The sequence below is a fragment of the Perissodus microlepis genome, chromosome 12, assembly GCF_051167445.1.
Source record: "Perissodus microlepis isolate ML-2025 ecotype Zambia chromosome 12, ASM5116744v1, whole genome shotgun sequence".
In the NCBI taxonomy this organism is placed as follows: Eukaryota; Metazoa; Chordata; class Actinopteri; order Cichliformes; family Cichlidae; genus Perissodus; species Perissodus microlepis.
The window spans coordinates 31,749,395-32,036,243 of NC_140472.1; the positions used below are offsets into that span (position 1 = coordinate 31,749,395).

Below are 286,849 nucleotides of genomic sequence, written 5' to 3' on the forward strand. Positions count from 1 at the left end.
AGGTTTGTGCTGTTGATTCATTTTGGAGTATTTTTAATGCAATCAAATGAGAATCTGGTTTGCTTTGTGACTCATTTTACTACTAGCCCATTCTCTTGAGGTCCCATCACAGCATTTTGATCGGGTTGAGGTCTGGCCCACTGAACAACTTGATTCTTTTTATTTTCAGTCATTTTGTAGATTTCTGTGCTTAACTGTAACGGGTAATGTCCTGTTGCTTGACCCATTGTCAGCCAAGCTTCATTTGTTAGAAATGGCATTCTCTAAAACACTTACAGAGAAGTTCATGGTCAACTCAATGGCTGCAAGGTGCAAAGGTCATGTGGCTGCAGATCAAGCCCGCATCATCACCCGTCCCCCACAGTGATTCAGCGATGATGACGATGGTTTGCGCTGATATGCTGTGTTTTGTTTTTTCCAAATGCGGCGCTGGGCATTATAGCCAAAGATCTCCACTTTGGTCTCATCAGTCCAAAGGACTGTTGCAGACGTTTGGTGGTTTCTGCAGATGAGACTTTGCAAACCGAAGCTATACTGCCGTGTTCTTTATAAAGGAAAGCAGCTTTCTTCTTACTGGCAACCTCTCCAGACAAACTGTACTTGTTCAGCGTTTTTCTTAATGTTATTTTAAGAAATTTTTTTTTATTTAAAACTAAAAATTACATTCACTGAACTAAATGTCCAAATTTGAGCTGACACCCTGGACACCGAGAAGTCAAACATTAATCAATCGTCAATCAGGTCAAACACTAAAAGTAACTGTTCGTTCATGAATAAGTAAAGTTGCAAATTCAGTTTCAGAGCTTGCACATACTGGTGGATTAACAGAAACATAATAATAACGACAGTATGGTTAATGGGAACTAAAACACACACTTTAGAACAAACACTGTGGGTCAGCTCGGTTGTACTCCACAGTGGCAGATACAAGAGAAGAAGACTTCAGAGAATGGGGTTTCCCCCACCGTGTGTGTGTGTGTAATGGGTGTAACGGTTATAATGCTTTGCTTTGAGTGGAATTTCCTGTTCGGAAGACTGGGAGCATATTAAGCAGAGTAGAGGTTGCACTTTCAAAACCAATTAGACATCAAGCTTTGGAGGGTTTTTTTTCTTAAGTTTTAATTGGAAACATGTTGGAGGAGGAAAGTTTCACTGTGAGAAAATCTGTCTGCTGGTAACCCGACCACAGCTTCAGATATATCACATGAAAGAGTCCGTTTGTGCACGGCAGCCACAACATTAAACCCACTGTCAGGTGAAGCTGATGAGATTTATCTCAGCACAGAGCAATGTTCTGCTCAAAAGACGATCAGCAACCTTCAAGGCTGGGAATGTCCCCCAAAACTGCAGTTCCTCTAATGGCCACGAGAGGCTGACTGCAAAAGTGAGACGATCCCCTTAGACTATAATGTTAAAATGCTAAAATGCACAGCATGAATAAACTTGTGTGCAAGACAGATTTGACTCTTGCTGAAGAAATTTGAGATGTTGACAGATAATCAGCAAGAATCAAGGCTCTACTCTGGGCCTCCTCCTGATGGGACATGTCCCGAACACCTCATCCAGGAGGGATCCTAGTCAGGTGACCAAAGCATCTCGACTAGCTCCTTTCAGTGTGGTGGAGAGGTGGTTATATGCCTCCTGAATGATCCTTCTCCATCTGACAGGATGGAGAAGGATCATTCAGGAGGATCTTTGGATGAAGATCATTTCCCTACTGGTCGTTTGTATCTACAATCTCCATCATTCTTTTGGTCACTACCCAGAGCGCACGACGATAGGTGAGGGTAGGGATATATATTGACTATTGACTTTTCCCAGAACAAAATAAATTTGAATCGTCTGTACGAAAGAAATAAGAGAGTAAATTACTGTTACTAATTATTACATATTAAATGTTATTTGATAGAGACAATGCAATGCAGTGCAATAAAAGTGGTATGTTGCACAGATTGTATAGCTATTCGTAATTTCCAACCCTTGTGACTAGTTGGGCTTTTATATCCACAATATACAAGAATAAGAAATTACAATAAATATATTTAGTTGGAAAGAAAATATACACGATAACAGAAAATATATAAAAGAAGATACAATAATTAAAACCATTCCTAAGAATATTAAATGATAAAATTATAGTATCATTACTTTAAATGGCCTTTGACTATTAACTATTGACTGTATCATTAATTCTCTGGTGTCTGTTTCATGTTACGTTTCATCCACATGCGAGCTATAGCTCCAATCCTGTACTTCACAAGTTTCTTGAATACTCTAAAATCTGTTGTGTCAAAGACTTTCTGTAAGTCACTACAAAGTAGCAGCAGAACATTTTAAAAATGACCCGCTGACATCAGTGAATGGCTTTTGAGACTTTCCAATATCCAACATCTGGCAAAAATGGAATCACAATATTTGAAGGTTGACCATTCAACTAGCAGCAGCTATAACACAGTCCTGCTTTTGTTATACCCCCTAACCCTATATTTTGAAGGAAGACTAAATGGACTTTTAGGAGCAAAAGTGTAAGGTGCATTTGTTGTGCTGCATTTCGACTGACACTTTTCTTTGTTGGCTGATTGCAAAGGCAGGACAATTTAGTAAAACCAAAAATGACAGGTTCTGATTGCCTAGATTTTAGAGTTCAGGTTATTGATTGGATTCAGGTTGTCACTGATGACGACTTCAGAGGGTTAATAAGTGAACATTCTGGCTTAAAAAAGGAAGAAAATAATTAAAGGCTGTACGTGAATCTCATTTCATCTGTCCCACTCTTGCAAACACTGACTGCTTTTCATTTATTTTGTTGCATTTTCTGTTTTCAAAAGCATTTTTCTTTGAGTCTTCTGTCCGTATGTTTTGATTTTAAAACCCAATTTTTTTTTTTCATTTTGGTTGTACTTGCTCCAAAATTTTAGACACAAAAAGACAACTGGAAACAACCGCCATCCTTTGAAAGAGACTTGAAGGAGTTGGATCATCCTTTCCATTGTTTCAGTTCAAAGACCTCTTGTTTCAATTGTCTCATTGGGTGTAATTATGACATAATGATGTCTGATATGAAAAGAATCAAAAAGAGGAGAGATACAACTAGAGGTGCCAACTCAGTTTGTAAATAACATCACTTTTGCATCACAGCTGCTCCTGGCTTTCTTTGGAAACTTATCAAGTAAAAACATTTTTAGAATAAAAACAGTGAGAGGGTCACTAACATCTGAGCATCATTTTACATCCTTGTTATGCAGCAAATTGAACTGAAGTTTTAAAAGCTGGAGGTAAAAACGCAGAAAGCCGGATTTCGCTTTAAACATCAACATTTTTTCACTTGACTTTTTCTTTACGTCTTCCTCTCGTCCTCGTCTGCATGGATGAGCTGGAACATCTGCTCACCGTCAGCACACACTAATGCATCTGCGTGTGTGAGAGAACATGTTCTACATGTTATAACACATGTCGTCTGTCTGCTCAGCGCAGTCCATCTTCAGCTCTGTTTCATTTCACTTTGGACCTAAAAGTGTTTTGCATTTTTTGATTTTACTCTTCTATATTTACTGCTTTAAAAAAAAGAATTCTAACAGCTGTAATTAACAGAAACTGCAGAACTTACAGTTTAATAATCAATTGGATGGATTGTAGGAAATATTTTGAGAATTTAAAATATCCCGATGGCACATGGAAGTGTGCAGCTAGGATCATAAATGACCTCACTCAGTTACTTGCGTCCTGTATTACTCGAGTACTTAAGCTCCAAACAGTCCAATGAGCAACAGCAGTTATAGATTCATTTTTAAATCATCTTCCTCCTCATTTGGTTTAGAATAAAATCACATTCAGGACTCCAATGAAATATTCTCATATTTACATTTACTGGCGAACAGAGAAATGAATTTATTTAAACAGAAACGGTTTCATGAGAATTTAACACGATGAGTAATGAGTGATGAGTTTTTAATGATGAGTAAACATACTGATCTGCTCTAAAAAACACTAATGAAAGACACACAGCAGCTTTTCTCTCAAAATAATTTATTCCAGACGTGCACACAGATCAGTCATCTCTGATCATTAAAAAATAAATTAGGTCTCAGTGTTTGCAGGAGAGTTTCTGAGGCTACAGCGCCACCTGCTGTCAGACAGAAAAACTCCTCAACACTGCACACAGGCTCATCAGAGTCTCTAATAACTTAAAAAGAACATTTACTCAGTAGTGCTTCAGGCTCTAAAAGATCACTCTGCTGGTTTCCTGTTTTTAGTAAAGAAACGTCCGATCTTGTTGATTTTAACAAGTTAGTTTTTATTATATTATAATTTATTCTCTGCTTCCTAAGCAGCCATTATGTAAAAATGAGCATAATAACTTCAACAAAATAAATGTATCTGCATGGAGTGAAAAAAAAAAAAAGGAAGTTTTCCTGATCCTCTGTTAAACTAAACCGAATATCTTTTTCAGATATTCACAAAACATGAAATAAAGGAAGAAATCGAACAATTAACTATCATTGTTTGAGTCTGTGGTGCGTTCACTGACACAACAAATGAAGGACGAGTCTATTTACACAGTTAATACACTAACAGACACTCAGTGAATGTTGCAGTGTCCTTGAACGTTATGCATTTGTCATTTTAAAGGTAAAACACTGAAAATCAGCAGGATGATGCTTTAAAAGCAAAACTCTGAGTTTTTATACAACACTCACTCGTTCACAGATAAACACAGATTTTAAATAGAGGTTGATTTATGTAACAGACGCTGTCGAAGCTTCAGGACTCCGGGAGAGTTCATCCACCATCATGCGCTTGAGTTCTGTTTGGAGACAGATTGTGGCGCACATGAGAAAAAGATCTCATTCAGGTTCTATGTAACTATATTTTCTATCATATCTATTCTATTGGTGCATGTTCATAATGAGGTTGGTAAAATTTTTAAATAACGAGGTCAGTGCATGTACAAGTACTCTCTGTGGGCTAAAACCTCTGACTTCAGACTGCTCTGAATACTTAATATCACAGTTTTTTTTTTTTACTGCTTGCTCTGTATGATGTCACAGAGAGGGGGTATCCCTAATACAGTTATCTCAGACACAGAAGCCATAGAAGCTACATGCTGTTGATCTTTCCGTTAAAGTGAAAGCCAATCGTAGGAAAGCTGCCTTTTTCCATATAGACACTGCTGATATCGAACTTTACACACTGTACTACATTAAACTCCATGATTAAGGTACATGTGACATATCACTGCCAGCACAGGAGGCTCAAGGCCTTGTTTAAAAAATAAAAATACTTACAGAGAGCGCAATAATTCAATAATATGCTGCATTTACTTTAAAAATGTCCCCGCTGCTCGGTAATTGTCTTATAAGGACCATTGTGCACGTCTCATTGCTTTATGTGATAAATAGAGAGGCAAACTGTTTTACATTTAATCAAAATGTAACACAGCACAGATCTGCACGAATGCACAAAGGTCTAGGTTAACATTAATTATTTATGTTATACACAAATACCATAATAATGAAAAATTTAATGCCTGATTGTGCAGCACAGAGGAAAGATGTTTATTCAGCAGTCGGGATCTGCTGAATAAACATCTTTCAGACTGACGTGGTCTGTGGTCGGTTGGAGCCCTCAGGCTCTGCTTCGCCCGTGTGTCTGAAAGTGAGGGTGGTCCTGAAAGGGGAGGAGCTAAAACAGCGCGTTTCAGATGAGCTGAGGGGATGCAGGTTACAGGGATTACTTTGAACTATAAATCATGAAAAGCTGTTGTAGTATTTTCCAAAAATAAAAATATATGCTGGATATTATCAGAAAGGGTCCATTTAAATTTTACCCAATTACAACAAACGTGTCGCCTGTTTGTTTTCTTTCTGAAGAATTACAAAGATGTGATCAAATCGGACTCAGGTTTCGAACTGAATTCAAACAGGTAGCCGATTTACCTGCAGCCTCAGGTGCGACTCAGACTCTGATTGGACGGCTGCAGCAGCGGTCAGAGCTTCCCTCTGTCCGTCATGGCTTCCTGTATCTGCCTGTTGAGCTCGGCGATGATTCGGTCTTCGTGGGTATAAACTCCAGTCCTTAGCAACGCGTCTCTCTCTTCCAACAGGCGGCTCAGGTGCTCTTCGGCACTCTCGCTCAGAGCCAGACCGGGGGCGGGGTCAAGCACAGAGGGGGTGGGGCCTAATCTGTCATCTTGCTGTTTTAACCTGTTGAAGAAAACAAAATGCCTTACAGGAGTCTGTACTGTGAAGCAGGGTTTGGGGCAATATACTTTCAGGTTCAACGCTCAGATTTTATTATTACAAATGAGGCATGTTGCCATGGTAACTTATGCTGCAGATTTGCAGAACTTTTATGTTCAAGAAGAGAAAAAGCTACTGCCAAAGGATGCATCAGTCCTCTGGAAAGTAGTGTAAATAAGAAACTGAATTTTATTCATTCATGTTTTAGGTGCAACTTTATTTTTTTTTTTCCTGTTGGCTGTAATTAAAAAAAAAAGTAATTGCTCACAGCTGTTTGCTGGCTTATAGTGAATTTTGTCTACAGAGGCATTTCCAGTCTTAAGCGTGCAGACAGCTTTACTCCTGTCATTCTCTATGATGTTTCAACTGTTTCGTGTGAGCGTGCTCACAGCTGGGTTGGCCAAGCTGATTTTTGCGACCACTTTGCGGTTGCTGATGTTGGGATAAGTGCAGCCACGTAACAGAAAGACACCCCAAGTCTGTTGAACTTGATCATCACCATCACCTGTTGAGCTCGTTCCTGATGCTGTCCAGCTCCTGTCGGTCCTGTCGGACCGCCTCCTTCTCCTCTGTTGCTAGGTAACGCAGCCTCATGGCTTCGAGCTCAGCCTGTTGTTTCTTCAGACGCGTCATGGCGTTTTCCTGCTCCCGCTGCAAAAAACAAAACAAGAGAAACTATGAAGCTGTTAATGTTTGTTAAATGTGAGCAGAATCAGGTTCTCTTTCACCTCACGTAACCTCAAGAACTTCACTGTGACTTCCAACACGTTTGACTTGAACCTTGGCATTCAAGCACCGGTCAACTGATCAGATCTGAACTGAGAATATTTGAAAATAAACCTCTGACCCGTGCGCTGAAATGTGTGAGTTCAGATGCCAAGAAAGTGTTTTTCCAAATTGCACACAGAGCACTGTGGTGATAAATTTGTCTGGTTTCACATTTTCATAAAGCTGGCCTGAGAAAAATGCCGCAGGGCTTCGAGAGAATTCACACGGAGACCAACAGCAACGCGGTGAGAACTCAAAGGAAACTTAATAAAAAATGTCCAAAAGCCGTATTTCTCTCAGCTGCTCGGGCCTCCAGCTCAGAGTTCCCAAAACCGTCCCGAACAGCAATCTGAGCCGAGTCAGCTGGACGCTCATAAATCAACAAAACCGTCTGAAGGGAGAAAACAAATGTGGCGTTCCTTCAGACCTTTAATTATAAATGTAAAGAGTTATTATTTAAAGGCTGCAGGTTATACATCCAACAACCTGCAGAAAAAAAAATCTGATATAAGAACATAAAAGATTGAAGGTGATGACATGACTCCAACATATGAACCTACTGTCTACGAGAAGGGATAAAAAGAGCATGTGCTGTGAAAACCTCGCGCTTTCAAACCGTATTTAAGACATAATTAAATGTAAAAAAAAATGATCAAATAATCTAGATTAAAAAAGTACAAAGTCTTTTTTGGTCAAAATAATAAAATGGGAGAAAAATAATGCAAAATCTCAACATACAAAAGCATAAAGTGATGTTACCAAATATCTTTTTACTTTTAAATTAGAAAAATATTACATATTCAACACGAGAAGAGAAGCAGAAAAGCACACTGGGAGAATTTTCTACTTTCAGTTTATTAAAAATGACCGAAAACGTTGAATAAATATGAAAACAGCTGCCGATGAATCATCTATTGGCTAATCATTGCAGCTCACGTTTTATGTAGTGATTGGAGTGCATGTTTGGTGAAAACAGTTACTGGGGTATTTCTTATTATTCTGACTGTCACCATTAAAAGTGACAAATATCTGGCTACACGTGAACCCTGGAAGGATGTGTGAATGTTTCCAGCACTAGCAGAGGGTCAGCAAGTCATCAAAATCATTCATAACCCCAGTCGAGGGCTGCCGCTAACACTTATTTTTGTTATTAAGCAAATTTGAGAACGAATTATGTGGTTAGAAATGATGATCCAGAAAAGTGGTTAAAGAAAATTCTCATGTTTGGTAATTAGTTACCGCTGAAGGTTATAGTTAATTAATCAGTTAAACCACTTCTTAAATGTATTAATTAATCTGATGACTAATGTCATGATCATGTGATTGTTGTTTGGTCTGTAAAACATCCAGCAGTGAAGTCTGATCTGTGTAACAGTCCAAAAACAAATTTAAAGATTTAAATTAAACTGAATGAACTAAAGAGTAATGAGTCATTTAGAAACATCTAATATTTGCCCTTTTAGCAGCTACTCAGCTGTGACGTTCTTCTCATGTCTAATGTTTTGCTTGCAAAGTTGCATTTGCAAAATCTAAACAAATAATTTATTTCATTATAAAAGACAGAAAAAAGCTGAATATTCAGCACATTGGTTTTTAAAATTATTTAAAGAATTGAAATATTGAAGTGATTGCATAAAACACAGAGGCAAGCTGACCAGCAGCTTCATTAACATTAACAGAATGTGAGACCAAAAAATGCAGGAAAGTAGTTGTCTGAAAAACAGTCCAAAATATTTAATCTGTCATATGTCAGGATCAAGATTGGCAGCACTTAATATCAAACTATTACATGTTTTACTAACAGGTAAACAATTAATCAAATCAACCAATTGGGTTTTAGGTTTTTAGGGTTACTTGCAGGATGAAGTTTGTCTGAGCTTTAGCACAAAGGTTTTAAGTCACTTGGCCACTGGTTTTGGTTTATGGCAGCTTTATGTGCTTTTTAGCTTTATGTGGTAACTTGTTTCTTATCTTCATGCTGTGCTGAAGATCTGGAGGTTGTCCACTGTTCTATCTGACAAACAGACCAAAATATTTAATATCTGATGGCTGAACAGCAAACAAACAGTAGGAAGTTATGACAATCAATACTTTGGGGATTTTAGGGGGTGGGGGGTGGGGGTGGGAGCCTTCTTTTTTCTTATCATGAAAAAACTGAGATGCTCTCTTTAATAGCTAAAACTAAAAATTATGTTGATTTATTAGGTAACTGATTTTTAAAAAATATTTTTAAATAAATGATTTTCACAGGGGAGTTTAATGTTCTTGCTGCACCTCCCTGTTGTCTCTGGGTATGACAGCTGCCTCCCACTATCCACAGATCAGCTCATTTGATTAATCGCTGATTTAAAATTGACTGTAGGCATGATTGTGAATCAGAATGTTTCTCTGTGTTCGGCCTACGAAGGGCCGGCAATCTGTCCAGGGTTTACCCTGCATCTCTGACCAAGCTTGCCAAAATGAGCTGGGACAGGCTCCAGCTCACTGCAGCCCTGAATCAGATCAGCTGTTCAGACAACAGATGGATCAAAGGTCTATGAAAACAGTGAAAGCTGTTTTGTCTAACTTCCAAAATATTAAATTTATCATAATTGAAAGGCAAATAAAAGCAGCAAATGTTGACAATTGTTAATTCTCCCTAAAGCGAATGGCAGTGTGTGGTTACGCGATGGTTAAGCACTCAACTCTTTTGTTTTTCCCCAGCAGAAAGAGTTTCACTGGAGTCTGGTGTGAGGTTTTGGTTTTTCCGTTTTGAAATCGGACGACAGTTTACATTTTTAGAGAACAAAATCCAAAAGTCTTTAAATTTACAGAAATGAGGCCCATAAAGTAGAAAGTTCAGAGGAATTGTGAAATGGGAACAAAAGCTTGATGGTTAATATGTAATCATGTATCAAAATAATGGACAATAACTTTCCATTGATGAGCTAATGGATTTACTGACTAACTGCGGCTTTATTTTCTTAGTATCCATTAGTTACAGTGCTGGTTGACCATGATCTCATGGGGAAGGCGCACCAAAGGTCGAAGGCGATCCTCTAAATTTAACCACTAAAAGCAGTGGTTAAAATATCTTTAATAGGCTGAGCAACATTACCATCCCATACTCAGCTGACGGCGCAATAATGAGGAAGAGTGCGAGCAGCAGAGCGCAGGCAGTGGGGAGGTGATCGGAGAGGCTGGAATCTGTCTGTGCGCTCGGCTGATAGAGAGCAGATCGAGCAGCCGGCTCATTCTGGATGGGAAAACCAACATTTTCACATTACACACACACAGAAAGCTTCCACTTTCACACGGCTGATCGCCTCCTCACAGAAAAAACACACCATCTCTCTCTCACACACACACTCACACACACGTGTGTTGACATAGGCTCAGCTCTCTGTGGACCATTAACAGTCTGTATTACAGGCCGTTTTAGGGCTAATTACTAGAAAAACAAACAGGCTAAACATTTTCTCTAGTGCCCGCTGCCAAGGACAACCTGAGGCCGAGTCCTGAAACAATCAGAGGACGAGGTGATACCGAGGCCTCAACAGGGGGGGTAGGAGGAACGGGGGGCACAGAGAAAAGTAGCTAAAAGTCAGGACTCTGAAGCAGATATTACACAGTTAGGCTCTGAATCACAACTGACAGCATCAAAATAACCACATGGACAGTTCTAACAAAATGTGGTCACCTACCTGAGAAGTGTATTTGACAGGACAGACATAGTTCTGGATGAAGGGGGACCAGTGGCCACGGATTGTAAACTAAATATAAGGCAACACAATTAATCTGATTTTGGCTTCCACCAATTATGAAAACAAAATAATCTGTATAAAATTATTCCGTTGGTTCCTTTTTCTGTTCAGCTCCCTTTAGAGGTTGCCACAGCAGATCATCTCCCTTCATCTCGCCCTATCCTCAGCACCCAACCCGATCACAACAACTATCATGTCCTCCTTCACGACATCCATGAACTTCTCTGTGGTCTTCCTTTTTTCCTCCAACCTGGCAGAGCAATCTTCAACACTCTTTCCCCAATATAGCCACCATCCCTCCTCTGCACATGTCCAAACCATCTCAAACATGCCCCTCAAACCTCAACCTGAGCTGTCCCTCTGATATTCTAATCTTGTCCCTTCGGGTCACTCCCAGTGAAAATCTAAGCATCTTCAACTTCTCCCACCTCCAGCTCGACTTCCTGTCGTTCATGCATCTTAGCAGGTCTCGCTACCATCTTGTAAACCTTCCCGTTCACTCTGCTGTCCTGATGTCTTATTGATTCGATCTGTCCATCTATCTTTCTGTTATACTCATTTCTAATCCTGTTCATCCTGCTCACTCCCAATGAAAATCTTAGCATCAGCTGAGGTAACCAAAGGAGAAACTTCACTTAACAAAACCCATGTAGAAGAAAGCTCAAGGTATGCTTTGACTCTAGGGGCAAATGCCAATTTTTGGAAGTTTTTGGTATTGTTCATTAAATAAAAAAAAGAAATAAAAAAGCTTCGGTCACGAAAAGCGATTAAATTAACGAAATTAATCTCAGCCTCTACTCAGAAGTGTCATCTCTTTGCAGATAAGATAAAATCCACAATCATGCAGCGATAATATTTATATTTCTCCATGAATATGCAAGCGTCCAAGTGGACTTCACCCTGCTCTTCAAGTTTTTTTTGTGACTGGTCATTTATCTATGATGCATCAACTACGACCTTCAGGTGCATTTAATAGAATATAATAGGCACAACTGCTTGTCCGTGGTGCATAAACACAACCTTACTGCTCAAGCACAGACCTCCCTCTCCCCGGCCACCTCCTGCAGCTTGTCCGGGGGAACACCAAGGCGTTCCCAGGCCAGCCGAGAGTTGTAATCTCTGCAGCGTGTCCCGAGTCTGCCCTGAGGCCTCCTCCTGGGGCCTTTTTACATCCTTTGATGTAATCGAGAGACTACGAGCATCTTGTGTAGAGCATGTGAAGCCCACTGCTGTGGTTCAAATCACAAAAAGTCAAACAATCAAAAATCACGACAGAAAGAAAGTTGGACTTGGAATTTCCAGTTTCACAGACGTTGTATTGGCCTATTTTTCATTTTTCAACATTAGTGGTACCGCTGTATCGAAATCTCTGAATATATAGCTGTGTCTATTATATCAGACTGTTTGAATAAAAGAGCATCCATCTTAAGTTCCCGATTCCTGAAACACATTCAAATGAAATGTTTAAACAGACCGAAAATATAAACTGAGATAAAATGATATCCACGACCACTGTGAACCACAACACAACATCCAGCCTTCACTGCTCCTTTATCAACGGCTAAAAAAACTGCTGTGAGCCTGGAGATGAAGACCAGGCTGGATGCTGGTTTCTGGGATGGATGCTCCGAGAATGACTTCTCCTCCCCCGCTGTCTGACCCTCCATTACTCGCCTGTACTGTCAGAAGTCTTGAGCAGCTGGGTGGGGGATGCCTCGTACAAACACTTTCATCCCATCGCTTACATGTGGACACACTTTTCTATAATCACATGAAGTTTTCTGAGCAGCTCGCCACCTGTGGGAGTTCAGGGGGAGTTTTTCACCAGTGCTCTGTGAGCTTGTTTAGAGACATGACGGATAAAACACGAAGGAAATGAGGATGATTAGAGATAAACGAGGGTTCATAGCTTCATATACAAAATCTCTGGTTTCCATAAGAAGCTGGGTGAGCTTCACACACAAGAGCAGTTTTGTAAATCACTTAACCCATATTTTGGCCGTCTGGAGAAAAACAAAGTGGAGTTTAAGTAATAAGGACTCACAGATGTTTTTAGAAAATGTGCAACTTAAATTGTTTGAGTAAATCGCTATACAAATACAGGCAATTTACCATTTCCTCACATGAAAAAAAAATATCAGCAAGTTTTATTTATTCAAGAAGTGGACTGATGAGAAATTTGCCAATTTTAGGAAATAAAACTGGAATAAAATGTTTTTGAATATAGAGACGGATCAACAAGTTTTCAGAATTGAAGTCATCAATTTCATCTTGAGAACTCTTACCATCATACTGATATAATTATTAAGTCAATATCACAACCAGCAGCCTAAATAGTGTAATGTTTGCAGGCTTTTCAACCTCACTAATTAAATGTAGCACTGAGCAGATGAGATCTTTGCAACAGAGGGTTAAACATCCCTGCAGCTCTGTTATATCTGCTATGTTTGAAGGGTTAAGGTCCGTATGTTCAGGCTGCAGGGACATGCAGAGTGGAGGTTTAAGACCAATAAGCAGGAGATAAAAGCTGCAGGAGCAGAGTTGAAGAATGTCGTCCGTCTATAATGGAGACCGAAACATTTAACATTAAGCACTGGGTTTGTATTCACTCTTTGAAGTGAAGTTTCAATGTATTAGTAGCACTGAAATATCGAAGTTGCGATACCTAGTTAAAGCTGAAGTTCTTATTTGTTCAATCTTTACCACAAGCAGCGACACACAAAATAAATGGTTTAAAAATAAATTATGGGACTAAAAGCTCAATAATCTGACCAAAATCAGCTTTCAAATTTACAATGTTTCACGTTGGTTGTTTGCATATTATAACTTCAGTCACCACAGTGAGCTGAAGAAAGAACGGCACAAACAGTGACAACATGCAGACGAGTGTGTAAAGCTGTGATCGGGCTTTTTGTAAGACCAACTCTGAACCATGTCAATCACTAAAAACTGCAGTTCTGCCCGACATATTAGTCGTTCACCTAAACTGTGATGTCAACACAGGCCTAAGCTTAAAACTCACTGCAGTAAAGACCAGAAATAAAAATCAAGCCCATCAGTGTTGTTGTAGAGCAAGAAGTCAAAGCGGCAAACAAAGTGATCGTGAAGGGTTTTCAAATGATCTGAGAAAGTCATCTTTTCCAACTGTCACAAAATCTTCCTCTGTCATCTGGGAAACTCTGTACTACTGCATGGAAATAAAAGTGAAAAGCAGTTAGAGACTAAACTGCTTGTGCACCCATGTCTTCTCAACCCCGCCTCAAGCATGCCTGGTGCCAGAAGGCAAATACAGAGCGCTAGTCTATTCCTGGGGCAAAACCAGGCTCACTTAACTTTAAACAGCAATGTTTTCCTGGACTTAACCAAACTAAACCTATCTGCGTGGAAATGCAAGAAAACGACAAGAGAAAAAACAAAAACGATAAAAATCAGCCTCAGCTTTATAATAACCAGAAAATGCTCTACAAACCAATTTTCACTATTAATATCCAACCAGCTTCCTAACAGCTTACTCCATTTCAGAGTTGTGATGGGGGGCTGGACCGAAGCCTAGCTCAGCTGTCGCGGGGCGAGAGGCAACTGAAGTTTAATTAACGGTCAATTTTCCATTTATTAACAATGGTTATAGTAGAGTCTTTCCCATTTTTCATTGTTTGACACATTCTTTTGGCTCCATTTGAGGTTTCTGTTCCTGAGAAATAACTGATGTTCATTACCAGCTCTCTGACCGACAAGTGGTCAAAAACGTCATTTCTATTCCAACTGTTTGCAATTTGTGTTAAATTCAGGTTCCCAGTGGAGCTGCTTGGCTCTTTATATTAAACTTCTATGAACTACCACTGTTTGTCTTTCCTGCTTTGTTTATGTGTTTTCAGCCGCGTGTTTACTTCCAGATGGACTGAAAACCATCCAGCAAAGCAACTGTGTGGAAAAAATTGGAAAATTCATCATGTGTAGAGTAATATTCCTTAAAATCTCTCAGTACCGATCAAACCCTTTGACCCTCGCTGTCTGGGACAGCACCCCTCACACTGGGACTCCATAATATTTCAGGAATGACCAGTGGGAACCATCAGAGTGTCCACTGAGACCAGTAACACTGAAATACCCTCAGACAACATGTTACATCTGCTGTTTGACAGACAGTTTTATACAAACACACTCACGGCGTCATGAGAGAGGACACTTTTAGTCTGGATAGCCCCGAGGGGAGCTGAACTCAGCAGCAAGATCACATGACCAATGAAACCAAGACATGATGGAGGTTAACTGGTCCAAGCAGAGAATGATCAGTATGGACCTTCAACAACCTGTTATAAAACTTTAACCCCCGGCAGACTCTTTGCCACAGAAGTCTTTGGTTTCCCATGGAAAAGGATTGCATTTTTCTACGTGGTAAGATAAAAAGCATTTGCAGGTATGTGGGCACATGGAAGATGCTGCACTTAAAATCAATAAAATAATAAATACTCTGTGGCAATCAGTGGAGTATTGAGCTCCTAATCGTGATGACCAACTCCAACTCTACTGCTACATCTTCAAAAGGTCCAGAAGAGTGAAGAATGTTATCTTGTGTGACAGAAGTTTGTGCATCGCCACATTGTAATCTAAGTAATTCTACCCTGTATATGTATACCCTATAATGCTACCCTGTGTTCTTCTAGTGGTCCACAATATTTTGAATGAAACACTAATCCATCAAGTTTTTTTTCCACTTATCTAACTCAGGGTGGTTGGGGGTCAGAACGTGTCTCTGGTATCATAGGGCGAAGGATTGAGTACACCCTGGAAAGGTCAGCAGGCTAACACAGTGAGACAGACAACCATTCACGCTTACAGCCAATTTAGAATCACCTAGCCCACATCTTTTTGGATTGTAGGAGTATCTGGAGAGAACCTCCACATGTAATGTACTAAAAACTGCACTACTGAGTACATTATGTGCACTTTTATATAAGTAGATTTACATTATTGCAAAACTGATACACAACAGACTGTATGATTATAGATAAAACTGCTGAAATATTTCCGAACGTAAGCTTCCGGTTAACCTTTAATTTTTCTTTTTACCTGGATCTTTCTCAACTTCAATTGATGTCTCTTCGTCACAATACACTGATGTTTTGACATAAAGTCATAGTGGGCATTTCTTTATATTCTGTTTATAGTTTCAATTAATTTTCCAAGGTTTTACATCATTTTAAGCTCACAAAAGTACAAAAAGTACCTTATTATTATTATTATTATTATTATTATTATTATTGTTAATAAATAATTGTATATATTCAATTATTTACTTGAATTCTAAAAATATAAGATTCATGGTTTTTAAAATGGCCATCTGCAAATTCCAGCAACGGCCTCAGTAGCAGTTCAAATGTGAGCGGTACCCAAAGCTAGAAACAATAGATTCTTCAGGAAAAAAAAAAAACAACTGCTAAAATGTGAAGCAAAATGTACTTGAGTGGCCTAGAAATGCTGAAAAAAAGGCATTAAAAATAACCCACTTTTGCATAATTTGTCCATCAGACGCAGGCAGGTGGTTTTAATGTTGTGGCTTATGATTTGACTTCTATGGTGGACTTCAGTTCACATCAGAACAGCAACAGCCCCTTTTCTTTCCTCCATAAACTTGGATTTTGTATCAAAGCCTTTGTTACTGCTGGATCTGCTGAAATAAACTGGCCAAGAAGTCTTTGCTTCTTTCTTTTCAAGAAAATGACCAAGTGTAATTCTCTGTCCCACAACACCTAGCTTCTAAAAATACCACATTTAGCTTCTCGTCCCAAAACTTTAATCTCTTTGTGCCCTAGTATTTTTTCTTTGAAAAGACCAACTTAAGCTCCTTGTCCCAATATTTTGAATTCAAAAAGGCAGGGGCCGACCCTCTGATCTAAAACCACAGTCCTGTGTGGGTATTAATTCTCCAGCCGCTTGCACCTCCTGGGTAGAAAAGCACATTATTCCTTGGACAAGAATTTTTATGATCTGACTTGAGCTAAACAGCACGCCATGCGAGGCGCTGAGAGGAGAGAATAAATAGGCGAGGAGAGGCCGAGAAAAACCAAACAAGCGGCGGCTTTAAAAACCGCGGCGCACCAAGACAGATGGTCGTGTAAACACAGGCCTGATATTTTATAAAAAGCGAGAGTGTGACATCTGAATAGTTAGCGCCTGACTAGCTTATTGCTCAACGCAAACCCAGGGAATGATTAATAGGTGGGGGGTGACACTCAGAGCTGAACCCCCTTAGAGGTGCATAAATCACTCTGTGTTTTCTTTACAATGATGTGGCACTTAAGAGAGGGGAGGAAGGAGGGATGGGGAGGAAAAACCAAAAGAAAAAAAAAGTGAGAACAAAGATGGGAAACGAAAAGGAAGGCGATCCAAAAGGAGGCAGACAGGAGGTACAAGGAAGGATACGTGAGGCAGACGAAGAAACTAAAAGAGAAAGAAGGCAAAATAAGCAAGAGTGAAGGTTACAAAGAAAGTCAAATGCCAAAATTAAGAAAAGAAAGGAGAACTAAAATGAGGAAGAAGTTTGAACGTGATAAATAGTGAAGGCACGAGAGAAGGAGAAACTGTCAAACAAGAAGAAAAAAGGAGACAGGAGGAAACAAAAGAGGCGAGGCTGCTGTAAAAAGGAAAAATGAAAGAGAGACGGAGAGCGAGGGGGAGGAAAAATGTCCGTCCAGTTTTCCAGCTGGTTAATGTCGGTAACAGTTATTAGTTTGTCAGATAAGGTCTGTGCGTCTGCGTGTGTTTACATTAGGCTTAGTCTGACTAAAGCCCCACTTAGTGCTGTGTGTGTGCACTTAAACGTCTACCCCTGTGAGGACAAGTTTCAGTTGTAGGCCTGTGGAGTGATGACGTGCTCACTCACTTTGTGACAGACCTTCAAAGGGTTTGGTTTCAGGGTTTGGGTTGGTATTAGGTTTAGGCATTTAGTAGTTATATGTGAATCAGAGTCCTCACAAAGATAGGTGGATGAGTGTGTATGGGCTGTTAAGAACTGATGGCTGTCTACTTCAACTCTGCTAAATATTTGACTCCAATGTAAAAACACACTTCGTTCTCCTCCCGTTTTCTTTCTCCTTCAGACATACAAACACACACGTGTGTCTTTCCAAACTTGTGAGGACACAAAACCAATACAAATCCACTCTTAATCCTCAAACAGCATAGATATATACACTTTGATGCTTTTTGGGCCTCTGACCACAGAGTGTATACTGTAAAAGATGCATGTAGCAACGTGAAAGTGCCTTAAATCTTTTTAATGACCAGCAGAGAGCAACTCCTCTGTTTTCAAAAAGACTGCTTTCATGCCTTATTAAATACAACGTCATGGTCATTTTTTAAGTTATGGTCCCTATTAGAATAGAGCGGCAGCAGACGTCACTAACCAAAAGCTGAATTCCGGTTTTCTATTTCCATCTTTTGCTGTTGATGCTTTCACGTAACTTCCCACGATGCACCAAACATTACTTCTCCACTCTTTGCACACCTTCAGCTTTTGTCCAGTTTCTCTTGTAGTTTAAGTTCTGGCCTTTTTGTTTGTCATCTCTCTACGCTCCTTTATCCTCTCTTTTTACCCCCTAGCTGGTCATCGATGGTCACTCCCGCTCAATGAGACTGTTTCTAATGGAAATTTCTTTTTGGGGTTCTCCGTCTAATATCTGGGGCTTTATTTAGGGTCCTAATGTTACAATATAAAGTGCTTTGAGATTATGTTTAAGCTATAAACTTTCGTTTAAAGTGAATTACTCAACTTGGCGACCAACTGCAGGGTGATGAAATGTGTCGCAGCATTTGGACCAACACACTGAATGGCAACCAAACATTCACTCTCACATTCACACCTACAGCCAATTTAAAATCACCAGTTAGTCTATAAAGAACATGTTTAGATTGAGGAAATAAAAAGACAACACCAAAAAAGGTGACAGCAATATAAAGTCTACAGTAAGTTTTAAATTGCCTTAAAACTCAATCACACATCTACATGCTGCTGCATCCTCAGTATGATGTGACGTGTGTGGAGCTATGGTTGGTTTCCTCTGCTCACTCTATGTCTTTAAACAGAGCACTTACATGTCCTAACACTGTCGGCTCATCTCTAGCAGCAGATTTAAAAACCTGCAGCATCCCCTCACTGAAAAACTACAATTATCTGCTGTGAAATATGACCGCTGTCAAGACGGTCCGAGGTCAGCTCCTCTCACTCGCTTTGTTTTAATGGTAAAGTTTGGGTTTTGTTTTTGTCAGTTTCAGGTAGTGCTGTCATCATTCTGTCCTGTTCTGTTGTGATTCTGGACTACTAGTCTTGTTTTCATCCATCTGGTTACTGATGTCATTACAACCTGGAATAGTCTATGAATATCAACTTGGAATGTAATTAACATTTAGCTTCAGATGTTATTGCGCTTTTCTAAAAACAAAAATAAGTAACTGTAATTTGCTGAAAAATCCTTTTTATGTTTGGTTTGTTATGAGTTTTTAAACACATTTACATACTTAACAGGGATAACCACTGGCCCATATTTTTATACTTAGACAACTAGTATGTACATACATTTACAGCCCATATTAACATGCAAACATGCATTGTTAAGACTACCCGTCCTTTAAATCTGTAACCCCAGTATAAAGGTTTAGCACTCTGCAGTAAACACCTCCTATAAGAATCACATCCTTCTCTGGGTGAACCATACCTGTTTGAATCGAGCAAGCTCCTTTAAGGCACGCCCCCACTGCTGCTTGTAGTGTAGCTTGGATTTAGTGGCGGACTCCAGCTTCCTCTCCAGCTCCACCTGACAACGAAAAACACCTTTTGTGCTTTTTTCAATAGCATATTTATTGTGTTGCATTTTTTTTGTTTTCGTTTTTAGTTTATTTCTTTCAGTATTGCTTTATTTTTTACTTATTTTAGAGTTATTATTGCAAAAATGTATTAATGTTATTTAATCCTTTTAGCTTAAAAAAGGTTATAGAGCACTGTTTTATGTAATATTGTAGTATTACATGTTGTATAATAATTTTTATTATTTTAGACTTTTAGCAGCTTTTTTAGCATTTTCTCTAATATTGCTTTATTTCACTAACTAACCTGTAGAGTGCAAATTGTGTAATTTTCTTTGAGTTTCATTAAATTTCATCTTGTAATATTTTTATATATTTCATTTGCTCTGTCCCATCAGCTTATCATATATCTGTGAAGAAAATCTGGAAACCTGCACAGAAAGGTGATGTACAAATAAGGTCTGTCAGTTTTTTATTTCTTTACTCTTTTGCTGTAACTTTGACTTTAATTTCATTATAATGAGTACCGTCTTTCCAGATAGTACTATTCCTAAAGCAGATGCTTTACCTTCTCTAGGGTGAGCAGGTTGATCTCTGACTGCAGTCTGAACTCGGGTCTGATGTTCTGTTGTTCTCTGAACAGCTGGAACTCTTTCTCCAGCTGTTTGTACCGAGACTCACCATCTGCAATCTGCACAACAGGAGCACAAAGAAAAGAATAGAAGAAGTCACTTTACTTTACAATCAGAATCAGTCAAACAGATTAATCCTCAATCTCTACCTGCTGCAGTAAACGGGCTCGTTCCTCCTCCATCAGTCGGACTTTTTCTCTCTCTAGCGCCACCCGGTGGTCGCACTCCTGTCGCAGTCGTCTGCTGCTCTCCTGCAGTTCCCTCTGGGTCAGCTCATGCTCGGCCCGCAGCTCCCTCTGCAGCCTCTGAGTCTGAAAACAGAGATGCACTCACTTTACTGTAGAGAAACGGTTTGGTCAGTTATAATCTTGAGTAGAGTGAATGTCACTGCCTGGTCACTTCCCTCTACCTTTGTATGTGTGAAATATACGTAGACTGCATGCATTTCACATTCTCAATAATCAATACATTTTTAGATATTACATTTTGCAGAGAGCTAAAATCTACAATCTACCAATGAACACTTTGACTGCAAGAGTCAAATGGTCTGCTTAAATGGGGTCTTTAAGAGATCTCAGAAAAAAAATATTATTATGATAATAATACTAAAAATGTTAAGAAAAAGGCTTTTACATACATTCTATGGTCAAAATAGCCCTGGAGAAGCTTTAATGAAGACTTCTGTGCAGCATTTCACCTTTAATCTACATTTTAAACATAAGCACAGCCGATGTTCTGACTAAAAGTGTTTTAAAAGAGCCAAAAATATAAAACACACACTTGTATCTTTAGATTTATTGAAGTGTCTTTGTTATGCTTACATTTTCTATAATAACAAACCCTGCTATAAAGGGGCAAGATTAAACTTTGGAAATGGCCACATAATTTCTAGTCTATGTTAAACAAGAACTACAAAAAGTACAGTTTTACTGATAGCTGCTTTTGAAGTGTGAGCTATTAGCATTTGGAATGAATGAAGAATTGGTTTTATATATAACGTTGTACACAAGATGGTGCTACAATGTGTGGCATAAAAGTCATAAAGCGGTTGAGGTGATGGATGATGACAGATGCTGATAAATTACTGAATGATGCAATGATCCAAACACTTCATGTGATGTCTGATGATCAATTTTCTGTCTACAGTCCTCCTTCTATCAAGCAAGTGTTGACAACACACTAAAACACACATTTACAGAATTACCATTACAATAATTTGTATGAATATTATGAGCCTTTGATACTGTATGTTGTGTCATCAGCTAGAATCAGACCTCCAGCTCAGCCTCAGCCAACTGTTTCTCTCTCCTCTCCAGATCAGACAAAGTCTTCTGAAGTTGCTCCTCCAGCAGGTTATACTCCACCTCCTGCAAACACACACAGATGTGGAGAAGTGAGCAGGAGGGACCTTTCAGTAAAACGTAAGCATATATTGATATGTGAATTTGTGTAGGCGGGTGTAGACTCTCCACCTTCTTCTTGACCAGAGCTTCTCTCTCTCGGTCTCTCCTCCTCCACTCTTCTGCTAACGCCTGCATGTGGCTCAGCTCCTTCTTCCTCAGCTAAAACAAGCATATTTTATAAACGTTATATAATAGTCGACTCCTACAGGGAAAAAAATTGTTCAATTTTTGGCAAAAGTAAGAAAATATCTGAGCGCTGTAAGAATCCAATAAGCTGCATGGAGCTAGTGGTTACCTGATCATCAAACAGATCCTCCTGCTCCTCCTTCCACATCTCCAGCTCCAGGGCTGTGCGGTACTCTAGAGTCTCTCTGGGGACTGTAGGACCCAGTGGCGCTGTGTGGAGGCTGGAAGCTGCAGGTCTGGGCACTGCAGGGTGGAAGGATGGCTGCGAGCGAGGTGCAACTTCATTCTGTAGATATGTAGGAAAATAAACATGTCAAAAGTGATCTAGTTGAGCTAGAAACAAACAACAACATTTTACTCCAAGTAATCTGTGGTGATAGAAGACTAGAAAGAACAGGCGATATTTTTTTTTATCTCTAAAAGAAAACTAGCATGGACAGAAAAAGCCTGTTTTTAGAGCAGAACACATTCCCAGCTCAACAGTGTTTATATAGTTTTATTTTTGGAACATGACTCAGTTAAAAACATATTTTTCAAACCCTGGCACTCAGTTTATCCTTTGAAACAAAGGTTTACATCCTGTTTCTTTAAAAGGCACTTATTGTAGATGACGTGCTTAAAAATCCTTTAAACCTTATAAAATCAACTAAAGCTGTGACTCCACATCCAATACTTTGTGTATCATGTTGGAGAGTTATGAACTGAAAGAAGCTTTTATAGAATAGCACTCTGTACCACAGATGGTGCAGCAAGTAAAAGATGGTGATGGTGAAAAATATTGCATGGAGGGATCGACTAAAACACACCTAGGTCATCTAAATCCAGAATATTTTTGTTCTTTATCTTGTTGAAAGGAAGATGCACCATACTGGCTGTTATTTGCGCTGCTCTCTCACCTGTGATGAGTCAGACACTATGACCTCTGTGGCTTTAACCAATCCCAGGTCCTCTAGCGTTGCCATGTAGCCCAACTCTGCCACCTTCTCACCAGGCCTGAAAGACAGATAGAAATGCAGCTGTTAAACAGAGGTTAATCATCATTACGTGATCCATCAGTCAGTCTGGTTTCTACCGGTGTTTTTGGACCACAGGGATCCTGTCCAGGTGAGTCTGTCTCCAGCACTGCTCTCCAGTTGATCCCAGGAATCTGCTCTTCTCAGTGCTCAACAGCTGAGACAGTTGGATGGAGGCTCGTCCAATCAGCTGGTCACGGCTGGTTGTATCTCTGTGCCAAACCTCCACCACCAGAGGAACTCTACAACACACAGTTAAAACACATGAAATCCCCCTGCTGCTTTTTTAACACTTCTTCTGAACTAACACCAAACTAATGAACATTCCTGCATTTTTTTCTTTCTTAATTTCTGCTGTGAGATTTTTTTTATTTTTTTAAAAAAAGCTGTTTTATCAAACCACTTTTAGGACATTTGTTACCAACCGGTTCACTTTAAAAAGTGGAGCTCATCTCATCAAGCATAGCTGGCATTCATGTACAAAGCTGCAGGAGTATGAGCTGTAGCAGGACAGCTCGTGCTGCTACACTGAGATCAATGAGGCGTCATAAGAGAACAAGGACAACTATCGCCAGCTGCAATTCAAAACTGTGGAGCTGAAGTCTGTTCACAACATTATTTATGAATCCAGTTTAAGTACGAGTGAGCCATCTTTCTCACAAAAACACATCCGTATACATGTTCCCCAGCCTCACTACTGCCACAAATACAATCGGATTCTATGGAAACACTGTATCAGGTTAAAAATGTTTCCTCAAAGAATAACAAAGAAAGAAAAACCAGGTGACTACCAGGGGACTGCATGGTGTTTCTGTTTGCTGCTGGTGTGGGGCGATGTCATCGGTGACATCTCGAAGGTGGGATGTCAACGTGTGTGCATGTGACAGTGAGTGGTCTATGAGTGTGTGTGCATGGCTGAGCCCCGGACCCTGTGGGACATGGTCACCGCTCCCTGCTGGACGCTTATGCCTCTCCCTGGGATGTGGGTGCTTGTTGGTTCCAGGTTGCGTGACTGGATGCTCTGGTGTGGCCGTTGGCCCGCTCCCTTCGTGAGTCAGGGTAGCTTGGTCGTTCTCGTTGGTGGTGGTGGTGGTGGGGGGGGATTGCTGCGTGCTGGGTGGCTGTGTTCTCAACTTGTAACAGGGTGGCCGGCCTCTAGCAGGTCCACTGCCTATTGCCTCTGGGAGTCTCACCCTTTGGCCCTGGGCACCCCATCTGGGGCCTCCATCCTTCTCCTCCTTGGATGGATGCGCGGATGTCGCAGTGATGTGTGGCCTTGGGTCCTCAGTACTCTTCGGGGTCTTGGATGGGAGAGTTGCCCTGGTCCCATCTCCATCTGTTGCTCTTGTGGGGTTGTTACTGCAGCTTCCCACCCTCATTATCAAGTCAATTCGTGACAAATACACATAAACATCTCTCTTTCTTTCTTTCTTTCTTTCACACTCACACTACAAGAAGACAGGTGATTAGTGTATTTTCTCATTTTTGTGTTCCAGGTGCTGTATGTTTGTTTTTCTTACAGGTGCAGCAGGTGTCGATACATTGTTCATTTCTATTTGTGCTCCAACCTATTATTATACCCCCCACACACACTTTTTCCCCTGCCTGTCCTACCTTACACATTGTCATAATTACACATTGTCATACTTTATTACATATAATGTAATAACTGAAATAACACAAAAGGAAATGAATAAATAATCAGATAAAAGATTCACATGAACACAAGGAGGCTATAAAGATTTTATATAGCTGTTTTTGGAAAAGCAAAATGTGTTTGGCACCACAGTGCACTCAGATCACAACTCTGATTGCAAGGACAGGATTTAAAAATACAAAAAGGGCATCATGTTCATTTGCAGTGACCATTCCCTCAAAGGTGTCACAAAACATAACAGCAAAATGTTCTCTACAGCAGAACTAAGAAAAAGTAAATCACTGAAGGGTTCAATCGTTCAGGTTTTTCCTTTAATTTTTCACCCATTTATGTCATTTATACTGTCATAAAAAACAAACTTTGAAGTAAAAGGAAAAGATAATTATAGATGATAACTTAAAAGGAAACACTATTCGAGCTGCCATTATAATAGGTCTGGAGTTATTTTTCCATCAGAAGAGTTTTGTGCCTGTTGGCTGACACAGAGTCAGAGAGCTGATCCCTCAAGCAGGAGGACAAAGAGCAAACCAACGATAAACCCGACAGCTCAGCTTTGTTTAAATAATGTATGAAGGTGAGATGGTTTCTTTGCACTTATTTATGTTTTACTGTGTTATCGTTAAAAATATCACCACTGGACCTTTATAAATATACAAGGTAAGTTACACTGAATATTTTTTCCTGATAATATTTACTGATACTGAATGAAAGTGAATTATTTAACTGCGATCAACATTTGATCTCCTTCCATATGTTTAAAGCATGATATTAAAAACAGGGTCCATCAGTTGCTATAATAGCTGCACTTCTTTAAATTTTGATGGAAGAATGAAGTTTTTTTCCCTACCTGCTGAAGGTTTCCTGTAGCTGCTGTGGCAGGGCAGCAAAGTCGAAGGCGCAGTAGGACTGAGGCAGAGACACCTCCATGTTCCTCTGCAGCTCCACAGGAGGGTTAGTCATGATCGGAGCAGCACTGCCGAAGAACTGGTATGAGTACCTGAAGTGTGACAAATATACAACCATCAATGAACAGATAAAATTAAAACCACTGCACTAAATATTTGGATGGATTCCTTAATAGAAAATTATCTCAATCAAACACCAGACAGAAGTCCATGAAATCTTAGGATAATAATTTTTTTTAAAGGCATGTTTGTTATAACCGATTTTTTAAAATAAACTGTTAGAAGTGATGATTGTGAGTAAAATGCAGGAAAACTACTTCCTCTATGTTGAACAGTAGATACATTAACCATCCACACTTATACAGACCTTTAAAGCACTAAAAGTAAAATCAGTACATTTATTTGTACATGTTAACAATTAAAAATCGTTACTGGACCCATTAACCCAGTTTTCAAGATACTTAGCAGGTAGTTTACAGCTTATGGTTTTGAGAACATTTAAACAGGTTTAATGGCACTGATAGCATTGCATGATTGCAAGTCGCAACTGGGCTTGTTTTTTATATGGGACCGAAATCATGGCAGACAGGATTTGTAGGTTCTTAATGCAAATAATTTGTGTATTTCATTAATAACAACTTTAGGCCCAGAAATTTTAGTTATGCTGGATGGGAATAGTTCAATTCCTTGTAATTGTTAGTCTGCTTGCTTATCAATTCCACTTATCGGTTCCACTTGCACTTGCACTACAATCAGCTGATTTCAGTTCGTGTGCCAGATAAGAGAAATAGTGGTATAGTCTATAACGTGGATATGGCCGTTTCATTTTTTTTTAAAAATTGGTCTAAAAGACTAGAGCGAGATGGTAAAGTGCAAACTGCATCCAGGACAGAAACAACTGCATTATGATGCTAACACGAATCTGGCTGTTTACAAACACCTGCACAGACAGAATGCTAACACTAAGCTAGCCAAGACCCCACAGCTGAGTGAATGCAGACCCCAGTCAAGCAGCCAGACCCTGAACCTCAACAGCTAACAAATAGATGACCACTCAGGCTATAGCCTCAGTTTCTACCTGTTAATGTTTCTAAAGTAGAATCACTGTGGCGATCGCTTTGTGCTGGTTTTCATGTTTGTTTTGTGTTGCCGGTGTTGTGCTTACATACTAAGAGAAAGATCATGTGTGTGCTCATTAGGTGCCGGTATGTTGGGGTGTGGCCTATTGCCTTATATTGTAAAATGTAACTATGAGAAAATCCATTTCAGGTCACTTTACAGAGAAACAAAAAACTAATGCATCACATTGTGTAATTAATTAATTTATCCAGTAAATACTTAAGTAAAACCAGTAATGACTCAGAAAAAAGAGGAAAAATACCTCCAACAAGTACAAACCTTCGACCCACAGCATGCAATTAATTTGCAAGAATCGAATGTCTTCGATATCTTGCTTAGTGATGGTGGTGACTCTCAAAGCGGAGTCAATGAGAACCCCGTGAGAATCGATAAGGATATGAATTATCAAGTAATATCAATAATGGCATCAGAATCACTAAATTCTTATCAATTCAATTGACATAATTTTTTTAAATTGTTTTTGTAAACAAGCTGCAATTTCTAATGCTTGGCACCATGTAAATAAAACTGAATGGAAATTAAAATGCTTCCTCCTGACTCAGGCTCAATGCTGCCGAGTGTTTGACAGATATTAATGTGGACATCTAAAGTTCCCTAAAATCTCTGCACAGCACCGTATGTGGAAAAACTCATTCTGACAGCTGAGAGCAGATAAAGTGCTTCACCTGAGCATAGCAGCAATGGAGTGGGGTAAGCTGAGGTTTCCCAGGCTGCGAAGGTCCAGAGAGAAGCAGTAGTGATGAGCGGAGGGGGGGATGGAGACTTTGGGAGCAGAAACACTGACGGATGACATTCCACCATCCGCTGCAGCCTCAGGCTGTCTGGGCAGCGATGCTGGAGCCTCCAAATCTGTAGCTGGACACCAGTGAACAAACTTCAGCTCTAAACCTTTCAAACTTCTCGTGTGAAAATGACAGCTGCTTATTTTAAGTCCTACCTGCCAATCCTGTCGGCTCTCTGCCGTGCCGGAGCTCATCCAGCAGACTCTCTGCTTCGCTCTCTGTATGAGATGAAGGAGGAGGGAGAGGAGGACCGCGAGGACCAGGATGTGGAGGAGACCCTGCAGGCTTATGGACTGGAGAAGAGCTTCGAGGTCTCTGTTCAGCAGGAGGAACAGCAGGAGACAGCGCTCCACTAGCCTCTTTATTCCCCACAGACTGCTGAAAGGACACAAGACCATGCAGCATGACATGTAGTGTGATAATCAGACAACAACTCAGGTCCATCATAAAGCATAACAAAAACAACCAATGCATCAGGAAGTTATAAAATCACAGTGGTAAAGAAACACATGAAATCTAGTCTGAGGCTCTATGCAGAGTTCTGCTCTCCCTCCAAATTGCTGTGAGTGCAAAGATTCATCCTTCATTCATCTCATGTAATTTAGAGCTGACAACATCACAATCATAAATGTTTTAGAAATTAAACTCTGAGTACTTGTTTTCATTTACCTGCAGTGTGACCTCCTCCCTCCTCAGGGTTACAGCCACTCCCAGAGTCGGCTGCAGGTCGGTGGGCAGAGCAGGCAGCGTCTGCTTGACTCGCTTCGGAGGCTGCAGGAGAAAGGCTCCCTCTAGTGTCGCTGCTTTGTTATCCAGATCCGTGGAAATACCAGCCAGAGCTGAGAGAGAAATGTCAGTGCTGCCCAAAGAGTGATTCCCACAGCACAGGTGGATCTGAGGAAGAGAAAGGACTAAGACATACAGGTACACAGCAGGTAACTGGGAGGAAGGAGCTCCCAGTCAGGCACTCACCTGTAAACTGGGCTGCTGAGACAGGAAGGCTTTGAGGATCTGTTTGCTACTGCGGATGCGCACAGACGCACGCTCTGGCTCAAAGTCAGGACTCAGGAGGTTGTGGAAAGGCTCGCTGGTTATGTCATTCCCCAGTAAAGAATAGTAGAAGAAGAACTCTGAGCCCTCCGCTGACAGTTTCATGGTGCTGGGGACCAACTACAGCGAAACAAAAACATTTCTGGTTTTAAAGGATTCTCTTTTAAAGTCTACATGTACATGTGAAGATGATTTTTCAGTTTCAGTCAGCATGATGGTAAAATACGAGTGTGTGCATGTGTGTGATAACATTATAGAGTTATATATATTTTACTATTTTATTGAAGAACTGTTTTTTATAACAATTTTAACTCCCACAGAAGCTGCAGATTTTCATAAAAAGCATTCATTTAAAGTTAAATATGAATAAATACTTGAAGTGTACTGTTAATTAATCGATAGTTAACTCAAACATACAGTTTTTAAGAAAATGTTAGCAAAAGTCAAACGACTTTACTCGGTTGCGTGACCCTGAAGTACACTGACAGAGAAAACGGGCAGCTGCAAGTGTTAATGGTCCTTCCACATGTTCCCCTACAGAACATTTCTCAAGATTTACTTCTCTAGATATATTTCAATGACCAGAGGCTTTCTTTCACTCATGGTAGTTCTTGCTGAACAAGTCAAGGTTGCGGAGGGCTGAAGCCTAAATTAGCTGTCATCCAGCAAGAGGCAGAATTCACCCTGGACAGTTTCAGGCTCAAAGACACACCTATGACCAATGTGGGATCACATCGTGTTTTGACTGGGAGGAAGCCTGAGAAGCCAGAGAGCACCCACAGAGGTACAAAGAGAACATGCAAACTGTACACAGAAAGACAGCTGCTGGATTCGACAGCTGCTGTGATGTAGCAGTGCAAACCACTGCAACACAGTCGTCAACTTAAATTAAAAATCTGATTACATTCAGGCTATTCAACAGTGAGTTATTGTCAATATGACATTCATTTATTTGTTTATAGAGAATCCCTGCTAGTACTTCTTGAATTCTGTTTTTATATCTGTTTCACTGAAGAGCACATCAGCCATCAGAGCCATGCAGCGCTTCCTTTCTTCTTTGCAGGGCTGGTCGACTAATTGGATTTCCATTTAATTACATTTTTGGCTTCTGGGGATAAAACGATTACTTTTCTGCCTTTATTTTTGCTATAAAAACCAGAGCTTTTGGTCAAAAAATCTACAGCGCATGAAATAATTGAAAATGGCTCCCATTGGTGAACCAGTAGAAGGATAATTAATGGGTGCCTGCAGGTTCCTTTGTTTTCTCTCACCCGCTCTGCTTTCGGGTTTCTGGGACGTCATTTGGTTATCAGCTTCAGCTCTCCCTCGTTTCTTTGCAGGGCTCTTATTGCCACCTGCAGACATCTTGTGGGAGAGGCTGTAGGCCAGCAGGGATTGGCTTTACATTTAAAAGCAACTGCTAATCTGGGCGCCTGACACCACAGCCATTTTTTTTTCCTATTTATTTATTAGTTTTAGTATGTTTAATATATGCATGACATTAATTAATAGTTATACTAAACATTCAAGATTAGAATTACTGCCAAATTGCTATTACATTAAGCTATAAAATAAAAACACCCCAACTACACATTAATTAAGATTTATAACTAATGCTGCGCAGCGTGTAATGTGAAAACAATTCTAATTGCAATGGTTGGAGAAGAGATTGGTTTAATTTGGCAGTGAGATACTCAGTGTCTTTGCTCTCTTATTATGACACTCCAAAGGAGGCAGTCCCTGTAGGAGCAGTTAAGAGATGAAGCAATAATCTTTCAACAACAATAACCACCTGTGATGTTCTTCATGCATATTTTAGAAGTCATTCTGAGAAAACTGCTGTGCTTTTATTTCTTTAATACTTTTCTCAGCTTCTCCCAGAGTGCCTTTAGATGACCCCAAATAGCAGGCCTGGGGATGCTGTCAGCTGGGTTTATCATCATTATTTGACACGTGGAAACAGAAACAACCCATGCAGCAGTGACAACATACGAGCGAGCCAAGAAAAAGAGTGTTTCTCCATTTTCTGTTATCAAACTTTAGTCCAGATACTGGAAATTTGTGGGTGTGACATCACTTTGGCTACATTATCTTAAGCAATAACAATTCAACATTTAGGTCTGACGTGATCAGACAGGCATCAGGGTCAGAGTTCGGTCTTTACCTGCTCTAGTTTGGTTGCGAAGGCCACGGTGACAGAAAGGACAAACATGTCGGTGCAAAGATCTGCCGGCCCTACTTGATGGTATCCCTGGTCTGGGATCAGTATGGCCTCCAGCTTCTCTGGGAGTAGATCGGTCACCGAGGAGGAACCTACACCAGCATAGCAAGGAGATCAAAACAAGCAGTAAATAAAAGAGCAAAAACAAAAATTTTACAGGTTGCAGATGTGAAGAAACCACAAGTTTTATTTTTATTCACTGAAACCACCAATTATTCCTCTCTGATGTTTGCTGGTAGCAGAGCAACGCTTACACAAGAACCGGAGCTGAGCCTGAAGTGAGACTGTACAAAACCACAAGCAAGACATCATGGCTGCAAACCAGGAACTGTGTGAACAGAAGTTTAACTCTAAATCGAGCAATGTTCACCTCAGACACATTTTCAGATGTGAAGTGTACAAACTGAGATGTCAGAACAGGTTGTTACAGTAGCTTGGCAGCAAAAAGGACTCAGAGTTAGGGCTGCAACAATAAACTAAATGCTTAGGTAAAAACACGGCTCTTTAGCACGCCGTTGTGTTAAACGATGAGCAGGCGAGCATTTCATTCGCATTTGTTACTAAAAACAGACCTGCAACTGAACCTTATTTAGGAGCAACGCATGAATAAAACATCTGACAACATTAAGACTGAGAAAGTGAGCTCAGATTGAGTGAAAGAAAACGTGTTTCTAGCATCCAAAATATCCTGGAATTATCATTAAAACCTTCTCTGGGAAAAAGCTAACGTCCTTCATCAAACCACCTGGTCAGCAAACTCTGACATGAGGAACTTTGTAGCTGCTCCATCCACTGTCGTTTGGTTTACACAGCAAATAAATTTGCAGTAAGTCTCCAGAGGTTGTATTAAAATATGCAGATGAATGTTAACTTGGTCTGAAAGGATGTTTAAATTACACAGCTTCCTGAAGACTGACGACAGACGTCTTATTTTACGTGGCGCGATGCCTGCAGCATACAGGGGTGAGGCTACAGGGGGGCATTTTCAATTCCTTGGATTGAAAATGAAATACTGTGTTAATTAAACTGCATTCATATTTTTAAAAACTGAATAAAAAATATTTATAAAAATAAAAGCTTTTTTTCCCAGCAAGCCAATAAAAATGTACATGGACCAACAAACTCTGAACCACTGACCTGAGGGTTGTTACGTAGAACGCTGAATTATTATTACGTCTACATCATTAACTTGTTGTCAAAAGCACACAAAAACTTGCCTCATATTAATGTCAGAAAACCTTCCAAGAAGCAAGAGTACAAATTGCTTACATATCTTATTTTATTTAGCTTTGACTGCACTTGAGTATTTATTTATTCAAAATATCTAATATTTATATATTTTATTTTTTTAAAATTACGTTTTAATATGGCACATAAATACAATCAAAGGATTTATTTTTTCTGACAGACGTTATATGCAGTTAAACTTTAAAGCATTACAATTTCTAAAATAGAAAACAATGAAAAGTTCATTCTGAAAGACGTGCTTTTTGTCTTTTGAATGTTTATTATTTCTTATTAATAAAACAAAAGCATTTCTTATCTGACTTCTCGATTAATCGACGGAATAATCAGTTGATTACTCAATTAGTAAAATAATCAATAGCTCCAACCATTCTCAGTAAAAATATATTTATTCATTTTCTGAATTACCCACTTGTGTATGTAATCTTGCGAAAAAGCGGCACATAGCATTTAGACAAAGTATAAACTGTGATAATCTTAACCTCCTAGGACCTGGCGTCCACATTTTGGGTTATTTAGACCAAAATAGTCAATTTTGCTCTACAAGGGCCTGATATCCACTTATGAGGACATTATACTGCTACTGTTCTATCAAAATTTTAAACGAATATCCTCATATGTGGCTCTTATTTTTCTTAAAAACAAAAATGAGGTAAAAAAAAAAAACAAATCTGGTAATTCTTTGTTTTTACATTCATCGAGCCCCAATGTGTCCAAATATCAAAGAGAAATTAAAAATGCATGCCGTGGAATAGTTCGGGTCTTAGGAGTTAATGAAAATATTATATTTGTTTTAAATGTAATGAGTAATAGAATAGTAGTTCTTCACCCTCATAAGTAAATCGTAAACAGAAACATAGACTGAGTGCTCCCTTATGATTTTTTCCCCTGCAGTAACAGCCAAAACACAAAGCCCTCACAGTCAGTGCACTTTAACAGGCAAATATGAACTAAGTGAACTTCAGCTCGAGGCTCAACTTTATAGACTTGGAATATTTTCCCAGAGAAAAGATGAGATTCAATTTTCTGAATGTGCGACTTTATGATCTTACAAGTGCTCACTTCACAGAAAGGAAATCCCACAGTCTGAGCTCCTTCTGCAGCTATGACCCTGTAATGACTAACATAACACATGACTAATGCTATGTTATGTTATGAAAGAGACAGACCATCAGACCACTGTTCTTTACAATGTCAGTAAAAGTTACAACAGATCCACCATCAGTACACTAATCTGTCAAAATGATGGCTAAGCTCTGGAGTTGTCTGTCATTGTCAGAAAAAAAGACAAGAATTTCTAAAAATTTTATTTTTTTTCACATCTAGAACCCTGGAGGAGGTTAGGTATGCCCGGTTTAAATAGAGACGGATTTTACACATTAAAAACTGTGGATTTAGGCTCCATGTATGCTGCCAACCCACTATTCTCCCTTCTTAGATTTCAAACATGAGTCAGTGTTCATCTGGACCTTTTTCTTCTTACTCACACTTTATATTTAAGGGTGACCAAAACCTAAACAGTAAGCAGTAACTTTATAGAAGGATGGTAAAGGAAAAAAAAACCCCAAGCTTTGTCTTTTGCCCTGATTCTTTTACGTTTCTTTAAGGCGGGAATATGGCACAGCAGTGATGACTCAGCACAGAGTCCGACTGGACTTCAGAAAGAAAAATAGTTTATTAAAATGTAGACTGTTCCAGCTCATCACCATCAAACACAAGTAATACAGTTAAATAGAGAAAAGATAAAACCAAGGAAGGTGAAAACAAAAGAAAGAGAGCTGGGAGAGCTCACCTTGTCGGGGCGGGGCCTTCTTGGCTTTGAACCTATCAGGGGAAGGTTCAGAGGGCTTGTTGTCATTCTCCAACACCATGCTGAGCAGGAGGGAAGGTTTCTGTTTGGTGTACTTACTGCTGAGCAGTGGATACCAGCGCGGCTCCTGATACACACAACAGATTTATCAGAACATCAGCCCTGCATATCGAATCTTCTACCAGCGCACCTTTGAACAGGCAGATAGAGAAGACGTTCACCTGTTTGACCTCCTGAACTGATCGAAGGTCAAGGACAATGTAGCCGACGCTTTCTTTTTTCTTGCTGACAGGGTCAACAGCAAAACACTGAAGCTTGATGGGAGTTCGCTGCAGTCTGAAGAGACAAGGCCATCAAGAGGCATTAGTGTGACTCAGCTAACATTTTCACAACCCTACTTTAGAAAGTTTTTTTGTGGTTTGAGAGAAAATTTGTTTTCTGTAATACTTCAAAAGGTAGCTGCCTAAAAAATCAAAAGTATTATAAAGAACATCCAAACAGTCAGACAAACTGCTGTGATCGAACACCTGGGGACAAAGGGAAGGAAGAACTTCCTTTCAACAGGAAAAGACCTCCACCAGGGCCAGGCTCAGAGAGGAGTAGCTGTCTATTGTAACAATTTGGGAAGTGAGGAGAAAAAAGAAAAAAGACACACTGAGCAACGAGGACAAAACATAATTAGCCAAACGATTAAATGAGAAAATAACCAGTGAATCATGAACTAGCCAAATAAACATTTGTTACAGCTCAACAGAAACCTCTTTGACTTAAGTCTTAAGAAAGTCCAAACATGTGAATTATGGAAAATGAATAACAATAATCAGCCTCTGTACAGTTGTGAAGAGGCAGAGCATTAGGTACAGACATCAAAAACCTTTTTTGGTTCCTGGTTGTTGTTGTTTTTCTTCCAAGGTTTCAGTTCCAAGTAACTCTACATGTACTTGGCTATGTCCATCTTTTATATACAGTCTATGGAGGCATGTGGTTGCAGCTCTACAGTCAATCTTTTCAGCCTACTGTAATTTAATGGAAATTGTTCTCATATTAGTATTTTGTGGTTCTTAATTAAATAATTAGATAATAATAATTAGATTTTTACATTACCACAACTTTAACCTCAACATAATTTTCAAAAAAACAGTCGTGTCATCACATAGTAAATCCAGTAGAATGTGCTATGCTTCCACTGTTTACAAGCATGTAGCAAAGAAGCATCGCAGCTAAACACAGTGGGTGGAGTCAAGGTGTGTATTGACAGAACAGACAATATAAAAGATAGACATGGCCAGGGCTGGAAAACGACGAAGACCTTTTGTATAAATATATGATGAAAATAACAGCTGTATCATGAGATCAAAAATATTAAATTGCTCATAGAGCCCAGGATGTGATTAAAAAGTTTCAAAAACACATGATATCTAACCTGTGCTGGTGCAGCGTCCTGCGGTCAAGCTCCCAGGCCAGCTCAGTGCTGAACTGCGGTTGCTCTCGGTGCTCTACAGGATCCGTGGCCAGCTGCTCTCCGTCAAAGCTTGCCTGAACCACCAGACTGAGCCGAGGACTCTTGGGGAAGTGACGACCTAGGGATTGACACAAAGTGTTATTTTCCTAATTGTGTTTCCGACACACTGGTTACACAGATGCTGATCAATTCTCTACTTTGTCCCACTTTCTACTGTGTACATCAAAAGGTTTTGATGTACACAGTAGAGAAGCACTGTATAAGAATCAGTCCATTTACTTTTTACCATCTAAGTAGCTGTATTAAATGATCATGACGTCAGTATAAATCAATATGTGACTATGACTTATTCGTTAATTGAGCTGGCGATTAATGTCATGGTAAATTTGGCCTTTTAATTCGAAATAATTTAAAACTTTTGCATTTGATTCTTGTTTGTGAATGTCACTAAAGATGTATGCTGTTTAACTACTCCACCTTGTAAAAAGAACAGTTTAAAGAAATCATATAAAGGCCAACAAAGGCCAACAAAGGCCAAACAGGTGGACAAGAGACAGAAAGCAGTGAACTCCCACATGGGGTGCTGCACCTGGCCACCCTATCTGCTGTGTGCTGAGTCACAAATCAGAATACCGATGCATTATCTCTGAAAGCCTAAATTCATCAAAACACCAACACAACGTGATGACTTGCAAATTCAACGATGATATAGAAAGTCATAGGTGTAAGAAGCTTTCTCAGCATAAATGACATTAACGTGGCTTCTATACTGTCCCCCGTGACAGGAATAGCTGCTTCACCAGCTTAGGGCGTGTCATTCGAACAGCAAACACTTAATGCCTCCTCAGCCTGGATTTAATTCAACCGACCTGAGATCACCACCAAGACTTGCAGCAGCAACAGGTTCGGCTTTTCCCCATGGGACTAACAACACCCGTTAAACGGCTGCAGTTGTGGTACCAACGAGTCAAACACGTCACATATAAGCAAATATGGCTGGTAGCTCCAGTGTAGGAGGGTTATCGGAGGACATCCAGCTCTTTAAATCGCTCACCTTCCAGAATGGACAGAACGATGAGAAGTTGGTCAGTCTTCGCAGCCATGTTGACATTTGTACAGCAGGGAAGTGAAAAAAAATTTTTTATTCAAAATGGGAAAACTCTCCTTCCCGCCGCTGCTCAGCTGATTTTTGACGAAGATGTCAAGGTAAAGAAACGTATTTTACATAAAGAATAACTGTACGACCGTTACAGGCAGCAAACAGCCGCTTTGTTGTCAAGCTTTGGCGCCACCCATTTTGTTTTCAAAGAGGAAGTGATGATAAAGGCGCCCGAGTTCTTAGCACCTCATGCTGGTTGGAGGTGGAACTGCAGTAAAAGTTAACCACTACTACTACTATTACTATTACTACCACTAGTACTGCTACGTCTGCTATTACTACCAGAGTTATTATAGTTTTGTGTTTTCTGAGTATTTTGTAATTTAGTTTAGATTTTTTTTTATTCTAATATAACTGATTTTCATTTAGTTTCCAGCGTGGGTTTACTTATTTAAATTTACTTTCTATAGTTTGAAAATGTTAATTTTGAAAGCATTATGTTAGCACATGGAGGGAATGTGCTGAAGGTGATGTTTTGGACAGTCCTTGTTGACCACAGCCATGAATATGGTGGCCCTGAGAGGCCAAACGGACTGCAACTTACAAAACACCAGCAATAAAAAAAACCCGCTGCAAAAGCGACAACGGAAATAGGAAAAACGAAAACAGAAATAGAAAACAAACAGACTTCCAAAAGCACAAGGGAAGTGTTTCTGGGGAGACAATAACCCGACGGACCAGTTGCAGGAATTTATTATTACTGCTTTCAGTTTTCCTATTTCTGTTTTGTTTTGTGTGCTTTTGCAACCTTTTTTCTTATTGCTGGTCTTTTTTTAAGTTGCAGTCCGTTTGGCCTCTCAGGGCCACTGTACATGAAGGCCTCAGGTAGGTTATGATAACAAATTTTTTTAACCAAATTAACATTAATGCTGAATTTAAACAAAGTTACTTTTGCAAGTTCACAAAATCGTTTCACTTATTTATTTATTTTTTTTTATTTTTTTTTTCAAGTCTAGTTTTCATTTTAGTTTAATTTTAGTTAGTATTAATTACCTTGATTACTACTATCAAGTAAGCAAAGAGCAACACACTTAAACCGAACTTCTAATTTCAACCATGTCAAATAATCATGTATTATTTTGAATGACTGACAGATTGTTCATTAATATGAATTAACTGAAATATTTTTTTCTTGTATTATTACTATTAGTATCATCTTCTAACCGTTTTCCAACAGGACCCTATAAATCACTTGTACCTTACAGAGGACAGATGTTTGCCTGTCATATGCAAGGTGTTACACTTCATCACATAAAACTGTTTTTCACATAGTTATTTTTCAAACATTTAAAAAGCCAATGGTCAACATGCTGTTGAAACACAAATATCCTGAAGAAACAAACAAACAAACAAACAAAAAAACCTTCACTGACCAAAAATGTATATAAACATCCTTTAATCATGATTGCCAAACATATGAATTAAGGCATATACAGTATAAAAAAGCAACAGCAGGTTTCATGTTTTTGTACGTTTTCAGTGTGTGAATAACTGGATATACCAGGTGGATGAATTGAACATACCAAGCAGCCTTTTAAAGACAACACTGTGTCTCCCAAAAGTTGACAGCATCTTGTAAACAGAGTTCATAGCACTATATTCAAGTAATAGAATGATCACTGATACTATGCAGGTAAGGTGTTGTGAGTGAGGCAGAGCTACTCATAGACAAGGTAGACCACTGGGATGATGTTGTCAGTCAAGGGGCCACAAGAGGTTATTTATAATAAATACAATTATACAAAAAGGAAGCCCCCTACTGTTCAGTAGGGTTATAACCCCAGTGCACACTTTCCTGGCGAGGTTATAGTCACAATTGTTTGTTGAGTGCTCATTTGTTAAAACATGATTATTCTGTTAATTCTATAGGGGGTCCATTTAATCTAATGGCTGTGTCTACTTTGTGATCTCCAATTTTCTGTGATATTTGATCTATTTGATTCACCTTTCATATAAAGGCTATTGTCTAATTAATACACACAAATACACATACTGCAGCACTGTGATATTGAGCTACTCATGTCTTTAGCCTAAACCAATAGTCATTAGTCAGTACTTCCAAATTTTTGGAGATCATACTTGTCATACTTGGAACTGTTTTGAGTCTGTAGCTGATATCGAAACCATTAACTGGCCCTCACTCTCGGCCATAATCCTCTTGACATGGTGGCTATTGATAATAGCTGACCATCCAGAGGCTTTTGGATCAGAGGGCTGGTGAAATAAGCCTTGGATTATTTGCTTGACTGACAACCTGAAACTATATTTGCGGAAACAGCCTATCAGAGGTCTACTGTTCGTCTTTTTTTAAGCACATATGCCAGATATAAACATTATGACTCTGACAGTAGTTCTCCAGTGAGTTTTGAACAAATTTTGGATCATCCGTAAACATACATGCATCTACTGAACCTTATTTAAGCTGGCAGTGGTACAACACCAATGGTAAAGTCAGACCTTTGTGTCTATCAGGGACTCTGCTGTGAGCTAGTTAACTTGTAGAAAGCATGGGAGCAAGAGCATGAGCAGGGCGAAGGATTGTGGCACTCCACATATACAGTATGTCCCCACAGTCATCACTGACAATACAAATGTGGGCATTTCAACAAAAGGATCATTCCAGTGTGCATCCACTTTTCATTATTTGAGTGCAGATTTGATCTCATTAGATATTTCTGGCAACTTTTCTATCACTGTAAATGTCATTGAAAATAAATATTGTAATCAAACCAACTAATTTTTTCCTAGAGCCCAAGAATCTTAAAATATTCTGTTGTATGCATCTAAAAACTGTTTAGCTGGCAAAATGTTGTAATCGAAACTAAGCAGAATCTCATGCAAGTCAATGATTTAATGCACAATGTGAAAAAACAAAAGAATAACAATGAAACAGAAGTCAACCCCAAGTTCACAGTCTGCATCTAGTCGTTCCATTTGATAAACAAATCGGTGCCAGTTAGTGTTTTTGGTTTTTTGCCATCAACTCACTATTTTACCTGAGTGAAAATACCGTGTGTCAGACAGCCTCGAGGTTATTGTAAATAATTTCCATTAGAAAGGAAAACGTTCACTGGACTTATCCTTCACAGAGAGGTATTTTAACAACAGAATTTATAAGCCCCAGTCTGTACATCTGACTTCAAAATCACTTTGACATTAAGCCTTGAAGTTTGCTCTTTCCAAGCTGTTTAACTTGAGCTCATCAGATTAGACGTATCATGTCACATATCATGTGATCTTTCACAGTAGATCAAACTATAACTGTTCTAATTTGCATTTTTTAGTCTATTTATAGACTTTTAGAGTAATCTGCATTTGACATGACTGCGAGCTCCAGAACTTCAGTTAGATGGACCCCGAGCATGCTTCAAAAAACAATTCAGCTTTTGAAAACACGATCCCTATATTACTCATAGCCGCTGCTAAACACTGTTGTTTTCGCTGGTTTTATCAGTCTGGCTTGCTCGTGCATGCAAAAACATGCATGCGATGCTGCTGTTGAATTGCAGTCTTTCTAATAGCTGCTGGAGGCTAGCTCCAAAATGAATCAATGCTCCTGCAAAAAAATTAGTTATAAGATTAGTTAATTCTGCTCTTTCACAAGAACTCTATAAGGGATGAATCTATTTTTCTGCTCAGCTTTGGATTTTGTTAAGGCTGGCAGGTGTGCCAACCCAGGTAGCTGTACCTGATCACTGTCTGCTAGCCTTCACCTCTTCTCCTAATCGGAGTCTCTAAACTGGATCTCTCAACTGTGTTTGTGCCGTTGGTGCCACTTGAAACATTTTTAACAAAACTCTATATACATTCTACATTGTATGACCTGCTGCGCAGGACATGCTCGTGCAAAAAAAATTAAATTGTGCTTAAGTTATAGTTAGTAATTAGTGCTATGTAAATTTCTCTTATATAGCACTAATTAGCAGATATCTGTGTCTGTGCATTGCACTGTTAGAGTCTATGGATGTAACTAGCTAGCTGATAACTTAGCACCCCACTCCCTAGGCCAAATATGAACTCCAAACAGACTAACATGGTGGGGACCAAAATGGTAAAGGTGAGGCTTCAAAAGTAAAGGAAGTCACAGTGGCCATGTCCTTCTCTGATGTACAAATCTCAGATGCATGAGATGTAGATTTGCAATGCGTTCAAAAGAAATCATCTGTTACTTATACTTCACTCAACAGTGGCCTAAATATAGCACACCTGAAAAACTATCTGTACGCAAATAATGAAAGTGCATCCAGTAGGTGTGAAGATATTTCACAGACGCTAACATCCCTCAGGCACACTGCCACTTATAAGAAGCACAAACTGGGGCGAACTGATTGTATTCATTACGTGTGCAGTCTAACCAATGACATCACCACATGTGCTGCAGATAAACTGAAGTCAGCGAGATAAACAGTGGCTCTGTTCCTGCCGGTCGTCCCCGCTCTGCCCTCTGCTCCCATACACGGCTGATGGAGATCAACATAGTGTACGATAAAGCATGTTAGTGCTCTGCCATGAATCTGTACAGAATATATACACCACTGGGTTCCTACATGGCACTAGGCAGGTCAATGTGAAGGTTTACTCTCACATAAAGACAATACAATCAACATGGTTACGCTCAAGTTACAGGTTAGTAATACAAATGTAGCGTCAGCACTATGGAGGGAGGAGGACTTCCACTTCAATAATCATAATGAGAATAATAAGGATAATAATAGACTTTTTAGCTTCCTAATGCTGTTTTTGTCCCATTTAAAAAAACAAAACAGATCCACACTAATGTGGTAAAGTGTAAGTCATCATCAATACATTCAGTCATATCATCATCATAATACACGACAATAACTGTGCATTTCTAAAGTTAAGTACCACAGCCCTGGTTGGGCTGAGTGCACGGCGCTCTGGGATGTTTTGTTTCGTACATGCCGCCTGCTTCTGTCAAAACTCTGTAAAACCAAAAGCTCTAAAAGTCAGTGATTCTGGATTTATACAGGTAGTTCGTCCTCAAACAGGTCCTGGTCCTGCTTCCCGTCCTGCTGTCAGCTCATCAGTTCCTCTGTGATGAGTTATAAAAGTGGTTCTTCTTTTATTAGTAAGAAATGAAAGAAGTTTTTTTTTCTTGATTTTTTTTTTTCTTTTTTGTTCTCTGCCTCTCAGCGAGGCGAAGCTTATTCAACACCATGGAATTGATGTCTGATAAATCTGCCATTCCTCATGTGAGACGTGGTCACATGGTCCTACTTCTTCCCTTCGCTGTCTGTGGAGACAGGAAAAAAAAAGGCAAACTTTACTACACTTAGGATTTATGCTGAACAGTAGTAGAGATGCATCTGTGCTGGGTGAAAACAGTCAGGCCTCCTGTTTAGATTTCGCTCAGGTGACAACACAATTTCAATAACAAACACTGTTTATTAACTGCTATGATTGAAATGAATGCAGCATTGTTGTGCTTTCTGTCATGTTTTTCAAGAACCAGGGTGGACAACCTGCTTCTTAATGTGTAAACATGCCATAAAACTGGCTACATCTACTTGTTGTTATCTCATGTTAATGATATCCCTAACATTGCATGAATAGCTGTTATAGTCCATAAAAATTCTTCCTCCTCTCGGAGGACACTGAATCATGTAAACTATAAATAGGACAGATTATGATCGTTTCACTTTGTATTTTTATTCTTTAAAGCTAATAGAGTCACTTTACATGATTAATCAAATTTAAATTATACCAACCCCCTCAGTTCATCCTCTGTGTGACATTAAGATGTTTTCACTCCTGTTCATTGAAGGTGACTCTCCCGTTAAAGGTACTTATTGTAAATTCTTGTGCTTAACACCAACTTCAAACTTTTCAGAATTAACTAAAGCTTTGAAAAGAACATTAAGATTCAACTGCTACATCTTTATGACCCGCACACATATATGCTGAAGAGATATCAACTGAAGCTGAACTGGGGCTGTGCTCTACTTTCGTGTAGTACCAATTTGTACCACAAGATGGCACAGTGAGTCAGTGTAACCTTGAAGCAACACCCATTTCTGTGGGAGCAGCTAAAAATAAATTAATGAGTAGCACACATCCTGAAAATATCTCAATATAACTTAATACAGCATTTGATAAGATGCTGATACTGGCGGGAACTTTTTTGCTAAATTCTTGAAAAGATGATTAGAAGAGGCACATTTAAGCCAGCCTTCTCCTGATTACTGTCCACTTACAAAAATAAGTTTTAAACATCAGGTGGGTGGGACATATGTGCCTGAGATGACCATATTAAGGATCTCCTTGCAACAGTATATTTATATAACAGAAAGCCAGTAAAATCGAAATAGGATCTCTTTTAAGGGGCATTTTATTATTTGTGTTACAAAAAACTACTTGAAAGAACAACTCTTTAATACCTGAAGGAAAAACAGAGATAATTGGTACCTGATCTGCAGATGTCACTCCAGGAAGATTACAAATTGCTCCTGTTTTTGGATTCTACAGAGAAACGTGGATATTCTTCATTTCTCTGCAGCTGTGTGCCTCCACTGTTGCCATCACTGCTCTTAATCTCCTCTATTTCACAGCAATTTACATTTATAGACAACTGCAGTCTTTGCAGCAGTACTGTAATCATCACATTAAGCTTTTTAACTGCCTGTCAGGTTCCCTCTGGAATATTTCACAATTTTAAGCAAACATGGTGATATATGGTTTATGAAAGTATATGGAAAACACTGGAGAGAGGGTAATGATCTACTGGAGGATAATTTCAGCAACGAGGTACGAGTGTCGCACAGCCGAATAAGCAGAGAGCTGTTATTCCCAGCAGAGAAGTTTCAGATATTAGATTTATTGACCTGGCAGACGGCATGAAAATGAGACAATTGTCCAGCTCGTTTTGCTCTCAGTTTGCATTTTATGAGAGAAAATTTTAGCCAATTCATTTCATGATATGAAAACCTGGTAGATAATTTATGAGTCTGTGAGCCACACTGAGAGCAGAACAGGATATTCTGCACATAAATGATGAGTAATTTCAGCAGTAAAACAACACCCTGGCCACTTCAGTACTCTGTGTGCCAGAGCTTTAATACAAAAATGGGCCTAGTTTTTACAGTATTAATATCCAAGCTAACTTAGAAAATGCTTCCATGATTTGAAGGCAATCTGCATTAAAAATCTAAGCAGCAGTTGTGCTTAATTTGTCTCCTTATTAGGGTGACATAAACCTTTCTTTTAAGAACTTGTACATGAAAAGAAATAATAAAAAATGAACTAAAGCAATATATAAAGTCTAACAATAAAAACAGGCAGACACGATAAATATATGTGCAGTATATCAGGATCTTTCAAGACAGTGAAGTAGAGACTAAAGAGCAGTATCCCAACAATGAGTCCATGCTGCTCCACCCTTTTCAATCAAAGTTGTACAAGGAAGTCTCAACAAAGTTGTCTAGTCTATGTATTAAAGATGTTCTGGTCCATTTACCCTGGTTTCCCAGGTGGAACCAGTGAAGCTTTAACATAATTTCAGTGTGTGTTTCAAACGTACCAGTTGAGGAGTGCCCTGACACCTGCTGACTGGAGACCAGCGACCTGGAGCTCAACCCTTAAAAACATAGGAATAGGAACATGAAGAGAAAGTCAGCTGTGATCAATGTTGGAGTTGTTACTCAAAAAAAGGTAATGTATTACACAGTACTTTACTTTTTTGAAACAGGTAATGAACTACATTCCTCAGCTGGTACCTGAAGAAAGTCATTTATCTAATACAACTTCTCCTTTGTGACATCACGTATGCTTTGCATGGCCTGAGATGCACTGTCAGATAATTACCAATTAACAGTATGAGAGTAATGTGTGACTTAAGTTTTTTAGAGCCTACGTCGTAGTACACTCAAGTGGCCGACACTGTTGCCACCATGTGTGTGTTGTGTGCATGCATTGCTCTGCAGTTCCACTGCCAATACACTACTTGGTGCTGAAGATTCTCTCTTTGAATTGATCCATTGTCTACAGGATGAGCCAATCACAGTTGATTACAATCTCTGTTAATGTGACATCTTGTTACATTTCTAGGGAGATGCATGTGAGGTTATGGCGTAAGTTAAAGCACGGGGATTCAGAAAGGTTTGTGGTTATGGTGCATCTATGGCATAGATTTATCACAGAAGCTTAAATCTCACTTTAGGCTATAGCCCCACACAATGATACAAATCTCTATCCTAACCAGGACAAACACACAAAATATGTTTTCAGTGTTTAAGAACAAACATCAGGTTGACAACAAAGCTGAAAATCAGCAAAAAGAGTCACGTTAGCAACAGCTTTTTCAGCTTTTTAGTCTGTTTCCACTTTAATATTAGCTTCTCACCTGTTTTGTGCAATTAGAGTAGAAGTATTATTGATGTGTCCACTCCTGAAAACTTGCAACCGCTCAACTAATTTTTGCCTCCCTGCACATGGTGTGAAGTCATCTAGTTGTAGCATGTGCAGGAAAAAAATGCACGTTTGATTTTTTTTATTTTGAAATCCACCAATCCTGTAGGTAACTGAAGAACTTTCTTAATGCAAGTAACACCATAACTTTAATGTGATTACTATGTTACAGAAAAATGTAATGTGATTCCAGTAACATGTTACTTTGTATAGCATATTTCATTATCTAAACAGTGTCTGCGTTTGTTTTGCAGGTTCATACCTTGGTAGATGTCGTACTGTCCTGACATCAGATTGTAGCTCATACCCAGGTGTGTGTGATGGTGTGTGTGGAGGTGTCGGGCGAATGACACATGGTTCCTCTCTCTCTCCGTCTCTCTCTCTCCCTCAGGGGATCCCTTCTCACCAGGCTACAAACACACACACACACACGCACGCACATACACATACACATACAGACATACACACACACACTTACACTGTGCCTTTCACTTTTCTGTCTCCATAAGATTTTAGATGTGATCACTATTTTGATCTTTTACATTCACATCATGCCAAGAGAAGTTATTTTATATTGATAAAATCAAATCAAGAATTATCTTGGCTAATTTTGCCAAGCTTAAGAAAAAAATTGCAAAATTGTATCTCTATGATTTTTTCAGCAAACAGCAAAAAGTTTGTTTCTGCCTTCTGAAGTGACCCATGTAAGACAAGACATCCTGAAACAGTCATGCCTTTGTTAAGAAGTTTGCATGGTGATAGTGTTTAAATACACACATATTCAGGCCTATAATAAGAAGCTAATGAGTAAAATCCAAGTTCAGGTTGGGAGATGTTATATATGAGATAAGCAGTCACCACTTACAGACTAGCCAAAATACCCTTACCAATCCTGGAAGAGCCTGTGGACCACAAACCATGATGTAGGAGGAGCATCTATAGGTTTTAGTGTCAGTCTGAAGTCGAAAAGTAAAGTCAAAAGTTGTGCATGTTTTGTTGCGTACATTGTGTTAGAAGCAACTTGATTCCTGCTTTTCTCCTGTTACCTGCAGGCTACTGTAAAACATTTTTGGTTCTTTAAGCTTTAATATATGCGCCTTAAATTTGTTAAAAAATGAGATTTGTAAGTGTGCTAATATTCAAATTATTTTATTTTTCTTTAACTGTTAAACTTCACAAAGGCTAAAACTGTCTAGGGCACATCTAAATACTCATTTAATGGAATAGAAATATAATCCACCAGACAGTTAACGTATACAGTCAACATTTTGCCGGCTTTACTTCGTGGTTTCCAGGCTGAACTTTATTAATATAATAAGTCCAGTCTTTACGAACCAAATCATTTGTGGGACACCCACATGCAGGGCTTTTAGTATATTTTTCCTCTCTCTCTCTGTTGCTTTGTCTGCAAAGGAAAAACAAAACAATAACCTGATTATAAAAATAATCCTAAAACTTTCTTTGCACATGTATGTGTTGAGGTCATCACAATAGTTTCCTATTTAGGGGTTTATAAGGCATGTTTATGCCGCGCTGATGTTATGTGATGGTCTTCATGAGTGACTGCTTTAAATGCAGAGTGGAATCAAAGCAGTCTACCATTTTTACCCCCATCTTTATCTTTCCCTGAGGTGTTTTTCCTGTCTGAGGAAGATATCAGATCTGTGTCGTGTGAAGGAAAACAAACATCAGAAGTGTGTCGCTGTGAGCTGCAGTGTGGATGTGGCAGTAAAGCCTCTCACAGCAGGTGATTTTCCGTGATACTGATGGCTCTGCTGCTGCAGCAGCTCCATGGCTGAGGATGAGGATGAGTCGCTGCTCTGCTTGCTGCTCACCGCTCCTCCTCTGCCGGGTGGTGTCACCTCCGACTCTTCCCTGCCTGCCGTCTTACCGTACAGAGGATAATGAAAACCTATGACGACAAACACAGAAACAAAGAAACAGGCACACAGTAACTTTACATATCTATAAAAAAAATATAAATTATATTACCAACTCCAAACCAGTACATTCATTTGCAATACTTAACATGATATATATGATATTTATACTTGCACTTATTAAACTATTATAAATCTAAATGAATTGCACTTTACATTTTTAAGAAATACATTTTTTTTAAATACACAACGTAGCTATGTGACACTATTAAAACTCATATATGCAGATTGATATATTTATAATTTGCCACCAAATACTCAAAAACTTTGAATTTTCTGACAGTTATTTCATGGTTCAGGCTTTAAAGAGTTAACTAAGCCAAAAATAATCAAGAAAATGTCTTAATATAGTTTTGCATGTTAAGCAAACTCATCTTTTGCTGTACATGAACGAGGAGAATGAACAGATGCAATATACATGAGAGATTATGTTGTGAATTGGAATTCAGTTTCATAAATAAAGGCCTGCTGTTGCAGTTGCCTTTCATACTCCAGTATAGGGGGCAGCATTGTGTGACAATATCCTTTCAGACAAAGGACCCCCAGCCATCCTGCTGAGGCTGAGCTGTCATCAGCTGTGAATGAAGAATGAGTGACTCACCAGAGAAGCAAATTTATATATTGCTCAGTTATGTTCACTGATATTCTCAGTATTCACAAAGTGTTGGGAGATTAGACTATATGCAGCGGAGCACTGCATAACGTATGTGATGTGTGCAAGTGTACGCACTTCAGACTGCACAGGCAAGTGAACAACCCACTTCTTTTTGTGTGAGGAGAACAAAGAAGAAATGCTTGACTGTTTTATAGTCAGCTTATCTTCATGGTATCTTAGGATGTTAAAAAGCACAAACCTGATGCGACATGCCAGATAAACACCAGCCTCTGTCATCAGTGAAGGGTATTTTATTTGCTGAATGGCCAATGACAGCAGGTAAAACTCATATGATGGCTAATACTATGTAACTATGCATCTTCACTCATTTAAGAGCCTTTCAGTGATTCAGTTTCAACTAGCACATCAATTCTTGTTATTGCTTCAGCTTAAACTTCAAACTGAATGTTTCAGATGTAGCACTCTACTGTATTTTAATGTGAATACACAAGTATAAGTGTAAACAAGAACTTTAGCTAAACTACTTAGCTGAGCCAAGACTAAATGGTGGAAACAGAGGTAAATAGCTAACAGTTCCCTAGATTAATTTTTGCATTGTTCCGCCTTTGTCTTCTGAGCTCTTATAACATATTTACCAAAATGTTGAACTACGACCTTAACATTATCTCCGACCTTCACTCAGAGTCTTACCTGGGTAATTGTGGACCAGGGTTGGGGACACCCCTCTGTAGGAGCCCCCACTGCTCTCGCACATTGCCAGGTAGGGTGGATAGGAGGAGTGCTGGTACTGAATGTAGGGCTGCTGAGGGGTCATTGGAGGAGAAACTGCCGCCCGGGCACTTTGTGACTCCTCAGACAGCCCTCCCATTGGCTCCTGGCCCTGATCATCCAGCCCTTCCAGCCTGTCTGAATCCTCCGTGTCGATGGCAGGCGGGAGATCGTGCGATGCATGGACCCTGGCTTTTTTAGCATCTGCACCCACAACTCCTCCTCTTTCTCCTCCACCTCCTCCTCCTGAAGTCATCTTGGCTCCGGCAGGCTCCATGGTAGCTCCCCATTCTTTTCCACTGTCTGATTCGCCCTCCTCAGCCTCCTCCCCATGCTGACTCTGTAGCTCTGAGTATTTGCTGTGAGCGAGGCGGTGAGCCCAGGTGTGGCCGTCTGAGGGCTAGATCGATGGGGACAAGTGTTGGTGCTACTTGCAGTGTTTCCCCTATAATTCTTTGTTAACAGTGGTGGGTGGGAGTCATTTTGGGGTTGGTTCAACTCCAGTCCACGTCTGTCCCAGTTTGTGTTTACACGGCTAGTCGAAGGGCTAAAACTAAATGCCTTTTTTTGGATTAAGTCTAAATGTTATCTCTTTGTCTCTTGGGATTTTTGGAGGAAAAGCAAAGCAAATTTATGACTTTCATTGCACATTTTCTTTTTAACAGGGGTGGAGAATTTCTTGTTGCGGCGGCCCACCGCTGCTGAATGACTATAGAGGAAACACTGAGTGAACAGAGCCATAGACAGACCATCTATCACTGGCTCTGGGTGTGATGTTGATGAAGGATGACGACGTTTCAACAGCAGGCGGCCATTCAGAAGTGGGATGTGAAGACTGTGGCGTCCCTCTCAATGACATGAATCAAGACACGTCTCACACATGATCAAGTGCAGAATTTAGGCCAAGAAAAAAAAGAACCTACCCTCCCCAACGCAGCTTTCGCTCAATTTGTACAGCCTTTGTTTGTTTGTTTTTTCTTTTTTACATCAGCATGGCTAGAGTCAGCGATTAATCGCATTGTGAGAAGACATGGGTTACAAATCTGTACAAGCTTATGGGTTAGAAAGGGTTTTTTTAGCTTCTTTACAGCTAAGGTGGTAATTCTCTCTCTAAACATCAAAATCGTTTGCCTCCATCAAATCAAACAATTTTGAACGAAGTAGCATGTTAAAGTAGAGCTACACCACCACAGAAGCCACATGGTTTTTTTTTATTAGCACCTATTGGTTTAGCTGTACACACTGTGTGATTAATCTCTTTGTGACACTCAACAGCAGTCATTAAAGCACACCAACAACACCATCAGCGGCGGCGGCAGGTTATAGACACAGGGAGAAACTTACACTGGAAAAGGAAACATTTGAGTCCAGATCTGTCTGACTGTTTGGGTTGTGGAGTGATGAAGAAGAGGAAGAGGAGGGTGACTTGATGTCATCACAGTCTTTCATTGAGACCTGGTGCTGGTCCACCATGCCACCGTGCACTGCCTTTATGCCCAGGCTCTGTCCCCTTTCTCCCCTCTCACTCATCTCTACATAGGACAGGACAGGTTTGGGACAGCAACCTTTAGCACCGTCTGGACCTTTACCTAGCATGGGTCCACCAGCTGAACACCCAACCATATGTTTAACTTCCTCACTGTCTCTCACAGTCTGTGCCCTCTGCTTGGCACTGGATGTCTGGTCACAGCATTTGGAAGATAATAACAGTTTTTGGTCCATGTACAGTCCCCTTGAATACTGGCCATAATATAGGGACTGGGCCAAAGCTGTCTGGGTCTGACTCATAGCCAGCTGTAGCTGAGACTGAGGTGGTCCGTCACCTTTCTTGGAATCAGAGAACTCGTGGGAGGAGTTTTTATCATCCTCTTTCATCTCTTCTTTTCTGTCTTTCCCCTTGCAGTCGTGGGCTGAGCTTTTGTGGAAAGTCATGTTGCTGCTGTTCTGCCTATCTGACTGCATGTATCCTGACAGGTAGTAGGGCTCATAACTGTGGTAGTACGGGGACTGAGGGTCTTTTGATGACGGGGTGCATGCTGTGGGTGGAGTTTTACCAGAGTTACTATGGTTGCTGTTGGAGCTCACCTCGGAAGAAGTTGAGGAGCCAGACTTGGATCTGATTCCATCTGACCGACATTCGGAAGATCCCCCATCATCTGCAGCATCTGAGATGTCAGAGTAGGCGGGACTGTTATTCTTGCTGCTGCTGTCTGCTGTACCCAGGCAACTACCACTTGCATCAAGGCGTGATGAGCTACCAATAGAGGGACTGGGGGCATTGTCAGTAAAGGTGTAGACCTTGTCGGCCTCAGCACGAATACTGGCCATCCTGCTTTCTTGGCTCTCACTGAGTCCATTCATTACATCCTGCTTGCTGAGGTGTTCCTTTAGAAGGCTTCCAGAATTCTCTTTCACCCCAATTTTAGACCCAACACCATCATCCATTTTTATTCCACTGCTGTCTCCATTAGGTGTTCTCACTGCATCTTTGTTATGTTTGTCTTTAAGTCTCCGCTTTTCTTTTTTCCTGGTCTCCTTGCAGGTGACCAGCGTAGCTTTGACCAGGCTTGGCTCTACAACAATGCTTAACTTTGGTTTGATGGGTTTCAAAGGAAGATTTTTACTAGTGAGGCCTACAGCTGCCATAGGAGATGGCTGCTGTGAGTTAACAGCATCTGCTGTGCTGGATGGATATGTTGTGTTGGGTATGGCGATAAGTTTAGGGGGAGCAGGGGCTGGAGCAATTGGCCGGTTGGTCCTTGACTTGGACAGCTTCTCTACCTTCCCGTTGGCCTTCTTGCCCTTATCACAGGCACTTCCCTTTTTCTCGATCAAACCTTCAGCTTCCAGTTTGGGCATCTCGACTGAGGAGTTCCTGTCTGGGACCATGCAGTTCTCCAGAACCACAGTCATGTTAGATATGATTGGCAGATTGCTAAGGTCATCAATTAGACCATCTTTTAGCAGTGAGGTTCTTCTGGTTTTGGAGTTGGCTGTGGGGCTGTGGTCGGTACTGAGAAGAAGTCGTCTGTTTTTAGGTGACCCCACTGTGGTCACCTTATACAGAGGAGCATTTTTCTTTGAGGAGCTGTTGGTATTAGTGCTGTTGTTTGTCTCTGAGAGGTCATATGTCATGTTGCTGATGCTGTCCTCGCAGTCTGATAGCCGTTCTTCGCTCTCCCCATCCTTCATGGGTTCCAGTTCAGGCTTCCGCTGCTCCTCAACCTCCAGGTGTGCATGCGTCTGGTGGTAGCGCAGGCCATTGATGTGCTTATAGCGCTTAGTGCAGTTTGGGTGGGGGCAGTCAATGAGGATGGGTGGTGGTGGTGATGAAGCACAGCCTCCTCCTGGATCCATAAACGATGGGTCAGATTTACCCTGTGGAGTGGACGGGGCGCTTCGGGATTTTGCACGAATCCTCTTCCCATTGCCATTTTTAACGTCATCTGAGGAGACCAGGCTGAGATCCAAGTCAGATGGTGGCTTGTTCTTTCGCTTCCCAGATGAGAGAGAGGCTGGTTTCACTTCCTCCACAGTGAAGAAAGAAGGAGGTGCTCGGCAGTTGCTGTTGATGAGGTTAAGACTGCCTCTTCTTCCTTTGCTGTGGATAGGTGCAGCTGTTCCGGCCACACCACCTCCGCGGCTCCTGTGCTGAGACAGACCACGGACTTTGGCAGCAGGGGTCGGCTCTACACAAGGTCGATCGGCCATGGCAATTCGCATACGCTTTCCCCGGCCACGACCACCTGGTAACTCAGGGTCACTGGAGGGTGATTCACAAAACCTAGACAGAGGAGGAGAAAAACAATGAACTAAGTAAATTCCCTTTGATCAAATAACAGTCATACTAATCAATTAATCAAAAGCCCTTGATTAATTGATCATCTTTAAGTGTGACTAACTCTACAAAAGCAGAGTTTCTGACAATTTTGAGGTGGGTAATAACACAATTCAATTGAGAAAAGACTTCTACAGCTGATCTTAGATCTTTGAGAACGAACAGTTATTGCCCATAAATCTGGAAACGGTTAAAAGGCCATTCCCAAACAATTTGAGGCCCATCATTCTACCATAAGAAAGATTGTTCACAAATGGAAAAACATTCCTGGGAAAGTCCCAAAGAAGGATGTTCCAGCAAATTCACCCTAAGATCAGACAATGTAATACTGCCTAAAGACAAGAGCTACTTCTACAGGTCTCTGTTAACATGTTAAATAATCAAGGTGTTATATTGGTCAACTCAAAGTCCAGACTGTGACAAGTCTGAAATGCTCTGAACTTTAAGACCTCAAATAACTGAAGCCACGATGTAAAAAAAAGAGTGGGACAAAATTTTTAGACAGTCATGTGAAAGACTGATAAAAGGACTTCTGGTTGACTTGTCCCAAAGTTCAAATCATTTGACTGGAGTAATCTTGGGCATGTTAAGTACAACAAAAAAATATAGTGTCAAGTAATAAATCAGATAAGACATGTGAGAGGACAGCGTGCACTTCCAAAAACAACCCACTCTGATGCCACAAAATACATAAAAATAATTAAACTCATTCTGCTCTGCGAAAGCAGCCTTTGTGTGAGTTAGAGAGGGAAGGTTATCCAGAAGGTAACTCTTTAAGTTCTGAATAATAGACAAACAGAAATAGGAGAATGAGCGGGGGATTGGGCAACTTAGAAAGTAACTGTGGAAAGTGCAATTTGGGTTAGTTAATTTAGTAAGAAACTCTTTCAACATTGTACTTCCAAACAGTTTGCTTTGATTTTACTCTTCCACACAAGGAAATATGCTTCGAAAGTGAGAAAAGAAATTGCTTAAAGATGACGGCTGTGCTGTGATTTTGGCTCCAATAACATGTAAAATAATGAGACACAACAAGGTTTCTTACTTTTTTCTCTCTCGTACTGTGCTTACTAATGAGGATGAGGAGAGGTTGTCCTCTGATTGTTGGTGTTTTCCATCTAATACTGTAGGGTCTTTACCCTACAACACTGACTTGAGGTGACTGTTGTTGTAAACTAGCGCTATTAAACAAAACTGAATGAACTGAATGCTATTCAGGACAGCCCTAGTGTTGTTGTATTTGTAGAATATGTATTCCATTATTTATTGTTGAGGTCATGACATGTTCCTTAAATCCTGAGCTGAAAACAAGATTCTCTTTTTCATGTCCATGCTTTTGTTCCTGAAAGGTTTTCATTTTTTATACCAAGAACAGCTTGTTCATATCGTTACCCAAACTGAACTCCAGAATCAGACAGAGACCCCATGAGATAACATATTACCATTCAAGGCTCATCTGAACCAATTTACCCAGTCGTCAGGCATAAAAATCGACTTTTTTCTGTACAAAGCCTGCTCCTCTTTTGATAACATAAAAAAATCCTGTACAATCCACAGTTATCTCTGTATTTGATATGGAGACATTTTGTATTCACTTGCCGTCCCTTCTACTTTGAAGTCTTTTGATGCTGTTTACCTCGGTGCCTAGCATCTTAACACTGGAGATGCTTTTCCACACTCGGATATTGTTATTCATATCAAAAACCTGTCTGCTGTGATGAGAAAAATGCCTCCCTTTATGTTTATCCGCAGTGTAAAGCTTGGCTTTAGACGCCGGACTCTGAACCTTGCATCGGGGCTGGCCTTCTAATGCATTAATTATGACACGTTATCACAGGACTGATTTGTGTTAAATACCCAGTGAATAAATTCTGACCTTGGAAAAAGAGTTTTGGGTATTAATCACCTTATTAATGGAACGGACTGCAGAGCACGTTGAGACTAGACTTTCTCGTCTCCCTCTGTGATTTTAAAACGATGATATCTCCCATTTTCTGTGATGTTTGTAATTGCTTTTTTCTCCATCAGTGTGTCCCTGAATGTCACAGAAGCAGCCGGAACATGCAACTGAAATTTTATGTATTTTCCTTTGACATTTCAAGGATGTCTCTTCTATTTAAAACGTGTTTTTTAATCAACTGAGTGATGATGCTTTCCGACCACTCAACTTTTTAATAATCTGAAACTTATTTTTGATATTTCATCCAATTTTAGTTAAATCTTTCAGCTGCGTTTTCACTCAAAAATGGATGAATCAATCATAGAAGAGGAAGGGTTTTATTCCACTGAATTATATAACAAAACCCGCATTTGGTCACCATTGACAGACGTCCACACTGATGAGAACCCGAATGAATTTGGTGCCCGTTTTCTGAGATTAAGCAGTAATTGCCATGACAACAATCATTTACATACAGGGCCGATAATTGAGAGGTTTCATCGGAGCGAGGAGGGACTGTCACATTTTCCACTCAGCAATTACAAAAACCACTCATCGTTTATGAAACAGTTGAGATGTAGAGTGGAGAGTGTTTTTGTTAAAGCTCATCACAACAGCTGACAGCCCCAAAGCCAATTGAGCCTTTTTATCATTTTAGCAACATTAAAGCACTTTGAAGAAATAGGTGCTCTTTCCAGTTAATCAAATAAACAATCAGCAGCAAATAAAAGCCAATAAGAATAACAATAAAATGATAAAACAAAACGCGGTGGATCAAACAGGGAAATAAACCAGGAAGCAGTATGCCCTTAAGTGTGTTTACAGTGGGAATATGAATTGCTTGGGGCCTGATTTCAACAGTAAATGTCTGAGAGCTTATAAGAGAAACACACTGCAAAGCTCACAACCCTGCTTAGCAAACCAAATTGATGTTTTGAAAACCGAAATTCATACTAAACGACTGCTATAACCTTCAGCGCAGAGAAAAAAAACTGCTGCAAAAACCTCCTGGTGACTGTATTAAGCACCACATTAGCAGGCAAGGCTCTCTATTTAATCTTTAATAATACCTTTCTTTTTTGTCTAAGTGAAAGTGAAAGACAGATCAAAATGAGCTTCCACCTAAAGATCTGACTTAAGGAACCATCTTTTAGAAACTTAAAGTAAAGAAGGTCCAACACATTTTTCATTGATTAGTTTTTTCTTTGTCTGTCTGTCTTTTTTTTTTTGGCCTAGACTACTAAAACTTTTCTCTGGAAAAATCAATTCACTGCCATTGCAAACAACCCACACAATGCACTGTGGCGTGGGACCAGTACCAAACTGAAGTGTAAAATTTAATGTGATATAAGTACTGGAAAGGAGAATGGCCTGACATGATTTATAGCGGTCAGCAGCTCCAACCAAACCTCCCAGTTGATTTGTCTGAGCTCCAATAGTCTTGTGTGTTTCAGTGTGAGTAAAGTTTGTCTTACATGTTAGAGGAAGACTCGACACCAGAGCATATGAACTTTGACAGGGGGACATCAACTCACTTTGCTATTTCATTAAAACACTCCCACACACAGCAAATAGATACACATGACTACTATCATTACTGTTGTTATGGATAAATATGCTACTTGAAAGCACATCACAAACAAACGCACACAGTATGCTCATACAGAAATGTATCCACAGACACAAAGTGCAAAATATCTCTCTTAGACTGCAAAGTGTAGAAAGCAGGGGATACATTTTCTCACAGACACAGTTAGTGTCTGTGAGTGCAGAATATTCTCAACATGTTTCTATTTGTTTTGCAATTGTTAAGTGATATGATGCTTCAGAGCTAGCCTCACAAGCTGATGAATGATCTCTTCTTAGCTTCGAAGCAATAAGAGGGGTGCATCTCAAAATCTCTTGCCTAGAACCATCTGCTCCAAAGTCAGCGTCCTCCTCAGTCATGCTGGTTAGCGCTGTCGCTGCAAAAACACTAAGCTGTTAACTGAATAACTTGAGCTGCAGCAACTGCTTTTCTCCTGTAATTGAGCACTCAATGCACTTTATGCAACAGGCCTAATTCACCCAAGCACTTTTTTTTCCACACTTAAGTGCGTTCTATCTAACATTCACACACATTCGCACTCCAGAGAGCAACTTGTTGTTCAGTATCTTGCCCAGAAGCGCTTTGGCATGCAGAGTGGAGCAGCCAGGCATTAAACCACCAACCTTCCAGCCTGCTCTACCTCCTGAGCAACAGTCACCTCGTAACGTAGATCAGCAGAATTTTGCTGAAGGAGCACAGTGACCTTTTCGGCTGGGCCTGGACCCCAAAAGCCTGTCTACAGTGCTGGATAGAGGCAAGGAAAGAAAGTAAATAGTAAATGTTACCTTGGAGGAGCCCAGTCGTGTTTGGTGCAGTCTAACAGAGTTCCCACGTAGGTTCTCTTCCTCCACGTCACATTCACCACCAGCACACCTGTCAGCCGCAGAAGAAAGGGACGGCAGTCAGCACTGGATTCACTGACAAGCCTATATATCAGAGTTTGGCATAGAGTTCAGAACACAAACCCCCCCACTCAGCATCCTAGATAAAAATAATCGTTTGGCCCAAAAGTGTCTCACATCTGCAGTTTTCTTTGGACCACATTTGGCTTTGATTAACTGCACTGGCTCAGGGAGATACTTGTTGCCTCGACTCAGCCACAGTTACACTTTACACATGCCAGATGTTCGGTCTGTTGTGACACACCACGATTGTCACAACCCATGTTACTACGTTATGCTCGCCTCATTACTGTTGGCCCACACACAACAAGTGCTGTAACTAAGTTGTACTTGCCAAAACGAGTCCAGATCAAGCCCAGATGTGACTGGAACGAAGGCTTTAATTTACAAGGGTGTTCAGCTACAACGCTGTTCTGAAATATACACACTCACATGCACACATTTAGAGGAAATAAGATCTCAAAAGTGATTTTTATACAGATATTTGACATATCAAACAGTGACACAGGTGTGTTAAAAGATCTGCTGAAGTGATTTTACAGCATATCAACTGTGTCTGAAAGAAGCGTTCACCTTTTTTCACCCTTTTCCAGGCCCTCTGTGGAGCCACGGAAATTCTCATTTTTCTGTTCTGGCTTTTATCTAAAGACGAACGTGTAATGAATGATGAAACAATAAAATGGAGCAGACCGCATTTTAGAGGAGAGAAAAATCGCTGCGATGAGCAGACATCTGAGAACAGCAGCAGTTAATAGTGTGGAAATAAAAAGCCGTGGCAACCTGAAGGACGGAGTTCATGCTTTTAAGAATTGTTTTCAAAGTGCTTCACGTTGTTTTTCTACAGCCTGTGAAATCACTCGGTCTGATATTACTCAGGAACATCCTCGGAGGAAAAATACAGTCTTACATTCTTGTCAGGTTTTTGTATGGAAGAAATATTTAGTCTTCAAGGTTTAAACTCTAATCTGCAGACGCTTTAGCCATCTGAAATAAATGCCTCTCTCTTCTCTCTCGCTCCCAGACTGACATTTGAAAACCATTAACCTCCGTTTTGTGATGCGCCAGCGGCAACGCCAGGCAAATCAAATTTTGGATGCATTACAGCTTTAAAACGAGGCTTGACTGCAACACACGACTCCCCGCTCTTCAATTATGTCTGATAGCCGCCACCTTCACAGAACACTCTCACAGATAAATGAGAGGCAGGAAACACAGCCAAGAAGGTGGATGTGATCAGGCAGAGGCCCTAAAATCTCCAGTTAAAATCTCCACTTAATGAACTGGATGGATTTCATTAGTCAAGAACTTAACCCTCATAATTTCCACTTTAAATACTCCAACAAGGCTTTGATCAACTGTATTTTCTACTTTGTTCAGCCAGGTCCTGTCTCATTTTCATGCCAAACTGGAAAAGGAATGTTTAGGAATGCAGGAACGTTTAAAAACACGAGAAGGTCTGACGTGTAAAATGAAACAGATTAGAGTTATCGAACCCATTAACTCGTTGGTAATAAAAGTCAGATTTCCTCAGGTTGTATCCTCCAATTTAAGCAGCTTTCAAATGACAAATTCAGTGGTTTTATCAGAGGTTGTTCGACTGACTACTACACCAAATTACTTTTCAAGCATTTTTAGTGTTGCAGACAAACATCCAATGCTGCAATAAAAAGCTCACTGTTTTGCTAAAGCTGTAGTGTGCCTCCATCATCTCGATCATGCAGTATAAGGCAGTCATAAAAAACGGTCTTCTCATCTTGACATTCAGATGACTATGAACACGTTTATCTTCTTTCTATCTTCTTGTGTTCACACTGTGCAGTTGGATTCAAAGCAATAAAAGTGAGCACATCAACGGAAGATCAATACATCAAGGAGCACTCAGACTCCAATCAGCAGAAGTCCTGTGAGAGAAAGCTCTCTAGACATGGTCTCAGAGTCTCTAAATGACTTCTTAGGAGAGCAAACGCTCAGATTTGGCTCAGATGCAGCTGATTTCACAGTGAGCAATGGAAAAAAGACATCAGAGCATGACCAATACAGGGGTTTTAAGACTGATTCTTTTTTCTTTCAGACACATGAAACAGATTTCCCTAAAACTTTAATGCATTGGTGTCCAAACCCAGGCCTCGAGGGCCGGTGTCCTGCAGGTTTTACATGTGTCCTTGATCCATCACAGCTGATTTGAATGGCTAAATTACCTCCTCAACATGTCTTGAAGTTCTCCAGAGGCCTGGTAATGAACTAATCATTTGATTCCGGTGTGTAGACCCAGGGTGAGATCTAAAACCTGCAGGACGTTACAGAGTGCCCTCTGGTGGACAAACTATCAAATGTTAACACATCTAAAATGGCTGAAGGGTGTTTCTCTTCTCCTTTTTTTTACTTTTTATTTTTATTTACACATAAAAGTGAGGAACCTTCTAATGGCCAGCAGAACATTGTGGAAACGATCAAACATCCCTGCTACCACTGTGTCGCTGAAAGTCTCCAATGGTTCTTCCTTTTCTTGTTTTGCTGAGCGATAGAGCGTCCTCCCTTTCTGCAACTGCTCTACTGAAGGTAGGCCAGGTTGACAGACATAGCTGTGACATAACTCTGGACTCTCTGTGAAGTAATGGGACTGACCTGGGTCTGTGAGCACCAACTCCCAGGGATGAGACGGACTGGAGAATGCTGTATGCGAGCAACTGAGTATGGACATCAGTCAGCAAAATACAAACATCCACATGCCTGCCCAAATTGGCTACATTGCTGTACAGGCAATGTGTAATGTATGCAGGAAATATGAGCAAACAAAAGGTCAACTACCAGAAAAACTGTGCAAAGCTCGCTCCCACTTCTCGGGTTCAACTCGGCATGGAAGTGGACTGTGTGTTCTACAAGCTGGGCAGCTAAGCTGAGCACTGGAGTGATGCGTAAGATGCATGTTACATGCAGATTTCACAGAGACTCAGAAAAGTCCTTTGGGGAGTCAACGTAGCTATCTGTGACAGCTGGGATAGACTCCACGACCCTCACAACCATGAGCTGGAGGATGGATGGATGGATTTTTCATTTATCAGCTGTTACAAATGACAATACCGACGTTTCTCCACAGTCACTTGGAATCAAGCCCACTGAAATAAGGTGTATATAAGAGATGGTTTAGCAATAAGAGTTAAAAGATGGAAAAACAGTGGTCAGCAGGGGCCAATTCCTCTGGTTAAAAAAACAGAAAAACAAAAACTGAATTTATAGACGAAAATAATCCCACTGCTTCTGATATGTAAACACTATCCCGATGATTTTTTTTATGTCAGTGACGAGTTTCAAGTCTTATTGAACACTGAAAGGTTCGTATTCATGTAACGCAGTCTGTTATCCGTGCAGCATAATGACACTGAAACTAGTTTTCGACTGCCAGCTGAGATTCTTTCTCTGCAGTCTTGAGCCTCAAATGGAGGTAATGCAAGTACAGATGCTCCCCGAGGACTGGAAACAAACCACTGCAAATATGTGAGAAACTGCTTGGTGAGTGCATTCCTCGGTATGCCTCTGTATCTTCTGAGACTATAAAGGTTTGGATATAGCTGTAAATAAAATCCTTTCTTGATTCTGTTCAGTCACTAAAAGTTCATTTAGAGGCCAGGTGTGGGTTTTTGAAAGCTGTGTAAGGCCCAGGGGTGCAGCTGCATAAAGCTCTCACCAGTAAAGCAGCTTTTTAAATCATCAGAGTTATAAAGCTACATATACACATGGCTCCGCTGCGTAAAAGTCAATATTTGTAGAACTGCAGGACAACATGTATAAGCCTCATTTAAATTCTCATCACAAATGTACACAAACAGCCCCAAAACAACATGGTTTGAGGGCACATCACCACTCATTAGTTGTGTTAGTGAGAAAAAGGGCCAAGAAGACATGCAATTTAACCAATTTGCAACACTGACAACTCTCTTCAACAGCAGAACACAGTTATTTTATCATAATTATCCAAATGTAACATCAGAATCGTGCTCAATAATACATTTATGAAGCATATCCTGAAATAGGCTCAGCAGATGAGACTCAAATTAAAGAAAAAATGACTAAAATGTAAAGAACTGGTCCAGTGTTTGATATGCTCCCACCTGACTAAACTGTCACTGGCTGGACAACTGGCAATTTTACATTCACAATAAAAAACGCACAGCAGGACCGATCCATTACTGGCAGCAGGAGGTATTTTCACATAACTGACTTCTGGCTTAATTATATTTAAATTTACTGAACTTACTGAACAAACTAATTGACGCCATTTCAAAGACGCCAACAAGATGTGTGTAAGCTTCACAGTTTTCAAATCACAGCTGTCAACAAGGAACATTACGTAAAAACACAGTCTTACACCTGCACTCTTTTAAGTGGCCAACAGGGGGCGTTTCCTGTGGATGCAGATATTAGCCTGGTGGCATAAAGGCTACGTCCACACGTACCCGGGTATTTTTGAAAACGCAGATTTTTCTATGCGTTTGCACCTTTCGTCCACACATAAACGCCGTTTTCGGTCACTGAAAACGGAGATTTTTAAAAACTCCGGCCAGGGTGGATATTTTTGAAAACTCCGTTTTTGCATTTACGTGTGGACGAGAAAAACTGAGAAAACGCAGAAAACGCAGAGTCAAAGGTGTGCGCCTTTTTTGACGTCACACTGTGCGCCACGTTATTGTTTCGGTGAAATGAATTTCTACAATACTATTACTGTTAATTGTACTCTCTGCAGTGTTTAAATGCTTACATATACACACACAGTTACTGTCCCTCCACACATACGACTCGGTTCTGCTTCTATGCCCCATCCTTGTTTACTATTTCCCACCGAGGCTTCTAGACTTCTGATTGGCCAACATTTCTACACGGTTAGAAATATATCACCACCTGTTGCTTTGACATGTTCCTAGCAGCGTTTTCCTTCATTTCTGCGTTTACGTGTGGACGGGATTATTTTTTAAAACGAAAACGGAAAATCTCCGTTTTCAAAAATACCCGTGTACATGTGGACGTAGCCAAAGGCTATAGGAAAATGACCCTTTGGCTTTCCCTGATTAATGACCACATTAAAAATATTCCCAATAAGTTTATGTCCTCAGTCGCTAGTTTTAGTTAAATAAGTTTTATTTAACACAGCACAATGTTTATTTATAAATTAGGGAACCCGTTATAGTCAAAATGGAGCATAAAGCAGGGTATGCTGTACCACATGACTGACAGGTAGCTGTTGCATTAGCGTGAAGTGGTCCTTGTTTTCTCAGTCAGATCCACCTCTAGTTTGTCACATCTGGCTTCAAAACACCAAAATAGCAGTGCCAAAGGGACTTTTCAAATGTGCAATATCACAGAGGCTATTTTTATCGTCTTTAATACAGTCTGTGGTAAATAAAGCAGCTACAAGCTGGATGTGACGCCCTCTCTAAATGGAAAAATGGCTCAGAGACTTTTGCTATGATTTTACTGAAACAACTGAAAGGCACTTTGAGTTCACGTTTCATTTCTTTTTTAAATGCCGCATAAATAAAATTGACTGAACTTGACTGAGATATTCATCATACAAAAATTAAGCTCATAAATGAACCTTTTGGGATGAAATTTTAAAGATATCTGTGTAAGCTGTAAAACAATACCACAAGACATTATTTTTCTATCAGGTTTTGTCTTATTTTACCTGCAGGGTGCATCCTCGCTGCTCATCATTCTTTTATAAATACCGGTTTATGCGTTATATAAATGGCATTTGCATGATTTTTGTGCGTATGCATCATTTATACATCTGGCCCCTGGTGTGCAGCTGAGGAGCACTGATTAAAGCGAGCCGTGCGCAAAGACAAGAATGTGGCGTTCAAGCCAAATTTCAAAATAAAAAGTCAGAGGGTCTCTGACAGCTGGTCTGACTAATAAGACAGCTGAGATGATGAGGTCAATACAGGGAGGTTGACGCATACTGTGTACAAAGAAAGGGTTTTGTTTGACTTAAAAACATAAACAGACATTTTAAACTGGCTTTCCTGTAAATCAGTATATGTCTGTAATGTGCAGGCTGCGGTCCTCGGAGTCAAGAAACAGCCGTGATGAGCTGGTTTGGTAATTTGTAACTTTAAATAGCAGAAGCAAGAATCTCAGATACTCATCACAATACAGTGATGATGCGACTGTATCACAATATAGTGACTCAGTACATTATAAGACAGTCAGTCAGCTACATACAGTGATACAATGAGTCAGATTGGAAGAGGAATCTGTTTGAAATGCCAAATTCCACAAATCTCCAGATGATTGGATGGATTCAGCTCTCAAGTACTCAGCGCAAACAAAAGCATGAAGTCATTAGCATGAAGTCAATGAACAGAAGCAACCACGATGCACCCGATGGGCCAACGTTAGCACTGATGACTTATAGATCCTTGGTGTGGATCTTGCAATCCTCATCAGGATCACCTACAGTAGAAACACGTCTCACATCAAGTCTACACATACACTGCAAGAGACCTGATGATGATGATGAATGGAGGAGTAAGCAATACGATACTGCTGCATCAACATTTTGTACCGCTCCTGATAACCAATAAAAGAAATATTGCAAATACTTTCATGATCTCAAAGGAAAACAAAAGATTATCATCTTTTTTAAAAACATATCTAAAAAAGCTAATGTCCCTTCTAGTTTAATCTTTCATAAATTTCTTGATATCTTATTGCAGGCCCACATGGATGTGAAAAATCTACTTCTTCAGTGCTGCATTGCTTGCAATAAAGAAATGAGCAATAAAGTAATAGAACAAGTCAAGCAGACAGTAAAACAAACTGACGGTTAAATAATAGTTGCACAAGGACAAGGATAAAAGGGTACAAGATGTAGGATGAAGTAGATGAAATATGTAGAAACAAAGTCCAAAGTGCAGCAGTGGAGGTTTTCCTCTTCACTCTCGTGCCCCCTGAAGCCTCGCTCGGGCTGAAACGTGACAGCGTTTCTATTTTTAGTCAGCAAGTCTCTTCTTGGGAAGAAGCCAAAACACTCAATAGGTCGTCAGTTTGTGTCTCGCTGTCATGAACGTGGGCGTTTGTGCTGCTATTAGAGAACCCGTGTGGCATTCAGGATCCCTCAAAGTCTGTTTCTAACACTTATTGAAATAAACGCCCTGACTCAATTTTACTGCTTCACAGAGGCTTCGCACAAACAAGCAACCACTTTTTAAAAGAGAGTGAGCAATGGCTGAGTAGTGCTTGAACTAAACGCCCCTGAATTCAAGCACCTCTATCTGAGGGACTTCAGGGTTTGTTTGTTATGAGTCAGGGAAAAAGAAAATGTTCTCCGCATTGTGCGCCCTCTCTTTATCCTCTGCACTGCAGAAAATAACAACATCTTAATGGAGAAATTAAAAATGAATGTCTTTCCCTCATTCACACGTACTCTGCATTGACTCTCTGTTCATTTTCTCCCTCGCAGTCTGAACCTGCATCTGCTTTTGCTGTGAAACGAAATGAAAAAAGATGCTCGAGCTGCACTGCTGCATCCAAATGTGACATCCACACTGCACTGAGTGCAGTTTAAGTGTCTGTCGAGGCTGTCAGAATCACCCAGCTCTGCCTCGCCTGTGTTTGTGTCGCTGCTGCTTCATATTTTTCTGCTGATTTTCTCTAAGCTCTCGGCAAGCATCCCCTGACTTCTCCTCTGCAGCTGTGTGAGCACTGTCAACAGCAATCCTTAAACCTGAGCCAGTCACAGTCACTGAAGTCCACAGAATCACATGTATTTAGCAATAAAATGTGCACTTTCTCATTTAAGTGCTGGTAAATTAATGTGATTAATTACTGCTTCATGAGATTTTGGAGGGGAATTTTTGAGAGAATGAGGAATTATGTATCAAGTCAGATTTGTCAGGAGGTTATTAGAATGGATGGCAGACAAGAAGGTTCAGAGTCCTATATGTGTAATTGCTTAGTCAGCAAAAGCAGCTTAGATAAGGTTAAAGAATAACAGTGCTAATAAAGTTGTATCAAAACAGTGCCCCTGTGATGGACACTGCGTCTCCTCCAGTGCTTCCAAACAATGATCCATTACTTGATTTTTATTTTTGGTATCTGAAGAACATTGCAGGAGAGCAAACCTGTCAAGCAAAGATTGCGATGCCACAGTTCAGATCATTTCCTCTGAATGTCCCCCTATAGACACCTCAGGATGTTACAGTAAAACTTTGCTTTGACAGCCTCATCCTGAGGGGCGAATTAACTGTGTAGGATCCCTTGAATGCTGAAAAAATGATGAGTATTATCCTGGTCTCACTTATCACCTGACACATTGCCTCCAGGCTTGGAAACTGTGGATTCTCCCACTACAAACTGCTCGGCTGTAGCTGAAGACTAAGCTCATCACTTGACGATCTTCCACATGAAATTCGGATCAGTTTGAAACGGAAGTTGAGCTATCCAAAAATAGCAGCTGAACTGAAAACGATCTAGGGTGTATGAAAACATGACCTTAAACTGGAATTTAAATCTTATTAGGGGGTTTTCTTATAGGCCTTTTCCACTAGTAACTACTCGGGTCGGCTCAACATGGCTGCACTCAATTTTTAGGGTTTTCAATGAGGTGGCCGTACCTGGTATCAGATACTTTCTAATACCAACTCTGCCGGGGTTCCAAGCGATCTGATCCAAAATGTGATGTCAGCAGGTTAGTCAGTGGTGCCACTTGATGAGTCATGAGAGTGCCTCTTTCACGAAAATCGAAACCGCCATTTTTCTAACCTGGCAACAAGGGAAATGACTACACAAAGACAACACCGTAGTCCTCAAGTCTTATAAAAAGCCATACACTGAGCAGCAGGTATATCGCCCCATTGTTGTGGTGTTCAGTTCACATCCGAACGATCACAGGACTTTCATGATCGTGTTGCTACAATGACTCCACGCACATTAGGGGGTACTCGATCATAATGGAAACGACCAAAACCAAGTTGAGTCGAGCCAAGTAGGTACTAGTGGAAAAGGGCTATAAGACTTGGGATGAGGAGCTTGGCTATCTGAAGGGATAATGCCTCATGGCCACCTCCCTTTGGAAGTTTTCCGGGCATAACTTATGGGATGAGTCCCTGGGGCAGAACCAGAATTTACTGGAGAGATTTCACATCTCAATTGGCATGGGAATGACTTGGGATCTGCCAGGAGGAACTGGAAAGTGTTTCTGGGGAAAAAGATGTTTGGAACACCCTACTTAGCTTGCTGCGACTGTGACCAGACTTTGGATAAATGGATAAATGGATGGATGGATGGATAAGATATCCTTAATGACATCCAACACAAGAAAGAGTAGATTAAAAAATCGGGATTTTAGAGCAGTGCGATGCTTTTGGCTCACAGGAATAGCTGAACATGCACTGATATCAAATGATAAGGTTATCATTTGAAACTTTAACCACGCTCAGTATGAGCATCCCAGATCGGAACAGTGTTTGTGTTAAAAGAAATTTTAATAGTTAGATTTTATGGCCAATAAGATGAAGGAGCTACTTAGTTGTTATTACATGTGATTATTTTGTGTGTTCATTGAAATGCAAATCACTTGCTGAGCATAATTATTTACAGTACTTGTAATTGACTTAATGTCTAGAATCCAGACAGACTGAGCGATCCGAAGTCATGGAGTTTGTGCAGCTTAGTTAAGAATCGAGCCAATCACTGTTTGATTAGCGCTCATCAGAGTCTGGTCCCCCACAGGGAAGAAGACGGGGAGGAGGGTTGAAGCTGAAATGGTGGTCTCTTCTTCTCCTCCTTTCTGTCTCTCCAATTAGTATTCAGCTTAATTAACATGCAACCTGCATCTCTCCCTCCCGTATCCCTCCGCCGTCACAAGGAGGGGGCTCCAGTTATCACTCCACCTCCTGAACAATAGTCCCTGAGCGGCAGGAAGAAAAACATTATCTCTCTTTGTCTTTCTGTGTCTCTCTCTTTGACTCTGACATTGTCCATCGCTTTCAGTCTGCATCACTGATGAAATGCTTCTTCTTCTTCGTGCCTCTGTCGGTCTCCTCCTGCCTCCGTCTTTACATTCCTCTCCATCTCCTCTTATCCCTGCGGTAGTTTAAAAATACAGACTAAACCTCTGCTACAGCTCTTTCCATTTCCCCACTTCTCGCTCCATCCATCCATCTGTCAGCCTGTTGGGACAGACTGAGCACCGAATCTATTTTCTTGCTCTTTTTCTTTCCTCTTGCAGCCACCCTCCATCCTTTTCCCTTTCTCTGTATTATTTATTATCTGGTGATATACTGCAGTTTATGTCTCTATATCATTATTTATTTGCTCATTAGAGTGTGTGACTCACTTTATCCTAATATAATAACGTAACGCATCATCTCCCTGATGCTGTTTCTATTTATTTACTTGCACAAACCTGGAAACACAATGCTTTGATGTTTTCATTTAGTGCCTCCACTGAGGGGTGGGGGTGGGGGAAGGTGGCGGGCTGGAGGATGTTGTCACTCCTGTTTGTTTCTTTGTTTTCTACTCAGCAGGGTATCTCAAGGAAGAATCGGTGCGAGATTGGTGGGAAGTCAGAAGCTTTTGGTGGTGAACTCGGTAACAGTATTTTTGCCTTATTAAACCATGAATTTTACGAGCACAAAGCAAATTTAAAATTCAGACTCTTTTAAAAAATTTAATTGGAAAAGGCTTGCTAATCCCTGAGACACTGACATCAATGAGAGAATCGCCACAAAGAATGACACCAGCCAGATGGTGAATTTGAACCCACAACCTTCTTGTTGTGAGGCAACAGTGCTAACCACCGCACTACTGTGCTGAAGCTAGAGAGCTAATTACAAATGAGAAATATTAGAATTGGAGACACTTGAGGCTGACTCCCAAGTTGTTCTGGAGAGACTGCACTGGGCTGGTGAGTTGTTGAGAGGGTTAAAATTTATCAGATTTCCTTTAAACAGTCAAGATAAACAAATAATTAAATACACAAATATTCACTTTTGGAGAGAAGAAATATTTGGAATTTAGAATTTAACAGTTTACAGAAAAATATTTTGAGATGTTACCAGCTGACCAGAGAAAAAAAACTATTCAGGATAAGTCTGCAGAGTTAATCTCTAAATTCATGTAACATCACAGCATTTAATACCAAGGTAGAACCTTTATAGTCAAAAGAAGATCAGACAGGCTGGAGTGAAAGTGGGTTGCAAAGCAGCTTGCAAATGCACAGTTTACATAGCAGTCCCTGCTTGAACTATAGAAGTGTATCAGCTGAACCATGATCGGTGTGGACTCATACTGAGATCAGCTGATTAGTACTACACTAAATATTGTTGAGTCTGTATCACAGTGTTTTCATCTGTAGTGTTGCGTGTTTGAATTAGCTTCTTGATTTTTGTATATCCTTTAATACTGAAAACTCATTTCCTGCTCACAAAGAAGCTGACTGTTGCTTTCTCCTTCAGTAAGGTAACATATATGCAAATAAGGTAAAGTTTACAATATCTACTGATTAAGGCCTACATTTCTTGGGAAAAAATGTAATTTAAAAAAGAAAACCTTAGATATTTCTTTCAATACTCTAACACACCCCATAGCTACATGTTGTCACTCATTAGTTATTCTCCTTTCTTTATTCTAATGAGGACAATAATTTACAAAATGAACATCATGTTGGTTTCAATAAGACTTAACAACAGAGACATGAATTCATCAGAAAAGCGTTTATTCAAACTAGATTTGGTTTTCTACAGATGTCTACAACATAATTGCTCCCTATTGGCAATTAGAAACAATCAGGTTTACGGCACTTCCACATTGGCTTAAATTTTAACATTCAGTTTTTATATACGGTCTGTGTCACACCCCCACCCCTATCTCAGCCTTGGAGGAGGATTGAACGCTGATTTCTCCTTTTTCTAAAACATTCAAGCTTCATTTTAATTTTTTACCTGCAGTTTCTTCCTTCTTTTTAATTATTTGAGGTCGTCAAGGTCCACGAGGATACATCTAAGTTTTATCCACAGTTTGTTTTCTCTGACTTTGCCTCTTTGGGCCCTGTTACAAACAGTCTTAAGTGAGAGATGCATTTTTCACTTTCTTTCTCGTCTCCATCTCTATCCTGTTTAGCAGCAGTCTTGGCCAGGGTTATATTACCCTGCGCTGTGTTTGTATTTTCTTCTTTATTTTTTCCTGGGCAGAGCGAAAAGCACCAGTTAATTAATACTGGGGCACTTCTACGCCAAACTCAAGACTCAGCTTCAGAGGACCAGCGGCTGGCAGAGCGAGATGGGCAGTGAGAGATTGGATTTATTCATTAAAAGCCTGCAGTAAGTTATTACACCTCCGCTGAGAGGCTGCAGTGCTGAATGCTGTCCTCGTTAACGGCCTATCAAAGTGCGGTGGCGTAGAAATCGGCGGGTGAATCATCGGGCCGTCTGATCTACAGCCCAGCACTCCCATGGTATCGTTTTGTAGTGTTGGATGTGTTTCTAGTTCTGCGTTATTTGGACTCATGAGCGCACGGTGCAACGCCAAAACTGCTCTCACGAGGACGTCCAGCCTTGTTTGAAAAGAATCGTGGTTATTTTTGTTTGTGGGACTGAAAGGTCTGGAATAATAAAAATTAGTACTATCATCTACTTTTTCTTGTAACATATGTTTTTCAAACCCACACAGATTGTAGCAATGCCCGCTTTAATTGGGCCAAGCGTATCTTTTCAGGGCACAAACAGCTGAAATATTCAACTTTTTTTTTATATGCATATTTTCACTCCAAAGAGGAAAAAATTGGCAGATGATGTTCTGGCTGTGGGTTGCGAAGATGGCTGAAAGTAAAAAAGGAGAAGCTAAAATAAAATCTGATCTGCAGTGACAGGACCAAATTGAGGAAGTGCACATCGTTAAGGTTAGAGAAAGATGGCTGCAGTTGATCGATACTGATATTTGGTGATTTACAGCCCCGGTTCTGAAAATGTTGAGACCCTGAATAAAATGTAAATAATAATAATGCAATGAAAGTCCTCATTACACTATATTTACCTTTATACAACATCCCATCTTTTTGGAATTTGGGTTGTAACGGCAACTCATATTGGTAGCACTGAAGTTCTCCTGGTGCAAATTTACAGACGTTTTTCTGCCTGTTTCTTATGTCTTTTGTCAGAAAACATATTTATAATTTTAAATTAATATCTTTACTGCTGGAAAATGAAGGAATGTTTCTTCTGGGTTGGCGATGAAAGGCTTGAGCCTTGTGAATAAGATCTTAGTCACTAAAATAGAATCTAAAATGAATGCAGCGTATTGCGGTGAAGCCCTGAGCCTATAAACCAGGTAATCTAAAATATATTATCCAGTAAAATGTGAAAGTACAAGACAGAAGAAAATAAAAGGCCAAAAAATGTAAATTTACTACCGCTGGTCTCAGGGCGCAGACTGTAGAGCTCACTGAAGAATATTGGTGATATATTAGGTGTACAAATATATGGTTGGTAGCCTTGGCAGTGGTTTTGATTTTGTTTTAAGCTTCACCCCAAAAAACAGAAAGGTGCTTAACAAAGTAAATTGAATTTTCAATTTTTCATGTGACAAAAGGGAAACAACCTCCAAATCTTTACAAGATATTAGAGAAATCAGGGACTGTAAAAGTTTTTTAATGTAGATCAATCATCCAAAATTCAGCTGCGACTTGGGGCTGTCAGTTTTGTCTGTGCTTCAGTGGAAGGCAATCCTGCTACTACTCCTATCTGCTCGGCTCATCACCCATAGTACAGAAGCCAAGCTGTGCAGATGTGCATACAACATCAAGAAGCTGTCGGTGGACGGCTGGTTCAAAAAACAAACAAACACACCAAAGAAAACCTCACTGAACTTTGCTTTCCTCTCAAATTTTCTAAGTCTTTTTTACTGAAAAACATTTTTTTTAGGGCCAGAACCTCTTTGCTGGGTGTCAAAATTGTTTTACTTGAAGGACATTTCATGATATGTCATGTTCTCTAGACCCGATCCCTTACTTTGGCACAGTGTCATCACTCTGCTGCATTATCTCCACGGCTTTACCAGATGCATCCACATAGACCAACAAATTGCCTCGCTGTTTAATGCTTAAACATTGGTGGTTTCCCATCTTTGCTCAAATAAGAACACGGTGCATTATTTTATGCAACAGCCGAGATGCAAAGATGCTGAAAGCACAGGAGAAGAGGATGTTGAACAAACTAAAAAAGGACTCATCGAGCTGGAGTCATAGAGCGATGAAGTTGTACATCGCTTCAGAGACTAAAATGTGAAGCTGTCTATCAAAGTCTGTAGAAAAATTGTACCTCAGTAAACATTTCCTGCTGAGTTTATAGTCTTACTGACTCATTTTGGATCCTGGTGACTACAAATTAAGTCAGTTTTTTAAATTTTGATCATCCTAATTTTCAGAAAGGATTAGCCAGAGACATGCTTATTGGATGATGACCTATGACCGATAAGCCAATACATCTTCTCAGATAGTTAAACACACAAACCCTACAGCGCAGATCCTTCAGTCACATTAAATCAGCGCCTGGTGCCAAAGGCATTAGCTGTCTCACAGTCACATCAGCTTCTCTTCAAATCAGATTTCACCACGTTGCAAAAATCCATTCACCCACCCAATAAGGTCATCGTTTACACTTTTACATTAAGGTCACTTGATAATAACTGGACCAGCTCCATAAAATAATTAACGCTCTTGAAAGTTGCATTATGATGTGCTGTGTTTTCCTGATAAGAACTCATTATGGAAATACCAAATATCCCAACGAGCCAAAGCAATAAATAAAAGTAGAAATTTTTCCTCAGCTCTAAGTAAAAACAGTCTGTTTCCCTAGAGCTGTCAGAAATGTATAAACGGTCCTTAAATGAAGAGTCTCCAGTTACAGTGTGATTGACTATATCTCACTGAAAACGCTGTGTTTAGTTTTAATGAGACGGACTAAAACAACAATTTGCTGGAAGCATAAACCCCTTTTTTGTAAAGAGGCCACCCTGCCTCAGAAGAATGCTTTAAACTGGATCCTAAATAAGCAGGATAGCTGCAACAAATGGAAACAATAATAAAAGAAAAGCATCCCTGAAAGAGAGTTTAGACTTTTCCACTTGTCAAAGTAAACTCATGTCTCGCTAAGGATCAGAAAAGCTGCCAGGGCGTTTCAGGCATCTCAAATTCTACTGAAGCATGGCAAAGGTATTTCATTTGCCCGTGCTTGACACTTTAGCCTTTTCACATTCTCACCATCATTCAGTGCATTCCTGGAAACGCTCTGACTCACTGTAAACGAGTTTCAGGTTTTCTTCATATTTCTACTTATTTAAACCCATTCACAACAAATGACTTTATTCTACCTCAGACTGTTTCTTGTGTCAAATCAAAACACTGCGAGGAAGGTATAAAGGTTGGAACAATACTACTGCTCCGACACACACTGAATGCCAAACACTGTATCCATTATGTTTTCTTTTTTATGGTTTTTCTACCTTCAAGGCAGCCACTGCTACAAAAGACCTTGCAAGAAAAAAAACAGGAGAAAGGAGTATTTAATAGCCCCATAAGTCTGCAGATCCTTGAATGTAACCTGGGTTTTAATGCTTGATGTGCTAAAATTGTGTGTTCACCAGTGTGAGGTTTCAGGAAGAATGCTCACCTTCCTCTGTCTCGTGCCAAACGATACCCTCCAGGTTGACGCTAGTCCCAGGTTGGCAGGGCCCCAAGCAGGCCGAATCACCCTCCAGCGCCCCTGACGCAGCTCCATCCTGGGTGTTGGTGCCGATGGACCTCGTCCTCACCGCCAGCTGCTTAGGGTTTGAGGTGGGCAGGGCCGGGGGGGAAAACGAGGGGGCCGAGGGCAGTGAGCATCCAGGGGCCCCGGGGTGGCCTGGAGCTGGGGGAGCTGGGACTGTGAACATGGGGTCCACCTGCAGAAAAGAGGATTCATTAAAGATCAGATTATGCCACTCAGCTTAGTTTCAATATATTTAATGAAATATATGTCCATGATTGAGCTTCCGCTTCTGCTGAAATTAATGGGAGAAAGAGATGGGCAGAAATATAAGGAAAAGGATTATTAAAGTCATTTTATTATTACTGGAGTGAATCCAACTGACAGATGATTATTTCAGTGTTGGATAATGCTGCATAATGGAGGCAAGAATCGGAAGGACATTTTAGAAGAGGAGACATTTTCTCCAAATGTCACACTATTCATTATTCCACCCTCAGTCTGCAGTTACCAGCTTCCTAATACTGAGTGTCAGCTAATCATCTCTCAACTGTATCCAGACTTTAAAAAAATCATTTTTTCTCACTCGGTCTGGTTTGATTCATCTTCATCTCTCTTTCCTGGCTGGTGGAGTCCTCACCCTTGTGAAATGCAAACATTTCACACTCGTTGAGCAGTTTTTGAGAGCAGAGGCTTGGATGAATGTTTTCAGCTAACGCACACACGTACAGAAGCTGCACATTATAATTAGCTTCCACTTTTGTACAGAGTGACTCAGAAAAATAATACAGTAGTGCAAGAAGGTAACAATGGATACATTCAGTGTGATTATAACAACAAAAAAAGTGTTTCTGCCAGGAAAGTGCTTAGACCCTGTGGCTTCTGGGGCCAGCAGGGCAGGGGACAATTTAATGTTGCACTCAATCCGTGTAGCCTATCCACCCACTAATTGCTAATTGTGGAGCAGTGAGAACATTTCTGCAAACACAAGGAGCTGGAATGAGACGGAGAGAGATGCAGGAGAGTTTATTTCACGCTCTCAGCATCAGGACAAAAGTAACTGCTCAGAAATATTTGGAAATCACACATGACATATTCAGAATCTTTATTGATATTCACTGTGTAACAATAATGTGTGTGACAACTGTCAGTGTAACCAACATCATCAACCCTTTGAGGGCTGGATTCGAATTCACAGCACACCGGATTTGTTCCATTTTAATATTAATCAATGTTAAATGTGGACATAATTGTGAGGAACACTCCCTTTCAAAAAAAACCCCTTTCAAGCTTTTTGTGTGTGAAAAGGTTAAAAGGAACAAATTAGATGTTTTAACGTTTATAGATTGTCTGTAGATTTTAATGTATTTGAGTCCTCATGCTCTCTGGGTCACTGGGAGCATTGGTTGACATTATGGTAAATGGTAAATGGCCTGTATTTATATAGCGCTTTACTAGTCCCTAAGGACCCCAAAGCGCTTTACATATCCAGTCATCCACCCATTCACACACACATTCACACACTGGCGATGGTAAGCTACATTGTAGCCACAGCCACCCTGGGGCGCACTGACAGAGGCGAGGCTGCCGGACACTGGCGCCACCGGGCCCTCTGACCACCACCAGTAGGCAACAGGTGAAGTGTCTTGCCCAAGGACACAACGACCGAGACTGTCCAAGCCGGGGCTCGAACCGGCAACCTTCCGATTACAAGGCGAACTCCCAACTCTTGAGCCACGATCGCCCATGGAGCTGTCGAACAAAAACGTGAATTTCATCTGTTTAAGATGAGGGTTTGATATATCAGAGGGATTTCTTTTCAGATGTTTTTAAGTGTTTTGATTGTAGTAAAATAATTTCCTGTAGGTATTAAAGACATCATGGTGCCATTTTACAGTATCAGCTATTCAGATTTCAGGAATGAAGGGAACGGCAGCAGAGAACTTGTAGCAGCATTCTCCCAATAGCATCACCTTCATCCACATCAACCAGCTGCTTCTTATACACACACTGAAGCTTCTGATGGGCTTTAACTTCACTTCTGACGTTTAATTATCATTTAGAAACCTGTGCCAGCATGAGGGGGCACCCTCATGACCACTCAGCATGCATTAGAACAATACCAATATTCTTAGGTCTTCTTCTTAGCCTACTTTGGGTTTAAAGGATCTGAGGAAAGTTTATATTTCACATCACTGTGCACATTCAAACATCAAACCAATTTGAGTCTAAATGTAGGAACAATAACACAGAAAAAACAATCCCATTGGTGTATCCATCACCAAGGCTTATTGTATACAAACAGATGAAAGAAACAGTAACATGTAATCTATGCATCATTTAAAGCTCTGTACTCAAGTCTTAAATTGGGCTGGAAAAATCTGAAACTGTTTTTTTTAGGTCTGCTAATTACAGAAAAAAGAGGGAGCATAAAGGGAGTAACATTTTTTAAAATGGCAGGCAATTATAAATACGTTTCTATCAGCTCAACAAATACCAACAAACACACAACCTCTTTCTGTGCAGTGTGTCACACAGTGTGTCACTAGCTAAAAGTATAGCTGCTGTATTTGAGACTGAGAGAACTTCAGTCAGAGATGGAGAAAGATGTAAAAAAAGACAGGACAGACGACTGCACTGATCAGCGGCATATGAAACACTGGAAATTTCAAGCTTAGTTGCCATCATGTTGATCATCTATGACTTATAGTTGCGTATTGTTCATATCATGAAACGTCCTTCGAAACAAACTGAGGTATTAACTTTATGTTATTTAAGCAAACCATGAAAAAACTCGGGATAAACGGGTTAGTTTGCAGCACTGTTTTACAATAAAGTGTTGGACTGGTGCACGGTGGCTGTGGTGTTCATGGTCAGATTAGGTTACATCAAGTACAGCACAGATGAATTTGAACTGAAGCTGATATAAAGGCAGCAAACTGTCTGTCAGTGTAGGGGATGAAAATCAGCCAAGATAGCTAATGGATTAAGTTGTGTAAGATCAGCTGATCACAAGAAGAAATCTACTGGACCTCACAACAGGAATTACTGTGATTTGTGGTGCTTTTCCGTACACTCAGCCCTTTTCACCAATATTAGCGTTCCCCCATGTGCCAAATCCCACTTTAACCCTTTGACTGTACTTTTTTTTTCTGTTTAGGTGTAGAGGCAAAGAAAAACAAAAAACATTTGTATTCCCATGGACTGCTACATTTTATCATTATATAATTAAAAGAACAAGAGCTTCAGTTAGCTTGGCACGAAAAAAAGCTGGTAGAAATGTCCTTCAAAGAGCTGCTTTTTACTATTTTGGGTATATTTCAGAGCTTGTACATTTTCACTTTTACTTGAATAAATTAGTTTAATGAGTACTTCAGCTTTTATAGGAGTATTTTTTAACACATGTATCATAATTCTACTTGGGTAAAAATTCTGCGCTTTTGCCAGTTCTGCAGGGACCTGAAAAAGATTATTTTCAGGTCTGGTTAAACGCCAACATCACCATTGTTTCCCACTATATTAATCAATACTAAATTAGTTCAAACTCAAAAAAACAACTCCTTAGTTTTTTGTGAAATGTTACGAGTCATTTCATATTTCTTCTTCGATTCCAGGCTCCAGTGGTGTTTCATAAACCCAAGAACATGTTTTTAAGTTCATGGCTTGTGAGTGATCTTAACTACTATCATCACCATAGTTAGATGTAATGAAACCCATGTCAACGGTGCCTTTAAGAGCTCCTCTCTTATCTTCACCACTTATTATAGTCCCAATTACAGCAGCTCTGGGAAATAATTCTGCTGAGAGAGCAGCAGCAATCAGCAGTGAAGGATTTTTCTCGCCATTATGACTCAATAAAGATTACGGGCTTGACAGATATCTCACTGAGCGATATTCTTGAGTGATTTAACGCTCAAAAGAACTTCTTCACCACGCTGTGTCTGGAAGTGCCCAAGAAAACAGCAGCACTTTGTCAGGTCCGACACGGAGCTTTTCTGTAGTGTTTGGTTTCCCAGATAAAGGAGGTCCGCTGCTGTTGTGTTATTATGGAGATCAATCAGTTCCTTGCAGGTTTCTCTAAAATCTGACAAGAGAAGATTTTTCTTACTTCTTTAGAGAGAAAAACAAAAGACTCGAGGGTGCCCTGCACCTTTTTTTTAGAAATGCCTCTACTTTTTCTTCTACAGCAGATTTCGATACTGCCAAGTTTATTGTTGCAGCTCCAGCGCTGTGGACTGAATGTCAGCAAATATTCAATTTTAAAAGACTCACTTTGGAATCAGGGCCAAAAACTACTGGTTTCAAAATCCATAATCAAATATGATCATTAGTGTTTGAGGGAAATAGTCTTCCTGATTATCAATCAAAGGTTATAATTCACAAAATGTTATTTAATTGTAAAAAATGTGAAATAGAAATAAAAAGAATTTCATACTTTGGGATAAAGTCTGAAAAAGTATTAGTGGCCTTATTAAAGGTTCTCTTTTTAATTAGGCCTCAGTCAGTAAAGGCTAGAGACCCGGGGGTTACTGCCAGTCACTAGAGTGAAACTGGTTCCAAGATTATGGTACTGCACTAAAAACTAGAATGATTGCTTTGGTTGCTAGCAGGTTACCTTTGTGAAGGTAACCTGCTAGCTTCCATACAAACCCACATGGTTTGTATGGAAGAAGCCGGCTTGTTTGCAAACTACTCGACAAGCATTAGTGGGACTGTGAAAAGTGCAATGTAAACTCAACACGGACATCATTCACCGTCAAAGTTAAGCTTCTGAAATGTGTTGTTGGAGTGGTAAAGCAAAATGAAGGCGAACTCTCTCTGTTGTGGAAAAAACTACGTATGAGCATGACAATCTGCCAGTGGCTAAAGATACCAACGGGAGGTTTGTGGTACTACTACAGCTGTTGATAACCAGCAGCGACTGACCAACGAGTCAGGGAATACACATTTTTCCCACGTTGAAACTCCATGTTGGACATGTTGAGATGTTTTCAAAAGTATTTGTTTTTTTAAACGTTTGTCTTTTTAACCGTCACCATTTGCTCAAGAGCCTTCACGGTCTCTCAGACTAACATTAGAAACAAGAATATAGAAACTATTTAAATGGCTAAAATGACTGATTTGGTCCATTTATGCCTGTTTTAATTGTTGCTTTTGTGTTTTTCATTCCTATAAAGTTTCTTTTATCTGTTGCAGACGTTGAAAAAATGTAATCAATGTGTCTTCATCAACAGAGCTGTTTTCATCATCACTTTACGCATGCTTCTGCAGCAGTAAACCTTGGTACTCTAGGATTGTTAGCCATGGTTTACTATGAAATATTACAAGGCAATGATTATAAGAAGAAATCAGATTATAATGTTAAAAAATATACACATATTTTTATTATCTGTTCAATATAATACAGAGATGCAGCACTCGCACCTCTTTTTTCAGAGTCTGCTGATTGCTTTTGGAAGATTTAACAATATTTTAAAACACAAAACACATTTTATTAGTTTAGAAAACAAATTTGCAACGTGGTGGGCTGGCTCCTTTGAGAAATGCCCTGTTAGCTCTCCCTCAACCTTTGGGTTGATCATCTAGAGTTTGCTGTTCCCAGTGATATACATCGATTATTCCATGAAGCGGGACACTGTTGAGGACAAAGGCTGATACATGAAGCTAAACTGTGACATGCATATATTAAAGTGGCACAAACACGTATTACTCATCCTTCCTTTACTACCCGAGTGATTAATAAGTGGAAGAAACTCACCAACACTTGAGTTGCCTGTTTAGTTTCTTGGCGTCCCTTGCAGTATCTGTAATCCAGCTAGTATGAAAAGCTTTATTTCGGCTGCGTGCTGCACAGCATTTATGTTAAAACCTTGATAAACAATGCAAATTTATCATGCAAAATAGCAATAAAACAAAAGGCAGATAATCCTCTGTGCTTTCTGAAACCGTCTGTTAACTCCCACACAGCTGCTGACAAAGACCACACAGGACTTCTTCAACCAAATCACAAAGCAAATTAACTATAAAAGAAGAATCACGATCCCCGGTGATTTCTGTTCTGCCGTTAACGCCTTTTTTTCCTCCCTCAGATACCCAGAATAACAACGCTTGGTTGCAAATCACACGGCAGCTACAGTCGACCAGGCTGCAGACTCACACAGCAAAATAACAATAAAAACACAGGCCTGCTCCCTTGTGAGTCAGACGCTTCGAACAAATTATCCTTTCTCACACTGTTTCTTAATTAAAAAGATCCTTCAACACACACACACAAATATAACACACCAGAACAGAAGAATCTATTAAATAAAATATAGGCTTCAGTTTAAATCGCAGGTCGGCTTAGTTTCATATGATCTGTAATGATATTACTTAATGCGCTGGTATTATTCAAAAATACCGTACACTAAGATTAAGTGAATAAATAAATACATACATAAGGTCATTAATTAAATATGAAATAATAATGAAAATTCACTCAGGGCTCTTTCTTAGTTTGTAGCTCGGCTCAGGTCATGAGCCGATTTTGCTGTGATTTCCCAGATTAAACACCAGGTTATCTTTTGCTTTATTTTTCTAGTCAGACGATTGTTCTGTTCATAGAACCTGATATGTTAAATGCACTGAACAGGGATCCTTTTAAATGTCTTAACACAGTTGCGTCCAGTACAGTGCAGAATGGCATAAAATACAACACTGGTTTTCATGTGAAAACAAAAGCTTTCATAGGATCTGTGAAATGGAACAGCTTATACAACCACCTTTTGCAGCAACACAGTCATTTTCTGTATGACTTAATCAGTCTCTCCCATCTTTGGTCTTAAAGATGGCCTCAAATTTCTTTAGTGTACAGAGGAGTTTATGGACGACTAAAAATGTCAAAGGTCGTGTGGCTAGAAAGCAAGCCCAGATCATCACCCTCCCACCGCCATGCTTGACAGTTGGTATGACATGTTTTTGCTGATATCCTGTACTTGGCTTTTGCCAAATATGGCAGTTTGTTCAAAAATCTTCGCTTTAATTACATTTTTCTATAAGTCTAGTAGTTTGTTTTCAGATGCAACTTTGCAAACTTAAGTCGTGCTGCTACGTCTGTTTTGAAGGCTCCTGACAACCCTTGAAAACAAGCCATAGTAGTTCAGTCTTTTTCTAATTGCAGTGTCACGACCTTTAACAGCTAACATGCTAACTGAGGCCTGTATTGTTTCTTGGTGCATTGCTAGGTCTGACCTTGGGTTGAATTTGCTGGGATGTGCATTTGTGGGAAGATTGAAGCATTGTGTTAATGCATCAGTCTTTCTAGAGCTGCACTTCTTTAAAGGTATTTGACAGCAAACTGTTAAAACCTCTGCTTTTACAGAAATGGTCACACTTGCTGATGATCAGTTAATCTAGTCCATTTGATTAGCAGCACCTGAGTAACTCTCAGAATTTTTTCACATGACTGTAAACAAACTGTTTCATGTATCATAAAATTAGCAAAACTGTGTGAACGTAAAAATATATATTTTTATACACAAAACATATATGTTTTATTGTCAGGCAGGATTATTTCAGCAACTCTGGGAACTAGAAATGCAGACATATCTTGACTAGAGATTCCTACAGTAGCCTTTTCTGTAAGTTGAGTTATTAAACACTTATCAAGGAATCAAAAAATAAGAAACTTGTCCAGCAATCTCAGAGTTTCTTGAGAGAGGAGAGCTGCATTCTGAGGAGCTTTGGAAATGGCCTGTTAAAAGGTCAAAGTCAAATTAATTTTATTGACTCTTCAAATATTCTTTGTCTTAAATAGGCACAAGTTCAAGTTTGGTAAATAGGACTTAGTAACAGATTAGGGGCGAGCACAACAATAGTTAGGCATTTTCTACATCACCAGCTTGTCTGCCAAAGTTTTATGGATTTTCACACATTTCAGCACTTTGCTCAGTCTGTGGCGGTTCACTTACTGTATCTAAATCAGCCCAACCCTGCTTTAGACAGACTTTGCTTTTGGTTTGCTCCATAACAGCGTATAAAAAATGACTCTATAGTGGTAAAAGCCTGCGTCCAAAGTACTAAAAGAGTAGAAAAACAATACAACAACATACAGTACCTCTGGGAAATGCAGACATATCTGTTACCTGTTGTTAATTCATCAAAAGATCAATGAGCTTATGCCATAGTGAAACGTCACTTCATTCGTCCTTCACTTCACTACTCTGCATTCACTATTGGTCAGAATTTAATCAAACTTACACAGAACAATCACCTAATGAGCGTAACGGGTTGCGCAAAATGTGTCAAGGTCAAAGTCGGAACATTTTACATTTAAAATAAGTGAATTTCATTTGAATAAAGCGTTCATCTTCCTGCAGTCATATTGCAGCTATGCATGGGTTTCCTCTGAGTAATTCAGGTGTGCATTTTTTAAAACTGGACATGAATGCAAGGTCGATAACACACTTAAGTGCAAAGGATAAAGTGCTGTATGAATATGTGCGTGAAAAAGTTGAACACGTCTAGTAGTGGAGAGTGCTTTAAGTGGTGCTTTGAGATGAGAAGTGCCACATCAATGCCAAAACTGGTATTCGTGTGGCATTCGGTTTTCTGACCCTGGAGTTCTGTTAACATAATGCAAGTAAATTAAAAATAAGGTACAGAAACATATGCTGCTCCTTTTGTTGACAGCTGATGTGCATCGGTGCTTGAAAATGAGCACAGCAGTGCATCATTGCATCCAAAAAATTCTAAAAAGTGTGATGTTTCTGTATTGAAGAGCATGATAGAGTATTGTTGATTACAGCAGTCACGTTGACCTGTAGATGAAATGGCTTGTGCTCATGATGCTGATTGGTTGTGAAGACTTTATGTTGTGAATACACTCCAGTGCCTTTCTTCTATTCTTAAGTCTTTGTTCTCCTCCCAGGAACTGACTGAAACTGCATCGCCGCCGCTGCCTCATGCTCCTGCACGTGCTGATTTCGCTTGTGTTTTTTCGTAAGTACCCAGTATCTTTTTCTGTGATGCCTTCTGTATCTTTAGAGAACAAAGATCAAAATAAATAAATAAATAAAATATGAAAAAAAGAAAGTGAAGCCCGAGTGTTGCTGCTTGAACTAATCCACACAGGAACACGAAGTATATCCAAATAACACTAAAATATGCATGGACCCTGGAGCTGTGCACAACACAAAGTCTCTCTAGTTCTCACTTTCCGTCAGATGATGCCCATGCTCGTTTTTCCTCTAAGAGTCAGATTCAAATCACCAGACAGTATCGAACCATTAAAAGGGATGTTTAAGCATTTCTTATTATTTCTTCTTAATATTTGCCATCTTGAGATTACCAGAGGGTTGTAATAAGAAGCATCTTCCACATAGTTGGGGTTGAGCTTTGAGTTAGCTGGTTCCACAAACCGTAGAGGAACCCAGTCAGAGACAACGAGTACCTTAAACTTTAAAATTAAATATTAAAAGCTACTCTGTATGATATCATAGCATGACCATGCTATAATATTCCTTTTGTGTTTACATTGTTGGTAAAAAAAAAAAAATGTGGGTGGTAGATGTTATTTAGATGTTAAGAAGTGACCATTTTGGCGCATTGTTAGTTGCTCACTTTGCTTGTATAATTAAATTTTTGTGCATATAAATGAGAAATTATTCTTGATAAGATATTCTAATAAATTCTAATGTGTCACATTCTAATAAATGTGACACAGCATGCAAAAACCAGGCTAAAGTCCAACATTTTTTTTACATTTTCCTAAAATCTCTAAACTTCTTTTTTTCTCTATAAATGTTTAACTTGAAGGTGACAAACTGTTTCCACTCTGAGAGTGAAGCAACATAAATATTCACTTAAAAACTCCACTGCAACCACTGATTGATCATAATAGGCAACACGGTGACTTCATAATATCTGATATCTATATCTGATATTGTAATACAGATACAAGAGCCTTCGAGACGTAGTTTGGTTCCTCAACTCCCGACTGTTTAGGAGGAGGTTGCAGACAAAGAAATAAACAAACAGACAGATTCTGTTGTCTGAGAGATTTTGTGTAATATAGTAAAATATAGACTAAACAATTTTTCAGTCTATAATCGATTCAGTGTCATTCAGCTCTGTAAAACAAACTTGGCAGCAAATTAGGACCAAACACAAACATTTTTTATTTTTTATCTACATGCAAATTTTCTCGACACGGTCATGCAAACCGTTACTGCACAGCTTCCTTCATTGTTATTATTGAGGTATGCTCAACAGGCTGAGCAGATGGTTGATAAAAGAATTTGTTTTAAAAAGTGGCATTTCTAGCTGCTTTTTAAACCAAAACTCTTGTTATTTGTAACATGACCAAAATAAATTAGCATAATAATTTAGCAAGTTAAGAAGAGAGACACTTTTATCAAACTGCAAACTCAGGATTCAACTCTACATACCTAACCCTAATGCTTTAATTTGCCTTGCAGTACAACTCTGTGAAAGGAAGCACATGACAGTGAGATGTGAAATGGTAAAAAGCTGACACAAAAACAATGAGGTTTCATATTTTGGGCTCTTTCATGAAGAAGACGGTTGAAAAAAGAAAATGATTCAGGTGACATGCTGTTGCCTTTAAACCCTGAGCTGGTTTAGAAAATGCTTTGTGATGACTGTTAGCAAGAGGCCAACATTTCAGAGAGTACTGATTACTTAGAGATATCTGCTAATGTCCATGATCAGTTAATGTGCAAGGTTATTATAGTGAACTAAAAAGTAAAACTAAGTATGCACAAACATTTTAGTAAACTTAGTAAAAATTAAACTTTTGAAAAAAATGAACACTAAATGAAATGACTTTGTGAACTAAGTAAGTGAAACAAAATTAAAATATAGAGAAAATATCCTTCATATTGTTTGCCTAATAAGGATCTGATGGGCATGTTTTTTGAGACTTTTGGATACAAAACCATAACACCTGCTTTCAAAAATGTCTTATTTTAATACAATAAATACAATAATACTTAAAAAGACTAAAAACTGAAGATAATAAAGATTAAACTAAACTGAATGTTTCAAACACTAAAAACTCACCTGCCCAGCATAAATCTGCAGAGCAATTCCCCCTTAATTTTGTGACATTTGACACGGTTGGGGTGTTATTAAAACTCTTTACCAGAAAATGAACCATATTCCATCTGTTTTATACTCATCTCCTTTCTGTCACGTAATAAATTTAAATCGCATGTTAAAACTCATTTTAAGACTATTCCAATACTGCACCCCTCTCTCAGACTGCTAACTTGCATGCTTGCATGTTTTCTTGAGTTTCCATAAGTAGAATGGGAGGCAGAGCTATCTCCCAGTTTGGACTCAAGAGACAAACTGAATCTCTGCTTTTAAGTCCTCCTATTTGATAAAGCCCAGTGTGGATCAGGTGACCCTGAGCCATCCCGTAGTTATGCTTCTATAGACTTAGGCAGCTGGGGGACTTCCCATGGTGCACTGAGCACTTCTTCTCTAACCCTTCACTCCCTTATGTTTATTTGCCACTCCTGCATGTAATTAATTTTTGTGTTTTGCCTTGCCAGAGTTTTCTTCCTGTTTAAAAGGAATTTCTTCCTTACCACCATTTCCAAGTGCTGGATTACATCGGATCATCTGATTAGTGGGTACTGTGGGATTTGTGTGTTTGTGGTGGGGTGGGGTAGGAAGGTTCTCCTTATCCTACCTCCTACCCGTTTCCCCTGCTCTCCTATTTCTGGTATCCCTGATATAATCCTTGCCTGAGCCTTATTGTATTGTTTGCCTCATGAAAGATGAAATCAAGATAGTCAATTATCCAGTAATCTATAAGTAAAACTTGAAACAAATGATAAATAATTGCATTTTAATGATGCTTTTCTAGGCAAATGAGGCACACAGAGTGCTTAACACGGCAAACCATGTTCACAAATCCACATATATTTTATTGTATAAATGCACCACTTTCGATACATATCAGACACGGTTCACTATCTCGCCCAAGGACACGCCATGTGGGCCGAAGAAGCCGGGGATTCAACAACCTGCCTTCCAATTAGTGGACGGCCTGTGCAACCTCAGCCGCCTCTTGAAATACGCCAATCACAGCATCACAGAATCAAATCAAATGACTTGATTCATTTGATCAAAATCCCAAATCAAATTTAATAAATTTCTATGAGATTATGCCTAAATTTATATTGTTCTTGCCTCTTGTAAAAGAGGCTTCAGGGACTTCAGGGATCTCAATAAAAGCCGTGTGTCAATTTCACCCTTTAAATCCACTTTGGTGAAAGGGAGAGGATGAGGAGGAGAAGAGGAGAAAGCAAGCAGAAAAATCTGCTGCAGTTCAAATAAAGCAGACTCAACTTTAATGTTTCCTCCGACACACTGGAGCTTTGTGTCGAGGTTGAATCACAAATAGCTGTCCTAACTGGCATGCAGAGCTGGATTTACCCAAATTAATCAGGAGAGGGAGGCTGGGTGGTGAGAGTCAAGGGAGCCAACTGAGTTTTCCATTAATTCTCCCTCTAAAATCTATAATTAAACAAAGAGACATTTTTTCATCTTTGGTTTTCATGTTTCTTTTTTCCTCTAAATCTTGAATCGCATTTTTAAGCGCCCACAGAGCAATGCGGTTTTTCAAAAATGCCAAAAAGAATTTGAATCAATCCAATTATCCCTCCATCTTTTCCTTTTTCCACCCATCCATCAATCCTCCTTTTTCCTTTACCTCCTTTTCGTTCTCATCCCTTTTTCTTTTCTTCCTTTTCCTCTGCTTTCTTTGTGTCCTTCCTCCCCTCTCCCTCCTCCCCTCATATTAAATCCCTCAGTGAGCAGCCTCACTGATGTTTTTTTTTCTCGCAGACAAAAATCATCTCTGTCTTTATTGTCAAGCTGCTGAAAGAGGAGGCGTGTGTGTGTGCGTAGACAATCTGTGGTTTATCGAGTGTGTGTTTGCGTTTGTGCTTCACGCGTGACTGTGTGTGTGTTTTCACGAATAGTAGCCATTTTTCCCATTTTCTCTCTCCAGCCTTGCTCATCTCAGCTCTTCCTTTTTCAGTCCCTCATCAGCACACACACAGACACGCACACAAAAACCACTTACCTTCCTATTGAATGACAAGCTCTAATGGCATTTAAACCAACCGAGTGAAAAACAATGGACATTACTCACCGCTATAATAACTCCTGCTCCAAAATATCTCAACCTCTTTCTTTCCTTCAACACTGCTGCTGCACAATCAACCATTAACAATAATTACATTAGCACAATTCTGCATAAATTAATCTCCCAGAGTTGCAGTGTTTGCAAGCAGCGTTTTCATAATGATGTAATTATAAAGTATCTGAAGTGAAGCAGACATCACACGCTCTCAGTGTGACGGCTGATGAGAGACTCCATCGGGGGAAATGTGAAACCTTAAAGATGGCAAAGATGATTGGCCAGTGAACCATTACTTCCAACTCAGTAAACAGCCTGTGCATGGGAGCTATTATCCTTTCAAAAAAGAGATTGTAATAACATGGCAACCCCACATGTGACACCCAGATGTGGCTTGCCAACCTTGAATTGCAAAAGCAAATATGAACTAAAGGAAATCCAATGGCCACCACACTGTTTTCAAGAAGGAAGATTAATTACCGCATTTGCAGATGCGTGCAATTTATCATTTTATTGTTGGACTGAAATTTACAGACTAACACTGCTTTTGTTGCATTAATGTAGCTATCAAAGGCCTCTGTGGATTACATCTAGTGCTTTAGACACCAATAAAACACATCCTGTTAGCTCTGTAACAGGATATAAATATAGTGGTTCACTGGATTAAAAAAAGAGCACAATGGTAGAGCATAAACAAGTCGACAAAAATATAACTGTTGAGTAATCCTCGTGGTTTCTATGATATCCTTTGGCATCTACAGCATTTTGTGTTTTTAAGAGTTAGTTACAGTAAGAGGAACATTGTGGTTTTGTTTAACTAAAATTATTTGTATAACATTTTGTGCAAGTGCTTCGCAGTTTGAATAAAAGCACAGATTAAAGACACGTGCATGCGTCTAAACATACAAACACACATTAGGAGAACAAGAGCCAAAAATAATGGGCAACCACTGGTTGGCTGAATCAGTGGTCATTTAATACAGACCACTGATTGAGCTGACCTGACAGGCTGTTCAGAAGTTCAGGAGCCTCAAAAGCGTGATTGCCTCTGGTTTAAAAAATTAGAGCAAGGAATAGTTAAAAAAAACTCTGATCAGACCAGACCAGAAAGGCTAACTGATGGAAAAAAGTCTGAGCAGGTCTGCTGTGTAGGCTGGCGCCATGTTATTAATAACATTTTTAAATGAATTAGAAAAAAGAAACGAAGGGAAATGATAATTGGGGTGATGTGTTGTGTGCTGGCTTGTTTTTTATGCAGCCGAGCTGCTGCATTCTGGACCAGTTAAAACAGGCACTTAAAAAGTTACTTACAGTTATCAAGATGAGAGGAAATGAAAGTGTGTACAAAAAATTCCACATTACTGAATGTCAAAGGTTTGATTCTTGCAGAGTTTCTTAAATGAAAAAAACAAGACTGGATGAGCTTTGAGATGTGAGATTCAAAATTCAAATGTTGGTCACAAATAATGTCAAGGTTCTTAGCAAAAGGTTTGATGGAGCCGATGTAAGAATTGCCATCCTTTGAGAAGCTGTTTGAGCCGAAAACGAGCACCCCAGTTTTTGCCATCATTGCGATGGAGAAAATTTAAAGACGTCCAGTTGAAGCATTCACTGATGTTGTTTGACTGAAAAGAAAGGTACAGCTGTGCATATTATGTGAGATAAACACATAATAGAGATGAAAAGCAAATTAGCTGCAGCCAATGGGACAGTAAGTGTAGTTAGTCTACTTGCCTATTCTAGCTGCCCTGTTTTGGTGGTGATGTACACCAATAACGTTGACATTACCTTGCTTAACCTTAAATCCTGCTTCATAGCACAGAGCTGTGATTCGCTGCCCCTCGTAAACATACGATTTGAACAGCAGATGGGTGGGGCTTCTGTGCTCACAGCCGGAGCTGTTTGCCTGAGATATTCACTCTTTATAAAGAGCCAAGAGTAGAAAAAAAGTGCCTGAAACAGTCTGAAGCCTGACCTTTTGATGGAAATTACTAGTATATATGCTGACCTCATTTAAGACTTTTCTTTATATAGTATGTACGACTAGAAAAAGGGAAGAGCACACAAACCACATCTCCAAAAACCACATCCCCTGATTTGCCATCATATTGTCTGAGTCAGATGAAAGAAGCTTTAATCTGATTTGGATTTGAGCACATATGAGACACTCATTGCCTGAGTCAAAGAGCGACTGAAGCATCCCCCTGAGTGCAGCCGCTACAAGATGTTTCAGGAAAGCTGCAGTTAAATAAAATATGAAAGGAAGCGAAGAAGAGGATGTGAGGTGATTCTTCGACGAGTTTTCAGGTAATGACAGACGGTGGGAGGTGAGATTATGATGCTGTTTTATTTCTGTGTTTCCTGTGGCTTTGGAGGCTTTGATGAATGGATGCAAAGGAAAACCTGCCAGCCTGCAGAGCAGAGCACGTGGGCGTACTGTCATACCATGAAGCCTTTTTCACTCTGTTGGCACTGATACTTTGATAGCTAATGGACTCTCAGTCCAGCCTCCACATGAGCTGTTCTAAAAACACCCTTCACACTGCCGTTTGCTCGTCCACTTGTTCTCCTTCTCTTCTATTCAAGCTTCTGTCTAATCAAGTAAAACAGAAAATCATTTTCCTTCGGTCTGCATCAGGCTGATTAATCAAAATGCCAATAAACTGAGCCAATATTGGCATGTAGTCAGACTTACCTAGCTTTGATTGATTACATATTTATTCAAGCTGATCAATGATCTTTGTCAACCCTCTCTCGTTGGGAAAGGAGAGCAAATAAACATGTGCTGTGATATCACTCCACAAATTTCTGTCTGCAGTAATGCCCACAGTAACGACAGCAATGGAGCTGCACCCCGGCTGTGCAAACTGATTGACAGTTTGAGCTCACAGATTGCACAGTAGTAACAGTTTTGTTGTTCTTAAAGCAAAGGTAAGGCTTCAATAAAAACAATACAGCAAACAAAATCATGTGAAATCGAGATTCTTTGCTTTGGTTTGTTTTTTTAAGTGACAATCCTGGAATTGCGTTTTTTCGTAGACCTTGTGTAAAAAGTCAGAGTTGTATGAAAGAAGAACCGAAGGCACCTAAATCTCATAAATCATGCAGTTTTTCTATTTGCAGTCATGCATTCAAGTCTTGTGGCTTGATCTTTGTTTAACAGACCGATGTACTGCCTTTTGCTAGAGGCAAGGACATAAGATGCAGCAGTACAAGTCATGGCCTGTGATAAACAAGACAAAATACAAACTGCTGGAGCTTCTCCACTCTGGCTCTGCCTTGAACAAGTGAACAATAAGGGAACAGCGTGCTGGCTTTGTGGATCTATGGACGCCTCTGTCATTATATTGTAACCACAATGATATCACGTTGTTCAAAGCTCAGTTTCTGGCCGGTCATAGGGGATATAAAGTCATAACAGATATATGACCACAATATCATATTTTAAATGCCTAATAAATGTGTAATAAATAAATAAATCTAGAGGATAAAATGTACATTTAAAGGGTAAATCAATCCCAGGAACCCATTCTTTTGGATGTGGTTCTGGAAGTTTTCTTTTAAAATTATCTTTTTGAATTATACAGGACTTTCTCCACAAAATGTTTTTAACATTTATTTTAAAGGTGCCATAAAATATTTACATTTTGAAAAGAAACTGAACCAATAAAACTAAGCCTCAGGGCTTATTATTATTATTCCCCATTTTCTGACCTATTTTTGATCCTGAACTTGTCTTGTTAGTTGGAAAGAAGTTAATATAGAAATTAAAGGAGTTGACGAGGAAGTTCAACAAGTTATGCCTCAATCACAGGATGCTGGTGAAAATCCTGTGTTGGCTGGTGAGTAGTTGCTAAAGGTTGCCAGCTCTCCCTAGGTGAACCTGGTCACTAAGAGGATGCTGTACCAATAACTCCCTTGCGATTTCTTTGGTTGATAGCAGATTGTTGCAGCTTCCTGTCGTTTACATGCATGCCAACTTGTCTGCAAACACTTGCTAACTAACCTCTAAGGGGTAGCAAAACTTGAAAAAGCAAACTGGAAATGGAGACCATTCATCTTCAAAGTATGTTTTCCCTTACCCTGAAATTAACACATTTAGAAAGGCACAGTTTCCCACAATTTCACTGCCACTTAGCAAGTAGTTGGCAAGTGTTTGTTGTTGGCTAGTATAAATTTTTCCAAGCAAATTGTAGTTACCAGACTGGTCTGTAGGCCTGCATAACTGAAGCCTAAATGAACAGAATGAAAGCAAAGAGGTTATTAATGTACTAATGTGTCAGTGTGAGTTGTGCGTTGTCTGATTGGGGTGCGTAACAAAAACCATTTAGTTCTGCTGACATGCTCATTTGCCTGGTGTTGAATAATAATAATGACATCTAATGAAAGTGCAGCTTTGCTGTTGCTAATTTATCGTTATTGAAGACACTGATGACTCTGCCTATATGTTTGTTACATTTCAAACATGCTTCCAGGTTTTGCCACTCTTATTCTCACTGATTTATTCCAGCCTAACAGATTCAAACCTCAAACCTTTAATTTCAAATAGCTTTTAATATTTGACACAAAACATTTTCATTTAGACTCTGAGGGTTTTGTTTCTTGGGGTTTTACAGTCACCATGTTTTAGGGGTAAAAGCTGATATTTTTAAGGACTAGACAGCTAAACTCCTTTGTATTATATACCTAACTTAAAGCTGGAGAGTGGAACTGAAGCATACTAATGTAAGTATGTGTTTAAATAAAGAAAGCAAAATTTTAAAAAAAGGAATTCCAAGGTCACTCGCTTATTTTCAGAAGCTTCTAAAGCTTCAGATTTTCCTCATATTCACAAGGGGTCTACTTCTGCCTTCTGCCTGTCTGATTTCCATGTTTTCAGTCAATAGTCACCTGTCAATCACAGCCCCGTGAAGCCAACACACAAAACCAAAGTAAAACTCTCCTGCCAGTACTGCTCTCTGCTGAAGCACTGAAATTAAAGCTGGATTTTACGCAACAAAAGAAGGAAAAATAAATATTTCTCAACAGGGTGAACATATCAAAGTCTTTTCTACAAATGGACGATGATGAAATTTTGCACAGTCTCAGTCTGCAGCAGTAAGCGCAACTCATCTGCAACACAACACGTCTCTTTGCAACAGGGGACTCAACTCAGCAGGTTGTCAAATGGATGTATTCTGGTTATACTCTTATATAAAAGCAACATTACTGAGCATTTGTGTCACTTTGTGGTTAAATTGCCATCCAACAGCAACTACATCATTATTTGTAAAGAGATTTCTGAATTTCTGTTTTAAATCTGTGGCGTCCTGGCTGAACTCTGAATCTAAATTAATGTGAATTTCTGTTTAATGTGATTTCTTTTTTATATGTAGAAGACAACAGTTTTACAGATTTGCAACAGATGGCATCTGATTTGGGATTTTCACCAGTTTATCACAGTTAACTGCAGCATTATCACAAATAGATTGCATGCAATTACCAAACTGACCCCAATAATTTTGGTTGTTCTGCAGTTTCCCTAAAGCGGTGCGCTATCAATCAGACCATTTGATGTGTACTAATGCAGTAAATTTAATTCTTGTTCATTACTTTTGTGCAGAAGCCGCTGTCATGCCTTTTTTTCCCCTTTAGGCATGTAGTTCTACTTATTGTCAGTCTGCTTCGTCTCTGCTCTTTGTTATGCCTCTTCTCACACACAGCAGTCATTCACCACCAAACACACACACCCAGTTAAACAAAAAGATGAGGCGAAAAATTAGTACCCTGTCTCTGCAAATGCACATTTGCATTAAGCTCGAATTCAAAATTAACCCAACACACACAAACACCCCCATTCTCTCTTTTTCTGATGATGATGGTGTAGCTGTTCTGCAGACATTCATGAAATTCTGTATATGCTGCATGTACCTGAACACATTGTTGGTTATATGCAGGGATGCCTACATAAAACTAGAGTCAGGTAGATTAAATGAAATACAAATCCCATCCTGCAAGTCAAAAATTGCCTTGACTGGTGTCCTGATCACTCTGACCACTGCCCATATTAAACAAATTAACCAAAGCTAATTTTCATAGCCAGGGCAATGTCAACAAATATTTAAAAGAATTAAAATGTTGTCTTTTTCGTTTTCCCACCCAGAATTCAGCGTTAATGCCATCCTTTCCACACAAAGACTTTACTGGGTCGCCCATTTATTTCTTGTGAGTCTGTAGTCCAAGATGGTATCGCTGTAGTCCATCAGCTCACTGCGGCAGCTGATAATTTTTCTATTTATTGTCAAGTGTTACTTAATAAGTCATTGGAAAAGGTGTGGTTTCACATCTTTTAATGCCCACCTACATGTGTACCCCAACCCTGTGGGAAATGATGGATTTCTGTTTGTAATGCTCTAAACACTGACATTGTTTTACACAGACATCTTTTTATATCAATGTTTCCTCCTTGTAACATTCCCAGAATAAAACTCAGAGTTTAACAGCTGTAAATTTTAGTCTTTGCACATTTTAGCAGACACGTGTCAGATCCCTGGTGGTTTGTCCTCCCACCCTTTAGAAATCCACATCAAGACTTCACAATCAGACATTTCGTGCCTTTAGAAAACATGTTCAGTCTTTTGGAAAGACATCTGGCTGGCTGTTAGATAACTATGTGTCCATGCTGGCTCCAGCCAATATTCTTTGAAAAAGGAAGGATAAACAACATCAAAGCTCTGCTGATTATCAACCTCGGGTGAAAACTGGACACATACTGTATGACGCAAGTTTGAATCCTGCTGAGAGCTGGTGACCTTTATGTGATGATAAATAAAAAAGCAGGGCCCATCATAAAGTCCGGTCAGTGATCAGCAGAGGGTAAAGAAATGCTAATAAATATTTGAGACGATTAATTTAATTATCCAATAAAAGTGAATATTTTTATTTAGTGCTCTAAAACTGTCAATAGTGGGAAAACGACAGATTCTCTCTTTGTATCACACTGTAACACTTCCAGTCCTCATTAACACCTTTTTAGCATCATTAGCGCCTTACAGGTGTACGGTGGTGAACCTGCACAGCTGCTGCTCAGTTTTATCGTTTCCATGCTGATAGTTAAAAGATGTTCCAAGCTCTGTGAGCGATCTATTTGATTTAAAATCTACTTTAGCTATTCTCTTGGTTTAACCACTCAAACGGAATCCTCAGAAGAGAAAATGTTGAAACAATGTTACATTAAAGTGAAAGTCACTAAGATAGCATAGGGAGGAGGTCGGGATAGACCAAGGGCTAATAAAACACTGCCCTTAAATGCTTCATAAACTTTTTCGAGAGAAGACAGAAAATAACCCCCGATACTAAAAACAATCAGCAGTTAGAGCTTTTATTTGCACAAAAAGTACCAAAATTTACAGTGGCCTGCAAAAGTATTCGGCCCCCTTGAACTTTTCCACATTTTGTCACATTACAGTCACAGACATGAATCAATTTTATTGGAATTCCACATGAAAGACCAACACAAAGTGGTGGACACATGAGAAGTGGAACGAAAATCATACATGATTCCAAACATTTTTTTTACAAATAAATAACTGAAAAGTGGGGTGTGTGTAATTATTCAGCCCCCTGAGTCAATACATTGTAGAACCACCTTTTGCTGCAATTACAGCTGCCAGTCTTTTAGGGTCTATCTCTACCAGCTTTGCACATCTAGAGACTGAAATTCTTGCCCATTCTTCTTTGCAAAACAGCTCCAGCTCAGTCAGATTAGATGGACAGCGTTTGTGAACAGCAGTTTTCAGATCTTGCCACAGATTCTCAATTGGATTTAGATCTGGACTTTGACTGGGCCATTCTAACACGTGAATGTTTTGTTTTAAACCACTCCATTGTTGCCCTGGCTTTATGTTTAGGGTCGTTGTCCTGCTGGAAGGTGAACCTCCGCCCCAGTCTCGAGTCTTTTGCAGACTCCAAGAGGTTTTCTTCCAAGATTGCTCTGTATTTGGCTCCATCCATCTTCCCATCAACTCTGACCAGCTTCCCTGTCCCTGCTGAAGAGAAGCACCCCCAGAGCATGATGCTGCCACCACCATATTTGACAGTGGGGATGGTGTGTTCAGAGTGATGTGCAGTGTTTTCTGCCACACATAGTGTTTTGCATTTTGGCCAAAAAGTTCCATTTTGGTCTCATCTGACCAGAGCACCTTCTTCCACATGTTTGCTGTGTCCCCCACATGGCTTGTGGCAAACTGCAAACGGGACTTCTTATGGTTTTCTGTTAACAATGGCTTTCTTCTTGCCACTCTTCCATAAAGGCCGACTTTGTGCAGTGCACGACTAATAGTTGTCCTATGGACAGATTCCCCCACCTGAGCTGTAGATCTCTGCAGCTCGTCCAGAGTCGCCATGGGCCTCTTGGCTGCATTTCTGATCAGTGCTCTCCTTGTTCGGCCTGTGAGTTTAGGTGGACGGCCTTGTCTTGGTAGGTTTATAGTTGTGCCATACTCCTTCCATTTCTGAATGATGGCTTGAACAGTGCTCCGTGGGATGTTCAAGGCTTGGGAAATCTTTTTGTAGCCTAAGACTGCTTTAAATTTCTCAATAACTTTATCCCTGACCTGTCTGGGGTGTTCTTTGGACTTCGTGGTGTTGTTGCTCCCAATATTCTCTTAGACAATCTCTGAGGCTGTCACAGAGCAGTTGTATTTGTACTGACATTAGATTACACACAGGTGCACTCTATTTAGTCATTAGCACTCATCAGGCAATGTCTATGGGCAACTGACTGCACTCAGACCAAAGGGGGCTGAATAATTACGCACACCCCACTTTGCAGTTATTTATTTGTAAAAAAAAATGTTTGGAATCATGTATGATTTTCGTTCCACTTCTCACGTGTACACCACTTTGTGTTGGTCTTTCATGTGGAATTCCAATAAAATTGATTCATGTTTGTGGCTGTAATGTGACAAAATGTGGAAAAGTTCAAGGGGGCCGAATACTTTTGCAAGACACTGTAAGTGCCAAGTGAGTGTGATTTTATCATAGTCTCAAGATTTTGTTGTGTTTTAGAGTTTCACTGTCATTCTGGTTCTATTATTGTAGGTCTGTACCTTACAATATAAAGTGCATTGAGGCAACTGCTGTTGTGATTCACTCTGTGTGCCTTCTGTCTCATCTATGATGTTGTGTCTTTGTCCCATAATTCATGCTCTATAATGCTGCATTTCCTTGTGTTGGTTGCCAGTTTGTGTTTTGTGTTCACCAGCTCATCTTTGTTTTCCTCTTGTGAATTTTTGTATTCAGTTTTTTGTTTTGAGTTTGATATTTCATCGCTCACAATTTATTTGCTCATCCAGTCTTTGGGTCCTCACTCCTCCCTTGACACATTTTTAACATGTAGGCAATTTTCCTAAACTTAACCAAGTAGTTTTTAGCAACTTAATCTAACCCGATTAGAAGAAAAATACCACAAAAAGAAAAAGCACATACAAATGATAAATTAAAATATATAGAAAACCTCAGTCCCACCTAACAGACACTGCATTCAGCTGTCTGGCTACCTTGTAACTTATTCCATCACCAGCCCTCCAAATGACAACTCTGTTAGTCTCAAAACTAAATCATTAAATCTCAGCGTCCAGTATTTCAGTGTTTTTGAGTATCTGTGTGACACATCCTGGCACAATTCTAGTGTTTTGCATTAAAGGAAACAACAAACCATTAACCTGCTGTCAAGCTAATTCACAAAGGATTGTGGAAGAGACAACAAAAGGATAAAAAATCTTTTTTTTTAAATTAACTAGTATTATTTTTTAAAAAGCTAATAAGGAGGATAATAATAAGGATAATAAGAATAACAGTGCTCTGGGGTAACACAAGAGTTCTCTCTATGCACAATGCAAAAAAAGAGCAAGAAGGATAATGCATAATGTTTGGTATCAGGAAAAGCAAGAAATAATATGCTTCCAAGTAATAATTTATTTAAGAATAAACCATTTTCCTCTCACGTATGACCTGAGAGGAAAATGCAATATAAAGCAGTCATGTGTTCACAGCACTCTTAAAAGCACATACATATCAGTTTGTGGAATGTGGCTAAACAAAGAAATTTTAAAAAAGGTAAAAATATTGCACAATATAAGAATAAATATAAGCGATACATATTTGATGGGCATATAGCTATATAGCTGTTCTATTGTACAGAATGAGAATATTGTTATGTTGTTGATATGAGAGAGCATTTCTCAGATGTGTGTGTGTATATATGTACATATATATAGTTACCAATTGGATTAAGAAATTGTTGGCAAACTTTGGGGCAGGTCTGGATAAGCCGCTGCTTCTTCCTGCTCCTTTTCAAACACCTTTTGTTTTTGTTTTACATTTTGCTGGAATTCTTTTATGTTTATTTTCCATTTCCTGTGTTTGATATATATATATAAATATAAATAAATAAAAAAGAAAGAAAGGGTTGTGGATGATGAGCGATGATGGTCAAACTTGCTGTATGTGGACGTGATGAATGTGTTAGTAGAAGTTCATGTTTAGAGCCAGCAAATATTATGACGTGGTACGGTTTACCAGCTAAGGTCGGTTGAATTATTCATCGTTGTACGCCACTGCATCAACATCTCTTCGTGCTAGAAGTGAGAATAAAAACTAAACTATGTGTTACTGAGCACACTGTGTGTTTTGCAAGGTGGATAGTAGAACTTAACGTCCTCCCCGCCAACAAAAGAATGATTGGCCTACGGGCAGACTGCCCAGGCCTACTAACAAAACCTTTTCCTTTAGAGTCGTTTGCTTTCACCTCTCCCAAAAAGCTCAGGATCCCTTACAGTATAATACAGTTTAAGCTGAAATTATAGAAAAAGGTTTCATATTTAATAAATGCATGATGTTTAGTGAGAAAAATCAAGATTACGATTACTGACCAGAATAATCATGGTTATGATTTTACAGCCTTAATGCAACCTATTTAATAAAATGTATGCCATAGCTGAAAATGTAATACATTCATTGTCATCATGAAAGCTTTCAGGCAGTGAAACACGTCACAATAGTTTTATTTGTCAGAAAAACACTTATCAAGAGTCTCAGCCTATTATCCTTCATAATCACTCACTCTTAAAGGTGCAGTTTTGGAGGATTTCAGCTTAAAACGCTGAAAACTTAAAAAGCCAAGTAAGTGCGTAATGGACCCGTAAAAAGCTGGCTGGGCAAAGTGATCTGGTTATTTGTACATGGATGAGAAAGAAGAAATGGTGCATTAAAGAGGAACATTGCCCTACATTGGCCTCTCCTCATCACTCTCCATCCCGATGCTTGCTTCGCTTGCTTTGGATCAGCTGTTTACATGCGACACTACAACTCCTCCTGAATAAACTAAACACTGTCAACGTCACCATGGAGACCAAGCCTGCACAAACCTGTTAAAACCCACCAGGTAAACGTGACGACTCAAAAGCTGCGACTACAGCACAACGGGAAATGATGCTTCTGAAAAAAGAAAATGGAATAACCGGATATTGGCGGGTGCGTTGATGCTGCTGCTGCAAGGTGATCAGAATTCAATATTAGGCGATAGGATCCGTCAGGAGCCGAGTGTTTTTGTTTCATCCTCATTCAGCCTGCAGGGATCCAGACTGACAGACAGAAAGTGATAGCAGAGCAGCCGCTGTCATTCACAGAGAAACTCAAGTGCATCTTATTGTCATGCAGATGACAGCCTGAGCCTCAGCAGCAGCAGCAGAACTGCTTTTATTTCTGCCAGTGTGGCTAGATCAGATTTATATTTTAGCGAGAGGGTAGCTTCTTGAAGGTAAATTGGAACATTTTTCTGCAAGAATTTTTGCTATGATACGGTCTCGGTTAGTCAGTCCGTCGCTCACAAAATTCAGTACAACATATCTGCTCCACCAAGGAAGAATCACACCAGTTGTGATGATCCCTTGAGTTGGTTCATGTTTCTGCTTTTTCCTTGTGCTCTCATCGTGGTGTTAAGTCGATCATTAGCCATTTCTGGATCCAAATGCTCTTTCAGTTCCGGAAAGCAAACAATTGTGAAACAGCTTAACTCCAAAACGTTAATGCATTATGAGGTTTAGCAGAGCTGGAATAAGTAGTAAGTTAGCTAGCTGGATGACATCTAAAGATGTGAGGTTGTAGCATGCCAATAGTTTCAGAAAAAACAAAAAGCAAAGCAGCTCAGCTATAACTGTGAGAGTAAAGAAGCCGCTCTCAAAAGGGTTGGTGAAGTGTTAAATTGTTTGTGATCAAACTTCATGCTGAGCGTCTCAATTGGGCAGAGACAAATGCTATAGTATGGCAGCAAATAGACATAAAAAGCAGACCAAATTTCTGCCTGGAGAATATCTGCGATGAGACCAGCCACAAAACAGGATTAGTCATCAATATGATGCTGTATGGTTTAGATTTCTTCCTAAGTCTCAGACAACCTGAGAAGGATTCTTTTCTAAAGTATTCAAATATTTAGGCTGTCATGGTTTTAAAACCTTCGTTTAACAATGTGTTATATAAAATGAGTGCTAATAAAAAGCTGGAGAGGTTTGGACTCTCAGCTTAGTAGTTTCTGGAGGCTTTGTGCTGATTTTTTTTTTTAATGACAGGAAGAATAGCCATAAATTTTAGCATTCATGTTCCCTTCAGGATGATGTGTAAAAGTGATCATTTGATGGTTAATCTTTCTCTAACATCACATCAAAATTGGCAATTGATTATCAAAGTAATACTTTAGTTTATGATCACTTGGCTCTGAATGGAATCTTGTTTCTACCAGCTATTGCAGTTTTTAAGAGTGGTGGATGCTAATAAGCATTATAGACATTATAGACCACAGCCATGTTAGGATTTTTGAGACAAAAGTGACTACTGGACAGAGAGTGAAGTGTTAAGCTAACTAGCAATGTGCATTCTTATATACCTGCTAATTAGTAAGCTAAGAAAAAGACTAAAAAAATACTAGAATCCTACACCCTAAAACTGAATTAAAAACATCATGTACAATATGTTTGTACAATTAAGCAGACAACAAGCTCTATTATTGATCAGACAGTTGCATAAAGAAGCATAAACATGAGCAGGAGGTCCAGTAGAGTCACTGGTGGATGGGACATCTACCAGATAGCTATTAGCTACAGCTCCCTGTGTCTGCAGCCACATATTAATCATCCCTACCTTAAAGCCTTATAAATAACTTTTCTCCAGTGTAGTTGTTATGAACAGTGTCAGTTCTAATAGATTACTGCATAACTACACATGACAAAGGTTTAGGAAATCCGCTCATGTTTCGTGTGTCTGAAAGAAAAACAAAAATATCAGTTGATATGTTAGAATATCGAACTTTGAAAAATTCTCAGAAAAAACCTCCAGGATATTCAGCCGGCTCTAAATTGGAGAAGAGAAAATAAAATACAAAATTGATTAAATCTTCAGCAATTCTCATATTTCAAAAACAAGTTTAAAAGAAGGCTCTTCAGTACTGTCACCAGTTCCTTCTGTAATTTGCATTTAATGCATGGTTCTGTATAATCTTCTTCCATTTGACTGTAGTTCATTAGCTCTATGCACAAGTACAAGCTCTTCCATGTACGCACTGTTTCCACAGTTGTTCTCGTCAGCAGGGCGTAACTATTTAATCCAATTTTGATTCCATTTAAATTAGATGCATCATACATCATTCATTCTCATTGTGCCTCCATTAATTTTAACCAGATTAACTTCCAAAAGGTGCAGCAGCCCAAAAATCTGTGTTTGGTTCCAGAGTAATAATTAAACACCAAGTCTCGAGATACTGGAGACATTTGATTTGAAGGCTAAACTTAAAAGCCGCAGATGACAAACACTCAGTTTGTGGGGCTCAAGTGAGGGAAACATGTCAGAGCAGGAGGACTGCAGTGCATGAAACTGGATATTTCTGCAGTGGCTGTGGTGTTTTTTTGTTCGGCTTTAAATTCATATGCAAAGACCATGATGACACCGAAGCTAGTGGTGCATTCATCCACTGAGGTGTAGGACGGGTTCATGTAGACGACATTAAGGGGAAAACCGTCAGTCATCTCTCATACAGCTGTGAGAACACATGTTATTTATATTTTAATGAATAATTGCATTTGAGCTTTGCAGACACCCTTGAAACTCTTGTGCAATCAGTCTGTAATCCCTTAAGCACCTTTAGGTTAATTTGCGAAATTTTCACCTGGGTGAAAAAAAGCATTAGCAAATTTTTTTTTTTTTTATTTTTACTTCTTCTTAATCAAAACTGTAAAATAGTACATAAATGACAGCTTGTTCATATCATTAGAAGGCCGCTGAATTTACACAAGATTCACAAAGGAATCCATCATGTCAGACTTGAAGCTTAGTTCAGTATCTATAGGCTGTACGTATGGCCCACTGCTGCGTTGGTGTCGGATAAGAGGGTGGAACTTTATAGCTAAGGGCAGCAAACTGCATCCACAAACTGTATGGATGCAAAGCAAAGACACAAATATCTGCTGAGAAGTGCTGCTGGAAGTATCAGACTAATAAAATTGCATTCCCAAAACAAAACATAAAGCAAAGACTTATTGGAAACCTCACAGCAGGCTTAAAAAATGACTCAAAAGGCACCAACCACACAAATGCAGTCAAGAAGTCCAGTTCAGTGACAGACAGCTAGTAGACACAGCCACCTGTGTCAGCACACCTGCCAGTCATATAATCCATGTCCCTAACTTTTAACCTTAACAAAACCCAAATGTATGACTCATAGGCTGTTTTCTGAAGGGGGAAGTTATCCATAGAAGCTGACACCGGTTTTTGTATCAGGCTGTGAATGTGTGTTTTTTGGGTTCATTTTCAAATGAAAGTCAATGAGGGCATGGATTGTTTTGGAGTAAGCCTCAAGTGGTCATTAATGGAACTGCGGTTTTTAGCACTTGTGTTGACATTATTTTCCAGTCCTGGGTGAGATCACTACAGTCATGTTATTCTATATGTTATTGCTACCATTAGCGTCTAGTAGGACCAGATGTTCTTATCTTATGATTGACAAGTCACACCATCAAAAATGCACAATCATAATTAAATTTACTTTGGTCCAATTCAGTTCAACTCAAGGTGCTTTATATTATAAGGCAAAGACAGAGAAAATAATACAGGGAAAACTCCAATAAACACTTAGCGACAGTGGGAAGGAAAAACTCCCTTTTAACAGGATGAAACCTCCAGCCGAAGCAGACGCAGAACGGTGAAAATGCTCTGCTCAATGCTTCAGTAACAGGACTTTGCAAACTTATGTGTGACCTCATAGTGGCTATGTCCATCTTTACATACAGTTTGGCTGCACACTCTTCACATCCCATTCCCAGTGAGCGTGATCTGCAGTGGCCCCACCTTACAACCTGCAGGACCCAAAGGATCCGCTGCCAGCAGAGGTCCAATGGCATTGCCCCGACAGGTCAGACGTGCTTAATGATATGACTAATTTGTGCATAGTGTGACTTTCTCATTTCCCTGATTCTCTAAGCAGATGTGGAGAGTGCAAACTCAGGATGACCCACAGAGATCCATTCATGGAAATAAACTTGATTTATTTCCATTATAATATCAAATTAGCCCAATTTTCAGGGTTTTAGCCTCTCTATAATCAAAGGACACCCAACAGTTGCCGAGTGGAGCCCAGATTCTTGTTGACAGGAAATGACTTACAGCCTCCACAGACTGAGCTCAGGGTGACTGTGTGTGTGTGTGTGTGTGTGTGTGTGTGTGTGTGTGTGTGTGTGTGTGTGTGTGTGTGTGTGTGTGTGTTTCACTGCTGAATGGGAATCCTTCAGATCAACAAATAAACAAAGCAGCCAGTGCAGACCAGCGTTCCTCCTGTCAACAGCATCTGCCAGCAGCGGGAGGAAACTTCAGTTTTTCCTGCCTCATAAAGCTAATCCTGCATGTATGTTTCTAAAAAACTAACAAAAAAAACACCTTCTGGACATACTCCATCTGCTTCTTTTTTGTGTCTTTGTCTTTAAGTGCATGTCCTCTGCTGTTACATCCCATTCCTCCCTCTCTATCAGACATCTCTGTCCCCATCTTACCTTTCCACCCATCCCTCTATCTCCTCTCTGCTGGATGACTTATTCAAAACCCTCCAAAAAATGATTTCCCAACCATTCCCGCTAGGTCACGGTACCGGCTCAGGAGTGGCTCATTAAACCTCAGCAATCCGACCTGTCAACCCGCAGTATTTACGTCTTATTTTAAAAGGATGTGACCCTCGCTCTAAAGCCTGATTATATTTGATATCTTGAGTGTCTTCCTGAATGAATTAAGCAAACAAAAAGGAGGATGTCAAGGCAAGGCTAATTTTTATTCTGTGTTTTCCTAAGTTGGTGGTGCACCTGGGAAGGATTATTTAAAACCAGTACTTTCAGGTAAAATGAATGAACTTCTTCAAGCTCTATCCATCACATTTGACAGCTGGTGCGACATGTAGGCTTTATCTTGAGGTGACCACTGAAATTCAAGTTGATTTAGATAAAGCTTTACAATAACTGCCTATAAGCTGCCAGACTTAAAGACATGCTTCTGGGAGGTTAAATTAAGCCAAATACAACAAATACTGTGCCTTTTCTTTAACCAGTTGTTTTAGCCCCTCCCCCTTTAAGCCAACTTTCAACTGATTGGCTGCATTTCAGAAACAGAAGGTGAGTTGTACTTGTGTGCCTAAATCAGTAATATTAAGGACCCTTCTTTATGACATCATGCAGAAACAGTAAAACAAAGTATCTTAAATGCAGCATTTATAGCTCTTGGCTCACAGGAGCTACTTGTAAACACACTGATGTCATTATCTGAAACTTTTGCATATAAGCAGTCAACACCTGACAGATATAGTGAAAAGCATAATAAGTCCGCTTGAATGAAATAATGTGACTTTGTTGTTGCTCTCACCATGATGGACAATGACATTTGCCATTTTGTTATATTACAGCATCACATTTTAATTCCCTTTACTGCTGAGTTCTTGATGCACATGCCTTCTCCTCTAATCTCCAGGAAAAACAAGGAGCACTGGATTAAATGTCTCTAGAAAGAGGAGGAGGAGGAGGAGGATGGAGATGGAGGACACACTGCTGCTGCTGCTGCTTCTTCCTCCCTCCTCCTCCTCCTTTTTTCTTCATCTTCCCTCCAAAAAGAAAAAGGAAATCTCAGCCTGGTAAACATCAACACAGACACAGAGAGCGGGAACAATGACACCAGCTGGGCAACAACAATGGCAAATAAATATCATGTGGCAGCATTTAACCATTCTGAGTGTCTGCTGCTCCTTTGTGGCCTCTACACCTGCATTTGACTGACCGCCTCCCTCCTTTTATTTCCGCGTTAGGCTAAATTAAAGGCAGCTTCCTGCAGGTGTGCTTCTTCTTTTGTTGCCGTGTTGCATTGTTGTTTCCCCCCCAGACAATAAAAGCAGGCTCACCTTCTCGGCTCCTCTGTGCTTCTTGGCGGCCGGCGTGTCGTCCTGCTGCCGTCTCACAACAATAGCGCCGGTTTTAACTCCACACTCCAGCGCGGTTTTCCCGGTGCTGACGGCGGCGGCACCGTTACTATTGTTGTTATTGTTTACGTTGCTGATATCTCCCGGGAGCCTGGAGTCCGGAGCGGCGCACAGGCAGTGTCCGGAGCCGTCGCGGCACAGATGATGCTCGGGAGCGGGCAGGGCGGACGACGGGAGGAAGACGGAGGGAGGAGGAGGAGGAGGAGGAGACGAGCCATCACCACCGGGCTTCTCCTTCCTCGTTCGGGCAGGAGGAGCAGCGGCGTCCCTCTCCCTGTCTCGCTCCCTCTTCCAGCCCCGGATCATGTTCTTCCCCTTCCTCTCCTCCTTGCCTTTGGCGCATGACGCAGAAGGAGCGGTCACTTCGGAGACTCCGTTCCCGCCGCCACCGTCCGCCTCTCTGCTGACCGCTGAAATCATCTCCAGACCTTCTCCAGCGACGCTGCGTCCTTGAGCCTCCCGACGCTGTTGCTGCTGCTGCTGCTTGCCGATCCCGAAGCACGCTTCTCCGCCGCCTCGCACCACGACAGCAGCCGCTGATGAGTGATCCGCCGAAGCCGCCTCCGGTTCCTCCCGTCCCTCCCGGCCGACTCCTTTACGCTTAAGCGTGGATCTCCTCGGCTCCGACCCGCCGCCGCCAGGTGTCCGGGTCTGGAGCGAGGGCAGGGCCGCGTGTCTGTCGGCTGAGCCAGCGGCACTAAAGGAGGAGGAGGAGGAGGTGATGGAGACAGAGGAGGAGGAAGAGGAGGAGAAGGCGGCGGTGTGGTTGGGTGACAGCTCCTTGCAGTCTGTCAGCAGCCCTCCATTCTCCCCAGCTCTCAGGAAACGGTTCATCTCCTCGTTTCCTTGTCTCCTTTGTCGATCTCCACAATAATCAGCATGCAAGTCATTGTCAGAGCGCCAGCCAGCCGCAGTGTGGCGGAGAGCACCGGAGCATCAGGCCCGCTCCTTCACAAACTACCACACAGACTGAATGACAGCTCGCAGTATCTGACGCTGTCATCACCCGCAGCACAGTAAAACACGATAATCACAAATCTACACTTATGTTTTCATAAAATAATAAAAACAATACGAATGAAGTTCATAAAGTCACATTTGGAAGGTTTATTTCAATCCCAACAATAAAATGCCCCAGTAATATATGAATATGTAGCACATTACTGTTTATTTTCAATGAGAGAATAGATGGTTTTGTTTTCCTTCGACTGTGAATGCATCTTCCCAATGTCTCAGATGCCACTTAATTACTGTCAGAAAATGCAATTAGTTGGCCGCAGGAGGGCGCTGCCGTGTTTGTTTTATAGTTTATGCATCAGCTCAAGTGTCAGTGATTGGATGCCCACTAAATTCCAGCTCGATGTCTTTGTTCTTGGACTGCTATCGCTGCTTTGCACGATTCCGTTATTTAAACTTCAAAGAAAATTTGAATTGCTGTTGAATTCAGTGACTACAAAGATGATGACAGAGTATAACTTAGTGGGGTTTAAAAAAGAAAACACTTTTTAAGGCAAATATCAGTATTTTTTAAGCTGTTTTTATCAAAACTGGCCAGTGTTTCTGCATGTTCAGCTTTTATGTATGAAATTAAAGTTTATTATTAGAGATTGCTTTAGCAGAGCTGCCCAAAAGATTGCTTGGTTGCATTTTGAGACTGTTGCTAAGTTATTCTTGTTAACTTTTTAAAATTACACTTTTTATCTTCATTCTCTTTCTGAAATAACCCCCCTTTTTTCAGCTTCTGCCTCTTTACAGCCACTCTCTCTTTAAGGTAACATTCCTCTAATTGCCTGCCCTTCACAAACAGGCCCAAACAATGGTCTTTAACAATGACCATGTTAAAGAAAACCCTCTCTGCTTGACATCACACAGATCTACAATTAGAAAAAAATTACTGAAATTGAGTGTTTAGAGCAGTGAAGCCTAAGCCTTTGACTTTCTTTTGCATAAACATACCTTGCTATTTGAAACTTCTGCCCAAATGCTGTTTACTGTCACCAGAGTTGAAAACATATGTACCTGAGTTTAACAGTAAATCTGTTACAGTGCACCAGATAACCTTCAGTTAAGGTTGTATGATTACAGGCCACGTTGCAAGAGCACAATGAAAACTTGCAAAGATAAGAGCTCTGCAGTGAGCAGAGTGATCTAATCACATGCACACTAAGCACAAATAGACTCACGGTAAGCACAGAAAAAGCCTTTGTAATCATGGAAAATGGTGGAAGAGACACATAATTAACTACAACTTTCTAATTTATTAAATAAAAGAAGCAGAAACTGCGATAATCTTTATGGGATGTGTGAGGCAGTGTTAACAGCGTGTCAGGAGCTACATGAGTATTTGTATGTTAGGTGTGCGGTGTTGTGTGGTGCAAAAACTAAAATAATCAAGCCACAGCCAACTAAACAAATAGCACAACACTGGGTGAATGGAGAGAGAGCATACGCGCTCCTGGGAGACTGTCCAGGTGTTTCCAATTGCTATGATTAACTATGCTTAGAAACCTGCAAGGCAGCACAGAGGGACAAACAGACAAACTGTAGCCAGGCTGACAAACAGTCAGAGCTCTGTTGAGCCAACCATCCCTTTAACGTTAACTAGTAATGACTTCATGAACTTCTTCACAAATAAAATTTTTATCATTAGAGAAAAAATTACCAGTAATCATCCCACAGATGTAATATTATCTACAGCTACTCTTAGTACCATTGATGTTAAGTTAGACTCTTTTTCTCCAATTGATCTTTCTGAGTTAACTTCAATAATTACTTCCTCCAAACCATCAACGTGTCTTTTAGACCCCATTCCTACAAAACTGCTCAAAGAAGTCCTGCCATTAATTAATTCTTCGATCTTAAATATGATCAACCTATCTCTAATAATCGGCTATGTACCACAGGCCTTCAAGCTGGCTGTGGTTAAACCTTTACTCAAAAAGCCATCTCTAGACCCAGCAGTCTTAGCTAATTATAGGCCAATCTCCAACCTTCCTTTCATATCAAAAATCCTTGAAAGAGTAGTCAAACAGCTAACAGATCATCTGCAGAGGAATGGTTTATTTGAAGAGTTTCAGTCAGGTTTCAGAGCTCATCACAGCACAGAAACAGCTTTAGTGAAGGTTACAAATGATCTTCTTATGGCCTCTGACAGTGGACTCATCTCTGTGCTTGTCCTGCTAGACCTCAGTGCAGCGTCCGATACTGTTGACCATAATATCCTATTAGAGCGATTAGAACATGCTGTAGGTATTACAGGTACTGCACTGCAGTGGTTTGTATCATATCTATCTAATAGACTCCAATTTGTGCATGTAAATGGAGAGTCCTCTTCACACACTGAGGTTAATTATGGAGTTCCACAGGGTTCAGTGCTAGGACCAATTCTGTTTACATTATACATGCTTCCCTTAGGCAGCATCATTAGAAGACATAGCATACATTTTCACTGCTATGCAGATGACACCCAGCTCTATCTGTCCATGAAGCCAGATAACACACACCAATTAGTTAAACTGCAGGAATGTCTTAAAGACATAAAGACCTGGATGGCCGCTAACTTTCTGCTTCTTAATTCAGATAAAACGGAGGTTATTGTACTCGGCCCTGAAAATCTTAGAAATATGGTATCTAACCAGATTCATACTCTGGATGGCATTACCTTGGCCTCCAGTAACGCTGTGAGGAACCTTGGAGTCATTTTTGACCAGGACATGTCCTTCAACGCACATATTAAACAAATATGTAAGACTGCTTTCTTCCATTTGCGCAACATCTCTAAAATTAGAAATATCCTGTCTCAGAGTGACGCTGAAAAACTAGTTCATGCATTTATTACTTCCAGGCTGGACTTTAATGTCTCTATTGGTTGTGATTAAGAAATAGTACTCTGCAAATCTGAACAATAAAACAAACTAAAATCATAGTCAGTGTCTGTTAATGAGAGTGGAATAGCAGTGAGTAACACAATCTTTACACATTAAGTGTGTAAAGACAAAATGTAAATTAAGGGAAACACAAATTCAAAACGGAGAACTTAAAAGACAAAAGCTGGTGAATACTTAGGTATATATCAACTTTCCTTTACAGTTTATGGCGAAGACAAATTTGGTTTCACTGCAGAAACTCCTTTATGTAAATTCCTGAAGTTTTTTCCCCATATTTGCACAAACACTGCTCTGTTCCTACATGCGTTAAATAAGCATAACACAACATGCAAATGAGACTGGGCTTCCTTTATTTGCAGCGTGCACCTGCTTCCAGTCACAGAAATGAAGCAATCTGACTGAGAGGGAGCGCAAACAAATATATTTGGCAAAATGCTGGAGTGCTCCCGTGAAATGTCTAATTTTGTACAAAACACATTTATGAGTGTGTCAATCAGTAACCAGAGATAAAAGGTTTAGGATTGCAGGAGAAGGAAGCCTATCAATCAAACAGTGTCAAAGCATAGACCGACAGCAGATAAAATCCCTGCCGGGATCCAGCAGGTATGTCATATCTGACCTCATTGTGCCCTGCAGAATACCCGAGGAAGAATGGAGTACACTCCATCGAATCCAACACAACATGAACTAGAAGACAGCAGTGATAAATAGTTTATGATACAGAGACGAGAGTCAGCTGTGCCTCCTGTGAAGTGTCACTTGGTGATCCTGAGAGCTTCAGTACAGACTGCTCACTATTAAAGGAAGAGGTGTGATGTCCACACCTGTCTTTGGTGCAGAGGAAACTGGGTGTCATGAGAAAAAAAAAGTTCTTTATGGAGTGTAAAATTTTGAAGCAGCAACAGCAACAAAAACATCCCAGATGTTTGCACTACATCCAGCTGGGAGTACTCACTACTACTCTTGTTTACTTAAAACAAGCCACATTTGCTCAGATATGTAAATTGGTGTCATGCCTCTATATCTATGCTCGTAATCTTAGCCCATTAAGGGCTATGCTGTTTTGTTTTAAATTTCCATCTTTTAAAAAGCATCGGCGATTCTATCAGCGACAGCTGCAAAACTGTGGGGTCAGGCTAAACATGTATAAATAAAGCATCACATAAACAGATGCATGCATGTCATCCACCTGCATATTAAAGCCTTGAACTTATTAAAAAAAAATTATTATTCTTTTGACTGGATATGGCCATATATGTACCAGGGGGTTATCAGCTAAGTGCAAGTTTTCTAGCTTGGAATTCACAATTTAATGTTATATTAAACAGGAAGCAAAGTTTGGCTGTGATGGCAAAAAAAAATTGTTCAGCTCACAGCTTCAAGATGACACCTCGCTAACCAGTCTCACTTACAGCTGATGTTTATTTACAATCTATGCCCACAGCTTGAGTGATGGCAAACGGTGTGTCATGCCAGTAGTCGTCACTAATGTAAACAGCAGGCCTAATAACTTAGTCTGATATGTAATAAAAAGATCTCATAATTGTGTCTAATGCGTCGGTAAGCCAAAAAGTGGCAATTTTTTATTTAGTGTTACATTATCACGGTTTAGAATAGAGAAACTAGTAACAACTAATTGAGCCTGTTTCATTTTTCATAATGAGAATAAATGCAGTTGAAACACTTCATGTTGAATACAAAACTATTTAAAACATTTTAAATATTATTATTTGACTGACACATACAGTATTTGGTACACTCAGTTTGTTACTTTATGTCAAAATTCATATGGGACATTAGGCATAAGCATTTTAAACCTGCAGTCCTTTTGGTTTATGTTTGCATTTCAAAGGACATCTTGTCTGTTTACACACCTTTGATCCAGTGCAGATTATTTTCTCAGCGTAGCTCATGTGAAGCAAACTGCACAGAACTGGCCATAAAAGTACTAAAAACCAAAAACAGAGTAATTTTCGTTATTTCATACTATGACATGGGCCACATGAGAGTTTCGCGAGAAAGTCAGCATTTGGATCACAGACTGTCTTCACCTTATCTTTATAATCAGTTCTTTTAAAAATGAGGGAAAAGCTGAATCAGCTATTAAAAGACCCCAGGGGGGAAAAAAAACCCCACTTGGCAAACAGTTCAGCTCTGTTTGTATTTCAAAGTGCACCACGTTGTTTCTGTGTGTACGCTCCCTAAAGAGGGCTAAAGTCAGTTGTAAGCCAACAAATAGAAAGACACAACAACAAATGTTGGAGAAATCTGGCAGTTGCTAACAGACTGATGAACAGTTCTTCATAGGACTGTTGGAGAGTCCAGAGTTGTTGTTTTTTTTACTTCAGACTATCAGTGTTAAACTAATAAGACTGTATTGCTCACTCTGACTTTTCTCTGTAAGACCTGACTTAAACATGGCTTTAATAAAGTTTCACAAATAAATACATCCAAAAAGTAATGTACTAAAATGGTATTTATCAGTGAAATAATAATTGTAAATAGAACCAAGATAAATGATTTTTGTTGTTGTCATTCGCCTCTTTTATTTGCTGTCATTTCATTTCAGCTCAGTGTGAGAGTCTTTACTGGGTTAGAAAATGAGCTGAGGAGACGCAGGTAAAACAATGATGACCACCAAAGAAAATACTTTCATCTGAGCTGGGGAGTCTTGTCAACTCAATTCAAATTATTTTGTGGCACAAACAGAGAAAACATTGTTTATAAAATGGTAACACTTTGCTGTTACCCATGGTAGCTCTCCAGTTAGCATCCAATGCACGGATACATCCTGATATAAACAATAGACTGGCCCTTTAGATCCATGTGTCTTTGATTCACTTTTGGACCCATATCTGATCTAAATTCAGAATCAGAGCATTCCTAAGTATGGAGAAAATGTTCCTGACAGTCTTATTACAAAAAAAAAAATCCTTGTAGAATAAGTAAGAACGCCTTCTTATGCAGGGGAACAAGACATTATCAAAACCCACAAATGATAGACTGATCCATCCATCCATCCATCCATCCATCCAGCCATCTTCTTCACTTTATCCGGGGGCGGGTTGCAGGGGCAGCAGCCCAAGCAGAGAAGCCCAGACCTCACTCTTCCCGGCCACCTTCTCCAGCTTGTCCGGGGGAACAGCAAGGTTTTCCCAGGCCAGCCGAGTGATATAATATCTCCAGCGTGTCCTGGGTCTGCCCCGGGGCCTCCTCCCAGTGGGACATGCCTGGAACACCTCACCCAGGAGGCAACCAGGAGGCATCCTTGTCAGATGCCCGAACCACCTCAACTGACTCCTTTCGATGTGGAGGAGCAGCTGCTCTACTCTGAGCCCCTCCCGGATGGCTGAAATTTTCACCCTATCTCTAAAGGAAATGTCAGCCACCATTCGGAGGAAGCTCATTTTTGCCCAGGATCTTGTTCTTTTGGTCACTACCCACAGCTCGTGACCATAGGTGAGGGTAGGGACGCAGATCGACTGGTAAATCGAGAGCTTCGCTTTTACACTCAGCTCTCTTGCTCACCTGTTCACCATGACGGACCGGTACAGCGTCCACTGTGATCAGTCTATCTGTGTCAAAAATATGGCCCAGGGGCCACAGCTGGCCCTCCAAATGATCTACTTAACAATAGTTGCAACTTCACATTTTCACAAGTTCACATTTTTCTAGATCTTGACAAATTCTTTGGATCAGCAAAAGCAAAATGTAATAATTATTTAGTAATGTACATGAAATGAGACGTACTGTTTTTTAAGGGCTGTTCATCATTTTGTAACTGCATGGTTACTTTTACTTCTTTATGCAAAAAAGGTCCTTTTACCATCAGTTTAATGGTCTGGCCCACTTGAGATGAGTATGACACCCCAGAGCCAGTCATCTTTATTTATTCAACATACATTTTTATACACCATCTTGAAGCTTTTTGATTATAAATTGTCTAGTTTTTTGTGCGTGTTTTTAAACATTAAATGTTAAAGACCAAAGCCACTTTGGTCCTTTCTCCAAGCTATTTGCACTTTTAGCTCCATACAGGAAGTATTTTCTGCCATAATTAAAATGGTGTCATTGGTGCACATTTCCTGTGCAGCAATCAGAAATTTATTAAGGATATATAAGCTAAACACTTTAAATCCAAACAAGTATTGATAAAACGTGTTTAGACAGACTGTTTTCATGACCAACCAATCCTTGGCTGAGAGCTCTCATTACACACGTACACTGCAGTGCGCGCGCGCACACACACACACACACACACACACACACACACACACACACACACACACACACACACACACACACACACGGCCAGAACAACAGCTGGATCGTGTATCCTCACTCCGGCTGAGTGAGGATATCAACATGTTAAAAAAAACATCTGAACCTGAACTGTTGGGTCCTCGTTTCTTACCAGCACTTTAATCAGATTAACTGTAATGTAATGAGTTACAGTTTTGTGCAACAACATGTAGTTTTGAGTGCAGGCTGCATGCAGCCCGTGTAAATACTGCTTACATAACTGCTGTTTTTCGTCATGCAACTACAGATGTTTTAAAGATTGAATGCAGTAAATCATGCCAACAGGAGGGACATTTTCTGAGATAAAAATGGGATTATAAATTATAGAAATTAAGATGTGGGTCCATTTATTGCAATCCAATCCAGCTTTTTCTTAAATCTTTAAGCAGCTTCTCCGTGCAGCGTTCTAATTCCCCACTGGAAAACAAACATACACATTTCAACATGAAGAAAGTCGGCAGGGATACGGGGATACAACAGGCTGAACACGTGAAATCATTTCCCCTCAGCAAAGGGAACCAGATCAGATTTCACCCTGTTTAGACAGAAGTGGAAGGTAGAAGTATTGTTCCTGTGTAAATAAAACTAGATTGATTATTAGACCATTTTAAGTTTAGGAACACAAACAAAGCCGAGTAAAATGTCACTGATCAAAGGTTCAAATGCGCACATCTCGAACACACACAAACACACACTTCACCCTTTTGTGATCTGGTTGGCTGTGACATGTGAAACCGAGGGGCCCGAAGGACACTCCCACAGACAGGCAAGCAGGTAGGTGTAGGGAGCAGCGGATCAGGCTGCAGTTCTCACGGCAGCAGTCAGGACGTCTAGCTGAGCGTTTGCTTGGAAAATATCTGCTGAGCATAATGACAGAACAGTGTGGGAACCAGCAGACGTCGCAGGAGGATGCCAGGAAATGTAGCAGAGGAGCTGCAAAGCATGAAGAAAAGGATTCTCAGTGAGTCTGTGGCTGTAAAAACAAAAACATCTCTAGAGTACAAAAGGCAGTGTCACACAGATATTTTTGTTAGCTGTTTTGGTTGCATTAGTAAAAGTTATAGCAGTACTCATGTCTTTTCGAATAGCAGAACAATCACTCAGATTATTGACTGATTAACTGACAGATCTTCTTGGCTTGTCAGCTTTTGGAATTGCATGAATTAAAATGATTCAGTCGTGAATTTACCACATGGTGAATATGGAGTCTTTAGGTCCCCAGGAGACTTAGATATTCATCACACAACCTTCACTGCAAAGAAAAAAAAATGCATAATGAGGGATGCACATTTTATGAAGGTTGACTTTTATTCATAATTAGCTGTCTGGATTCTCTATGTTTACTTACCAAACTGCTGGATTCGTGATTGACTGGCACCATGGTGGGTTTCTTGACTTGTAAAAATTCTGCTTTATCTATTAATCGCTTGGAAATTTTCACCTTGAGCGATATCTAAGGCGTTATCTATTGTTTTGCAATGTCACAACAGAAAGTTGGGAAACTTGGCTTTTGCATTGCAGCTGGACAAGAAAGCAAGATGTGCTATTGTAGGATTTTTACTTACATAAAACTCCAGAGAGTTACAAAACAAAACAAAACACCAAAGAAAAAAAATATTTGCATGTTGTGTTGATTCCCACTTTTCTTGGACAGTATGATTTTGGGTTTTATTTCACTTTTTCCTTTCGTGTGTAGTTCAGATACAGAAGCTGTGGCAGAGGAGCAGCAAAGATTGAGCAGAATGTGCAGTGAACCACTGCAGGCTGCTGATCAGGAGCAGCCGGAGCTAACAGGGAGGAGAAAGCCAGTGTTAGTCAGGTAAGTTACAAACGTTAATCTCTGGTTTTTATCCATAAATATCTTTGTATTGTTTAGATTGTTGCATATGAAATTCAGACGTCATGCTAGGTCCAAATATGCCCAGTTATGAATATAGGTTTACCTTGAAATTTTAGCTTGTCCTTTGGTCACCAGAGGTTCAAAGTCTGTAAGGTTCAAACAACCACAGTACAAATAGTTACCCACTTCCAAGGTTGAGTTAAATAACCTTGTGACAAGCCATAATATGACTAAAGGTACATTATGGTATAATATTTGCTCCTTTTGGTCTTATTCGTTAACTGGGATTCACCAGAAAACAACACATTTTCCATTCTTGACCTCTGCAATGCTGTTATATCTCAGTCCACTCCTTGTTCTCTCCTGAGAAGCAATTCCAAGACACTTTCTATCCTCTGAATGTAAACAGGACTTTTGCAGATTAGAGTAAATTCTATATCTTGTGTGATGTTTTCTATAAAGCTTTTCTTTTCTTTTCTTTTCTTTTCTTTTCCTTTGGACAAACACTGATGTATCGTAATCCTTGTGGTGTGTTAACTTTGTGTGTTACAATCCAGCTGATCAAGAAAATAGTAGATTTCTCACTCTGGATCGGGAGAAACTTGCTGCCCCATTCGGGGAGTTTAATTATTCTGGCTCTTATACAAGAGTGATGGGACAGCAGAGCGTCAGATACTGAATGTTGCTGTGTATACAGCAATGCAGGCGTTGTACCAGATCATTGTTGTGATGAGTCAGTTAAGTGTGAAAATTAAGGTTTTGCCTTACCAATCATTTCATGTTACAACCTTCATGTATGATCATGACTTCTGGGTAATGACTGAATAAATGATACGACTGAAATAAGTTGGTGTGGCGGTGGACCCAGAACGATAATCTAATCTGTCCTGAGAGCAATGCAATGTTGCTGGAGACGAGACCATTTGGAATATCCTATTAAACCTGCTGCAACCACAACAAGAAAATGCACTGATGGATTGATGAATGATCAGTTTTCCACAAAGTGTTGTTTGACTTCATGCTCAGCACCCACAGAAACCTTTAATCTCACCATGATCTGACTCTCAGAAGGTTCCTCATTGTTCAGAATAATAATCTGACCTTTGACTCTTTCCCACTATCTTAGGCAGCAATCTTCCCTAACCTCAAAATGTGTAACAGTGGAACAATGACTGCAGGTTGTTTTGAACCATTTGAACAAATTGACTTCTGAATTGTGTTTTTTTGAAAGCATAAATTCAAAGAAAATCCATTTTTTTGAACGAAGGAGTCATATGATGGTGCTAATCTGCTCCAGCTTTAATTATAATGCTATCCTAAAAAAGAGCATAATCTTAATCATTTCAACTTCATATTTTGGTTAGAACATTTTTTTCTCCAGCCTCAAATTATTTGAATATTTCCTGGTTTTCATAAAAGTATGATGTCAGGAATCGACAGCAGGCTGCTATAGTTCTTAAATACACTAAAATTAGTTTACCAAAGGTTGCTGACTTCTGTTTATCTTCTGTCTTATTGGCTATGTAATATGTTAAATCCTCTCTCTGAAATTTCTCTCTGTCCTCAGGTCAAAGACCTTCGACCATTCTCTCCTGACTCAGGTTCAGACAGACCCAGACTCCAAGATCGAGAGGAAGAAGTCTCACTACAGCCAGGTGAGAGGTCATTAAGTAAACTCTGATACATATTTTATTACACCTATAAATGTTACATGTAGGCCATTCTCGGTCACTTGGTTTCCAAATGAGTAATATCAGAAAATTTCTGCTGACTCGGTTTTTTCCAAGCAACCTTATTATCTTAGAAATGTATCAGGTTATAAACAGTTTGTGGGTCAGGCCTCCTTCTGGTTGGTCCTTCCTTTACTTCATGACGCCAACATTAACACATCCAGTGTTCTGACATGGCACCACAAACCAATGTGAGGAACGAAAGTTTAAATAACATCACTAAATTGCTGCTTTAAATTTTGTTCACAAAGACAATGGGTAATAATAATAATACAGCCTGGCTATATCTGGCATTTGAAAGTCAATTAAGAATTCAAAAAATATTTTTCTAATCAGTTTTCACAAAGAGGTTTTTGCACACTTTCAAATGAAAGAATTGAAAACTTTAAAATAACTTGTTAGTAAATAGATTAATTGGCTAATGACTTGTTAGTTATAGCTTATTCAAAGCTAACAGTGGAATTATAGTGATGTTTATAAAGTGGTTAATGATTCCACCAGTATTAAAGATACTTAGTCTAAATTTGAATATTTAAAAATGATTTTATATTTTTAGCTATGCTTTCATGTCCAAAATATCTGCATATTGCATTGAAGAGCTAGAACATGAATAAACATTCATGTAATGCTACATGATGGTGCAGTGAGTCAATGTGGCCTTTATTTAACCAGGCAAAACATTAAGAGCACATTGTTTTTCACAGCGCAAAAGACAAAACTTCTTAAGGACACGAGTGTTAAAACAACAGCGTCACATGTCCAGGGGTAAAATATTGCTCCCTAGAGGTGAACGTTTAGCTCGAGATTAATTACAAAAAAAACCTTTATACTTTGGTTGAAAATGCCTAAGCCAGTTGGTTTGGTTTAACTTAATACCACAGTTATTTGGTTAAGTTTGCCTGATTTGGTCTAAAAATGCATTTCTCTAAAATGTCCTTTGCAATTCTCTTGCAAAAATGTCTTATAAGTTCTAAACTGTAACTGGTATCCACATGATTTAAACACCATGATTGCCAGCACACGCACAAGCTTATTTTGGTGTATGGGTGATGTTTCTCTGTCTAACAACATATAGATATACACTGCTGCAAAACAACAATCCCATAAATAAATAAATGCTCTGTAGTAAGTTAGCTCTGTTTCAGAACTTTACGTTGAGAGTACTGTGAGTTTTACAAGCCACATTTATTTATTACTTTTCTCTGATAAGAATTCATCCAAATGTCAGCCTTAGCTTTAACTGATATTGGTGTGTGTGTGTGTGTGTGTGTGTGTGTGTGTGTGTGTGTGTGTGTGTGTGTGTGTGTGTGTGTGTGTTGTATTTCAGCTTTCGAAGACCAACTGCCAGTACCATAAAATATTTAAGGAGATCAGCAAAGAAGAACAGCTCAGACAGAGTAAGTCTTTAATGATCACAGCTATCCACTCCACCTTAAATACTGAATGAAGGATTAGGTCATAGTTGAACATTTGATACCAGAGCCTCTTGTTAACCACCTGATAATAATAGAATCCCTATGATAGGACTACAGTGTAAATTCAAAGTCTGATAATAACTTTATCAAACTCTTTTGTTCAATGCAAACACTGAACTGGTCTTTTCTTGTTTTTTTCCTCACAAACATCTAAAAATAATGTGTTTTTTTAATGTGCTTTACTTGTTTGTTAGGTTACACCTGTGCTCTTCAGAAAGACATCCTCTACCAAGGACGCATGTTTGTCTCCGACCACTGGATCTGCTTCCACTCCAAGGTGTTTGGAAAAGATACCAAGGTATGCATTGATGTCTGTTTTGTATCAGCTCACAGGAAAAGGCTGAGAATCTGAAAGAGATCGTCGGAGGAGAATCCACAGATGTTTTCAGTGGTGTTTCTCGGTTCCACGCGAGTGTCAGAGTCTTTGTTGTGTTGATGCTGTTTAAAGTGGCGAACACAGTGAGGTGCCAGCAGCAGCAGCAGCCGTTTGATTTGATGAGATATGTCGGTTTAAATTATTTAACAGTTACCTGGAGAAGTTTCACAGAAAACAGAACAATTTGCTGTCGTTCAGAAAACAGCAAACAGTCAGTTTTATCCGTTACACAACACTTGAGACCAAGAAGAACTCAGTAATGTAAAATAAGATTTTTAACCTCAATTTGATTTTTATCAACACAATTTAATTGAATAATAAGTGTGTCGTTGTTTTGTCAGCACAATCATGGAGCTTTGCTTTATGAATAGAAGACGTTTGAGCACTTTTGAGAGCCTTTGCTTTTTCACTTTTACTTCAGTAAAAACGTTTTGCAGGAGTATTTTTTTAAATATCTGGACTTCCACTTGAGTAAAGAATGTCTATACTTTTGCCACATCTTGATCCAAGCAGTGCTTCTGCAATAAAAAAAAGATTGTTTTTCCTCCATGAAGGGACATGCTAAGTGGATAGGTGATATTGTGCGGGCATTGTAGCGCATTATTCTTTATTTTGTAAGCCAGCTGTGTTTACACACACGCAGCCTGCAGGTACAGTCTGCAGAGGGACTAATATTTTGCTGCATGCATGAACACATGCAGATGACACCTTGCTGCTGTGTGGTCACGACTGGATTGTTTTACATCTGTTACTGTATGGGAAACATCTGGAACTACCAATCTAGGCTGAGAAAGTAATTGCAGTTAATGTGTATAGATGGTGATGATTAAAGCTGACGGAGGTCAGTGAACAGCTCGTCTCTGCTTCTGATCCGTGCTGTTGAAGCCGGCCTACAGGTGCGTGAATCTTTTTCTCTGGTTTCAAAGCTGGTATGAAGGATCGAACTGTTCTGTGTCCCAGGTCGCCATCCCAGTGGTGTCCATCAAAAACATCAAGAAGACCAAAACTGCCATCCTGTTGCCAAACGCTCTGGTGATCGCCACCACAAATGACAGGGTGAGAGAAATCTTGCAGCTTCTCACCACGATTTGATGAATTAAGAAAAAAACACAGTATTTTTGCACATGTGGAAACGTATTCCAAAAGACATTTTTTCTATTTCTGGTGTTGCAGTACGTGTTTGTGTCCTTCTTGTCCAGAGACAACACCTACAAGTTTTTGATGTCGATCTGTCCTCATCTGGAGGTAGGAAAGGCTTTTTATTTAGATCCATACAGACCTGTTATGCTTTCCTTGTTTTCTGTCATGTATGTACTGCTCGTGATCAACAGGTAGACATTGTGAGCCGAAAACTCGGGCTTTAAACTAAACACTCAGTTTCAGATAATTTTCTTTTTTACTCTTGCGCTTTCTTATGTTATTCATTTTAAATAAGTTTGAAGACTTGAGGATCATTTAAACACATGATGTTTGTTTATGTATTACATGCATATAAATAGGGGAAGAGTCCATGCAGCAGCCCCATTCCCTCCTCAGCTGAAAACAGCTTTAGAAGTCAGAGGTCACCGCTATCGCCTCGCTTTCCTCTGGTGGGTCAAACACAGCAAAAACACAAAAAACAAACAGCCGAATGCCATAAAGTTTCCTGATACAACGGATACTGTTTTTATCCTGCCTACATATAATAAAAGATATAAGAATAAGAAAGCATCATGCTTTTGGGTCCATCCTCGCACTTGTCTCTCTGGTCTCTTTTCTGACAGAAAGATATTTTAACACATCAAACTTGAGGTGAAATAAAACCAATATCCTCGAGAGCTGGAGCTGTAACGTGGCAACTAAGCATTTCGACCTATGGGGACAGAAGCTGTTCAGAAAAAAAAGACTCCCTGCATGAGAGCCGGAGCCAGTTGGCAAATCGTTTAGTAACATTTTGCATATGTTACAACTGGATATTTGTTGCATGTTGTGTTTATGCATTCAACAAAGCTGTGTCCAAGAGAGAAGGCTGTCCTGTGAGACACTTCCTGATGTCAGCATCAATCGCCCCAGGTCCTTGTGGCTAAAGCTTTATGTATTTATTTATTTTTGGCCACTTTAGCCCCAAACAGGATCTTTGAAATGTTACTTTTCCCATTTTAATTCATTTTGTGTTTTCTCTGACCCCAAAAGTCTTTATCTCTAAAAGTGATGCTTTTAGAGTGCCTGTGCAATTTAATACAACTGCATAAACTCCACAAAGCAAATGTGTTTTAATATAATCATTTACTTTTAATGTTGAGGTTGTAGGTGAGTTATTGTAGTTTTATCATTTTAATTACTTTTGATTGATTTTGTGTTTTTGCTTCACGTTCAGTTTATTTTCAGTTAATTTCCCACGTGTGTTGGCTCCTTTCATTTTACTTATTATTGTTTGAACGTCTTGAGTTACAGTTTAGTTTTTATTAGTTTAGCTGTTGGATTTAGACTTTTTAAATATTATATTACATGGGATATTTGCCAAGGGATACATTTTGGAAGTTAAGATAAAAGATAAAATTAGCTGACACAGCGAAGCCGACGTCAAGTTTCTGCAGCAACATCTGCAACAAGAACATCAGCAACTGGATGTTAGATTTTAGATTTTATTTTAGTTTTTAACGTATAAAATATTGTTTCAGATAGTTTGAGGGTCTTTTGCACAAATAATGAAAATTTACAACCTTCATAAAAGCAGAACTACAACAGAAATTGTATTCAGTTGAATTAAATTGCAGCTTTCTAAAAGCATTAAGTTCTCATGTAACTAAAGTGAATTGTCATTTCCTATTTCCACCCTGGAATCTTGGGTTCAACCATTTTTTAAATGTTTATTATTATTATTATTCACTTTTGTTTTTGTTTGCTCCAATTAAAATATCATTTGTAGGAAAATGTGAATTTTTTTTCAGTACAGATACGATCGATATGATAGATATGCTCATGTTTGGATGAGGGGGTGAAGCAGCTGCTAGTGCCTGCTAGTTATACTCTCTCTGTGTCTGTGAATTTCTGCAGAGTGAATTCAGCGACCTGGATGGAGCGATGACACACAGGAGGCAGGAGATGGAGGAGAGCAGCAGCTCTGACTCTCAGGTTCCAGACTATGAGAAGATAGAAGGTACTGCATCGCTGTCCAACTGACCAATTAGAAGCAGTCGCATGCATCGTCACATGCATCGTCGCATGCATTGTCTGTGGCTGTCAACGTTTTTACTCACAAAACCTGAACCACTTTTGCACTTCAGTAGCAGAATCTGACTTGTGCTACTTAGTGCTGCTATAATTTTCCTTCTTTACTCTTTATTTTTTGTTGACCTTTAACCCCCCCCCACACACACACACACTTACACAGCTGTGATGAAGTTGAAAATGAGCAGCTTGTAGTGCAGGGCTTATTCAAACATACTCAGTGTGTCTTTCTCAAGAGGACTTAATCGGGATTACAAACCTGCCCCAAGTCATAACAGGCCCTGGGTTTCCAGTTTTGAATGCTTTGCTTGCCTTTTTGCTTCTATAGAGTTCACTGTTCCTCCATTCCTGGATATGCTGAAGCACACAGACAGTGCATCATCTCCAGACCACCAGCACAAAGTGAAGAACCCACATCTGAACCAGCAAGGTCCAGACAACAAGCAGCACTCCAAGCACCACCGAGGTAGGATGAGTCTTTAATCAGGGTCGTGTTAGTTTAAACATCACTTTTATTTAAACCACTGGCACTGAACCTCTCATGGGACTATGAATTTATAATTTTATTATTTTAGTCCCTACATTTTATTTCTCTTTTTGGTCAAATTCATCATAGCATTGGCTCAAGTTTAGCTGACTCAGCTCCTTCTGTTTGGAGTTATTTCTGTTGACATTGCTGCCTGCACTGTCCCGTACTGCTGCTCTCCCCACCTCTATTTTTACAGGCAAATATAAACTGCCGCTAACTTTGTAACAGTAAAATAAAAAAAGCACTTTTAGAAGCGGTAAAATGAAAATATCCTCAGCTGTACTCAGGATTAAGGAGTCAGTCTGAGAACGCCACAATTCAACAACATTTAACTCTAAAAGCCACGAGAGGTGAGCTGAGGTGCAAAGAAGCACCGATTGTGATCTCATATGTGTCGTGTATGCAAACTGACCCGCGGGGATTTCCCAGAACACAAACTTGTCAAATATAAATAAATGTAGTCCTGAATGATCTATATTTATCACTGAAAAAAAAAATACTCTGTTTTTGTCAAATAATAATATTATCATGTACCAACAGTAAACTTAATTTTTTTATTTGTTGTTAACAGCGTCTGTATTGGTCATAATTTTGCACATTTGCAGAGGAGATTTGGCAAAAGGGGTTGCACGAAACTCATTTTAAACATTTGTTTCTAAATACCTGGATAAATATTTTTTCTAAATGCATTAGATATCTTCTTCCCAGAATCCCTCACAGCTGCCCAAATTTCCTGCATATTCATCATCCATCCATTCACTTCAACTTATCCTTTTCAGGGTCATGGGGGACGCTGGAGCCTATCCCAGCTGTCTAGGGACAAGAGGCAGGGTACACCCTGGACAGGTCGCCAGTCTGTCACAGGGCTAACACATAGACAGAGACAACCATTCGCACTCACATTCACTCCCACATTCACACCTATGGGCAATTTAGAGTTTCCAATTAACCTTTCCCACTAAGTGCATGTTTTTGGACTGTGGGAGGAAGCTGGAGGAGCCAGGAAGAACCCACGCAAACACGGGGAGAACATGCAAACTCCACACAGAAAGACCCTGACCTGATGGTGGAATTGAACTCAGGACTTTCTTGCTGTGAGGCAACAGTGCTAGCCATCGTGTCACCGTGCTGCTTCTTCTATATTAATGAAAAATACGCCCATATGATCCATTCTTCCATCTGCTCTCTTCTGCTTATCCAACCATAACTCTTTAGCTCCACTTCTTTTCTTGCTTGTATTTATAATGACTCCTTTTCATATTGATTTCTATGAGTTGATGAAGCAGTCTATTCCAACCTTTTTAATGCAGTGCTGCTCTCACACGCGTAGGGCATTTTACTTTGTGTCTTTTTGTCGTAAACAAAGACATATTTGTTTGATCTTTCTTCAGGCTCGGATGTGGTGATTGACAGCAGGTGTCTGAAGCCAGTTTCTCTCAACACTCTGCTGATAGTCTACATGTTCCTGTAAGTTTGCTGCCTTTGATTCATTCATTCATATCTTCACTAAAGGATTCTTCTGTCACTCGTCCTAATTGGAAATTAAGCTGATCACTTATATGATCTGCGGATTTATCCCATCCATTCATTGGATGCACATTAATTTCAGTTTATCATTACATTTTCATTTGTAGCGCATTTTAGCCTCATTTTGCTCATCTTCTCTTTTACCTGTGTTTTTCCTCAGAGTGTGCACCCTGGTCTTGTCTTCATGTTACCTGGCATTTAAGATCATCTCACTGGAGCAGAGACTGACAACGCTCGGCGCTGTGGCCGAGTTCACACACCCGGAGTGAGTCGTCGAACTGTCTGAGACTCTGACAAGCTCTAGAAAACTTAGATAAAGAAGCTTGAAAAACTGAGAAATTAGACATGGAAATGATAACCAGATGAAAGAGAAACAAAAACTGCAAAAGCGTCATGATGAATTTTAATCACATCCTCACAAAACAAATTTAAAAATAGCCCAAATAATGAAGCTAATGATCCAAACTAAACAGGCAAGTGGGTGGATTCACAGACATGAGATGGTTTCCTTATTTCGTCTCAAGGACTTTGGTACAATAATCTACAAGATTTACTTTTCTCTGATTTATTCATATTAGATTTTTGCTGATACATCTGACCCTCGTGAAGATTTTAAATCATTTTCATGGTGATTATTTTTGTGTTTTATTACCAGAAACAATTTTCTGAGTGGGTCCGCTGACATAGGCACAAATCTTTTATCTGAACTGCTAACCATCAACCTGATGAAGCTGGAGAAGGTTGGTCTGTCTTTGTTTTTTCAGATCAAGTGTTGATAGATACAGCCCTCTGGATATGCTATAATCCCCATTGATAATTTAATAATTAAATTATTAGACCATATTCTTACTCAACTAGAGTAGCTTTGCATGATTCACAGTTGTAGAAATAATCCCTCTTTATGTTATACTGGGTGCAACCCAGCAGTTAATCCTCTGTCTGAAAGTTGCTGTTTTAGCTCCATCTCTTTAAATTTAATGCAGAGATGGCGATGTTAGGGAAATATCCACTTTTTAGTACCCTGCAGATCCAAGAATAGGCAAAAATGTTCAAATCTGAGCAGTTAGAGGTCTGAAGCCTGAGTTACTCACTTTGGGATTACACAGATCTCATTATTTGACGTTTGGGCCATGTCTACAAGTGTATACACTTCAAAAAAACTAAGGAAAAGCATAACAGGTCACCTTTAAAAATTGTGTGAATGTGTCAGGAGTTTCTTTCGTGAGCCTCTGAAAGCACACAGCAGGAAGGCTTCAGCAGTTTCCAAAGAGCAAAGTGTAACTGGATGCCTGTTGCCATTGATCAAACATTTATAGTCAGTGATCAGTTCAGAGCATCATTTGTAAGAAGAGCTCCATCAGTCTACACTCCATTTATATTTCAGGCTGACATTCGTCTCTTTACAAACAAAAAGCAGCAGCTGACAGCCGCCTCAGTGTTTTAGACAGAAAATAAAGGTGGTAAAGTCTCAGAGCTGTGTCAGACTGTAGAGTCCATCTTGATCCTGAGTGAAATGAAAACTGGAACTTGACTGGAAATATTTATTTCACATTAAACCCGCTACTGAAAGAGATGATTTGAATTTAAATTGCTAGGAAGGGAGAAACTATCCACAGCTGTCAAAAAGAGTTAGGCCTGTAAACATGTTTACTTCTGTTCAAAAGAAATAAACATCAGTCTTCATGTTTGGAAGAACTGCAGTTTTCTGCACTGCCATATTGGCTTCATGGAAATCTGCTAATTGCACTACTTTGTTAAATAAGCATTATTTAACTTCATGTTTTACTCAAATCAAGTGGTCGTCAAAATTAGTGAAAACTCATGAATGTTGTCGTGATGGATACCTCCATCTTTTATATACAGTCTATGGTTTCCATGTGTCTACATTGGTCTACTTGATCTCTCTGCAGACTGACTGCACAGCAATTATGCTAGCTTCAATGTGCCAGAATAGTAAACGTGTCAATGATGTTGGTACTGTTCTCCACATCTTCTGTGTTATAACAGATAAGACATGACCCTAACTGCTGTTTCACCTGCTTCAAGTCTGAGTCTCTAGCTTTCAACAGGGACAAGGAAATGACCTTAACAACAAGATAAACAGGAGCAGGCTTCATTTTGAAATCTACACTTACTAACCAAGACAAACACTTGCAATATCATCAGATACGTTTATCTGCAGTTGAGTTTTCTGCCAATACAGTTTACAGTTAAGCAAAAGCAAACTTTGTTCTTTCAGGTGCAGAAGAACCTGCAAAGACTGCTGGAGGAAGCTGCCTGAAAGTACAGAAAACCAGCATAAGCACAGTGAAAGTCATATATATTATTTTTGTAAATATAGTGTAAATATGTATGTTTGTTATAAAAAAAAAATAACACTACTGGAATGTATTCTGCCCTATGAAGCCAAAATACAGTAACTACTGTATATATTTGGTCAAATATACCCAATGTCTGGGTTTATATTTGTTACTTACATACTTTTGTATTATTTCAAGACTTTTTGTGCTCCAAATGTGTAATTGAAAGTGAAGTCACAGCAGCATTAACAGCAGCATTCTATGTTAGTTTTTTCAGAAACTCCCTAACATTGGTATCAAGTTTCTGTACTGTTGTCTGTCTTTGTAGGGCAGCAACTATAATGATACACACAAAATAAATTCTTTTAAAAGAGAGAAACATTAATGCTAAAAATGGCCCCCTCTGGTGAAATTTGAACTGTTTTGCAGGGCTGCACATAAGTGGTCCGCAGGTGCGCATGCGCTTTCAAAATAAAAGACGCGCAGCCGATACGAAGTAGTGATGGTAAATTTGATTCTTTTTACTGAATCGAGTTTTAATGAGTCACTCACCAAAGTGAATCTGATTTTTTGAGTCATTTGATTCACTGAGTCAGTTGACCAGAGAGTGCAAAAAATTTACATTTTCACTCAAACTTAATTTGTTTCTCTTTTCATGTAAATCCCACTGCTAAGATGAATGATTCTAAAAAAAAACAACTATTTTATAGAGCAAAAAAGAGCAAAAACATTTCTAAAATTAAGCAATTTCCTATCAAAATTGCTTAATAAACATTTATTTTGTTTATTTGTATTTTATTAGTATTTTCCTCAAATGTGTTAAATATATATTTTCTCATCTAAATGTCCACTGAGCTGTGAGCCAGGGGGCAGTAATGCGCCTTAACGTTGGTTGCCAACCAAGAAGAAGAAGCTGTGAGCCAGGAGGGAGGGGGTGAGTGAGTGAGTGAGTGATTCGTTCGCTCTATGATTCAGCACAGGAGGGAGGGGGTGAGCGAGTCCTGAGTGATTCGCTTATGCTTACGATTCAGCACAGGATGGAGGGGGTTAGTGAGTCCTGAGTGATTCGTTCGCTCTATGATTCAGCACAGGAGGGAGGGGGTGAGCGAATCCTGAGTGATTTTCTTACGCTTACGATTCAACACAGGAAGGGAGGGGGTGAGTTGCTCAAATGTGCTGTTAGCATGTTAGCAGAGCGATGCTACTGTGAACGGAGGAGCTATTTTCTTGATGTGAGCTTCTACTCAGGGTTTTTTCTTCCAGTTCAGAGCAGAATTGCATTTGTTAAGAAACTGGCTGTTGTTCCCCCCCCCCCACACACAATTTTAATTATAAGCTAGATATATTTCTACTAAGGGAATTAGTTTGCTAACAGCAACAGGGATGAGTCAGTGAGTCAGTTGGGCTTGTGAATCATGATTCACGAGTCAGTAAAGTGATTCTCGAGTATTGAACGATTCGTCGAACATCACTAATACGAAGTTGCAACGCGCGTTTGCGTACATAAGATTTTCTGGAGGACGACAGACATTTGTTTAGAACTCTTAAAGATGTCGAAGAAGCAAGCTCCTTTAAGCAATTACAGAAGGAGTCCGGACAAATGATGAAACAAATGATGAACGCACAGAGATGTGGTGCAGAATATGCAGTTAAAATCCCACTCTAGCAGACAAAAACAGTGCCTTTTAGTCCGCTAGAGTGGAAAATCCCACTCTAGCGGAACCACTTTTCCGAGAATACGTGCAAAAGAATACTTCTTTTGCAGGTCCGACTCCTTCTGACATTTCTTTGGAGGTGGAGAAACACCAAAGTAATTGCTTAAAGGAGCTTGCTTCTTCAACATCTTTAAGAGTTCTAAATAAATATCTGTCCTCCAGAAAATCTTATGTACGCAAACGGGCGTTGGAACTTCTTATCTGGTGCGCATCTTTTATTTTGAAAGCGCATGCGCACCTGCGGACCACTTATGTGCACCCTCACCCACCTATGGGTGTGCACCCTGGTGTTCAACTTGGTCATAGTTAAACCATCTTTAGCTGTTGTTGAGTAGTTGCTAAACCTGTGCCAGGCTCTGGCATTTGAAATGACCATTTGATGATTTAAAGGTGGAAACATGTCATGTTTTATGTGCTTCTATTGAGGCTTTCTGTTTACTGAACTTGTTTCAGTTTGGTGGATCACAGTGATGTCTGAGTCAGCTCAACACTTCTGTCTAAATGTGATATTTAACCAAAAATAAAGCAAAAAAGTTTACATTCAAATAATGAATTCTGCTCAAAAATTAAAACACCAGAACGCAGGTGGTGGCCATAGCTGGAGGCCATGGCCAAATTCTCCTAGAAAAAGAAAAGGAAACTGCTTTACAAGTATTTGTTACCTCATTTTGCAGAGGATACACTGGACCAACCATTTTCAAAGGAACAGAGAGATAATCCTGTCACATGATACAAAGTGTTGCATACTATAATTTAACTGTTTTTGAAGCATTTCCATTTAATACCATTAGTTGCTAGCATTGCTACTTATGGCATTAAATATCATCACAGCACAAACACAGTGGATAGATCCAGTTCAGTGAACTGAATTAGTGAAGAACAAAGCCTAGCAGACAGACATCAGGTGCAATTTCCTGTGTCAGGACACCTGTAAAACACAGCACACCACTGACACACTATCCACATGGATCAGTTGTAGCTGATATCCAGGGAGAATGTGTGAAATGTCTATTTTTGCTTCAAAATTGGAAGACTGGAAAGTATGAGTCTACTGGAATTGACTCACTTTTAGAGTTTCATCTGGCCACTTGAGCAACTGCAGCTACTGGAAAATTCAGTGTTTCTTAATTTTTCAGTCCTAGAATTTGCTGCTTGAGTGTAAAATAGATTCTTCCAAAAATAAAGGTAATTTGATATCTTTAAATGGTCAAAATGAAGTGAAATTTGTAATAATGGATTGCATTTATATAGCGCTTTTCAAGGCACCCAAAGTGCTTTACAATTCCACTATTCATTCACTCTCACACACTGGTGGAGGCAGCTACAGTTGTAGCCACAGCTGCCCTGGGGCAGACCGACAGAAGCGAGGCTGCCATATCGCGCCATCGGCCCCTCTGGCCATCACCAGTAGGTGAAGTGTCTTGCCCAAAGACACAATGACCGAGACTGTCCGAGCCAGGGCTCGAACCGGTAACCTTCCGGTTACAAGACAAACTGCCAACTCTTGAGCCACGGTCGTAATGCGGACTGCATTTGTCCTTATTTGGTTGCTGCAAAATGCAACTTTTTGGGATTACCACTAATTTTATAAATAAATATCACTGTGTATTTCAAGATTCTTCCACAAGTGTCTCTGTAGCCCAAGGTTGTTCATTTTGGCGACAGGCGTGGAACTGTTTTTCCCCCAAGCAAGCCCAACTTTTAAGTGGTGTACTCACTGCCATTTCTCATGTGTAATTAACAAAATACAACATAAAATACTCAGTGCTATAATGCCATACAAACCAAGGCTTCTAATATTTGTATTTCTTTTATTTCTAAGACTTTTCTTAGAAACTGAACCTTCCTCTCTTAATATAATTTATACCCCTTTGTCTTTCTGTTTGCGTTATGTTCCTGAAAAATCACATTTACTTCCATTACTTCATCCCTAGTAAAATCAATAAGATAAATAAATTACATGTAAGCTTGAAATAGTTCAAACTAAAATAAAACATTTTCGTGGTTAGAATTAACAAAAAAATTAATTGCACACCGAAAAAAAAATCTTCTGTTGAAAATAATCTTTAAATTTGTGAATTATGAAGCAAAACAGTTCCAGTGGGATGTGCTGTCATCTGTGTTGTTCTTAATATGACCACTGGATGGCGCCAAAGTCAGAAAGAATGTTGCGGTTTGCCTCAAACATTAACGCTTCACAGTTACTCTTTATATACTAACTTTATGATAGTGAAAAGTACTAGCATACAGTTATTATGTGCAGCTACATTTACTGCAAAAACATTTGTCATTTCTCAGCTTGCATAGCTTCTCTTGTTCTCTGTTTTACTCTTCCTGCCATCAGAGGTGCAAAAAGAGGAGCTGAAGGAACTCCAGTCAGTCACAAAATAAGACTGATTTTGAAGATTCATTTTAAACTGAAATTGGTTATAAGAATTATGATTTTTGATAATGCTGCACTATAAATTGCTGTGTTATGGTGTCATGATGGGTATTATTGGTATTTATTTTTCATTTAGGCTACTATTAATTAAATTGACAAAATGGTGCAATGAAAAGGGCTAGTTATGTAAAAAACCCTCCTCTCACCATGATTTGTATATTTCAGTTGTGTGACATGCCTATTTTAGTGTGAGCCTGGCACATTGCATTACTCCCAAACAACACTTTTTCCTACAACATGTAAGGATACACATGAATTCTGTTTTTAAGGGAACAGAATTGCAATCTGATTTTTTAGCCACAGTAGGCAGAGAAACTAAGCCTGTTATAAAATGCTCATGGATGGGACATTATTGAGAGAAAATGTACAGTGAGCAGGATATATCTTTCAGTATGGTTATATTATATTAGGGAAACATTGTGACATAACTAGCTAGTTGACTTCTGACCTATCTTCTACCTATCAGCCAATCAGCTCCTTGTCTTCTAGAGGTTGTCGCTACATTGCTACCCGACTCGCTACTTAGCTTAACCTTTAAAAAACAAACTTAACTTACAGAAAACTTTACTTACATTTTTACAGATATTTAGAAAGGTTTATTTGTTGTGTGCATATATTTTTATAGCTAGTCCCAAAATCAATCCCTTAGCATGCCGGGTCCAGGGCCGATGAGTTAAAGGCTACCAATTTTAGCCAGTATTACTCTGGATTAACTTCTGTGCAAAACTGTAAATAAAAGCTGAGTGTCACTTTAGAGTCTAAAACAAGTAAAGCCAAAGCTCAAGTGTCCTAAGGGAAACACCTCTGGTTACAGTGAGATTACATAGAGGTCTATGGTGAAATAACCCTATGCTGCCTTGTTCTGTGACCACAGTAAACGGTTTCCTGGTTAGTTTATGGTCTCAGTCACTAGTCTTATTAAACACCAGCATTATGTTTAATTCGTGATTTATGGTCCTATTAAAATGAAAAAGACATGACAGCCATGCAGTGTGATGATCAGCCAGATTCATCCCTGTCTTGGAGTATCTGGTTTCCAAAATCTAACAGTGAGGACAAAAACACTCAGGTGAAGTTTAAAAAATGACGATATGACCATACTGTAACAGCAAAGAAACACATGATGTGGAGCTGTAAGAGGGAAACACATTAATATTTTTCTTCCATCAGTCCTACTGTATGTTGTCCAGTTGCTAAATCTTAATTTATTTCCTCAAAGATCCATTTTACACAGCTTCAGTTGGTGGTGTTTTATTTTTTCCTGAGTTACAGTTTATGTGATGTAGTAAACAGAAATTACTCGCTGCTCTTCTCCATCACTGACTGAAGTTACACAAACAGCCCCAAAGTGTCTACTTGTAATTCTACCCAAGACCCATAATGCACTGGGGGGAATGAGGGTTTCTATGGTGACTCTGACAGTCAACAAACATGGCTGACACAGGGAGCGCTGACCAGCACGAGTGAGTACATTTTCTGATTATTTCACACTGAACACAGAGCTGTAAAGTGTTATTAAATGCACGGACTTACTTCCTTTCTCCAACCAGCATTCTGCACAGTCCGATTCAACAAATGAGTCCTGCTTTTCAGTGTAACAGCAAATATTACAAGAAGTTAATACAGTCTGTTTTATTTAGTACATTAAATGGTTTGTTACCGAAAATAAAATCTGTACAAAAATATGTGTAAAATCAGAAAATGTTCCCTTTTTTTCTGAATGTATTTTAGATGCATTATCTTATTTCAAGAATCTATTTTAGTTCTTCTGATATGGAGAGTAACTGCAACCATCTCCCAGTGTTTCAGACTGTATTAGGGTGGAGTGGGGTCTGTGAACCAAAGGAAACTATATTCAAGGAAGCAGGCAGTTCATTATTGACTTTAAATCAAGTTTTTTTTTTAATTCAATAGAGATTACTGGGACTAATTTAGAAAAAAAAATGACCCTACGTGATTACATTCCACTTCCATTTCCTCAGGCTTATCTACTAAAACTAAGAGGCACAGTCTTTGCAGTGCAGCAGCACCAAAACTGCAGCTCCTTTAGTTGTCTCTAAACTTTACAAACTAGCAGATAAACTGAACCAAACTGCATGAATCCTCCAGAGTGCCCAAAAGCCACACCTCATATCCTGTACTATTTACTCCCAGACAATCATCATGCCACGTCCCAACATTTTCAGCCCGACATCCAATGATCCCCAAACTCTACGTGATGCCGTGGAAGCAGGACATGAAGAACCGGAGACTCCTGATGAAGGCAGGTGTCAGTCAGGAGAACACATCCAATCAGATTTCTTTATGGCAGAAACAATGTTATTATTGGTTTGTATTTTTATTATTTATTTATATTTGCTTTTGGGGGGGGGGGGGGGTTAAGGACAGCGTGGTGTGTGATGGGTAGGACGACTCCATCATCTGGCTCTGTGGAGTTTGTCTCTTGCCCTGTGGCAGCTGGCTGAACCAGATAAGCAGAATAGGGTGCATGGGTGGAAGTTTAGAAAAATATTCTCATAATAAAGTGTGTGACATATTGTGTAATTTCCCAACATTTACTGCATAACTTTTCTACACAAAAATGCTTACCAGTAGAAGGGTTAACAGCTTAATGCTTTAAAGGAAAATGTAAGCTTTTTTAATGTAGTGAACAATTAAAACATTTTATGACAAAGGTCTAGTGGCTCCATAGTGTGGTAGTTTACTCATTCACCTAACAAATGAAAGATCCCTGATTTTATCCTGGGAGGAGACAAATCCATTTGGGATTGCATGAAGAAGGGCGTCTGGTGTAAAACTCAGGTGACCCCTGTGACTAAAGGAGCATTCAAGAGCAGCTTGAATGGGAAAGGCCTAATCAATAAAATGCCTCTTGTCCACACACCACCTTAAGAGGTGCAAGTCATATTAAGTTTAAAATCACACCCTAAATACAGAAAAATTACATGAGGAATGTCAGGAAAGTAGTAGGATCTATTATGAAGTTTCACTTAGAGTAAGTTTGCTCTTTATAGCTTTCTTTTTCCTGTTGAAGCTTGTTACACGTTAGCTTTCAAATTGTCATCTTTTTTAATACTGGCTATTTAATCAGGGATCCAGGGGTGTTTTGGTATTAAGATATATATATATATATATATATATACATATATATATATATATATATATATGTATATATATGTATATATATATATATATATATATATATATACATATACATATATATATATATATATATATATATATATATATATATATATATATATATATATATACATATATATAGATAGATAGATAGATAGATAGATAGATAGATAGATAGATAGATAGATATATATAGATATAGATATATAGATATATATTTCCTTTTAATTAATTAAGTATAAAGTATAAACACAGGCATGTATATAGTGCAGTCTCAGTAAGCAAAAGCTTCCTTGGGCTTGTTCTGAAAGTCATGTTTCAGTTTCATTTCCCCTTTTCCTAAAAGTCGGTTTGTATTTTTATGTCAGTGAACTAAACTGATTTTCTCACTTTTTGTTAACTATGGTACGATTGCTCAGAACGCAGCTCTGGCGGGGATCCCTGTGGTTCCTCTTGAGGAGTCTTTGTGTTTCTGTGGTCGAGAACGTCTCTGCCACAGCCAGGACTCCGCCTACAGAACCACCTCTTCTTCCTCCTCCCCTCCGTTCAGCCAGACAGGACTGCCCGCTCATTGCTCCTCCCACTTCTCCAGGTGAAACCCCACAGAGACTGACTGAGAAAAGGCCAGCTGTAACCACCTATGACAATAAATTTTTGGATGATTTGCTTAAAATAAAATAGAATCTTTGCTACTTTTCTCCTCACAGGTATAACAGCTCTGCAGTGACGACCAGAGGGCTTTTCCAAACCTGAGCACAGATCACAGAAACACCAATAAAACATGCATATCTGATATAGAAACAAAGCTCTGAATCCCGTGTGTTTTGTACTGATATCCAAAATATAAATGTAGCAGAAACGTTCGAGTTTACGTATTTCTTTGGTTGAACTTGAGCCGCTAGTAAAGAGTAAGAAGACTTTAACAACTTTAAAGCTTCTTCCATAAAAACAAAATAAGAAAGGTAGAAATAAAGGTGGAGACAGGGTCAATGAAGGACATAAGAACTGTGAGCACCAGGAGTAAAAGTGAAAAATAAAACAAATAAAAAAGCAAACAAATAAAAAAACAGATGATTTGACCCTAAACGTGTTAAACGCCCCTTCTGAGAAGAGAAAACATGCACTTACTCGGGCTTGAGTGTCCATTAATGGGCCCATTGTTCTGCTTGTCTTATCAGATTTCATTAACTTCAGGTTTTAAGGTGGTAAAGTTGTGCTCAGGGACAGGGAGGCTCACAAAGCTTCCTATTGATGAAATTCTAAGAAAAACTCTATTAATCATGATCCTTTCTAAGAATTTCCCCCGAAAGTTAGAATAGTAAATCCTGGTAAAGATAAATGTTATTCCCAAAGCATCCTTGCCCCCAGAAGAGTTCACGTGGAAACCTGTTAGGAGCAGGTAGGAAGGATTTTAAGAGCTTTGAAAGTTTTGTTAAGCAGAGGAGACAACATGCTGCCAGTGTTTCCTCTCCAAGAGAGCAAACAAAGTATTTGCAGAATCTGATAAAATTTATCTTGTTTAAGCTTTAGAGCAGGGGAGTCAAACATAAGGCCCGGGGGCCACAGTCAGCCCAGCAAAGACTCCAGTCAACAGGACGGCTTTGGAAAATGTTAAGGAAGGTATAAATTTTGGACTTTTAAGTGTATTTTCACAAGTTTTACAGCTTTGGCTACTGATAAACACCTTCCCCATTCATTCAACACCAAAATATCATGTTTAGAGACAAACAATAAAATTCCAGAAAAGCTCCCTTTTCCCCACTATTTACTGCAGAAATCTCAGCGTTTTCTGTTTGTTTGTCCAAAGAGTCATGCTGATGGATTTGTTACATTTGCTACAGCAGCATGACATTAGAAAAAAGAGACCTCTGTTTGTAATTGTACTTCTTTTCCTTATATTGAGTTCATTAATTTCAGGGGTTAAATGCATATTATGGTTTTACACTAGCAGAAAGGGGAGTTTCACTGCTCCAGGCCACTTAAGATCAAAGTGGACTGTTTGTGTCCGATTATTATACAACATGAAAAAACAAACTGAATGGACAACGCTGGCATGTTGATGTTTAACATGTAGTGATTAATTCACAACAGTAATATGAAAGAAACCAAGACAGACAGAGTCGGTGTCGCACTGGTTATTTAAAATGTCTCAAAAACTTTCAGTATTAAATAAATCTATCAACAGAATATGAAGAAACAACTGTTTAATGTATACATGTACACACTGTGAAAAAGTATTTTTTCACATTAAAGTATTTAGTATTAGGCAAACAGTAAATACAAAATAAGGGAAACAGCTTTCCAGTGCTGTTAAATGCTACAGATTAAATTGTGCACGGGTCAGTCTCATCAGCTCTCTCACCGAATACAACGTCTCAATCAGGGCAGAAAGTGCGGCGCTCACCACAACAAAGGACAACTGAAAATGTGAAATATGCAAACAGAACAGGAATGATGACTTGGATCTTTCAGAGCCTTTTAACCTGAGTTCCCCTGAAATATAAACTGTTAATCTGAGAGTGCCCAACACTCTGAGTGAGAGCATGGATCAGAGCAGTGGTGGAATGCACCTTAGTACATTTGCTCAAGTACTTTACTGAAGAACAGTTTTAATGTACTCTGTTTAAGTATTTCTCTGTTATGCTGCTTTCTTTTTCTGTTTCACTCCATTACAACAATCTAACCTTTAACAGGCCGGAGTCTTGCTTCCAGTTTATTCAACAGAGATGTTCACTGCATGAAAGTTTTGATAATTGCAGTATGCAGTGTAAACAGAGATTGTATGATAAGGTTATTTTACTGGTTATTATATGACCATTAACTATTAGATCATTGTCACTACTTTTTGTGTTGAAGATAAAACTCTTGCTCCTTTCCCTGCTCAGAGTTGCTCGAACTTTCCTTAATCCATAAAATCACATTTTAGGCTCAGTTAGAAGCTCTAAGAATGTTTGTTAATCCCGGCCAATCATTTTGTTTTTCTTTGAGAGGTGTTAAACATTACTCGTCTATGGTTTGCACAACTGTTTCCCATCCGCGAGTCTTATCCTTGTTTGAGCTTAACTTGTTATTTCCTAGAAGTTGGACTGTTTCGTTGCACTTTCTTGCCTTGCAAACAGTTTCAGGGTCAGTCTTAATGCCAGATGACCTGGTGCCCTTGTTTAGCTGTGACTGGCTGATGATTTGTGTCTGTGGAGGGAGGAGATATTTGAACAGATTAAACAAAGCTTAACCTGAAGTGATAATGATGGGCCTTTTTGTGAGGAGTCAGTCACTTTTTTGAAATGTGTCCTAAAATATAGACACGAAACCACTGGTGTAGATTTTGTGGGGGTATCTTTACCTTTAAATTGCATAAATAAAGACTGTACATTGTCAGTGAGAGTACCATCAACCAGATGATCTCCTATGAGCAACATTTGGAAAAAGTGTAAAGGAAGAATTCTCTTCTAACAGGAAGACCACCAAGACAACCAGGAAGAAGCCTTGGAAGGCTGATTGGGGATGAGGGAAATGGAAGGAGACAAAAGAGGAGCATAGAGAGACCACAAATAAGAAACAACTACAGAAGAGACAAGAAAAAAAGTTCATTGTATTAAACAAAGGTATATAAAACATGGGGAGTGAAGGAGAAGGTCTCAGTCCATCATGGGAAATCCACCAGTAGCTTCAGCCTACAGCAGCAAGTCTACAGGAATCTAAAAAGTTGAATCCTGATGACATCTCTCTGGGTGCTCTGGCTTCCTCCCACAGTCCAAAGCGGTTAGTGGGGTTAAGTTAAGCCATTCTAAGCTGGTCATAGGTGTGAATCTCTGTCTGTCCTCGGTGTTAGACCGACAACAGACTGATGACCTGTCCAGAGTGTTTCCTGCCTATCACCCTGAGGCAGCTGGGATAGACTCCAGGCCTCCTGTAACTCTGAACTGGTTAAGTGAAAGAGAGTGGATGGATAATTTGTTTTAATATATTATTTATATGAATTATATCTATACACCATCATCATCATTAAATAAGTCATTGTACTTTTCATGGTCCAGTCCACTTGGGCACCTGATCTAGAATGATTTGTGTCTTATCTACTTTCAGGAGTCGAATTATCCCAGTTGTTAAAGCTAAATAAAGTATTATGAGTATTATGTAAAATAAAATCAAGATTGTTTATGTATATTTTCTAATATGACAATTGTCTTTAAAACAAAGTAAAAAAAAAAAAAAAACAGTGTAAAAAAATTTGTTGGGCTCTGAAAGCATAATCGTGTAAAACAAAATAAAAGAGAGAAACACCCAGGGACACTCAAAGGAAAGCCAGGTTTATATAATAAACATCAACTCACATAGTAAAGACAGCTTTGCGTCTGCACCTCAGGCTTTATCAGAACATCCTGGCACACTGCTATTTCCTGTCAAAACCAGTGATGAGCTGCAATTTTAAGCAAACACTGCTCAATTAGCAGTTCTGCACGGTTTTTTTTTTATGAAAACCACATTTTGATTTTAAATATTTTCAAGATCAGAACTTCTGTATTTACAGGGAAGGCAAATGCATCAGATCATCAACTCACAGTTCACAAAAGCCAACTAATATTTGATGCTGGTGTTACTCATTTCTCGTACTCCAGTTTTCAGGATTCACTCTGAAACTTTTCATCATTCCATTAATATTCAAACGTTAAGCTGCACCTTCCCGTTAAACCAATACAGTCCTTAAAATCAGGGTTACCAGGGTTACCAAGGCAATAGCAGTCAAAAATCACTCATTAGTTTTGCAAAGTTTAAAAAACGTATCTGAGTTATGATGAAGTGTTGCCACTAACTCACAAACCACATCCTAAATAAAGATTAGATGGTCAGGTTGATTTAACTGGTTTCCGTCACTCTTTGTTTTTATTGTTCGGTGTTCGGTTTCAGCATCAAGAGCTTCGACAGAGAAAGCAGCTGTTGTTCCCCATGCTAATGCTGCTGCTGCTGCCTCGCTTCGTGCGTATCTAGGCCTCTGTGTGAATGTCTCAGTGTGTCACCAGCAGTGATTACAAATGTCATTGTTTAATGCCAACACACACTCACATGCAGCGGAGCGAGAGGGGGTGGTAAAGAGGGAGTTGGTGTCTTTTACATATATTATTTACGGCAGTGAGCCTTGATGTAACAGAATAGTAAATTAAAGTCATTGTGTTTGTGTTTATAATGATTTTACAGTTTACTTTGCACCTACTGGATGAACTGGCTCCAAAACAGTGGTTTTGCTTCCCTGCGCAAGACTGCCAATGAAAACTAAACATGCTCATATGCTTTACAAACTTTATGAGGAGGAACTCTGTTGCTCTACCCTTTGTCTAAGCGTCGTGTTAGTCTCTTCCTCTTGACTGAAACGCGCTGGAGCGCGTGCCGGAGTTTGGTGCGTAATGGACACCCATCCATCCTTTCTACTCTTGCCTCCTCCTCATTGTTCTCCGTGTTCCTGGCATGCTGGGCTGTCTCCAGAGTCCAGAGAGAGGAGGAGACAAAGCCAGAGATAACAATAAATCGTCTGAGTCACCATCTGAGGGAGAGACAGAGGGAGTGAGAACGACTTCGTGTCCTTTACGCATGTTATGAGCACTTTCAGAGACGCTTGTCGTGCGTCCTGGCGCATCCAGTGATTAGAGGTTTCCAAAGTACAGCGGAATAGTAAATGACTGTATTTCAGTTTATCCGTGTTTGGAATTAAATGTGGCAGCTTCCCTGTAGTTTTGGAGCAGGTGCTTTTTCCCGCTAACCGTTTGTCTCTCGGTGCATCACTGACAGAAATGTCGGGTCAGAAACCGTCGTTGAGGAGCGACGACTCCGCGCAGAGCCGCTTTCAAGTGGATGTGGTGATGGAGGCATCATCTGCAGCGCCCGGTCCGGCTGCCCCTTCTGCTCCGGCATCCACTGATGGATCCAGACCTCCCGAGGAGTCCAAAGGCCGGTTCAGGGTGGTGGGCTTCATGGATTCGGGCGCGATGGACATTGGACTCCCACCTGATGTCTCCCATGAGCCGGACACGGCAAAAAGCGACTCAGTCAGCCTCCATTCAACTGGCACGGGACACACTCACATCTCTGACTCCCACTCCAACACCTACTACATGAGGACCTTCGGACACAACACTATAGACGCCGTGCCTAACATTGACTTCTATCGGCAGACAGCCGCGCCATTTGGGGAGAAGTTGACCAGACCGTCGCTGTCGGAGCTACACGACGAACTCGATAAGGTAACAAAAACATGTTTTTATTGGCTTTGTTATTAAATGATGCTATTAAATTTGTTATTAAAATAGTTGATCTCAAGTTTCACATCAAACACAACGAAGGCAAGAGTAAAGAAAGAGTCACGTTATGGTAAAATCGTCAACTTTAAAAGGCAGTTTAGACGCGGAGAGTTGAAAGGTTATTTCCCAGATTTAAAAACAGAACTAACACGTCACTACGCACTTCCCTGTTCACTTGACACAAGTCAGTTCATTTTCCAGTAAACAGAAAAGATTCCCTTCGCTCTTCCCTCTACACAATACCGCTTCTCATGACCCTGCAGGCACCCCCAGCCGCGCTCCCACTCCTTACATACAGTTCAAGGTAACAGACCACCATTGTACAATAACAGTGAGCCAGAACACCAACTGGGCAAAGCACCACCAGGACCTTTAGGCGTGCCTTCATTTAAACAGTGAAAAAACACGAAAATCAGGCATCTCGTAAAGGTGTCGCCCTACTTCCAGTTGTGCTTCTTGTTGAACAAGTTCACTAAAGTACATCCAAAGTTATTGTTTTGGTGATGGAATTGGATAGTCTGACACATCTCTCCAAATTCTCCCAGTCTGGCAGTGGATTGGGATCCAGTGACAGTGAAGGCCATATGAAGTGATATGTGTTATTTATCATCAAGTCCTCTTTGCCTCTGATTCACTCACATTTTTCGTTTGATTTGTCATAGAAATGAAATGTGTTTTTCTTGATTTTATGCGTCAAAAATCATAAATTTCACTGGTTCTAATTTCTGTGGTTAAGCCTATAAACTGCCTTTATGACTGGACTCAAAATCAAACCTGATGAAGGTGCCAAACTGGAGGCACTTTAGTGTGTTTAGTGGAATCGTTCCTTGTATGTGCACATACACAGATAGTTAGCCATCTCACAGAATCACCAGCATACACATACACGGACATCAGTTTGTTTGCTTGAGCGAGGCTGTGGCTAACTAACTGCTTTGCTCCTGTGGAGGTCATGGAAAATGAGTTATACTGCACATGAAATGATTTCACTTATTATATAACAAAGCCACAGAAAACTTATTAACACACTATCTTTATCCTTATTGTGGTGAAACGCCACCTTTAAACCAAAGATGTAAGTTTCCAACCCAGGTAAGTTTAGTTAACTAAACAGTTTTACATTTTCAGATGTCATATTTCAATTTGAATCCACTTAATAAGTAGATAATTAAATAGTAAAATGTTTTAAATCAAATATATATTGAAATAAATAAGATAAGACCACATTTATTCATTGCTTTTATTGCTTTTATTTTTTCCTGTATACTATTGACCAGTCAATCAACTTATTTAACTTCTACCCAGAGTTTCAGATTTTCTGTTAGGATTACCATTACATAAAACATTTAAAACATATATATATTTATCATTTGACTAAAAAACTTCTCTCTCACAAAACTAAGACCACTGACTGTCTAATCAGAACTCAAGAGTCGCAAGTTCTCAACTTTTAAGTGATTGTAATTATCCTGTTGATTGTTAGGCTTCAGCTCTGTTCAAGTTTCTGTTTTCCTGACTTGTCTGGATTTTTTTTCCCATCAGGAGCCCTTTGAGGATGGTCTGGCCAATGGAGAAGAACCATCGGCAGCTGAGGAAGCGGCAGCACTGGCAGCGAAGGAGGCCAAAGGAGGAACTGTCAAATTTGGTTGGGTTAAAGGTGTCCTGGTTAGTGTTCATGTCATGAATGAAAGCACAAGGTGCACTCTGCTTCTTCTTGTGGTATTTAAATGTGTTGAACTACTTAAACAAAACTGTAAGCAGTCAACTTTCTTCCCACATAGCGGGCAAGAATGAAACCCTTTAGTGTCCCATAATTAGACAATCAAATACATAATCTCATCATATTAAGGTATAAAATGTATTTTCTGTGGTTATATTCCTGTCAGGTTGGATCATTTGAGAATAATTCTAGATTTAGGAAATGTAAACAAACTTCAAAGATCCCTACAGACAATGAGACACTCACTTCTTCTCTCTAAAGCTACAGTAAGCTAAGCTAAAATATTGCAGAAACTGGTTCTGCATAGAGTCTACACAGTGGTGATCAGGGGTGGAAATGTGCTGCCTCTCATCCAAATATTACTGCATCAATGAGAATGCGCTGTATAGAAGTATAGAAGCTTGTCTGTCATATTGCACATGAAAAGCTTGTTATTAAGGTTGGTGCAGGAAGGAAGACAGTAAACTCTACCCAAAAGCAAATGATGTACGACATAAATATAGCATCGTCCTTTTCTCAGGTATTTTGGCTTTCTTTTTGGCAGCTGTAAGGTTTAATTCAATTCAATTCAGTTTTATTGAATTGGCGCTTTATATTGTAAGGTAGACCCTACAATAATACATACAAAGAAAAACCCAACAATCATATGACCCCCTATGAGCAAGCACTTTGGCAACAGTGGGAAGGAAAAACTCCCTTTTAACAGGAAGAAACCTCCAGCGGGACCAAGCTCAGGGAGGGGCGGGGCCATCTGCTGCGACCGGTTGGGGTGAGAGAAGGAAGACGGGATAAAGACATGCTGTGGAAGAGAGACAGGTTAATAATGAGTGTGATTGAGTGCAGAGAGGTCGATTAGCACAGAGTGAATGAGAAAGGTGACTGAAGAAGAAATACTCAATGCATCATGGGAATCCCCCCAGCAACCTACACCTGTTGTCTGTCTTTACGTTTTAACTGACTTCTGTTTGTGTGTTGCAGATCCGCTGCATGCTGAATATCTGGGGTGTGATGCTCTTCATCAGAATGTCCTGGATTGTGGGACAGGCTGGAATTGGTGGGTACAAACAATTAGTGACTCAGGGAAATGTGTCACACCCTTCATCACCCAGTGCTCATATGACAGGCTTACATGCAAACAAACGTTGCTTTGCGAGCCATCAGAATATTAAACAGCTTGTTTGCAGAAAGAAGATGAACTGAGAGGCTGAACCAAGATAAATGAGGATTGTTTTGAACTGATTCATGCTATTCATGCATGCGTAAGGAGGGAGGCTGTTTTTAAGGTCTGATTTTGTTCAAGCTACTCTAGTAATGTCTAAGCATAAAATCACGGAGTCTGAAATAAGCAGAAAAGGTCTCTTTTAATTTAAGTAGAGATAAAAGTATTAAACAGTCCTCCACCCACACAGTAAAACACCTAAATGGAATGCATACTGTCTTTAAGTTGTGCATAAAGGTACAGTAGAACCAGCTAGGAATTACATTATGTATTACTGTTCATTTCTACTGATAAGTCATTAAAAATAGCTCCTCCATGTTTTGCAGACTGCTTATTGACCACATAAGCTCGTGTACAAATATAGCAGGCACTAGCTCTAGCTAGTTAGCGTATTGTAATAGAGTTTTTTCTTAGAATTTTATTTAATCTTACCTGTGATGATGAACTGAATCTAAAAATAAATAAATAAATAACCTGCGAGGAAGCCCATTTGGCCCATATGCATGTTTTATATTTTGTTTTCAACTGTACTGATTTGAACTTGGATAACATTATCGTGTTATTTTATTGACAACTGCTGATTTTTGCTCATTTGCCTGTAACTTCACATATTTTTCATGTTTTTGTAAAACAGGACTGACCATTGGTATCATCTTGATGGCCACTGTGGTCACCACCATCACCGGTCTGTCTACATCTGCTATAGCGACCAACGGCTTTGTACGAGGAGGTGAGACCCATATAAGACATTTTACTTTTACAAAAGGTCTTTAACGTCTAGAATTTCAAAACTAAACCTACAAATGGACTAGAAACTGCTCAAAATGTATGACAGCAGCAATAATTTATATCACTTAACATCTGAATTTCATGCCATCCAGGAGGAGCATACTATCTGATCTCCAGAAGTCTGGGGCCTGAATTTGGAGGCTCCATCGGTCTTATCTTTGCCTTCGCCAATGCCGTAGCTGTGGCCATGTATGTCGTAGGCTTTGCAGAGACAGTCGTTGAGTTGCTCAATGTAAGAAATGCTCTGGTGTACTTACGGAAATCTCTCTGTGATATGCGAAAGATTCTAATATCGAATTAACCTGTTAATTGGTTGCAGGACGTTGATGCCTTGATGACTGATGAGCTCAATGACATTCGTATCGTTGGGACTTTGACCATCATCTTGTTGTTGGGAATCTCTGTAGCTGGGATGGAGTGGGAAGCCAAGGTATAATTACAACAATGTCCCAGAAAAAAACGCCAAAACCAAAGGCTTCAGTGAGATTTCAATAAAAGGGCATAAATCCTTTGTGTCCTTAAAAATGTTGATTATGTATTTCTCGTCAAAGCTGCTGAGTTAACTTTGGGATTTGGAGCTTTTAAGAAAAGGTCTGCCAGTGTATGTGTTCATTTCTGAATGCAAATCTGCAATCAAACTAAATATAAATCAAAAAAGAACAATTTTTGGTGCGTTAGTGGCATGGCTAAAGTATTAAAAACCCCACCCACCGGTCCATACTGACCTATATCTACAAAAACTGAAACAATTCAAATGAAATCTTGCACTCATAAACATGTAACCAAGACATTGCAATCTCATGATGTCTTTCTAGCACCAGAATTAAGCATGTACTTCATTTAGAGGATATAAAGTACTGATACAATTGATATCTGGATCGATCCCTCCACCTCTGCCTCTACCTACCTCTGTATACATTGGTGATTTGAGTCTCTGCACAGACAAAGCATACTCTGCTCAATCATCCCTCATGACACTAATGGAGATAACAATTCAAAAAGTAAATATCAGCATGTTGTATTTAATATGACTTGAAATAAACTCACCGGGAAAGTGTTACTGAGTGCATAAGTCAAGGAAGCTGAGGGAAATCATCCCACAGAAGTCTTTATAACTGGTTTCCTCCTCAGAGCCAAAGGTGATGCCTACTGGCCATTAAAAAGAAGTTTGAGATAGTTTGAGATTTTTATAATATTTCATACCTGAAAGATACACTCATCTCTTATATAGACGGTTCATGTCCAGAGATCCTGGATTAATCAAACATCTGACAGGCCTGATTACTGGATGCAATTTATTCACTTCAAGGCACAGTTAGTTAATTGCTGGCGTCACCTAAATTTATAAAATCCTGGTATTAGTAAGCCATCTCATCTGTAGGCCAGCTCCCCAAATTCAAACACATCAACCAACATACATGTTTGTAACAGGGTGATTTTAACTGAGAAACTGGAGCAAATCTCTCTTCTTTCTTACTCATGTGTTTTCTTCTACTGTCCATCAGGCTCAGATTGTCCTCCTGGTGATTCTGCTGGCAGCCATTGTTAACTTCTTCTTTGGATCCTTCATGCCATCAGAAAGCAAAGAGCCTAAAGGATTTTTCGGATACCGCAGTCAGTCTGCATTCTTGTCATTTCTTCACACGGGGATTAGCATCCTCTAAATTCAGTGTTAGGATTCGTGTTGATAATCTATCTTACTTATTCTTCTCTCTTGGTTCTTTTCTCTTGCAGCGGCCATCCTTTTTGAAAACTTTGGTCCAGAATTCAGAGATGGGGAGACGTTTTTCTCCGTATTTGCCATTTTCTTCCCCGCAGCTACTGGAATTCTGGCTGGAGCCAACATCTCCGGAGACCTAACCGTGGGTTTTTCATCTTTGTACATTTATATAAATTCAAGTGATGATTTTGGTCATTTTGGTCATATGTTGTGACAGTATTGCTTTTTGGTTACACAGTAACCTGATCACACAGAGACTTGTGAGAAAAGAAAACTCACCTTCCAAAGTTTTTTTTTTTTACATAGAATCTTTTTTACTAGTTTATCATTTTTGAGTTTAGTTGTTGTTGTTGTTTTTAATGCTCATACTTCATGCACCTGATGTTTGAGATGTATAACATAATTCATCCTTTCCAATAAATTAAAAATGTATCCCATTCTCTCTTTAGGATCCTCAGTCTGCAATCCCTAAAGGCACTCTGTTGGCAATCCTCATTACAGGGCTTACCTATGTCGCTGTCGCCATTTCTGCAGGTAGATACACTTTAACAGTTGTGAACCTGAGATAGATAGATAGATAGATAGATAGATAGATAGATAGATAGATAGATAGATAGATAGATAGATAGATAGATAGATAGATAGATAGATAGATAGATAGATAGATAGATAGATAGATAGATAGGTAGGTTTAGAAGTAAAAGCTTTGTATACATGTCACTTTACCGATTACTGATCTACATCTGGTTGTGCCTCCTGCAGGCTCCTGTATTGTGAGAGATGCAACTGGTGACCACAATGACACAGTGAGCCCCACAGTGAACTGCACCGATGCTGCCTGCACGCTCGGCTATGATTTTTCCATCTGTAAGGAGGGAGGCTGTCCATTTGGCTTGATGAATGACTTCCAGGTAACACTGAAGCAGATGATCTTAACACTACCTGTTTTCTTGGTACTTACCGTGTTGATTGTTCCAAAGATTATGGCGAACATATCACAATTCATAATTCATATCATAATTGTGACAATGACCAGTTTTGAGTTTGAGTATAACTTTGGCATAAAACTGTGTAAAATAAGTTATTTATAAAACCCTGCTTTGATGTGGGGATACTGCACGTTTACTTTATGACCACTGTGATAGGAATTATGAGATCTAATCAATTAAGTGCAAGATGCAAGGTGCTTGAATTATAAACAGGATGTCATGTTCCACAAACAGTGGGTTAAATTAGAAAGAAGTTGCATTAATAAAAGACAAAATTGTGCTTCTAGGAGGGAGAGAGGAAAATATATTTTGTTTCTCTTTTGGTTCACGGCCATTAATGACTAAACCCTCATTCATGCGCTATTATCTGTGAGTAAATATCAAAGCTGTTACCATCTGTGTAAGTAGATTTTTTGGCTCCCAGCTGCACATGTGAGACTATTTAAGTTATTTATTTATTTATTTTTATGATGAGCATCTTTTATGGATCAAGTGTGCGCACACCACTGGGAAGGATCTTAAGATTAAGTTCAAGTAAATGAGGGTCTGGAGCACCACCTGGTGCAGCATCCCTTCTTCCTCTTGTGGCTAAAGGCAGTTTATTTTGACTCAACTGGATGTTTGGGCTCTTTGCTTTAATGCTAATCAGATGATTGCTTGGTGACGCTGCTAAAGGTCAGGGGCTGAAATTGGTCCGTTTCTTCCTGCTGCTATGAAATATTAAAAGTACTTTATGCTCAACTAGGGTACCGATGATTTCACCCCGGCAGAAAGATGCGTCGGGATACAAGCAGAGAAAAAAGTCAAGCTTAATTTGTATAGCACCTTTTCATGCAGGTCAGTCAGATCACTGACAAGCTGTTTATAGGCCGGAGCAAAACGAATTGTAAAAACACAGAACGTAAAATAAAGTTTCAGTAGACTACAATTACACTACAATGTAAGAAATAAAATAAAAAGAGATTAAATAATATAATACTGGATAAACTGGATTAAAAGGAGAACTTCACAGATGAGTACACATAAACAAATACCGTTAAACTGTAGTAAGTAAAGCAGAAAACATTAGTAAAGTAAGTAATGTCTAAAGTATACCCAAGCCAGAATAGAACTGCTTTAAATTTACATTTAAAAATTTAGTTCAGTTTTATTTTGCATAGCGCCAACTCACAACAAAAGTTTTTTTTATATATATATATAATAAAGAACCTACAAAAGAGAAAACACCAAGATACAAATGACCTCTATGAGCTGCACATGGCAACAGTTGGAAGGAAGAACTCACTTTTAACAGGAAGAGTCCTCCAGCAGAAACAGACTCAGCGAGGGGGAGCAATGTGCCATGACTGGTTAGGGTCTGCAGGGAAAGCGAAGTAAGAAAAGGAGAGCATCAAAAGAAACGATGAGGAAAATGTGTGTTCGCAGCAAGTTGGGTGAGGTGACCAGGATGCCACCACGGTATGGAAATTGATGCTTTCAGCTGATATTAAGACACATTAAGAGATATTTATTGTTTACTTCAGTCAAAAATTCCAGGCAATCCTAGGAAGTTGTATTACATAAAGTCGTTCGCACACAGGCAGCTTGACGTGAATTGAATCACCCACTTCTATTGTTTCCAGTGGAAGCCTACACACTGGCGTCAGTGCTGTGTCAGGATGCAAAACTGTCCCATTTCCTGTCGTCCACACACCTCCACAAAAACAGCTGTTTAATCAGACTGACAGCGTTTTTACACATAAATTGTGTGAGCAGTGGGTACTGCTCGAAGTAACACTGATAAAGACGAAGACACAGACACACAGGTGAAAGTAGTCAAGACAAGTGAAGACTGAAAGAAATGAAGCCAAAAAAGACACAATAAAAACTAACTATACACTCAGCAGGACAAGACTGACACTACACACAGTAAAGATGAGCATACAGACCAGGAAACACCAGGAGACAAAAAAACAATAATTAAAATTAAAAAACAAATATCACCACAGTCCAACGTCTGTGGAACCAAATCTCTCTGTAGCATAAAGCAACAATCCAAATTCAACAAACTATGATAAATGTATTCATTTTCTTGACTGAGCAATATGATGGCATATATGGCAAGACACCTGAAATCTCTGTATGCGTTTTATGTGGACCAAACTGTATCTCAGAGGACTTTTTGAGACGTGCAACAATCTAATCAAAGATATTTTCATTTTATGGATTAAATTAAATGTCAGTAAACTGTCTATGTATATGTTTGACAGTCTGCACAGGCACTGGGTGCACATTTCTGCTGTTATTATAACTCGTTTATATAAGTCATACTTAAAAAAGTGGTACTTAACACGCGTGTGAATGAGCAAGACTGCTGCTCTGACCCTCTTTCACTGTATGTGCATGTAATGTAGATGGCTGGAGTGTGTGTGTCTCTGTGTGTGTGTGTGTGAACAAGAGAGAGAGAGAGAGAGATGAAGCTGTTCTCAAACAAAGTGCAAAGTGCAGCAGAAATAATAGCGACTGTTGTTTTGAGTCACAAGGTTCTCGTGGCTCAGTGCTGAATGAGAGCATTGAAAACATCCACCTACACACACACACATACACATGCACACACAGAGCTCACTGACACTGATAGCGCTGACATGTTGCAGCACTACAGACCGAAGCAGCTGCTCGAGTTTCATTATTACTGTTGTTGAAGAAGAAAAGCAGATCTGAATGAATCTGATCGTCTTTAACCCGATAATGCCTTTGAATCATATTTGCTACATGAGTTTCTGAGACCTCTGTCTCATCAACATGATCAATACTTGCCATAATTTCTAAAAGTTATGGACAAAACTCTTTTTTTTGTCTAAAATTAACATTGTTGTTAACAAAAAGTTGCCAAGAACACCCAAGGTATCAATTGCAATACAAAAAATATATAATAAAAATATATCACACACAACATGATATAGCAAAAAAAATTGTGGATTTTGTTATAAGGGTTAATAAACATCTTAGTTCCAAAGAAATCTGAATTTTCTGGTGATGTTTTTTAATGGGTTTGGTCTTGGACATCATACATTGTTCGTAGGTGTCTGTGTAGAGCTGTCCTCCCTCCTTCACTTCCATCAGATATGAAAATATTATCTCTTGAGATGATTTATACAATCGGCTCCTTTAGGAACAAACTCAGTTGAATGGGTGATGTTTTTGCACCAAATATCTGCGCCACTGCTTCATAATGATGCACCTCGTCCCAGTGAGTTGAGTCAGTCCTGCTTCAGAATACACTTTTAAAATCTCAGCGTTGCTTTCTCATGTGCAGAAATGTTCATGTGGATTGTGATTTTCACCAAAAACACACAAAAAATGTTCAGAACCTCCTACCCGACCGTGTAAGAACAAGCTGTTTTCAGCCGTTTTTAGCTAACTTTTGATACCAGACCATCTTCTAAGCATTATTTCAACTGTATTAAATAAAATTTCTAATAAAGTCATATCTGAATACAATGGGTGTGAAATTTAAACACAACATTGGTATTCAGATTTTCAATATAATGTTTCAAATATACCATATTTGGTATATTTTTCTTGCAGCAGAAGGGCGGAGGGCACTAAAGTATCAATCGGTTAGGGGTGCTCAACTGAACATATGTGTGACAGTAGTTAATTAAAACTTTAGTAATGTAAGTAAAAGTGTTATGACATCATGCGCCAAAAGAAAACTTTCACGAGTTAAAGGCAACAAAGTAACAAAATGCAAAACAAGCATCCACTGATTCTGAGATCTTCTGTGAGGGGTCAGCTATGACAGACAAAAATATTTCTGCAGCCTATAACTTGGAAAACATTGTATTATGCAGGTATGCGTGCTTTCATGAACTATAATATTTGTGCTAAAATGGTGGGAAGATTTTTCAGATATGTTTGATTTTATATAAATGTAACTAAAATTCAGAGGGGGACAGTTGTGTCACTTTGCCGTGCACATCTGTCAGAACCTCTGTCCCAGACATACCAATATTATCAGAGTAGAAAAAGCAATATTCACTCTCGAATATCAGGTTGTACAAGAATGTAAACAGAACTAGTACTGAGATCGCAGTTTGTTGCATAAATTTAGGAAGTGTGACGGTACTGTACTTGCGTTTCAGTGTTATCGCAGATGTAGCGGCAATGCTGGGGCTGTGTAAGGCAGCACAAGTGCAGCGACAGTAACATTGTGGCTTGTGGCAAAAACTCACAAAAAACTGTCAATGGAAATATCTTTAAAATGCTTCAATTTGTGCTTCATTTTAGTTTAGATTAAGCTTGAGTACTGTATGTGTTGTGCTGTCAAATAATGACAGAACATAATAACAGATATTTAAATCGTCTGACAGAAACCTCAATACTGAACAGAGTTAACTTAGAAGCAAATTTACAGAAAACACCTCTGTGGAAATGGCACACAAGTGACATAAACAGAAGAAACACAGTCACACAGGTGGAATATTGAGTGAATTATTATTATAATAATAATAATTAATGAATTATTGAAAATAGAAGAAATGAAGGTCACACTGCACACCATCAATTATCTACAATAAAATCGGAGACTTTAAAACTCCACTAACATTGACCAATGTATATAATCTATCTCTCAAAATACCTGAATCATGTGACTTTTTATATACTGTAGATGTTTATTGGTCAGTGTGACTTTAAAAGATGCTCCTATGTCGTGCAGGTTATGAGTCTGGTGTCGGCCTTCGGTCCTCTGATCACCGCGGGGATTTTCTCAGCCACTCTGTCGTCAGCTCTGGCCTCGCTCGTCAGTGCACCCAAAGTCTTTCAGGTCAGAACCATAAAGCTCCAATTTACTTCTGTTTCAGCTGTTTTCTGACTTATTTCCTCATCTGCCTGCTCCTGATTGTTTCAAAGTTGCTTGACGAACCTGCCAACATTACTTCTATATTTATTAAACTGAGTGATTTCAAAGTTAATAAAAGCTGTATTTATTCCAGGCTCTCTGTAAGGACAACATCTATCCTGGACTTAGTGTGTTTGCAAAGGGTTATGGCAGGAACAATGAGCCGCTCCGTGGTTACGTTCTGACCTTCTGCATTGGTCTTGCCTTCATCCTGATTGGTAAGCTGTTTAAGTAAACCTTCAGCTCCTGCATAAGAAACATAAAGAATAAAAATATCTACAAAAAAATGTTAAACCTGTCTTTTGTCCACTAGCGGAGTTGAACATCATTGCTCCAATCATCTCCAACTTCTTTCTGGCCTCGTATGCTCTCATCAACTTCTCAGTTTTCCATGCCTCCCTGGCCAGCTCTCCAGGTAATCTGTGGAACTGTAAAGGAATTATGACTAGATTATAGATTATATGAAAATTACCATAGTGTTATGCTAGTATTTCTGAAAGTTTTCTCAATCTTCCTTGTCTTGACTCATCTCTTAATGGCATTTTAGCTAGTATACAAATTGGTGAATGATGTTTATAGTACAAAAAGTCCTTTGTTGTTGTTTTTTCACTGAACTAAACATAATTTCTATTAAAAACATCAAAAGAAATCCCTCTGTTTGGCCTGTTAACATCTGATCTACTCTCACCCCTCCACTACAGGGTGGCGCCCCAGTTTCATATACTACAACATGTGGGTATCCCTTGCGGGGGCAATCCTGTGCTGCGTGGTGATGTTTGTCATTAACTGGTGGGCGGCCCTCGTTACGCTGCTCATTGTCCTCGCGCTCTACATCTACGTCAGTTACAAGAAACCTGGTAAGAAGACAATGGCACCACATTTTATCCTTTCCAAACTTCTAACAACGACCTGCTCGCCAATATGAAGCTCTGGGTCAGGTACTTCCAGCTGATTTCACGCGGCACCATTTAGTGGCCGTTTCTTCAATGGCTACTAAATGCTGGGCGTCACCAAAGAACATCTAAATACTCAACACCTCCCATTCTCTGGATGTCCAACTTCTTGCGAGAATGAATGCACTGGTGTCATCCTCCAGTCACTGGGGAATTAAATAAAAATAGAGCAACTGCAGCAAAAAATAATAAATAAATAAATACAAATAAATAAAAAATGCATGGTACTGATACCATTCTTTACTTGAGCGTTTCCATGTTTAACTACTTTAAACTTTTGCTCCAGTAGGAATTTTTTGGCTTTTTAATCAATATGTTTGATTTCTCCCAACATTTTAAAAGAGCTCTGTGTGTTAATTTAAACGGTGCAATGAACAGAATAATAATCATAATCTTATATCTGAAAGTTTTCTGGCCTAACTCAGTTTTGACTCTGTATAGGTTCTGCATCTTGGCTCTTACGAGCTATCTGAGGAATTCAAGTAGCTCATGGAAAACAAACTAAATATAATCACTTAATAAACTGTGATGTATTATTTAAAACATATAATGCAAAGCAGTTAACATTAGTCCCACCTGCACGACCTGCAACAATACTTACTGTATTAACATATTAATATTGCATATACTGTATTATGCACTTTTACTTTCTTTAATGTTTATCTTGCTTTATCTTATTACGAATTCATCTTTTATATGCTGCAATTAATGATAATGACCATGATGATGAGACTATCATTATTATATTGTGGACAATTGAACTCCATGAGCTGACCAATCTACTCAAATTCAAACTGCTGTTTCCTCTAGATGTGAACTGGGGTTCATCCACTCAGGCTCTGATCTACAACCAGGCTCTGACTCACTGCCTGAACCTCACCGGAGTCGAGGACCACGTTAAAAACTTCAGGTCAGCATGAAGCTTTGAGTGGAGCTGAACTCATGGACTAAAAGTGACTGAAACAAAAACCAAACCCTACCTTTAACTCTAGACATGCTGACCTGGTAGATGTTACAAGGTTAATTCTCGGCACTCGTTACCAACACAGAGGCATTCAGTAGTAACAGTGGAAACTTGACTCTAACTGAATTTAAATTATCAAAATTTAATCCAATTTTAAAAGTAATTATTTAAACCAAAATAACCTGACTTCTTGTTTTAAAACTACCTAAACTTGACCTTCTGTATAAAATGTATATTGACAGGCCGCAGTGTTTGGTGTTGGCGGGTTATCCAAACGCTCGTCCCGCTCTGCTTCAGTTGGTGAATTCTTTCACCAAGAACGTCAGCCTCATGGTCTCCGGTCACGTCAGAACTGTACGTACCAAATGTCGTCTGTTAGGTCTGCATGTTACGCTTTCTTTCACATGGCTGAAACATTTTGTGCTTCATCTCCTCCCACTCCTGCTCCAGGTGTCCCGTCGGTCGAACTTTAGGGAGCTATATCAGGATTATGCCCGCTGTCAGCGCTACCTCAACAAAAAACGCATCAAGGCTTTTTATGCTCCTGTTTTTTCAGACAACTTGAGGCACGGAGCTCAGTTACTCCTGCAGGTACAGAAGAAGCCTTCTTTTTGCACCCTTCATCTTATATTAAAGTCACCATTTACAAATATGTGTTTCCTCCCCATGCTAGGCTGTTGGTTTAGGTCGTCTGAAACCCAACACACTGGTCATGGGTTTCAAGAACAACTGGAGTGATGGAAACATGAGAGATGTGGAGAATTACATCAACACTATACAGTAAGGGCTAATGCGTCTTTTTAAAGAGCTACCAACAACCAATTTTACAATCATACTGTTTTTTGTAGTGCTGTTATCATTAATCGTGTTAAAATGACGTTAACGCCATGTAGGCTCTCTCTATCAGATTGTAATGTTAAAAGTTAAGGTTAAAAAAGTGGACTAATCTTTGTCTTTGATGCAGTTTTGTAGCTGAGGTTCTGCATCACACTTGGAGTCATTTTTGTATAGCGTTTCATTTATTTATTTATTTTTAATTCCAGTGATGCCTTCGACCTTCTGTTTGGTGTGGTAATCCTGCGGCTGCAGGAAGGACTGGATATTTCTCACATCCAGGGACAAGGTATGTCTGTCTTTTTCTTTATATCCATCACTTTGTCTACCTTCTGTTTATACTGTGCTTGTACCCCTGCAGACGAACTGCTATCATCCCATGAGAAGCCTCCAGTCATCACTAAGGATGTGTTGATTTCTGTCATTCCGGCTAAAGACTCAGATTCTGACTCCTGTCCTTCAAAAACCACCAGCAACCAGAGCAGCCCGCTCATCACGAGAGGTAAACAGTGAGGAAGAATTAAAATTATACCTCAGCTTAGCCTATTGCTCTAATGTTTACTTTTTATACAACTCTCACTGTCACAGGACTTGTTGTTCTTATATTTTATTCGAGTATTTCCATTTTAATCTACTTCAACTCCTGCTTCAGTACTTTTAAAAGGCAGCTCATCGTTAGCGGTGAACAAAAAGGAAGAAATTAAATTTATCTCTTTTTCTTTTCTAGCCATGTGCTATGCTATGGAAATTATTTAAAATCAGCAATGATTGAAATTGACTGACTTCTCGCCCAAAAAACATTTGGCACAATCCCTGCACAGTCTCACGGCTAAGCTTGTGAAATATTCCATTGATTTATGTTTCTAGCATTTTTCTAGCAGCAAAAGTATATAAAAAATTAATTATTTGAACAGCTAAGGCTCTGTTTTACTATACTGTACTGATCTGAACCCTGGTGATACGACTCAGGAGCTTTTGTGTTTCTTTGACTTTACCTTGTCTTGTGCTCTTCCATGTGACGTCGCCTACCAGAGACCAAGTCTCCTCTGAGCCTGACCGACCAGCGTCTGTTGGAGAGCAGTCAGCAGTTTAAGAAGAAACAGGGCAAAGGAACCATTGATGTGTGGTGGCTCTTTGATGATGGAGGTTAATGTTCGCATTGTTATATGAAAATAAAAACATATCTGGTGAACTGACTTTGGGTCCCATGACTCTGTCAAAAAGTTTAAACATAGCTAACTGTTGGTTGTGATTTTTGATTCATACGTGTCACTGTCGTAAAAAAGTAAGGTGAAAAATTAATAGACTTAAAAAACATTCAAATCTGTGGTTCCCTGATCTATACTGGAAAACAGATTTTTGTTCAGTTTGGGTTTTTTAATGACCTGTATAATCTCTGGTTGGTTTGCAGGCCTGACTCTGCTGATCCCCTACTTGCTGACCAACAGGAGTAAGTGGGGCGACTGCAGGATCCGCGTGTTCATCGGCGGAAAGATTAACCGCATCGACCACGACCGCCGAGCGTGAGTCAACAGCTGCTTATCCACCTATGCCAAGCAATAAACTTTACTTTACTACAAATTTGACTTTATATCCACATACATTTATTATTGTGTTTTTGTTTTTATGTCACGTTAGGATGGCCACGCTGCTCAGCAGGTTCAGAATCGACTTCTCTGACATAAACGTCCTCGGTGACATCAACACCAAACCCAAGAAACACAAGTAAGTCCTCTGAAACTTCCTGAGCTCAGCAGCTTTGATCACTATGGATTTACACTAAACACTATTGTGTTTTTAATGTCTTTAGCATCTGTGTTACGTGTGTAAATTGCTTACAAAGTGTTGGAAAGCCAAAGTCAAAAGGTGAATGATTTGTTCATGAATTCTTTTTTTTAATTTATCGATTACTTGATGACTGTGAAAGTCAACATGTAGAAAGTTTGTAATATTAAAAGTTTAAGTGCTTTGAAATATTTTTTTAAATGTTCTTTAGAATGAAGCATCATATGGGGAGGATGAAACTGATAGCGCTACTCTAAAAACCTAATGTATGTGTTTTGTTTTGTTTTTACAGTAAGCTGACCTTTAAGGAGCTGATCGAGCCGTACAGGCTGAAGGAAGACGACATGGAGCAGGAGGCTGCTGAGAGGCTGAAGGCCCAGGAGCCCTGGAGGATCACTGACAACGAACTGGAGCTCTACAAGGCCAAGGTCTGTCCTCATGTTGCAGACACACTCAGACCAATCACAGTGCTCTGTTCAAGTGGTTTATGTAAATATACTGTGTGTTACTTTCAGACCAATCGTCAGATCAGGCTGAACGAGCTGCTGAAGGAACACTCCAGCACTGCCAAACTCATCGTCATGTAAGAACTTCGTAATAACTTTGTCATCATCGTGTCATCATTTGTTTTAATTTACAGACAAACTCGCATTTAAAAAACCTGGTTAACCCGGCTGCTCATTTCCATGAATCAGGTGTTTCTGTGTGAGCTTGCATCTTCTCCCTGTGCCTGTGTGGGTTCCCTCTGGGTACTCCAGCTTCTTCCCACACTGCAAAGACGTGCGTGTCATGTTAACTGGTGATTCTAAATACACCGTGGGTGTCAATATGAGCATACAGCTGTCTATGTTAAAGTGGTGACTTGTCCAGTGTCCAGTGTGCACAACAGTGTCTTTGGATCCTGGAATACTCACTACCAAAACAATCATTAATTGACAAAATGATGCATGACAAGCCAATCACTGCTTGTATGGACACCACTTTCTGCAAAATGAAATAAAACCATAAGAGGCCAAATTAAATTCTTAGAACAATGAAAAAGAACACCAGTGAACTTACAAAAGCTTTGGACATTTAGCAAATGCACCAGGGGGATGTTAAAGAAGAACAATCTCCAGGAGAAAGGCATAAGTTCCAAGTTCAACCATAAAGAGAAGACGCCAATGAAAGAAAATACAGAGGATTCACCACAACCATTTATCAAACTCAAGAACAACAAGTTAAACTTCACCAATTCTGAAGCAGCATTCTGTCTGTTCAAGTCAACCTGTAACAAAGCGACAACAGTGTGGAGAAGTCCTGGAACCATGTTTTATGCTTCGGAGCCGAAGCATAAAACATCAGCAGCAGCAAAGCTGGTGTGACGCATGGGCATGCATGGCTTCCAGCACCACCTGGAAATGTGTGCAGCAGATTGTGAAACATGTTCCATCACAGTATTAAAAAAGGCATTTTATATATGATTGTGTTAACTTGTCCAACTAAACTGGAACCCAAAAAACAGTTAGCTATCCCGCAGATTTAAAGTTGAGAGTCTGAAATTTTGACTATATCTTAAACTTTGATACTGAAGAAATCTTAAGACACTGATGACACTCAGGGAACTTCAGAAGCATTAAAGTGGATGATCCATAATGCTCTGCGCTCCAGAATTTATAGTTAATATTTTATAAGCTGTTCACGGTTAATTCAGTGCAGTTAAAAAAATAAGAGTTAAAATAATGAGACATAAAGTGTGACTCATCACAGCTGTTACATATAAAGTAAATTAGACTTCTCACATTGAACTTAACACGTCAAAATAATTTAACCTTTAATGACATTAACTGCTCATAACTCATAATTACAAGATCATGCAGTCTTCTTTCTAACGCTGCTCTGGGTTTGATTTTGATATATATAAATATCATAAAAATTAAATCTTTCTCTCTCTGTGTGTGGCTAGGAGCATGCCTTTGGCAAGAAAGGGCACAGTGTCGAGCGCCCTCTACATGTGCTGGCTGGAAACTCTGTCCAAAGACCTCCCACCACTGCTGCTGGTGCGAGGAAACCACCAGAGCGTCCTCACCTTTTACTCCTAACGCGCACACACACACACACACACACACACACAGAGTCATATACCTACTCTGCTCACGCACAAACATACAGTGTGTCCTGCTCTCCATATTTATTACAGTATGAGAAAGTCTCCGTCTGCACAAAAACAGAAACGTCGTCATGCTTTAAGCTTGTGAAACTGTCCAGCTGTGAAGGGAAAAATTATTAGGACTAATATTTTTTTCCACTTGTCTTAAATCGATTGTTTTTAACGTGTTAATTAAACCCAGTCAACAGATTTGACCATAACACTAACAGGTTGCTTGTTCCGTTTCCTCTGTGAGTTTTATGTGAATGAGAGTAACTACAGGTAAATTCAAGTAAAAGTTTATTTATAAGGATAAAAGTTTGGATTTGAGAATGTAAGCTTCTGTGATTATAAAATGAAGTTTTTATGGTTTTTCCCCACTGGGTTCACAAAGAGAGATGCTCCATCTTTGTTAACTTTATTTTGTACTTTATTTTAATAAAGGATTAACTAAAACATATGCTTTATTGAAGTTTGGTTTTTGTCAGCTTTATTCCTGTTCCTGTATTAGTGAAGTACTTAAAGTCAAAATCAGAAAATAATCTCATCCTCAGCAATGTAACTTTAATCTGATGACACAATTCTTTAGTGAAGGGCTGAAAAAAACAATTCACATAAACTCTTTTTTATTTGTATAAACTCCGTAAGATAGGGGCATTTGAGTAGAACAATGACATATACACTCAATAGCCACTTTATTAAGTATACCTTGCTAGTTGGACCAGCTTTCGACTTCAGAACGATCTTCATTTTTCATGACATAGATTTAACAAGATGATGAAAACAATCCTCAGAGAATTTTGTCCATGTTGACATGATCGCTTCACATTTGTCAGCTGCACATCCATGATGAGAATATCCTGTCCCAGCCATCAGAAGAGAAGTATACTGTGGTCATAATGGGATGGACATGGTCAGTGACAATACCCGATGCTTTCATGCTGTTTACACCAAATTTTGACCCAACCATGTGAATGTTGCAGCAGAAATGAAGACTTATCAGACTAGGCAACATTGTTTTTAATCTTTCATTGCCCAGTTTTGTCAATACCATTTTAATTATAGCCTCAGTTTTCTGTTCTGGAAGCAGCACATTGTGTTGTGTATTCAGAGATGCTCTTCTGCATAACTTCTTTTGTAATGACTGGTTATTTAAATTATTGTTTCCTTCCTATTTTCACACAGAAAACTGATGGTTACTTTCTGATGATTATTGGGAACCTTTCTGTTTCTAAAAAGTCAAATCAGTCTCTCTGACACCAGCAACCATGCAATGTTCAAACTAATTTTAATTACCTTTCAGTGAGATTCTGATGCTCAGTTTGAACTTCAAAGGGTCCACTTATCAATGGCATTATGCCTAATTGCAACAGATTTCTTCTATGTAATAATTAGAGGACTCAGTTAGCAGTAATACTTAATATAGTGGCAGGTGAGAGCATATAGGAGGAAGCAATTTTACTATGTAAAGAACTCTAACATAACTTCATTCTTCTATGAAAAGCCTTTACAAGTCGGAAATACTACAGCGCCGGGAGGACCTGAAGGCAGCACCACCCCTAATCAGCGTGGTTGTTGCTCTTGAACACACCTCGTAACATTTTCTCCAACAACAGGAGACGGAGGGGAAGTGAACGCCGAGCGAAAGGCAAGATATGACGCATTAATAATCTTTCACATGAAACTCAAAGTGAAATGTGATGCTTGGTCTCGTTTAAACGAAGCTTAACCGGCGAAAGTCGCTCCTGTTCGTTCGTGTTTTCGTTTCCTAAACTGTTAGTGAAACAGAGAGCCGATTCAGAGGCCTTTTAAAACCACATGACAAACAAACACTGTGTCCAAGCTTAATCTTCAACACTGTGGGATTTGTAAAAGCAAACCTGCAATTCAAGGTGGTTCCTGTAAGTTTATTCCGCAACCATTGTCGAGGTCAAAGGGTTCAGTGATTGACAGCTCGATGCGCTAATGAGACAGGGAGGACTAATTAAAGGGACAGTGTAGAATTGATGCTGTAGGTTCGTTTTTGTTTTTTTACTAAAAACAAAAAAACATTTGCCATTTTTGTTGCCAGAAAATTACAAAATTTGATCAAAAAAATTGTCATGGAATTTTTTTTTCAAAATAACTATTTTGAAATAGTTAAAAATATTTCAAGTGCAGCTGTCAAGTGAATGCGAATAAAAAATATTTTGTCTAAATCTTAAAGAGCACAGCGATATCAACTGAAGTGAACAAGGGTCAAGCTGTTCTTTACAGTAATACCAGTGAGTGCCACAAGATGGCACAGTTAGTTAGTAACTTTAATTTAGCTGGAAACATTGTAATTAGAATAATTGGAACCAAATATTCTTGGGTCTAACTGTTAGTAAAACAAGAGCAAAATGTATTTGTTTTCCGTATTTTAGTCTTTCTCTGGATGTTATATCAAATCACTCAATAGGAAGAATAGATAGCATTCTAGTGAGATATCAGTATTTAATTGGGTCAATTTTGCTGTAGTACTTTTAGCTTTTTCAGCATTTTAAACTCTGAGCTATATTTTGAGGTTGTTAAACCCAAATTCCCCCCAAATTCCCATTTCTTCACATTAATCATCAATCAGTTATTCAAAACTTTTTACCTTTTTATCTATGATTGTTTTAGCTCTTATGTGTCAAACCAATACTTTTAAAATAACATTTCATTTTTATTTTTTTATCATTTATTTGTAACTAGCTGCTTCATCTGTTCATAATATCTCCTCTGACATTTTGCCAGATCATATATTACCCCAGGTTTCATTGTCTTTGTCTCGGGATCCAGGATGACGAGCTATCAACTGAGCGCGAAGGAGGACGTGGTGGAGAAGTTTCTGGATGCTGCAGCAAGAGGAGATATGTCCCAGGTGTCCACCTTGCTGTCCCATGTGCCCTCGCTCATAAACCAGACAGGATACAGCGGCTGGACCGCACTAATGCTTGCAGCTCGCAATGGACATTCTCATGTGGTGGAGAAGCTGCTGTCACATGGGTACATCACTGCATTTCTCTTAATTTGTAATGCTGTCAATGTAGCATTTGTTACATTGATTTGTTACTAAAGAGATATATTGTGGAATATTTTTTCAAAGCTGCATTAATAATTTTTAGCATTTAGGGGATGCATCTATTCCACATATGTTACATTTAGGTAAATATTTGCAGACTTGATGGGCAGAAGCATAGGAACTGGAAAGCATTATGAAAAGAGGCTAAAGCGAGGTTTTCAAATATTTAAAGAAACTGAACCTGAAGGAGCAAATTGAACAGAAGTCTGTATTTGTTTGTTTTTCAACAGAAGTTCCTTATTTGTGTGCACAAACTTGGCCAAATAAAGATGATTCTCATTCTGAAACAAAAGATGTAGCTAGAATAAAACTTGGCTACACACAGGTATGTTAAATTAAAACATATTAAAAATTAAATAGGAGTAGACTGAAACTCAGAGAGAGATAAAACTGTAGCTAAATTTTTTTTAGCATATAGGAGCTATATGCTAAAATGATATTTTAAAGTATAAAACAAGGCAAAATAGGGATAAAACTAGTGGTGAAAATACAGTAAAATTAGGAGTTGCAAGAAAACCAATCAAGACAAAAAATAATAAACCTGCATTAACAGCGTGATGAGGCAAAAACCTTTACTGAAATAAATCAATATAAAAGCTGAAGAGACAAAAACTAGTAGCAAAAAAACCACATTTAGTATAGAAAAACATCCTCAAAGAGGCTATAATAAGCAGGTACGGAAAAAATATTGGTGCAATTTAAATGAAAACATCTAAAAACTTAAAAGTCCAAGTTGTAAAAGCCCCAGACTTTGATGTGTTGTAGCCTTGAATGTATAAATGGATTCCTGACTTCTCTAAAACCTCTTTTTTCTTCTGTCTTTTAGCTGTGATAAGTTCATAGTAAACAGTTCATCACAGACCGCCTACGATGTTGCCAAGTTCTGGGGTCACAAACACATCGCTAACCTACTCTGCCAGACAGACGATGGCTGCCGGCGAGTCCTGCCGGGCTCCGACATCAGTCCGCAGGAAAACTACTTCAGCAGGGAGACGCTGGACCGCCTGAGTGGGAAGAGGACTGACAAAACCTGGTTGGAGGCCAAACAAAGAGAACCAGATACTGTCTACCTCATATTCTCGAACCTCAGCCCCATGCTCAGCACATCCCAGGAAGACGACGGCGCAGCGGTATGTTTATAACCTACAGCCTACGGCTAGTTTACATGACAAAGATGAAAGTCATGTGAATTGTGAATCTGATTGCAACAGGTTGAGAGCAAACTGTGCCGGTTCAGATATGAGGCAGTAAAGGATCTTCTGCAGAAACCTGCAACTGTGCTCATTTTCCTCGGAGTGGAGAAGAGGAAAAATCCCTCCCCTTCCTCTCCTGAGGAGGGTATCCGGGAGGCTCCTGCTTGGTTTGCTTTCAGCACTGATGAAGATGCTGCTGACCTTGTTAAACGGTGCAGGGAGAAGAACTGCTCCTTTCCAAAGATGCCAAACAGAGACCTGCTGAAACTAAACGAGGAAGAGGCCGGTGAGACACACAAAACGTGTGTTGTTGTTTGATCACCTGCCTCTCTTGTGTCACAGTATAATACTTCTTCCTGCTCTCCTTGTCTGCAAGGAATCTTGGCTCAGGCTCGATCGGTGTTGGCCTGGAACAGTCGCTACAGCTTCTGTCCGACATGTGGCAGCAGCACCAAACTGGAGGATGGAGGACACAAGAGAAGCTGTCTGAACTCTGAATGCAGGAGTCTAAAGGGGGTCCACAATACCTGCTATCCACGAGTTGGTATGAATCTGCTCATCTATCAGCTCATCGGCACTGTAGTTAATACTGTGTAGCATCATGCTGTCCACAAAAAACATGACCAAAAAACATAATAGCTAAAAAGAACAGAAAACTGTAGTTTCTCCAGTGGCTTCTTGAGGCTGGCTCTAAGTCAAGTCCCGCAGACCCCCATATTAAAAAAGCCCAACGTAGGTGCCTGTTATGCTGGTTGAAGGCATGGCCGTATGCAGCAGCCTGGGCATGATCAGTTTTATTAAAGTTTGACGTCATATCATATACTATAATAGCTTTTGCCCACTCCTAGTAACAAAGTTTGCATATGTTTGTGATTTCAGACCCAGTGGTCATCATGCTGGTGATCCACCCAGATGGAAACCAATGTTTACTGGGAAGGAAGAAGGTCTTCCCAGCTGGGATGTTTTCCTGTTTAGCGGGATTTGTAGAGCCTGGTATACCACACACTCACACACACAGAAAAACTGCTCAGCTGTTAAACAACTGATGTGAGCCAGAAGCTAATCCTCACAGGAATATTAACCATAAATCAAGTCTCAGCTATAAAAATTAGGGTGACAGCTTCTCCCTGTCCTACCCCGCAGGGGAAACGATTGAGGATGCAGTAAGGCGGGAGGTGGAGGAGGAGAGCGGCGTGAAGGTCGGACCGGTTCAGTATGTCTCCTGCCAGCCCTGGCCGATGCCATCCAACCTCATGTTTGGCTGCCTTGCTGTCGCCATATCAACAGACATCAAAGTGGATGAGAATGAGATAGAGGAAGCTCAGTGGTTCACACGGCAACAGGTAAGTAACAGTGCGACTATTAGTGGAACTGCTAACAGGGATCATGATGTTAAGAGTTAATAATAAGTCTACTGAAGATAATTTTATAACAACAACCTGGAAACTGTTAGCATCAGCTGTATCAACTAGAAATTTTCCAGAGCTTTCATGCATATCCCATGGCCAATTCTTCTAATGCTTAATAATGAACAATTCTAGACATTAATGAGACAGAAATCCAACTTTTCTGCTTGCTCAGGTAATCGACTCCTTGTTCAGAGGAGCATCTCCAGCTTTTAACGTCCCCCCCAGGCAGACCATCGCCCACCAGATGATCAGACATTGGATCGGCATAAACGCTAACCTCTGACAGAACACCTTCATCACTCGACCTCCTGCCCAGCTGACGAGGTCAGATGGATAGGAACGAATTTGTCCCCAGTCGATTAACTCACCACATTCCTCAGATTGTTCACATTGTGCTTTAATATTAGTTTACTGCGAAGTGACTTGACACATGTACAACAATCTCAGGTTTGACATTTCACCTCGGAAATATCTGCAGTACGATGATGAAATATGGAAGAAGGAGCGTGCTCTGTTCAGATTCAGTCCAGAAGTAGTTGTCAGAAATGGTAATTATTTAAAATAAATGTATTTTAAAAAATGTAAAGTAGAATTCTCCTCACGTGTGTTATAATAAACTACATTCAACTTTCCTTGGATTAAACAAAACATCTTTGACAAGAAATTTAATCTCAAACATCCATTTCATCTGCCAAACCATTCAGAGTCCTCAGGGTGGGGGGCCTTTTGTTTATCAGGGCTCTAGACTAACTTTTTGCCATGGGCGTACCGGTACGCCTAACTTTAAGAAGTTAGGCGTACCGGCACAAAAGTTAGGCGCACACAAATTTTATAATAATTTATATAATATAATGTGTTTTTCTGGATACACTGTGCTTTTTCAGCATTCAAAGATTGATGACACCGTGTCAGAGCACTGGCTATGAATTTCAGAAGGATCAGGCCTTAACTTAACAGAAAAGTTAGCAATAGTTCTTTTCCTATTACAGCTACATCCACTTCTGTCGTGCCTAGGCTGCTCACTAGGGCTGGGCATCACTGATTTCTATAATCCATTCAATTCCGGTTTTCAAAGTCCCGATTCGATTCAACTTAGCCTCAGACAGTCAGAAATATTATAATTCTGATCATTTATCAGTACTGACTTCATCAGAATTGTGAACATCACAGCAGATGCCTTTGTGTGAAAGTAACTGAGAATAAAACACAGAAAAACATGAAGGAGATTTTCCTGGTCTGGCTTTTTATAGCAGATAACCTTAAAAATATTCTACAATGTTCTGCATATAAAGTTTAAATTTCTTCAGTATTGAACAACAGAAAAAATAGGCTTTCTTGTCCGAGGTCATTTAAGTGAAAAAAAGAAAAGAAAAAGACAGCAGCCGACAGCGCTGTAAACAACGGTAGACTGGTGGGTAATAAGCGAATGAATAATACAGAAAACAGAGATTGGAGACGGGAAACTGTTCTTGAAGTACAGAGAGAGATAGAGAGAGAGCTAGCTGTGCATGGAGTGTGATTTTAATAGTCGTGGAAGCAAAACAGCAAAATTCATGACGACATTGATCAAATGTGAAGCGCAGTTTGCTGCTTCTTTTGCTGCTGGCTCGGTGAATTTTGGTTGGAGAGAGACAAAACCTGCAGCTCAGAATCAGCGCAAAAAGACGTAATCACAGCGCGGACCGGACGCATCAGAATCGCTAAGCTCCGACAGCGTGTCCGTCTACGGGCCGTCGGGTGAGAAAGCCGAGAAAGACAAAGTTGATTCTGATGCGTCGGGTCCGGTGTTTACGTCTTTGTGTGGAATCCGTGTACCTGCTCTCATCTGCTGTTTGGTTGTTGTTGAAATGGTTTTGTGAGCTTTAATCTGAGAATCTGGCGTTTCTGGCAAAACACAGTTATATTTAAAAGTCGATTCAGGATTTAATGAATTGATATCGCTTTATTCAAGCTACTCACCTCCCACTTCCACCTGCACTTTCAACTGGACCACGGCCAATCAGAGAGGTCCCGCCCCTTACTATCTCTGATTGGTTTAGTCCACGATAGGGGCAAAATGTGTGTCTGTTGTTGACCACAGGGAAGGTTGCAGATTTTTTTTTTTTTTTTTTTTTTGTTACCCGAACAGTTGGTCGCACTGGTGCAACCAAATATTTTTTTTAGTCGCACCACTGAAAAATTTGGTCGCATTTGCGACCAAATTGGTCGCACTCTAGAGCCCTGTTTATGTTTAATTTGTTTTCATTTACTTTAATAAGTTCATTAAATCTAAATATTTCAGTAAAATTGCACAAGAGACTCTGATGATTGCTGGATTATTTCTAGGAGCCAAAATAAACTTCAAGTATTAAATAAATTAAAGCCTATCCTTTGCATCCTTCTGTCACACCAACCCTATATGACTACATCAATGACTCTTCTCTCTGGTCTTCCTCTTTTCCTCCTGCCTAGAAGCTCCATTCTGAGCATCCTTTGTGCATCGTATCCACCATCACTCTTCTACACTTGTCCAAACCATCTCAACCTTGCCTCGATTACTTTCTTCAAAATGGTCAAATTATGCTGGCGCGACAGCTCATTTCTAATCCCGACCTTTCTGCTCACTTCTTATGAGAATCTTATCATTCCGGGTTGCAAGAAGTCTGAAGCCCATCCCTAAATATATAAAGGTTACCCCAATGACTCAGTTATACATTCCCAGAGTTAATTCACAAACAAGGTTCCTTCTAAAACAGACAGCGATTTTGTCTGATTGTCTTCAATGCTCCGGTGATTATCAGCCATCTGTCCCCTGTACATTCATAGAGAGCATGGTTTGCTTTATGAGAAATAAATCGCAATTTGGAGTCCACTGGGGCGTCACTTTTCAATAATTCATTTAATAACTTGAACTCATGAAGAGAATTTCTAGATGTGTTCAAGGAGTGGAAGGTGTTTTGCAGATTATATGGTCTTGCAGGGAGTAGAAGTGGTTCAATATCTGACTAAGATGCCGCCTGGTGGCACTGAGGATGCCTCAGTATCTTTCTAGAAGACTTGGTTGTAGCTGAACAGGGGCTAAAAGAAAAAACTGGGCACTATTTTCAGTCTCACGTGGAGCCCTATTATGATATTTTGTAATAAATAAGACTCCACAGAAGCATTACTTTGCCTGTGACTTTGTCTGTATCTTGGCTGTCCGTGCATATAAGGTCTTTCTAATGACTTGTCTGGTTAAATTAAAGTTCCACTGACTTCCTGCAACATTTTGTGGTGTGAAATGGTGAAAAGTCCAAGTTATAACTCTTTTGCACAATATAGGATATTTTTGAAAATAGCGTATAAGTGTCTGTTAATGATTTGAATTACTTGTACGGTACACTGCTGGGTTGCTTTAGCTATATTAGTGCAGCATAATGCAATAGTAGATTAACATTTTCAAATTTGCAAAATAATTAGTTACCAGATCTTTACAATAATTGGTACTAGGGCTGCCACGATTAGTCGACTAGTCACGATTACGTCGACTATCAAAATCGTCGACGACTGATTTAATAGTCGACACGTCGTTTGAAGCTTTGTAAGATCCCAAAAGACGCAGGAATAAGTAGTAGTATTTAAGAGTGTAATAATGGACTGAAACAGAAGATGGCAGCACTGCATGTACAATGATGCCAGCTGCCGTTAATCCCCGAAGAAGAAGAAGAAGAAGCAGCTCTGTCCCAGAATTCATAGCGTAGCCCAGCTCAGTTTCCAACAATGGCGGCAGCTAGTTCGTTTTAATATTACTCTTATTATTCTTTCTGGGTCACAAAATAAACATTTAGCATATTTTCAGGCGAATATGTAACTGTGTAAACCTCAAATATCTGCTCAGTTTATCAAGACACCACATATTTTCAAAAGCGCTCCGACGTTTTCGGAGACGTCTGTTACCCACTAGCTCGATTGCTAGCCGGGGACAAGGCTCACTAGAGCCCGTGAGAACACCGGACTCCCGGCAAATCGTTTTCAAACCCACCGCTGTCTTTCGCTACTCAGGTTAAACATATATAAGTCACTTAGATAACTTAAAAATGTTATTGTTTGGCTTTTTTTAGTATTTTATTTGTTCCTGAGTAAATCGGTTTGGCTGAGATTAAAGTTATAGTTTTTACACAGATGAATAAACATCAAGCAGACAACTGATTATCAGAAGTGTGAGATGCTCGAGAATTTACTCCGGTGTCCCGTTATATTTTAGATAGCAAGGAGTTTATTAAACTTCACCGAAACAATCTGCAAATTTCATTCAAATTTAATAAACTATCATCTTGTCTTTATTTTTAGTTAGCACATACCTAAACACTTAAAGCTGTAAGCTAATGATAGTTATATAAGAGCAGATGCTGCTGGTACAATAAGCTGTACGTTGTACATCCAATGGATGCATGATCTGATTAGTTGACTAATCGCAAAAATAATCGGTGACTAGTCGACTATCAAAATAATCGTTTGTGGCAGCCCTAATTGGTACAGAATAAAAGTATAATGTTCATAACCAAAACATAGTGAAGTAGAAGTAGAGAGAAGAACATGTATTTGGCTGAATGTAATCATATTTCAGAGTGTTTGGTGGCACCCACATCTTACAACGATCACATACGTTCACATTATGAAATACATGTAATATACAGCTTATTAAATGCAGACACCAAGATGAGCATGTCAAACATGGAGTAACAATGATCTTAAGATTAAAAAAAGGAGGCCCTCCTTGCTTATTATGCTGCTGTGGAACTTTCCATATTTTCTTTATACAAAAATACCAAAAAAAACAAAAATGCAGAGCCGATGAGTCTGCCCCACAAGACAGGCCATTGTTTTCCTTGCTGTAATAAACCTTTGGGCCACATCTTATCTGAGCTCATTCGTTGCTGAAGTTGCTGAGTCTCTCAATGTGTTTTCACCCTGTGCCACTGTTAGAAATGTAACCTGCATCACAGATCAGATAAGAGCAGTCACTCTGCCTGCCCCAATTCAACACGTACTCTGTCTCACAGGTCATCGGATAAGCAGGCTCACTTTCAGTCAACAAACCAGGAAAGTGACTTCTCACAGCAGCCTTGGTCTGATGTGATATCTCGGAGATATCAGCCTGATTTCTGTCCTTGTCGCTCTGAGGAAGCCAGAGCTTGGTTTCGTGTAGCGGAGCGCCGGCAGCCTCTTGATTTTCCTCTGATATGAAAACCTTGATAGGAGGACGGGACTGGTTCTCTGTGGGTTGTGCACTATAAGAAACATACTCAGAGTCTAGAGTGAGGCAGCCAATCAACAGCAGAGAGGTATCCTCACGCTGGTCATCATCTGGTAAGACCTGAGAGGTTCGCTCAACTATGATGAGACTTTTGTCTCTGAGGACATCAGTCACCTGGAAGTCTTCAATATTAAGGATGCTCCTCTCTGCAAATTTCTGTTGAAAAGAATGAATGAGTGGTCATTTTGTGGCTGGCTGCTGTAGCTTTACATATATTTGTGTTGATTGTTTCTCTTTTTTTTACTTGTGCAAACCCTAACGGGTCATTTTGTCAATCTTAGAAGTTTTCTTGTTCCCGTTTCTGTATGGTGTCTTTGCCATTCCCCCCTTGTTGTCTGTTTATTAGCATCCACAGTTTTCAAGATATCGTGTTCAAATTTTGTGTGATGGTAGATATCATTAACAGGTGTTTTTGTTATAATTAGTTGGACTAATATTGTAAATCTGAGTCTGACGATGGGCACGAAGTCTCCCATGCACAGATATATGAGCTGTAAGTAATTAACCCAACTATGAAAGCTGTAAAAAAACAGGTTACCTCGTGGTTTGGGTCCATCAGCCACTGGCCTGTTTTGCTTAGTCGAGGGCTAGAGATTAGCGGGAAGAAGTACGACTTGTACCTAAAAAGTAATGTTGATTAAAGTCATTATCAGTGACAAGGACTAACCGCGTAGTATCAGAGCATTCACTTCTGATTTTTGGAAACTGTTCCTGTAAGTTCTAGAAACCAGGAGAATCTTCAGGAAATTGTTCGCATTTTTGCAGCATGTTTAATCTTTCAGAGCCAGATTGACCAGAAAAAGCAGGTTCATGGGCCAATGACTTCAGGTCAGATAAAAAAAAGGCTACGCTGCATTGCTGTAATACATTCAGATGTATTACATGTTGAATTGTGTTAACCGCTGTTAAATCCCATAAATGTTTGTGAAATACTGGTAAATATTCACATTTAGGAAGCTGTTCTCAGACTCGTTTTGGTAATGCTACCGCAAAATATGACTTTAGTTAGTAGCAAATAACATTTAACGTACATTTTTTCCCTTCATGCCATGCCTTGCATACAGTCTTTGGGCCAAAGATCACATGACATACATGAAAAACAAACGCATTAGTATTACTAAAAGAACAGATTGCCCAGCACTCACAGATTCCTGGACAGGATGGAGAAGATTAACACAGTGACAGCAACCAGCAGCAGAGAAATCGCTGTAGCCACCACCATTACATCATCTGGAAAGAAGAATATCAGATTCTCTTTATGTTTCAAAAAACAGAATAAATAAATCACTTTCCTGCAGTCACAGCAGTATGTTTCTATCACCTGTACGTATGTCCATCATCTGGGTCAGTTGTGTACCTCAGTGTCGAGCATTTTCTGTAATAGCCACCTGCACTTTATCAATCCATCCGTGCTTTTCAAATTAAAAGCCTATATAACAAATTCAACATTTCATTGCTCTCTAGTCTGTTATTTCTCTTATTGTGCTATAAGAGTTATTCAATTTTTGATGCTGAAAGAAAAGCCATCAAGCTGACTTTGATGTAGGCAGTGCACTCATTTATAATTATAATAGAAAATATCTTAATTGCAAAGTGTGTTTCACATATTTGTGTCTTGTAACACGTGAAAAGTTCTTATTTGCATTTGTATGACATAGACTTTCATTTTTGGGGGGAAAATCCTCCAGAAATACAGCAGAAAAATGTTTTGATTTTTTTAAGATAGTTTAAGTGTATTTTTGTTTGTCTCTTGGGTTGACATGGGTTGAAAATGTGAGGTAGCAAGTCGTGCTGTCCACTACAAACGATGCTGTTTTGTTTTGAAAGGGGTAAAGTTACTGCACATTTCTGAAATCCTGCAAAATCAAAGTCAAGACTGTCAAATTGGACCATTTCAGTTTTGGCAATAAAGTGATAATATCTGAAAATAAGTTGTCGCTTAACCTCCCTTGTGGCTTTGAAATGTGGAAGCTACAATTTTTGTCCATTTTAAATGAAAGTCCATGTGCTCTGTTAGCCCAGCCCCAACAAATGAGACATCAACAGAAAGAGATACATAAGCAGTGCTTGATATAGAGATCTCAGACTCAGACAGAGAATCAAAATTAATTGCTGGCTCTTAGAAGGATATACAACTGGTTTCACAGGTGAACAAATGCTGCAGTCCACACACCAGGGGGCGCTGCAGATATGGCTTCAATGATTGATTCTAAGTATATTGAGAAGAAATCTACAAAGAAATGTAGCCAATGCTGCAATGCAAAAAATCCACAGAAAGGAATCTGGTTTTGGGTCCAGTGAAACTCACCGAAATCTGTCGTCATTTGAACGATGCTTTTAGAAACATTATCAGCCAACAGAGTAACAGAATACTGAGCATTGGGCATCAGGTCATAGAAAGTGTGCTGCTGGTCATCTGGCCACAAAGGTAAATCTGCAAATGAGAGAATGTATGTTGCATTTGCAAAAAGGTGATAAAATATGCATAACAGTTTTCTGTAACACCTCTGCAAGCGAGAAAATATACATAGACAAATCTAATGAAAAAAAGACAAACTTTTGTTTTTTACCGTGGAGTGAGATTTTATGTTAAAAGGCTCATTAACCCACATACACTGTTTGTCTGAGTCTTTCCTCAGAACTGCTTCATATCTGCCCACTCTGACTGGCTCAGACTTCCTCTGCCACTCCCACATAATGGTCACTGATGTCTTAGTCACACTGACACTCAGATTGACCACCTCCATCAAAGCTGAGAAGATGAACACACACAGATAGAAAGTCAGATATAGATTCCTCAATTTTTCCCCCTGCATTTAGTTCAATGCAAATAACTTCTGTTCTGCTGTAAATTACTTTGCATATTATTTGCCCATTTTACTGCATTAGCATCACTATTAATTGACTCTTAGATAAGACTTTTCTCATTTTCTACTCACAGAAACAATACTAACTGAGAATACTAATACTGTGAGCTGATGATTCACATTACCGAGTCATCCTGTGCAGACGCAGAGGTTATCACCCCCACACATTTCTATATGAGCTCATGTTTACCTCCGTACTGCAGACTTGCCGGCAGAGACTGACGAGACCCATACTGCTGGTTGTAAACAGGAAACACACTGATCAGGTACTCCTTATTAGGGTCAACATCTGGAAACATGCACAGTAAACAGAAGAGCTGTATAAACTACAATGTCTGTTATAGACTAAAATACCATATATAAGTCACTCTTTCAGTTTGATTTATTTCCCCTCACCCCCAACAGGTTGCAGCAGATGGGTGCCCCTCCCTGAGCCTGGTTCTGCTAGAGGTTTCTTCCTGTTAAAAGGGGTTTTTTCTTCCCACTTTCTCCATGTGCTTGCTCTTAGTTTGCTTTTTCTCTGTATTATTATGGGGTCTTTACCTTACAATATAGAGGGCCACAATGGTTGTTGTGATTTGGTGCTATATAAAACAAATCTGAAATGAATGAATTTTGACTTTATTTGTCAGGAAAAATGTACAAAGAAAAAAAGCTAACATTAAACTTCTCCTTAGAGAAAAGATGCACCTACTAGCTAATTTCCATCTGCACTATTTAAATCCACATGGACAGTCTCCAGCATTAATACATCCCCGCACAGTGCCCCCAGCATGCAGCAGTATACTTTGACTGAACATAAACTGCTTTGCTTCCTCAAAACTCAGCAACAGCCCAAAGTGTGAGCGTGTGTGTAGAAAAAATAGTCGCTAACAAATGCCCAAACATATTTTTAAAGGCTTAATGACGAGCTGTTTGAGGAAACTGCTGTAAAATTCATCACATTTTTGTTGTAGATCTAATTAAAACACAACATAATTATGACATTTACCTGTTTCTTTATCTGGAAATCTCCATTTAAAAAAAAATCCCCACTAATCATATGCAAATCAAATACACACAAGATGATAGCTTTTTTCCCCCATGTTGGGCTCTGTTATCTAACACCATCTAGATTGTGGTGATGAGGTCCTATCAGCACCACTGCACTTGCTATTTTGCATCAGCTTTACAGTAAAAGCCTGCTAGTGGAGAAATTTACTCAGCAGCACGTAGCAGCCTTAAGGATTCAAAGATAAAGCCAAAGAACAAATGGCAGAAAGCGGTTTGCCCCAACAGTGAGTCAAACCCCATAGATGTTAAAATGCACTCCTTTACACCAGAAACACTTAATATGGCTTTCTTTTAAAAGAAACCTGTTTAAAAGTAACCAATTAAAGATATGCATTATTAGATCTGATCATGTTTTGTACCACTGCTGGCTGCTGTAGCTGCTGCCTCTCAGCTTTGCTTCACTTCCATGAATTTGAGTCACTGAACTGGACTTCTCTGTGCTGTCTGTGCCTTCTGGAGCATTTTAATGATATTATCTGACAAATAATGCAGTTTACTAACAATGCTGTGGCAAAAACACTCATATTAAGGCTATTAAGGCATCTGTGATGTCACAGCGGGTTTGTCTATATAAAGTCTCTGGTTAAAATGCTCAGTTCTAGAGTGGCTGACTGCTTGGCCCCCACCTCTGCTAATCCAATTTAGTGAACTGACGTTTGTCCTGATAGTGGCTTTTTGAGCATTTTTAATGGAGTTATCTAACAATAATATGGCTTGTTGTATGGTACAGCTTTGAAATGGGACTTCATGAAAAAGAAGATGATGCCTGAGCAGTATGCTTTTATTCTGAAGTGACTGCAGGACACGGAATTCAAGGTGAAGCCAATATATCATATTCATTAAAAAATAAAATGACTTTTGTTTGGGGGTTTTTCCCCCTTTTCACCTCGTATGACGGTGGAGGTGATGAAGCCGTCAACTCGAGACCAGTGGCTGGTGGATGGACTCGTCTCAGGGTGCCACTGAATCAGGAAATAACTGACAGGCAGGGTGTGACCTTGGTTGATGGGGATCTTCCACTGGACCAGAAGCTCTTTTTTTCCTGGGTAAGACGTGGAAATCCACATGTTTCTGACAGAGGGAAGAGCTGCCGAAAACAGGGCCCACATTATTACATAGATTAAGATGAAGAAGACAACGCTCATCATCAACAGTAAAATAAGCTACCATTTTTAAGTCTCCTATTTTTGAGATTCACAAACCGCACTTGTTCCAATGCACTGTGCATTTTTGAAATTTCTCTTCTTGTTAAACATATGAGGCAAGTTTTTAAGTAAAAAACAGACGAGATCATGGAAAGATTTTGCAATAGGTTTTGTAAAAACAGCATGTCACTGGTCTGCTGCTTCCTTCGATGAAAAAAAATAACATGCAGGATGTTGCAAAAGTGAGCAGCACGCGTATCGTATCTAATATCTAGAGCTGGAAGCCAGTCACAATTGTGTAAGATACTGCAAATGTCTTTTTTATTTGTCCTTGAAATGTTGTTGGAGACATATACATACAGAACAAGGATGCTTTTGGCCTCTGCTATTTTTGGCAGTTAATATAGTTGGGTTTTTATTACATATCTAAATTTTGACCAGGTGACTGACGAGCTAGCCTGGGTGTATATATGTTTGTAGTGACCAGATATTGTCAGTGGGTTGCTGACTGCCTCTACACCTGTAAGACTGAGGCCTAAAATGCATTAATTAAATCTTCTCCCCTTGGATGCTTTTAGAGCTGCTGTCAAATATTCCCTTTATGGAGGAAAGAGTTCAGTAGCTTTAGGAAGAAATGCATTATTTAAAGCAACTCATGTTAAAATTGTGATGTCTGTGGGGATCAATATTCTACAAATACCCCAGCATATCACTCAGAACATTAATAAAACAATAACAATAATTACATGTCATAACCAGCGTCTTCTGTCTTTGTGTGCTGAAACTGAGATGGGCAGCAGGGCCGTAGCCAGCTGTGTTGAAGGCTCTGACTGTAATGCTGCAGTTCCCCTCCTTCACCACTAGGCGTGTCACATCAGTGGTGCTTTGAATCAGTCCACCTTCTTTATAGCTCATCTGGTATCCAAGGATTCGACCTTCAGTTTCAAGAGACTCAGGAGCCTAAGATGGAAAAAAGAAACAATAATAAAAGAACGGTATTTTTCTGCATTTATATGAGAAATCATCATCATAGGTAAGTGAGACACCATACCTTCAACATAATGAGATGAACTTCCAGAGATCCACCTTTTTTCTCCAGTCTGTAAAACACCTCTGGTGGCCTGGAAGGAACTAAAAGAAAAAAAATTGAGCTTTTTTAAAAAATGTATTAATTTATTTTATATATGTCAGTGTTGTAGCTCCTGGTATTCTGTCCCTGATATGCATGCCTGTTACCTCTGTCCAGTGTTCTTCCTCTGATTTCAGAGCTCCAGCTACTCCAGAAGATCTGTTCCCTGCAGGCCACAGCAGCTCTGTAGACTGTAAACGGCAGGAGGTCTTTGATGGTGTAATTCAACGTCAGGTTTGCAGATAAATCTGGAACCTGGACACAAAAGCAGACAACCAAACCTATGGGACAAAGCTGACTGTAAGTGGACTTACTATGCTCTTCTATACTTCTATCCTGTCTACTCTGTCACAGTGCTGGATGGCCGAAGGTTCAAATAATGAGGTTAGTGCATGTACAAGAATCACTGTAAGTCAAAAGCTCAGGTTTCAGGCATTTTTATTTTGGGATCAAAATGTTGCCTCTATTAAAACTTTATTAAACAATTAAAATACATTTGTGATTTAAGGAGCTTGGAAAGAAAAGCGACTGGACTTCTTTAAGTTTCTTTAAGACGTTTCATGTCTCATCCGAGAAGCTTCTCCTTAGATTACTATGACATGGATGACCTACATGTTCATATTGTGATTCCCTTTTTGGTCGTTTTTACATTTTCCAAAGCTTATTAAGCTACAAACCCTGTTCCAGATGAAACTAAACAAAAACAAAAGAAGTTCACATCTAACAACACAGATATTTCACAAATCATTATCAACAGCAAAAGACTTGAATGTTAAGCTCAGTGCAAAAATCTTCCACAAACTCTTGTTTCATTTCCCCAAAAAGAAACTTAAAGTCTGCGTATTTTCATTGGATACTTTTGTCCACGTTCTCCACCTGCAGCAGTTCCACCTCTCACAGTGTCAGAAACACTGGCTTAAGGTAACGAGCTACAAAAAGTGAAGATGATGAAGATTGATGCTTATGTCTACACATTCATAATCAGTATATATATATATATAGGGATCAGCAAAAGCTGCAGCACATAAACAATAGTCCTTGAATTACTCAGTTATTACTGTTTGTGACAACACTTTCAGTATCCTTACTTTTTGGCTGAACTAAGCTACCTTAAACACACCTTTTTTAAACTTTTCACTTAGCAAATGTCAGTAAACAGTTTCTTTTGTTGTTCGTTTTGTTTGCGTCTCACTTCAGCAGGAAGCAGGAATATGAAATATTGTAAAAAAACTTACATATTATTTAAATGTTTTCGGGTCTTTTTGGCTCATACTTTATGGTGGAAACTAAAATAATGTGCAGTTCTTTTTGGACTTCTTTTCTTGGAGTGCAGATACCTAAAGAAAAAGCTTACAGAGTGTTGGCATGATGCTAACCTTGGTCCATATGTCCTCGCTGTCGAGTCTGTAACGAAGCTGACATCTGCCATCACCGCTGCTTGTCCAAGACACGACAAGTGAGTCCTCAGTAGAGCTGAGCACAGTTAATACAGGTGTAGGGGGCTTGACTGAGAGGAGGAGACAAGGAGCAATTTACTTCATCATCATTTTATATGAGCGGACAGCAGAGGAAGATGGAAGCCAGGTGGATTACAGGTGACAGTCACAAAACGTGTGGGTGTCTAACCTGCTTCAAAAAGAAAGATACTGTGAGGCTCAGACCAGATCTCTGTCATGTGGTTTTTAATCCTTGCTGTCACATTGACAACGGATGCTGAGTTGAAGATGCCCTGACAGGATATAATTTCGTGGTCCCTAAATAGAAAAGATAAAACATCTGAGAAGATTCCACAAGATCACTTTGTAATTATCATCGTAACAAAATCATCAAGTTTTATACCTGCTGAAAATCAGGGAGGCGGTAGTCTCAGTGTCGCTGTTTGAGTCTAGACTCCACTCACATGTCATGGATATTTGTCTGTCTGGAGACTTTTGGTAGTAACACGACATTTTCAGAGTACCTGCAGGAAAAGACGTTTAAATAACACGTCACTCCAAAAAGCTGAAGACTTTAGTTTTGGGTCATGTGAACGACATGTCTACACATCAGAGCGGGTTAACTGAATACGTTCTTCTACTGGGCCTACATTTAATGTTTTACAAAATTAACATGATTAAATGAAAACTTCAAACCAGTCACTGAGACCAAAAAAAACTAACATCCAGAAACATATAACCAGATATATTTTTTAGCTTCTATTTACATAAAAAAAAAAAAACCTTCTCAGTCATGTTTAAACAGATCCGATTTCTCATAGATCCTTATCCTTCTGCTGAGGTCCTTTTAGAAACAGGCAGCTTTACTTCATGGTTTTTTTTTTTTTAAATCAGATGATAAAAACCAAAAACAATAAGCAAACATGTGTGCTCACTCTGTGTGGATGAGGGTGGGCGAGGGTCACAGTCTGCAGGGGTGGTGACACACACCCGTGTGTTTTCTTTGCAGATCTCCAGCTGAAAGTCTTTAACTGTCACTGCTGACGCGAAGAAACAGGGAAACAAAGAAAGTCAATGAAAAAAGAATAAAGATCATTAAAGATTTTAATGATTTTGGTGCCCTGGATGTTTTTGTAAAGTGTGAAATGGAAAGTGAGACAATGTTTATTCACTAAAGACAAAGACTATATTGCCAAAAGTATTCACTAACCTAACCCAGTCACTGAATTCAGGTGTTCCAATCACTTGCATGGCCACAGGTGTACTACATCAAACACAGACTGCTTCTACAAACATTTGTGAAAGAACTGGTTGCTTTCGGGAGCTCTGTGAATTCCAGCATGGTCCCGTGATAGGATGCAACCTGTGCAAAACATCCATTTCCTCACTACTAAATATTCCACAGTCGACTCTAAGTGGTTATAACAAAGTGGAAATTATTTGGCTAAAACTTGTCTGACTGTGTTGTGCAGTGTAAAGAGCATGGACAATTTCATGCTCTAAACTTTGTGGGAACAGTTTGAGGATGGCCCCTTCCTGTTTCAACATGACTGCACATAAGTGCACAAAGCAAGGTCAATAACAACATGGATGAGCGAGTTTGGTGTGGAAAGAACTAGACTGGCTTTCACAGTCCTGACCTCAACCTGCTAGACGCCTTTGAGATGAATGAGAGCAGAGACTGCGAGGCAGCCCTTCTTGTCCAATATCAGTGTCTGACCTCACAAATGTGCTTTTGGAAGAATGGTTAAAAAAAAATCTCATAAACATTCCTAAACTTTATGGAAAACCTTTCCAGAAGGCAATATTATATTAAATCCATGAATTAAGAATCCGATGTCAATCGTGTTTATATGTGTATGTGAACGCAGACAAATGCTTTTTGCATTATAGTTTATAACTTCTCTACACCGATAGAAAGGTGAAAAAATGCCCGGCGTAATTCTGACGCTCTGTTTTAAAATGATTCAATAAAATAAATTTGAAAAAAAGCTGTACTTCAATCAGAAAGTGTGTTCCCTTAAAAGGAAGAAAGAAAGAAAACGTCAACAAGAGCTACAGTTCAAACACACACACAACTGAACGGATCAATAAAAGACCTTGATCAGAAAAAAAGTCCTGAAATTTTTCTTCAGGAATTTAGCGAATTCAGTATGGATCCCTCACAAGCCAAACACTTCCAGTCCAGAAAACACTTTAGTAACATTAAAATGCAAAATCTGACTTTTAATATGAAACATTTGTGGATAACTTACCATAAGAAAACACACCAATCAGGAGACTCATCACTGTCCAGGTACAGAAGTGCACTTTAAGAATCCAAACATCCATCTTAACAGTAAAAATGATTTTCATGTAAATATCCAAGGACATCCACACTTAATCTGTATGGTCTTTAAAAAAAGGTTTAAACCCCACAGAGAACGTCTCTGGTGTGTGCGGGAGGAAGGAGGAAGACGCCTCTGCTCAACTCTCAGCTCAAACAGAGCTTGCTCAGGAAATTGCTCCACTCATGTAATCAAGCGACAGACTTGTAAAAGTATGTTTATGCTTCACTTGTATGTAGAGGATTATATGTCTATAAAGTTTAGTAGTATTACGGTAACTTTCAGCGCACTCTGGTGGATAAACTGTGTACAGCTATTTGACTCATGTAGTGAGCTACCAATCATAAAAACAAAAGCGTTAGCTAAATATACATTTGTACATGTTGGTTAGCAGCCATAGGCTGTAAAATTTTTAAATGTTATTTGTTCATCAAAACAGCCACCTGTTGAGCCAGTCTAATGAAAAACGAATTATTAAACTGTTAGAGGATAAACTGCCAGAGATATAGAAGAAAATATTGATAGTTTCAAGAATTTAAAGGAAACGGTACAAAATAAACAAACTTGATGGACAGAATGGCTACGCTGCTACTGTTAGCTAACGATATTTAAGTTATTGCTAGCTAACATTATTTTTAAACAATGGTAGCATAATGAATACATACAAATAAATAGGCGCTGTGTTTACAAAGTAGTGGCCAGAATTACTATAAAGAAGGAGAGGAAATGGGTTTAAAAAAAAAAAAAAGTAAAAAAAAAAAAGGTCCAAGTGAATTTCAAACAAGTTTAAAAAAATGTTATCATAAAAAGTGGTGTTGATGATGGGATTCCGAGCTGTGGGGGAACGTTAGCTGAAATCTGGTTGGGAATTATCAGCATCAGGACCCATTACTTGTGAGCCAGTAACACACGCGAACACGAAATGAAGCAATACCACACAGGAAATTAACAAGCCACAACTGTTCCTCATTTGTTTAATCTTTCCTCTTTTTTTTTCCAAAGCAAAAACTTCAGCTTGTCTCTGGTTATTTTTTCTTTTTCTTATACAAATTGAAAACAAATCAAACAAAACGTCTTGTAGAAACATTTAAAAATGACTGACAGCGAAAACCCCCCGAAAAAAACAACAACAAAAAGAAATGAAACAAACAAGGAAGGAAGTTCTGTACAGATAAAAAAAAAGAAGAAAAAATAAAAAAAAATGGGTGGGGGGTGTTAAGTAAAAGGGATTCCTCTGTGCTGCTTACCACACTCAGAAGTGAAATATAACACTAAACAAGCTTCCTGTGTGATCACACAGAGCAGGCAGAGGAGTGCATTAATGCTGCTGCAGACTAACAAAAGGCTAAACACACGTACTATTAAGGTAAATGAACTTCATTAATGTGTCACTGGGTTTCATGACCTTTGGGTCAAATGTCAAGTTAATGGATATCAGAAAACAATTTTCCCTCCTTAATCCTGAATTGAAAGCAGTGATTCTTGCACAGCAGCAGAGAAATGTGAAGAGAAATCGAGAGAAATCGGAGCCTTTACCGGCTCTGGTTGTGTTTCTGAGTTCAGCTTATTTACAAACCAAGTGGAAAAAAAACACATATACAGAACATTTCACCGAGTCTGGTCTCCTGAAATGTCCACATGATTTCAAATATAAGACATAATTATCTGACAAATCCAGAACCATTTTTGGTGGAGTTCAGAAAAATAAAACCCTGCAGCTACTCTGGACATGCGAGTTAAGAGATTTTTTAACTGTGATTAGCCTCTTTCCATTTCCATCATTCTGAGCCCGCACACTGGTCACTTTTAGACTGAAGTGGGCCAGCAATGTTGCTCGGCTGGACAGAGGAAAAATTCGTCACTGCAAAGTTCGGACAGATTACACATGACAGAAAACAAAACAAACTAAACAAACAAAAAAAGCAGAACTTGTATGATAGCATGTGGCTTCATTATTACAGTTTTCTACATGAAAACAATCTTCTGTGGTCACAATTTGAAGATTCGAGAGAAGCTTTTTCGCTGTTGCCATCTTGGTGTTTTGAAACTGGTTGTGACGAGCAAAAACCAAACAACTGTAAAATCATAAGCTAAATTTACAAAATAATCTTGATGTTGACGAAGACCTGAAATGATTGACTGAGACCTTTAACTCACCAGCAAAGTTTTTACAGAGGTCAAGTATAAGGGCAGCTTTCCCAAAGGACTAGAACTCTTTATCGCCCTCTGGTGGCCAATATTAGACTGCAGGTTTAACGGCATACATCTTTTATACAGTCTGTGGGTTAGATTTGGAGATAATACCAAAAATACTTGTTACCACATGTGCGTCAAGACTTTTGCAACTATGACAAATTTCTTGCACATCCCATCACTTTGCATTGTTTCACCGCTGTCAGTAAGTCTGTCTGACGCCACAGTTAAAGTGTAAAAGTGCCCTACGAATGACAGAGTGCCATTACTGTAACAGACTGGTAAGTCAGCCATGTTACCCATGTCTGAAAGGCCTACTGTTGGGTTAATTTAATATTGCGCATTATGATTCATTCAGCCACCGTATAACACCGTGCAATGACTAAGACCGGCCTGAAAACAGAACCATTTTCTCAACACTCTAAAACGTGTCTTGTGTTGAGAAAACAGTTAAAAAATAATGAAGAAATTTTGATTCCATAAGCTGATTCTTTCTCTCAACCTGTAACACTCGGCACTAACAGTTTACAAACAATGTCTAGCACCAAGAGCTTGTACCGATGTACAACTATTGCACATCTACCAGGGATTCCTGCAATGCCCTAAACCATCTGGTGTCTCGTTCATTTTTTAAGAACTTTATTTTGTCTGAATTTGTGTTTACGATGATTTTAGTGCAGCCAGAGATTCTGAGATGTGATACTGGTCTAGCCTAATGATCAGTCGTAGCGTCAGACGTTGTTTCCCAGTTGCACCCGATCCCATTCTCTGTAGGGCGATGACTTTTTTAAAATCACCTTCTTCTAGATGCGCCAGCCCATCTCTGCAGAAGTGAAGGATTATTCTTTTACAAACAAAATCTATTTTAAACAGCTAAGAATGGAGCTACACTGTGGAGAGATTACAGAATGTAAAAGCTCATTCAGTCGAGGGAGGACCAAAGAATGGCGAATGCACCAATCGAAGGTGCAGACTCACAGATAGCCCTAGTTTAGTGCTTACATAAATTTCTGCTTAATGTTTGTGCACAAATTCTTTTTTCATTTTTTCAATTTTATTTCACAGACAACAATCCTGCATTTCAGTCATGGCCTTGCATTTTACCACCCTTTTCGCATTTTGGTATGAGAACTGCTGATTTTAAAGATAACGGTACACTCGGGAATACCAACCTGTAAAAACCCAGCTGATCCGTAGTCTGGGTGCCCTTCATTTCCTTCACCTGGCAGATGCAGGTGAGAGACTATTTCTCACTAAATTGGCATCACTTTGGTGCAAGCATATTGCTCCTATAAATCTGTTCTAATTTACATTTCTCTTTACATTTTACCTCTGATCTCTCTCCAAGACCTCTGAGAATGATTCCATACAGCTGCTGATGCTGCACCTGACGACCGTTTCTATCACCATCCCCCTTGAGTTACCTTTTCTAGGTTCATGATTAGGAGGGCAGGAGGTGCATAGGTCAAAAAGATCACATTTAGAAGGAATAAAGACAGGAGAGGAGAATTGAAACTGAAAACCAGAAAGAAAAAAAAACTGTCTGGTGAACGACAGCACTGAAAAGTCCCAGCGCTCAAAAAGCTGAGGACCGGCTGATGTTAAAGTTCTCAGAAGACACCCAGGTCGTGTTTTTCAGGTCTGAGCCAGAGCAGCGTTTCAAGTTGAAAAAAGCAGTCAAAGTTTACCGGAGCCGAGCCGAGGCAAACCGAACTGTTTTAAGTCCGTGTGTGTTTGTGTCAGTTTCTGTCTGCGTAGCAGCGTGTGCTATTTGTTGCGCAGCAACTCCAGCTGATCCTGGTACTCAGTGAACAGTCTCTGGAATCGAAGGTTTTCACCAATGACGGGCAAGACCTCCCGCAGCAGCTCACGCTTACGTAGACCCTAAAAACACACAAGTCAAACAGTGAACATGTGAGCACGAAGCGACTCATCTTTTCCTCTTCGTGTGCAAAAAGAAGCAAAAATATGGGAGAAATCAGAGCTGTCATCTTGCAGAAGTGACATTGTTTACAGCGTGTGCGCAGTCGTTACAAAGTGTTCTTTAGTTCAGATAATTTCGGTTTATATCATCCAAGCATACTTACCAGTAATGTGTATCAGAGATTCTGGGAAATGAGTAAATGATCAAAACAAAGTAGCAATCTCAAAGACTAAAAAAAATAAAAATACGAGCGGCTGCCAGTGTTACCCCTCAGCCTCCGAGCAGACACACCTATGGTATCAATTTCAAAATTCTACATTCGAAATCATTCACCACCTTGACAATGGGGTGGCGCAAGCTGCATAAACTGTCCAGGTGTAACACAGAGACACAGACATCCTAAGTAGTGCTAATTAGGACCAGACTAATAAAATATTAGATCAGCAAATTGAAGCAGACATTTCCTAGACGGTCGGTACCACACAGCAAGACATAATATTAATGAGGCAGTCCATAAAAAAGGTTAAAAAGACACCAACAGCACAGATACAGTGAATTAATACAGTCTAATGAGAGACAGCAGATACTGACCAGCTTCCACTGTCTGAACGTCTGCTGATCACCTCACTACCGTATTTGTGCTGTAGGTCCCTTTTGTAGTATTTTCACTATTTTCAGTTTGACTCCACTAATACCAATCAAATCTCTGAAATTGTTTCTCACAATCAAAGATAAAATATTAGGCTGTCAGAAACAGATCCTGGTGCAGTTTATAAGTGCAAACTTTCAACTAATCTGAGATTAAGCCCACGTCCAATCTGCACCTCGGCTGACTTGTCTCAAACATCTAAATAAACCCTTTAAAGACAACTGAGCTGTTCTGTGCTTCACTTACTATTTGAAACAAATACTTTAGTAAAAGCTGTGTTTCATGTCACATTTTGTAGTGACTATACTAATAAAAGCTGTTAATATTCAGTAGACTTTGGATCATCTTAAAAGACAAAATCAAGAGGAAGAGACTGATTTTTGTTGTCGTACCAGTGTGGTGGGCTCCCAGGATGTAGCCGCTGATTTGTGGACGGGACCTAGGAGCTCCTTACAGAGTTCTCTGAGGCGATAGTCTGAGCCTGGAAGGAAAAAACAGAAAAATATATGAAATATAAGAGTTGTTTATATAAGGCTTGTGTACTACATATGACACTGTGCAAGCTAGCTTTTCTACAGTTGCCGCCTGTTCAATCAGACAATTGAGTCCAAATTTTCTGAAAGCACCTAGGCTGTTTTAGTTTCCACCATTTCTCTTTTTCTATCAGAACACATCTGCAATACTCAAATCTGATGTTTGTCCCTTCAGCTGAAAGTTTGGTACCTTCGTTGACGAGGAAACGGGCATAGATGAGCAGCCAGTAGCGATACTCCTGTGTTGACTGCAGAGTCAAAGCAGACGCCAGCTGATTCTCCAGGAAGGCCAGCGTCATGCTCTGCTGCAGGTGGTGAGGGGTGGAGGAGAGGCGGGAAGCCAGCCGACCGGCACTGTGGGGAGCACCGACACTTTTTTATTGACTTTCTTTATTACATTTTATATTACTGAAGATGAGAAGTGCAGATTAAAAATTAAAGACATACTTGAGGTTGCGTCCCTGCATGACAGCCAGAGGCCCAGAGGACACCGGTGTATCGTGGCTAGGCAGGCAGCTCCTGAAGTCAGCACACTGAACCAGAGAGTCACTTTTATCTGCTATCAGAGTCCTGAGAGAGATGGTTTAATCACAGCTGTCAAATCCATTGGTTCATTGTTCATCTGTGAGTACAGTGAGTACTTCCATAGTGTTTCTCACCATGTCTCCAGAGAGGAGCTGAAGCAGTACGACTTCCCGTTGGACAGTCCAATGACTGGAACTCCCTGCTGAGTCAGCAGAGACTGGGACACTGTAGTGTCAGCACCTGAAGACACAAACAAAGTAGTTTTCATGGAGAATAACACGGCTCGATTCACTTATTAATGATCACCTGAGTCATTATATACTGTAATCAAATCAAATCTGGCCTGGAGAGTGCAGTGAAGCAAGTTGGACATAACCACACGTTCTCTCTGTTAGCTGGTGCTACAAACCCTAAAAACCACAGTGAGAGATAACAGGTGGGTCTGCCTCTGTCCCACAGCTTCATGGTGGTCATGGGGTAATACTTTCAGCTTTTGGTGAAACGCTACTGATTTTATATTCTCAGTGTAAAATGGCCTACTAATGAACTCATTTTTCATTACTTTTGTTCCACTAGCTGCAAGGCCAGCAGTGTAAAACAGAATTGGCAGCAGATTAGAATCAAGCATAATATTTGTTTTCCTCATAACCAACTGGGTGCATGCAAATTTCGTCAGTAAGGCACAGCTCAACAGACTGCACATTTAAAATAAATATCAATGAAAGTATACATTTTAAACAAAACTCTGAATATGACTTCTCTGGAGCAGGTTATGTGTTCAGATAAGCAGCTTTAACTCTAAATATACCCATTAACGCATTAGTCTCGCTACACAGTGCACCTCACTACATCTCTCTGCTGTTTTATCGGTCAAGCTTGTTTTGATGTGAGCAGATATCAGCTGTAGCGATGACTCACCAGACAAAACAGTCAGCAGAGACTCATTCTTGACCAGAGCCTTCTGTTTCTGAACATCCCTGCAGAAACAAAAAATGAATTATTACAAAGAGCAAAGATTTTAGAATAAAGACAAATATTCTTTAAATACTACCAGCATAAATTAATGCACTTTCTAAATGTGTAGGCATCTCTGTAAAACTAGTTTTACCTCAGAGATCAAAGATAAAAAATGCAACAAAAGCTCCCAAGCAATTCAAATCAAACAGAGCAGCTGAACACTGACCACACGGACAAAGTCGCTCCAGCGGTCAGAACCATGACGTAGTGGGCAGAGCAGTGTAAGGCAGACGCAGGCGTGCCTAGCTGAATGGCAGGAAGGAGTCGCCGCCCACAGGAAGAGAAGACTGACAACATCCTGTCCTCACAGGCGACTGCAAGGATGTCACTGAGGGAGTGGAGGAGAATTAGGAAGACCAGATTTTGTGCTGTTAATTCATTTTATTTCACATTTTTTGTCTTCGGGAGAGCCTGCTGATGTTTTCATTTCAATAACCATGTGGCCTAAATTAAAATCAGTAGCACTGTGTGGGAATATCCTCCCCTTTTCAGTGATACCTCGAAGGCTTTCCCTCCTCCAACTGGGATTTTAGAGGATGACTGCACACATAAAAAATATTCTGCATGTAATTTAGTATGTAATCTGCATTACTTTACTTAAATGTCTATTTTATCTTTAGTCCTTGACCTTTTAAGTTGTGAAGCTACTAGTTTTTTTTCCAAGTCACATCAAAAAGTGAAAGTAAATCAATTCAAGTATAAACAGAGATTCTGTCTGTATGAAAACTCAGCAGCGCCTCCTACCTGCTGCCTGCAGCAACGACCACAGAGCTGGGCAGGAGCGTGTTCCAGTCTCGTCCCTCTCTGGAGCATCGCAGCTGGCTGAGCTTCGAACCTGCAACCATGGACACCTCATTCTCCACCTCCAGGAACACTGAGGGCTCCATGCTCACCTGAATTGAATTTGAATTTAATCTTTATTTTGAACATGTTAAAAAAGTACAACAACATAGAAATCAAAAGAGACAAACAAAGGAAAACAAGCGACCACAAATACAAAAAAACAACAACTTTCATGTTCAAAAATGAGCAGGAAGAAGCATAAGCTGCACAACAAACACTCTCGATAACGTATGGAGCATCGCCTTCATCAATTACAAATCCACCAAAGCTGATGTTTCAAGACAAGGGAGAAGACGACACTGCTCAAACAGAAAAGGGAGAATTTCTAACTGAAGAAACTGAAACGATAAGTGTCCAAGGAGGAAGCCAGAGAAGGCTTTCTAAAGTGCTGATGGTTATTTATTAATAGATATAAACAAAACAAACAAACAAACAGGCTTGAACTAAAATAAGAATTTCTACCTCTGAGACGTGGGCTTAAGAAAAAAAAGCTACAAAATGAGTAGCCACACAATGGAAACACTAAAAAGAAGAAAAAGACAAAAAAAAGCAGGCAGAGAACAAGGACGACCTTAGCTAGAAGAACAAGAGAACAAACTTAGCAAAGAAATAAAAAGAAAGACCCAAAGCCAAACCGTACAGCTTGTGAGAGATCAGACGGGGGATGCAAACAGATATAATTTGAGGTGAAAAACTGTCAATTAAGGTGGTTATAAAAGTACAATACATCTTCCAGCTGGATTAAACACACTAAACACTTAAAGTCCAAACCAAAGAGATGACAGACGGTGTGTTACCTGCAGACTGAAGGCCTTCTGTGTACTTGGTGTTGGTAGTTTGAAAACAGCGACAGGAGCTGGAGGAGCTACAACCCTGCTGGGCTCCCGTTCCGCGGGAGGAGTTATCTGTTATGACGAGATAAGTAGAAAAGCACACTTGGTTAATCTATTTTAGCTGCACCCAAAGAGCTTAAAATAACAGATTTTCAGGCTTCAGATCCATCCACATGTCCCTCTACCTGAGTGAAAGGTTGAGCCATGGAAGCAGCCATCTTGTCTTTCCTGGGCCGTCCCTTCTTCCTCTTCTCCAGCACCTCTCTTCCATCCAGCAGCAGCTCTGGTTTCCTCTTGCCAAATGTCAGGTTCTTGTTGATGGCAGCCATCTTATCCTCGCTGTCACTGCTGGTCTCTTCTTTGGTTTTTGCCTCCTTCTGGGCGGTGACGCCGTCTTTCGGCCTGCTGCTAGAACAGGACATCAGATATGTCTCAGTGTTCTGTTTTTGTGTTTGATGTTCTTCACTTGCACAGTTACTCACCTGTCTAACGGTGTGAGTCCAGCTGTGGATGAAATGGCAGCTGTCACGCCTGGTGTGGCCTTTGACCTCTCTGTAAACCTGGAGTCCAAAGCTTTCATTGGCTCAATCTTGGAGGCAGAGGTGAGCAGCAGACTGGACTTGACACTGGGACGAAGATAATGAGAAAGACAAGTGAAGGTGGGAATGAGAAAACCAAGCGCCATGTAAACGACTGGGAAGAGGAAGTGGGAGGTTTGGGAATTTAAAGTATGAAAAAGACAACACAGAGAGGGTAAAACAGAAAACAACAGCAAAAATTCCCTATCTGTGATCTCCATACCCATCATTGTTGTCCTCCATTGGCTTAGCAGTGTTGTTAGGAGGAGGTGAGGTAAGCATGGGGTCGTGTGTGGGCTTAAGCCCCATAGAAGAGGCCTGTCCTGGGCTGGAGTCGGAGCTGAGCTGGGGGGTGAGCTGGCTGGACATGGATGAGCCCGAGGGCAGGATGGGAACACTGTTGAACAAAGCCGGAGAGAAATCCCTGCAGAGAGTAAAGGGCCTGTGATCTTCTACTCTTCATCTGGTTAACATTATTATTACTTTTATACAACAACAACTAACTTTAACCATCACTTTTTCTACATTGCATTAGCTCTGTGGACCAGAATCATCTTCAGTTTGCACCACGTGGCTTCTATGTTGTTAAAACACGCAACAATAGCCCCGTTTCAACTGTTAATTAAATCTAGATCCGGTTCAGACTGAGAGGAGTCTTTGAACTTGCGTGGATTCAAAACCAAAGATTTGACACTTCAAGCTCTTCTCTTATTGTGTTGCTGTAGCTTTGATGGCACAGAAGAAACCTGTAATCAGTCCAGCCGCTATCTTTGGAGTCCAAACATGATCTACCAGGTATTTAGCTATTTTTGTGAGATCAGCCATCTTGTTCACCGGAGTGTGTTTCATGCTTTCCTACCCCGTGTCCAGCTGAGCAATGCAGAGCGGTGTGATTCTTCTTCTGCCATCTGCTGTTCTCGTCTCCACCTGCTTCTTCAAAAGATTCTGCCAGATGAGAGAATAAAGCATCCAAGAAATTTACACTGCACAGATATAAAAATGATGTTTTGACAGCTTTGGAAAATTAAAAGTTTAAAACATTAATATATATATAAAATACATAAGTATTAGTATATTTTAAACTGTGTTGGACTTTGATTTCTAATGTATATTGTCTCTACTCTAACAGTTTTCCAAAAACCCAATGAAAATATAATTATCAGGTTTCTGATATGCTTCCAGGAAGAACCTCCCAGAACTATGTAAGCATTTTTTCCCTTAATTTCATTTATTATAGATGGCTGCTCCATCTACCTTCCTGATGTCCTCCAGAGACTCCCCGTTCATCACACTGTTGAGTTTGGGTGCTGAGGATTCAGGTGCAGCAGCACCTGGTCCTGAGTTGGCCTGGGCAGAGTTCTGCCGCTCCTGTTGGTATTTGAGCATCTCGGGGTTCTCGATGATGGTGTTGGAGAGCTGAGCCTCGGTGCTGGTTATAGCCAGACTCTTACCGTAGATGTTCTGATGGATACTGTTCTATTTGTCACAAGAAGGAAAAGAAAAGTTTTCTAGGAGGGAAGAAACCTTATTTAAGCAAGAACCACCAACAAAATTAAAAAATCTGTTAAACTGCTTAGCAATAAAAACCTGGAATATAAAGATGTCAACCAATAATTATACATAAAGCAGAGTTTGGGCCTTTCATTCATTCACTGATTACTTTTCTCTGCTTCTAAGAATGAAAAACAAGATGAGAAGGGACAACTTTGTTATGTGGTTTAAATAAAACTTTGTATTTGTTAGCTGGTTCAGAGTTTATTATTAGCTAAATAAATAAAAGATGAGGGGAAGACTTTGACTTTAAATATATCTGCAGTACATATTTTCAGCTCTACATTTTCATTGCTGCACTCTACTAGAGTAGATCTGTATGAGGCACAGTTCAAATAATCTTTATTTATCTTACTGGGCTCCTAAATTACCCCCCACAAGTAAAGAAAGACAGTACAGAAGGCAAGCTGCTCAGATGGTCAACACTCCTGGGCACTTACTCAGGCTCCAAAATAATGTTTAAATTGGACCTCGTTTTTTCCAGCTCCATATATTTATTGTTATAGTCTACTGGAATAGCTTTGCATAGTCTGCACTTAAAATAAACCTTACTAATCTTATACAGGGCCTTGGTCTCTATCCCTCAGTTCATCTTCTGTTTGAAACAAGCCGTCTTAGCTCCTTATTCTCTAAACCTACTTTCTCCTGATTGGCTGTAACTCACAAACAAAGTTTAAACAGTAAGTGAGGCAGATTTCTCCGCACACCGGCAGAGCCATGTGCCTGAGATGACCACATTTGGGATATCCCCCATATGTCATAAAACACAGCCAAGAGCAGAAAACACCATCTGAAACCAAGCATTCAAAGCTTGAGACTTGACCTACATGATATCCTTGTACACAAGCTGACCTCATTATTTGAAACTCTAGCTATGTTTAACATGAGCATCTACCATTGTAGTAGAATATATATGACACAGGTTTTAAGTGTACACAGGACTAGTTGTAAACATACAGTCACAATTTCAGTGATGCCTTGATGCTTCTTACCTTCTCCTCTTCATTCAGCGGGTCTCCCAGTTCATCCAGGGAGAAGTCCAAATAGGCGACTGTGCCATCCATCGAACAAACCAACATCCCCAGACCCGTCAATGTCCTGATACACACATACATATCAAACTCAGACATTTATCACCACCAGTAATGTTTAATAAGCCTACACAAAACACCTGTATGCAAACAGAGAAGGGTGCAGGTAAAAAAGCATCCACACACTGAGACATTAAAAATGATATCTGAAGTCAGATATCTGAAGTCAGGGCGGTGGACTTAGAATAAGAGAGACTACAGAATGTGACAGCCCACAATGTCTTCACTCACCAGGAAATGTCCATAATGGATTTATCGAAAAGATCATGGATGACCACAAGAGGGCGCTTCAGTGAGGTGAGCTGGAGCAGAGAGAGCGAGAGAGACTTTATTTTTTATATCCTCCCAAACAGCTACTAAAACTGGGTTTGGCGATTCCTGGTGAGAAACCACTGAACTGGAAAAACTGCCCTCACTTGGGTATTAATGTACATGTCATCACATCAATAAGCCACGAAAACTGCAGCTTGACTAAGGAATGAGAGTCCTAACTTTTATGTTTTACTATCATTATTTTAAACTTTAAAAATGTGGGTTTTTTACTGACCCAGACGGAAAGCGATCGGTCTTTGCTGCCGACAGCGCAGCAGCAGTACGGACAGCTGGGCTTCGGAGAGCTGCCGTTCTTCTGCTTCTTCTTGAAAATCTTTGGGTTGAATTTCTGTAGGAACAGAAACCAGACGCATCAATAAGTAGCTTTTCTTTTGTTTAAATATAGATTTACTGGCTGAACATGTTGCTAGCACATCCTCACCACCACGGTGACAGCTTTACGGTGGCCCACAAAGTCCATATTAGTCTTCCAGCCATCTCTCTCCACAATCTGAGCGGTGGGGCCGGAGTTGTTCATTGCATGAGCCGACACAAGATACTGACCGTCTGGAGACCAGGACAGACGCAGGACGTGGGTCGTCCCACCACACTGAGAGTGAGACAGAAAGAGAAAAATCCCTTAAACTGTGATGACAAAATAAAATCAAAACCTAAATCAATTAGTGGAAACACACAACGTATCCAATGGGTTCCAATCAAAGCGAGAGTGAGTGTTTCTGTACCTCACTGAAAGGTTTGGTGATGTTCGCCTCCATCTGCCAGTCCACCGTCCGCCACACTTTCAGACTGTGGTCGTCAGCCTGGGAGGCGATGTATTTCCCCACTGGATCCCATGTGAGGCCTTTCACCAGGCCAGTGTGTCCTCGCAGAGTAGTGACCATCTCTGAATAGATCATTAAGACAGTTGCAGAGTGTGCAGAAAGTGTTTTTTCCCTCTCAGTTAAAAACAAAAGACTTTTGTAAATATGGGCATTTTCTATTTTCCAGAGGCTGAGCTGTGGTTAAACTTTACCTGGAAATTTGCGAGCGTTCCAGATCACAATGGTGTTATCCACACTGCAGGAGGCCAGCCACACGTCATGAGGAGACCACGCCACGTCCATCACATCTGCAAACACAGCACAATGATAACAAATGATGACAATGGTGTGACACTTTTCTTTTTTTGACATTAATATGTCAAAGGGGATTTAAAGAAAGAAATTTACCAAGTAATGTACTGAATGTTGAAGGGGAAAAAATCTGGCTATTATCTGAAATATTTTACCACTTTATTTTTGTTTTTACTATTTATTCATCGTCTTCACCTCGAGAACACACACAATGAACAGAGGCTCTTTTACTAGCCAGGTTGGTGGATGTGTGCAGATGTTCAATATCTGTGAACATCTGCAACTTCTCTGGAGTCTATTACCTCCAGTGTGGTTCCTCAGGATTGTGACACACCTCCACTGCTCCACATTGGCCAACTTGCTGCTTGACCCAAACACTGTGCTGGGACCGATGAACCTACAGGGAAAAGAAACACACAGACAGACATGATTAAAAAGCAGCAAATGTGAATGCTGACATAATTATCAACAATGGAGATTCACCAGAAAACATCAGTGAGAGGAAGTTAGCTTGAACTAGCAAGAAAAGGATAGCATGCATCCAGTCAGTTCATACACAGAGAAAGAACTGGGACATACTTTAAAGTAGCAAAGAATAATAAATATAGACTTTGTTACAAAAATACTTGTGTAATAATCATCTTTTATGGCTTTTGGCAACAAGAGCACTTCGTGTGAGTAACATATACCAGCAACTGAACGAGGTATCAACCTACTGCAAGTTCTGGTTATTCTGGTTGTCCAGCTTGGAAGCAAATTTCCAGAGAAGAGCTACCAGCTGCAGTATAGGATGTCGAAGTCTGTTCAAAAAACCCCTCTGGCAGTCTTAGTTATACTCTGGTGTTATTTTTATTCATGCAGCAAAATAAATAAATAAATAAAAGCTAAAATTAGGTCCAAAATATATTTAGATATATTTATGTGACCGTTCTGACCTCGGTGGACCACCCAAGTAAAGTATATGTGTAGGAAACAGTGTGTCAAGATCCAAAAGTGGCCAGTGGCATGCCTCTCCTGGAGCTGTGGAATACGCCGATTATAGCTCTATACCATCCATCAGCAGCAGCACATCATCCAACAGTAGCTGACAGCTGTAGAATCTGCATGTGGCCCATCTCCAGCAGTAGCATACCACTGGCAATTTTTGGATCATGGTGCTGCAGAATTATTAAGGTTACAAAAATAGTAGATTTTTGGTTTTTTGGCTTAATTAAACAGCCCTAGTTTATAACAGTGAGTCATATGATTGACCATTTAACAGCATGCTGGTGTTACTAGAACAAAAAAAAATAGAATAGGATAAATAAATAATATTGATGCAAGTTTATTAAAGTGTAGATCGTTGTAATCTAATGCACTGTGGAAAGCCATAAAATTGCCGCCTATCACACACACACACACACAGTCTAGTGTGCGTTCACGCTGACACAAAAAGTTTCCCATTCTGCTTTCAGCTCAGTCACCATGGAAACGTCCTTGTTTGGCCGTCTTTCCAGACGTTTCTCGACAGATAGTGAATGCTGTTTATCATATTGAGCAGGTGACTGTGTGTATACATACGCAGCTCTCTTCCACACCATGACCAGCTTGTCGTCTCCTCCGGAGGCCAGATACAGCCCGTTGTTGGACCAGCGCACACAGTTCACACAGGCTGCAGAGACACACACAAACACTTCTGCTCACTGAGGCTATAAATACAGTTTGTATGGATTTGTGCTGAGGAGGCTGTTAGGGTGGACAATAACAGCACCTGCAGATCAAGATGCTCTCATTATTAAATATGGCTGCTTGTTATTAGGTCACTGAACACAGCAGCAGTTTATGTCAGTGGCAGTTCATGGAAGGCGAAGTGATTTTAATTTCCTGCCGCTGTTATCTCCATCCATCCAAGGTCAACGTTCCCGAAGGTTTTAGTCAGATGGGTTTATAGTTATAGATTTCCTTTCTTTCTTTTTTCATAGTGTAAAAGGTCTAATCATTTTTTTTAAATAGTTACTTTTCCTTAGTTCTTTTTTATTCAAATCACATTCTGAATACATCTTGAACTCTTTCAGACTTATCTTATAGTATTTAACTAACATTTTTACTCACTGACCCCCTTGTTGTGTTATATTCAGCTTTATACATCGGATTTGTTGTATCTGATTTACATTTTTACTTAATGAGCATTTTTAGTTTTTACCCTATTTCATCAATTTAAATGACCTCTTTTTAGAGATTGTTTCTCAAAGTTTTCTTGTCACTTAGTTATTTTTTGCCATATATAAAGCCTTTAGACTATTCTACTTCAACTACTTTATACTTTAAATTGATGGTGTTTTTTTTGTTGTTGTAGGTTTTCTATTACGATGTTTAGGCTTATTACACATTGGTGGAAAACCTTGTTTGGGGATTCTAGCAAAGGAGAAAATGTAATGAGTTTTTTGGAAGCAGAACTTTTTTTCTATGACTTGTTCTGCAGCTGTCAAGGAAATGATAACAGCTGTGCATCTTGGTATTGCAGTACAGTCTACATGCATTAGATGTTTATTTGTGCAGCTTTCAATAACTGTTAAAAAACTAATTAATTAAAGAAAATTACATATACACACAGTGTGGAGCTATCGTTAGAGACCATAAGTAACCCTTAAGTTTAATTAAGGGGAAAAAATGACCTAGAGGACAAATACACTCATTAACCAACCATATATACAGACTTTGATTACCTAAGTGATTGTCCATCTGGCAAAGCATTTTGGGAATATTCTCGTTCTTCTCATCCTCCTCTCTGAGGACCGGCGCCATGTTCCAGATCATCACCTTCCCCGAATCCTCCCCTGGAAACAATCCAAGTATTTTAAACATGAAACACCTTCACAAGGAGCAACAGGGAGACTTTTTTTAAGCTGGAAAGTAAACCTGAACCCAGCTGTAACTTTCCATCAGTTAGAATACTAAGCTGTTGTTTAAAAATGATCCTAAAGGGAGAAACTTTCATTTTAGCAGTTGTTGGTTTTACCTTGGCCACCAGTTGCAAATTTTGTTCCATCAGGGTGGATGTCAACTGAAAATATGGGTTTACCTGAGAAACACAAAAATCAACATTTAATATCAGTCATCTCAATTTTAATAGATCTAAAGAACACAAAAACTGCAGACTGATATTGTACACAGGTAACCTAGAGATACTGAGAAAACTGGAGGAAATAAAGGAGTAACTAAAAGGAAAGACACCAGAGTGCATCTGGAAAGTTTACAAAACCTTTTAAGTTTTCCACATTTTGCTGATTCAAACTCATAATTTTTACACCAATCCATAGAGCACACACATGTCCCACAGTCACAAGCCAAAACAGGTTTTCTAGTGTGTTAAATGACAGCACTGACATTTTCCATTGACAAGCGTATTCAGAGCGTTTGCTCAGTACATGGCTAAAGCACATCCACTTCCTGGAAATACTTTCTTGGCGATATGCTTTGGGTTGACATCTGAAGCTTAACACTGCTACACTCTCTCCTAAATTGTCTCACTAATATGCCCACAGCATGATGGTGCACCACACCATGTTGTAGTGATGGCACTAATGAGATGACTTCTGATTACCTTTAAAAACTAATGGCATCTATGGTTGCTGGTTAATTGACACTTCACCACAGAGGCCTGATTAGTAGAGTGCTGCACCAAATTTACACCCTGCAAGCTCTACAAAGGAAATCTAGATCCTAATTGATTGTGACAGCTGGGCTCTTGAATATCTGGTCTGACAAAGGCCTTTCATCCTCAGTTACTCAGTTTGGTTGGGTAGGCAGCTCTAAGAAGACTGCTGATCATGGCAAACTTCTTATATTTTAAGTTATGGAGGCTAGGGCTGGGCCATATCATATCGTTCACGGTAATACCGGTATAATGTTCGGCAACGATAAGAAAATGAAATATCGCGATAGAATATGGGTAAAACGCGCATGCACAGTGCCTTTGTTTTCATATGCACATGGCGGGAAAAGCATGGCGGCGACAGAGAATGAGAAGGGCGAAAGCGGATCATTGAATGAAAAAGATGAACCAGTATTGGTTTGTAAAAATGCTGCAACTTCAGTGGTGTGGAACTGGTTTAGCTTTCGTCCGTCAGAGACAAAACAAAGCACTATTTTTGGTAGAGCATGCTAGCGGGCCGTCGTTATTACTGTGTTTTTTGGAAAAATCTACAGTGCCCCTTATAATCCCGTGTGCCTTATGTATGAATTCTGGTTGTGTTTACTGACCTCGAAATGATTGTATGTGGTACACGGCGCTCGAAAATCTGTCAAATGTTTTAGTACAACTTTGCTAAGCTACGAAGCCGCACCGCTTGATGGATTGTCGGAGCATTACGGCTATCGTAGGCAGGAGCCTCGTGGAGTGATACATACTGTGCTTCAACATAATATTACCGTATTGTGTGTGTATAACCTCTTTTTAAGTTTTGTAGATATTCTACATGGTTATGCTGAGGATATGTCGGCCAATTTCCACTGGAAATGCCTTTTGGTTAAACTGTCAGCAAGGAATTTGCATTTGCACTGTTAAATTTTTATATAATTTTAATGCACATAAAAAAAACAGCTGCTTGTTTAAGTGAAAATACATTGATTTTTTTTGCACTAATAAAGTTGTGGAGTTGTAAAGTGTTTTGTCTAGTGTCAATTATATCGTCAGTTATATCATTATCGCAAATTTTCAAATGTATATCGTGATAAATATTTTTGATCATATCGCCCTGCTCTAATGGAGGCTACGGTTCCCATAAGTATGTTCAACAGTGCTCACGTTCAAAATGACATTAAGGTGGCAGCCTATCAGAATCTTTCCTGTCTTAACAAATGATCTTCATTCTTCTATAAATTAGATAATTAAATCTTATTTTGCTTTGTTGCTGCAAAGTATTGTGCACAGATCCGCCTGAAATGCAAAAAAGCATGTAAATGAAAACTTTCCAAGCACACTGCATGTTGGACACATTTCAACATAACACAGGAACATGGCATTGACCTCAGCTGTTTGTTTTTTTTACCAGGCTTTGTTTAGTCTGCCTTATGGAAAGTTACTCAACTGTTCTGTGATTTTCCACAGGTATGTTAGAACATGCCCACACCCGAGACTGTATTTCAGTGTCTTGTCAGGTTTACAATCGACATGCACTCGAGGATTTTCCTGAAAGGAAACCTTTCTGGTAAATCCTCCAAAATCTCTTTGGTAGTATAACCTAATTCCCTAACTCTTCCTTTAAGCCATGGAGATACATTACACAGTATTTCAAAAACATCATCATTAGCTGGTTTCTATGTAATTTATACTTTTTTATTGTTTTATTTTAAGCTAAAAAAATAATGTGACTTGCTGTGAAATTATGCACACACTGTTTCTTTAGGATCAGTTGAATGAAATGAGCAGTTAAATACAAGAGACAAATATGGCAGTATCTTCCTATATTTCAAAGTGAAATCCAAATGACATTAAACTAAGCAGCAGGGTCATTGCTGTTCCTCGAAGTTCGAGTCAATAGAGGCTCTTCGGGATTATTTTTTTCTTTAGATAATTATCTCGTTAATTCAGATATGGTCAAGCCAATGTATTGAGCTTCTTCGAAGAACTAATAGTGAGGCTTCAGAACAGAACCAGTGTGTGGCATATCCATCCTTCTGTGTACAGTCTATACAATACACCCTTACTTAACAGTCGGTGCCTTTTTGCCTAAGAAACCACAATTTGAAATAAGGTTACAATTGCTAAAATATATTTGAAAATAGCTACAACTGTACAATAAAAAACTGTGACTTATTACAAACTTCTCATTACTTAAAGTGATATTTATAAAAGATACAGTACTGTGTACTACGTGACTAAAGCTGAGGTTCATACCTAACCGTGCACTCTGTATACACCCCTGAGTACGTGCTTAATTTTAGCAACAGTGCAAAAATGTCTAAAAATTACAAAGAAACTCCCGTTGAGTACTGAATTAAAAAACAAACAAAAAAAAACAAAGCATTATTTCCTCAGTTTTCTTTGTAAAGATATCAGCAGCTGGAATCCATCTGCTGATATAATTATACATTTAATACATTTGGTTTCATGCTATATTGATGCTGTTGTGCAATTTTGTTGGAGTCTTCAAAATGTCAATTATTTCAGGGGCAAAATGTGCTCTACTAACAACAGTCGTTAGCTGCACCCTAAATTCAGGCCATTTCCCTGGCGGTTAACTTTCCAAACTGACAGCTTAAAAATTATCCCAGCAGACACTTGTTTATTTTTTTACGCTTTCTGTGAAGCCGTCACACAAATAAAATGTTAAAATATCCCACGGGATGTGAGTAAATCTGACCCCAAAAAGTCACTCCGAGGCAGTAACTTCGACACGGGTCATCTGCCAGGTAAGTTAGCTAACGTCAGGACACCAGAACTAGCCGGGGGGGCTAACTAGCTAGCTAGCTAGCTAAGGTTAGCAAACAAATATACTTTGAGCACAGAGACACTGACAACGGCACAAACACCAAATGCAAGTGCCCAAACGTTGGCTTAGGTTTAGCATGTGAGTGACTTTTAAGTGACTAACAAGTCAAACAAGTGTGCACCAGCACCATAACCATCATCATCATCATGCGTCCTTATCAAGTCGCCCCCCTCCGACAACAAAAGCCCAACTTGATCCAACAGATTCCTGCACAAGCTTACCGTTGTGGCTCACCCAGCTCGGCTTCAGCAGCTTCATTTTCACCCCGGGTATTTTATTTTAAATCCCTTCGAAACAAAAATCCATCCAGCGCTCACTTTCGGTTCATGGGAAAACTAACGAAAAGCTCCCTCCTATTGTCTCAAACTCCGTCCGACACTTTGTTGATTGCGCGATTCAACTCCCATCTCGCAGCATCCCCGAGTCCCCGAGTCGACCAACGGACAGCAACAGACAGGCGGCCCCGGATGACAAACGGGCGAACACCAGGCAGCTCAGGAAGTGTTTCCGTAAGTTTTGACCGCGGACAGGAAAAGGGTGCAGGCAACATATCATAATACACCCACGGGGAGAGTTAAAATAGAAGACAACTACCAAAAGATAATTATTTGTGATTTTTTTACTTATTAATTTTTTCGAGTGCAAATACTCAAATGTTAAACCCGAAAATCAACTCAAATTCACACCGTTTGTGTCGATTGGATCTGACGCGGCTTTTATTTTGAAAGGCTAAATGGCAGATTAGTGCGCAAACTCGGAGTTTCTTTTCGACAATTTAGCACAATTTAAAATGTCTTTTAAATATTCTTGAAAATAAAACATTAAACATACACTAAGAACAGTTAAAATATGTTTTTATATTGGAGCTGAGAAGTTTCTGGCCAACTTCTAATTTGTTTTTGCTTCACCCCTTAGAGCTGGAAAAAAATATATAATAAAATTCAGATATTGTTTTGGATAAATATTATGCTTGTGTGGTGGCAATCTAATCCTGTTTACAGTGTGTTTATACAAAACTTTGTCCTTTATTTCAAGTCACTGAAATTTGCAGAAAAATTAAGCAGAAAGGTAAAACAAACAAGCAAAAAACTGCACACATCTTTATCACAGTCTTTGCTTTTGCGAAAATCTGTCTGTTGTATAGCCATGTATAACTTTTCTTTGTGTCTGCAACAGAATTCTGCAGTGTCGTTTCCACAATTAAAAGAGGAACTTTTCTCTTCTTAAATGTAATATTGTTGGCCACTTTATTAGGTTCAACCTGACTCTACAATTTGGACTTCCTGTTACTTTCAGAAGTACCTTAATTCTTCGTGGCATAGACTCAACAAGGTACTAGAAAAATCAGTGTGTTATCTTGCTGGAAGCAGTCATCAAAAATATGTACACATAGTAAAAGGATGCATATGGTCAACAATACACAGGTAGACTGAGTAGGCCAAGTAGACTCAGTTAGGAGGGTCCCAAATTTTGCACAAAAGTAACCTCTCACATCATTATACCAGCAGCAGCTTAAATCGTTGATACAAGTATGTATGCATAGAGGATGGAGCCATGCATATATGTTATTTATGCCAAATGCTGAATCTGTAATCTGAATATCGAAGCAGAAATAAATACTCAGCCTCAGTTTATGGTTTTTACCTGACAGGAGTGACACCGGGTATCTGTGCATTCAGAGATCCTCTTGTGCTTACCTTGGTCATAACGAGTGGTTATTTGAGTTACTAGTCTCAACCATTGTATTAAGGCTGATGATAGAAGGTGATTTGAACAACAACCCCAGTTGTATGTGGCTCAAATTCACCAGATACACAACAGGCATGGGGCTGATTACCAACAATGATGAGAGAGAGGCAATTGACAAATAACATAGTACTGGATTTCTGAAGAGCCAAGAGAACAGACCCACCCCCCAAATATAAATCAGTGGTCAGGATGTGGAGATTAAATTTGTCTCTGTCCACCTCTCAGAGTACCTGACCTGGACCACTTACATCTCTACTGTCACTGGCAAGGCTCAACAATGTGTATACTTCCTGAGGAAGGTTGGGCTACCTCAGAACCTAATTTCTGCCAGGATCCAGCTACATGCAATCAGTGGCATCTTTAAGACCTGGCACCAACAACAACACTTAAAGTGACTTAAATTTCCTGCTTGTTAATGTTACCGTTAAGTGGCAGTCAAAAACATTTTAAGGGGTCTTTATGATAAGATTGAAACATTTATCACCTGGAACGTAGATGTTTCATCAAAAAATGTTACGAGTGTATGTAATAATTCTGTGTCATACCAGAGTCATAGAGGAGAAACTAGGGAAATAACCATGACTTTATTCTGTTCAGGTGAAATTCACAATGAATTTGTAAAGAATACACAGACACATTAATAGAAACATCTTTATTGATCACAAACTAAATAAAAAAACAAAAAAAACCATGATTATTATTCTTTTCCAGTAGAGTGATCAACAAAAACAATATGTTTAAGAAAAAGTGATATTTAATTAACATAAGTCACTACTTCACAATGTGACTTACGTGACTATTATCATAACCTCAAGGGTGTATAAGTCATATAATGTGTGTTTAAAACATTTTTCAAGTGTATCCCAAAAGAAAAATGATTATAAAACTTTAAAGAAAAAGAAAAAACACATTTTTACAGTTCACAGCTAAAAAAACCCCCAAAAGAACAATGCCATCACATAAATCTTCCCTGATGTTGTAAATTACACACAGGTAAATTAGTGTAAACAGCTTACTCACTTCTACCAAAATGTTATACTTTTGTTCTGTCTTTTGCTAGAGTCCTTAAAAAGAGTCAGAACAATAGGAAATATTCTTATCCAGCAACGGAAAAAAAACGTAAATGACCCGGAAGAAGTCACTGCACGTGTCTGCCTGCTCAATTTAGAAGCTCTGTTTAAACAAACAGAGGGAAAAACAGTAGCTTATATGTATTTTTGGCATTTCATTTTATAGGGAAGGCAACACTGGAATCCATTACTACAACCCTCGGTGTGTTATATGTGCCTGTGCTGTGTTCGTAAATACCAACTTCATGCTAAACTGCTGTCCTGAGGAAAACTTGCCAAAATTGTCTTTACTGATCAGAACTGCAAGAAAGAGTACACCTGGGGGCAGTATAGAGTCAGCCCCCCTTTAGCCTGAATCTGGTCCCCTCTGTAGACTCTCAGTATCACAAAACTGAAAGGACTGCACTTAATTGCCTTATCAGATTATCTTACATTAAAGGATTCTGGACAGATTTCACATGAAAACAGCTCAAATTTGGCAGAACCTTACTGATGCATTACAGTTCAATGGCATCATGAACAACAGACGAATCAATGCCTCGTACACAAATACTGAAAATCATAACCTTCACGACGGATTACTTCTTTCAGCCGTTTCTGTAATACCCAAAGATGATAAAGTGTTAATAATAACATAGAATACCCACACAGTGTCCCAGGTAGAGCAGTGAGTTCAGAAATGAGCAGTTTTGTCTTTTAGTCTTTACATGTGGCATCTTCAGGGACCTGACATCCCTCTGAAAGTTGCTTCGATTTGCTCCAGTGTCTTGCCCTTGGTTTCTGGGACGAAGACCATGGTGAAGATGACATTCAGGATGCACATGGAAGCAAATAGCCAGAAAGTTCCTGCACTGGTTAGAAGATTCTGCAAGGCAAATAGGTATCCAGGGGGGGGGGAGAAAGAGGGAGAAAGAGAGAGAGAGAGACCAAGAGAGAGCGAGAGAGAGAGCGAGAGGGGGGGGGAAGGCCACAGAGAACAATGTCAAAAACACTCAAAATATCCCGACTGCAGCGCAAATTCAATTCAAATTTTCATCCCTGCATCAAAATATGTTTTCACAGCTTCACAAATTGTCACTTATATGAATTTAACTGTTATTTTTCCATCTTGTGTATGTTGGAGAGGCTTCTCCAGGTAGCAGAGGTGGCCTTCAGCAATGAGACAGACAGCTACACAATCCAACATCCAAAGCCAATTTAGAATGACCAATTAATGTAACATGCAGTTTTTTGACCTCCAGGAGGAAGTTATACAAAGATATAGCTGTACAGTATTCTAGATGTTGGTGTAGAGTAAACTTTGTTTTTTAAACTCACAAATACAGATGGTTAAAAAAATTTAACAAAACTATAATCCTGTACAAAAAAATGAAACCCATTATCCTTTGAGCTGAGAATATCCAATCTAAAAGTGACAGCGCTTTGAGACAATACAGCGAACCTAAGCAGGCTATGGAGTGACTACTGACTACTTAAGCTGCTGTTATGGTTGGCATGTTGGTCTCTGCTCAGTCTAAATGTGACATCAGACCCATAACTATTCATAAGGGTGCTTGTGGTACACTGGACATGGTGAAGTCTTCTCGTAAACAACATGTTTTGCAACTCAGCGGAAAAAAAATTATACTAGAACAAGTCCAAAGAACAAACAAAATAATTATGGTGGTTTGAAAGTTTTCTCCACAAAATCTCATCTTTTTTTGCTCCAGCTGTTACAGCTTTTCCCCTTTGTACCCTGGTTATCTCAATGTGCCTGTACTGACCCATCACTGAAACAGCAATAGACATTAAGCTTTTCAAACACTCATTTTTCCAGCCTGACTAAGTCAGGAGTCATGCAGCATTTGTGAGAGCAACAATGGTGAGCATAAATGGCCAGTTAAGTCTGTTATGACTGATGGCAAATTAGGGCAGTTACAACAACTATGTGTATACTGGACTAAATGCTTCCCTTAATATGCTCGTTAAGTAGGAATGCACTTCTCTGCAGCTCGTCTTGTGTTGGCAGGGAAGCTTTCTGGGAATAAACTATGTTTGATGGGGGCGAGTCATCAAACTTTTGCCATAAGTCAGTGATGATGTGTTTCCAATGTGTTCTGTGTTCTGCTATCTCATCACAACCATAATAACAAACAATAATGATTACTGTGTGACATCACTTTGACTTTCTGGTGAGTTACGTTATGCTAACTGTTCCAACAGGATCTTATTCCACATCCATTGAACCAATTGTGGTAAACATGCGGCCTATGTGCCAGAACCAGCCCAGCAAAGGGCTCTACTTTGTCCCCCGGATGGTGCTGCAAAGTGCAAAATTTGCAGTGAAGTCTTTTTATGGTATCTTAATTAAACATGCTGTATGCTCATGTGTTCACTAAAAAAAGGATCCCAGATGTAAGATAAAATTTCACTTCTGTTTAATTAAATTTCACTTCTGTTTGCAATCCTGGTTGAAATGTGGTTTTATGGATCTTTAACAGATTTGGTATTCTGTTCAACACTCACCATCATATCCTGGAAGTTTTTGGTGACGACGAATGCCATGCTCCAGTTGGTGAGGACGCAGACAGCGCTGGCAAACCCCCTCACTTTCACTGGGAAGATCTCTGACATGATGAGCCACGGGATCGGACCCCAGCCGAGAGCAAAACCTGAACAGGACAGCAACAGTTATTAAAGTGGCATGGTCTGTTGGGGGAATACACCCACAAGTTTAACAGCAGCACTAATTTGTTTGGGTGTTTTGGAGTATTAAATGTAGGGCTGTTCGATATAACGATTTAACGTCTAATGTTTCATTTTACGCTATCGCTTGTTTCGTGGTGTCGCAAATTAAACTGTTTACGGAAATAGTTTTTCATCGTTTTGATGGTCACTCTAGGATTTCTTAAAGTTCTCTCTTTCTCTTATATATAAAATAACCACACTACTGACGGACAAGCGACTGTTTTTATGCGTTGTCGTTAGCAACAACGACGGTTATACCATCGTGTGGCTCCGCCTTCCGCTTGTTTATTTTCCACGTAAACCTTTCACAAAAAAGCTGAAGATCCTATTGAGAATTTTCAAAATAAACTAAATCAGGTGAAATAGTATGTGGAGTGTTTACGGATGAGAAGTAAAAAAGAGCCATCAGGTGCTTAAAAACATAAACCTTAGGACAGGCTTTTACCCTCAGCATGCCGTGTAATAAATCCTCACAAAATTGTGAAAATTGCGGCCGTTTCAACTTATGAAACACTCGACTCCGGGTACAGCACTCCCAGCTGAAAACAGTTCACGCAAGTCGAGTTGCCCGAGATTCACAGAATTTACAGAAAATGTAAAACTTTTGTGATAAATATCGTCGTTTGGGACGATAAATATAGGATATATTAGGATATAGGATATGAGATTTTGGTCATATCGCACAGCCCTAATTAAATGTTTTGCAGATGACTGACAAATTTATCTCTGAATTTGTGATGGAATAGCCAAAACCATTAAATATCCAAAGTTATTTGTATTAAGTATAAGGTAAGGAAAAGGTGTGAGGACTAAATCATTTTTTCATCTTGAAGTGGAGCTGATTGACCCATTTTTATATGCTGGAAAACTGACCTGTGATGAACACCGCTATGCTGGCCAGAGCCATCCAGGCCAGGTCACCATGGGGTTCTGGAAGTAAGGACATCAGGTAGAAGTAAACTCCAAATGCTGTGGTGCTGATGGCCATGGCAACACCTGTGTTATGAAATTACAATCAAGGAGGTGTCACAGAGAGATCTCAGGAATTATGGTTAATAATTACATTTAAAGATTCTGGCTACCTGAGATAATGAGAAGGACTTTCCTTCCAGCCTTGTCCATGATAAGCGCTGCTACTCCAGTAAAGAAGACCTGAATGAGACCCACGATCACTGACGCCAGGTCACTTTGCTGCAGAATAACAAGAAAGACAGGTCTATAATGAATTTATGTTTTCACTGAAAACTTGTAAATTGATAATTTTGTTGTTGAATTCAATTTTCACCTCCAAGGGGAGAGCTTTCTATTAGTGCGTTCACTGAAATGTTTCGCATTTTGTTACACTAACATGTGACTTTTGTTTTTAGCCCTACTCCTATTTCCCAAAAAGGCCTTTTTGGGAAAACTGCAACACGACAAATCCATTTTTGATAAGAAGGTGCCAGCACTGTCCTGTGAAGTCTTGCTCTTCTGCTCCTTCATCTGCTTTGTTTAGTGAGTGACAGAAAGAGCAGTAGTGCCTGTGAATGAGCTACCTTAAAATGTGCCTGTTCAAATATATTCTCAGCATAGAACATGATGGCGTTGATCCCGCTCATCTGCTGGAAGATCATCAGCATGATGCCAATCACCAGAGGCTTGTAGACACCAGGATCCTTCAGGTCAGACAGCTGGAATTTAGAGCCCTAGGAGGAAAACAGAATAACGTCAATCATCAAGCCAAACTGCCAACATTTTCCCCACAGTGGTTGAATTACAACTGAGGAGGGCAAAGGCACTGTGGCCAGAAATTCTTGTCTTATATCACCTGCTCATCACATGCTTCCTCAATGCGGGCGCACTCCCATTCGACAGGAGCGTCTGGTCCACGTAAGAAGCGCAGTGACTCCACAGCCTCCCTTCGCTTGCCCTGTGACAGCAGGAAGCGGGGCGTTTCAGGCATGAAGGACATAAAGACCATCAGCAGCGTCGGTGGGATGGAGCAGCAGATCGCCAACCAACGCCAGTCCATAAAGAGACCTGCAGAACAGGTTCACACACACTCAGGATGAGCCATTTCTACAGCTATTCCTCATCTTTTGTTTAAAGAGATGTGGAAAAGAAGTTTTAGAAGCCATTCATTTTAATTTTACAAGAACAGGAACAAGGATATTTATTATATTTCAAAATCGGCATCTAAAGTGTTATATGTGCTCAGAGAAGGTTGTTAATTTTGGCCACACAGGTAATCACTAAATCACTGAATGAGTTAAAAAATGTCTAACAGAGACGTTTCCCCCTTTACCAATAAAAAAACAAAACAAAAAAAGCCTCAATAGAAATAAGCAACATTTCTTGTACATATGAAAGACAATTTGATTCATATGGCCTTTTAACAAATTCCATGATGTGATCCATCACATCAAACCATGCAGCTGTTTTGAAACAACTTTGTCTTAACAGTGAGAACCATTTGAACTGATGCCTCAAGGTTAGATATGGGGGCAGCATAAATGCTAAGTGTTTAACACCAAACATTACAAGTGAGGGGCGGATTTAAGTGAGGAAGGCAATGCATGCTCACTGGGCAGCAACGTGTCAATATTAAGGTGAGCCTGTTCTAATGTGTACTCTTATGATCCTTGTGTATGCTAATGAGACAATAATTTATACAATGAACATCATGTTATGTTGAGGAAGACTTGAGGAGTCTAGTGACTGATACAATAAACTAATTAGGAACCTGTTTACTGAGGTTATAAATCAAATGAGCGATAAGCTATCTTTGCAACTGAGTAGTGAGCCCCTGCTGGCCATTAAAAGCATTACAGGTTTAGCTTTATTTTTCAAACCTGGAGACTATAGACCAGGGGTGGGCAACTCCAGGCCTCGAGGGCCGGTGTCCTGCAGGTTTTAGATGTGTCCTTGATCCAACACAGCTGATTCAAATGGCTAAATTACCTCCTCAACATGTCTTATAATTCTCCAGAGGCCTGGTACTGAACTAATCATTTGATTCAGGTGTGTTGACCCAGGGTGATATCTAAAGCCTGCAGGACACCGGCCCTCTAGCCCTGGAGTTGCCCACCCCTGCTATAGACCAATATAAAATGTTGCAGTTCCAACACGTGCTTTTTACTTCAGGTTTTTCTGGCATTCTTATACAATTGCCTTATTCCTTAGCATTTTCCTGTTTCTCAAACTTTATCCATAAGTTCTATTTGTCAAATGTTACCCAAGTTACCAGATTGTCTATGAAATACAGTTAATACTATGTTTGTGTGTGTGTGTGTGTGTGTGTGTTTTTATACACACATTTAGACGTCTTTGTGAGGACAGAAAGTTGGGATGATACTATACCTGTGGGGACCAACAGTCACTTATGGGGACAAAATGACCGTCCCCACCAGTCTGAAGGCATTTTTGAGGCTCATAATGTGGTTTTAGGATCAGGGTTACAGTTAGGTTGTGGTTAGGTTTAGACTGAGGGTTAGGGTTAGGTATTCATTTTTCATGGTTAGGGTTATGGTAAGCAGCTAGGAAAAGCATTATGTCAATGAGATGTCTCAATGTCTTCACACTTGAAAACAAGTGTGTGTGTGTGTGTGTGTGTGTGTGTGTGTGTGTGTGTGTGTGTGTGTGTGTGTGTGTGTGTGTGTGTGCCTCTCTTTCGATGTTTTCAGTACTTTAGTGAATACAGTTCTCGATTAAGCCAGTCTGCCAAGAATGAGAACAGAGCACCTTTTGCACAGGAACCATTTGTTCAGAGCGTTGAATAAGAAGAGGTTTGGGCTTGTCTTTTTTTGATTAGTTATAAAACTCAAGCGCACACTCGAAACTGATACGCAGACAACTTAGTTTCAGGGGTTTTTTTTATTTATTTGAGTAATTTTAGCTTTGGGGGGCACACAGAGGGAGTGCAGTTATATTATGGTCACATCAAAATTCAGTCACAAGGCTCAGACAGAGAAACAGGTTCTAAACCAGTTTACTGATCAGCTAAATAGTTGTTCATCATTTCCTGTTCAACTGATTCATAAATAAATTGTTCTATTTTTAACATCATGATGTTATTCCGCAAGTTATCACTGCAAACTCTGACAGACCTTTGATACAATTCAAAAACCACATCTACCCACAACCAAACAGCTGTTTGACTGCAGTGTGACACAGTTGCTGTGTTTGCACAGCAACCCACCTCCAGAGCACCACGAGACAAATCCACCTCTCAAAACATACCAGCTTTTATTAGGAAATCATGCACAGCACGCAGCTAACAAGATTAGCCAGAAGCAGCCATTTTCACACAGGTCAAGCAGTGAGGCTGTTGTCTAAGAGGCAGCAGAGGAATCGGATCATATACGACGATGATCATGTGAATGCCACATTTGTTACATCATCTTTCAATGATTTGTAGGTTGTAAAACGTTGTTGTTATCTGACACTTTTTCTTGTATCTGACACTGCAGTTCTTGTAGCCATGTAGACTTTGCAAAGGGAGTTTTAAAGATGCCATAAAAACTTTAAACATCAGTTTCATACCTCCAAGATAAGCTCCCATGATGCCTATCACCACCATGAGCTGCACACAGGAGCCTAAAGTCCCACGGACCTTTTCATGTGCCATCTCAGAAATATACACCTGTTTGAGGGGAGACAAGGGAGAACATCAAAAATTCAAACCTTTAGTATACAGAACTGTTCTCTTAATGGTTTATAAACCAAACACATATAATTTTGTTTATATAAAGTTAAGAGCACATTTACGATTCACATTTCAGAAGCCAAAGCCAACAAATGTTTTCCGTTTGAATGGACTGATCCACATTAACAATCATTTATGTTATTGAAGCAAAGGTGGTCTTATTCTGTTCATTTCTAGCTCCATATTTTTATTCTACAATGGCTTTGCATGATTCACTGTTCAAAGCAATCCTTATTTATCTCACTGAGTGTAGGTGCCGCCCATCAGGTCATTCGGTGTCTGGCTGTCACACCATTTAAGGCAATGTGTCAGATTATACTCTCTAATTTTTAATCAGTGTTCAAGTGATACTGTGCAGCTACTTCTTAATCCCACAAAATGAAAGCATACCTTGTTTTTTCTGCCTGACATTTCAATTTACTGTCTAACAACTAAGTTTTTTGGAGATGGATTTTTTCTTCTGGAATCAAACTGTCTAATCTTCACATCAACAGATGCCGGGTCAAATATTAAAGAGGCATTTAATCTGCTTTTAAATGACATACCGGGACAACCAGCGAGGTGATGCCACTGGCGAGGCCTGTCAGAATTCTGCCAACGTAAAACATCCACACGTTCTGCGCCGCGATGATGATGGTGAAGCCGGAGACAAATGGCAGCGCGCATAACATCAGACTGACCTTCCTGCCGATCTTCTCCACCATCCAGCCACCAAGCAGCCCGCCCAACGCTGCTCCCACCGTCACTATGGACTGAAACACAGAACAGATCATCAGCAATAAACGTTAAAGAATTATTTGAACTTTATGTTGCATTTGATCAATTTTATTATTTTAAAAGAATAATTAAACAGGGTTTAACTATTTCTGTTGAGTTAACATCTGGACTATATTTTCTATTTTGCATTAGTGCCTATTTTGAAAGAGGCCAAAGCTCCAGCACTTGCAGTATATAGACCAACTTTACACCAGTATGCCATGTAACACATGACCATATGTTTAAGTGAAATACTTTCAACCTATTTTAAAACAGACAGCTTGGCTTTAAAGGGTGCATATACTCTTTATACCCAACATTAAAAGGGCAAAAATTACACAGATCCTCTCATTACAGTGGACGGGACTTGAAATGAGTGCATCAGTGGGAAACCTCAGGTTAAGTGTTTTGGAGACAAAGTTCGAGAGACAACGCTATGATAATTTGGGCATTTGCAGAGGAGGGATAATAGATAAACTGGGCAAATGATGTTGAGGATTAGGCTCCCAGGCAGGAGAAAAATAAGGAAGATTCATGAACATAGTAAAGGAGAACATGCAGACGGTTGATGTGACAGAAGAGGATGTGATAGGGTGAGATGGAGGCAGGTGATCTACTGTGGCAACCCATAAAGGGAGCAGTGAAAAGAAGAAGAAGATTACAATATACTGGAGGCAAACCTTAGGTACTGCCATTCATGAAGATGTTACCTTTAACACGTATACACACAAAGCTGGGGAAACCTGCAGTCAGTTGAGACTGAAGGAGTGATGAAAAGATTCTCCCATTGAAATTGCTACGTCCAGATGAAAAGAATCAACCTTTTGGGGTCTCTATGGCTAGTTTCCCCATTTATCAACTACTATACAGGAGGTGACTTCTTTTATAGCCACTCAACGGTGTGATTGTCTTAAGGCTTAGCGTTAGAGTTGTGACTGTTATGGATGCCAGCTTCTATTATTTTAAACAATTACACTAAACAATCCAGGCTCTCGTCCAAGTGTGGTCACTTCTGGCTCAAAAAAACAAACAAAAAACACAAACATGGAGGCGGCCAAAATGTTACCACTGGGTTACCAAGAAGGGAACCTACAAACCACTAGGCACATGGCTTCAGTGTTGTGGCTGATCAGTATATTAAGTTGTTCCTTCAGTGACTCTTCCGCTGTTTTATGTCATAAACTGTTATGACCATGATTATTGAAGCCTGGCTTAAAATGTGCTAAAATGATTAATTTTAAACATACAGTCAACACATTTTAATTTCATCCGGCTCTTTCTTTTGTGTCTTTTTTACAGGATGTGTTGGATGAAATGAGATGTCACACAAATCTGCTGTTAAAATTGCCTGGCTGTCATCATACCCCAAACCAGGAAGCCTGGTTATCGTCCAGTCTCAGCCGAGAGTCCTCAATCTTGGTGAGTTCGGGGATGGTGGGAGAGCTGTATCCCAGCACGAACCCGAAGCTCATGGGACCCAGAACAGAGGCAAGTGTCGCAAGGTACAACTTTCGATTCTTCACTTTGCTGTGGAGAGAAAGAGGAACACAGATGAGTGTAGGAGGTAAAGGTCAGGTCTCACATATGATAGAAAGAAGCTCAGCCTCATTAATATGCTTCAGGGACAAAAAAGAGAATAATTTCTGCTTCTTCTTTTAAGCCTATAATATCATGGCATGGGTGACATGCATCATTTCTAATGGCTGTTCAGTCAGGAACACTGTAATCAAGAGAATACTGATTTGTATTTAAACTGGGAGAGTACCAGCAACAATAGGAATCCAGTACAGAATAGAGCAAGTATTACAAAAACTAGCAGATATGACTGTGATTAACTCGGACTAAGAATGAAAAAGCAGAGCTAGGATCACAGTGCTGCACAGTACTTTGCAGCTTTAGACTGAATGCAGGAAGAATAAAGCAGCTTTAATAGGACATGAGATTGTCTGTAAGCTCCAGTGAGTTTAAAGGGGGCATGGGGTGTACTAAATGATAATTGTTTCAGGGTTTGTAACATTATTTTGCAGATTTACATTAATATATAAAAAATGTAATTACATTAATGTTATTAAAAATTAAGAATATAAAAATAAAAGCTTCTTTTTTTGCCCCCACCCCCCACTTTACAGCTACAACGCCAGTATGTGGTGTACCACATGACCATATGTTCAAGTCACCCTTGGACTGTTGGATACAAAAGCCGGTTTTGCAATCATCACTATAATTCAAACCAAAGGTGTTGAGGTCAGGCCAGTCAAGTTCTTCCACACCAAACTTGCTCATCCATGTCTTCATGGACCTTTCTTTGAGCCATGGTGGGCAGTACTGTTGGGACAGGAAGGGGCCCTCCTACAACTGTTACTGCAGTGTAGATCAGTATAAGCTTTCTAAAGCAGGAAACTCTGCATCAAATCACATGCTAAAATCTAGTTCTCAGAATGCTGATGTACTCGCTTTACTTCATTGTAGTGACGTTTTTCCAAAAGATATTCAGTCACTCTCTCTGCTGCTGATGTATGCGAGTCTAAAATCCCTATATTTGTTCATAGCAACATGGTTTACATCATTTTCATCCTCATCAAACTTCTCCGTGCAGGACAGAAATGTTTCACTGTAGGATAAAGGCGATCACTCAGAAGAATATTGTATTGATATTCAGCGAGCTTCCTGCTAAGGGGGAAAAAACCCATCCATGACAGCATACCACATCCCCCCAATGCAGAGGTGAAGGGTTCAGTGTTTTCCTTTAATTTGTCACTCATCTGTGTAATTCCTCTAGTAGCCATTGGCTTTCGTCTAGGTCAACATAAAACAGTTGTTATCAAGCAAACTCCAGATTCTCCTCTGTGGCCCTTTCAGGTTCCAAATAAGCAAGCAAAAAGAAGCTAAGCAAAGATCAACTGCTTGTTCAGTATGCCATAATCTTTAAATTTAGTACACACACACAAATAAATTATGCTACACCATTAAAACTAAACAAAGCAATAATATCCGTAATTAAACTGGTTTCCCTAAAACAGCAAGGAGAGAGTAAAAACTACAAGTCGGAAACATTATCTGCATGGTCTAGATAACTCTGTATATTTAGATGATACGTAAACCCTCTGAAATGATCTGCTGTTGTAGAGCTACACTGACCTCAGATAAGCATCTTGTTCGGACATGAGTCCTGTTGGATCTCCACCCTCGGCATCCAGCAGCCTTCTCCTCTCATCTTGGATGTCCATACCGACAGCAGTAGTAGCAATCTTTCCTGGTTTTTACCTCTGTTCACCTTTGACAATGATCACATGTCAGAAAGTAATTTAAAATCCCCGAACAAAAGCTAGAAAAGCAGTCGAAGAAAGCGATAAACCACCAGGACGGAATCAGAAAAAAGAAGAAGTTAGACCATCTGAGATATCCGTGAAGAAAATATCGGACAATTCAGCTGGAAAAAACAATGTGACCATTACCGAGAACATTTGCTTCTCACCGGCGGTTAACTTGCTTTGTCAACATTGAAGTCAGCTGATCGTCCTGTGTTCCTCTTATTTCCTGTTTCCCTGCGTGTAAGTAGTTTCACAGTAAAACTCCTAGTATGAGGTCTATCGCCCAAAACAGACTGCAGTATCCTATCTTTATTAAAGCAAAGATAGAGTAACAGACACCTTTACTCTAAAAATTAAACTCAATTTAATTTTTAACGTTTTACGAAGACGGGCAGATATTCTGGTTAATCGCGGTCATTCCTTCAGAATTAGTTAAAGCTCATTCCTTTAAGCTAGCAGATACGTAGCGTTACACAGTTCATTAATTTTTGCATGTGTTTTAATTTTACCTTATAGCTACAGCTTATTAAAAGACGTTAATGTTATTTATTTTGCATTTTAACATGGCGAAAAAACAGGAAGGAAGCGATCTCTCGCTTACGATTTGTTTCCAAAATAAGAGCTTCTAGGAGTGTTGAAGTTGGTTTCCATGGCGACCCTCGGATTTTCAACATTAGGCAACAACTTTATACAAGCAAAGCAAAAAATAAAGGTCGTAAAAGTGACTGCGTAAGTGTAAAACAGCTCGAAACAGCAATTTCAGTGACGCAATGGACGCATCTGAGGAGACAGATGACCAAACGGTAAAAAGTGACTGAAAAGCAACAGTGAAAATGTAGACAGGCCCAGCCTGTTGGTTGTGTATAAAATATGTTTGTTTCATTTATGATGCCTGAGCTAGTTAACTAGCACAAACCCAGGTTAAATAACGTTACTGCTACTGAGTGAACATTGAAAGTGACGCAAAGTGTTTTTAGGTTGGAATAAGACTTGTAATTTAAAAATTTTAAATGCATAACAGCACACAATAAATGTTTTCCACTACCTTAATAATAGCCTCACTAATAAACTGTCATGTGATGTTGTCGAGATAAAACAGTGTGCCACCTCAGAAAAAGTGAACTGAAATCTTTTGATTGTCCACCTTCAGGATGCAGAGCAGAGTTTTTTCCCCACTGCTGTATCAGAAGAGGAGCTGGTTGAGGCCAAGAGAAAAAGCACCCTAAAACGGCTGTTTGGCTCCAGTAAAATATTTCTTCACACAGAAAAACCCTGTCAAAGACCAGACCTGCAGGGCAGCCTCATCATTCAGAGCAAGGCCGCTGAGCAGTGAGAATCAACAGTGACTGATATCTATGTGTCTTGAATACGTACAGCAGTACATTTAAAATGGTGTTATACTTCTTATTATAGTCATTATTTATGTTATATTGGGCCTTTGTGCTTCATCTAAGTTCATCCTCTGTGTGGAATAAGTTGTTTTAGCTCCCTTCCACTTCCTTTAAAACCAAATTGTGTCTGATTACCTTCCACTTATATACAGACAGTTTATTGAATTTTAAGTATTTTCATTGTTAAATAATATTTTTTTTGTTTTATTGCAGTTATACAAATGGGGAAGAGGCAATGGGGAAGTCCCAGTATGAAAGGGCTGTCATCTGCTTCTCCAAAGCCATCACTCTGCAGCCACAACAGGTCACCTTCCACAGTGGTCACACAAGATGTTGCTGATTTTCATGTAAAATAGATCAGATGAGGCTTTTTTTAACATAACCTGTAGTTATGCTTTCTGGATATTATGTATGTGTCTCTTTTCTGGCCTGTGTCTTATACTCTCTATATTGTTATACCCTGTGATATTACATGTTCTAGGTTCAGCTATATGTGAGCCAGGCAGAGGCCTACCTACAGCTGTGTGATTTCCAGTCAGCAGCAGCCTGTTACAAACAGGCCTGGCTCTTGGAGCCTGGAGCCTTCGAGGATCGTTTGGCCTTCATTTACTATCTGCAGGTAGAAGTATTCGTGGGGTCTAATGATGAAGACCTGCCATGTCGTTTCTTATTTTCTGTCATGAATATACTGCTACAATGCTGGATACACACAGAAGGTCTGAACACTCAGTTTCAGAAAGTTTTTTTTCTATTTGAGGATTTTTATTCGGGTCATCTTAGGACACGACTCTAGCTGTGAGCACCTCTTAAGTAAAAAATAATTTAAAAGAAAAAAACATGTTATTTTCTGTTTGATTTAAAGTTGTTGACATGAAAAATATTGCATATTGTTTGACAGTGTTTCTCTCAAATATACGTTCATTATATCATATATCTCCTTGGAATCTAAGTTTATTCTACATAGAACTGAGCTTATACTTAGTTCTAGTGGCTGAGTCAAACTCAGCCACAGGCCTGGCAGATCAGCTGATCTTAGTGCCAAACTACACACCCAAGTCGCAAATCTCATATAGCATGCACTGATTTACCTACTGCTGCCAATGTATGCCTCCTTGCAACCCACCTACCATCCAGGTTCTCTGTTTCCTTCTGTTTATGAAAAAATCAAGGTTATATTTGTTGTCATTAATGCCTGTTCTGTTCTATGAGAAGGGTTTTTGTAGCGGTTTTCCTTGCCTTTAGCCTCCATGGAAAGGCGGGGATGCATACTGCTGCTGAGCAGAGCAACCAAACATTAATTACTACAGTTGAAATAAGAATCCTATTTTGATTTAAGTGGGCATTAGAGAAGTATCCTAACATAGATCCCTCTGCCTCTTGTTGTCCCAGGGTCAGTGTTTGTTCGACCAAGGTTTTTTTGTAGATGCACTGGAGGCTTTCAGCAAAGCTGCTGAGGTGAAACCGGGTTGCAGAGCTCACAAGGTCAGAAGGTCAGGAGCCTGAGCCATAACATCTAGACTGAAGTACAATATATGTTTAGTGTCTAAGTTACCTTATAGTTCCCTTATAATTGATTTGAGCATTTGTTATTCGTGTACAGAAGGTAAAAGATTAATAACAACTCCCCAAGAGTTCAAATGTGAAATTAACAAACATACATATACTTTGCATCCCAGCTTGGCCTGTCTGACAGTTTTAGGTTGCCACACTGACTGTCTGAAGCTGGTAAATGACTGGATGGCATCAGAAGGTCCCACCTCCGACCTATACATCCTCAGAGCCCGACTGCACAAAGAGCTTAACAAGGTCACATCTCTTACACCTCTCTGTATAACCTATGTAAAAATCTCAACATTTTGCGTTTTGCATTCATGTTCACAATATTTTAATACCAAGATTCTTTGATTGATCTCTGTGTAATGGGCCAATGCACTAACTATAGCTACAGAGCAGGACAGAACATGCAGCATTACAACACATAGGCTGTAAAAAACAGTTGAAATTGGGAACTGAGGCTTCCACAAACTGATTTTGGCAAGAATAAATCAGCAATAAGAGAACAAAGTGCTGAGGTTGTGGATCCATGGATGCGTCTCATGTAAGATCTTGTCTGTCATCACATTGTAACCACAAAGATATCATGTGGTCTCAGTTAGTGTTCAGCCAAGTGGAAAAAAGTCATATGAAATGTTTGTGTAAATGCTAAGTGATGTTGTAGATAAAGTGTCTACAAACAGTATACACTAATGTTGTTATCATAATGACTGCTGCAATAAAACAGCCAAATTTGGCCAGATTTGCAGTTGCTGCTATTTCCTATTTCCTCAATCTTTAAGTGTTTAAGTTTTATATCAGATATAACCTGCAAACTTTCTTGAGATAAAATGCGCTTTAATTCTCAACAATTTCATTTAGTCTGTTTTTTTTTTTTTACTTCTGAAGATCTCATCAGTTCAAGTCAATATAGTGTTCTAAGTATACTTTGTCTAGTGTTTAACATTTATGATTAAACCAGCAGAAACTTTCTTCTTCTATCCAGACATCAGTTTGTTATCATGACGTGCAGTTGGCGTTGGCGTTGAACCCGACCTGTCCGGTGGCTGGAGCTCTGCAACTCCATCTGCGGGAAGCGAGTGAACAGGCGAGACAAAGGGCTGTGGACAAAGCTTTGTGTGGAGAGTTGCCTGAAGCCCTTTGCATGATTAATATCGCTCTAGCCAACAGCCCAGAGGACGGAGGCCTCTACCTGTTCAGGTGTTTCCAGCCAATGTGTAGACCTTAACAAAATCTGTTTTGGGACTGTTACACAGCTGAATGTTGACTTGCTGACATGTATTTAATTCAGCTGAATGCTATTCCCTTGCATTCACAGAGGGACTCTGTATAGACGGATGAAGAACTTCATACCAGCCATTGAGGATATAATCCAGGCTGTGGAGCTGAGTGGAGAAGAGGAGAAGGAGGGACAGCAGGAAATCAGGAGTCAGAAGGTGGAGGTCAGAGATGATAAGGCTGAGAGTTGCTCTGTGCAGGAGGAGGCGCAGTTTCAGCTGGCTCTCATCTACAATGATTTTGCCGTTCAGTGCTTTTGCAAAGGTCTCTACGCAGAGGCGACTCTGCTTCTCAACAAAGCCATTGAGGAAGAGAAGGGCCAGGCAGGCCTGTACGTGAACCGGGGAGGTGAGGCTGTGACACCTGACCTGTCTGTGTGTGAGTCCTCTGCTCTTTTCACCCATGCAATGAAACCCCAAATGTTCTTAGATCAAGCACCCCCCAAAATACTGAACATCTTCTTTGACTCACCTCAACCTTTAATCAGATCTCTGATGGAAATGTAAAACTTAGATAAATTATTTGCTGCTTTTTGTTTTCTTTTTCTGTTGATTTCCTTGTTCCTTGTTGTTGTTGATTCTCGTCAACAACTTTTCTTTGACTGTCTGATAGACACCAGTTTTATAACATATACACATAACTGCAATCTCATAGCATGATTTTAATAATTAGTATTCATTACCTACTGAAATGCTCATGTTTATGCTCTCTTTTTAAAAATGCATTATATATTTATTATATACATCCCATGTACAGTTCTTATGAAAGGGGAAACTGTTATTTCTGCTGTGACACTGTCCATTTTACATAGGAGTTTATGGCAGGTGACTCACTTTTGGAGTCAGCCTCAAGTGGCCATTGGAGGAACTGCAGCTTTTGGCCCTTCAGCATTGGCTTTGGCACTCAGCCCCAGAGATTGCTGCTTGCTCTAAACATTATTGATTTGAGTTGAATGTTAGAAAACTAATGTCGAATGTTGTGTGCAAAGTGTGTTTGATGTCCCCTTCCGAGTGATTGCCTGGACAACAACTTTGCATGATCTCAAAACCTGTTATGACATTTTTGAGAATTAACGTGTGAAAATTTCTACTTTCTGTGCAAGCGCACATTCATATTCAGCACTTTGGAAGTTTGAGTAATGCAACAGCCAGAACGTGAGACTTTAAAGCCAAAAGTACACCTTATACTTGACGAGCTTTTGTCATGGATCATCAGCACTGTGAATCAGGGTATTTAGTCAAAGAGGATCTTACACTGAGTGTCCTTCTAAGTGTTTGAGTTGAAGCATGTGACTTCCTGCACAGTAAAAGAGGCAAAACATCTAATGTGACAGGGGAAACCTGACAAACCAGATTTTTAGGCAGCAAGACTGAAGAGCTGCTCCAATTGAAGATCATGCACCGTTTTTAGAGTTTCACCACTCTACACTCTCCATCAGGAATGGATGGGGATAAAACACAATTTAATAGCCATGTATTTGGATAGCCCCTGTATCTCACATCTTACCATGTAACACCAGGGTGATTGGAAATGGATGGTTCAGCGACAGTAGTGCGTTGAGAGTCTGTTGGCAATACATATGCAGCTTCAGACTGCAGAGAGCATCTGCTGTCAGATGCGGGCTGTATAAAAAATATGTTGTACAACCGGTCTGTGGGCCAGTTATGCTTACGCTGTTGTTGGTCCATTAACCAGTGTCAGAGAAAAACTGACATATAAACATGCAAAAAGGTGATGTGAAATGTTAAAAACAGTGATGTTTTTTCTTTTTTTTTGTTGTTTCATACTTTTCCCATTCCTGGTGATCTCCACTGAGACTCCTCTCCCTATTCTGGCCCACTGTCAGCTAATCAGCGTTTGACTGATGCACACTGTCATTCATGTCGAGCAACATGCAGTTGGGATTTTGGAGGACTGCATGGGAGCACGTTTGCAGTTGTTCAAAAACCCTCTCCGTCTCTCTGTAGGCTTTCTAAAGGGAAATCCCTCCATAAGCTAACACAACCACGGGAGCATAAGTTAAGCATGAATCCTTCTTGGATTTCAGTTCAGTCCCACATCATCCCACTCCCACTACCCTGTCTTTCATTTTCCCTCTCATCGTTATATCCAGGGCCATTTGCAGGATTTTTGTTAAATGGGGTGGCACAGAGAGGAGGAGGAATGAGGTTGAGGCGAGCAGCACTGGAAAATGAAGCCAGTCCAATAATGCCAGGCGCTGGAGTTGGGGACTTTGTTGATTTGTTTTGGCCACACGTGTTCCCTCAGAGAGAATCATCACTGAAAAACAACACAAAAATAGTTTCCTGTCATCATATGATGAAACATTTTGATCCTGCTGGACCAGACTGAATGGTTTGAAGATGATGTGAATCATTTGCTTGGCCTCTACAATTACCCAGCTGAGTGCCTGTGGGGAGATTGTGGACCAACATGTGAGATCCAAATCTCTCAGCTTCAATCAAACACCAAATATGGGAATATCTGTAGGAAGAGTGCCGTTCATCGTGTTAGGGTTTAGTTTGTTTTTTTTTAGTTTTAGCAGCTATTATGAAAATTAAAACCAGAGTTAATGTGTGTAAAGTTAATGAAATATTGACACTAAATGCTTAACTGAGGAACCATTTTGATGCTTATATGTGTATGTCAGACTGTTTCTTTAAGCAGAGTTATTGGTACTATGCTCTGGCTGACTACCGGCAGGCTGAGGAGATGATGCAGCCAAATGACCCTGCTGTCCGCCTCCGCCTCGCTGTCATTTACAACACGCTGGGATCTTTGTGTTTCCAGGATGGGTCAGAACCACACGGAGAACATCCCATTAGCACCCACACAGAGAAACTTATAAAGTCAAGTTATCAAATGTCACTTAGCTGATATACTGTTGAATGTGTGTATCTGGATCTGCAGGCGTTTCCAGGAGGCAGTCGATATGTTTTCTCTGGCCATCCAGCACAACCCCGCCTCTAGCCATTACTACGAAAGCAGATCGAAGGCTTTTCGAAAGCTGCTGAACCTGAGCGGGGCCAGGCAGGACTTCATCTGCATGCTGATTCTGGACCCCACCCACGAGGAGGTCTCAAATTCTTTAATCTTTTGTGGTTTTCAGTAAAACCACATTTCATTTCAAAAGATTTCATTCAATAAGATTAACGCAATGTCTGACAGAGCCCTTAGATAAGGAGAAGACATGACACTCAAATAACCCTGAATGGAAGTTGTTTTAATGCAAACAGTCATCCCAGCCCAACACTAAAGGAGCCAATTAACAGCTAAAATAAGGAAGTTAATGGCCGGTCATCTGTTAACTTCTAATCAATTAACAAGAAACTTTAAAACCTCTTGTGGGATAAACATTTACTGAAAACAATTTCAAAAGTTTTATCAGTAAAACTTTACTGATGCATTTCATTTTAATATTTTAAAATCTTGTGTTAATTGTGTGTGTCTGTTTGTGTAGGTGGCTCCTATGCTTATGAGTCTGTTCCCAGGCTGCAGGGTCTCTGATGTATTGTCCAGCCCAAAAGGACAAGCGATCAGAGCTCAGCTGATGGAAACCATGCAGGCCTGTAGCTCCTCCTCTGATCCACAAAGGTCAGAAACATGGAGGTTAATTTGAAGGCTGGATGATACCTGACATTGAGGTAGCTGACAGTCAGTCTTTCGTTGTCTTGTGTTGGATTTTGTTCTTAGACTGAGTGAGAAGCTCTGCAACATGACTCTGACCAATGAGAGCACAGCGAGCCAATCAAAAGAGCCAAGTAAAGAAGGCAAGGAGCTGGAGCTGTGTGTGAACAAAGAGGACATGCAGATAACTGTGAGGAGCCTCCTGCAGGTACCGAGCAGGACTTCATTTAATTTAGAAGTTCAGTTCTTTAAAAATTCTACTCAGATAATTTAAGTAATTTTCAGCTACATATCAGTTTTGATCTTTTTTGCAGTGACTTCACAGCTGTTCTGTGTTATTGTGCAGCAGGTCAGCTGTTCATTCCTGACACTGCATCGCTAAACCACACTGGGACGTGTCTCACTACACACCACCTACCAACCATCAGTGCGTCTGTAAACATGAGAGGATGCAGTGCTGCAGAGTTGGCCTGTTTGGATTCCACATCTCAGAAATGACAGCAGGAATACAGAGAGTGGAACAACCATCATCAGCTGTAACTCTGTGTTTTCCTGTTATTTAGAATTACACAGGAGTTTGATGATCGAGAGAATCATTTTTAACAGTGCCCGATGAAAACGTGCTTCCAGATACATCAGCTGTAGATTGATATCAGAGTTTAAAATCCCAGTTTCACTGATAGCTAGTGCATATTTTTGTATTTGTATTTTTTCTTTTAGTTGTTCCTTCTGCTTTAGCAAAATCTGTGAGACACAGCAAAGGTAAATGTCATGTCAGTCAACAAGGCTGATATCAAACAACGTATCAGTTCATCCCTGCACAAAATTGTGTATAACTGTGTTCCTTATAATCAAGAAAAGTACAATGATTCATGCGCCTTAAGGAAAAAGTATTTCTGTTCATCTAGATGTGGCGTTTATTAGTAGGAGAAACATTTCATCACTCATTGAAATTACTTCTTTGGTCTCAGAGACGACATTCTTTTTGTTGGCCAGCAGGGGTCAGTGTTTATCTCACTGCAAATACTGCATTCAGATGAACAGGATCACTTTTCTAGGATTCTTTTTACCTGGATACATCACAACAAACCTTTCATATGAAGATGCTGAATAAAACTTAGAAAACTGCAGTTTCATGTCTGTTGAGAAGAACATAAAGGATACTAGGCGTGATTATTTTTTGTGAATAAAACCTTTACATGAACCTAAAGTTTAATACATATAGCTGCTGCTACAAATATAGCTATGATTTCTAAATTATAGATGCTGTTTCTACACAGGTCTTCTATACAGTATTTACGGTTTGGAGATGGGCTCTAAAGATTAATGTTGCCCAGCTTAGTATCTGACCAGAAATGTAATGTGGTTTCCCCCTTTGTTCCTAAGTTATGTAATTAATTAATTTTACATGGACTGGTACTTAACATTGTTATACTCTAATTGTGCACTCAATGTGGTTCATACAGCATGTTGTTGTATGCCTTTATGGAGTTTGTATCTATCAAGCCCACAGTTACACTCTAATGGATGCATTTAGGTCTAAATTAGGTTTCAGTATCTTGCTCAAGGGCACTAAGACAAATTTACTGGAGAAGCCAGGGATCTTTCTAAAATAATTAGTAGATGACCTGTTCTACTTCCATGTGAGTGGCAAAAATGATTTTGCAAAACATGATGTTACTGTAAAATTGGTCCCAGACCTTTTGATAATTAAATGTCACAATCAAGTTATTAATGTTCAACAAACAGAAAATTTGAAATTTTCTCATATTTAGTGCAAAAGTTATTGGGTTATGACCAAAAATGGGGTTAGTTTTGGGAGGCCACAAAGTCAAACTGCAAGATCAGCTGAACTGAATTCTAGCCCAGAGTGAGTGATTGGTCTGCTTATAGCTGAAAGTACAGCTGTCATATAGTCAGATATGGGTGTGCTGTTTAAACTTAGTCTGCCTACAGCTGTGCTGTTTCTCTCTTAATAAATGCCACTTTTGTTGTCTCTGGTATGTGCTCTGTTCTGTGCTTAACTGGAGTGCATACAGGCAAAAATAAATTATTACAGATAAAAAGGAGGACCTGACTGAAATGTGTTTGTTTAGGTCAAAGTGGCCTCCGACTTTAATTTTTGACTAGTAAAATCTAATCAGTTCATTCGTAAGTCCAGGAAGATTTTTGTGAGAAAGACAAGAAACTAGTTTAAAGCCCTTCTTCAATATTATGTTCACGAGACAGACAATGGGAAACATATTGCTAATGATTTATAGTCTTAAATTGCATCATACAAGAACAGTTACTTAAACTCTAAATCAAAGGTAACAACATTTATCTAAAGCACAGTGGTATTGTCCTTTAATGATCATGTACTGTAGCAGGTAGGTGCAATAGGTGGCAGCAGAGGCATAATATCCTAGTATGGCATTTTCACATGATGTTGGACTGGTAATATCTTCTTTTATATTTGGCATTACACAAAATTTAGGCTTCTGTTTCTCTAAATCCAGCAACAGTTCTGCATCTATAAATGTAATTTGTTTAACTAATTCAGGTGTGATTTACGATGATATTGGATGCCTGACATACAGTGTGATCGCTTAATGCGACAACAAACAGGTGCTTTGGTGAAAGGGTAGTGCTGGTGAGCGTCTCCTCGACTGATGAGTGAACCCACGCTGAACAGGGTTAAAGGTGAAAAACTGTGCCACTGTTCACAGTCAGGAGTTTAGTTCCACATGTCACTGCCAAACCACAGATTTGCACAGAATCATGTGACATAACATGAATAGTAAACTAGTTTCAGTTCCTCTTATTTCTCATTCTGATTGAGCATTAATAACTTGATTTATTGCCCATATACAGTAAAACCACCCGCTCTTTGAAGCCATGCTGTCTGAAACCTGATCCTTTCTAATCCAAAGACCAAACATGTGCCACAGCACATCTGATATGGTATTATTTCCTCACAAAAATCCCTTTGGGAGCCATATGTGTTGACTGACAGCTGTCTGAGGACATGGAGTGGTCTGTGCTGGTTCAGAAAGCTATTCTAAAAAGCAGAACAATAATACTGATGTCTTAGATAATGGGGGTGACGTTGCTAATTTTTTGTCTTACATGACATATGATTATGTACATGACTAGTTGTCGAGGCTGTCCAGTAATTTGAAAGTAGTTGTGGGAATTATGTACCTGCTGCTTTTCGTCACCTTTCTGCTTCCTTGGTGAAGGGAACCCCTTCTCAGGTGATAGAACATGTGGATGAGCTTTCATATCTTGGGTCTGAATGTGAGGGCACAAATCTAAATTTGCCTCCACAGCACACATATGCCTACCAGTTCTCTTTTCCTATACCTCTGGTGTACCTGAGGTCTCTTAGGTGGAACATCAGTGTCCATGTATTCAAGAAGCAACACTGTGGCATTCACTGGCTCTCACTTATATGTAATTAATTAATTAATTAGAAATTTATGAGAATGCATCAGTTTGTTAGAAGTCATAGTTACACACTAGTCAAATACTTTTTTTTACAGTACTATTTGTTACATCTTGATGGTTAATTTTCCATTTAGCCTAACCACGCCATACTTCAACAGAAGGATTAAATCTGATTGTATCACAGGTGATCGGCAGTGGAGATATGTTGTGGCTGCAGCTCTGTTGTTGTCTCTACGAGGCAGCTGACCTCGCGGCATTAACAGCAGCTGTGGCAACAGCTGACGCAGAGAAAGGACCTGTGGCACAAAGGCTGCTGTCTCACCACAGAAAGTACAGCATAGCTAAAATCACAAACATACCACACATACCAGAGTCTGTCACAGTCGCTTCACGCCGTCCACTCTGGTGTTTAATTGGATCTAATAAAAACTAATAATGCTTATTATTTTCGTCAGCATTTTTAATTCTGGGAAAAGTTGTGCTTTCTGGCCTAAAAGTGGTCATTTCCATTTGTCATTACATTTCAACTGACGTTAAAATTCCACTCTGCCGTGGAGTGTGGTCACGCTAATGTCAATCAAGGCTTACAGTGATGATTGTGATCATGATTGTGAGCTGGCAGACTGAGGTTCAGACGATGTGAGTGTGTATGATCCACATCACTGTAAAAAGCTCAGATTTACTTGCATTCTGTAAATGTTAGGCCTTGTAAAGATTAAAATTCAGGTGGTAACTTAATGTATAAAGTTTGTTAGCTGGATCAGGGATTGTGAATAGTGTAAAGCATTCACAAGTGTAGTCATACAGTCTTGAATGTGTGTGGGCTCTCTGCAGAGCAGTGTGGCACAGACAGTGGTTGTAAAGGAGCCGAGAAGTGCTTCACGCTTGTGCAATAAAAGGCTCAAGTTACTCTCCGCTCAGGGCCGGGACGTGCAGCCAGCCAGGAGGTGCCGGTGGCCCAGCCAGCCAGGTTTCTGAGTCCAGACAAAAACACCTTTCTCTGGGCACAGAAGCTGGCGGCTTGGCCCCAGCTCAAAACATTCCCTGGTGGAGGGGAGGTACATTCTCTGTTTTGTCTAAGATACGCTGAGCACGTTTGTAGTCTTTGGGTAGTATTTGGGGCAGGTGACGTGCTTGGACGCATGGCTCCTTGTACTCCTGAAGTGAAAGCAGAATGGGATATGTGGGACTGGAATTAGATTAGTGCTGCTAGACTGAAGAGATCCTTGAAGTATGTGCCATTCAGGGCTTTTGTCAATGATTTGCTTCTGTAAAGTACATATCACTGCATTATGAGAAAGAGACTTAAAGTTCCACCAGGTTCATAAAGACAAGTTATAGAGTCCTGACTTTTTATTTTCATTTAGAAACATTATAAAACAAAAACACTTCATACGAAGTATTGAACCTTTCATATTATAATAAATAACAGTATATTACACATGTTCAAATATAGTCAAAGCTGTCCAGTCAGAGTCCATCTGCACCTCCAGAAACACATTACACTTCAGACTGATGTCTGGGCCTCTGCTTTGCGTCACTGATGCTCCACATGACATATTTGGCACCTCAAAGATGCATAAAATGCTAAAAGGTGCTTTACAATCTTATAATTCTCACAGGCCACGTGGTTCCTTTCCTTGAGAGAGACTGGAAAGAGAAAAAAGGAGGGGAACAGGGCAGACAGAGGCGAGCAGACGAAGGGTCTCCCCTGAGGAACATTTCTAAAGACAATTTATATATTTTGGAGAGATAAACCATCTGCCTGTTTGTTCTTCTCATAAATTTTCCAGTCAGTTTTACTGGCTTGTCTCAGCCACCGTCTCCCTGTTCGTGCTGCGTGTGTTCTTTAGTAGCGTGCTGCCTGTCCTCAGCTTCAGACAGCTGGGTTTTTTATCGGGTCTCTGAGGGCACCAGAGACCTAATTCTGTACTTTTTTTTTCTTTATCTGCTGGTGGATTCCTAAAGTCGCTGCTGACCTTAAATAATCTACCAGCCAAAAATGATTTCTTGGAGTAGAAGGGAACATCCACATGATTGTTGGTTTCCTGCTGAAGTAGATTAACTTACCAGCCATATACGAGTCTATCAGCATTCTGTCAGTTATTTGGTGATTTTCCAGTTGACCTCTATCTACGCCTGATCTTCTGCATGAAATTACACACACTGACATGTAGGTATGTTTTGGGGTTCACTTCCAGCCGTTCATCTCTTTGAGCTTGCTGATACTGGTCCCTTTGACAGGTGTGGATGGAGGGGGGTTATAAAGAGGCAGGGTGGGGGTGCTACAGCCTCGTGCCCACGGCTTTTCTGTGGGGACCGTCCACACAGTCCGAGATGACTTCTTTTTCGGTTTGTCTTTCTTGTCTTTCTTCTCTTTAGAAGAACCGGGGGACACGGTCTGCAGTAAGGATAATTAGGTAACAGGATTAGAGCAAAATTAAGGACATGAGCTTAAAAAAAGCTGAAGTGATCACCTCCAAGGCTGTAAAACACATACAGCTTTCTTGTTGGTGTTTAATAAAGGCCTTTGGGGGTGGCATTTATTTCGAAGGTAGTGGCACATCGGTCCCCTTGTCAAAAAACAATAACACATACTCTGATACACTTGTCTGTGTACATTCTCATTCATTGAGGTCGTTTTGAGAGCCTTAAAATAAAAGGCAAATTGACTTCTGTAGGTGTTTGAAGAAGTTGCAAAGCAAAGGAAGTCCAGTTTCCCTCTTTTTTCATACTCTCATGACTATAGGCTTTTGGATTATCCCAGAAAATAAGCTCATTGGAAAGAAAAGTATATACTTACAGGTTTTGCTCGTCAGTGTATTCTCCCCGTTCTGTCACTACTTTCTAATACATGATTTTTTGAAGCGTAAAAACCGTCCCAAGAGGTAAAATGCTAATCACGGGTGATAAACAGACTCCATTTAGCTGCTCAGCAAACACCTTCTTGGGGACATATAAAAGCAGTGGCGTATTTATGGCCGTATTTCTATTTTGTACAACAACATAGAATAAAAATGTTGTGTTAACCACAGACCTTATTTACGGGAATGAACATAAAGTAATTGAAAGAATCAGCCTACTCTCGCTCTCGTAAGCTGCTCGCTTACACTGAAGTTGTATTTTGGCATCTGTGGCCTGGTGCTCTGTTTATAGCATTACCAGAAACCTAAAAACCCGTCAGTGGCACCATCGCCAAAATAAATGGCAAATGGACTGTTCTTATATAGTTTTCTGCTCTGCTTGAGCACTCAAAGAGCGTTATACTACAAGACTCATTCAAACAGGCAATCATAAGAAGCACTTTTTCTAAGTGTAGGAGCTTTCTGTCATACACATTCACACTCCAGTGAACATATTAGGAGCAACTTGAGGTTCAGTGTTTTGCACAAAGATACTGTGGCATGCAGACAGGAGCATCCAGGAATCAAACCACCAACCATCCGATTGCTGGATGACCTGCTGTACCTCCTGAGCCACACCCACCTTCTCTACCATTGTAGAGAAACACATCTCATAAAACGTCTTTGTATTGCACCCCAGTATAAGATAGACTGGAACAAGCTCATTTTACTTTAAGATGAAATAACTGAAAGTCTCACTACTACAGGATTTCTATAGTGTATATAAATGGAACGTACGCAGCAGCAGAGAGTGAAGCAGCTGAGCTTAGCAGCGTTCTCTCCCGTCCCTGCATAGCGGTTCTTCTTTGGCAGCAGCAGCACGAAGGAAACAGCCAGAGACAGATGGTAGAAGCTGTGGACATAGGCGTAGTCCCACTCCTGTGGAGTGAAAACATCACACTCTTTCAGTATGTAACTGGATATCGATGAACAACACAAAATGTTGTGACAGAAGATAAAACCTCAGACTCTTTAAGTAAATGTTCTAGTATTCTATATGTTTTTATTAAATATCTGTTTGTGATTTGGCGGCAGTCACCTCAAAGTAGAAGCGCAGCATTAGAGCGAGAGCACCGAAGCAGCAGCCTGGACCGACCTGCTGCGTGTACACTGTCTTCTCTGGATAAACCGTCCTCAGCTGCTTCATCTTCTGCAGCTGCAACAGCAGGAGTTCATCACAATCATATTCACACATCAGACTTCACACAAAAGAAAAAAGAGAAAGTGCAAAAGGCGAAGAAGAAAGGTGCAGGGCATAGCAAAGAAAGGAAAGAGTACAAGGAATGGATGGATTAGTCGAAAACAAGAAGAAATACACAAGAGCACATTAGAATAACAGCAAGGGTGAAGTTATTCAAGGTGGAGATCATGAATAAAGAGGCAAAGGAGGAGATAGAGTAGAAGAAACACTGAAAAATATTTGAAATACACGTTGCCATTTTTTTTGCCACTAACCCATTTGACAGTAATGATGAAGACAGCTGATCCGATTGGCCCGGAGTAGATCCCGTAGCCCCAGCGGTCCTGGTAGATCCTCACAGCGATGGTTAACACTCCAAACATAGTCATAGTGGAGCGCTGGGGTTCATCAAAGTCACCCAGAGCTGAGACAAGCAGATGAAGGATTTCAAACTCTTTCCCTCATGGATAAAATCATTACACTGCAGAGGTGCTGCACTGTTTGCCAAGTAGGGATTACAGATGTAGTTTATTCTCTTGTTGGGCTAAATTTGATCAATTCAGGACCAAAATTTCACTAATACATAGATAGGAACTGCAAAATTTCATAAAACCACTGATGTGAGGTGTGAACAATATGTTCAGATTGAAGTGTATAAGGAAAGAAGATTAAAAAGGCTGAACTGAACATTTCCTGCAATGTTTTTACCACAAACTGTCTACAGAGTTTGGTTTACGAAGTCCTGTTGTGAAGCATGCTACATTTTATCATACTTTTTTACTCTGATAGAGACCGCAAATTACAAATTTTGTCTTAAAATTAGCTATAAGGCCCATAAAATCTTCAGGAACATGTTCACAACTAAACATTGTAAAGACTGTGTTTGAATTTAACAACAGACCTGATTTTCTTAAACTAAGAAAAAAAGGTTTTAAGAATTCTGAAATTAGTAGAAGAAATCATCAGCAAATGCAGTTAAGTACACAATTTTAAAATAACTAAGGAAAGCTACAGCACAGTTTGTCTGCACTATTAAACATTAAAGGTTTTATATAAATAATTTCAAGATTTAAAACAGTCTGAATGCGTCCTATCATGGTTCAAGACCATCTTGCAAAAGAAGTTCTAATTTTAAGAATTTCCCTTCCCGATTAAATGAAGGTGACAAAATGAAAATGGATCAATATTTTACTGGCAGCCTTCCCACAGACACAGGAGGACCCCATCAGTTAAATCAGCTGTCAGGGCATTTGGCTCTTAGCAGCATGTGATTTAAAGCCCTTGTTGCAAAACCTCTGGGGGATCAGGTGGGAGTTAGAAGCAAATGTATTTATGTCTGTGTGTGTGAGTCTTCATGAGCACTTGTGTGCAAAGCCTGAACATGTGTTATCACCAACTGCTGCAAACCGAGCTTGTTTTTCATCGCTTGCTTGTGTCCTTTAAAAATCTGGTACCGAAATAGACTGTAGTGAAAAAGATCAATCCAAAAAAACATATTTGCTGTATAGAGATACATGTAGAAATATTGAATACTGCTATTAACTAGTCAAGCCAGAACACATTCTGTGTAGCAGGACTCACCTATAAGTGTGACCCACATTGAGAGTGCAGTGCCGTAAACACTGAAGTACTCCAGGATGTCGTATCTCATGAAACACAAGATGGAGAGACCTGGCCCATCACATGCATGGTAGATCTGCAGGAATACAGCATTCAGGAGGGATATTAACCACTCTCACATCATTCCATTCACAGTTCAACACAGCTGACTGCTTGTCAGGTCATTGAGATTAAAGAACAGCAACAGTTTCTCACCGCAGTGAAGAACATGGTGAAAAAGTAGACCATGGCCTCCATGTGGAAGCCCCTCTTGGCGGCCACGCTGGCTGTAGGCAGGAACACCAGGCTGCTGACTGTAGGGAGCAGCATCTTGGCAATAAATGCACCCATGGCTCCTGAAGGGATGGTCGACTTAAAGCTTGTAGATGATAGTTTATCCTTTAAGCCTCAAAGGTTCTTGAGTCTTTGGCAGGTAAAATTAAAGTTATCCAAAGTTCAATAAAGTGTGAGATCAGATGGTACAGTCCTTGAGTGTCTTATGTCTTTCGGTGTTTGAGTGAATGAGGATGCTTATACAGCACATACTCCCATGCAGCATGAACACACCCAGCTGTCCACTTTGGCCCTTTAAAGTTTAAATGTTCTCGTGGATGGCAGGTCCACTGAGGCCTGTATGTGCAGTGTCATCGCTGGTCAGCTGTTTGCATACCAGTGCAACATGGGAGGGGCTGTGGGCACGGTGAGAGCCATCATAATATAATGTAGCATATCTATGGACTATTTGAAACCAGGACTGGACACTAAGTGGTTGTGAGTCAACTTGAAGTTTAGGCTGGAATGAGCAGACGTCCGGCTGAAAGGCCAATACCAAAATCTTTATTGTGGTTAACTTGTTCCAAAGATCTGGGTCGAATCCACATTTGTGCAACTTTATCTAATGATATCATCCCAACACAGCTCTCGCACAATGTGACCACCTCCCCTCACAAGGCCTTCACATAACTATGGGTGGAAAGAATGGCATCTAAAACCCCCTTTTCCTGGGAAATAAAAAATCCATGTAAACATCTTCTTTTGCTAACTGCAGATCATTTTTGATTAAATATGATGCAAGTTTTAGAAATCTGACTCACCTCGTGCTACCCTCCATCCCCACCTTCTTAACTTTGCAAATTCAAATCAAAGAATGTGTAAAACCTCATTTCATTTTATTTTAACTTAGTGTCTATTCCTTATTTTGCTGTTTTTATTTAATGTGAGGAACCCTGTGATTTTTTTTTTGAAAGGCTCTATATAAAGAAACGTACTTATGTCACACCATTTTAAAAAGCCTTGGAAACAATCTTGCTAAATGCATTATTCAGCACTGCATCTGTCTTTATGTGGTGTCATTCAAAGACCAGATAAGATCATTTTGTTTTTTTCTCTGATATTTGATCCAGTGAGTTTGGTATCAGAACAAGTATTGAATCAACGTATGACTATGTCCCCTGAACCTTCATTGTTGGAAGGAGTCCAAGTTAGGCACAAAAGCATTTTTGCTAGGGTCTTTTCTTTTCTTTTTTTAATAAAGCTTTATTAATAAAATACTACATAAATAAGTTTTTGTGCAGTTAACAGCATCCCGAGTGAAGTATGTTTTCCATTTGCTTTAATCTCATACATCTTTGCAGTTTTTTTAGTTGGAATTCATTAAATATGACTCCAAAATTGCAATCTTGCAAAGGGAAGATGGCAACCAGCTCTGCATCCATACACAACCGTACCACAGAGGACAAGTGGGAAGGAGACTTTCTTACCAGAACGGATTAACTTCCATCTCCAATCTAGCTTTGCTTTCAAAAAGCACTTTCTCAGAAGTGCTTTGAGGTCAGTCTGGTACTTTCTATCAGCTGGGATGATTGGAAAATATGTGCATTTGGTGAGTCCAGGTCTGTTCAAACAGCATGTTTGCAGACAGTTTGTATTTTCTTACTTGTCCCTTACTGTGAGGGATCAGACTTCATAGTCAGCTCTTCTCTGCGGTTGCTTTCCTAGTGAATTAGTCTCTTTAGATGACCATATTTCTCCAGTGAAATATTGCATCCGATAGCAATAGTTGGCAGTTAACCTCACTAACATATTAAAAACTACAAAGAATATGTTGCTCAGTGAGGTTTAAACAAACCAACCATTTTTTCTGAATTAGATTTTAACCAAGTCTGGAGTCTCACTCTAAACCAACACGTGAAATCTGTTGAGAAACAGCTGTCATATGTTTCAGCGTGTTGCGGCTGTGCGATGTGGCATTGAGCCGACCCTGCTGAGGTTCTCCCATTAAAGTAAAGACATTCACCCGGCTCTGGGTATGGTGGTAAATACTTCTGCTGCTCTGGAGAATCGTCTGTTTTTCTGGAGAATTGTCATTATCTCAACATGACTCAAATACCAAAACATAAAACTCACTTTTAGTTTTTCTCTCAACTGACTGTGCTGCTGCTCTCCTGCCAGCCGATCTTTTTTTTTTTTTGTCTGACCTAATAAAATGATATAAAATGTATTCATTCGTAATATAAAACAAGTACTTCTAGCTCAAAATCTCTCTCTTTCATTCAAATGTTTCACAACTTGCAATAGCAGTAAACTCAGCAGGGGTAGTCTGCATCGTTAGGAAGCCAAGCATATACAAAAAAACATCAGCTCTTTTTCTAGCCATACATTTTCTTCATCGCTCGCCCAGTTAAGGGTCACCGGGGGGGTTCAGCTGGATAGATTACTGGGTTAGAGGGAGGATACACTCTGGACAGGTTGCCAGTTCACCTCAGGATTAACACAGAAGGCTAGACAACAATCACATTCTCACTCAACATTTAGTCAATTTAGGATCCCTGACTAACCTAAAAGGCATGTCTGTAGACTGTGAGAGTCATATGCGACTAAGAAACCTACTGGAATCAGACCACAGACATTAAGGACTGTAAAGTCATTACCAGGAGTGTGAAAACAAGTTTTTAAGCCCTTTTAAGAACAAAAATCTGAAACATTTTTAAGCATTTTCCTTTTTTTCCATTCATCAGTCACTCTATGCATGCATTTTTCATCTTCTACTACCGCTGAAATACAGTTAATTTTGATCATAACTAAAGTAACAGCCTGAGTAACTACCTGGAAACCTTCAAGATGGCATTTGAGTGTTGTGCTCTGCTTATTGACAGACTTTGGCTTGATGGTTGGGTGTAATGCTTTCCAAAATAACCCGTTACTGTAATCACATTACATTTTTCTTTAATACAGTAATGTAATATTTTATTGTACTAAATTCAGTAATCACATTACATTACGATGGTTCTTCAGCTATCTGTTTGCCTGGCAGACAAAAACATCCTTCAGACTTGTGCTGCTCTTGTTTTTGTGCAGCGAGCAGGACAACAGCAGAGAACTCAACCAGTTTTTATTATATGAAAGAACAAGAGCACAATGGTAAAGCGCAAACTACGTCCAGGACAGAAACGACTGCATCATACACAACACTGCGTCTTTGCATGTCAACAAAAAGCCAGCAAAGAGCTCAGAGGGATATTCAGAATCAGAATCAGAAATACTTTATTAATCCCGAAGGAAATTATAGGTTACAGCAGAGTGCATGCTCATCTCAGCCTATCAGGCTGATCTTCAACAGGCAACAAAGCCAGCGATGAGCCGGCTTGTGCCACTGTAGCCACCTTCTGCCTATAAATGCTTCTTAAGTAGAATCACTGTGGCGATCGCTTTGAACTGACTTTGGCTGGTTTTCTGTTGCTTTGTGTTGTTGTCTTTGTGTTCATACAAAACACTAAAAGAAAGATCACATGTGCCATCATTAGGATAGGGATTTGTGTCAGTGTGTGAGTGATTATGCATTCCAGGTCATGTAATGGAGTAATCCAAAAGTAATGTAACAAGTACTGCTTTCTGTGAGTAATTCAGTAACATACTCCACTACTTTTAAGACGTAATGTGCAATACAATAGTTTTTTATTTGAGTACATGCTCCAAGAGTGACTGTAATCTAGATTAAAGTATTAGAGATACAACAATGAAAACAATGAAACCAAAGAAAAGCTTCCATGGTTTTTAAAAGAAGACTTGAAATGCGCAGTAGAAAATATGCCTGACAGCTCATCTTCCCAAATATATAAAAAATAAAAGACATTTCTTTTGAAATTGAGCTGAAGAGACTGCAATCTGACCTGGGAACAACTAGATCCCCAGAACCATCGCAGTAATCGATCACAGCCATGTCATTTTTACGGCACACGGTCTAATCAGATTAATGAATGTTTCAGCCGAGTCAAAGCTCTGTGTATAAACTTGAGCACCAAATAAGGCAGATTTCTGTTTGCCTCCTCAAAGCGAAGCCATATTTGACTTCTCTCGGCATTGTTGTTCCCAGAAAGAATTTCAGCCTGAACGTTTCCCCTTTAGCAGCAAGGCAGCAGCTGGTGCTCTCCTGTCAGCTGCTACACCTGCTGAACGGCACAAAGGGTGCAGTATTGCCGAGGGCTTTCACCACACGCCTCAGATTCTCAGAGTGCTTCAGTAACCCGAGTTGCCTCACCACGCCCTCTGCCGGGAACTGCACACTCTTTTCCAAAAGTGTCTGCAATCTTTGTGGCCACTCTAACATATGAGTGTTGAAGTAATGAGTACCTATTTAATTAGGTGCAAATTAAATGTGGGTCAGTCTTTGTAACCTTTGGCTTCCCACTGCAGGACCCAGCACAGGTTCATTTTCAGGGAGAACAATGTGTGTCTTCAACTCACTTTGTTGAAAAGTTGAAAACGCTGCACTGGATTAAACTGAGGCAGCAAAGCAAGTCTTCATCATGACCACTGCCAGTGGCAGAAAGAGTCAGATGGCCTTAGCTGACCCTGAACTGAGCCCTCTCTCACCCTCAAAACAGCGGTTAAAAGGTCAAAGACGCCACTTCATATGAAGAGCTGACGGCCGAGAGCTGATCACTGCAGATATGTGAATGTGTCATTTAAATGATGTAATCATTTCTCCCGGGAGGCAAAACTGTGCTGCACTTGAAAAGCACTGAAATAGATCATCTTCATCATCAGCATGTATTTGCATTTCATGAACTCCCCTCTATAGCTTGCATCCCGATTTATTCATTAACCAGACTCACTCACATCACAAACAGCTGATTAAATATCTAAGTCAGGAGAATGCCAAAAAACAAATTGAAGTGGTTTAGTCGAATTTCTACTGAGTCAAATTTGCATTTATTTTTAATTTTGGCGGTTTCTGTCCTCCATGTAATGTCAATAGGAATTAGGAAGAGCTGAAAAAGCCCTTCTAATGCAGGTTTGAGACTTACATGCCCATGAATGCAGAGTTTTTGGCAGCACAGTGTGAGGACCATTAGTTCTTCTTGTTGAGGAGAGTTTGTGGCCTGTGGTGACTTTCACTTCAGCACCCCTCTGTCTAAACACGGCGGGTTAGTGTGGGAATGCAGGCCAGACTTCCTGAACGCATCTGAAAAAACAACAGGCTTCTTTTTGATTCAGTAAGGAATAGCTGCGACCTCTGACCCCTGGGCCTTCTTTTCCAAATAACTGGAGGTGCTTGAGTTTTAGTGAGCCCAGTCACCGAGGACAAATGGAAAGCAACTTCGAGAGATTTCTTCAACACGCTGCTCGTGTCGTTTTACCTTGAAAGCTAATGTTCACCCCAGACTATTTTGACTCTAACTTTTAGTTTTTCAGATATTTAGTTGTCACCTTCTCAAATGCTCATCTACTTTTGCCTTTCCTTCTTCCTGAAAGTACAAGTGGGTTTTGTTTCACACATTTAAGGCTGAGGCTGAAACTGGCAACTTTTTTTTCTCCTAATTTCTCCTCTTCTCTCTGTGGTTGTGTTTATAACTGCTTTAATTGCTTTTTTTGTCTGCATGAGCCAACCCTAATGACTCCAGACTTTGTTTGGCATGCTGCAAATGGTCACACTCTCACACACGCACACACAAATCACACCCATGGGAGTGTTGTATGCCCTCGCACAACACATTTTCATAATAGCTTTTATTTTGTTGTCATGCGGAGGGAGGGTAGCTTTAATTGGTGTTGCTAGTGGTTGACGGGGCATATTCCTCTGGTTTGGCAGCCTCCATAAACTCCCTCTATCAGCTTGTAAATCTAGCATTGGAGCGGAGAGCCAGCAGACACACCGGCAGCAGGCTTAGAGGAAGGAGAAAAATGGATGGAGGAGGATCAGTGGAAAGTTAGAGAAAGCACAAAATGATGGAGAATATAATAAAAGGCACATTTGTCACCTGCACTTGAATGAAACACTGCAGAAGATGTGGATTAAACTAACTACAAATGAACAAGAATTCACAAGGATTGAAGACTTTAACCCCTTTAGCTCAGCTAAAGTGTCATGCCGATTACAGAAGCAATACATTTGGCCTGTTGAGTTTGCGGAAACTCTACAGAATATTTTTGGAATTAAGGCTTTTCTGTGCAGGAAACTGCCCAAAAGAATTCACAAACAGCCTCTAGCAAGGGTGTTTGGAGGATATTTTGAATGGGGTGTCAAAAGGAGGGACCAAGAAGAAGGGTAATTCACAAAGAATCAGAAAACCATATCAGAAATATACACCAAACCAAACCACTCCATAATTTCAAGTCTGGACAGAACTCCTGCTGTCGTAGTAGCAGGAGTAGGAGGCGTGGTTGTTCCGTAACAATATGGCAGCTGCGCTGAAGCACAAGATGCAACCACGAGGAAATGGAGCTAACAGAGAACTGGTTAAAACCCTAAAACATTTTACTCTAATGAGGGTTGCAAGTTAAAAACAAAGTCTCACACATCCTTTGAGTTTTCAGTAAGTAAATGAATTGGAGAATGATAGCCAGTGGATAAATGTGAGGCACATCTGTTGAAAACTTAAAAATATATTGTTTTGCATCTATAATTAGCATAAGAGCTATCAGTGCACATTGATCATTCTTTTAGAAGTGCATTTGTGAGGTCAGACACTGATGTTGTTTCCCAGTCACCGCTCTAATTCATCCCAAAAGTGTCTTTATGGACCTTGCTTTGTGCACTGGTGTGCAGCACTGTTGGAACAGGATGGGGCTATACCTTAAACTGTTCCCACAAAGTCAGGAGCATGAGATTGTCCAAAATGTCTTGATATTCTGAAGAATTAACAGTTCCTTTCAGTGGAGCTGAAGGGCTGTGCCCAACTCCTGAAAAATAACCCCACACCATGATCCTCCACCAAAATTCACACTTGGCAACATGTCATCAGCTATGTACCGTTCTCCTGGGAACCAGTTCAGTTCAATTCAGTTCAGTTTTATTTATACAGCGCCAAATCACAACAACAGTCACCTCAAGGTACTTTATATTGGAAGGCAAACCCTACAATAATACATACAGAGAAAACCACAACAATCGTATGACCCCTATGAGCAAGCACTTTGGCGACAGTGGGAAGGAAAACTCCCTTTTAACAGGAAGAAACTTTCGGCAGAACCAGGCTCAGGGAGGGGCGGAGCCATCTGCTGCGACCGGTTGGGGTGAGAGAAGGAAGACAGGATAAAAGACATGCTGTGGAAGAGAGACAGAGATTAATAACAAGTATGATTCAATGCACCCATCCATTCGCTTATCCTTTTCCTGGTCACGGGGGGCACTGGAGCCTATCCCAGCTGTCATAGGGCAAGAGTGTTACACACTTGGATTAAAATGAATTGAAACCAGTGTGGCTTTGTGAGTTCGCCTTTACTGTATCTGCAAATATATATTTATGTAGACATAGCACAACGTTACACACTTTTGTAGTCTCACGCAACTCTTATAGGTGCACTGCCTTATGGTTAGTGGCTGGGCTTATTTACTCCCGCTAGAGCTGCTCATTTTAGGGGATACTCCCTCTTGTGGTGTAACGGAGGAATAACTACCCTTCCTGCACTATGTCATTTTTGGAGACTGGGGCACACATTATTTTACAACTATCAAAGAAAATACATATTTGAACAATCAGACCATTTAACTAACTATAATATTGTAACTAAAGATTATGGGGGGTGTCCTGTTTTGTCCACAATGAATTTCTTGTCCTTACAAGAGGCAGGGTACACCTTGGACAGGTCGCCAGTCTAACACACAGAGAGAAACAACCATTCACACTCATGGGCAATTTAGACTGATCAAGTAACCTATCCCCACTAACTGCATGTCTTTGGACTGTGGCAGGAAGCCAGAGTACCCGGGGCAAACATACAAGCTCCACAAAGAAAGACCCCAGCCTGATGGTGGAGTTGAACTCAGGACCTTCTTGCTGTGCAGCAACATTGCTAACCACCGTGCCACCGTGCTGCTGATTCAACGCAGATAGGTCTATTAACACATAGTGAGCGAGAAAGGTGATGGGAGAAGAAATAGTGCATCATGGGAATAGCCTACGCCTATTGCAGCATAACTAAGGGAAGATTCAGGGTCACCTGATCCAGTCCTAAAGTAGAGATAGTGTCTGTCTCCTGAATCCAAACTGGAAGTTGCTTCCATAGAAGAGGGGCCACCAAATCCATACACATCATTCGGATTACCAGACTGAGAAGTGTGATCTGCCACTGCAGAGAACACATCTTCACTGTTCTCGAGTCCATTTATGGCGTGATTTACACCACTGCATCTGACACTTTGCATTGCGCTTGGTGATGTAAGGCTCGGATGCAGCTTCACAGCCATGGAAACCATGGAGCTCTGTACGCACTGTCCTTGAGCTAATCTGAAGCCAAATGAAGTCAGGAGGCCTGCAGCTATTGAGTCTGCAGAAAATTGTGAGGTCAGAGTAGGGACCATGTAAAACCACAGAGTGATTGCTCTGTGATTTTGCGACACCTACCACTTTGTGGCTTAGTTGCTGTCATTATTAATCGCTTCCACTTCGTCATAACACCACTAAAAGTTAAATATGGAATATTTAGGACCAAAGCATTTTCACAGCTGGACTTGCTGCACAGGTGGCCAGATTGCACTTCTTTGTTAAAAGAACAGTACAGAATGTTGCATTATACTTTAAATGGGTGCCATTTACATAGGATACATTGCATACCATACATTCATAAAGTGATTAATACTATGCACTTAAAACACTTTACCTACCTCCAACTGATGGCCAACTTAAATCACCAAATAACCCAACATGCACCTTACATAATTTCTTCCAAGGCGCCACACAGTCACCCACCTGAATGACTCACATTAGGTTTCACAATGTGCCAATACAACACAAAAGTAATCATTAATGGAAATTAACATCTGTATCCCTATTCAAATAATGCATTTAAAGTTATTACCAAGTGCATTATTAAGTAACTGACACATTTTATTTGGATTAAAATAAGGACATAAGTTACACATGGACAGAATTAAATGAGAGATCAAGGGGGGAAAGAGACAAGACAGTAACAAAGAGAACAAGTGCAGCGCTGCAAAGACAGCTGTAGAAACAGAGAAGCGAATAAACTGAAAGAGGAGAGAGACACATACGGAGAGGAGGAGAGGGAGGGGTGAGAAATAAGAAGCCGATAGAGAAAAACATACGTGAGAATAGCAGAAATCGTAATGAACAGGAGGGAGTGAGGCAGACAGATGGGGGGAAAAGAGGGGAAGACGACATGGTGGGCAGACACGGTGGTCCTCAGATGTCTGCTTGTCCTCCTCATCATTCACTCTTCCCACAGCGTCTCTCATTCCTCTGTCTGAATCGCTGTCCTCCCGTCTGTTGTTGGCTTCCTCAGAGTGTTTCGGATCACTTAAAGGACTAGTTCACCTGAAAAAGAAAGCGCAGCATGAAAGGACAAATCCCTCACACTAAACACAAAACAGCTCCATGTCCACTTTGTTCAACACAACAGATATTCATTGATCGGCCACAGCATTGATCACCTTGTTACTATGTAATGCTCTGTGAGGTCCTGACAGTCCTGTGGATGTCACCTTGACACATACCTTGTTGCAAGCCATCGCTCTTATAGCTCCAAATTTTATTTGCAGCTATAATTTTATTTTTATTTCATTTGAAATGGTTTATTTTCAATTCAGGTGCATTTCAGGTAGAGTGCTTTTGTTCTTTTCAGTTCACTGTTCAGTTTGGATTATTAGTTCACAACAGTACAATAATACGATTAAAAAAATGCAAACACACAGTCGCTGTCATATAGACGTCACATGATCAGTAAATATTTGCATTATTGCCCTTTTAGCCCGTGGGTGCTTACAAATTTCAATAAATTGACAAACACCAAAGTCAAAGACATTTCATGCAGATTTGTATTATATTTTATTGTATTTATGCATATTCTTTCAGGGTTTTGTTTTTACTTCAATTTCCAAGCAAACCTACAAATGACAGCTACACTCTTTGATTGTATCAGCCTGTTATAGCAACAGTTTTCCCCAAAAAGCTGCAAAATCTACTCAGGAACAAACTGAAGAAAGAACTCGAGATGTTAACCCAGACTCTTAACTTTCCTGTTTCTTGAGAGATCCCCCCCACGATCCACAGTACCCAATGTGTCTGCAACAGATGTGCTGGTATGCCCCTGTTGGGTCTGTGCTCTTGGTGGCGTGTGAGGGATCAATGCAAATTAGGTGGTTTTCAAAGTTGCTACAAAAACAAGCAACTTGACCTTTTTTTGTGCTTCCATTTGTCATCGGTTGACGTCACCAGAATTTATCAGTAGAAAGAAAAAAAAAAAAACTTGCCAAATGTCTGCGCCTTCCTTTCACGTATATCTAAATATTCAGTGTAACTGAATTTGAAGTGGCACATCTCTATCATAAATTCAGCGCATCCACCTTGAGAAGTTTGTGATTGTATTTCGGGAGATTACAGCTGTCCTTAAATTGCAGGACAGAAGCATCTTGCTCTGTGTGTTCTCATAGAAAAGTGTACCAGCATCTATTTTTGCTTCCATAGAAAATCCAGATCAGTGCAACACAAGAAAATGATTGAGAACTTCCGGAAAATGAAGTTTCAGCTCAGTATGGAGGGCAGAGGACCCAGGGGAGGAGAGCACTGTGGGAAATGGGCAGTTCCTGTCTGTCTGTGTCTTTGTTCAATCATTTGTCTGCCTCTCAGAGTGACACGCTTGATCCCAACGGCAGTCTCCGAAGGAAAGATGGAGGCAGACTGAAGTTAAGGGACATTTGGATGGAATATAAACATATGAAGTTTTTGTTTGTATGTTTTTGGACTTGAGATTCTAATAAACTCAGGAAGAAAACAGAAAGAAGCCAGAGCACCAAACCAGGGGTGCTCCTGTTTTTTTTTCTTTTTTAACTTTACTGATCCTCCCACCTTCTCCCTTTGCTACCACTCTTGCTGCTCCTGCTAACTAAGGAGGAGGAGAAGGAGAAGGAGGAGGAAGAGGGATGCAGGGAGAGCACACCTTACCTCCCTCCCTTCCTTCCTCACTTTCTTCCTCCCTTTCTCTGTCTCTCCCACTCTTCACTCCACAGCAGCTCTCACCAAAACACCACAACACACCACCACTGTCTCTGGCAGGCTGACACACACTTACACATCCCTGCACACACACACACGCACACACGCACACACACACACACACATACACACACACACACACACACACACCTATACGCATACACATACACACACACATACACACACGCACACATACACACATTAATCGGCATCCTCAACACAGACTGAGACGCCCTTGGACTGCTGCAGGCGAGGTGAGTGGGTAAATATTTGCAACCTCCTTCTATGTGTGCATGGTTGTGTGTGTGTGAGTGTGTTTATACTGTGTGAGAGTTTTTCTGAGTTGTGTCTTTTTCATCCTGTGTGTTTTTGTGTGTGATTGTTTGCATGTCTGCATGTGCTGGTTTGCCTCTGGCCTCTGCTCTTTGTGTACAATGTGTGTGTGCATCTAAGTGTGCGTGCGCGCATGTGTGTGTTTATGAGGCACACCAGAGCCAATGAGACTTGTGCTTTGCACCAGACCAAAACAAATCCACAAAATAATGCTGACTCTCTTTCAGAGGAGTGTGTGTTTTTGTGCAGGCATGCATGAGTGCGTGTGTTTGTGTGCGAGATCCTGGAGAGGCCCGAGTCTGTCTGGAAACTTGTCAGCTGTTGGGAGATGTGTGTGCGTGTGTGTAAACTGGTGAGGTAGAGGCTAATATTCGTGCCAGTGCTACTTGTCAAAGTGTAGTTTTTTCTCTCTCTTGTGGCTCTAAACTGCTGTAGAGAATTGGAAGAATAAAATCTCCCCACGTCTTGCCTGTTGCATTTCCCTCACAAAAGGTCCTCCTAATAGTTTAGGAAAGTTACATTTAGGTCATTATTACAGTAACACTTTAGAAAGTAAGTCACATGTCAAGGCTTTTTGCTGTGTCAGCCTTTAAAATGCCTAAAAAGCACAGACTTGATGGTTTTGCCATTAAAAAAATGCAGATGAAGAGGTTTGGAATAGTTCATTGTTTAAACTCATAACACCTAACAAACTGCCACTGATCTATTAAATGTTAGGTTTAGACAATGTCTACAGTTTTTTTTTTTAACCTATTTGCCATGTACTTAAACAAAAATACACAGTAGGGTGATATTTTGTAATTTCTGAAAACATGCTTTCTTTGTGTAATCTTAGCACAAGTTTCCAAATTTAATCAAAAAACAAATTTTTTAGAAAATTTAAATGACTTTTGTTGGGAAGAATTATTACTTTGTTGGTCCTCTGATTGCTGAGCGTATTCAAAAACAAAGGCAACTCACTGACTGAGTAGATGACTTATATTTCTAAAAGCTACTGCAGGAGGCCTGGGTTTGAGTTCCTTCTGCCCTCTCTCCCCCTTTTCCTGTCTATTCTACTATTCTGTCCAAAATAAAAGTGAAACTGTCCACAAAGAATGACATATTCTGGTGGGGTCATTATCAGAATACAGTTCAAATAGATGAAAGAGGTCTGTAACCAGCCAGCTCCACAGTACAAAAGTTCACGTTACAATAATTGGACTGAGCTCATAGAGAAACAGAGTTAATTGTCTAGTGAATTCACAGTTTGGAGTGTCGTGCTTCCTGCACGCTGTACCCAGGCTCCACCCTTGCCGAAACCAAAACAAGTATTGCGAGTAGAGCAAATGTGTCTGAAGTGAACCGCTCCCTGCTGTGAACCACATGCAGAAGGGCAACTTCGGACAGCCTGATTTGTTGGCTGTTATCCACAGTTCTGTATGTGTTTATATATAAATACATGAATGAGCTGCTGATTAGCATTACCCAATCAATTGTTGAGTTCCCTTAATAACGTTAATATGCTGGTTTTTCACAGATTGTAACTGCTCACAATAACAACAGAATTCACCTTTAGTTCGTGAACAAAGCACTGTTGCGCTTCACCAATGTCATTATCAATCCACACAGATTTAGTCCAAGATGCCTTGTGGTCAAAGTGGATTACTGATTGGTTCGAGCGCATTCAAAAAACCTGCTTCTTTTCACTGTGAGAGAGTCTAATAAAGATGAATTGAGCGTGGTCCTTTTCCTGGGTAAGCCAGCTCTGAAAAGTGAATCAATAAATAGGTCAGGGTTCAAGTGTGAGCAATTTAACCCAGTCTCTGTTTGTCCCAGGGGCATCTGAACTCTGCTCGCCCATCTTCAACTTCTCAGACTGCCTTGCTTACTCATCCTTTGCGTCTTCCCTCCTTTCTGTTTCTTTTGCTCATTTATCCATCATTGTTGGCTCTCTTGGTGGCTTTTTTCCTTTATGTATACAAGGGAAGGGCCTGGATCCTGTTTCAGCTTTGCATGCACACTTGAGAAAGGAAAAGAGTTTGGCTCAAGGGGTAAAAGGCAGAAGAATGAATCTTCCTGGAGACAAGCAGACATCCCCAACCGCCCCATACTCTTCCATGACGTTATCCAAGTTTTGGGAAGCAATGACGCACTGGGATTTTTCTGCTCACTTACGTGTCATTGCACTTTTTATGTCAAAAGTATGCAGTTTACATCTAAATTGCATTTACCATCAACTCTAATTTTCTGGGTTCAAATATTGGAGAAGCATTATGCTGTTAACTCTTATGAGTTAGCTGTAAAGTGCGGCACAATTGTCATAAGTTGTGTTTGCTTTCTTGTGAAAAAACACACAATACTTGCAAAATTTTCCAGACTCAGCAGAGAAAATGAACTGTTAATCTGAAATCTGAATTACTCCTGATGGTCAGACTGGCACCTTTCATGGCAGTTTGCTGCGTGAGAATGAATTTTAAATTACCAAGACAGCACTGATGACTGCAGACAATGGGAACATGATATCAGTATTTCTGATACTCCTTCATCTGCTTCCTAGAGCGGATGAAAGAGTATCAGAAATACCAGGCTCCAATTTGCTACTGAAAAAAAATATTGCCATATATTATATTGTACCCACAGATATTGGAGCGAGCTCCAACAATCACACAGTCCAATACGAACTGACGACAGGCAATAATGGCAAAGAAATAGATCAGGAATGATACAAGGGGAGAAAAAGTGCTCATTGCATCATGGGAAGTCCACCAGTAGGCTGAGCCTATATAAGTACTATGCAAAAACTAATTTTGATACGGTATGTGTAGATGCAAAGCAGAGTTTTCAATTACAATGAGCTTGCATGTCAATATTCAGTATGACCACCTTTATTCTTCAACACAGCCTGAACTCTATTAGGCTCGTTAAGTAGTCTTCAGGAATACTTCTCCAGGATTCTTGAAGGACATTCAAAACTCTTCTTTGGATGTTTGTTTCCTTTTGTTCCATTCTCTGTTAAGATGATCTCACACGGCTTCAATAATGTTGGGATCTGGGCTCTGGAGAGGCCAAACCATGACTGCTAGGATTCCACTTCAGGTTTTTTTTCTGTCTCAGTATGACTTTGCAGGATTGGTAGCGTGTTTGGGATCATGCTGAAAAATGGAGCCGGATGATATTGCATGGTGGACCAAAATCTGATGGTACTTTTCTCTGTTCATAATTCCATCAATTTTGACAAAATCCCCAACACCAAAGGTAACCTCAAACTATGACAGAGCCTTCTTGATGTATGCTCAATCGTCCAGGTAAGGAAATACCTAAAAAGTAGATTCTGTTCATCTGGACTTAGTATTTTCAGTTGGGCGACACGTTTTCACCACCCATCCATAGCAGAGCCTGCACTGTGTTTTACAGATGACAGGGACCTTCACTTTTCATGCATACTGATGACTGGATTGCAGGATTTTTGTCCTATTTATTAAGGACGTGACTTTCAGATACTGTTTACCTGCTAAAGCTAGCTTTTGCTTTTTTTAGGCCCGCCTCCACTGATCCAGTTTCCTCACATTTTTTAAGGACACACTATGCCAAGTTTGAATTCGACACTGGTTCATCCCTTGAGTTAGGTGTCTTCACGGGTCAGTGTTAAGAGTCTACTCTGATGTTCAGAAACAAGAACTGGGCTGACAAAGAGTGCAGACAATGTCCAAAAACAACTTTGAAAAACCTTCAGAAAGCCTGGAGAACCATTGCTCAAGAACCGAAATATAAAGAAAAGAGGGGTGACTTAAGGCATTTGCACAGCGCTGTAGTAGAATACCTAAAGGATACTTCAAAGTCGTCTGATCCTAACTATAAGCATTATCAAAAAAGAAAGTTTGAAATCTAATCCTAAAAGTAGAGAGGGAGATTGTTGGGCGAGTTTGACATGTTCATTCGGTATTTCAGAAGACAGCGTTATCATTTATGGAAGATCATAGACAGAGTCCTCCTAAAACCAGTGTGTAACATATATCTCATTGGTATTAACCCTTTAAAACCGGTCGGAGCAGGCACGCTCCGTTTTGCGCAACTACTTTTAAATCCTTGTAGAACTGCAACCACGTAAGCTAGCGCAATAATTTTTTTTGCATATGAAACCGGAGGAGTTGTACTTACATCTTATGCCATCAGCTGTTTGTAACACTTCCTACGTTAGAATAGACGTCAGCGTGAATTATCGCGTGTCCGCCATTACCTGCCCGAAACCGGAAGTGACGTCATTTTCGCGAAAATGTAGTTTTTTACCATCAGGGCCTCATGAGCTTATACTGGTGTTTTTAAAAGTTATGTTTGACTTTATGACTTTCTGTGTCGTTTCTGGGATGCTTAGGACTCATATTGCACTGCTGGAAATAGTTTATTTTGATGCATATTCTGCTTTTTTGCAAATTTACACTATAATATTTATTTTCGTTTTTCCTGCAGTATATAAAAATTGGTGTATTTCAAAAATAAAACTATGAAGACACTCAAAATAAATTTCCTGTGGTGGGAAACTATTTTGTGCAACTTTTTTGTATTTACAGTTTCGAGGGATAAGCCTCTTACATTTCTCTAACTAGAAATATATGTTAAAACACAAAAACGATTTTCAATTTTTTTGTAGTTTATTGCACTTTCTTGCAATTTATGTAATTTCTATGCACTTAATGCATACATATTATTACAATTTGGGCTATAATGGTTGTATTGATGTATAGCAACTTGAAATGCTCCCAAAAATGGCTCTACAACATGTAAAAATATAATATAAGCTCTGGCGGACTTGGTTCTATGGTAGGTCTTAAAGGGTTAACAGAAGAATAGCTTTCAAACACAATGTAAACAATACGTAGTAAATTATTCAGTTATTTTCTGTCCAACTGCATAACTGTATCCATCTCCACTAGAAGACTTTCAGCATTATATACATATTACATGTGGCCACCAGAGACTGGAAAGCATCCAATATTAGATAATAAAAATCAAGTATTGGTCTGATATATTGTTTGATATGTCAGACCGGTCTTATTCAGTCCAACCTCTCAGGGGACAGACAGACTACTGCTGTCTGTCTATCTGCTGAGGCTGCCAGTGCTACATAAACAAAACGGCAAGGCGAGGGGCCCCAGGGGGCCTTCAGGGTGGGGACGGCTCAGGGGTGAGGGAGGGAGAGTCAGAGAGGATGAGGGACTGTTTACTTTTGTCTTATGCCTGGCCGCCTGGGAAACGACAGCGGAGGAAAGAAGGAAAGGGGAAGACTGTGTCTGGATTGTGTGTGTGTGTGTTTATTTCTCTCCAGGTATAAGGTATTCCTTCTACCAGGACCAGATGTGTTTAGTTATAATAGTGCCTATGACTTATGATGCAGTTTACAGTGTATTTAAACTGAATTTTAGGGTAACATTTCTGCACGTAATATACTTGTAGTAAGGACCAAGAAAGATACAAAAAAGAGGATACTGTCGCTAATGAAACCTTTGTGAATACATTTTTAACTTTTGTACACGACTGTATAACGAAGAATTACAGAAACATTAAATCTTCTAACAGTGAGTGATAATATTTTTTAAGCGTTTTTGAGTCGTGGAGCATCGACTACCAATACATGGTGTTTTAGACGGCTGGGCAGGTGTGAGGAGGAGCAGACAGATCAATAAGTAAAAACATCAATGCCTTATTGTTATTTCATCGAAATGATTTGGGGAATGAACAGCCTCTTTGTCAGTCGTGCAATGCCTGGAGACCTTAAGGCTGTCCTCCCTCCTGTGTAAACGTCACACTCTGTCCGTGCTGGCGTAGTCTTCCAGATCAACTTCAGCTAATAGAAACATCTGGGCCTAGTCTAGGCTACTTTTGACACTGAGAGGTCAATTATTAGACTGGCAAATGTTGTGGCCCAGACGTCATTAGGTGGGGCCTGCGGTGATATAACGCGTACCTGTGGCTAAGTTAAATCCACTCTCCCTAATTCAACACCGTCTGTTAAGCCCAGATGTGGCTCATCGAAAACTGTGGGCCACACTTGGAAACTTCGGAAAAGGAGTTGAAATGATTTCCTCAACAAGTGTCAGATATGGCTAATAGCTGACACCATGATAATTACAATAGGAGACCATCCAAAGTAGCACCAACTTTTGACATGTTGGCGAGTTCACTTTCTCAAAAGAGCAATTAGGGTTAAAATTAAAATACACTTGGGTGTAGGTTAATATCATTGTGCAAATATGCGTAAGCAGCAAAGAAGGAGATTTGGAGAAAGTGATTGACTGTGTGTGTTTGAATGCGTACATTTATGCCATGGTGTCTGCATACCTGTATGTGCACAATACTCAGTGTGCATGTGTCTAAGTGTGTGTGTACAGAGTCACGAACTGGCTGAGTGTATGCACATGTGTGGCTGTGTCTGACTGTATGTGTGTTTGGCAGCTGGCCGGGCTCCAGCTGCGTCTGGTTGGATAATGAAGTCCAGGTGCTGCTGTGCCTGCTTTAAGACACCTGTCACCAATATTTAGTGCCAGAGAAAGCCAGACTGCAAACAGGGGCGAGACGAGCTGCTTGCTTATTTTAACAAGGCTGCCTAACTGGACCTGAGGAGACAGGATGTACTATGAGATCTTTCCTAGAAGCTCAATGTGTATATGAACGTATACGTCTGCATATGCGTCTCCGGAGCTCATTTAACTCCGTCTGCTACTGTGGATTCACATTGGTTCCCTGAAATTTAGCCTCAAAAGAATCAAGATTTTCAGGATTACAAAATTCAAAATAAATGAACATATATTTGCATCATTTGTTACGGAATAAACATAATTTTAGGATTTTAAATTAAGGGAGAGAAAACATTTAATTTCAGCAGGAATTGGAACATTGTATCGCTTGCAGACTCGTACATACAATTGTTTGCTTAAAAAACTTTTTTTTGTGGAGAGACGCACTAGAACCCATCAAACATTTATATTTTATACATTTGTATTTTTCAGCTGGAAACACAGCCTAGGCTTAAGAAAGTGTGGTTTTAACTAAATCAGTTGTAATAGTTACGCCAATTCTGGACTGGATACAAATTTCCAATGGCTAGTCAGTATGATGGTGGTCTCGTCCTTTTGCCTTCAATGACCAGCAATCTCCACTTCACTTTTTTGCAGCTGAATATGAATGAGAACTACAGTGTCTTGCAAAAGTATTCGGCCCCCTTGAACTTTTCCACATTTTGTCACATTACAGCCACAAACATGAATCAATTTTATTGGAATTCCACGTGAAAGACCAACACAAAGTGGTGTACACGTGAGAAGTGGAACGAAAATCATACATGATTCCAAACATTTTTTACAAATAAATAACTGAAAAGTGGGGTGTGCGTAATTATTCAGCCCCCTGAGTCAATACTTTGTAGAACCACCTGTGGCTGCAATTACAGCTGCCAGTCTTTTAGGGTATGTCTCTACCAGCTTTGCACATCTAGAGACTGAAATCCTTGCCCATTCTTCTTTGCAAAACAGCTCCAGCTCAGTCAGATTAGATGGACAGCGTTTGTGAACAGCAGTTTTCAGATCCAACCTACTCTTGGTTGGGAATACGTTTCTGCTCAGTCGAGGAAGGTGTTGTTCACAAATGAGGAAAGAGTGGAACAGGACAGACTAACAGATGGATAGAGCCAAAAGTGGTGCGAATGTTGTGCTGGTCTGGTAGTGAGGAGATCCCTGAGCGGAAAGTGAAGCTGTTGACTTACTCTGCGATATATGTTCCTACCCTCACTTCCCCACTGGAGCTGAGGTCATTTACCAAAAAGGGGAGATCTTGCACAGAAGAGGCACAAATGAGTTTCCTCTGTAGTGTGGGTGGACTCTGTGGGTGGAATTTAGTGATTCAGGACTAGTTCAGAATAGAGCTGCTGCTCCTCTACAAGTGAAGGAGGTGGTTTGGGCACTTCATTTGGTCTGTCTCTTGAACACCTCTTAGGTGAGGTATTTCAGGCAGTATTTGATCATTCTAGTACATAGCAGGTAGGTGTTTGTGTTTTATACTTGGTAACAATGTTGCTAGCCTAACCCAACATGGTGATTGCGTCAAAATTGACAAGTCAAAACAACATAACAAACAAATCAAATGTTATGGTGACTGTGGTTATTGATGTTTTTATCTCTACACACACCCTCTCATGGACGGTCTTTATCCTTCAAGCTCAAGTCCTCTATCAGAGGCCTGGGAGATTGAGGGTCCTGCGCATCACATGTTCCTCAGTGTGTGCTCTTTTGGACAGATATCTCAGATGTTGCTCCTCGGATCTGCTGGAGACACTTGCTAAGTTTGGCACTTGTGGGCTGGGCTGGCCCCAACTGGGACCACTGTTACCTTTACCCTCCATATCTCTATATCTTAGTACCAACGGCTGAGCTGTCTCACCCCTTGGTACTTCTAAAACTTTGCATGTTTCTTCTTCTTCCTGATGTGGCTATTACCTGGTGTAGCTACATCTATCAGTGTGGCCGTTTTCCTCTGCTTGTCCACCACTGCTCGGTTAGCCAACAGTTTGTTGTCTGTCTGTGGAAGTCCGACAGGATCTTAGTTCAGTCATTCTTAACCACCCTAAGGAATGTGTCCCATTTTGACATGGAGACTTACAGGCCACACACGGCACACATGTTCCTGTATACTATGCCAGCCACTTGGTTATGGAGTTTTATGCCTTGCATTTGTCCAGGAACTGGTAGGATTTCTCAATGTCAGCCACTTCTTGTATCTGGCGGTGGTACATGCCATGCATGGACCTGCTGATGCTGTTCCCAGCTACTTGTAGCAGTTCTTGATGTCTGCAATTTTCCCTTCTGGTAGTTCAATCTCCTGAGTTCTGATTACCTTCCCTCTCTTTGTTATCATCCAACTACACTTCTCCAATCCGAATGAAATTCCGATGTCATTGCTTTATGTCCTAGTGATGTGGATGAGTAAATCGATGTCTCATTCACTCTTGGCATGCAGCTTGATGTCATCCATGTAGAGGAGGTAGCTGATGATTGCTCTATTCCATAGTCTGTATTTGTAGCCAGTCTTGTCATCTCACTGAGGGGGTTCAGAGCTTTGGAGAAGAGCAGTGGGGACAGAGCATTTCCTTGGTAGATCCCACACTACATGGTGACTTGTGCTATAGATTTGAAGTTGTCTAGTGTTGTACGCAACATCCCCATTGAATTCCTGATGAAGGCTCTTAGGGTAATGTTGATCTTGTATAGCTCTAGGCATTCCAGGGTCAATGTGTGGGCTCACTAGGTGGTGTGCCTAGTGAGCCTAGTCTTGCAATCTTGAGCGACTGTTCTGTCTACCAGTAGCTGGTGTTTTGGCTGATAGTTGGATGGGACTGGTCCCTTCTGCGGATCCTTGGTGATCTGGACTGTCCGGCCTTCTGTTAGCCATTCCAGGTGTCTCTCGTTGATTAGTAACTGGTTTATTTATGTGGCCAGACGCTTATGGAGTACAGTCAGCTTCTTCAGCCACTGGGCGTGAATCATGTCGGGGCCTGGTGCTGCCCAGTTCTTCATACTGGAGACCCTTTCTTGGATAGGGATGGGTATCGAAACCCGGTTCTTGTTGAGAACCGGTTCCCACTGTTTCAATTCCTTGGAATTGTTTGCCATTTTTGCAAACGATTCCCTTATCGATTCCAGTCGTCCCAAATGACGTCACCACGTTGCGGAGCGTCATTTACCTGGCAGGAAACATGGTACCTAAGCGGCTCAAACACTCAAAAGTTTGGTTATACTTTACGAGAACGGATGACAACGGGGCTACTTGCAAAGTAGATATTTCATTTAAGGGAGGAAACACTACGAATATGCAAAAGACACGCGATGACCTTAAATGAATGTCGTGTTTTTAATTCCGCTCCGGACTCGTGAATCTCAACCCAGCAGCAGCGGTAACGTTTGCACGTCCTCTCCCGTTAATGCGGCAGGTAAATAATCAACAACAGTGCATATTATGTTAGCGCGATCTGCCTTATTACAAAACCTGTCATTACTGTGCATTTAGGTGACCATGATGAGAGAAACAGACAGAGTCTGGCTGGCTCAGATGCTGGCAGTTCTCGCTGCAGTCTACAGGTAGCGTCTCCTTTCAGGCCAGGATAGACGAATGTCACCGAGCAGTGACTAAGTTTGTGGTCAAAGGCTTGCACCTATTTGCCACAGCAGATGCCCCCGATTTTCGGTAAGTGAATGTGTTTAATTGTAGGCAGGGACATTACTGGATATTCTTTTGTAATTGCTACTGAATAATTTATGTTATACTTTGTTATTGCTACAGAAGAATATTTATTTTATTATTTTACATTTACAATTTTTTTTCCTGGGGACCCTGTGACGCCCCATTGAAGAGCCGTAGGCTGTGGATCTCTTAAGATCTCACTGTCGGGTTTGTAAGGCCATGTTACTCCTAAATTTCTATCTTGTTCGAAGAGAAGATATAAAACAAAGTTCTAAGCTGTTCGACCTTAGTGTTCTCCTTTTTTTTAAAAAGAATCGATAAGAGAATCGATAAAGAATCGAATCGTTAAACAGAATCGAAAATGGAATCGGAATCGTGAAAATCTTATCAATACCCATCCCTATTCTTGGATGTCTGCCACTATTATGGTTACTGGCTCATGTGTTGTGTCCTTCTACCAGTTGCTCTTCCAGTATTGCTCAAGCAACTGGTCAAGGCTGTCAGTCTTTGTTTGGCAGTTTCCAAGGCCTCAGGTATGGGCAGCTTGCTGAACCCCTTTCTTCATTGCACCTTTCTGCAGCTTACTCACTAATGTAACTATCCTTCCTCCAAATTCTCCTGTATCTTTTCTTGTGAAAATTTAGCTAATTGATGATAGTCTACAAATAAAATGTATCTGCTCTTGAATCAGCACTACAGTTTGGTATGATAAAAGTAATTGGCAAACAGTGCTAAGTTAAAGGTATGTGGCTGCAATGTTCGAATGAACAAAAGAAAACTGGGATATGTTGCAGGAATTAATTTCTGTGCATTGAAACAGGAGCATTTACCTCTTCTGTGTCCCTTTCAACAATTAAGTATTCACTCTTACACTCCTCAAACTCATATATACAACTGCAGAGTCCTTTGAGTACCCTCCTTTTCCTGTATGTCTGTACATGTTTATGTTAGCCTCTACATACAGACATCTACATTTCCTTATAGTCTGAACAGCTGAACAAAGACCTACCTGTGTAAAGTCCTAGGAAACTTACCTTCATCCTTCCAGCACATCGGGACTTGTTTAAGTTTTACATTGGCCTCTGTGCTGTCCAACTCCCGTCTCCCACACCTGTGGCCCTCAACAGCTTGTCTGTGCCACTCTCCACCTGCCAACGCTAGTCTCCACAGACTGCCAACACATTTGGATACCTACAGCTGGTACACCAAAACCAGCGTGCATTATCGGAGAAAATGCTCTTTACTTGCCATTGTTTTGTCTGCATTTGTCTGATGTGCTCAGAAACCTGACTGTGCATAACGTACTGGATTATTCAAAGCAGACTTCACCTGATGCAGATGATCTTTTAGATACTTTAATGCAATTAAGAAAATAATGGCAGTTAACCTTTAACTCTGTTTAGTTTATTAAAAAATGAGTCCTATAGAAATTATAGAAAGTTATGAAAACAGCCTGAAACACCTTGAGAAAGATGACAGCACAGGTTAATCCTGTCCTCTCCAGTGGTAAGAATCATCTTCCATAATGCTCTAATTGAAACTAAATAATCATGAAGTAATTAAAAAACTGATGGGATTTTTTTGTAGCTGTTTTATGTTAAAAAATCGAATCTAACTCTTTCAGTTCTTGAGGCCGATGAATGATTTGTGACTTTTGATGATCCCCCCTTTGTCTTTTGCGTGACGTCTTGTTTTTATTTTACACTAAAATAATAATATGTGTTCCTCTTGAAGTGTGTTATTCTCTTGGCTGGATATCGCAACGGTAATTTTTCTCTACAGTGGAAACGATCCCGTGATCATCCTTCACTGCTGATCTATGTTTGCGTCCAGGCAGTTTTGTATAACAGAGGTCATTCTAGAATTACTGATTTGACCTCGCTCAATGTAACTCTCCGATGAATTTGTTTCTTGTTAATGTTTTGCTTTTGCTTTTTTGTGCTACTAAAGGAAACAATTTTATTTGCACTGAGATCACCTTTGCAAATGCAACATTTTAAATCAACTCCAGGACCTTTTACCTCCGTAGCTGCTTCATTATGTAACCATATTTCTTGAATTGGCATAAATATTTCTAATCATCGAATAGGACTGCCACAATGAAATCTTTGCAAGATCTTCACTTTTTAAAATAGGATTGACATAATATTTTAGTGCCAGTGGTGCTCTTTTGCACATTGTTGCGTGTCTATTGTGTATCTGCTGTTTGACACCACTCCCATAATTGCTCCAGTGCTTTCTTGAATCTTGGATCAGCAATTATGTGATTTCTTGTAAAACACCCTCCACTCTCTGCAAAGGTAAAAGACAGCAGCAGCACGTGTTCAGCTAAACAACTACAGATGTGAGAGGTGAGGGCTTTCACTGCAGAGTCAGAAAGGAAATATTATGACCACAAATGTGTCCCACTTCAAACCCTTCTGAGAGTCTGGAAGCTGAGAAGCCTCAATTTAGATTGAAAAAACACCCACATGTCTCAGCATCCAAAGCTCGCCTAAGTGGTTGGCCACAAGAAGTCATTAGCGGTCATCAGATTTCCCTTCAAACTCTTCCACCTTTGTTAAACACACATCTCTGGCTGCTTCCATTCAGAGACAGGTTTTTACCCAAATACCCTTCATTAATCACAGCATCAGGGCTGCTGTCTCATAAACCTCAAGATATTTTTGTTGACATTTAAAACGTATTTTTCTTTCTTTTATCCTTTCCTCTCTCTCATTCATCAGGATGAGGGTGTGGTCATGGGAACAGTGTGGGGAGACAGGTGTGGTTCTGCTGGGCTTCCTGACGCTGACGATGTGTTTGGGAAACCTGTCCACCAGGGGGCTGCAGGTACACAGCAAACAGGAAAACACTCTTCCTCTGTTACAGGGAAACATTACACTCGGATAAACTGAAGCACATTTTGTCTAGCAAGAACTTTAGGACTCTCGGAGATGGATGAGGCGTAGTCCTAGACCAAAGAGGACTATGTTTATACTGTCTGCCTCTGCTGCAGTGACTGAGTGAGCACTGTAACACTGCATATGAAGGCAAGATTGTCAGTAATCCAAAGCTGTAGAACTACAATTAGTAAATGTTCAGTCTTCAGAAACATTACTTATACTTCAGTGGGAATAAACATCACTGTATTGAATGCTCATGTCTTGATGTGGTAACTAAAACCTGTTAAAACAGGTAAAAATTATTTTATGTGTTGGATCTGGTGCTTTAGAACCTTCAACATGTGCTGAACAATAAGCCTGACACATAGGAAGCAAAATCAGTTTGAGGATGAATGATGGATGGTCATATGATATCTCTAAGGGAGATGAGAAAATAGAACTTTTAGTTGGCGAATTTGTGTTTATACAAAGTAGAAACCTCATGGGCAGAAATTAAGCTGACGTAGAAGTGTCAAAAAGTGCATTACCCCCAGTGGCCACTTGAGGGTGGCTCAAATGCAAGTCAGTCACTGTAGATGTCCACGTTAAAATGAAAAACTTTGCAGCACTGAAATGCATGTTTACAGACAGGTACAAAGAACAGCTTTGATCTCGATGACTTTTAGCTTAATAAAAATTATACAGGGGTGAATTTGATTGAGACAGGCAGCTGTAGCCTAACCTCCTCTAATAAGAGTCACTAAACAGGACATGCTGTGTGGTGCAGACTGTCCAGTAAGTTTCTCCTAATTTTGAATATAGCTTGTTAATCAAGCTTTCTGGGGTGAACTGACAACTCCTGCCTCTGTCCAAATATGGTAACTTTGGGCTCCAAGAAACAACATAGCAACAGTGAAAGAGGCTTCAAAATGACCACAGTGGCCAGGTCCATCTATGGCGTGTACTTCATATTTGACATAATTCATTATAGAACAAAGCTTACGCTTTTCATTATAGTATGAGCTTTTTGCAACTCCTAAAGAAACTACATTAGTAAGTACATAGAATTAGCCTTTAAAATATGATATTGGGGTTTTAAAAAATAATCATGAACTCTGACAATTTGAATGATCGGATTTCTGATAAACAATATTCCTCCCCAGAAATAAAGCCACTAAAAGTAAAACCATGACATCGTGTTTAAATTGAAAGCCACTGAAAACAGTCTTTATGACCAGTTAAGTTAATGTAGGCTCATGTCCACCATATACATGCTATATGTCCACTGTACATGAACCATTGCTATCAGTCATGAGTAGTCACGTTAAACGAGCCTGGTGTCAGAGGTAGCGTACTGTAAAATGCCATGTTCAAACTAAATTGATCTTAATTCAATTCAATTCAATTCAATTTTATTTATATAGCGCCAAATCACAACAAAAGTCGCCTCAAGGCGCTTCATAGGATGGCCAGACTGAGAAATATCACTTCTTTCTCTGAGAGCGAAAATTAAAGAGTGACAAAGCAAAATAAATCAATTTAAACCAACTGAGCTGAAACTAAAAGACATAAAAGTCTAAAATACCAAATACTCAGTAATTTAAGCAGTTTGGTGAACGGCCGTAAAACTGATCTGTCAGCCCACCGATCAATGACTCTTCTCAGCTCCCTCTACTCTAACTCTTGCCCATCTCCTATTCTCTTTCACATACGCTGAGTGTCTGGTATTTCCAGTGTCTCTCACTCTCTCTCTCCCCCACAGCTGCTCCATCTCACACCTTTTCAAGGTGCTCAGTGCACATTCCAGCGGTCACTCTGATAAATCTGTCTGAATAAAAGGCGACACAGCCACCGGCCTCAGTTAATACTGCTGGTGCACATCAGGAATGTGTGAAATGCTGAACGTCTTCACGAGCCAAAGCCTCAGCACAAAACACTCTGACGATCATTTAGCGTGATTCTGCTCGACTGTGACGCACGCTGTTGTGCTAACTCTGTTTTTGTACCACTAGCATTAATGCTATGACAGCTGCTAATGCTGCTTCTGCTTTTTCTGCCACTTTTGCTTGTGTCAATATTCCACAGCGAGTGCTAGCACTAGTGGCAGATGCCCAGAATATCAAAAGGGTTAGCAAATTATTAGCCCATTAGCCTACAGTGAAGTTTACTTGATCATGTCAGTTTTAGAGTACAATCAGGAATTTGCAATTCTGAGCTAAATGCAACAAATGAAATGCCCCCTTTTATGGATTGAAATTTGCATGTTTTAAATAAACTTGATAATGTGACTTCCTGTGCTGCAAAGAAAGTTTGATCAAATATTTACAAATTCAAAAGTTTACAGTTAGAGAAGATATGAGTATATAGTAGTAAATGGGAGACGAGGTTATTCTCCTGCTAGGCCAAGTTCATCAAGGCTACAATCCATCTTTGGTTCACTGGAGAGGAACCCAAATGGCACTGAGGAAGACCTCAGCCAGCTGCTTTATAAAACAGTTTTGAAAATAAAAACCACATGGCATCTTTAAGAGTATTAACACGAAACAAAGGCACTACTACATTGGCTGGTTTAGCAGTGTTTGTTTATTTTTTATGTGTAGTAAAGTTTGTGTGTGTGTGTGTGTGTGTGTGTAGGAGGACGGAGTGGCCTCCAACAGTCTGGAGGAGCAGCTCGAGGTGACCACGTACTGGTGGGGGGAATGGGCCAAGTGGACAGCATGCACTCGTACCTGTGGAGGAGGAGTGATGTCACAGGAGCGTCACTGCCTCAAACAGAGGTCAGTCAGTCTGCACCAGACGACAAGCTAAAATATCCCAGAAATGGACACATCTCCAACCCTGTTTAATACTGTTCGTGGTATTTTACATACAGTCAGCGGTTAAAGTGGGATTTGGCCTAAGATCACCGCAGAGGGGAAAATTACTTGCCTCCAATAAACTTCCAAATTTTTCTACTGTGAGCTCCAGTTGATTTTTCTTTGTAGGCAGACTGTCCTATAAGGTGCTCTTTGTGACTGTAAAGCTGACTGGTCTAAGGAGCTTGGAAAGAAAAGCATCTGGACTTCTTTAAATTGCTTGAAGACATTTCACCTCTCATCTGAGAAGCTTGTTCAGTTGAAGCTTGTTCGGAGTGGGAGTGTCCCCTCTGAACAAGCTTCATCTGAAGAGGGACAAAGGACTCCCTGATGATCCTCTACCTAATCACATGAGCCAAGGTGTGAAAACTGGTGTAGGTCACAATCAGCCAGGGTTTCAGGTGAGCTCATTGTGAAACCTGGACCCACCCTATCATGTGATTTCCTGAGGTCAGATGGCCCAGGGTGTTAGTGGGCGTTAAGGCGTCTGGGAAGGGATCTCAAAACTGGATTATAGCTGGCAGACAGTTGGTGTCGTAAACCACCACCTCTGTTCAAAGATGGTCGCTCACAGTGGACGTAAATGGCTTCTTTCAGTCCTCTTTCAAACCATCTGTCCTCTCTGTCCAAAATGTGAACATTGGCATCCTCGAAAGAGTGTCCTTTATCCTTAAGATGCAGATGGACTGCTGAGTCTTGTCCTGTGGAGGTGGCTCTTCTGTGTTGTGCCATGCGCTTGTGAAGTGGCTGTTTGGTCTCTCCAATGTAGAGGTCTGGGCATTCCTCACTGCACTGTACAGCATACACCACATTGTTAAGTTTGTGTTTAGGAGTTTTGTCTTTGGGATGAACCAGTTTTTGTGGGAGCGTGTTGCTGGGTCTGAAATGCACTGGGATGCCGTGCTTGGAGAAGACTCGCCTGAGTTTTTCTGATACACCGGCTACATAGAGGATGACAATGTTGTTGCGTTTGTTTTTCTATTCCACCCTAGCTGGTGTCTGATCTTCTTTTCTGTGCATCTTTGCTGACTTGATGAAACTCCAATTAGCCCAATCCTAATTGGGCTTTCATCAAATCAGCAAAGATGCACATGAAGCAAAGATGCAGATCAACTTATTTTTAGACTCTCGTGTTTTAATGGCAGTAACAGGAAAGCATTAAAGTACATATTCATGCAGAAACATTAATAGTAATGTGTGCCAGTTGTGCATGTTCTAATTCAATGAGCTCACAGTAAAATGTAGGAACTTTGAGAAGAGGAAACAGAAACTATAACTTCTGGCTGAAAATGCCTCCTTCGTGCCAGAGGTGAGAGGCGAATGGCCAGACTGCTTTGAAGTGATAGGAAGGCAACAGCAACTCAACACAACAAAGCTATGAAGAAGAGCATATCTGAATGCACACTTGTTGTACCTTGAAGCAGATGAGCTACAGCAGCACCTAAAAACAGGAAACTAGAAAAACGTTCACTTTTTTGACCACTTGGGTGAGAATTTGGCACAACCAACACAGAAGCATTCAACCATCCTGCCTTCTTGTTAGTAGTAAGTCAGATTTCTAGTGGTGGTTCAGTTATGTGGGGGATATTTTGTTCCCCTTAATATCAACTAAGCATCATTTAAAATCTTATAGTCTGAATATTGTTGCTGATAACTTGCCATGTCACAAAGCTCAAATCATCTCAAACTGCTTTCCTGAACAGGAGAATGTCCTTACTGTACTCAAATGACTTCCAGAGTCACCAGATCTCACTCCAATAGAGCACATTTGAGATGTGACACAACGAAACATTCACATCTTGGATCTGCTCTCAACAAATATGAAGCTATTCTTTGATGCTACCATGTCAATATGGGCCAAAATCTCTTCCCCACCAAGGTGTACCCAATGAAGTGTATATACTCCAATAAAAGACCTACATAGGTTCATAGTGAGTAGGACCTGACAGTCAACAGTTTCAATGCTACCTACTATATAGTCTCTCAGTTTAGAGTGATAAGTTTGGGGTGAAATGTATTTATGCTTAGCTAACAGACATGAACAATGCTGATATCTTTCTACTGTGTTTTCTACTCAGTATGATTTTTATTGCCTTATTTTTTTCATTCAATGTTTGTTTTCGGTCCAAAGAAAGAAAGCTGCTGCTGGGAAGGACAACATGACCTGTACGGGAACTGCTAAGAAATATCATCTCTGCAACACCAAAGTGAGTCACACACTTCCAGTTCATTTTTGTCTCACACCTTTATTAAAACAAACACGGTGGATTTGACTGGCTGACTGAACAGGATGGCTGTCATGGAGCTGGGTGGAGTTCCCAACAGTGTACTCTCAGAAACCACCTCTGCACAAATAAAGGCTTAATAAGAATTTATTTGTATAGCATACCGTAAAACCACATATTAACAAGTGTGAAACAAACTTCTTTAAATGGTCTGTGTTGTGTCTCTTCTCTGCAGGAATGTCCTCCCACTGGGAGGAGCTTCAGAGAGGAGCAATGTTGGTCCTTTAACTCACAACGTTATAATGGGAGGAACTATCAGTGGAAACCTCTATATCCCGGTAATAACACCAATAAAAAACATTGACAGCCTCTCTTTAAATAGTGCAGTGATGAGGGAATTCTTCTCTATGACCTGCTAGTCTTCAACACAACCAGAAACCAAAATAACAAACTTTGTATATCTTCTGATAAAGTGGTTTTAACTGCATATAAAAGATGGACTTGGCCTTTGATTTTAATGTGCTGATAGTGGATGACCAGGTCAAGTGCTAAGGCATTAGTCAATGCTATCTTTGTTAGTGCATTTATAGACTGCATGGGAGCGTCACACAGACACTGGCCAATTAGTGCTACGAAGCATTTTAATAAACAAAATCACAGAATTTCTTCACTGAAACTGCAGCACATCTGCAGCCATGAAAATGCTCCTGAAAGAGCGGTCAAGAGTTCCAACTCTGATCAGTTACTGTAGCTGAGGTGGGACCAGCAGACACTGAAAAAGACGTGACATTACCGCAGTTGGCATCCTGGTGTTTTGAACCTGGATGTGATTTAGGGGTGGAGCATACTGAAACTTAGAATGACCAAGATTTATAAAATGGACTTGATGTTTTATTCATATGACCTGAAATGAGTGACTGAGCCCATAAACTTAGCAGGAAAGTGTTTACAGAAACACCAGCAAAGGGCCGTTTTCCTAAAGACTCCTATAGGACCAGTAGTGTTTTTGCAACTTGAGCTATCGCCCTCTGGTGGTGTTAAAAAATAATGCACATTTGAGATGCCTTAGAATTTCCTTCAAAAAAGCTACTTTTAGGATCTAACAGGCACGGCCTAATTTATTGGAACAGAGGGTAACGCGATAGACAGTCTCAGACTTACAGGACTGAGGCAGGCTTGGAAAGTAGAAGCAAAATTAACAAGAATGAAAACAGTTTCAGATGTTTCAAAATAAAACAGGAAACGTGAGAACTTGAAACCAGGATATGAACAGTATGATGGCAGATAAATTCATGACTAATTGTTGAGGACTAGTTAAAGAATCCGATTTGCGTTTTTTATTATTATTGATTAATGGAAACCAAACCTGAGAAAAAAGGAGTAAAAGTATTACTTAGATTCATCAGGTTACAAAACCAGTGAGAGTTGATGTTGCTTTGAGTCCTCATAATGAAACTAATTGAAATAGTTGTATATTATTTATATACATCATACTGGTATATACCAGCATATATTTGTACCACTATGATGCAGTGTGAGTACAGTAGTAAAGAAATGAACAGTTGTGGCTAAAGAATAATTGTATATCATTGCCGGAAGTTATTAGGAATATGCAGTATGCAGCCTGACCTTGCGAATTTAAGTGGGTATAAAACAGTGAAAAACATCTACCATTTGTCTCCAGATGACTACGTTCATATCTCCAGCAATCCCTGTGACCTCCACTGCACCACGACCGACGGCCAGAGGCAGCTGATGGTGATGGCACGAGACGGCACGTCCTGCAAGTACAGCAGCTACCGCGGCGTCTGCGTGGACGGTAAGTGTGAGGTGAGTCCAGCTTCTTATTTATTTGGCATCACTAAATGCTAATGTCTCCCAATCAAATTTAACACAACATTATTTGTATTTATTGCCGAGCCACACTGCAAAACGTGTCTGTCGACTGACTGTATATAAAGCATGTAGCATCACGTCAGTTGTTGGTTTCTGCACTCTATAATGAACATTACACCAAGAGAGTACTGGATTCAAATCCATCATCAGGGTGTACCTTGCCTCTCACTCTATGGCAGCGTGGATAGTTCTTAGCACCCTCGTGACCCTGCACTGGATAAGTGGAAGAGAACAGGGCGGAAATTAGCTATAGAGACCGAAACTGTATTTTGTTTCAGACTGTAAATGTGTTAATCACATAGCCAAAGTTAGGTATGTTAAGATCTGTGGGGATTTGGAGCCAGCCTCAAGCGGACACTTCAGGAAGTACAGGTTTTACATTGCTTTGAAACATTGTTTCGATGCAGTACAATAAAGATCCAGACACCTTCAAAGGAACTATGTTTTTTTTCTCATTAAGGTTGAGACAATAATTGGAAAATCCCCAAGAGTTACAATGTGTAGATAAAACAAAACATGAAGAAGCAATGAAGAAGCTAAATCTTTCAGTAGTACCATTTTTACACATGATACTTTTGTGCACAGTAAATTCTTCTGGATAACCTTCCAATAAGTATTAAGCCAGCTAATTATTATCACATGTTTAGTACGATTCTTTGTCTTCTGTACTCCCACATCTTGCCTTGCTGCTCAGCCAATTGGATGTGATGGGGTACTGTTCTCCTCCAACACTTTGGATAAGTGTGGTGTCTGTCAGGGTGACGGCAGCAGCTGCAGCCGAGTCACGGGAAACTTCCGTCGAGGACCCTCGACTCTGGGTAAACCTCGCAGTTCAGTTACCTAATGCATATTCAAAAACTATTATTACAGTGTAGCATGGCCTAATATAACTAGGACAGGACCAGACACTGAATTAAAAACTGACCGATCTGTCATTACTGTTAAATAAACAAAGAGCATGCCATGTTGCTGATGACTTTCTCTTTGCTGTCATGCAGGTTACTCTTTTATAACTCAAATCCCTGAAGGCTCCTGGGACATACAGATCATCGAGAGGAAGAAATTGGCTGATGTTCTCGGTACATACCCCCCCACGCACACACACAAATATTATTGCAGTGTGTAAAAAGAACGCAAAGAACTGTTTTAATTCTGCTTTCCCCCCCCTTAAAGCTGTGACTGATCAGGCAGGAAACTTCTTCTTTAACGGTGACTACAAGGTGGACAGTCCACAGAATTTCCATGCAGCAGGCACCGTCTTTAAATACCGCCGACCTATGGACGTGTATGAGACTGGTATCGAGTACATTGTTGCCAAAGGCCCCATTGACCAACCCATCAATATTCTGGTACACATTACCCTTTCCTCCTTTACTCTTGAATTCCATGATTTAAGTCTTGTTGTTTATAGCTTGTGGAAACCACACTGCTGCCATGGTGCAAAGTTAAAGTACTGTGGCTTCATCCATAAAAAAACAACATGAAATCGATGCTTTCACCTTGGAAAGTGCAGATGTGCACAGACAACACCTATGAATTTCAAACCTGTGCACAAAAGAACTATGAATTTTCATTGTGAGCATTTATTGTGTTGGTTCAATCGGTGACCAGTTAGCAATTTTAAGATGAAAAATTTTTGAATATGCAAGAGCATATGTGAGCCCAAACCTCTCTAAAGGAAAAATTGCAACACGGCTTAGGTTCGTCAAGTCTCTTATGAATGAACCACAATACTTCTGGAACAATTTGGAGGCCAAATTGAGAAGTTTGGCCATACTGCAAAGAGCCACATTTGAAGAAAAGCATATACGGCATACCAGAACAAACACCTCATGCCAACTGTAAGCATGGTGGTGGAGGGGTCATAATTTGGGATTTGTGGCCTCAGGACCTGGGCATCTTGCATTGAGTTGCCCATGAACTTGCCCATGACAACCAGAAATGAGGCCTAAGCCAAAACTAGGTCATGCAGCATAACAATGATCTCATGTACAACACCAAGTCTACAACAGAACGGCTGAAAAAGAAAAGAATCAATGTTTCGCAATGGCCCAGTACAGACCTCGTGTCTTTGACGGGACCTTAAGAGAGCTGAGCATAGACAATCACACACAAAACATAATGAATCAATGTTGTTGTGGTGGAGGTGTGGTCTGCAGTTCTGCTGCACAGGAGTCGTGGTGCAGTGGGTTCAGTTGGTGTCAGGAGGCTGGCAGAGCAGCTTGGGCTGATCAGCTAATTAGGCTCTTCTTTTATTGGGAGGTCGCTGGGACCGAGGAGATAGAGAGATGCTGGACAGCCGAAAAGCTGCACAAACAGTCGGATCAAACTGAAAACTGAGAACATGTGAAAACTTTCTTGTTCATATGACTGTATATTCTGACTTCACATATCACAAATTCTCATTTTTAATCCCCATTAAAAATCGTTACACAATATTTCACAAAAGCCTTTATATGATGTTTTTATTAGCTAGCTATGGGCTAAAGGTCCCGCTGATTCAGACTGACAGCATGGGTTTTTTTTCACCGTAGCAGGGGAGACTGCCAACACATTCATCCTTGAGGCAACAGTTATATAAAAAAATTGAATTAAACCGAACATTTTCTGTCTGAATGTTTGAGTCTATCTTTGAGACCACCTTGTGTTGGTCTAATTATAGTTTTTGTTTTTTGACTCCATAAACATCTTCGATTTACTCTCCTCATCTGACAGGTGTGGAACCAAAATGGCCGCACACCTTACATCACCTACGAATACACAGTCCTCCGAGACTCCCTGCCACCCGTTCCTCCTCCTCCTGTCTACACCGGGTCAGACACCTCAGCCGGAGAGGTGTCTGTAGAAGTGAGTGGTCTACTGACCCCCAATGGCAGCATCTGTGACCAGGTGGCTCCTGGGGGCCAGGTGGAGACAGAAGGTACAGATGGGCAGAAGGGCAAAGAGACCAATGAGGTGTATGAGGAGACAGCAGCCATCGACTGTGAAGATGGAGTAGCTGCCCCAAAGTTTACAGGTAGAGATTATGTGACAAGTTCTCTATAAACTATTACACTAATACATACAATTTACATGCACATTTTTAGAGAAAAATTTCCTTTACCTTTATACCTCCTGGAAGTGTAGCTCAGGGCATATAAAGCAATATAAAAAATAAGTTCTGATATAAGATGACTGTAAGACAGATGATGGATCCCAAGCCAGGTAGCACATAGGTCAGATTTTAAACACCACCCTCCATCTTACTGCCTTATTCTGGATGTATGTAAGACGGCCCTTTGCAACTCTGTATTATTCATGATACGGCTAGATAAAAACAATCAGCGGCAGATGAAAAATTCAGAGTTTTGTGGCGTTTTCTTCTTTTAAGAAAGGCAGCATCACAAACATGAGCAGTAATGGCACTTCCTGAGGTCTCTCAGCTCATTCAGCTGACTGCTGAGGCCATTACACCACTGCTTCAGGGAGAGGCGGCGGTGGTGAAAGGCTTGCCGTACACTTTTTACTCCAGTCGACATCATACTACAGACAAGATGCTCCGCTCTGACTGAAACCGCTCGTTTGTGTTTTCACTCTCTGGTTTTACTCACCGAGTTTTTACAAAGTCATTCAGGATTTTAAATACACTGCTTGTACATGTGAGCCAGTACAGAAATCCTCCAATAATCCTCATTAGGTTGTCTCTGTACCTCTTATTCAGAAGAAGCAAGTGTTGACTGCTATAACATGTTATTACAAAAGTAACTTAATTAGCATTTCAGTAATAAAATTACATATGATGAAAGTACATGAAACATAACTCAAAAACAAAATCTCGATCATCTAAACTTTACACACATTCATTCACACACATTCGTACTCTGGTGGGTGTGCCAGAAAGCAACTTTGGGTTAGCATCTTACCCATGGATATTTGGCATGTAGACTGGAGCAGCCAGGGATCAAAACTCCAACCTTCCCATTAGCAGATGAACAGCTCTACTGCCTGAGCTACAGCTACTCAAACGGCCATTTGTTATGGCAGCACACTTTGATATTATGTGGGGTGAAACTCACCTTCTTGTCAGTGTACAGAAATGTAACCATGTTTACTTAGTGAGATATCTCAATGTAAGACAAAGAAGTGAAATTTTAAATAGTATGTCTCACTTTCTCTACATGTTAAAAGATTCTGCTTTAGTAAATAAAAGAAATCTGCCGGCACAGCTCTCTGTAACTAGTAACAGGGTAAAGCACAGACATATGGTGGCCATGGTTGAGGTCTTTATCATTAGGAAAAGCTATAAAAGTAAAAAAAAATAAAAACACCTACAAAAATAAATAGAAAAATACAGTTTAAAGTCCAAAGAGCATGTCCTCTCTCACATTTTCCAAAGCCATCCAATGGGCTGGATTAGAGGTTTTCTGGTCCCAATTTTGGCCCCCGGGACTTATGTTTGACACCCTTACACATTTTCAGCCTTGTTCTTTCCATGCAGAGATTTCTCCAGATTCCAGAAAATCACAGATTTTATTGGTGATTTTAGTGTTTCCTGTTTTTCTTTTTTTAAATATACTTTTATGAAATGCTTTATTCAGATAACTTGTAATGACTTCCATCATAAGCAGAGCTGAATTTGTTGACTTTGTGTGAAGGTAACAGCAGCCAAATAGACAGCACTGCTAAACCTGTTACTGATGGTGGGGGCCTGGATACACCACCCGATTCCCCAAACCTCATCTGGAGGGTCCTGATGGACGGCCGAATTGGTGCAGATGAGTTACTTATCAACATTTCGACCAACCAGCTGCTGACCGAGGGAGACAGTTTGTTCTCTTCTGAGGTGGGACCAGCAGAAGTGGGTCTGAGCAGCCTGGAGCGAGATGATCTAAACGATACACTCGAGTTTACTCTGGGCCAGAAACGCAACGACAGCGGAGACAGCCAGAACAGGACGGTGCCGAGCAGCGGGAGGACTTCCAACCGCTCCAACAGAACCAGGTAATGTAAAAAGAGCATAAGGGACATCAGCATCGCATATGAGTTTTAAGATGATGCAGAGCAGAAGCCCGTTGTTCACAGGTTCAGGTTTGGGCTCACATAAAGACATTTCATCTCAAATCGGATGAAGTCTGGACTGAAAGTGCTCAGACTGTTCAGACTTTACACACACTGTCAAACCTCTGGACTTGATTCTGGCTGCAGGCTAAAGAGAAGCAGGCTGAGAGAAATGGGCGCTTTTAAAGAGATGTCCAGGCAGAGACACAGAGTGTCACATTGAGACAAGACTGACGGCAAGAAAAGGTTCAAAGTGAGAGTGCTAGTGGAACAGACAGCTTTGCCAAAATAACAGGTAGTCAGTGTAACGCAGGTAGAAAGACAGACGGCCACTTAGACAGGTAATCAGGCACATGTGCATCTAGCTAGGCAGTTAAATGAGACAATATACACAACATACACTGTACTGGTTGCAAGAAAAAACAGCCAGGTTAACTGACAAGCAGCAAAGCAGGAAGACACATAGATAAACAGTGCAGGCAGTAAATCAGTCAGACAGGTAGACCAATTGGCAGAAAAGCAGGTGGACCAGTACTGTACAAGGAAGCAATGCAGACAGACAAGTAGATATACGGTCAGTATGGCAGTCAGGCAGATATATGCTGCAGGACAGGCCGACAGGTAGACTTGGCAGGTTTTGCATTCGTCATATTTATAATTCATGTTGGCTTCACCCGTTCTGCAGCCAGCAGCTATAAAACATACAGTGACACGCCCTTTCCTCAGGGAGACAGAGACAGGAGAGGAAACGAGCGGAGCAGAGCAACACAGAGGGGAGGAAGGTGGAGGAGGTGGGAAATGCAGCCGTGCTTAGAAACAAATAATTCAAGGTATTTGCAAGAAAAGTGAGAAATATGATGCAGAGGGGGACGTGTTCCGCTGTCAGGCTGCCATCACTTCTGGTGAGAAAATAATGGACAGGATTTGGTCCGGCTTACATGGAGGGATGCCGGTGAGGTGTAACTCAACGTGTCTGCGATTTTCAGATAAATGTCTGGGAACGAGGGAACGACCGTGTTATGACAGGAATGTGTGCATGAGTTTTATGTGACGTGGTGAAAAAACAAAGTGCGTCTGCCGGGATGCGGGCTGTGAATCAGCTGTCATGCTGTGCTTGTCTGAGGCCTGGGAGACAGCCTGCCTCTGCGTGGGTGTTTGTGTGTTTACTCCTGGGTATTCTTAAAAGTCCTGAAAAGGATATTTCATTCAAATTGCCTGGTTTGAAGACGTGCTCTTAAAATGTTGCCCTGAAAACTTGATATCTGCAGGTTGAGGATTCATAGGAACTGCATCTGCATAGCATGCTGCAGTTGTATACTCAAACACACACAACTGACCTGTGTCCTTTGTGCATGACAGGGGGAATCAGCGGCTCTACCAGAAGAACCTGAAGCTGAGTCCTGCTGACTTGTACCGCTGGAAACTTTCATCACAGGAGCCGTGCAGCATGACCTGCTCCATAGGTATGCAAACACTCAAAGCACACATAAAACATCCATGAAAACATCCATGTTCAGTGAGAGTGTGATATCAGTTAAGATCCCAGACCTGACAGGTCCCTGTAACACCTTTGACTCTTGAAACCTGACAGAGCTTGTGTGGTGCAGCAACTTTCTGTACATTTGCAGTGCAGCGAACTGATTGTTCCTCTCCATATAATTTGTAATTTTCCCATTGTCTATGTAAGACATGCAATGCATTCTGGTATTGTATTGTGTTTCCAGCAATTGAGGTGCCTGCCGTCAGCTGCTTAAATCGGAGGTCTAGACTTCTGTATGCAAATCAGGCTGAACACCTCTGATAAAAAAGTTTAAACTTCTGATTTCTAATGTCTGTCTGATGTTTAAAATGAAGATAGATTTAACAAGTTATTATTAATGTAATTTGTGCCAGGGCACAAATTCAAGCTCCACTCCAATTCCTGCAAATTTGGTGATCTCTGTGTCGGCCCACGTGAGCTGATAGCTGATAGCTGGCTAGCATCCAGTTTGAACATATACCAGTTTTAGCCAGTCCACAGGAGCTGCACATGTGCAAGATGGTTTGCATTGCAACCCACCTCCTCTCCCGCTCTTGCTTTTATGTTTCATGTTTTTTAATGAATAAATGTTATGAATGAATAATTGTTTCCAATTCTGGAAAGCAGCACAGCAACTTTACCTGTAAAAACCGTGAACGGGCGAAAGCATCTCAGATAGCATGCAGTATAGAGATTTTTAGCAGACAGCTAACACCTAAGCCATCAGTTTAGGATAAGCTGATCTACTGAGATTCCTGCTGAGCTTGACTTCATCTGAACTAGTGGTCACTTTGATTTCCACTGGACTTTTTTTTCAATATAGTACAGCTTCAAGACAAAACAGGAATTGTACTAATATACAGAAATCCAATGCACTTAAAAAGAACTTTGATACTCTTTGTGCACTGTGCTTTTTTCCCCTTGTATATAAAATGCGTTGCATAAATCAGTTCACTCTGCCTTCAATCCAGGAGTCTCCAGGTCCTTTGTCACATGTGTTCGTTACGATGGCGTGGAAGTACACGATATGTATTGTGACGCTCTGACCAGACCAGAGCCGGTCCATGACTTCTGCATTGGCCGAGAATGTCAGCCCAGGTGCGATCCCCCGGAGGAGCATAAACCTTTTAATAAACAGATCCTTACTGTGGCTGCTTCTTTTCCTCTGGTAATTATGGACAAATGCGGTCTTTCAGGTGGGAGGCGAGCAGTTGGAGCGAGTGCTCCAGGACCTGCGGGGAAGGTTTCCAGTTTCGTCAAGTGCGCTGCTGGAAGATGCTCTCGCCGGGTTTGGACAGCTCGGTCTACAGTGACCTCTGCACCATGGCTGACCTGGAGAGACCCGTGGAGAGAAGAGCCTGCAAGAGCCCCGCGTGCGGCCCACAGTGGGAGGTGGCCGAGTGGATGGAGGTATGATAAACCAGGAATGTGAGCTTGTACTAATATACTAAAACAATCTGATTTACTTTTCTGTGTGTTGAGTAGATGTAGCTGAATAAATAGCACTACAAGCTGAAGACATGTACTTTTGAGGTGAACTGTCCCTTTAAAACATACAGAGTATCTTTACTTTGCATATTTTTTTGTTTGTTTGGATTTTTGCATTTGATTTCTGTGCAAACATTCCCCGGCACTCTGCAGGATTTGTTTTTTTCTTGCAGTGCAGATGTCTCTGTCTTTCTCTTGTCAAGCTTTGAGTGCTGCAGCTGTGTGCTACAGTCTTGTGGTCAGATTGTGGTCACTGATGGATTCTCCAGAAACACTTAACAGACACCAAAAACCCTAAATGTGACTCTGTTAGATTGTTAGAGGTTGTATGACACAGAGAGGGAATGACAGAAATGTCGGGTATGCATGCTGATGTTTTTTTTCCTTTGTGGATCAATGCAGACATGACCATTTAATTACAGATCAGTTGTTCCCCATGTGTCTTTGTTGAAGGTCTGCAGTGTTTTTCTAATAGTTTTGTACTTTTTGGGTTATTTCACAGTCATTCATTCTTTTACATTACATACGAACAGTAAACGGTGCTGTTAGGAAAATGTAATAAACATGTTTTTGGGGTGGTTTTGTGCATTTTTGAGGAAAAAGCTTTAAAAGTGATACCTAGGCCACCCATAAAAGTTCCTACTGATTCTGAAATAATTTTCTTCTGTCTTTTCAAGATATTTATTCAAAGCAAAGATAAACAATAAAGAATTTAATGTAATTAATGCATTTCTACCAATCAACGTGCTTTCCTCATTGCAGTGTCCTGCTAAATGTGGCCGCAAAGCTCAGGTAACCCGCGATGTGCGCTGCTCTGATGAGACCAGACCATGTGACCCGTTGACCAAACCGCCGAACGTCAAAAACTGCACCGGTCCTCCCTGCGAACGCCACTGGACTGTGTCCGAGTGGGGACCCGTGAGTGTTTTTACTTTACACAAACCTGCGTGTCAGTGAACATGAGTGATGAGAAGTTAAAATATTACCATATCTGCATATTTTATCTCTCGTCCCTGCTGGAATCTCAGACAGTGAAAAAAGGGAAAGACACTTAATTTATGTTTTAATGTTACAATCCGTGTCAAAGTTAAACGTTCTTTTTCTGTTATTTTAAATTTTTTTTCCTGCGTCTAACATTCCTCCATCATTTTCATGGTTGTTGGAAAAACAGCTCGTCTGTCCCAGCCGTCTTTTAAGTGCCACAGTGTGAATTTATTGCTTTTATTGTGTTACGGACACGAGGTGTAGTTGCCGATGTTCCATTCAAAGTGAAAGTCTGGAAAATCGCAGGACTAATTTACAACCGCAGCCTCCGACTTGGAAAAACACAGAAGACTAAAGAGCTGTCACTTTGACACACAAAAATCACAATTCACAACACAAGGCCAAAAAAGTTTATCTTTTTTTTCATAAATTTGCCAACTGAGAACAGATGTAACCAGATGTAACTTTTCATTTCTGATGTCTTCAGATTTACAAGTTTATTCTGTACAGATGTACTGGAAGGAAATTGGTTTGAAATTACGCCTGTCTCGTAAATGTAAATGACGTGGATAAAGCCATGTTGCTACAAAACTTGCTTATTGAGCTACACACTCCTGGTCTAAAAGTTTAATCGCAGCACGACCAACAAATATAGTTTTTAATAATAAACTCAGTGTGCGCAGCATAGTGAGGTTTTGCTGTTGTGTTGTTGATGAACTACTTTAACTGCAGTAAATATTAAACTCTGACATGTGTTGTTATTTAACATCTGCCTAAACACGGCCTCACATGCTGATTTTTTATTTTCCATGATGTGAGGTGACCTGAAATGACTTCACGCTGTGTGCGACAAAGCTTGGCTGCAGATAACTGTGATGAGACCTCGATTGCTCCCGCTTGATAATGACTCATCGGGCGTGACCTTTGTTTGTTGCAGTGCTCGGGGTCGTGCGGCCAGGGGAAGATGGTGCGTCATGTGTACTGTAAGGCTCCGGAGGGTCGCGTGGTTCCCGAGAACCAGTGCTCAGCAGAGAACAAGCCCTTAGCCATTCACCCCTGTGGAGACAGAGACTGCGCTCCGCACTGGCTGAGTCAAGACTGGGAGAGGGTGAGGCCCGGATACACACTGTCTGAATTAAGATGTTACTGCGAGCAGACCTGACACACATTTTAAGTGATTTTTGTAATCACAGAAAAGCATGACACACGTGTTTGGGGGGACCTGGAGTTATAGCTCAGTGGGAGCCCATTTGATTGCACTTTAAGAAGTCTCTGGTTCAAATCCCAGTGCCTAGAGTAATAGAAGGGCAAAGAAATTTATGCTTTACAAGAGGATTCTAACTAGTTTATGAGTAAAGATCATGCAGCTGTTTCCTCTGGATGGATACTGACTAATCCCATGAAAACACTTAGATATAGTTCCTTTATAAACGTAAATGCATTTAATTAAGGCTTTATTCTAATTCGCTCTAGTTTTAAACTTTTGCTAAAGAAATGTTACTACATTCTAAACCTACCAGTAGCAGCCTTGATCTAAGGATCTGGTTTTAACATGTATTAGAGCATACAGTTCAGTGAGCATGCTAGGGTCTGCTTGGGTCTGAGTGACTTGGATATGTGCAGATGTTAGCTTGCCTGCACATTTTTTTGTGAAAGTTCATATTTGTCCACTGAGACACTATTTGTCAGTGCACGAGCTATCCATCTGCCCTTCAGGTGGTTTTGAGCAGACTTGAGTGTACTCAGAGAGACTCCTCACCCGTGATGTCTGCATATGTCTGCAACAGATTATAATCCCTGCCTTATGCATGCTGCATTTGCTTTCTGTTGGAAAATGTGAGACATGGGCAGTAGCTCAGTGGAAGAGCATTTGACTGCACATCACGAGGTCTCTGGTCCAATTCTGGATGCCCCCTGCGTTATTCCTTTAAAAATATAGGAATGGATATGAACCTGTCACCTCTGCAGTAGCTTAGGGTTTTGGTCTCCCTGCTTGGAAACCTTGTTTACAGGCAGTCTTATATTTCAATACTAACTCATTTGAAAAGCTGCATATGGAACTTTCTCATCATTACCTCTTGTGGAGCAGCCTGTAAGGGTTAGGTTTTAGTTTAGTTTTAGTTTGGATTAGGGTGACCAGGTCTGTCACCTTAATCAGATTTAATCAGACAACCTTAATCAGACACTAAAGATGTCCAAAGACATGCAGTAGTGGCTATAGGTTAGTTGGGAACTCTAAATCACCCATAGGTGTGAATGTGAGTGCGAATGGTTATCTGTCTCTGTGTGTTAGCCCTGCGGCAGACCTGTCCAGGGTGTACTGTGCCTCTCGCCTTAAGACAGCTGGAATAAGGTCCAACCTCCCCACGACCCTGAAAAGCGGAAGAGAACGAATTGATATTTACATTAAGTGTACGTGTGAGTGCAGAAGGGAAGGCAGCCAGACACAGTTATTGGTTTCCTGCCATTCAGGTGGATGTTACTTTAACATGTATCAGTCACATGTACCAACTCAGTTACAGACCACTTTCAGGATATCAACAGACGGTAATCATAAAGAAGACAGCAAATGTTGGGACATTTTCATCCAACACCCTAAACAGTCAGTGCTCACCCAAAGACTCTTTAATTGTTGTTCTCTGAAAGACTTTCCTCTCCTGTCACCGAATAGCCAAAGAATTGTTACAAGCATGGGGTTTCTTAAAATAATGCAATCTAACAGCATTTAATATTTCACACAGTGGTAACAGTTCAAACAAAAAGAAAAGGAGCATGTTTGGAGATAGTGTTATCATTTTCATGAATATGCAAGGAAGATCTGTTAGGTTCTGAATATATTCACAGGGTGAACATTTCCTCTATAAAACAAAAGGCCCAACTTGCACTGCAACTTTTGCATTTTTCCAGACTGTTCATTAACAAAAAAAACCCCAAGACAAATAAACTAAGGATATAATTTTTTATGAAATATTTGCAGAGCTTTATGAAGAAACTTTAAATGCATAAAGTCCCTTTTTAATGTTAACAATGCTACAAAGATTTTACCTTTAACTGCAGTGCAACACAACCTGTGGTCGTGGTGTGAAACGGAGGATCATTCAATGCGTCGGCATCAGCGGAGGAAAGTTCCAGATCTTCGATGAGGAGGCATGTGTGGGGAACGAGAAGCCTGAAGAAGAGAACACCTGCTTCGAGAGGCCATGCTTCAAATGGTACACCACCCCTTGGTCTGAGGTGAGCTCCACAGAAAGTCTTCGAGTGTGAAATAAGCTCTCAAAATGAAGATAAATTAGGATAACAGCAACACAGATGTGTTTAATGACTGTGTTTCTGGCTTCATGTGCCTTCAGTGCACTAAGACATGTGGCATCGGTGTGAGGATGAGGGACGTGAAGTGTTACCAGGGCAGGGAGCTGGTCCGAGGTTGTGACCCCCTCACCAAACCAGTGGCCAAACAGACCTGCACTCTGCAGCCGTGCCCCACAGAGCCTCCAGGTAACAACAAAGAGAATCTGCTACTTCCCTCCTAACCACTGTTCCTAATGAGTCTTGCAGGTGTTATAAGTGAACTGCCAGCTGCTTTTTTTTTTACTCATGTCTGCCAGTTTTGGCAGAGGCAGTATTGAAGAAAGATAGACAGCTCAGAGTGGAGTATAATCTCCACAGCTGTTTGAAAGTTGCCTCCAGGACTAATTGTGAGTCTGACTGTTTCCCAGATGAGAGCTGTCAGGATCGGCCCTCCACCAACTGCCTGCTAGCTCTTAAGGTCAACCTGTGTAGCCACTGGTACTACAGCAAGGCCTGCTGCCACTCCTGCCGCGCCATTCGACCTCCAGCCTCCTAGTCGAGGACGCCGCAGCCTCTCTCCACCCCGACTCTCAACTCCGGCATTCAGCTGTACAGCAGTTACTGTGAATAATGAGGGAAAGATAAATGTCAGTCTGGCTTTTTTAAAAAGACGAAGTTCCTCAGATAACTTGGATTTAGATGGGTCAGTTTAAATGATCTCAAATGAAGTCCTGTCAGTTCCTGTTGATGTTACAACATCAGCTGCAGTGTTCTCACACAAAATTAGACAAAAGAAATGTGCACTTTGGGAGGCACTTTGAAATTAATGAGGACAAGTAAACAAACGTCTCTTTTTTCTGCTTCACTGCTACAAAAAGTTTTTAGTTTCTTCTTGTTTCGAGAGGATTTCCGACACAATGCATGATCAAATATTAAATAGTTCCTTTCTGCTCTTTTCCAGTCAATATTTGTATTTTTAGATTCTACCAGAGTAGCTTTGCATGAGTAATATTTCAAAATAATCCTCACGTATCTTATAAAGACCCTTGTGGCAGCATCTCAGTAACAGCAGGTATAAACAGCAGGTGATCGGAGCCTCTGTTCTCACAGTCAGAGCTGTGTGCCCTCTAAATTTGCTCCTGAGCTCACTCACTTTTTGACCCAGCCTCTAGTAGTGAACCAAGGAAGCGCCGTTTTTGGCACATTTATCATTTATCAGCCCCTCGGGGAAAATAAAGCAGAGCATGCCTCTCCCTTATTATCATATTTCTTCTTATTTTCTTTATATTTAACCCTGCAGACCCTGTTGTACCAGTTGTTACTGAATATTTATGGGTCCATCATTTCAGTTCCTTTAGAAAATTTGCGCTAAACAACATGCGGAGTTGGAGACACAACGGAGTCAACAGTAAAGCGGTCTCACAAACCTCTATCACCAGTTAGCAGCATGCTCCTGTTATCGCTGCAAGGAAGAGCTCTATTAAATTATTTCTCAACTGAAGATATTGCATGAGTAGAATATTTAAAACAGATACTGTTTATGAAATATTATTTAAATGTGTTTCAGTTTTAGCGTCTGGTATGGCCAAACAGGAAGTAAAAAAAAAATTTAAATATATATAAATATATATAAATATATATATAGCTTATATTTCCATTCCGTCTCCTGCCTTTTGACGCCACACCGGCGTGCCTGCAGGATATGGAAGCATATTTATTAGTGATAGAACATTTTCATTTAGCGTGACGCTCCTGATGCCAGTCTATGGTTATTCATCAGGTCAACTGATACCAGCTCTGGTCTGTGTGCGCGACAGAGGAGGAGAGAGTTGATCCGAACACAGACAGAGAGATCCCTGAAACTTGAAGTATGGGTGAAATGTATTCAGAAGACGTGTACGTGTATGTCTAACTAATGTGTACTGTGTTTTTATATTGCCGATACCTCTTTGTACAAAACTAAATATGGAGTTTGTGTACTGTTGATAATAAACTGAAAACCTAATGGTACTGACATGTATTTCAATTAAATAACAGTTCAAACATTTCGCCTCTCTCATGTTTAACTTTTGCACTTTGGATATTTTTCTTTACAGGAATGGATACCACATTAATTTGCCAAATCTCAGCTTTCATTTGAGTAACAAACTGTAGAAAGAAATCTGTGGGAACATTTTAACACATAGTCACAACAAGATTTGTCTGACTTGAAGATTTCTTTTTCTTAAAACACAACTGGGACTGGCTACTTTTAGTTATCGTGCCAGTTCAGAGGATGGTAGTTTGTTGTTAGCCAAATATCTCCAAAGCCTCAATTAGACTGGGGCAATCGCACATCTTTAAGAAAGGTTAGTCTGTTGGTCCTGTAGTGTGGTGCTTTACACATTTACCTAACAAGTGCCTGTTAAAACTCAGGAGGAGACCCAAACTCCCGTTCACTATCTGGGCCCACGTCCTTATTTTAGGTTTGACAGTGTTTTAGTAGGTAAAAGTGAATGCTCTGACATGAATTGAGCTGCAGTTTGGGGAAGGCCTCGAAGGGGACTGGCGATGGCTCCTGGGCCTGGCAGATCCCCATGCACTAAATAGAAAGGAAGAAGTTAAAGAATTGAGAACAAGGAGGGAGGGACGGTGGGGCACGTAAACAAGAATGAACAGCTTGCAGAACTGGGGGAACCTATATATGTGTTTGGAGGCGTGATCCCGCTCCTGAAATTCCGATACATAATCTCCAATAAAATTGTGTCACGAAGGGCAACTGCCACAAAGAATAGTCTGCAAATCATCTTTTGTGAATACAGGAGCAGCCAAAATAATCTTCTTCATCTTAGGAAGAGTTAATATCTTTAGATGGCTATAACAGAAGACTTGAAACTGAAAAGAAAGGGTTTACTGGGCTTGTTTGCGTTGCTATATCATAGCAAGATGTGAACTGTGAATGAATGAACTGCACTGTGGCACATGTCTCCTTGTCCTTGACTCCCACCTGTTTTTACTTGTTTACTTCATATCATGTTTGCATTAAACTCTCATTTAATGTAATAAGAATTATAATCAATCAGATTATCCTGTGTCTTAATGATGTGATACTGATAAATCTGTGAACTTACACATTAATATTCAAATGTTATGGCACGGTTCTGGGTCATTTGACCCAGGGTTTTGAGTTTTCTTATACTTTGATATTCATTGTTTATGTTTAAGTCTCATTTACTTATATTTACGCAGCTGATTCTCCAGGTGTTTCCACTTCCCCTGATCACCTCCTGTGTGTATTTAAGTCCTGTGTCTTCCTTTGTCCAGTGTCAGGTTGTGTGTTGAGTTCTCGTCATGTTTCCAGGTCACGTGAACTCGCTCATCTTATTAAGATGATATCCACCTTGACTGCTTAGCCTGATTGTTAGGTTAAGTGAAGCCAGATATCCCGGGTATGTGAACTTGCTTCGTAGTACAGGGACCAGGTCTATAGGCCACTCCACTGTAGCGGCTGAGGGTTATTATCTCAAATACTTATGGATTTGACAGGAGGTGTCAAAGATATGTGTCAAGGCTGTGCAGTATAGACGACCCAAATACAGTATGCTCTCAAAATTAAAAACAAAGGCCATGATCTTTGGTCTACTTAGCAAAATGCTAAAGATCCAAGCCATAAACTAAAGTTCAGCTATACGAAGGAGCAAATGAGAGAAAACCACATGCAGTAAGCAAAAATGAGCCGTCTATCAGATGCCTTATCACAAAGGAAAAGGGAAAATAGGGCTACATTTACACTGAGAGCTGATTGGGACGTGACAGAAGAAGAAAGAGACAAAGATGAAAAGAAATGAACACAGGTGAAGACAATCAGGGCAGAATGTAAAATTAATATAAGACACGAAAGAAAACTAACCTTAAAAAATAAAACAGGAAGTAAAAAGTAAGGAAGTAAACAGCTAAGCCTGAGCATGAAGATGAGACAAAGAGAGGCATAAACAGGGAGACTGTCATAATAACAAAATCGACACAGAGACCACAGAAATAAGATAATATCACACAACCCAAACATCTTGTAAAAAAATAACAACAAAGGCAAACAGGAACCACAAGCTCAACAACTTCAAGAATAAGAAATGCAGACACTAAAACAGCACAGAAATCTGGGTCCAAGGGCTAAAAGCAAACTGCAATTTAAATGACATGAAAGTGTAAGAGTTTCATTTGTAGCAGACGGAGCGGCATATTCTAATTTAGTCTAGTTCAGAGTCCTAAAACTGAGTCTATGGTCTGTAATTTAGCTGGGCTAATATACTGTAACTACAATATGTGAGTAAGTGTAGTTATTTTTTTTCATACAGAGTAACGTAAAGTGTGAAAGTGGTGCTGAGGACGTTGTGTTCATTCTTCTCCAAGACCCCCCTCTCCTCTCTGAAGCTGTTTTGGATGTAGACAAGTCAATGAAATAATGCACATTTTGCTTTGGTCCTTTTCTTCTGGAGGGAATTACACCGACACCCCAAAGTTTTGCATCATTTTATTAACACAGTAAATGAACTTGACACACAGAGCGGCTACAGTAAACAAAGGTTTGGCTGCAGAGGTGACTGACGCCTCCTGCTGGCCAGTTTGACAGACCCAAACGTCTCATCTGCTGCACTGACAGGATAATTGAAACACATCAACTACTGAAGCAGACAAAAAATCAAAGCAACAGTTTCAATCTTTTCTAAAAAAATAAAAAATAAAATAAAAAATGAAGAACTGCTGTGGATAAAAACTCTGCAGTCATCACAGTGAGCAACCTGCAGCTGTATCTCGGAAAACACCTTAAGTGGCACAAATATGTTCTCTTACCCTGAATAGTGTCATTCCTCAATGAGCAGAAGCAATCCATGACCCAAACTCACACAGAACAGAAGGAGCTGTGAGGACAGTGCTTTACTTAGGACGACCAAATAAAAATATAACTTGTCTTGACATCTTTTCTAAGCATGTTCAGCTTTCTGGAGGCTGCATGGAGAAATCATGGGATGACCATATGATACATAATGTATGGAACATGGTTTTTCTGTGGACATTAAACTTAGAGACAATAATCCATGTATGAGGTAATGAAAGATGTGTAGATGCTGCACATATATGTTCATTTATTTTTTGATGCAGTGAATTGAAGGACTAAAAGCACCTCACACAAACAAAGTGAAACAGTGAGCAGAGGACAGAAACAAACCAAATGCACTGACTAAAGATGGTGGCTTCAGCACCAGCTGGCACAGACCACACTATGACGAGGGGGCAGGAGTTGGATGATGTGCCTCTCTGTTTTTGTCTTTATGGCTGTGATTCTACCATCCATCCGGCTTGAAGCTTGTTAGAAAAGTGAAGGATTATTTGCTAATGTTTACCAAAAACTGAACAGAACTACTGTGCAGTCAGTTTAGCTGTGTCAGTGTACAAACAGTTTTTTTATTGCAGTAATACTGCACTAAACTAAGTAAAACTGTATATTTCTTAATGACCATCATGGAGCAACTGCTCTGGTTGTGAAGGACAGTGCTTTCCTGAATTGATAGCTTCTATTACTAGTTTCAAGCCTTTATTTATTTGATATAATATGAGGTTTATTTTAAATCATGGTCTCATTTAGAGTGAATTGTGAAGCAGTGTATGATTGAGGGCATGGCTGGTTAGTTTCGGTTGTATAACTGTGTGGTCTGTTCTTGCTCTTGGTTAGATTTACCTTCTTGCTCAAAAAAGGTGGCCAAAAAATATCAGACTCCAGCAATGCAGTTGGAGATATACATATATACATATACAGTCTCATAAGTTTTCGTCATATAGTAAAAGTCTTCTGCTAAAAGATTTCCAAATATATGTTTCAGATCACAGCACTGCAGGTTGTGCACTGTTTGACAGACAGGCAAATACACCCAGTCTCTCCGTGAGCCTATGAGAACAAACCTTTTTGATTAGCAGCGTAATATTTTATCATACATGTTGCTAGAGTGAAAGTTTGCTCCAAACAAAGTTTCTGATCCGATAAATGTGTCAGCATCCGTGTTGTTTTGTGAAAGAAGAAGAAATGAGTCCAGGAGCTGTAGAGCTGTTTCTCTCTATGGATGTAAAATTTGTAAAATATAATTTGGATCTACTGCTCTGTCATCAAGAATATTTGACATATATCTGTATCTTTTCCCCTTAAATACTGTATATACAATTCATTCCTCCTCTTTTAGGTATTAAATACTTAATATCTAAGTTGGAGAACAGCGTTTATCGACAGCATGATGTCTTAACAGGATATAAATGTTGTCCCTCATAATTCACAGTCACTGGATCACTGAATGCTCCAGAAAAGCCCTTTAAAATAATGTTAGTTTTCTCTGTTAGTACTGAAACAGTCACATACTGACATATCACAGCCTGGCTCTCCAGTCTCTGATGTCGGAAGGCAAACAAAAAAACCAACAACCCCGTGTTGACCCTGTGTGACAGCTACACCAATGAACACAAATATCAACCAGAATCTGTATGAGAAATTATTTGAGCTTTTATGCATTTTTATGTATCTTCTTCTTCTTACAGCTGCTCCCTTTAGGAGTCACCACAGCAGCTCATCTGCCTCTATCATCACCATATCCCAGCATCCTCTTCTGTCACACCCACCCTCTGCATGTCCTCCTTCACTACATCCAGGAATTTTCTGTGGTCATCCTCTTCTCCTCCTCTGCACATTCTGTTTTTTTAAATTCTGTCTCTTTATACAAGGTGTGATCAATCTAGCCAGTCTCCCATTCATAATCATCTTCTCAGGCACGTCCGAATAGCTGCGATTTTTAGACCCTGTCACGGAAGTCTCATTTTGGGTATTTACACTGTGACCTTAAACTTTGGCAGAGGTCAAACATCTTTTGTTTAAAACCGACCCAAATTTCACAAGAAGGCGATCAGCACTCGGTGATGACCAAGAAGCTGCTCAAAGGCAGAATTGCTCAGTTTATTAATCATGAGTTCATGAATTCAACGTGGGGAGTCTGAGGGAGACCAGTCAGAGGGTCTGTGGTGTGGTTTTATGTGCCGTGATGTGTCCGCTCAGAGTGCAGAGTGCATTGAAAACTCCACAGCAACGCGGTCATTCACCAAATTTGCCTCACTGGGATTTTTACCACCAAAATAAAATGAACTCTTAAGATCAACGTTTTCGCACAGTGAAGGAGATCCAGCATACACTGCATGAAAAACAATAGAAGCCAGGATGAAATCAGTCCATAGGTGCACAAGGAGATACACTTGAATATGAGCCCAAATTAAAACTGGGTAGACTTTTTGTTTTTTATGAAACTGCGCTGTTCTGATTACAGCTTGTAAAATCATGTCTTTTGTTTCTGATTTCCAGTGCTCAATCTCAACTCTGTGTGACGCATATGTTTTTGCTAAAAATGAAAAAAAATTTTGAACACATGGCCTCTTATGGCATGAATCTATTTAATCGCTGCGTGAAAAGTTTTCCGTGCGCTTGGTCTCAACACGCCATCAATCTTTCAAAGGAAGAGACCGTGTCTGTGCAGTTATGAGCTTTTACCTGAAGTTAAACTAAGTGTGTAAGAGTTGAAAAACAGCTTACATACAAATAAATACTCTCTATTGAAAAGATTATTTCCTCAGTCGTTGGATTTAACAGACCAATAGCTGGGGACTATTTTCAGTGACAGATTAATCTACATTTGGTGCTTCAGTGGTTTTTTGTGACAGCAGGATGGTGTGCGGGGCTAGGCCTATGTGTGCTACAATGTTTGCATTCATGCTAATGAAAGAACAAGTCACCGAGGTCAACAGTGAGATATCTAACTATTTTAGGAACAACAGTGGCGCTCTGTGGGACAGAGAGAGCAGGCTTTGATACACTCACATAATACTTGCTGGTTTTGGTCTGACATTAGCTTTAATATCCACACAACCAGACTTATCTTACCTCCTCTGTTCGCACTGGTGTGGTGCATTTAAACAAATGAAATCTGTGTCGATTTTTGTCGATTCTTGTTTATGCTTTGACAGCAGATATGTTAAGTAGCTACTTACCTAGCTATTCAGCAAATAAAAGGAGCAGTTTTTGAAATTAGTCCCTTCGTGTGTTTCAGTGATGCATTCACCTTTTTGCTTTAGCGTTGCAGAATTTCCATCATCGCTGCCCTGAAGTTTGGTCTAAAAGCCATTTATCAGTTTAACACTGACAGCAAAGTGCTGAAATAATTGAATGTGTATCGAATCATTTAAATCAGCGGTGCTGCTTTCCTAAACGTCGGTGCTGACGCTGTGGGTGACTACTTCCTTCATGGTGACCTGGCGGATGAGGTTCAGCTTCTGGTAGAAGCTGGCCAAGTCCATGGGCAACTCCATGTCCTGCTGCTGCACAGTCCTGTAGCTGATCCTGCGACCGCCATTGCACAGCCTCTCTGGGTGCTGCAAGTAGAAGGGCAGTGAGCAGCGGGCACAGGAAGGGCAGAAGGCATGCGAGCGATAGCACCTGCGTGGCGGCGGAGGCGAGTAGCTGACGGGGCCGTTGGCTTCAGTGAGGAAAGTGGGAGGGTACGTCTCGGGCTCGTCACTGTATTGCTCTGGCGTCGGAGGCGTAGGAGGAGCCGATAGAGCCAGGGGGCGAGACGGCGACATGGTGGCGAGCTCAGGTTCCTCCTCTTCCCCCTTCTCAGACTCCTCCCTCTTACAGCAGTAATACTGGACCAGGTGAGAGTCAAACATTTAAAAAGACAAAAGGAGAAAAGAATGAGCACTTTCAAAACAAATGTCTTGATGCATTCTCAATCATCCAGGTAAGTAAATCTCCAAATGTTGATTCTGTTCATCTGGAGAAAACGCTACGTCCAGATGAACAGAATCAACTTTTGGAGAGTTTCAAATCACATGTTTCAACCAATCGGATCCGTGTTAACTATAAGTATAAACCACAGTAAATATAGGGCATGAAAAAACAAGCTGGTTTGTGTAACTTTGAAAGATAGCGAGCGAGTGTAGTGAGCTAGTTGGCTTGTCTTTGTCTGAATCTTAACATTTTCATGAAAGCAATGAACCGTCTATCTATGACCACCTACTGGTAACATGGAAGAAATCAGGTGTAAACAGAATCACAAAGATGAAGAACAAACTGCCAGCTGAGGAGCTTTCAAAGCTAGGAAGTAGCTAGCATATACTTGGCGTCTCTGTGAGAGCATGAAAGGCACTTGCAGACCATCACTTTCAAATGATATTTGGCAGGTGATTACAAAAAGCATCCATCACTCCTAAAACTACAGTTGCAACCTTACATGCTAACTGCTAGGACTCACTCAGGAAGAAAACATGTGGATGTGAGTTTCTGAAAGTCTCAGAAAAAGTCCCATTCGGTTTTAAAGGTCTTACAGTTGAGGATTATTTCAACATGAGTTATTTGTTATTAGTGAGTATGCTCTGTCTCGGCAGGTTGTGTGGCACTATTTGGATGTCAGCTGTAGATTTCTAAAAAAAAAAGCAAGATTGTTACACAAATCCAGTCTGGCTAAAAGTAAACACAGAAATGTTCCACTTGGACTGCTTTGATAATTAGGAAAACTGTCTGCGGCAGCAAATTACTCCCAGCTTTTTGCACTGCACACATCCATTTGTTTACATGTGTGAACATTTGTCAAGTTTCTTGTTTTCATGAATACGGTGCTGAGGTGCATTTTGCATTCTGTTAAACTTTAGATGTGTAATGAACAGTGAGACAATCATACCTGCAACCTACATAAACACAGCACAGCGACGATCGTCAGTAAGATGACTGTAGCCAAAATTCCTCCTGCGATGACCACTGTCCCGGCTGACATCCGAAATCCTCTCCATCAACACCCTGCAATCAAAACAATGAGTCAGAGTTTATTTTTTGGTTAGAGTAGTTTAAAGGACTTCACACATGACTGAGAAACCAGTAATTATTCATCCGGACTGCCATTTTTGGCAGTTTATCTGGGTTTGGGGTGCAAACCCAGATCAGTGATTGAACCTGGTTAAATGGTCAAACACGGAAGCAACATATGTATGATTGCTTTAAAGGAAACTCAATCAAAATCCAGATGGAGAGAAGGTCTTAAGTTTAAAATTATTTTAAACTTTTCTCAGAAGAGAAGGGAAAAGGGAGAAGGAGACCACAGAGGGAATATTAGCAGTGTTTTCCTGACTCACACTGGGATTTGGCTGGTGACTGACCTGCGTAAGGACAATTAGTCAGCATAAGAGCAATGAGTCTGCAATGAGTCTTTGTTATGATATTTGACAGAAATCTGTGGATTTTTTCAATTCTCTGTAAACAGGAATGTTTGTTATAGTCGAGTAACTGAAACCCTCATTAAAATAACTCATTTAAAAACCTAAACTTATTACAACGCTGGCAGTTTCCCTTTGGCTTTACCCAAGAGCTCTTTTGGGAAAAAGTGAGGGTTTCTATGCAGGAAACGCTTATTAGAGAAGAGATTGGGTTGGAAATGGAGCAAGAGAAGGAAGAAGAGAGAGAGGCACAGGTCATCCAGGAGGTGCAAAAGAACAGATGGAAAGAAGATAATGAGAGGAGGGGAAAGAAGCAGGGTGAAGGATACACAAAGATGAAGAAGGTCAGAGAAAAAGAAGGTAATGAGGAAAATCATGTTATGGGGAAGAGAGCATAGTGACGGGGAAGGAAAATTAAAAGAGATGATGATGATATATAAGGAGAAAGGGGATGCAGATGGTGGGTGGGGAGGCTGTAGGAAAGATAATGATGTTGCTGTTACATTTTTACAACTATACTTTATGGCTCTGCCGTGAAGCTCTAAAATGTTTGAACTCTTGCCAGCAGCCATTACAGAAAATACCGCTTATTGATTCTTATGCTTCATTTTTGTCAGTAATCTAATTGGTCAGAAAATGTAGTCACAGTAAGCCAAGTGCAAAGCCGGCCAACAATCGAGAGGTCCAAGGAAGAAAATGCATTTCCCACTTGATCCAGACTTTAAGGAGAGCTGAGTTTTACATGGCAAACCATAATCAAGCATCCTCGAGACATTTTAATCTGGATTTTCCACTGAAGCAGCTCTTCTCAGAGTTTTCACATTGGCACTGAAATCACGTAAGAAATATTGTCAAGTTGAGTTCCACTGTGTCACAGTCTGAAGTGGACATTTAGTCATACCTTTCATCGTGTCTGGATTATTAAAGAACAATAATCAGGAGGTGTACAAATGTATAAGTTTCTAATAGAAATTGTATAATTTCTTTGTGTTCAGGTCAACTGGGCTTCTCAGACACGTTGTGAAGGTTAAAAAAAATCTAAACAAGCCTCACTTGTCAGTATTTTACAGGCTAACTGTCCATTAAACATTTGGCGCCTGTTACTTGAAGGCATTCAGCTAAATGCACTTAAAACAACCTGAGAATTAAACAATAAAGCAGCCATTGGCGCACAAACATACACTAAACTGTTTTCAGATTAGAAATTGGAAAAAGGTTATACCTAATCTAGTTTGTCTCTTTCAAACTATATAAGAGAAAAACAGAAACATTATATCATTACATTGTATCATTTGCTTTTCATTCATATTCAATATATTTATGGTCCCAAAGCAGAATTACATGTGTATTAGTGAACTGAAAGAAAAATTAAAACACTATTGAGTCACTAGCAAATGTTTGTCAACCATTTAATGCGTCAACAGAAGGAAATCTGACAAGTTCCCCTTGCAGGCAACTGAATGACAGCAGTCAGTCAGTCCAATGTTACATCATGACTTTGAGTTTTCTTGATGATTTACAAAATAAATCATGACAGACACTAAAATGCCAGCAGGCAGATGCAGACAGTAACATGAAAGGAGATGTAACTAACATAAAGCTAAAATCTTAATACATTACAAATTCTCTGAAACTGTCCAAAGCTTCATCAGGGAGAAAAAACTTCCTCATTGGTGGATCCTGAATATGAGTCTTTAATCATCGTCCATTGCTCAGCAGTTTGAGTTTGTTCTTTGCAGCAAGTACTTTGAGTACTCAACAAAGTGGAAATTATGCTAGTCTAGTACTGGAATGTTTTCCATAAGTGTTAGGCGACAGATTAATAAAGTGCTAGACTTTAACACATCAAAACTGGTGAACATGCTGTTTGTGCCTCACAAAAAGCCTTATAATTGTCAGGCAATTGGATTAAAAGTACAATTATTTTTTTACCACAGGTAAAAGCTAGCATACAGCTTGCATATGCAGGAGTCTCGGACTCCAGTCCTTAGGGGCCAGTGTCCTGAGACTGTTGCAACACACCTGAATACAATTAGTAGGTCATTAGCAAGACTCTATAGAACTTGACTGCATGCAGAAGTGCCAACCCCTAACCCTACTCAAGTAAATTTCAGTAAATGTAAGTGTCTGGAAAAATGTACTTCTAAAAGTACTTTTAGTGCACCATGTTTGTCATTTTCTTTGGGTGTCTACAGGGATTGTGCCATATTTAAAGCCAACCTGATTTTCACTTCATCACCAGAGAGTGGAGGTAATCCACCTAGAAGCTACCAGATGTCATAAATGTTCTGTGGAGCTGTAAGATTGCATGATACTGGACAAACAGGAGAAACATACAAATACAAAGGTACTTTCTAGAATTAAAAATAAATAAATGGAAAGTTGAGTGCAAACTTTGGTTTAGAAAACTAAGATGTGACAAGTCTGCTTTATGGATCTTTTTAGAGCACTTTTTGGTATGAAAATAATTTAAGGAGCTAAAAGTTGAGCAGTTCCCAGTAAATAATAAATATTATTATATACTGAATATATAATAATATAATATTCATTATGTTTGACCTACTTACATGGTAAATGGCCTGTATTTGTATAGCGCTTTTCTAGTCCCTAAGGACCCCAAAGCGCTTTACACAACCTGTCATCCACCCATTCACACACACATTCACTACATGCACGTTTCTTCTGATAAAGGCCTGTCACAGCCATTTAAACCAAAATTAAAAACCCTATGGATCATAATTTATAGCAACCAAATACTAATACATGAATTAAACTCTCTCTGTTACTTACACATCACAGAAAAGCACTACCACAGGTCTACTTGACCACACTTTCATGCTACACGCATTTTGTCATCGTAATCCATCTGAACTCTCAGCATCATTTTCATATGATCTGTAATCTGTAAAGGCTCCAGGCTGAAGATGACAGTATGTCAGCGTGCTGTGATACGATCAAAGTCGGACACGTTTGAACTTGAAGCCACTCAGAAATTTTATACAACACACTCTGAGCTGATGAGCTCCCTCATCAGCAGGCTGAGGATCAACTCATCACTGGCTATTGCGTTGGGTTTCCATAGTGACAGTACCCTGTCACCCCTGAGGGCTGGAGAGTCATTTACACCCACACAGCCAGTCAGCATTATACACAAATGACCAAACACAACACACACTCGCACACACACACTCAAAGGTCAACAGCCATCAGTCCACCCTTCAGTGCTTGCTGAGCGCTTCACTCCAACTAAGCACAACATATCTTCTTCATTAGACTTAAAAATGAAAATAAATCTGATATGTTAACCCAGCTTTCATAAATATTTATTGCCAGGAAATGGGCTGCAGAAGTGAAATTTTCTTAAAACCAGAAAAATATAAATATTTCAACCTATTTTTGTGCACATGTTCTAGAAAAGCACAATAATATCCTAAAACCTTTTTCCTGCACTTCTTAATTTTAGAAAATTCTTTACACGAGTTTATTTGTAATGGAAAGGCTGATTTTTTATCACCAAAATGATGTTATTGCATTTCTCTTCATTGGTGATGGAGATTCACATTGTGAAGCAGGTAAAGGAAAAACAGAAAGTTTCACTCGTATGTCAAAACAGATTCTTTTAGATGTTTCTTACTCTCGACAGAACCAATTAAAAAACAAAAAACAAAAGTTAAATTTACAATAATAACAATTATTGTCAGTTTATCCAACATCTGTGGCTTCTTCGACAGAGCCGTAATTTGTTGAGTAACTGGCTTGTGTTAAAGAGGGCAGGAAGGTGGAAAAGGTGCTGAAAAATGCACTAATGCAGTGCTAGTTATGTTATAAAGAGACCGTTCTATTAAACCTGGTTTTCTCCTTCAACCCTTTCAGTTAGTTTCCACTCAAATTCTATCACAGTGTGTGATTCAAATGCACAAACATCATATAGAGTCTGAGCCAGAAAATTATGAAAATATACCCAGTTCTTGATTTTTTTAACCATTTGATTAGATTACATTCAGACGATTAAAACATTTGTTAAACAACCAAGGAAATGTTCAGAGTTTCTTATTTGAAAAAAAAAGAAGAAGTAAATTTGTAGTTAAATGTATGATTTCAACTAGGAAAACAGAGGCAAAATGAATGAATCTGATTTCTTATCTTTTCATACAAAAGAACTGAGTAGGATCATGAATCTAACATGTTTTTATAAAACATAAGTAATGACTGACTTTCTGTTTGTAGAATGTGAAGATAATCCAGTAAATACAGTGAAGTTAATGATCCAATTATTACCCAGCATTATAATAATTATTGTAGGGTCTACCTTACCATATAAAGCGCCTTTATGGGAATGCTGTTGTGATTTGGTGCTCTATAAATAATATTGAATTGAATTGAATTATTTTGCGTACAAGCTGCGGTTCAACGCACATCAGGTTCTCTTCATTAAACACTCTTTCATTCCGTCCGTTCATCATCTGAGCTGCGTTTGCAGATTCTTATGTTCTAAATGAAAATACAAAGTTATCCACAAATTTGGAGGAAAAAAAACTAATTAAGACCCTACAATTGGTTTAAAATGGCTTTTTCATGCCCCCACAGTGGGAAGCGTTTTTTGGAGACCTGATAAGAGGAAGAAAATGCGTGGCTAGATGGTGTTTGATTTATTAACGTGACAGGCGATGTGTGCATTAAGTGGTAATCTTACCCATCACATTAGTATTTGGATGGTCTCATGGCGTTAACCACGGCACCTCCGCTTCAGAATGTCCCGTTTTGTGACCAGAGGTGACGGAAAAGCAAAGTCGCGTTTAAGCTGGATGTTACCCAATCTGTAAATCTGTGAGTTTATCTTTATTCACATCCGCGCGCTGGTGTGAGCCATGACAACCAGGAGTAGAGATTTGTGTTTCAGTTAGAGAAAGACAAATATCAAATATCTTCTGTAATTTCACAGCCTGTGTTTCACTCCACAGCTGGAAAGGTTTGAGACGCATATGCGTAAAAACGCAATTCTGAAAAACAATACAGCTCTTTTTCATCGAGGAGCTGTCTTCTCACACTTTCTTCTTTTACTTTTTCATGACTGGCTGTGTTGCAAGTTGGAGGTACAAAAGCGCTCATGAGCTGAAAAATCCCGAAATCTGATTGGAAATATTCCCAGTGCGAGTTTCAGGTCCCCAGATTTTCTCTTGGC

General features: G+C 40.0%; 13 protein-coding genes across 24 annotated transcripts in view; 6 read left to right on the forward strand and 7 right to left on the reverse strand.

Annotated features, from left to right (window-relative positions):
* Positions 1-4,009: 4,009 nt before the first annotated feature.
* cep120 (centrosomal protein 120) lies at positions 4,010-36,368 on the reverse strand. 3 transcript variants are annotated; one of them, XM_084946630.1, is made up of 21 exons: positions 36,113-36,368; positions 35,020-35,176; positions 33,818-33,932; positions 33,579-33,723; positions 30,485-30,633; positions 28,243-28,440; positions 27,940-28,164; positions 27,426-27,645; positions 27,154-27,343; positions 25,291-25,440; positions 22,846-23,028; positions 22,670-22,766; positions 21,883-22,059; positions 21,657-21,746; positions 21,459-21,551; positions 20,334-20,495; positions 20,121-20,243; positions 19,465-19,563; positions 6,745-6,890; positions 5,937-6,203; positions 4,010-4,804 (listed from the first exon to the last, which is right to left on the reverse strand). In XM_084946630.1, exons 1-20 carry the CDS (start codon positions 36,159-36,161, stop codon positions 5,987-5,989), a joined length of 2,985 nt encoding a protein of 994 aa, XP_084802756.1. In that variant the 5' UTR covers positions 36,162-36,368; the 3' UTR covers positions 4,010-4,804; positions 5,937-5,986. The 3 variants fall into 3 exon arrangements, with proteins under 3 accessions (XP_084802756.1, XP_084802757.1, XP_084802754.1); XM_084946631.1 differs by having other exon boundaries at positions 27,154-27,337; positions 27,426-27,648; XM_084946628.1 differs by having other exon boundaries at positions 27,426-27,648.
* Positions 36,369-37,596: 1,228 nt separating this feature from the next.
* znf608 (zinc finger protein 608) lies at positions 37,597-103,642 on the reverse strand. 2 transcript variants are annotated; one of them, XM_084945808.1, is made up of 9 exons: positions 102,587-103,642; positions 71,898-72,168; positions 56,116-56,203; positions 50,051-51,749; positions 47,888-48,365; positions 46,384-46,553; positions 44,904-45,051; positions 43,755-43,811; positions 37,597-41,471 (listed from the first exon to the last, which is right to left on the reverse strand). In XM_084945808.1, exons 1-9 carry the CDS (start codon positions 103,496-103,498, stop codon positions 41,452-41,454), a joined length of 3,843 nt encoding a protein of 1,280 aa, XP_084801934.1. In that variant the 5' UTR covers positions 103,499-103,642; the 3' UTR covers positions 37,597-41,451. The 2 variants fall into 2 exon arrangements, with proteins under 2 accessions (XP_084801934.1, XP_084801933.1); XM_084945807.1 differs by having other exon boundaries at positions 49,310-51,749.
* Positions 103,643-111,535: 7,893 nt separating this feature from the next.
* Positions 111,536-124,321, forward strand: gramd2b (GRAM domain containing 2B). The gene is made up of 14 exons (XM_084947057.1): positions 111,536-111,814; positions 112,550-112,672; positions 114,261-114,348; positions 115,751-115,820; positions 116,093-116,196; positions 117,235-117,330; positions 117,448-117,519; positions 117,774-117,863; positions 119,311-119,413; positions 119,813-119,950; positions 121,405-121,480; positions 121,701-121,805; positions 122,196-122,280; positions 123,780-124,321. The coding sequence occupies exons 1-14, from the start codon at positions 111,723-111,725 to the stop codon at positions 123,819-123,821; spliced, it is 1,284 nt and encodes a 427-aa protein (XP_084803183.1). The 5' UTR covers positions 111,536-111,722; the 3' UTR covers positions 123,822-124,321.
* Positions 124,322-129,266: 4,945 nt separating this feature from the next.
* LOC146376662 (sperm-associated microtubule inner protein 10-like) lies at positions 129,267-131,938 on the forward strand. The gene is made up of 4 exons (XM_084947058.1): positions 129,267-129,461; positions 130,153-130,261; positions 131,559-131,731; positions 131,847-131,938. The coding sequence occupies exons 1-4, from the start codon at positions 129,430-129,432 to the stop codon at positions 131,890-131,892; spliced, it is 360 nt and encodes a 119-aa protein (XP_084803184.1). The 5' UTR covers positions 129,267-129,429; the 3' UTR covers positions 131,893-131,938.
* Positions 131,939-136,613: 4,675 nt separating this feature from the next.
* On the forward strand, positions 136,614-155,875 carry slc12a2l (solute carrier family 12 member 2-like). The gene is made up of 26 exons (XM_084946830.1): positions 136,614-137,375; positions 138,975-139,097; positions 140,131-140,206; positions 141,006-141,101; positions 141,253-141,392; positions 141,480-141,590; positions 142,666-142,774; positions 142,895-143,022; positions 143,330-143,414; positions 143,643-143,791; positions 148,569-148,676; positions 148,846-148,969; positions 149,065-149,166; positions 149,453-149,608; positions 150,515-150,614; positions 150,911-151,022; positions 151,119-151,259; positions 151,342-151,448; positions 151,712-151,791; positions 151,864-152,004; positions 152,535-152,648; positions 152,914-153,025; positions 153,141-153,227; positions 153,580-153,715; positions 153,803-153,870; positions 155,233-155,875. The coding sequence occupies exons 1-26, from the start codon at positions 136,926-136,928 to the stop codon at positions 155,366-155,368; spliced, it is 3,291 nt and encodes a 1,096-aa protein (XP_084802956.1). The 5' UTR covers positions 136,614-136,925; the 3' UTR covers positions 155,369-155,875.
* A 1,064-nt stretch (positions 155,876-156,939) lies between these two features.
* nudt12 (nudix (nucleoside diphosphate linked moiety X)-type motif 12) lies at positions 156,940-164,942 on the forward strand. Of its 2 annotated transcripts, none has more exons than XM_084946844.1 (8): positions 156,940-157,063; positions 158,218-158,424; positions 159,327-159,630; positions 159,712-159,979; positions 160,070-160,237; positions 160,573-160,686; positions 160,837-161,036; positions 161,275-164,942. In XM_084946844.1, exons 2-8 carry the CDS (start codon positions 158,219-158,221, stop codon positions 161,383-161,385), a joined length of 1,371 nt encoding a protein of 456 aa, XP_084802970.1. In that variant the 5' UTR covers positions 156,940-157,063; position 158,218; the 3' UTR covers positions 161,386-164,942. The 2 variants fall into 2 exon arrangements, with proteins under 2 accessions (XP_084802970.1, XP_084802971.1); XM_084946845.1 differs by having other exon boundaries at positions 156,948-157,063; positions 158,173-158,424.
* Positions 164,943-165,039: 97 nt separating this feature from the next.
* LOC146376665 (interleukin-6 receptor subunit beta) lies at positions 165,040-176,843 on the reverse strand. Its single transcript, XM_084946834.1, has 15 exons — positions 176,263-176,843; positions 174,943-175,047; positions 174,411-174,531; positions 174,198-174,325; positions 173,948-174,078; positions 172,679-172,826; positions 172,494-172,573; positions 172,189-172,402; positions 171,184-171,384; positions 169,435-169,533; positions 168,992-169,129; positions 168,686-168,811; positions 167,523-167,607; positions 166,916-166,997; positions 165,040-166,533 (listed from the first exon to the last, which is right to left on the reverse strand). Exons 1-15 carry the CDS (start codon positions 176,378-176,380, stop codon positions 166,027-166,029), a joined length of 2,283 nt encoding a protein of 760 aa, XP_084802960.1. The 5' UTR covers positions 176,381-176,843; the 3' UTR covers positions 165,040-166,026.
* A 436-nt stretch (positions 176,844-177,279) lies between these two features.
* hira (histone cell cycle regulator a) lies at positions 177,280-196,453 on the reverse strand. Of its 2 annotated transcripts, none has more exons than XM_084946833.1 (25): positions 196,211-196,453; positions 192,515-192,577; positions 192,222-192,332; positions 191,077-191,167; positions 189,819-189,913; positions 189,417-189,512; positions 189,127-189,287; positions 188,826-188,993; positions 188,619-188,732; positions 188,303-188,373; positions 187,973-188,078; positions 186,684-186,905; positions 186,289-186,374; positions 185,653-185,853; positions 185,334-185,477; positions 185,037-185,256; positions 184,816-184,923; positions 183,920-184,068; positions 183,342-183,503; positions 183,077-183,135; positions 182,293-182,398; positions 182,081-182,203; positions 181,824-181,987; positions 181,493-181,581; positions 177,280-180,411 (listed from the first exon to the last, which is right to left on the reverse strand). In XM_084946833.1, exons 1-25 carry the CDS (start codon positions 196,245-196,247, stop codon positions 180,295-180,297), a joined length of 3,063 nt encoding a protein of 1,020 aa, XP_084802959.1. In that variant the 5' UTR covers positions 196,248-196,453; the 3' UTR covers positions 177,280-180,294. The 2 variants fall into 2 exon arrangements, with proteins under 2 accessions (XP_084802959.1, XP_084802958.1); XM_084946832.1 differs by having other exon boundaries at positions 185,037-185,259.
* A 1,922-nt stretch (positions 196,454-198,375) lies between these two features.
* On the reverse strand, positions 198,376-210,767 carry slc2a8 (solute carrier family 2 member 8). 2 transcript variants are annotated; one of them, XM_084946843.1, is made up of 11 exons: positions 210,451-210,767; positions 210,114-210,249; positions 208,340-208,502; positions 206,765-206,971; positions 206,057-206,156; positions 203,343-203,554; positions 203,071-203,220; positions 202,618-202,726; positions 202,409-202,531; positions 201,314-201,459; positions 198,376-199,673 (listed from the first exon to the last, which is right to left on the reverse strand). In XM_084946843.1, exons 2-11 carry the CDS (start codon positions 210,200-210,202, stop codon positions 199,527-199,529), a joined length of 1,446 nt encoding a protein of 481 aa, XP_084802969.1. In that variant the 5' UTR covers positions 210,203-210,249; positions 210,451-210,767; the 3' UTR covers positions 198,376-199,526. The 2 variants fall into 2 exon arrangements, with proteins under 2 accessions (XP_084802969.1, XP_084802968.1); XM_084946842.1 differs by having other exon boundaries at positions 210,431-210,767.
* A 134-nt stretch (positions 210,768-210,901) lies between these two features.
* LOC146376668 (tetratricopeptide repeat protein 16-like) lies at positions 210,902-219,266 on the forward strand. Of its 6 annotated transcripts, none has more exons than XM_084946839.1 (14): positions 210,902-211,089; positions 211,437-211,615; positions 211,891-211,981; positions 212,159-212,296; positions 213,067-213,167; positions 213,354-213,483; positions 214,217-214,431; positions 214,550-214,673; positions 214,761-214,887; positions 217,160-217,304; positions 217,420-217,585; positions 217,970-218,103; positions 218,203-218,344; positions 218,483-219,266. In XM_084946839.1, the coding sequence occupies exons 1-14, from the start codon at positions 211,057-211,059 to the stop codon at positions 218,516-218,518; spliced, it is 1,761 nt and encodes a 586-aa protein (XP_084802965.1). In that variant the 5' UTR covers positions 210,902-211,056; the 3' UTR covers positions 218,519-219,266. The 6 variants fall into 6 exon arrangements, with proteins under 6 accessions (XP_084802965.1, XP_084802966.1, XP_084802964.1 ...); XM_084946840.1 differs by having other exon boundaries at positions 214,761-214,857; XM_084946838.1 differs by having other exon boundaries at positions 214,550-214,887; positions 218,451-219,266.
* A 3,694-nt stretch (positions 219,267-222,960) lies between these two features.
* On the reverse strand, positions 222,961-227,598 carry mymk (myomaker, myoblast fusion factor). The gene is made up of 6 exons (XM_084946945.1): positions 227,464-227,598; positions 227,230-227,344; positions 225,924-226,072; positions 225,508-225,624; positions 225,207-225,347; positions 222,961-223,966 (listed from the first exon to the last, which is right to left on the reverse strand). Exons 1-6 carry the CDS (start codon positions 227,596-227,598, stop codon positions 223,757-223,759), a joined length of 867 nt encoding a protein of 288 aa, XP_084803071.1. The 3' UTR covers positions 222,961-223,756.
* A 10,750-nt stretch (positions 227,599-238,348) lies between these two features.
* Positions 238,349-273,440, forward strand: LOC146376670 (ADAMTS-like protein 2). Its single transcript, XM_084947217.1, has 19 exons — positions 238,349-238,954; positions 251,966-252,071; positions 254,738-254,880; positions 257,090-257,165; positions 257,419-257,521; positions 258,868-259,013; positions 259,774-259,897; positions 260,078-260,158; positions 260,253-260,428; positions 261,795-262,095; positions 263,714-264,059; positions 265,476-265,579; positions 266,607-266,733; positions 266,832-267,045; positions 267,886-268,041; positions 269,045-269,215; positions 271,165-271,341; positions 271,458-271,602; positions 271,824-273,440. The coding sequence occupies exons 2-19, from the start codon at positions 251,967-251,969 to the stop codon at positions 271,949-271,951; spliced, it is 2,823 nt and encodes a 940-aa protein (XP_084803343.1). The 5' UTR covers positions 238,349-238,954; position 251,966; the 3' UTR covers positions 271,952-273,440.
* A 2,450-nt stretch (positions 273,441-275,890) lies between these two features.
* The window catches only part of fam163b (family with sequence similarity 163 member B), an 11,076-nt gene continuing 117 nt past the window's right edge, over positions 275,891-286,849 (reverse strand). The window contains exons 1-3 of the mRNA XM_084947176.1: positions 286,361-286,849; positions 281,139-281,254; positions 275,891-280,104 (exon numbers count right to left, since the gene is read on the reverse strand). The exon at positions 286,361-286,849 is cut by the window's right edge and continues 117 nt beyond it. Of these exons, the coding sequence (XP_084803302.1) occupies positions 279,664-280,104; positions 281,139-281,231 (534 nt within the window). The 5' untranslated portion in view covers positions 281,232-281,254; positions 286,361-286,849 and the 3' untranslated portion in view covers positions 275,891-279,663. The remainder of the gene's footprint in view (positions 280,105-281,138; positions 281,255-286,360) is intronic.

What these genes read in the sequence shown, in the direction of transcription:
- slc2a8 (XM_084946843.1), bottom strand. Translation starts at nt 210,202, where the DNA reads ATGGACATCCAAGATGAGAGGAGAAGGCTGCTGGATGCCGAGGGTGGA. An exon ending in CATGGGAGCTTATCTTGGAG is followed by an intron (nt 203,555 to 206,056) that starts GTATGAAACTGA and finishes CCTGTTCTGCAG; the next exon opens with GTCTCTTTATGGACTGGCGT. An exon ending in TTGAACAGGCACATTTTAAG is followed by an intron (nt 202,727 to 203,070) that starts GTAGCTCATTCA and finishes GTTATTCTGCAG; the next exon opens with CAAAGTGACCTGGCGTCAGT.
- znf608 (XM_084945807.1), bottom strand. Translation starts at nt 103,498, where the DNA reads ATGAACCGTTTCCTGAGAGCTGGGGAGAATGGAGGGCTGCTGACAGAC. An exon ending in CACGACTGGGCTCCTCCAAG is followed by an intron (nt 51,750 to 56,115) that starts GTAACATTTACT and finishes TCCTCTGTCTAG; the next exon opens with GTTTTGTGAATCACCCTCCA. An exon ending in CAAATGTTTCCTTTTCCAGT is followed by an intron (nt 48,366 to 49,309) that starts GTAAGTTTCTCC and finishes CCATCGATCTAG; the next exon opens with CCCTCAGACGGCCACACCTG.
- LOC146376670 (XM_084947217.1), top strand. Translation starts at nt 251,967, where the DNA reads ATGAGGGTGTGGTCATGGGAACAGTGTGGGGAGACAGGTGTGGTTCTG. An exon ending in AACCGCTCCAACAGAACCAG is followed by an intron (nt 264,060 to 265,475) that starts GTAATGTAAAAA and finishes TGTGCATGACAG; the next exon opens with GGGGAATCAGCGGCTCTACC. An exon ending in ACACCACCCCTTGGTCTGAG is followed by an intron (nt 271,342 to 271,457) that starts GTGAGCTCCACA and finishes ATGTGCCTTCAG; the next exon opens with TGCACTAAGACATGTGGCAT.
- LOC146376668 (XM_084946835.1), top strand. Translation starts at nt 211,057, where the DNA reads ATGGACGCATCTGAGGAGACAGATGACCAAACG. An exon ending in AGAGCTCACAAGGTCAGAAG is followed by an intron (nt 213,168 to 213,353) that starts GTCAGGAGCCTG and finishes TTTGCATCCCAG; the next exon opens with CTTGGCCTGTCTGACAGTTT. An exon ending in TGCACAAAGAGCTTAACAAG is followed by an intron (nt 213,484 to 214,216) that starts GTCACATCTCTT and finishes TCTTCTATCCAG; the next exon opens with ACATCAGTTTGTTATCATGA.
- mymk (XM_084946945.1), bottom strand. Translation starts at nt 227,598, where the DNA reads ATGGGTGCATTTATTGCCAAGATGCTGCTCCCTACAGTCAGCAGCCTG. An exon ending in TCACCATGTTCTTCACTGCG is followed by an intron (nt 227,345 to 227,463) that starts GTGAGAAACTGT and finishes GTATTCCTGCAG; the next exon opens with ATCTACCATGCATGTGATGG. An exon ending in TGCTGCGCTTCTACTTTGAG is followed by an intron (nt 225,348 to 225,507) that starts GTGACTGCCGCC and finishes TTCACTCCACAG; the next exon opens with GAGTGGGACTACGCCTATGT.
- LOC146376665 (XM_084946834.1), bottom strand. Translation starts at nt 176,380, where the DNA reads ATGTCCTTGGATATTTACATGAAAATCATTTTTACTGTTAAGATGGAT. An exon ending in GCGAGGACATATGGACCAAG is followed by an intron (nt 172,827 to 173,947) that starts GTTAGCATCATG and finishes TTTTGTGTCCAG; the next exon opens with GTTCCAGATTTATCTGCAAA. An exon ending in CACCTCCACCGTCATACGAG is followed by an intron (nt 169,534 to 171,183) that starts GTGAAAAGGGGG and finishes GCATGTTTCCAG; the next exon opens with ATGTTGACCCTAATAAGGAG.
- LOC146376662 (XM_084947058.1), top strand. Translation starts at nt 129,430, where the DNA reads ATGGCTGACACAGGGAGCGCTGACCAGCACGA. An exon ending in GGGAGCGCTGACCAGCACGA is followed by an intron (nt 129,462 to 130,152) that starts GTGAGTACATTT and finishes ATTTACTCCCAG; the next exon opens with ACAATCATCATGCCACGTCC. An exon ending in ACCGGAGACTCCTGATGAAG is followed by an intron (nt 130,262 to 131,558) that starts GCAGGTGTCAGT and finishes ACGATTGCTCAG; the next exon opens with AACGCAGCTCTGGCGGGGAT.
- slc12a2l (XM_084946830.1), top strand. Translation starts at nt 136,926, where the DNA reads ATGTCGGGTCAGAAACCGTCGTTGAGGAGCGACGACTCCGCGCAGAGC. An exon ending in GGATGGAGTGGGAAGCCAAG is followed by an intron (nt 141,591 to 142,665) that starts GTATAATTACAA and finishes ACTGTCCATCAG; the next exon opens with GCTCAGATTGTCCTCCTGGT. An exon ending in CAGCCCGCTCATCACGAGAG is followed by an intron (nt 152,005 to 152,534) that starts GTAAACAGTGAG and finishes GTCGCCTACCAG; the next exon opens with AGACCAAGTCTCCTCTGAGC.
- cep120 (XM_084946628.1), bottom strand. Translation starts at nt 36,161, where the DNA reads ATGGCTGCGAAGACTGACCAACTTCTCATCGTTCTGTCCATTCTGGAA. An exon ending in CAGTTCAGGAGGTCAAACAG is followed by an intron (nt 33,724 to 33,817) that starts GTGAACGTCTTC and finishes TGTGTGTATCAG; the next exon opens with GAGCCGCGCTGGTATCCACT. An exon ending in AGAGCCGACAGGATTGGCAG is followed by an intron (nt 27,344 to 27,425) that starts GTAGGACTTAAA and finishes ACTGGTGTCCAG; the next exon opens with CTACAGATTTGGAGGCTCCA.
- hira (XM_084946832.1), bottom strand. Translation starts at nt 196,247, where the DNA reads ATGAAGCTGCTGAAGCCGAGCTGGGTGAGCCACAACG. An exon ending in CCTGAGGAACCACACTGGAG is followed by an intron (nt 189,513 to 189,818) that starts GTAATAGACTCC and finishes CTGTGTTTGCAG; the next exon opens with ATGTGATGGACGTGGCGTGG. An exon ending in TCCATTATGGACATTTCCTG is followed by an intron (nt 188,079 to 188,302) that starts GTGAGTGAAGAC and finishes TGTGTGTATCAG; the next exon opens with GACATTGACGGGTCTGGGGA.
- nudt12 (XM_084946844.1), top strand. Translation starts at nt 158,219, where the DNA reads ATGACGAGCTATCAACTGAGCGCGAAGGAGGACGTGGTGGAGAAGTTT. An exon ending in TACCTGCTATCCACGAGTTG is followed by an intron (nt 160,238 to 160,572) that starts GTATGAATCTGC and finishes TTGTGATTTCAG; the next exon opens with ACCCAGTGGTCATCATGCTG. An exon ending in AGCGGGATTTGTAGAGCCTG is followed by an intron (nt 160,687 to 160,836) that starts GTATACCACACA and finishes CCTACCCCGCAG; the next exon opens with GGGAAACGATTGAGGATGCA.
- gramd2b (XM_084947057.1), top strand. Translation starts at nt 111,723, where the DNA reads ATGACAGAACAGTGTGGGAACCAGCAGACGTCGCAGGAGGATGCCAGG. An exon ending in TATCGCCTCGCTTTCCTCTG is followed by an intron (nt 117,864 to 119,310) that starts GTGGGTCAAACA and finishes GAATTTCTGCAG; the next exon opens with AGTGAATTCAGCGACCTGGA. An exon ending in AGACTATGAGAAGATAGAAG is followed by an intron (nt 119,414 to 119,812) that starts GTACTGCATCGC and finishes TTGCTTCTATAG; the next exon opens with AGTTCACTGTTCCTCCATTC.